General features: G+C 38.8%; 2 protein-coding genes and 1 long non-coding RNA gene across 6 annotated transcripts; 2 read left to right on the forward strand and 1 right to left on the reverse strand.

Moving 5' to 3' along the window:
- Window positions 1-6,716: 6,716 nt before the first annotated feature.
- C6H9orf57 (chromosome 6 C9orf57 homolog) lies at window positions 6,717-14,432 on the reverse strand. 2 transcript variants are annotated; one of them, XR_012332283.1, is made up of 4 exons: window positions 14,320-14,432; window positions 10,454-10,609; window positions 7,562-7,802; window positions 6,717-6,747 (listed from the first exon to the last, which is right to left on the reverse strand). XR_012332283.1 is itself a non-coding variant. In XM_073805682.1 (3 exons), the coding sequence occupies exons 1-3, from the start codon at window positions 14,408-14,410 to the stop codon at window positions 7,678-7,680; spliced, it is 372 nt and encodes a 123-aa protein (XP_073661783.1). In that variant the 5' UTR covers window positions 14,411-14,432; the 3' UTR covers window positions 7,473-7,677. The 2 variants fall into 2 exon arrangements, 1 of the variants encoding a protein (XP_073661783.1); XM_073805682.1 differs by lacking the exon at window positions 6,717-6,747 and having other exon boundaries at window positions 7,473-7,802.
- Window positions 14,433-108,801: 94,369 nt separating this feature from the next.
- Window positions 108,802-243,550, forward strand: GDA (guanine deaminase). Of its 2 annotated transcripts, XM_019934671.3 has the most exons (14): window positions 108,802-109,266; window positions 160,776-160,864; window positions 168,231-168,402; window positions 180,783-180,870; window positions 182,630-182,735; window positions 184,207-184,234; window positions 185,405-185,512; window positions 188,991-189,098; window positions 190,341-190,438; window positions 196,160-196,227; window positions 227,657-227,803; window positions 230,933-231,063; window positions 238,823-238,850; window positions 239,607-243,550. In XM_019934671.3, the coding sequence occupies exons 1-14, from the start codon at window positions 109,144-109,146 to the stop codon at window positions 239,675-239,677; spliced, it is 1,365 nt and encodes a 454-aa protein (XP_019790230.1). In that variant the 5' UTR covers window positions 108,802-109,143; the 3' UTR covers window positions 239,678-243,550. The 2 variants fall into 2 exon arrangements, with proteins under 2 accessions (XP_019790230.1, XP_019790229.1); XM_019934670.3 differs by lacking the exon at window positions 238,823-238,850.
- Window positions 243,551-248,326: 4,776 nt separating this feature from the next.
- On the forward strand, window positions 248,327-253,804 carry LOC117312635 (uncharacterized). 2 transcript variants are annotated; one of them, XR_012332549.1, is made up of 3 exons: window positions 248,327-248,978; window positions 251,668-252,475; window positions 253,093-253,804. It is a non-coding gene; the product is annotated as an uncharacterized lncRNA (long non-coding RNA). The 2 variants fall into 2 exon arrangements; XR_004527011.2 differs by lacking the exon at window positions 248,327-248,978 and having other exon boundaries at window positions 248,999-251,887; window positions 252,349-252,475.
- The last annotated feature ends 19,858 nt before the right edge of the window (window positions 253,805-273,662 follow it).

Genomic DNA, 273,662 nt, shown 5'->3' on the forward strand with positions numbered 1-273,662 from the left:
GCCTTCAGCTATTTAGATGAGGCCCTCCCACGTTATGGAATCTAATCTGTTTTATGCAAAGCCTACTGATTTAAATATTAGTTCCACCTGAAAAATACCTTCACAGAAACACCTAGAATAATATTTGACCAGATCTGGATACTGTGGACTAGACAAGATGACACATAAAATTAAGCATCAGAGAATGTTTTCCCTCCAACCTCCCAGGTCTTCTGGCTTATTCCTATCTTTTAGATTTTAGCTTAGTCATATCTCCTTTGAGAGCCTTTTGTGACCAACATTGGAGTAGGTACCTCTCTTTTGAAACCCATATATCAGCCTGTATTTATTAATATGACAGACTTATTACATTATATTACAAATGCCAATTTTTGTGGTTTCTTCCCTTGCACAAGAAGTAACTGCGTGAACATCAAAATTATTCACTATTGGATCTTTATGACTTTCATTGTAGCTGACATGTAGGAATTGCTCAATAAATATTTATTGAAGTAATGAATTCTACGTGCTTCAGATTTCTACACTTATGGACTACATCTTCTTTCTCTCTCTTCCTTCTCCATAACCAGAGCTGTAGCTTGACCTGCCACTACATTTTTGCCCCAGGGTTCTGAATTTTACCTAGGGTGCCATATTTTAAATAATTGTGAAATTAATTCAACAACCCATGCATGTAGTATCACTAAGTTTAACACCTAGTTAGAAAGAATAATTAGTTAAGACAGGAAACTACCAGATGGTAAGTATTATCAATAACACCCCTATGTGAGCCAAGACATGAATTGCAAAGTTAATTTGAGGGAATGTTTTATGCTTGCCCTGGCACCAAAATTGATAGTTACAGTGATGCTGGAAGTTTCGTTCTACACAATAATTTCCGATGGCAGGTCTATTAACTTTATTCAGTATGTGTGGGGATGAGAAGGCATAAAATATACTCACACCAGGAAGTGATGGGAAGGATAGATTACGGACCTGCCTTTCTGTATTCGTCCTGTTATTTGGAGCATTAGGATTTGAGGTTCGGCCAAAAAAGACTACAGGATTACTTACTGGTGGTAATCTGTGAAGATCAAGGAAATATGCAGATAGGAGATACGTATCCACCAGCAGGTAGAGCCACCTCTAGTGCCTTCACTTGTAGGATTTGCAGCCACATGGGTCGGCCACTGGGAGAGAGAGTGTGAACTACTCTGGACAGTCGGTGCTGTAACGACCCCAGGTCTACCCAAAGATGTGGGTGTTTTACCATGTCTCCGACATTGAACATCAGCCTGGAGTTTTAGCCATAAAGGTGTTAGCACATGAAGTTCTTCACTGCAGAAAATCAAAATTTAAAAGAGGGCTCCCTGTTTATGTAGCTTGTAATATTCAGTGCTTCAGACTTTTCTCCATCATTATATAACTGAGTATTTTTTGTCTGTCCAAAGTCCTAGTCAGACTCAGAGTTGCTTATGAAGCTCAGAGTTCAATCATCAACCATTCCATTGACTTCTATTTCTTTGCTCCTGTGCTTCCTTCAAAGACCCTAAGTTGCATTTCTCAGAGACTTTACGCATATGCTGAGGAGTCAGGGTCGTACCATCCCAGCGGCTCAATTTCTTGCTCACCCATGTGCTTCTCCCAGGGGCTGGCATTTGTGGAGGAGTGAAGGTCATATGGACATCACTGGAAGATCCCTCTCTGCCACCTGTCAGCTCTGGGAGTCTGAGACTCCTCACCAGTATGGCAATGGCCATATTGATGATAAAAGTTGTGCTTTCAATAATAAGTAAAGCTTTCAATAATAAGTAAGTAAATAAACTAGAATAAAATAAAATAATAAAATGTGTGCTCTCTGGAACTTCAGAAAACCTTGTAACTGAGTGCCAGCAGGTAAAATGTTAACATCCCTCCTTTGCTAGTATAATCATTTTCACTCTCTTCTCTGCCACATCTTCCAGATGCCCCCAATTTATCTACTGCAAAGAGTTTTCCTTTAAATGAATTCAGAGGCATTAACCACTGAGGTTTCTATTTCAGTTGCAGAAAGAAAATGTAATCAACAAGGAAGCCAACCTGGTATTCAGAGGATCAAGGGAGGTCCTTAGATTTATTAGCACTTCAGTCTGATGTCTTATAAATAGATTAAAATCAGGCTAATCTGGTATCATTTTGTCTTTATATGTGAGGGCTAGGAAAAAAGTAAATTTGTTAGCTGAAGAGATCTTGAATGGGGCTTGAGTGGAGGTGTAAAATGAAAAGATGCAATTGCATGTCTCTAGACCATCTGTGTGTTTTGAGGGAAATTATGACTGAGAAATCATTAGGATGAAAGGAAGACAATATGACAGATGCCACTCTTGAAATAAGATCCCATGTAAACCAAGTAATGGGTGTGTCAACCTTGGGGGAAGGGAAATGCCACACCACCCCTTGCATGATCAAGTGTGGTTGTTTCCCATAGCTGCTGTAAGAAGAATGCAAATTAATTATCTTACCATTTTGGAGGTCACAGTCTAAAATGTGTCCACAGGGCTGCATTTCTTCTGGAGGCTCTAGAGAAGATAATGTGTCCTTGACTTTTCCAGCTTCTAGAGGTTGCCCACATCCCTTGGCTTGTAACCCCTCTCCTCCATCTTCAAAGCCAGCAGCAGGGCATCTTCAAATCTCTCTCTGAACTCTGCTTCCACTGTCACATCTTCTCTGACTCTGACCTTCCTGCTTCCTTCTTAAATAAAGACCCTTGTGATTACTACATTGGGCCCACCTGGGTAATTCAAGATAATCTCCTAATCTCAAAATCTTTAATTTAAGCACATCTGCAAAATCACTTTTGTCCTGTAAAGTAACATATTCATAGTTTCCAGGGATTAGAACATGGACTTCTTTGGGAGGTCATTACTCAGTGTACCAATTAAAGGATGTGAAAGTTATTTTTGTTTCCATGGTGAGTTTGGGGTGAAATTGACATTCAGCTAAACTGCTTCAGCAGTGGCCACTGCTGTCATGGTTTGCATTTCTCCTACAATTTCAGGGATAATACAGATCTAAGTGAGCATTGATCATATAACCAGAGCCTATCTCATGAGCTGTATTTAGCATGTGTTATTTTATTTTATTTTTTTAAAAATTTATTTATCTTTTTTTTTTTTTGGCTGCATTGGGTCTTCGTTGCGCACAGGCTTTCTCTAGTTGTGGTGAGCAGGGGCTACTCTTCCTTGCGGTGCGTGGGCTTCTCATTGTGGTGGCTTCTCTTGTTGCGGAGCATGGGCTCTAGGCACACAGGCGTCAGTAGTTGTGGTGGGCTCAGTAGTTGTGGTTCGCAGGCTCTAGAGCGCAGGCTCAGTAGTTGTGGCACATGGGCTTAGTTGCTCCGTGGCATGTGGTATCTTCCCGGACCAGGGTTCGAACCCATGTCTCCTGCATTGGCAGGCAGATTCTTAACCACTGTGCCACCAGGGAAGTCCAGCATGTGTTATTTTTAATGTAAGAAAGCAATAGCAAATAGGTGTTAATGTTGAGTCATATATAAGCATACCTTGTTTTATTGTGCTTTGCTTTATTTTGCTTCACAGCATTGTGTTTTGTACAAGTTGAAGGTTTGTGACAACCCTGTGTTGAGCGTCTATCAGTGCCATTTATCCAACAGCATTTGCTCATTTCGTGTCTCTGTGTCATATTTTGGTAATTCTTGCAATATTTCAAACTTTTGCATTATTATTATATTTGTTATGGTGATCTGTGATCAGTAATCTTTGATGTTACTATTATAATTGTTCTGGATGCCACAAACCGCATCCATTTAAGACGGGTGAACTTAACTGACAGATGTTGTGTGTATTCCGACTGCTCCACTGACCAGCTATTCCCCCATCTCTCTCCCACTCCTTGGGCCTCCCTATTCCCTGAGACACAAAAATCTTGAAATTAGGCCAATTAGTAACCCTACACTGGCCTCTAAGTGTTCAAGTGAAAGGAGAAGTTGCATGTCTCTCACTTTAAATCAAAAACTAGAAATGATTAGCTTAGTGAGGAAGGCATGTCAAAAGCCGAGAGGCTGAAAGCTAGGTCTCTTGCATCAAACAGACAAGTTGTGAAGGCAAAGGAAAAGTTCTTGAAGCAAATTAAAAGTGCTCCTCCAGTGAACACACGAATGATAAGAAAGTGAAACAGCCTTACTGCTGATACGGAGAAAGTTTTAGTGTCCTGAATAGAAGAGGAAACCAGCCATAACATTCCCTTAAGCCAAAGTCTAATCCAGAGCAAGCCCCTAACTCTCTTCAGTTCTATGAAGGCTGAGAGAGGTGAGGAAGCTTCAGAACAGTTTGGAGCTGGCAGAGGCTTGTTCATGAGGTTTAAGGAAAGAAGCTACCTCCATAACATAAAAGTGCAAGATGAAGCAGCAAGAGCATGTAGAAGCTGCAGCAAGTTATCCAGAAGATCTAACTAAGATAATTAATGAAGGTGGCTACACAAAACAACAGATTGTCAATGTAGATGATACAGCCTTCTATTGGAAGAAGATGCCATCTAGGACTTTCATAGCTAGAGAGGAGAAGTCAATGCCTGGCTTCAAAGCTTCAAAGGACAGGCTGACTCTCTTGTTAGGGGATAATGCAGCTGGTGATTTGAGGTTGAAGCCAATGCTTATTTACCATTTTGAAAATCCTAGGGCCCTTAAGAATTATGCTCAATCTAGTATGCCTGTGCCCTGTGACTGGAACAACAAAGCCTGACAGCACATCTGTTTACAACATGGGTAACTTAATATTTTAAGCCCACTGTGGACCTACTGCTCAATAAAAGATTCCTTTCAAAATAGTATATTACTGTTCACTGTTCATTGACAATGTACCTTGTCACCCAAGAATTCTGATAGAGAGGTACAGTGAGATTAATGTTGTTTTCATGCCTGTTAACACAACATCAATTCTGTAGCCCATGGGTCAAGGAGTAATTTCAACTTTCAAGTATTATTATTTAAGAAATATATAATGTTTCATAAGGCTATAGCTGCCATAGATAGTGATTCCTTTAATCGATCTGGGAAAAGTCAATTGAAAATCTTCTGGAAAGGATTCACCATTCTAGATGCCATTAAGAACATTTATGATTCATGGAAAGAGGTCAAAATATTGACATCAGTAGAAGTTTGGAAGAAGTTGATCCCAACCTCATGGATGACTTGGAGGGGCTCAAGACTTAAGTAGAGGAAGTAACGGCAGATGTAGTGAAAGTAGCAAGAGAATTAGATTTAGAAGTAGAGCCTAAAGATGACTGAATTGCTGCAATCTCATGATAAAACTTTAATGAATGAGGAGTTGCTTCTTGGATGAGCAAAGAAAGTGGTTTCTTGGGATGGAAACTACTCCTGGTGAGGATTGTTGAAATGACAACAAAGTATTTAGAATATTACATAAACTTAATTGATAAAGCAGTGGCAGAGTTTGAGAGGATTGACTCCAATTTTGAAAGAAGTTCCACTGTGGGTAAAATGCTATCAAACAGCATTGCATGCTGCAGAGAAATCATTTGTGAAAGGAAGAGTCAATTCATGCAGAAACTTCATTGTTGTCTTATTTTAGAAATTGCCTCAGCCCACCCCAACCTTCAGCAGCCACCACCGCGATCAGTCAGCAGCCGTCAGCATGGAGGCAAGTTCCTCTACCAGCAAAAAGATTATGACTTGCTGAAGGCTCAGATGATGGTTAGCATTTTTTGGCAATAAAGTATTTTTTAATTAAGGTGTGTACATTTTTTTTAGACATAATGTTATTGTACACTTAATAGACCACAGTATAGTGTAAACATAACTTTTATACGCACTGGGAAACCAAAAAATTTATGACTCTCTAAATTGCAATATTTGCATTAGTGGCAGTCTGGAACCGAATCCACAATATCTCTGAGGTATGCCTTTAATGTTAGAACTTGAAGGGATCTGAGAGATCATGTGATCCAATCTTCTTCATCTTACCCATGAGGAGAATGAGGTGCAGGGAAACCAAATTGACTTGCCAAGGTTACCAGCTAATTAGTGACACAAAATACCAGCACCCCGCTTCCTAGTTCTTTTTTTAGGCAGAACACTCTTTGACATAAATTGCAGCAATATCTTTTTGGATCTACCTCCTAGAGTAATGAAAATAAAAACAAAAATAAACAAATGGGACCTAATTAAACTTAAAAGCTTTTGCACAGCAAAGGAAACCATAAACAAAATGAAAAGACAAACCACAGAATGGGAGAAAATATTTGTAAACGATGCGACTGACAGAGATTAATCTCCAAAATATACAAACAGCTCATGCAGCTCAATATCAAAAAAGCAAACAACGTAGTTCTCTTCTCACTACATCACTTGGATTGTGAGTTAAGCTTGCAAAGCTCCCTGGAGTTAGTCACTGATGATCTGATCTTGTCATTTGTTTCCTCCAATATATTGGGTAATAACATTAGTTACATTTAAAAAACAAGAAAAATAGAAGTAAAATCTCAATGAAGTTCAGTGATTTAGGATAACCACTGTTTACCAATGTAGCTGATGCATAGAGTGATAGAATAGTAGCAAGTGTATTTAAATCTCAGGATGAAGAAACTTTTTTTTTTGTAGTTTCAGAAATGTGGTCTAAGGAACATGGGTAAAATGAGTGTGGAGGGAAATGTCGAGTCTCCTTGGGCTTTTTTAAAATGCTTGTTTTACTTCAAAGTTTATAGAAAAGCATTTGCTGAAAGTCCACTGTGTGTAGGATGTTGTCCTAGGTTCTGTGAAAAAAATAATAAAAAAGTTTTTATTGAGATTTATTACTTACCATTTGAATTTCTCAAACTCCTAGAAATACAGAGAAAAACAACTTTAAATTTTAAAACACAACAATCTTGAAGTTGCAAAAGTAAGGCATTGAATGAGAATAATTGAATATGTGGCACATTAAAAAATGTGAAATGTAGTTCAGAGTATATTCATAACTCTTTAAAATTCCTTGTGGATGGAAATCCATTTCCCTGCTTCCGTTGAAATGCTTGATCTGCCAAAACTAGATTAGCCAAAGCACGAAGGCGTGGTTAAAGTATGGAAATACAGTATTTTGCCAAATCCTAACACAGATGGGAAAAATAAGTACCAACCCTCACACCTTCTCGAGCCCTTTGCCGTTTGGGTTCGTAGTTCTTACAGGCCTGGTTTGCTAATTCCTGGCTTATTTTTCCTGCAGTGTTTGTTAAATCAGTTTCTCCAGTACAATAAATTGCCCTGAAAGAGCAAGGCAGTTTCCTTTGGAAACCAAATGAACCCTTTCAGGTCACTTGGTATCTTGTGATACAATTAATTTGAAACTGTATTTTGCAATATGGAAATATTTAGGAAAATTAGTGAACTAGAGATGATATGTATAATTTGACTCAGAGAGTCACTCACGTTTTTACTTCTTTGTAGCTTTGAAATCATTGAAAGGGGAAATAAAAAAGAGAAGAGAAAGATTGTGCTGGAAAGGATGTTTCTGAGATGAGTTAGGACTGGTGGCTGAGAAACTGGGCATCTTGAAAGCCCAAACTGGTTTCAGACAATAACTCCTACAACCTGCAGGTCTGAGACTTTTGCAGAAAGCTGACTGATGGTAGCTGCTGTCTTGGGATGACGAGTTCAGGCTCTGAGATTGACTGATCAGTCAAGCAATTTGGATATGGGACCCTGGATCAGAAATTGCACAAAGGACGATGGCAGCAGTGAGTAGAGTGAATTTCATAAGTTGTCACGATTCTCTTGAAGCACTCATCTTGGCTCTCTGTGCAGCCTTGAACTGAATACCATTGAATTCCATCTGGGGGAAACAAGAGGTCATGGTAGATGAATCCCTTGGCAGGTACAACCTACCCGGCCTCAGTTGCTTCAGATAACTAACAGGTTAAAAAAACAAAGACAAAGGAAAACAAAGCAAAAACTCTAGGTCTACCAGGATACAATCATCTTGCCTTTTAAGAACTCCCACCTAAAGTTATTCTAGTTGTGTGCATTGCAATACAAAAGCTTTGAAATTGTAAAGCAAAATAGCTTTCAAACTCAGTTCATAAAGCTATGCAATTGCCAGTTTCTGTGTAGAAATTTTTGAAATGTTAGCTTTTTAGAAACTCCCTAATAATCATCCCCCAGTTTTACCAGGTCATGAGGTATTCAAAGGGCTGAATCCACAGAAGGGTCATTTAGATGTGTAAGTGCTTTTTAGGAATGGAGGTGTGTCGTAGATCTCATTTAATTTTCCCCCAATTACAAGTAGTAATGCATGTTCACTGTGGAAAATGTGGACAATACGCAAAAGTGCAAAATAAGTGACAACAATGTCCTGTAATCTTAGCATTCCCAGTTTCAATTGTATGGGGGAGAACACAAATGAGCAATTCTCTAAAGGCAGCAAAACATAGTTGGAAACTTGAGAAAACAGTAGCCTTTCAACTGTGGGCGATTTTGCTCCCCAACCCCAGGACATTAGATAATGCCCATAAACATTTTTGTTGCTGCAACTTGGAAGATATTACTGGGATGTAGTGGGTATAGGCCAGCAGTGTGCTAAATATCCTACAATACACAAAATATCCCTGTATAACAAAGAATTATCCTGCCAAAATGTCAATAGTGTTGACAAACTATTGGTAAAACCATCAAGCCTAAGTTCCAGTGGTATTTATTTTGCATCAGCATGCAGTGGCAGACTTGTCATGTTAGGAAACTGCTCTTCCCACAACATTGTAGTTATTCCAGGTCCTTGAGCCAACCAAGAGCTATTGTCAAGATTTTGCTGTATAAGCTTCCAAGCTCTTTCTTATGTGCAGAGTTTTTATGGTAAGTTGACTAGATGGCTATCTGTCCACCTTCAGGAAGAGAAATCACTGAGAGCTAACATTTCATGGCTCCAGGGGGGCTTGGCCCCTTGCCTCTTCAATAAGGAAAGGGTTCTTGACTGGTATGGGTGAGAGTCAGAGGGAACTTGGGGCTCAGAGAGCGGACATAGGTTGAACAAAGCTCAAGTAACCCTCTTAAAACCAAAACCCCAGCAGACATGACCCCAAATTTTCTTCCTCTCTCCCAACTGACTTTGATTTCCTCTAATTTTTTTTCTCTGCTTCCATTTCCATAGAGAAATTTAGAGTTTTGCTTTGTGGATTTTTATACATAAGTGGCATACTATACGTACTGTTTTGCAACTGACTTTTTTTCTGCTCAACAACGTTTTAAAGATTTTTTTCATGTTAACAAAAGGATCTGGTTCATTCTAAGTATTACATAGCAATCCATGGTCTGAATATATCATAGTTTAACACCTATAGACAAACATTTAGATCATTTCCATTACTTTACTATTAAACATAATGCTGCAGTGATAACCTTGATACATGCCTTTTTGTGTTACATGTAAGTATTTCTCTGAAGTAGATGCCAGGAAATAAATTGCTTTGTAGACAACTGTGCTCATTTAAAATTTTAACTGAAATTCACAAATTGTCTTTAAAAAAGTCAAACCAATCTAAACTGTCATTAGAAAATGTATGAGAGTTCCCATTTTTCCATATTGTCACAACCCTTGATATTATAAAACTCATAATTTTTAGCAATCTGATGGGTTAAAAATATTATTTCTGTAGTTTGCATTTCTTTGATATTTACTGATGGGTTGAGCTGCTTTTTATGTTTTTAGGTTAAGTCATTTATATCTCCTCTTCTGAAAATTGCCTTTCTATGTCTTTAACAAGTGTGTTTGTTTGTTTTTGGTTGTTGGCCTTTTAAAAAATGAGTTTTTTAGAAATTCTTTATTCTGGGTAGATATTAATATTTTCTTGTTATTTCCCAATTATTTTTGCCCAGTTTTTTCCTTATCTTTTATAGTTTTGGGGTTATCATTCATTTCATAAATTTTAAAATACTGATATATTCAAATTTATCATTTCCTTTATGATTTTTGTCTTTTGGATGTTAAGGAGGCCTCCTCTCTTTCAAGCTTAAAATATGTTCTTCAATATTTTCTTCTAACGTTTTCTTCATTTGGATTTTTATGTTTCTCTCTTTAATCCATGTGGACAAGGCCAGCTTCCTGGGCATTAAACCTGTGTGATTACACAGAGCCCTGCACTTCGAGGGAAATTATGTATTAATTTTTTGTGAGGATGTGAATGGTGTGAATGAGGCAGTATATAGATTTCTTTAGAAATGTGTGCTCTGAAGTACTCACATTTGAATTAGACTACAACACTCCTTAACTGTGTAACATCATGCAAATTTCTTAATCTTTCTATGCCTCAGATTTCTTATCTTTGGGAATAGCGACAAGATCCAGCTCATATCATTGATTTATTGGTGTGATGTAATCTAGGTAAAGCCCTTAGTATAGCATGTAGTAAATGCTCAGTGAATGTTTGCTCTTACATAAGGAGTTTTCCTGTGCTTATTTTAGTTAAATGTTTTTAAAGTGTTATGACTTACCTTTAATATGGACCTCTTTTATACAATACTGTCCAGGTTTTGTTCTGCAGGTTCCAAAGTCCAAAAGACATCCATGGAAGGGGATTGAGAGGTTGCATGATCTACAAATCACACCTCCAACACCTCCAAATACAGGACAGAAAAAATAAGGGAAAACTAGAGATGGACACCAGAGCCAGAAAAAAAGACAGAGAGAAAAGAGAAATCCAAAAATAAAGCAATGATTTTCAACTTTAAAAAGTATGCAATATTTTATAAATTGATTCTAAAAAGTCACATAAATTTAAAATATTTTTATTTGGAGAATTTAATAGGGGAAATTTCATAACATATGCTACATTAAAGAACTGGAAGCACTCTGAACTGATACTAATAAAAAAATGAAGCCAGGTGGGCTAAACAAGTTAGTTGGTTAAAATGTATTCAGTTTCTCAGAGCCTAATTAAATCAAACCAAAGTTATTTAGCCAGAATATTTAATTTCAGCCATATATCCACTGTTAGGTCTTCATTTCCATGTCTAAGGAAGAACATTATATATAGTAGGTTCTCTGTATTTATGGTTTTTTGATTAATATTTACGTATTGGTAATCTTCAATACGCAAACTCAGTGGCTTAAAAGTGTTATTTATTTTGGTTATGTAGAAATAGCCCAGAGATTTTTGACCTTGGTCAACGTAGATAAGATTGGAAGACATTAACTGGAAGATCACTTTCCAAATCTGACTATGCATCAGATTCACTTAAGCAGTTAAAATGAACACAGATTTCCACAGCCTCCACAGAACCTGAGTTAGAATCAATAAGAGGTGGGGCCCAGGAATCCGTACTTTAGATATCCAGAAACAGTGGAGGGCGTGTGATCTGAATGTAGATGTCTGGACCAGTTTTTGAGAACCACTGGTTCTGTTGAATTCAGGAATCTCCTTTATAATAACCCCTGTAGGCGGCCTTGGCTAGTGATGGAGAGCTCATCATGATTAAACCAGTGCAGACTGTTAAAGAATTCTTCTGAAATTGAGCTGAAATTTGTCTTAAAGTTCATAGTTCCAATCTTCTAATATATGAAAACCATTGCTGTTCCACTCCTATTCACTGGTTAACTCTAAAGAAGAGTTTACTAAACATTTTGTGCAATGTATTTTATATCTCCGACATATTGGGGATTAGAGGAGATCACTTTTAATAGAAAATAGTCTGGCTGATGAGGCTAATTAACCTCTGTTGACTATTCTCCCCAGCTTCAAACTCATCTAAAGATATTTTGGAAATATCACATTGGTTTTCTCATTGAGCATGACAGAATTTCAATCCATAATCAATGATCAACCAGCAAATATATTTTAAAGAACTAAGCTTATGCCAAGGATTCTGCTAAACAATCTACATTTCCCACAATAAATCTTTCAGGCAGGTATCATAGTTGTCCACATTTCACGTAAAAGAAAACTGAGGCCTTAAGATTTTAAGTAGCTCACTCCAGTGGTGGAGACAGGAGTTGAAAGAGGTCTGTTGAAATCCAAACCCTTTGCTTTTAGCAAGCACACCATGTCACTGAAGTTGCCTACCTCTGTGTATCCCAAACCCTCTGATGTCACCTTCTTGTTGCTGGAGATTTTGACTCTTCCAAGATTCAGGGTCAGTCTCCTGCCCAGAATACTAGGGCTGCTTGCTTCTTCAAGTCATGCCTAAGGGAGTTTTCCTCCTGGACTCGTGATTTCTCAATTCATAACTTGTCCTTAGTGATCTACTACATAGCTCAGACCTTGGTGCCAGTGCCCCCCCCCCCCCCCCCGGGGAGAGCTTATATGATGCCAGATCTTTCTCTGCCATGCCTAAGGCCCCTGGACTGTGTTCCTGGATGAGATCTGCTCTAGTTTCTTTCTCTCCCTCTCAGATGGTCCTTCTTCCTTCTGATTCCACACCCAATATCCACAGCCTTCTTCCTAAAATCTTGGCCCTGACATTCTTTACTACAGCTGAAGGCGATGCCTTAACTTTTAGGTCTTTCTGCTGACCGTATTTGTCCCATTGCATGAATACTTATAAATACGTTCACAGATCCATTTCCTTTCTTCCAGTCTCTTTTTGTCTGAAAATTTATTGTTGGTTTTATTAATATAACTAACATATGGTACATTCCAATTTGACAACGAAATTTAAAGTTTCAGGTTTTATGTTAAATTAATAGTTTCCTCACATGATTAATTCTGAAGTATCCTATTCTACTTCATGATCTTATTGTGGGGAAAATCTAACAGACTGTATTTAATTACTCAAATGCATATTATAAATATATATGTAATTATTTAAACATTATAAATTATGATGATGGTGATCTTTTTAAAATGACCATCCCTTACTTCATGGACACTCCTTACTTCAAAATTTCTCTTTATGCTGAATTTTCTTCTTTTACCCTCACATCTTCCCTGTGTATTCAACAAAATTAATGCAATCTCCTGCCTGAGTCATTTTTTTCATGATATCCAAGACAGGGAAGATGTTCTCTTGAAATTTTTCATCTATTCCTATGTTCCCTTCCACATTCTTTACAGAAGAGAAGTGTAAAGACTTAAAATGCAGCAGAGACCCAAGCAGTTTGAGTTTGCTCCTGCCCTTTCTGCAAGGGGTAATGAAAACTCTATTGCGCATTGTATATAGTATTGAGGGTAGTGTGGGAAGCAGAGACTACAAACAAGTGGTCCAGGGGCTAGACCTGGTCGGTTTAACTTGCATACTGCTTTCACAATGTTAACATTTAAAAGTTGGGAGAGTTTTCCTGCAAACCTGAATATCTGGCTTCTCCTGAAGAATCAGATTTGGCATTGTTCGGCTCTCCTTTCTCCATGTCAGCTGGGTACTGGCTGCCCTCCTCTGGTTTTGTTACTGGGTGATCCGCGCCCCCCCCCCCCCCCGCCCCATTTATATTATCTGACCAAACACTTGAGGCATTTGAGATGGTGATCCCAGTATTAGGTACCAAAAGTCTCTAAGTCTCAGTATTAGAATTTTATTTACCTCTGGGATACCTTTTGGATTTTTCCTACTGACATGTGGTCTCCAGACCAACAGCATTGGCATCACTTGAAGCTTGTTGGAAATGCAGACTCTCAGGCCCTACACCTGACCTGCTGAATCAGATTGTACATTTTAACAAGATCCCCAGGTGACTCATATGTACCTTAAATCTTCTGACTCTAAGAAACCCTGCCCTGTTAACCCCTGGGTTCAGCATAGAGCAGCCATCTTCATTAACCATATTACCATTTCATTGGGAAGGAGAATTCCCATGTGCTTAAACATGCCTGTTTGGAGATATTACCTTCATGAACATCTACCTAATTTGAAGGGCCTTAGGAATTCTGTAAAAGGGATTGAAAGCTCTCTGTTATGTGGTTCTTTTATAAATGAAGGAATATTATAGTTGGTGGTGATGAGCACATAGAAAAAGTGCTGGGAGAGCCTTGTCTATGCTTATTTGGTCTAATTTATTTTTTGGGTCATATTTATAAGGGCTTCCTGCCTAGATTGATTAGTTCCAGCTTAATGATAATAATAGCAACATGTGGGCCACCATCTACCAGCTCAGTTTACTCATGTATAAAATGGGAAATAATAGCATTTAACTCATAGGATTGTCATGTGGATTCAGTGCATTAATACAAATAAAATATTTAGACCAGTACCTGGCATATAGTAAATGCTGAATAAACATTAGCTCATTGTTATTTAAGGGTTTACTCAGGCTTTGTTTTAAGGACCTTTGGTACTTTATTTAAGGCCACCCTCCACTTATATTGTAATTCTGCAATTTCTTGAGTAATTTTTCCTCTTTTTTGATTTATGTTTTCTTAATGACTTACCACCTAAGAGGCAGAATAAGATAAAAGCACCACCGAAGACAATCCTTCTCATTCTAAGATTTCTAGCCAAAAAAGATGGATGGAAAGACATGTACCACCATTAAATCTTTCCTAGGGAAGTAATGAAGTTGTACATTTGTTAGCTGTTATAAAAAGGGAAATCACTAAATAAGTTTATTTCTTTCATTAAGAAACTATAAAGAAATTCATTTTGTGAAGGAGGAAAAACAATGTACCTGTCTATGTCAAAAATTCACGATAAAACTTTTCTTAGTTCCAGAACATTTTAAGTTTAGCTGTCTTCTTATTATCAAATACCATTCCCTCCCTTAATAATTTCCCTGAATTGAAAAATAGGAAATAATATAGATAATGTTTCTAGAATAATATCGTGTTAAAAATACTTTTAACTATTAGCTAAAAAATTTTTATTTATGCTTCCTCATAAACTACTGCTTTCATTGCAAATGATCATATTTGTAAGGAAAGTATTTATATCATAGTTAACAATAGTTAACACTTATTAAAATGAAGAGAAAGAAATTGTCAGATTGGCTAAACTATGACATTTCAGTTATTCATAACTTACCTGCCTTCTTCATAAATGTATTGTGGGAATTTTCTAGGTCTGAACTTCTTTAAAAGATAACAAGTAAAATTTCTGATGTAATAAAGTTCGTTATAACTGAAACCAAGTCTCTGATCCTCTAGATTCCAAACAGTTTAAACAGTAAAATTTGCCCAAGTAAACAGGAAAAATTTTCACCAGAATGCTCTGATCTATATGGAACTTAATTGCTTTATTTATGAAATTAACATAATAAGACTAAGTCAGGCAGTTGTTAAACTAATTAACTGTAAATATGGCTAAAGATTTCTGTGTTCACTATGCTACAGATTAATTAGTTCACATACACATAGCCATGTGGGCATTCTATTGGTTCATTATATAAAGTACATGATCTTAATATTTTTAAAAATGCTATGTAATCTTTATAATAGAACTTGGTGCATTCAGAAAGCAATTTGATTTTTTTTTTTACATCTTCACTGGAGTATTATTACTTTACAATGGTGTGTTAGTTTCTGCTTTATAACAAAGGGAATCAGCTATGCATATACATATATCCCCATATCTTGTCCCTCTTGTGTCTCCCTCCTCCCCTCCCGATCCCACCTCTCTAGGTGGTTGCAAAGCACAGAGCTGATCTCCCTGTGCTATGTGGCTGCTTCCCACTAGCTATCTGTTTTACATTTGGTAGTGTATATATGTCCATGCCACTCTCTTAGTTCATCCCAGCTTACCCTTCCCCCTCCCCGTGTCCTCAAGTCCATTCTCTACATCTGTGTCTTTATTCCTGTCAACCCCTAGGTTCTTCAGAACGGTTTTCTTTTTTTTTTTTAGATTCCATATATATGTGTTAGCATACGGTATTTGTTTTCTTAATTTTTTTAACATCCTTACTGGAGTATAATTTCTTTACAATCATGTGTTAGTTTCTGCTTTATAACAAAGTGAATCAGCTATACATATATCCCCATATCTCCTCCCTCTTGCGTCTCCCTCCCACCCTCCCTATCCTACCCCTCCAGGTGGTAACAAAGCATGGAGCTGATCTCCCTGTGCTATGTGGCTACTTCGCACTAGCTATCTGTTTTACATTTGGTAGTGTATATATGTCCATGCCACTCTCTCACTTCGTCCCAGCTTACCCTTCCCACTCCCCATGTCCTCAAGTCCATTCTCTACATCTGTGTCTTTATTCCTGTCCTGCCCCTAGGTTCTTCAGAACCATTTTTTTTTAATTCCATATATATGTTTTAGCATATGGTATTTGTTTTTCTCTTTCTGACTTACTTCACTCTGTATGACAGACTCTAGGTCCATTCACCTCACTAAAAATAACTCAATTTCATTTCTTTCTATGGCTGAGTAATATTCCATTGTATATATGTGCCACATCTTCTTTATCCATCCATCTGTTGATGGACACTTAGGTCGCTTCCAAGTCCTGGCTATTGTAAATATAGCTGCAGTGAACATTGTGGTACATGACTCTTTGAATTATGGTTTTCTCAGGGTATATGCCCAGTAGTGGGATTGCTGGGTCATATGGTAGTTCTATTTTTAGTTTTTTAAGGAACCTCCATACTGTTCTTCATAGTGGCTGTATCAATTTACATTCCCAGCAGTAGTGCAAGAGGGTTCCCTTTTCTCCACACCCTCTCCAGCATTTACTGTTTGTAGATTTTTTGATGATGGCCATTCTGACTGGTGTGAGGTGATACCTCATTGTAGTTTTAATTTGCATTTCTCTAATGATTAGTGATGTGGAGCATCCTTTCATGTGTTTGTTGGAAATCTGTATATCTTCTTTGGAGAAATGTCTGTTTAGGTCTTCTGCCCATTTTTGGATTGGGTTGTTTGTTTTTGATATTGAGCTGCATGAGCTGCTTGTATATTTTAGAGATTAATCCCTTGTCCGTTGCTTCGTTTGTAAATATTATCTCCTATTCTGAGGGTTGTCTTTTCGTCTTGTTTATGTTTTCCTTTGCTGTGCAAAAGCTTTTAAGTTTCATTAGGTCCCATTTGTTTATTTTTGTTTTTATTTACATTTCTCTAGGAGTTGGGTCAAAAAGGATCTTGCTGTGATTTATGTCATAGAGTGTTCTGCCTACATTTTCCTCTAAGAGTATTATAGTGTCTGGCCTTACATTTAGGTCTTATATCCATTTTGAGTTTATTTTTGTGTATGGTGTTAGGGAGTGTTCTAATTTCATTCTTTTACATGTAGCTGTCCAGTTTTCCCAGCACCATTTATTGAAGAGGCTGTCTTTTCTCCATTGTATATTCTTGCCTCCTTTATCAAAAATAAGGTGGCCATATGTGTGTGGGTTTATCTCTGAGCTTTTCATCCTGTTCCATTGATCTATATTTCTGTTTTTGTGCCAGTACCATATTGTCTTGATTACTGTAGCTTTGTAGTGTAGTCTGAAGTCTGGAAGCCTGATTCCTCCAGCTCTGTTTTTCTTTCTCAAGATTGCTTGGGCTATTTGGAGTCTTTTATGTTTCCATACAAATAGTGAATTTTTTTGTTCTAGTTCTGTGAAAAATGCCATTCATAGTTCGATAGGGATTGCACTGAATCTGTAGATTGCTTTGGGTAGTGTAGTCATTTTCACAATAATGATTCTTCCAATCCAAGAACATGGTATATCTTTCCATCTATTTGTATCATCTTTAATTTCTTTCATCAGTGTCTTATAATTTTCTGCATACAGGTCTTTTGTCTCCTTAGGTAGGCTTATTCCTAGGTATTTTATTATTTTTGTTGCAGTGGTAAATGAAGTGTTTCCTTAATTTCTCTTTCCGATTTTTCATCATTAGTGTGTAGGAATGCAAGAGATTTCTGTGCATTAATTTTGTATCCTGTTACTTTACCAAATTCATTGATTAGCTCTAGTAGTTTTCTGGTAGCATCTTTAGGATTCTCTGTGTATAGTATGTCATCTGCAAACAGTGACAGCTTTACTTCTTCTTTTCTGATTTGGATTCCTTTTATTTCTTTTTCTTCTCTGGTTGCTGTGGCTAAAACTTCTAAAACTATGTTGAATAATAGTGGTGAGATTGGACAGCCTTGTCTTGTTCCTGATCTTAGAGGAAGTAGTTGCAGTTTTTCACCATTGAGAATGATGTTGGCTGTGGGTTTATCATATATGGTCTTTATTATGTTGAGGTAAGTTCCCTCTATGCCTCCTTTCTGGAGGGTTTTTATCATAAATTGGTGTTGAATTTTTTTGAAAGCTTTCTCTGCATCTATTGAGATGATCATATGGTTTTTCTCCTTCAATTTGTTAATATGGTTTATCACATTGATTGATTTGCATATATTGAAGAATCCTTGCATTCCTGGGGTAAACCCCACTTGATGATGGTGTGTGATCCTTTTAATGTGTTGTTGGTTTCTGTTTGCTAGTTTTTCGTTGAGAATTTTTGCATCTATGTTCATCAGTGATATTTGTCTGTAGTTTTCTTTGTGACATCTTTGTCTGGTTTTGGTATCAGGGTGATGGCAGCCTCGTAGAATGAGTTTGGGAGTGTTCCTCCCTCTGCTGTATTTTGGAAGAGTTTGAGAAGGATAGGTGTTAGCTCTTCTCTAAATGTTTGATAGAATTTGCCTGTGAAGGAAGCCATCTGGTCCTGGGCTTTTGTTTGTTGGAAGATTTAAAATCACAGTCTCAATTTCAGTGCTTGTGATTGGTCTGTTTATATTTTGTATTTCTTCTTGGTTCAGTCTTAGAAGGTTGTGGTATTCTAAGAATTTGTCCATTTCTTCCACGTTGTCCATTTTATTGGCATATAGTTGCTTGTAGTGATCTCTCATGATCATTTGTATTTCTGCAGTGTCAGTTGTTACCTCTCCTTTTTCATCTGTAATTGGATTGATTTGAGTCTTCTCTCTTTTTTACTTGATGAGTCTGGCTAGTGGTTTATCGATTTTGTTTATCTTCTCAAAGAACAAGCTTTTAGTTTTATTGAGCTTTGCTATTGTTTGCTTCTTTTCTTTTTCATTTATATCTGATCTGATCTTTATGATCTCTTTCCTTCTGCTAACATTGGGGTTTTTTTTGTTCTTCTTTCTCTAATTGCTTTAGGTGTAAGGTTAGGTTGTTTATTTGAGATGCTTCTTGTTTCTTGAGGTAGGATTGTATTGCTGTAAACTTCCCACTTAGAACTGCTTTTGCTGCATCCCATAGGTTTTGGGTCGTCGTGTTTTCATTGTCATTTGTTTCTAGGTGTTTTTTGATTTCCTCTTTGATTTCCTCAGTGATCTCTTGGTTATTTAGTAGTGTATTGTTTAGCCCCCATGTGTTTGTATTTTTTACAGATTTTTTCCTGTAATTGGTATCTAATCTCATAATGTTATGAGGTTGGAAAAGATACCTGTTACTATTTCAATTTTCTTAAATTTACCAAGGCTTGATTTGTGACCCAAGATATGATCTCTCCTGGAGAATGTTCCATAAGCACTTGAGAAGAAAGTGTATTCTGTTGTTTTTGGATGGAATGTCCTATAAATATCAATTAAGTCCATCTTGTTTAATGTATCATTTAAAGCTTGTGTTTCCTTATTTATTTTCATTTTGGATGATCTGTCCATTGGTGAAAGTGGGGTGTTAAAGTCCCCTACTATGATAGTGTTACTGTCCATTTCCCCTTTTATGGCTGTTAGCATTTGCCTTATGTATTTAGGTGCCCCTGTATTGGGTGCATAAATATTTACAATTGTTATATCTTCTTCTTGGAATGGCCCCTTGATCATTATATAGTGTCCTTCTTTGTCTCTTGTAATAGTCTTTATTTTAAAGTCTATTTTCTCTGATATGAGAATTGCTACTTCAGCTTTCTTTTGATTTCCATCTACATGGAATATCTTTTTCTATCCCCTCACTTTCAGTGTGTATGTGTTGTAGGTCTGAAGTGGGTCTCTGTAGACAGCATATTTACGGGTCTTGTTTTCGTATCCATTCAGCCAGTCTGTGTCTTCTGGTGGGAGCATTTAATCCATTTACATTTAAAGTAATTATTGATATGTATGTTCCTATTACCATTTTCTTAATTGTTTTGGGTTTGTTATTGTAGGTCTTTTACTTCTCTTGTGTTTTCTGCCTAGAGAAGTTCCTTTAGCATTTGTTGTAAAGCTGGTTTGGTGGTGTTGAATTCTCTTAGCTTTTGCTTTTAATTTCTGTAAAGGTTTTAATTTCTCTGTCGAATCTGAATGAGATCCTTGCTGGGTAGAGTAATCTTGGTTGTAGGTTTTTCCCTTTCATCGCTTTAAGTATGTCTTGCCACTCCCTTCTGGCTTGCAGAGTTTTGTTGAAAGGTCAGCTGTTAACTTTATGGGGATTCCCTTGTGTGTTATTTGTTGTTTTTCCCTTGCTGCTTTTAATATTTGTTCTTTGTATTTAATTTTTGATAGTTTGATTAATATGTGTCTTGGCGTGTTTCTCCTTGGATTTCTCCTGTATGGGACTCTCTGTGCTTCCTGGACTTGATTGACTATTTCCCTTCCCATATTAGGGAAGTTTTCAACTATAATCTCTTCAAATATTTTCTCAGTCCCTTTGTTTTTCTCTTCTTCTTCTGGGACCCGTATAATTCGAATTTTGTTGCATTTAATGTTGTCCCAGAGGTCTCTGATGATGTCCTCAATTTTTTTCATTCTTTTCTCTTTGTTCTGCTCTGTGGTAGTTATTCCCACTATTTTATCTTCCAGGTTACCTATCTGTTCTCCTGCTTGTTATTCTGCCATTGATTCCTTCTAGAGCATTTTTAATTTCATTTATTGTGTTGTTCATCATTGTTTGTTGCTCTTTAGTTCTTCTAGGTCTTTTTAAAATGTTTCTTGTATTTTCTCCATTTTATTTCCAGGATTTTGGATCATCTTTACTATCATTACTCTGAATTCTTTTTTAGGTGGACTGCCTATTTCCTCTTCATTTGTTTGGTCTGGTGGGTTTTTACCTTGCTCCTTCATCTGCTGTGTGTTTCTCTGACTTCTCATTTTGCTTAACTTACTGTGTTTGGGGTCTCCTTTTTGTAGGATGCAGGTTTTTAGTCCCATTGTTTTTGGTGTCTGCTGCAGTGGCTAAGGTTGGTTCAGTGGGTTGTGTAGGCTTCCTGGTGGAGGGGACTGGTGCCTGTGTTCTGGTGGATGAGGCTGGATCTTGTCTTTCTGGTGGGCAGGACCATGTCCGGTGGTGTGTTTTGGGGTGTCTGTGACCTTATATATATATATATATTTTTTTTTTTTTAGACATCCTCTCTGCTAATAGGTGGGGTTCTGTTTCTGTCTTGCTAGTTGTTTGGGATAGGGTGTCCAGCACTGTAGCTTGCTGGTCGTTGAGTGGAGCTGGGTCTTAGCGTTGAGATTGAGATCTCTGGGAGAGCTTTCACCATTTGATATTACATGGAGCCATGAGGTCTCTGGTGGACCAGTGTCCTGAATTCGGCTCTCCCACCTCAGAGGCACAGGCCTCACATCCGGCCGGAGCACCAAGACCCTGCTCTGTATTCTTCCATTGGCCGCTGATGCCACTGCCGTGCTTGCCGCGCTGGAAGTTCTCAGGCTGTTGTGGATCATGTGCTGTGCGTTCAGATGCGGTGATTCTGGGAACAGTGAGAAGCTTCTTTGTTTGCACTCTACCTGCTGTGGACCTCATATCTTCCAGGAGGGCTTTGAGCAGTAGCTCTGACAGAGAGATCCAGAAACCTGCTTACATTTCTCTCCCTCCTGAATCACTTCTTCTGTGGGAAACCAAATGCCATGAAACAAGGCTGTTCAAGCAGGCTGTGGAGGAGTCTGTGTGTCAAGGAATGCAGGTCTCTGACCAATAGCCAGTGAAGAATGGAGGCATATGCACGATGTGCGGCTCCGTAGGCGCGAGAAGCTGGGCCCACTGAAGGTAGCGCCTATTGCTCCCTATGGGGTGGCTGGAGTGGTGCAATTTGATTTTTAAAAATGTTTATTTTTAAATTAATATGTAATTACAAATTAATATATTCTTTCTGAAACAGATTAAAATATGAAGACTGTCGAAATCTCTTTTGACCGTGTTCCCACCAAACTGAGTGTCTGTCCGAAATGTAACCATATTAAATATGTTGGGTGTCCTTTTTATTCTGTGCATTTTCATAGTACATTTGTAATTTGGGAATATGTGTAATATTGCTTTTTGTTTCATTTTTGTAAACATAGTATCATATGCTACATACTATTTTTCACTCAAAAATATGTTTTGTATTTCACTCAAAAATACGTTTAAAAATTTTCTAGGTCAGTCTTTAAAACTACTTCATTGTTTTTCATTGCTATATAATATTTTTGGTATGGATATACCATGTTCATTTAGCCTTTCCCTGGTTGATGAGCACATAGGCTCTTCTTGTTTTGTTTTGTTTTAATGACAAACAATGTTACAATGTGTATATATGTCCTTGGGCACATATGCAAGTAGTTTTTAGAAGACAGATTCTGAAAAGTGGAATTGCTTGTCACAGGGTATATTTCTGTTATATTTTAATAGATCCTATATAATTGCCCTTGAAAGTAGCTATCAATCTTCCTACCACCAGCAGAGTATGAGTACTTTTTTCCCTCATACCCTCATTAATACTGAATCAAAGATTTGCAATATAATGTTTATTATTATCTAAAAATCTAAATTAAAAAAACATTATATTTTAGCCTATCAAGTTGACAAAGATGAAAAAGTTATTCTTGACAAAAGGTATTCTGAAATATGTACTTTTAGTCACAGTGTCAGGAAATGTAAATTAACGTGTGTATGTACAGGTACATATGTGTTTTAGTACATACATACTATTAGTACATTTACTCATATATACATTAGTGTATTAGTACGTGTGTGTATTAGTACATATGCACTATTATTACATTTACTCATACATACATACATACACACACAAGAAATACTTTGTATTACACCATATATATAAATACTTTGTATTACACCATATATATTACAGATTTGTAGCTTGTTTTAAAAAAAAATTTGATGTTTTGAGTATTTATTACATTATTAAATATTCCTTAAGAATATATTTTAAAGATTCTGTAATATCCAGCATAGTAAGTCAATGGACTTACTGTAGCTTATTTAATAATTCCCACATGTTTGTGTATCTCTCATATTGTAGTTGTATCTGAATATATTTTTAGGATAAATTTGTAGAAATGGAATTACAGGAACAAAGATATAAACCTTTTATAAGGGTTTTGATACACATTAGTAAATTGTTTTCTAGAAAAGTAACACCAATGTAGAGCTATAGTGTGGCATATTCATTAAAAATTTTTTTTAATTGAAGTATAGTTGATTTAAAATGTTGCGTTAATTTCTGCTGTACAGCAAAGTGATTCAGTTATACATATATATATACAGTCTTTTAAAAATTCTTTTCCAATATGGTTCCATTCTATATGTAATAATTTGCACCTGCTAACCCCAAACTCCCAATCCATCTCTCCTTTACCCTTTCTCCCCCTTGGCAACCACAAGTCTGTTCTCTATGTCTGAGAGTCTGTTTCTGTTTGTAGATAGGTTCATTTGTGTCGTATTTTAGATTCCACATATAAGTGATATCATATGGTATTTGTCTTTCTCTTTCTGACTTACTTCATTTAGTATGGTAATCTCTAAGTCCATCCATGTTGCCGCAAGTGGCATTATTTCATTCTTTTTTATGGCTGAGTAGTATTCCATTGTATATAAGTACCACATCTTCTTTATCCATTCATATGTCGATAGACATTTAGGTTGTTTCCATGTCTTGGCTACAGTGCTGCTATGAACATAGGGGTGCATGTGTCTTTTTGAATTATAGTTTTGTCTGGATATGTGCCCAGGAGTGGGATTGCAGGGTCATATGGCAACTGGGGACTCGCCATACTGTTTTCCATAATGGCTACAGCAACTTACATTCCCACCTTGGCATATTCATTTTTCAATTCCCAGTGCTTAGCTTGCACTGTGCCTAGGCTATAATAAGCTCTCAGTTAATGCCAATTTTCTTCAGTCCCCTCTGGACGTTTTCCTTTTGCTCACATACCTTCCTTGTAAGTTTGTATTTGGCCCTGATGAGCCACTATTAGAAAAGTATTTCCTTGAATCAAGGTGACATTATCTGATTAGTCAATCTGTAAACATATGTTTACACAAATATAAACTCTTAGGTGAGGACATTTTCCTTGATATATATTATCTATATCTCCTTTCCTTTAATGAGATTTTTTTTTTGAGTCTCTAATTGATATCTGTAGGAAATAGATTTTGATGAAAGCAATCAATATGGAAAGTGGGGCCCTGAAAGTAGCCACTGGGGGTCTTGGAGTTTCGGGTTAAAAGTTTCCATCTAGATGCCCTAAGAAAGGTGACTGGATACAAAATAATGATACTCAAATCAATAGCAGTACATACTGTATAATTTCATTAAACATATGAAATTCAAGAACAGGCAACATGAGTCTATAGTGATTGAAGATGGAATAGTGGTTAACTCTGGAAAGGAGGATGGACTTGAGAAGGGGCTTGAGAAAACTTTCTAGGGTGAAATGAAAATGTTCTGTATTTGATCTGGGTGGTAGACATGTGTTTATGCAAATGTAAAATGGTACTGAGCTGTACATCTTAGATTTGTACATTTTACTGAATAATACCTTCAGGGATTATATGTTTTCATTACCCTCTTCATTAGGGATAAATCAGTGGGAATGTTTTGCAAGCACTTCTGTATGAATTAGGTTTTTACTGAATTGTGTAAAAGGAGTGACATTATTCAGTTTCTACTGTACTCCAGACATATTGATTTCAATTTTTTTTCTAAATCATTCTGGTAGAAAAGCGAAAGTTAAGTTGGCAAAGGTGAAACTGGAAGCAGAGAGAAAGTTAGGAAAGTGTTGTATTAGCTCTGTCAAGAGATGATAAAACCTGGAACCAGGGCAGAAGCAGGAGGGATGAAAAAGGGGAAATGAATGAGAGAAATGCTAAGAATTAAGTGTTCACTATCTTAATGCTAATGGTCTTGAGTCAAGGAATACCTTAGTCCTAACTCTCTCTACTATAGCACTCCACTTAACACCCTTTAAAAGAATTATCTCTTTATATTCTCTCTCACTAGATTGTTATCTCCTTGAGTGAAGAAATGCCAACTTGTTATCTCCAGCTTCTAGTAGGATGCCTGGGACATAATAGGTGTTTGATAAATGTTTGACAAATGAATGAGATATCTTTGGTGGAAGGAAGATCAGAGGAAAGAATCTCAGAGTAGTATGGGGGTAAGAGGTTGTGAGAAGGATAAGGGACATTGAGTGACAAGGATGAGCAATGTGGTTGGATGGACTCTTCTTGGGCTGCTGTAGACTGAGGTCCAAGGTGCTGGTTAAGGCTTGAGGAGATGAGCAAACTGATTTTTTCTAGGGGTTGTTTTTCTGTCTCCTAAGGTAGTTCTCCCCTGGCAGTAAGAAGGAAGAAGTAGCTGGTCTCTAGGATGCAACATTCTGAATGAAATCCTAGAATCCAAGCTAGCTCCAAGTCCAGAGTTTTTAAGGTTGGATAGACTGGAGCACCTTGGGAGAGCTCTATCCAGGCAAATCAGGACAGGATTGTCTGCCTCCCTGGATGGTCACCTCTGTGGTTATACAAAGACACTTAATGACCTTAAATAATTCACTTCATCGTCCTGAGCCTTAATCTCCTCATCTCTATAACTAGGGGATAGATTATAGTGTTCAGTGGTTCTACTGGTTCAAAAACTTAGTAGCTCCATTTTAGTCCTCCATGTAGAGAGCAGAAGGAGGAACTCTAAAACTACAGCTTAGATAAAACCTCCTTAGTAGCAGGAAAGGACACTTTGTATTCTATGAACCTTGATTTCTCACCATAGTAAGAGGAGTGTATATGCATATAAGGGGGCTGGTACCTGTCACCATGGAGACATAGATACGGACACTGCAGAGTACCACTAGTGAGTCACATTTAAGGTGCTCTCCTCTGTTTTCTGGTAGATTTTGTGATGAAGAGAAATGTGAAGGTGCATAATTTTACATTATGCCCAGGAGGGTAAAATCAGGGTTAAAAAGTGCTCTAATACTTGTGAAGATGATTTACCTGTGGAGCCATTGTCATCCTAATCTCTGCTAAGGACTAATGCTGAATTATATTACTTTGAAGCTAGAAAACATTACCAACAACCTGCTTAGGGACAGAAACATTTTTATTCCCATTTGGGGAAATTCAGAGAGATTACAAGATTTCCTTAACATGACACATTGAGTAAATGAAGATCTGGGACAAAAAACAACCAAGCGTCCTCATGCTTCATGAGGTTGCTTCCTAAAATACAAAGAGTCTGAACTTCCTGTATGGGTGACAGAGATGTTACAGTAGTAAATGAATGTTATAATTTATATGCAATAATAACTAGAATTTATAGCAGTTTAAGATTCTAAACCAAACTTCAGATATTGCCATTTATTTCTTTATTCAGTAATTACTTATTGATCTCCTACTATGCATCAGATACTGAATAGTTAAAGCAAAAGAAAAAAAAAGATAAACAGTAGCTTGCCCTCATGCAGCTTGTATTCTGTTGAGAGAGAGAAAATCAGAAAGTAAATGTACATACATATAAACAAATTAAATAATATCAAATAATGATAAATACTATAAGAAAATAAAATAGGGAAATGTGATAGAGAATGATGACAGATAAGAAATATCTATCAGAGTCCCATCAAGTGTTATGGATTGAATTGTTTTCTTCCAAAATTTCTATGAAATCCTACCCCTGTACCTCAGAAGGTGACCTTATTTGGAAATAGGGTCATTGTAGATGTAATTAGTTAAATCACATCATTAGAGTAATTCCTAATTCAATACGACATGAAGGAGAAATTTGGACACAGAGACACACAGGGAGAACATCATGTGAAGATGAAGGCAAGATTGGGATGATGATTTTATAAGCCAAGGAATGCCAACGATTGCCAGCAAACCATCATTAGCTAGGGGAGAGGCATAGGACAGATTCTCCCTCACAGCTCTCAGAAGGAGCCAACCCTGTCCACACCTTGGTCTTGGACATTTAGCTTCCAGAACTGTGATATAACAGTTTATGAATAATAACTTTCTGTTGTGTAAGCCACCCAGTTTGTGGTACTTTGTTATGGCAACCCTATCCGACTATTACATCAGGAAATGGATGGCACACTCAGGGTAAAAGGGATTTTAATGAAGGAAAACCAGCAATGGATAATGAAACACCCCAGACCCCAAAATAGGAAATGACTATAACTCCTGAGCCTGAAGGGATGAAGGGAAGGAGCCATTAGTGGAAACTCATGGGAAGTGATAGCTATAGAACTTCGGTTAAAAAAAATGGCCACCACCACCAACCAACAACTCAACATTGGGAGAATCAGGGAAATACCCAGATCTTTCTTTCCTTCTGCCCTTCTGTTTCCCGCCATTGCTTCCCATTGGCAAAACCCAATAGAAAGAGAGAGCAAAGAGGCCTGGTTGATGTATTCTATGAAGGTCAGCTTTCTGAGGGACAGGTGAGAATGGAGAAGAGTAGACAGGATATCTGGAGAAACAAATGAGGACTATTTAGGAGGGGTTAGAGAAGGTCTTTTTTGATGATATGGCATTTGAGCTGAAAACTCAATGAAGCAGTGATCATAGGGAAGTATGTTCCTGCAGAGTGAACAGTAGGTGTAAAGACCCTGAGGTGGGAATGAACTAAGTAATTTGAGAAACAAAAAGGAGATCCAGAGTGCTCTTAGTGTGGTGAATGCAGGGGAGCATGTACTTGGTGAGCTGAGAGCTGGGCAATTGTTGGAACTTTTAGGACCTCATAAAGTGCCAAGAAGAAGGTTAGACTTGTATTGTAATTGTAATGGGAAATAAACAGAGAATTTTGAATTATTGCGATGTGATGTGATTTGCATTTTGAAAGGATCACTTTAACTGTTTTGTGGAACCTGGTTTTAGGAGGGTGAGTGTAGAAGCAGGGTGCTTGCTTAGGAGGTGATAGCAGTACCCAAATGAGACATCATGGTGGCTTGGACAGAGGTGGTAGAAAAGAAGGTGGAGCAAAGGAGACAGATTGAGGGTCTATGTTGAAAATAGGGAAGGCAGGGCTTGTACTTCAATTTATGTGGGAAGAAAGGAAAAATGAGGAATTAAAGTTGATGTCTCGGTATTTCGGCTTGAGCAATTCAGTGTTTCATATTTACCGAGATAAGGAAATAAGGGGAAGAGCAGATTTGAGAGGAAAACTATGAGTTCTGATTGGGATACATTAAGTTTTAAATATCCTATAAACTTCCAAGTAAAGATTTAAAGTAGCAGCTGGCAATGAATCTCAAGCTCAGGAGAGAAGTTAGGGCTGGAAATATAAATTAGATGTGTTATTTGAAGCATATATATGAAATTGGCTAGAACTGCCTACTGCAAGATTATACATAGAGAAGAGAGGTCTTTTTCTGGCAATGTGGAAAGCTAGAGATTCTGAAACTCATGCCTGCTGCGTGACATCTAAAAATACTCAACAACAATAAAAAAAACTCTTTTGAAATAATCAAATGAGCCCTTTAAGAAACTAATGAAAATTCTCCAAGGTTAGGAATAAAGAAGAACAGGAGAACCTGGAGGTAAATGTTGTGGACTGAATATTTGTGTCCTCCCAAAATTCATATTGAATTTGGAGGCTTAGCTCCCAATGTGGGTATATTTGGACGTGAGGCCTTTGAGGAAGTAATTAAGGTTAAATGAAGTCATAAGCATGCTACCCTGATCTGAGAGGATTAGTGTCTTTGTAAAAAGACATTGGAGACCTCCAGCTTCCACCCCCTTCCTCAGTGTGAAGACACAGGGAGAAGGTGGCCGTCTGCAATCCAGGAAAAGGGTCCTCAGCAGAAATCAAATCTGCTAGAACATTGATCTTGGACTTTTAGCCTCTAGAACTGTGAGAAAATAAATTGTTGTTTAAGCCACTCAATCTGTAATGGCAGCCTGTGCAGACTAAGACAATAAATGAACCTTGAATCCTTTGTATATATTGAAGCCACTGGATATGGGTGGCCTAGAGCCTTGGAACACAAGGGATATTGGAGACAAAGCCTTGGGTCAGTGCAGGACATAGATTTTATTGGAAACCACCTTACATAAATCCAGGACATAGAAAGAGCTATGCCCTTAGGTAAAGGGTGAACTAGAAAAGGAAAGCTCCTGTCTCAGAAGCAGACAGCAATATTGGGCATGGTACTGAATGGAGATTAAAGAAAAGAACTGTCTCCTCCTAACAATTTCTTTCATATTTGGCTGAATTTGTATTATTTTCGTGGTCCTAAGAACTACAGGCTAAAGATTGTAGTTTAAAGTAGATACTGGTGTCCTCAGGCACAGAGCAAAATCAGCACAAATTCTCCTTAGAGGAGTTTTTCTTTGTTTTAGGCCTCAGAGAATTCCCACAAAGTTCAAGCAAATTTAAAACACATGAGAAAACAAGCTACTTTGAACAAAGGTAGCAGAAACAATAAGCAGAATTAGAATTGTAAGATATTCAAATCTGGAATTACTGGATGCAGAATACAGAAAAGTATGTTATTGCTTAACAAAATAAAAGGAGGAAATAAAATCTGACAAAGAAATAAAAGACTACCAAATTGAGCAAATAGATTGGAAAAAAAGCAAATTGAATTTCCAGGAATAAAACATACACTCTTTAATTAAATATTTAGTGCCATGTAAGAGACACTAGTGGTAGGGTTTACTGACGTGAACAAAATAAACAAAAATATTTGACCTCATACAGCTTACCCTCTAGGTGAGGAAATATATAAAATTTAAAACATAGTGGAAGGGTTCAAGAGAAGACAATTCAAGCTTAAGAAACAATTAGTGAAATGGAAAATAAATCTAAAGAAGTAACATAGAATTCTGCCTAGAAATACAAAGGTATGAAAAATGTGACAGAGGGATTAAGTGATAGAGAGGATAAGTAAGAAGGCATAAAAGACAGTAAAGTTACAAAAGGAGATAATAGAATATATGAAAACCAATTTTCAAAAGTTAATGGTTGATAATTTGTTAAAGGTCATGATTTTTCAGGTTCATATTACAAAAGTAAGATGTTAAAAGTGGCCTGAGACAAGAATATACAGTGGAGAAAAGACAGCCTCTTCAATAAGTGGTGCTGGGAAAACTGGACAGCTACATGTAACAGAATGAAATTAGAACACTCCCTACCTCCATACACAAAAATAAACTCAAAATGGATTAAAGACTTAAATGTAAGGCCAGACACTATAAAACTCTTAGAGGAAAACATAGGCAGAACACTCTATGACATAAATCACAGCAAGATCCTTTTTGACCCACCTCCTAGAGAAATGTAAATAAAAACAAAAATAAACAAATGGGACCTAATAAAACTTAAAGCTTTTGCACAGCAAAGGAAAACATAAACAAGACAAATAGACAACCCTCAGAATGGGAGAAAATATTTGCAAATGAAGCAACTGACAAAGGATTAATCTCCAAAATTTACAAGCAGCTCAGTATCAAAAGAACAAACAACCTAATTCAAAATTGGGCAGAAGACCTAAATAGACATTTCTCAAAGAAGATATAGAGATTGCCAACAAACACATGAAAGGATGGTCCACATCACTAATCATTAGAGAAATGCAAATCAAAACTACAATGAGGTATCACCTCACACCAGTCAGAATGGCCATCATCAAAAAATCTACAAACAATAAATGCTGGAGAGGGTGTGGAGAAAAGGGAACCCTCTTGCATTGTTGGTGGGAATGTAAGTTGATACAGCCACTATGGAGAACAGTATGGAGGTTCCTTAAAAAACTAAAAATAGAACTATCATACGACCCAGCAATCCCACTACTGGTCATACACCCTGAGAAAACCATAATTCAAAAAAAGTCATGGGCTTCCCTGGTGGCGCAGTGGTTGAGAGTCCGCCTGCCAATGCAGGGGACACGGGTTCGTGCCCCGGTCTGGGAAGATCCCACGTGCCACGGAGCGGCTAGGCCTGTGAGCCATGGCCGCTGAGCCTGCGCGTCCAGAGCCTGTGCTCCGCAACGGGAGAGACCACAACAGTGAGAGGCCCACGTACCGCAAAAAAACAAACAAACAAAAAAAAAAAAAAAAAAAAAAAGTCATGTACCACAATGTTCATTGCCGCTCTATTTACAATAGCCAGGACATAGAAGCAACCTAAGTGTCCATCAACAGATGAATGGATAAAGATGTGGCACATGTATACAGTGGAATATTACTCAGCCATAAAAAGAAATGAAATTGAGTTATTTGTAGTGAGGTGGATGGACCTAGAGTCTGTCATACAGAGTGGAGTAGTCCAGCCACACCAGTCAGAATGGCCATCATCAAAAAGTCTACAAATAACAAATGCTGGAGAGGGTGTGGAGAAAAGGAAACCCTCCTACACTGTTGGTGGGAATGTAAATTGGTGCAGCCAGTATGAAGAACAGTACAGTATGGAGGTTCCTTAAAAAACTAAAAATGGAGTTTTTTAGTTTAGTTGTATGATCCTGCAATCCCACTCCTGGGCATATATCTGGAGAAAACTCTAATTCAAAAAGATACATGCCTCCTAATGTTCATAGCAGCATTATTTACAATAGCCAAGACATGGAAGCAATCTAAATGTCCATCAACAGATGAATGGGTAAAGAAGATGTGGTATACTGTATATATACAATGGAATATTATTCAGCCATAAAATATAATGAAATAATGCCGTTTCCAGCAACATGGATGGACCTAGAGGTTATCATACTAAGTGAAGTAAGTCAGACAAAGACAAATATCATATGATATCACTTATGTGTGGAATCTAAAATATGATACAAACGAACCTATCTACAAACAGAAACAGACTCACATAGAAAACAAACATGGTTGCCAAAGGAGAAAGGGAGGAGCGATAAATTAGGAAGTTGGGATTAATAGATACACACTACTATATATCAAATAGGTACAATATATCAAATAGGACCTATATGTAAAATAAATAAACAACAAGGATCTCTATGGCACAGGGAACTATATTCAATATTTTGTAATAACCTGTAATGGAAAAGAATCTGAAAGAATACACCTGAAACATAGTAAAATCAACTATACTTCAATTTAAAAAGCTCTTAAAAAGAACAACTAAAAGTACTAATAAAACTGACAAACTCCTAATAAAATTATTCAAGAAAAATTAGAATGCAAAAATTAAACAATTATTCGACTGACTGTGGATTTCTTATCAGAAAAACACAAAAGGCCAGAAGATAGTGGAACGATATAATTAAAGTACTAAGAGAAAAGAATTGTCAACCCTGAATTCTACATCCAGCAAAAGGAAATGTCTTTTAGGAATGTAGGCAAAATGAAGACGTTCTCAGGTGAAGAAAAAGCAAGAGAATTGTCACCAGGATACTTATTCTAGAAGAAATTCTGAAATTCTGAGTTCTTCAGACTGGAGGGGAAATGATACCTGGGAGAAACTTAGAACATCAAGATTAAAGGAAGAACAACAGAAATAGCGAATATCTGGGTAAACAGTATAGACTATTTTTCTTTTCTTAAGTTCTTTAAAAATTTTTTTTTATTTTTTATGCAGCAGGTTCTTACTAGTTATCTATTTTATACATATTGTTGTATATATGTCAATCCCAATCTCCCAGTTCATCCCACTACCACCCCTTTCCCTGCTTTCCCCCCTTAAGTTCTTTTTTTTTTTTTTTGCGGTACGCGGGCCTCTCACTGTTGTGGCCTCTCCCGTCGTGGAGCGCAGGCTCCAGATGTGCAGGCTCAGCGGCCATGGCTCACGGGCGCAGTCGTTCCGTGGCATGTGGGATCTTCCTGGACCGGGGCACGAACCCATGTCCCCTGCATCGGCAGGCGGACTCTCAACCACTGTGCCACCAGGGAAGCCCCCCTGCTTAAGTTCTTTAAATACATGCGACAGTTGAGCAAAAAGTATTTAACGTTGTCCGGTAGAGTTTTCAACATAGTACAAATGGTGACTATAATACAAAGGAGGAAGAGTGAAGGGTTCCATAAGGTTGGAAGGCTTTTACATTTTATTTGAGGTGGCGAAATATTAGCTCTAAGTAGATCAAGAAAGGTTTGTATATTATAATCATGACAGCAACTACTAAAACAATAACACCAAGAGGTATAGCCTCCTGGTAATCCTAGAACAAATAGAAAATCAGCAAGGATATAGACCTGGATTTCTTTCAAGTGCACATGGAACATTGCTTTTTTTTAAGAGGTGAAATCATTTGCTGGTTGTTTATTTTTTGGTACAACCAGAAAATAGTGGGATATTGAATATGGGAAGCTTTGATTGTCTTGGGTGTCAGGTTAACATTCCACAGATGGAGGGTAGCTTTTATATCCTATAATACAAAGCATACTAAATGGCAGTTTGGAGTCAGTTGTGCATTTAATGTCTTAAACACTTTAAATTACTTCTCTTCCCATGTTGTTTTTGGTAGAATAGTTTCCTATAGCAAACCACGCACCCCTTGATCTTAGCTCTCCTGGGCAGAATTTTGTGCACTCTGTAACATCTTTGGTTGTGGTAGTCCAGTTCTTCTAGTAACTGTTAATGTGCTGTGAACGATTGACAATTTGAGTATGTAGTGTATGTGATGTTAAATTGTGAATTAGTGGGACTTACGATGTAACAGCATATCAATATTTGAAGATATTGGTACTTGATATCCTGTGAAGGAAAATTTGCCCCCACATTTTAAGCTGGAAAGTCACTGGAATAACTTCAGAAAAGAATCACAACTACATGATTTTTTAGGTTTTTGATACGTATGTTGAGAATTGTGTACAAATTGAAATGTCTGTGTACTGATCCTCAAAACAACCAATAAAATCTCAATTATGAAAGAAAAAAATCATAATTAGATACCAGTAGATACTATAGAATGGCTAAAATAAAATAAAAAGAAACCCAACAATACCAAGTAATGGCTAGGATACAGATCACCTGGAATTCTCATTCTTTGTGGGAATACAAATTGGCAGTGTCTTGGAAAAACAGTTTGGCAGTTTTTTATAATAATAAACATACACTTAGCATATGACCTAGCAATCTCACTCCTACATATTTACCCAAGAGAATGAAAATGTATGTTCACACAGAAACCTGTACGTGAATGTTTATGACAGTTTTACTCATAGTTCCCTCACAATGGAAGCAATCCAGGTGTCCTTCAATTGGTGAATGGGTAAGCAAACTGCAGTACCTCCATGCAATGGAATACTACTCAACAATAAAAAGTAATGAACTACTGATATACAAACAACATAAATAGATCTCGGTTGCATTATTCTGAATGAAAGAAATCATACCTATAAGGCTGCATATTCTTTGATACCATTTAAGTGGCATCTGGAAAAGGCAAGACTATAGTGGTTGCCAGGGATTGAGTTGGAGGGGAGGGACTGACTACAGAAAGATAGCAAGAAGAAATTTTGGGGGGTGATCAAACTGTTCTGTACTTGTTTGTGGTTGTAGTTACAAGACTATGCATTTTTGAATTTTAGTGGATATAAATTTTAAAATTAATGGGAAAAAAATCCCTGAGTGTTGGCAGGGAGAGATACTGGGAGTTACAAGAAACAATAAAGGGGGGGTATTCTAATTTATTATTTATACTGGGGGATCAGGGAAGACTCTGAGGAAGTGGTTTAAGCTGAGCTGTGAAGGATGTGGAGAGGAGTTGGCTAGGAGAGAGGTAAGGGAAGAGAAGGTTACAGGCAGAGGAAATAGCTTATAGAAATGCTTGGCAAGGCAAGAGAGGACTCTGGTTCTTAAAAGCTGAGAGAAAGCCAGTGTGGTTGTAGCCCAGAGCACTAGGGCAAGAGTGATGAGAGGTGGGATTTAAGAGAGAAGGCCTTATGGGCCATTTAAGGATTTTGGCTTCTATCTGAAAACAATGGGATTTTGCTAGCAATTAGGAATAGCTTGATTAGATTAAGAATTGTGCTTTAAAAATAGGGCTGCATGTTGGAGAACAAATTGGAGAGGAGAGAAAGTAGCAGTTGGAAGATCTGCTTGGTGAAGTGACAGTTCTAGCATAGAAGAAAAAATGGTCTGGGACATAATCCTTTCATAGACTGTATGTAATTCACACCCTCCTTCTGGGAAAAATTAGCACGTCTAATAAATAGTTATGACAGTTTCTAATGAATTTTGATGAAATGAAGAGTTGTTCTGGTTAACTATTGACCCATACAGTTGACTATCAGCTGACTCTCAGTCAGGGATCTACTGACTTACAACCAGACTTATTCTTCCTTTCTGTATCTAATCCATTCTCTTTTCCTAGAAAATTTCCCTGCTAGAAATAGATATTTTAATTGACCTAAAAAGAGCATTTTTTTCTTGCATGCATGCAAGATTATAATAAAATGTTGACACATGTTTATTTTAAAAAAAGATTTTAGCAGAGTTTCTGGGTATAAGATCAATGTTCCAATATTAACTTCTTTACTGAATATCATCAATAAACCACTAACAAACATAAATTCTAAATAAAAGATGCCATTTCCAATAGCAATTGGAGGAATTTGGGAATAAATACAACAAAAGTACATGTATACAATGGAATATTACTCAGTCATAAAAAAGAACAAAATAATGCCATTTGTAGCAACATGGATGGACCTAGAGGTTGTCATATTGAGTGAAGTAAGTCAGACAGAAAGACAAATGTCTGATATCGTTTATATGTGGAATCTAAATAAAAGGGTACAAATAAACTTATTTACAAAACAGAAGTAGAGTCACGGATGTAGGAAACAAACTTAGGGTTACCAGGGGATAATGTGGGGGAAGGGATAAGCTGGGAGATTAGAACTGACATATACTCATTACTATATATAAAATAGATAACTAATAAGGACCTGCTGTAAAGTATAGGGAACTCTACTCAATACTCTGTAATGGCCTATATGGGAAAAGAATCTAAAAAAAACCAGAGTGGATATATGTATAGGTATAACTGATTCACTTTGCTGTACACCTGAAACTAACACAGCATTGTAAATCAACCATACTCCAATAAAAATTAAAAAAGAAAAAAGAGAACAAACTACTATACATAAAATAAATAAGCTACAAGAATATATTATATAGCACAGGGAAATATAGCCATTATTTTATAATAACTTTAAATGAAGTATAATCTATAAAAATATTGAATCACTATGTTATATATCTGAAACTAATATATTATAAACTATAATTCAATTAAAAAAAGATATGCAAGGTCATTCTGAAGAAATTATAAAACTTTATTGAAAGTATGTGGCTGTACTAGGACAGCCGTATCAAATTACCACAAATTGGTAGATTAAAACAACAGAAATTTATTCTCTCACAGTTCTTTATGACAAAAATCCAAAATCAAGATGTTGGCAGGACTGCAGTCCTTTTGAAAACTTTAGGGGAGAATCCTTCCTTGCCTTTTCCAGCTTTTGGTAGCTCCAGGTGTTCCTTGGCTTGTGGCTGCATAAATCTTATTTCTGCCTCTACCTTCACAAGGCCTGTCTTCTGTGTCTTGTCTTCTCTTCTGTATCTTATGACACTTGCTATTAGAGTTAAGGTCCACTTGGATGGTAGCATCTTGAGATCTTTATATCTGTAAAGACCCTTTTTTTTTTTTTCAAATAAGGTCACATTCACAGGTTCAAGGGGTTAATACATGGACATATCTTTGGGGGGCCATCATTCAAAAATAAAGAACCAAATAAATGGAGGGACGTACCATGTTCAAAATAATGAGGACAACTATTATAATGATGTCAGTTTTTGCCAAATTGATCTTGCCAAGTTGATTCAATGTTACTGTATCTCCAAAGGTTTTTTCAATGGAACTTAACTAATTGATTCTAAAAAGGACAAATAGCCAGGATACTTTTTAAAAAAACTGGGCTAAGAGATGTGATCAACTAGAGATAAAGATTTATTTGAAAACTGTACTAAAAAAGATCACATAGCATTGACACAAAGATAAACAAACTGACCAATGAAACAAATTAACCTATATATATATAACCTACAAATATATTGAAACCTGATAGATGTGGCAGTGCGATCTGTGGGGAAGGAATGATTTTTTAGGAGATGTTCCTGGAGCAATAGGTTATCCACACTGAAAAAACTGAAATCAGATCCCTACCTTACACGATATCCAAACATGAATTCCAGATGTATTAAAGCCCTACATGTAAAAGCCAAAACTTTAACAGTATTTGAAGAAAATACAGAAAATTATGACAGTCGAGCAGGAAATGACTTATTAAGCAAGAAACAAAAGTACTAACAATAAAAGATAAAAATGATAAATTTTACTACATTAAAATTAAGATTTTTTTGTAACTGAAAAGATATCATAAAGAGAGTAAAAAGATATGCTGATTGTCCTTTATATGCCCCCATAACTTGCTGTATATTACACTACTATATACCCCCATCCTCACCTCCTTTACCTTCCACTTTCAGGGGGCTTCTTGTCAATATCTCCTGTCCAAGGAGAGTTCCATCTCCTCAAAAAATGTCCTGCTGGTCATTCTTAATCACTTCCTTTTGGAGTTCTTAGATTGTTTCCATACCTTTTGCTATTTGTAAAAATGCTGTGAAGAAAAAAAGTAAAAAAGATATGCTGAAAACTTAGAGAAGACATTGGATACATACAACAAAAGATAGATATCCAGAATATGTAAAGAATTTCTGAAAAAACTAAAAGACCAACAAAATATTCATATATATTCTATCTACATGTATTACTATATCTATTAAATTATATTCTAATATAAAATTGGGCAAAATGCATAAGCAGGCATTCTAAAGAGGAAATGTGAACGAAAAAACTTGCTCAATCTCATTATTAATTATGGAAATACAAATGAAAACATTAATGAAGTACCACATTACACCCACTAGATTAGCAAAAATTTATAAGTTTTAAAACTTTGTATTCTGCTAGGCCTGAGAAGCAACAGAAACTGTTGTTGGTGGTAGTGGATATTGGTACAAGCATTTTGGATCGCAATATGGCATTACCTAGTAAATTCCAACTTGTGCACACCATATGACTCAGAGATTCTCTTCCCAGGAGTAGATTCTGGGGCTTAGAGAACCTCTCAGCCTGTAGACAGCAGGCATGTATAAGAATGTTCACAGAAGCAAGGTTTGTAATGACAAGTAACTGGAATCAACCCACACATCCATCAGTAGGAAAATGGATGAATAAAGATGTAGTCATAGGGTAGAGCACCAGAGAACCACGAGGAAGGGTGAACTACAGCTGCTCATCTAAGCACGAAGGACTGTATGAGACTTAATATTAAATGAAGAAAAAAGAATGACTTAGAGGAATATATTAATGTTTTATTTAAAAAACTGTGGTCAGTATTTTCTTCTGTTTTTCACCTGTCGTAATTGGCCTCAGCACTGTGTGAGGAAAGAAGTTTTTGAGGCCTGCTTTGGACAGTAGAAAGGGCCAAACTAGAAGAAAGGAAAATAGACATAGGATCTTGGATGATTTAAGACAATGGGTGAGAAAATACTGATTACAAGATCTACACAATGAAGACACGGAAGCAGAAGGGGAGAAGGTATTCAGCATCTGGAGGTTGGTTCCTCACGGGCATGACTGTGGACCATGTTACTTCTGGTTGGTCTTCTGCTGGGATGGGCCTGGAATGACCATTGAAGTGTATGTCTCTGGCACCTTGGTTGCCAGGCTGAGTAGCCAATATCTCGTAATAACTATAAATGGAGTATAACCTTTAAAAATTGTGAATCATTGTCATACACCTGAAACTTATATTGCACATCACCTATACCTTAATAAAATACTTTTTTAATATTTTAAAATAAATAAATGAAATATCAAATTTATGGTAAATTTTGTATGTGAATTTTGCAAATCTGGTAATTTTGTGTATTTTGCCTTTTAAAAATATTTTCTTGTTCAGTCTTTCTAGTAGTTTGTCTATATATATGATTGGTCTTTTTACAATCTAGCCTCTAGGTTAATTTATCAAATATTTTCAAATTCTCCAGTATATGAATGTTTCATATTTATCTCTTTTAAATTCATTCTTTTGGTTTGATTATATATATATTGGATCTCTTGGATTTATACTCCACAGCTCTTATCTTTTGTTTATCTCTTTTATTGCTTTTTCATTTTTTCCCCAAGTTCTGGGAGGATTGCTTGGGGCTTAGATTCCAATTCACTGATTTGCTTGAAACTTGACAAACCAGGTTTTCTATTTTCTCAGTCTTTTCTGATTTCATATTTTTTCCTTTTTAATTACTGCTTATTCTGATGTTCAATATGCAAAATCCCCTTCAACCAATCAGAGAATTTCCAAATTTTCATACAGAAATATTTAATCTCATTATTCAGATTTCACCCAGATTAATACATTTTTTGACTTGTGCTACCTTTTCCTCTTTTCAGTTATTTACTGAATTAAAGAGGGAGGTCAGAGTTTGTCCAGTATTGTTGGTCTGAGTGCTTTTAGAGCTTATGTGGGTTTGAAGTTCCAGACCAACTAAGCCTAAGATTAGCTGGGGCAGCAACCCCATTCTTTCTCTGGCAGAATTGCCTTTATTTGGAGAGATCTATAGCAGCCTTTTAATTTTTTTCCGAGCATGGCAGTCCATTTGCAGTGTAAGATATTTGAAAGGACCCCAAGATCTCTGCTCCTTGTGGCTATGGCATGTAGTGCACTCCCCAGAGCTACAGGCTGATTCACATTTGCCCCTTACAAGGTCACTGATGACTATTGCTGACGCCAGCCCTTGCTACTACAATGAAGGACATAGTCAGATTTTGTCAGAATTAATTTTCATTTAATTTCCAGACTTCAAAGAAACCTGGGGTGATAGGTCTTGTCTTTGTGGTATTTAGCAAAGATTCCTTCATTTCTTAATTACCAGCATTGCTGTGTTTCCTATTTATGATAGCTATAGGTTATTTCAGTAGAAAACTTGGATGGAATATAAGGCAGTTAAATGTATCCTCAAGTCACCATTTTTAGCTGAAAGCCATCTCTGCCTTTCTGAAATCTGGGACAGCTACCAAATCAACACCCCCACCTACTAGTAATGGCTGGCAGAGTAGGGAATTGGGGGCAGAAGATTTATGCCCTGTATTTATTACATTTCTCAGTCATCACCTACAAGCAGATGTCTTCTACAAGAACATCAATTCGGTGGCCAAGAGTATCTTGGAAAGAGGAAGCCAAGATATTTTCCATAATGCTTCATCTTCCAGTGTTTTTGATATCTCAAAGTCACCAGATCAATTAAATGTTCAGTAATGGCCATCTGCTTTCTGCATTCTGCAATCCCATCTGTTGCTGCTGTCAGGGTCCTTCAGGATCACAGGTAGATATCTTTCTAACATCTTTGTTTTACCCCCTACAAACCGTTTCTTGTTAATAAGATTTACCTTAAGGTGGATGGAAATTTAAATAATTCCTTCCACATGTAAATTTTCTTCTTTTAAATTTAGATTGTCAGCATCCCATTGCACACGCCCACCAACTAGACAGGAATTTTGACAAGCATGCCCAGGTTTTAATAGTGACATCAAGTTTCCTTTTAAAATTCTAGACACACATACTTGGCTTATCATTTTATATTTAGGTTTTATTTCCCATATAATTTTGTTCCTCAGGTACTGGCCAGATTTCCTCTTATTTTCAACTAATTACTGTGTAGTAGGCAGTGCTCAAATTCAGTGAGTTAGGAGCAAAACTTTTGGAAGCTTAGCATTTGGCCAAAGCCTTGAAACTTCAGCAAGAAGAATGCCAAGACTTCAGTTATTTCTGGGAAGTACATGCGAGATAGGACACTTGAGCAGAGAAGCCTGTTAAGGGCTGAGGTTTGATACAAGCGCTACTTTGGGGACTTAGCAGGAAAGCCTAGATGGAGTGACACTTAATGTGAGTGAACCCAGTCTTATTCATAAGAAGATTGCCAGGGGCTATTTTTTTTTAACATCTTTATTGGAGTATAATTGCTTTACAATGGTGTGTTAGTTTCTGCTTTATAACAAGGTGAATCAGTTATATATATACATATGTTCCCATATCTCTTCCCTCTTGCATCTCCCTCCCTCCCACCCATCTAGGTGGTCACAAAGCACCGAGCTGATCTCCCTGTGCTCTGTGGCTGCTTCCCACTAGCTATCTATTTTATGTTTGGTAGTGTATATATGTCCATGCCACACTCTCGCTTTGTCACAGCTTACCCTTCCCGCCAGGGGCTATTTACTGCTAACACTTATGAACAAAATCGGAAGCCTTCTAAATCTGTAGGTGACTAAACAAATTTGACAAGAGTAATAGAGTGCTACTGATGCTACAGTACAAGTGGTTATTACCATTCAATAAACATTTATTGAGTGACTACTGTATTCCAGTCACTGTGCCAAAAGCAAAGTCTACCAAGATGCTTAAGACCTGCCCACCAAAAACCTGATCATTTGGGGATAAGATTACATTAAAAAGAGGAGCCTATAGAATTCTGTGATTCAACCAGTTGTGTTTCATCTAACTCCTTACTGATGTTTTCAAATGTTTGATTTTAGAAAATTTGAAACATATACAAAAGGAGAGAAAACAGTGTAATGAACCTGGTGTATTCATTGCTCAGCTTCAAAAATTATTAATACACAGTCAAGCTTTTTTTATCTAGATTCCCTCAACTCTTTCCTCATTGAGATTATTTTGGAATATATCCTGAACATCATATAATTTCCTCTGTAAATATTTCAGTCTGTATCTCTAGAAAATAAGGACTCTTTTAACATACCCACAATACCATTATCATCACATGTAAAGAAATTTATAATAATTTATTAATATCACATAAAAAGTTCCCATTGAACTGATTGCTTGCCCTATTTTAAAAAACTTTTTTTTTGTTTTTTTAATAATAACTTTCTTTTTAATTGGGGTATAGTTGCTTTACAATGTTGCATTAGTTTCTGCTGTACAATGAAGTGAATCAGCTGTATGTATACATATATCCCCTCCCTCTTGGACCTCCCTCCCTCCCCCCCTCCATCCCACCCATCTAGGTCACCACATAGCAGCGAGCTGAGCTCCTTGTGCTACACAGCAGTTTCCCACTAGCTATCTCTTTTACACATGGTAGTGTATATATGTCAATCCCAATCTCTCAATTCATTCCACCCCTCCCCCCTCCCCCCATTTCCACCTGTCTGTTCTCTACATCTGCATCTCTATTCCGGCCCTGCAAATAGGTTCATCTCTATCATTTTTCTAGGTTCCACGTATATGCGTTAATATACGACATTTGTTTTTCTCTTTCTGACTTATTTCACTCTATATGACAGACTCTAGGTCCATTCACGTCTCTACAAATGACCCAACTTCGTTCTTTTTTATGGCTGAGTAATATTCCATTATATATATATATATATATATATATATGTACCACATCTTCTTAATCCATTCATCTGTCGATGGACATTTAGGTTGCTTCCATGTCCTGGCTATTGTAAAGAGTGCTGCAATGAACATTGGGGTGCATGTATCTTTTTGAATTATGGTTTTCTCAGGGTATATGACCAGTAGTGGGATTGCTGGGTCATATGGTAGTTCTATTTTTAGTTTTTTAAGGAACCTCTATACTGTTCTCCATAGTTGCTGTATCAGTTTACCTTCCCACCAACAGTGCAAGAGGGTTCCCTTTTCTCCACACCCTCTCCAGCATTTATTGTTTGTAGATTTTCTGATGATGCCCATTCTAACCGGTGTGAGGTGATACCTCATTGTAGTTTTGATTTGCATTTCTCTAATAATTAGTGATGTTGAGCAGCTTTTCATGTGCTTCTTGGCCATCTGTATGTCTTCTTTGGAGAAATGTCTATTTAGGTTTTCCACCCATTTTTTGATTGGGTTGTTTATTTTTTTGATATTGAGCTGCATGTGCTGTTTGTATATTTTTGAGATTAATCCCTTGTCAGTTGTTTTGTTTGCAGATATTTTCTCCCATTCTGAGGGTTGTCTTTTCGTCTTGTTTATCGTTTTCTTTGTTGTGCAAAAGCTTTTGAGTTTCATTAGGTCCCATTTGTTTGTTTTTATTTCCATTACTCTAGGAGGTGGGTCAAAAAAGATCTTGCTGTGATTTATGTCAAAGAGTGTTTCTTCCTATGCTTTCCTCTAAGAGTTTTGGAGTGTCCAGTCTTACATTTAGGTCCCTAATCCATTTTGAGTTTATTTTTGTGTATGGAGGTAGGGAGTGTTCTAATTTCATTCTTTTACATGTAGCTGTCCAGTTTTCCCAGCACCACTTATTGAAGAGACTGTCTTTTCTCCATTGTATGTTCTTGCCTCCTTTGTCATAGATTAGGTGACCATAGGTGCATGGATCTATCTCTGGGCTTTGTATCCTGCTCCATTGATCTGTATTTCTGTTTTTGTGCCAGGACCATACTCTCTTGATTACTGTAGCTTTGTAGTATAGTCTGAAGTCAGGGAGCCTGATTCCTCCAGCTCTGTTTTTCTTTCTCAAGATTGCTTTGGCTGTATGGGGTCTTTTATGTTTCCATATAAACTGTAAATTTTTTTGTTCTAATTCTGTGAAAAATGCCATTGGTAATTTGATAGGGATTGCATTGAATCTGTAGGTTGCTTTAGGTAGTATAGTCATTTTTACAATATTGATTCTTCTAGTCTAAGAAAATGATATATTTCTCCATCTGTATCATTTTTGATTTCTTTCATCAGTGTCTTATAGTTTTCTGCATACAGGTCTTTTGTCTTCTTGGGTAGGTTTATTCCTAGGTATTTTATTCTTTTTGTTGCAGTGATAAATGGGATTGCTTCCTTAATATATCTTTCTGATCTTTCATTGTTAGTGTATAGGAATGCAAGAGATTTCTGTGCATTAATTTTGTATCCTGCTACTTTACCAAATTCATTGATTAGCTGTAATAGTTTTCTGGTGGCATCTTTAGGATTCTCTATGTATAGTATCATGTCATCTGCAAATAGTGACAGTTTTACTTCATTTTTTCCAGTTTGGATTCCTTTTATTTCTTTTTCTTCTCTGATTGCCATGTCTAGGACTTCTAAAACTGTGTTGAGTTACAGTGGTGAGAGTGGACATCCTTGTCTTGTTCCTGATCTTAGAGGAAATGCTCTCAGTTTTTCACCTTTGAGAATGATGTTTGCTGTGGGTTTGTCATATGTGGCCTTTATTATGTTGAGGTACATTCCCTCTATGCCCACTTTCTGGAGAGTTTTTATCATAAGTGAGTGTTGAATTTTGCCAAAAGCTTTTTCTGCATCTATTGAGATGATCATATGGTAAAAAACTTTTTTTTTTTTTGAATCACAATCCAAATAAGGTCCATAGTTCGCCAGTGATTGATTGTATTGAAGTTTCTTTTAATCTATGGTGTCTTCCTACATCTCTCTTTTTTTCTTGAATTTCTTTTTTATCTTATAGTTTCCCACAGTCTGCATTTTATTAATTGCATCCCCATGGTATTTTAAAGTATTTCTTTATATGCTGCATTTTATATAAATTGGCAGTTAGATTAAGAAGAGGCTTGATATATTTCAGGTTAGAGTTCTTCTTTTTTTTTTTTAAACATTTTTTTTTTTTAAGAAGATGTTGGGGGTAGGAGTTTATTAATTAATTAATTTATTTTTGCTGTGTTGGGTCTTCGTTTCTGTGTGAGGGCTTTCTCTAGTTGCGGCGAGCGGGGGACACTCTTCATTGCAGTGCGTGGGCCTCTCACTATCGCGGCCTCTCTTGTTGCGGAGCACAGGCTCCAGACAGGCAGGCTCAGTAGTTGTGGCTCACAGGCCTAGTTGCTCCGCGGCATGTGGGATCCTCCCAGACCAGGGCTCGAACCCATGTCCCCTGCATTGGCAGGCAGATTCTCAACCACTGCACCACCAGGGAAGCCCTAGAGTTCTTTTTTTTTTTTTTTTTTTTTGACACTACTTCATTCATGGTGTGTTTTGCTTCATGAGGAAAACAATGTCCTAGTGTCTTTTTTTTTGTGACTTTCATTAGAGGTTACAGAATGGTGATACAACAATTCTATCATTCCTTTTTCATTTACTTTTTGAAATACTTCTATAAACAGAAACTTCCCCTCATCAACTATTTGGTTATCCTGTAATACAGACTCGATAGGAAGGGCAGGAAAGGCTTGATTCTGTCCCTTTATTTATCAGATTTCAAAACAATGAGACATTCCCCTGGCATCTTCCAAAGGATACCAAGTAGTTTGGGTTTAGTATAATTATAAACTCACAGTTTTAAACATATATAAAGTATTTCAATCCATTGAAGTTATTATGCTTATTGACGCTCAAATAACCTATTTTAGCCCAGCAGAACTTGTTTAGATTGAGTCCTGAGGCCTTTTGACACCACCCTGGTGGTCTTCAATAGCTTCCTTGCTTTTTAGAAGAACAAGATTTCCTAGCATATATTTTACACTTCCTGTCCTAGACCCAAAGAGCCCTGGTTGTTTAAGAGGGAAATGATATTTAGAGATTATAATCTGGACACTAGGGGTGCTCATTGCTACTGAGTTGGTCATTGGTTCTTTGCCTTTACAGTGATTAGAGTTAGGGAATATGTTTGTTTGTTTTTTTTGTTTAGGCAAAAGACATCATGAATTCATACTTATCCTTTCAAGGCCAAGTTATGACTTGGTTTTTACTTAACCTTATCAATTATACATCTGTATCTCCTGGCAGTTCTCTATGATACTAGCCTAATTAGATGTTTTATTTTTTCCATACAGTACACACAGCAATCTCAGAGAGCAATTCTAACACTACCACCTCCAATATGATTACTGAAAATGGTTTAAAAAAATTTTTTGCAGCTGTTTTTGTCCTTAAAATACATCACTAATGTATCCCTTAGGAATATACATTTCTTGTGTTTTAAAATCCTTTGTTATAATTTCTCTCTTTGAGATTATTCTCCCAACTACGAATTGTTAAAGAGGAAACCACAGGCTCAAGATGACATCACTTGTACTAAAAAGCCTGTTATACCAGACCTAGATTTAATACCTCACATATTGCTGTTTGGACCTTCACCAGAAATGTAATCTTAATCAGCCTGTCTGGAATTTTCTGGTCAGCACCAGTGAGGTAATCTGTCATATGGGCCCTCTCCATCCCTTAAAAGAAGAAGTAATTTGCATGGTAGACTTCCTCCTTCCCCCGCAAAATGTAACTTGGCCTGAAACAATATTTTCTTTTCTTTTGCTAACAGCTTCCTTGCCCCATCCTCCTCCTGCCTACAAAATCTTCTATTTTGTACAACCCCTTGGGGTGCCTTTTTATTTATTAGGTGGGATGCTACCCAATTCATGAATCCTTGAATAAAGCCAATTAGATGTTCAAATTTACTCAGTTGTTTTTAAACTATATATAGCCAGATTCATTTTTTCATATTACTTTCAAATTCAGAGCTTGTTTTTATTATTTAATTTCGTTTGCATTTTAAGTAAAATATCTACATGGTTCTAAAGCCAAACCTACAAAACAAGGCATATTTAGAGAAGTCTTCTATTCTTGTCCCCTCTACCATGTTCCCTTCCTCCTCCTATAAAAAGCCATTTAAAAAAATGGTTTATCTTTTCATTATTTTAAAATATATAATTAAATAAATACATCTATAATAATTATTCATTTGGACCTTTGAACCCAGCCCAGCTACAAATGAATACCGTTGACTCAAAAACCCACATGAAGCAAAAGAACTGCCTGTGGGGCCCTACCCAAATCTCTGTCCCAAAGAATTATGAGAAATGAGAAATTATTGTTTTAAGTAAATATGTTTTGGATGGTTTGTTATATGGCAATAAATAGATGATACTACAGTATATCCTATAGTTCATGCTATAATAGTGTATAGAATATTAATATTTATCTTTTAATGTGTATCAGAAAATAGGTTTATTTTCCTTTGAGAGTGTGAAAGGAAAATCAAAATGGAGTTAGTACTGCTAAGAGAGCTCTTTAAAATGGAGGCAGGAGGCCATTGTGATTTATGCACATCTCAGCCCAGTTGGGATCTAAACTTTGACCAATTATTGTCTTAATGCAGACATCCAGAACATCTGCACAATATTCCAAAAACTGAAGATACTTATTGGACCCATATCGTAAAATAACTAGTGACAGCCTATCCCTGCAGGACAAATATTTCTTTCACCCAAGTGGCAATTCTTAAAACCCCAAATAAAACTTTTTGTTTTTTGCAGCCTAAATACTGATTATTGTTTGACAGGAGTAACAGGTAGGCTGAAAAATCATCGTTAATTAGGGCTTCCCTGGTGGCGCAGTGGTTGAGAGTCCACCTGCCGATGCAGGGGACGCGGGTTCCTGTCCCGGTCCGGGAAGATCCCACATGCCGCGGAGTGGCTGGGCCCGTGAGCCATGGCCGCTGAGCCTGCACGTCCGGAGCCTGTGCTCCGCAACGGGAGAGGCCACAACAGTGAGAGGCCCGCGTACCGCAAAAAAAAAAAAAAAAAAAAGTTAATTAATATTAATACCATCATTAGGCTGACATTGGAGGGATTTGCCCGACAATCAACTTGATTACAAAGATACTCTCAATGGAGAAATGGCATGAAAATACACCATTTCGTGGTGTTAGGGAGGAAAATATATTTCCCTCTACCGTTCTGAGTCTTTGGCTGAGACCCCCTGTAATAAAAGACAGATTAAAAAGAGAAAAACAAGCAGAAGTTTAATAACACGTGTACTTCCTGTATACACGGGAGAAACCCAGGAAAACTGATTAACTCCTCGAAATGGCCCAAGCCTCCACCTTAAATACCATCTTCAGCTAGTGACAAAAGAAAGAGTTTTGGAGTGAAGGGGAACCAGTAATCGGAGGATACCAGAAAAAGCAGGGTAAATAAGGGTAAGGTTTGTTATGCAGACTTAAATCTTATGATTTAGGGATCCTTCCATTCTTGGTACAGAGAGGGAGACACACAAATGGAGGTTCCCTTTATAAATTGTAAATTTTCCTTACAGAAGGGTAAATTCTACTCTGTTTTCAGAGCTTCTCTTGGATCTGTTGTTTCTCAAAATAATCAGCTCAAAACAATCATTATGCCAAAGAGATATGTTTTGGGGTGGTACCTTCTACTACCCCTTACTGAATTTGTTTGATGGACTAATAGAGGTGCTGCAAGAGTCTTTGGTTTATGGGTGAATTTGTACATATGGCCTGAGGAGCGAGATTAGACTTCCTTCAAGGTGCCATAACGCATTAGTGTTCTCACCATTCATTCATTCAGACTGTTTTGTATATCCCTTTAGGAAGAGCTAGGAGTCCTGTGACTCTGTTTTATTGCTGAACTATTGTTTAAGCTATCATTACTTTTCTTGCTTGACTGCTTTTCCTTTCTTTCTGCATTCCCTCACTTCTCTAATTAGTAACTGTTTGAGTCTGCTCTTTGGAACTTGGGGAAGACCTGGAAGACTAAAGCCTTTTTCTATAAACAAGGAATGGAGGACACAGAGGCGCTCTTGTACTTGGGAAGCCCTGCAGTGTCCTGCTCAGTTTCAGTCCCCCTTTTTCTTTGATATTCCTCAATCTTGATAGGAACAGGAGCAAGACAAGAAAGGGAGTAAATTTTTGGATAGAGAGGTTAATCATAGACTTGGCAGGGGAACTCTGTTTTAGGGGGACTTGGTTTCAACCCCATGTGACTAGGAAGCCATGACACTATTTGAATGGATGGAGATTCCTCTTTTTCTGTTGTCTGCATTCCACCGCCTCTCTTTAGTTTGAATAAGCATTCTTAGACAATATGGGTAGAGGAAGGCCCAATGGGCATACTGGACTGACAATAATGCAGTGATTAATTGAAAAAAAAAAAAAAGAAGCAAAATAAGGAAATGATGTGAGGACAGTGTTCCTGAGTTTGTGGAAAAGGCAGTACTAGTGATTTCTAGAGTGTACTAGCCTATAGCCACGAGACCAGTAGTGCACCTCCATGTGCCTGACAGGCATTTAGCACTGTTGGATTTGCTTTGATGCTGGTGATTCTGTAGTTCTACCCATCATAAACTTCTCTCTGATTTCCAGTGCTTTGGTTTCTTTGGAACAAGCTCGCTGGTTAAACGCTTCTGGGAAAGTGGAGACATGGTTACACAAAATACATAAATAGGTGTAGGGGAAGAAAAATAATTTTCCCCCTACCCCTCTAGGTTCTTGGCTGAGAAACGCCCTGTAATAAAAGACAGATTAACAGGAGAAAAACAAACAGAAGTTTAATAACTTTTTAACCTCCTGTACACATGGGAGATACCCAGGAAACTGTATAAATCCCAGAAATGGCACAAGCCACCACCTTGAATAACATTTCCAGCTAAAGACAAAATAAGATTTTAGGAGAGTCGGGTGGGCAGTTATGGGAAGTTATCAAGCAAAGCTTGGAAAACAAGGGTCTGGTTGTTATATAGATTTAAATGCCTTTCCCATTGATGAGTTTCTTACAATTTAGTTATCCTTCCCTTCCTGGTACAGAGAGGGAGACACTCTTAAAAATGGAGATTTCCCTTATAAATGTAAATTTCCCTTACAAAAGGGTAACCTACTCATTTTTGGAGCTTTTCCTGTGTCTGCTGTTTCTTAAAAATGACCATCTCAAGATAATCCTATGACAAAGAGACATATTTTGGAGTGGCCTATTCTGCTCCCCTTCACAGGCCAAGTGGCTTACAGAAGTATCTCCCTCTTCAGGATCATTTCTTGGTTTATTTAATTCTAACTGGTTTGGTTCATGGGGACCATGCCTCAGAAAACTCTTAGGAATACTTTTAATAATAATAATAATCTCCCTGGTACAGTGGCATTCTCTCAAGGGTTTTAAATGCTTGTACACAGCCAGGGGCCAGCCAACAAATGGTCTCCTTCAGACTGGAATGACAAAAAAGACCCAAGGAACAAAGACAACGTCAGGATTATGAACGTGACATCATTTCCTGCAAAATATATACCACAGAGGCCATTATAACTTAGAATAACTTGCAACATTGTCTTTGATCACATCTCTTGCTTGGCCAGAGGTTGATCAAAAGGTAGAATTGTCAAACGGATCTCACATTAACCTTCCTTGGTAGATCAAGTGCCACTTATCTTGGGAAACCACATCAGCAAAATGAAACTTAACTTTTAGGTTTCATATTCTTGTTTATGTTCTATCAGCCCAGAACTCAGACCATCTGGCTAACCAGTTCATGATCGCCAAGTAACACAGGTGATCTCCTGTTCCTATGTAACCCCAGCCAATCAGATATTTTTATTCCTTATTTTCCTTGTCCCCTATTTTTCATCCAATAAAAGCTTCCTTCCTTCTGCCCCACCTTGCAGTTCTCCAAACTCTTTGAGAGTGGAGATGTCCCACTCCATGAAGTGTTAAAAATTTGTTTCTATTGCCTAAATTGTCTTTTTAAATCATCTTAACAGCACGTATCGGGCATTTAAAAATATTGAATTGATTTATGCTAGGTCTTTCTAAATGCAGAACGAGGATTGAGCTCTCATAATCACCAGAGCAATTTTCAAAAAATATATAGCTTTATGTTTAAACAGATCTACTGAATCAGAATTGTTGGGATATGGAATCTGAGAATTTGTATTAAATAAAAGTCCCTCAGGATGATTTTAATGTTCAGCTAGGATTTTAATGTTCAGCTAGGATTTAATGTTCAGCTAGGATTAATGTTCAGCTATGATTTTAATGTTCAGCTAGGATTGCTCAAATAGGATAGGATGATTTTAATGTTCAGCTAGGATTTAATGTTCAGCTAGGATTCAGCTATATACCAGAAGTATATAACAAGAAATATGAAAAGAATTTATTTTAACCCACAGAGACGTCAAAGGCATCCTGTTCCTCGCATTTACTTTCTTTCCTTTGACTCTCCTAAAACAATATCCATAAATAAATATTGAAAGCAAAGAGATTATTGACATCGTTGCTATGTGTCATGCCTTCCGTTTGAGAATGTTTCTGAGTTCTCGTTGATGTTTGGCAGTCTTGCCAGCACATCCTAAATTAAATCAGATAGCTGCTTCTCCCAGCAGGGCATTGGAATGACTCCAGCTAAGAATCGATCCAGTAACAAACAACTTAATTTATGATGGTATAAAAAGCCCAGCCTCAGAATATCTGTAATTAGGAAGAGTCCAACTGAGATTGAGCTGTGCTAAAATGAATATTCTCGTCTCCTTCCTTTGCACACTACGTACACACACACACACACACGCACACTTCTTATTTTCATAGATTCTCATAGCCAGAATACTGTGAAAAATCATTTGTTCTATCATGTGGGCTTTTAGGCTTTTTGGATGAATAGAATATCCTGAAACTGTGATAATCCTAAGGGATGAACTTGCCCTAACAGCCTTTGGAAGGTTAGAGGAGCTCAAGATAAAAGAAAATAGAGTCCTTTATAAAGATGTTCATGGTACTGTCAATACTCTGGCATGTTCTTAAACTGAAATGGACTCATTAATAGAGGTCTACCCCCCACCCCTGCTCCCTGAGTCACCTAGCATCCCCTCCTGAATCAGCTAGGGTTAGCTTTAGGTATGAATGATACAAACCCCCATGTATTAATGATCTAAGATAGAAATTTATTTCTTTCCCATGAAAACAGAGTTCTGAGGTAAGCATTCCAAGGCTGGTGTGATGAGAGCACCATTAACAGGGACACTGACTCTTTTCTGTTGCTTTGCTATTGTCAAAAGGGGGCTTTTCTCTCATGCTCCAAGTATAGGAAGCCTGAGTTCCAGGAAGCAGGTCCACGATCTTGCCGGCAGGAAGAAGTGGGAGAGGAGAGAGCACAACTCCTTTTTAAAGGACACAGCGTTGGCCAGCCAGAGCCACACCTGTTTGCAAAGAGAGCTGGGATATGTCATCTTTATTCAAGTCAGCCATGAGGTTAGCTAAAAGCTGGTGTTCTATTACTAAGGAATAACTGGAGAATAGATAGTGGGGGACAAATCAGTGATTTGATCCCATCTCTTTATAGGCAACCTTTGTTATCAATTTTTTGTGTAGCCTCAAAAGATAGTCTATATAAATAGTTAAGCATACATGTGTACATATCCACACCCCTGCTTCCTTTCTTAAAACAACTAGAAGCCTACAAATTACACTTCACTGTTTCTTGTTTGTTTGTTTTCTGTGTAAAGTATATTCAGGAGGTCAATTCCTATCTGTCAATATATAGATTTATCCTTTTTAAATGGGTGTGGAATTCCCCATTAAGGTGATGCACCATAACTAAAATACCACTAATGGCATTTAACTGTGTTTTGATCTTTTTCTACTAGTATAAATAGTCAACAATGGCTATAATTCTAAGTTTGCTCACATGTATAAACAAATCTGCAGGATATATATATATAGGAGAGGAAACACTGGGTCTAAATTTTGATAGCCGTTATCAAATTGCCTCCAAAGAGTTTGCTCCAGTAGTTTTTTGGGAAAGTGTTCCTAAGAGAGAAAATATTCTGAGATCTCACAATATTCTACCTGTACACTTGATGTACATTTATATTTTGCCTGGATATGGATTTCTAGGTGGAAAATAATTTTCTTTCAGAACGTTGAATGCTTCGTTCCATTGCCCTAGTTCAGTGTCATTCTGATTCCTAGACCGTTTTATTTGATACATAATATGTTTCTTTCTGAAAGTGTCAAAGACATGTTCATTCCTGGCATTGTGAAATTTCACAATGTTGTGCTGTAGTTCTCATTTTCACTATTGGACCACCCACTTGCTGGGTCTTCCAACCTGGATACATAAGACTTTTAGTTGCAGGAAATGTTCTAGTACCCTTTCTTTTACGCTTTGCTCTATTTTCTCTGTTCTCTCTTTATGAAACTCCTATTAATCAGATGTTGAAGCTCCTAAAATGATCATCTAATTTTCATATACTTCATATCCTATTGTCACCTCTCTGACTTTTTAAATTCTACATTTTGGTGTGATTCAATAGCTTTGTCTTCCAAAGGGAGACTTATTGAAGTCTGAAAGACTTGAGTATATGCAGGAAATAAGTCAACAAAAGAGGAGAGATTGAAGATACGGGAAAGACAGAAGGAAACTGATAGAATAGATTCCTGAAGGAGTTAAGAAGGAATGGGATCCTCAAATGGGTTCACTAGTTTTGCTTAAGATGAGGCGAAAAACCCCATTGTCAGATATGCTAAGATTCTGCACCCAAGTTTCAACATGTGGTTTCTTTCTTTCCCCCCAAAACACCAAGCAATTCTTGGACACGAGCTGGGTGTCTTGCAGTTCAACTCAAATCTGACACTATATCCAAGAGATAGTGTCAGATCCCACAGATTAACGGCTCAGCCCTACAAGACTACCAACTCCCAATCACACTTCAAATGCCAGTCGCAAGTCCAGGTTATCACCTGTGCCTCTGACCAACTGACTATAAACGAGAGGTTCCAAAGATTCCCTCCCTGGGTTCAGTTGATTTGTTAGAGTGCCTCACAGAACTCAGAGAAACATTTTACTTACTAGATTACTGGTTCATTATAAAAGGATGTAACTCAGGAACAGTCAGATGGAAGAGATGCATAGGGCAGAGTATGGGGAAAGGATGAGGAGCTTCCATGCCATCTCAGAGAACATTACTCTCCCCAAATCCCCATATGTTCACCAACCCAGAAGGTCTCTGAACCCTGTCCTTTTGGGTTTGTATGGAGGTGTTGACCTAAAACAAATAGACTGCCAGCTATTTCTCCAGCAAAAATGGGTTTATTCAGGATCAGCAGAGAATTGCAATTTGGGGTCTGCAACCACGGTGAGCCATGTGCAAGTCCCCCACAGCAAGGGAAGGAGAACTCTTTTTAGAGGGGAAAAGGAAATTGGGAGGGCATTAGTAAACAGAGTCCATGGTTATTTATTAGTTAAGTCCTTGCCAGGAAAGGAGAGGAGTCTTTCTTCTTCCTGTTGGGCTCTGCTATCATCACAGGGAGAGAGCACTCCCCTTTCTGGTCTCCTGATTCTATTTAGTTGAGGTTTCTGTTTATTAATTTTTTGCAGAGGCATGAATGATTCATCATATAAGTATGATTAAAATTATTGGCTGTCACTGTTTGATTCAACCTCCAGCCCTTCTCTCCTCCCCAAAGGTCAGGGGGTAGGACTAAAAATTCCAACCCTTTAATCACATGGTTGGTTCTTCTGGCAACCAGCCATCATCCTTGGGTGAATCCAAAAGTCACCCATTAACATAACAAAAGGCATCTTTATTGCTGTCATCACTTAGGAAATTCCAAGAGCTTTAGGAGCTCTATGCTAGGAAAAATGGAGGAAGACCAAATACATATTTCTTATTATAAATCCCAATATCATAGATGCAGTAAGCAAAGCTATGCATAAGCACTAAAAATGGCATTGTGTAGTTTTAAATGTGGGCTCAGAGTCAGAGGTCTGTGTTTAAGTTCTGACTCTCCTAGTTACTAGCTCTGTAACCATGACCTTGATGGTGGACCTCTCTAAGGTATGTGTGTATAGATGTAGATATAGATATAGATATGTATGTGTGTATATATATATATATATCCATAAGGAGAAAGCAATAATAATATAATACTAGTTCATAGGGTTGTTGATATTATAAGGATTACAGGACAAAACGTATATAGAAAGGATTTAAGGGAGGAAGTAGAGATTGAGTGTATGGGCTCTTACACTTGGACTAATCAGTTTACTTTCTGTCACCATAACTACAAACATCTGTACTTGGGTTCATCATTCTATAGCCAACATTTATTGAGTGCTTAGTAGATTAGAGTTACTATGATACATAATCGTAATAAATGTTCATATGTTAGCAATCATATTATGTAGCACAGTACCTGGCATCTAGTAAGCATGTTGTGAATTTTAACTCTCCAAAGATATGGTCAGATATAGATTATTTTAAATAAGGAAAAAGAAAATGATTTAACACCTAATAATCTCCACCTTCTTTGTGAAATATAGATCAAAGAAATCTATAAAAGTGTGGGTGTGAGTGTTTGGGAGAGTGATTGGGAGTGAGAAATAAGCTTAGATAAATGCAGTATAGCATTGTTAAATAGCGGTGAGGGTCTGTTGAGATTAGACCCCACAATTAGCTGCTGAGATTAGCAGTTCCATTGTCATATCATTAAGAAAACTAAGTCATTTTCTCCGCAGTTCTCATCAGCATGGAGGCAAATATTTGGACTAATCCAGGTTAGAAATTAGAGGATGACTGCCATGTTGAGATAAGGGGATTAAAAAATGATGCCGCAGTAATTGTTGAAGCAAAGTCCCAGGGAGTCTAGACTAAATGGGGAAAGAAGTGAAGCCAGGGGGCTTCTCATATGTTTGGAGATAAAGTGGCATCAAGATGGACAAGAGGAAAGAGTGTAGACTTGGTGGAAGTATGGAAGTGAGGACACGGATACCTCAGATTTAATGTGAGTTTGGGCAGAGTCCTCAGGGATCCAGTCTTGAGGACAAAGTCATCTCAGATCAAGATCTCAGATAAAGATTTAAGAAATTAATCTTTAAAACTCTACTACTTGCTGTAGAGGTACAAAGCTGTAAGAATGATCAATCTGTGGTTTATTTAGTTTTGGAGGAGTCATTTATATATGTTCCACAAGAATAGAATAATTCTGTGACTCTGTGACTTCTTATTTATAACCTTAAACACTCAAAAAGACAAAAGTGATGCAGGCACAAAAGTTTAAAAGGTAAATCTCTCCCCTTCTCCAATCCAGTTTCCAGAGGTAATCACCCTTAGAGATGAGTGTTGTCCTAGTTTGGGATAGAGCCTGAGACAAGGGCTTGCAGAACTATGGTGCAGGTACTCCATGTGGAAGGTCACGGGGAGCAGGAGAAAGAGGCAAGAAAGAAGGGGCGGCCAATATATGGCACATTATCAAGATCCTGAGTGTAAATTCCACCAGAATCTAGAAATATACAGTTTGACAGGTCCTCAAAAATTTAAACTTGTAGTTATCTTATGACTAGCATTTTCACTCATGGGTATATATATCCAAAAGAATTGAAACAAGGACTCAGATACTTGTATACCCATGTTCATAGCAGCATTATTCACAATAGCCAAAAGGTGGAAACAGCAGAAATGTCTCTCAACAGATGAATGGATAAATGAAATGCAGTTTATACATGTAATAGAATATTATACTTCAAAGTTGGTAAGAGACAAGATCTTAAATGTTCTCACTACAAAAAAGAAATGACAATTATGTGAAGTGATGGAGATGTTAGCTAACACTTTGGTGGTAATCATATTGCAACATATAAATGTATGAAATCAACACACCATATGCCTTAAACTTACACAATGTTATGTGTCAATTGTATCTCAATTTTTTTTAAAAATAAAAATTATTCAGATTTAAATTTAAAAAAATGCAATTCTGTTAGATGCTATGATATGGATGAGCCTTGAAAACATTATGCTAAGTGAAATAAGCCAGACACAAAAGGATAAATATTAAATGATTCTACTGATACAAGGTACCTACAATAGACCAATTCACAGACAGAAAAAATAGAGTTTCCCACGGTCTGTGAGGAGGGGAGAATGGGGAGTTATTGGATTTTGAGTACAGAGTTTATGTTGGGGATGATGAAATGGAAATGAATAGTGGTGATGGTTGCACAACAATTTGAATGTACTTCATGCCACTGAATTGTGTACTTGAAAATTGTCAAAATGGCCAATTTATGTTATATATATTTTACCACAATAAAAAAATAGAAGTATGCAGAATGACTCCCAGACCTGTCCATTCAAAGTTGCAGTTGATGGTCTGGGGCATTTATCCATTAGCTTTTATTCCCCATTAGTTGAGTGTTTCTCATGGAGGTGTTCACTCACTTGTCCTTCTGGGTGGCTCTTTTTGCAAGTCTCAGTGGACTCCCTTGAGAATCCCCAAGGCAGAGTTTGGAAAGGCCACAGGCATTCTCTTTTGGTGGGACATCATCAGCTTGAGTCTGAGCTTGTGTGGAATCATCTGCCACAACTGTGGCTGATATCAGAGATGGACAAAGGAAATGTGACATGGGGCCTCAAAAAGTCTCCGGCACAAGTATGTGTTCTTTCAGACAATTCTCTCATGCATTTAAAAATACGCAAATAAGGCTGTCTATCTATATCTATACCTACACACATTTCTACACACTGATTTTTTTTCCATTGCAAATATGAAATCATGCTATTCGTGTTATTTGCCAACTTGCTCTTCTTATAGGCATAGAAACTTAGAGCTATAGATGCACCTCAGTCTTTTAAACCACTGCAGAGCAGTCCATTGTACGGAGGTGCTATACTTTTTTAACCCACTGCATTTGTGCTCCTACATTTATCAATAACAAAATGACTCTTGCCAAGGTCACTAATAACCTTCATATCTTTAAATCCAATGAGTCCATTTTTAGTTCTTCTCTTATGTGGCCCTCCATTGCTGTCATCATCTTTGTTGTGTTTTTCTTTGATGTTTGTATTATGGCGGGTATATTCTTTGCTTCAAGTCACACCTATTTCAGACATGATTTTAAAAGAAGTAGCAAATGTGGTGATACATTCAAAGTCAAATCGTGATAAAAGATAGAATAGGGTTTGTTTTTCTTGCCCTTTTTTTTTTTTAAAGAAAGTATGTTTTTCCAAGCTGTTTGCTCCTGAATTTTCTGTAAGCAAGAAAAAATTCTCAAAAATGTTTGACTTGATGTTTGAAGAAGATATCTGCTAATTATAGTTTTCGGGCATGTGCAACAAAACAACACACATGTGGATTACAGCATTCCATATTCTTTGCTGACACTGAGTGAAATAGGCTATTATTAGTTGAGAATTATGTGGGCAGAATACAGATGGGGGGGATTTTAACAATTAAGTGAAAAGACATTTTCTCCTTTCAGTGTCAGTACATTTTATTGTATTTCAAGAGCCAGTCTTATTTAATTGAAATCATTTCAGGAGACTTAGGAGTATTAATTTTGAGCTTCCATTAACTTTCAGAATTTGGGTTTGGCGCTTGGGACTAAGAGTACAAAGTATAACATTTTTATTAGTTGGAATGCAAAGAGCATAGGGGTGGAAAGCACAGGCTCAGCCATCCTGGGTGTTTTAATCAGCTTGGGCTGCTATAACAAAATACCATAGACTGTGTGGCTTACACAACAGACTTTTATTTCTCACAGTTCTGGAGGCTGGAAAGTCTGAGATCAGCATGTTCTGGGTTTGGCACGGGCCATCTTCCTGGCTTGCAGTCATCAACCTTGTTGTATTCTCACACAGCAGAGAGAGGAAGCTCTGGTGTCTCTTCCCTTTCTTATAAGGGCACTAATCCCATCATGGGGGCTCTACCTTCATGACTGTATCTAAGCTTAACCACCTCTCACAGGTCCTATCTCCTAATACTAACACACTGGGAGTTAGAACTTCAATATATGAATTTGGGGGTGGGGGAACACAAACATTCAGTCCATAATACTGGGATGTGTGTTCTGGCGCCTATTACCTGTATGACTTTGGTTATGTCACCTAACCTTAGTTTTCTCATCTGTGAAGTGATAGTCACATTTCATAATCTCATACAGCTCCTGTGAGGATGAAATGGGATGACGTTTCGGAAGTTCTTGATGAAGTACCTTTTGTTTATGTAGCTATTATTAGGACTCTTCTATGACTACAAAGTGTCAATTACTCTTCAGAACCATTCAGTATGGTGGTGATCAGTTGTGTTGAAAGAGGAGGCTCTCAGGCACAATGGAACCTGAAACCATTAACTGTGCCAACAAGGACACCTACTTGGAGAGGTGACCATCTACACTTGCTGCATTCTGACAAGGTTTTAGGATGCACTGAGGATTCACAGAATGCTAACTGACAGGCAGGTAGGCCAAATTCATCACGCTCTAACCCCCACAGGGAACTACAGAAGTGCAAGAAGCCAGAGACCTGATGCAAATGCTGTTAACTTAGGATGCCACCAGGATTGGAGGGAATGGACAAGCTTCAGATGTACCCATGCAAATGGGTTTTATCTGCAGAGAAGCCCAGAGTGTCCTCAGATTCTCAAACGGGTCTCCAGTTCAACAAACTTTAAGAGTCTCTGACCATAAAGAAACTTACAGTGTTTTCCAGAGCATCCCCCTTAACTAAATTTCCTACACCCCATACTTCTGAATGAAAAATTTGTGTTTTTCTTCCCTAGGAAAAGATTAAATTCTATTTTGATTCTCAAGATCTAAAATTTGATAATACAGTTTTTGGAGGGAGTTTTTAATTAAGTAACAGAAAAGAACTATCTGTAAATTAGAAAATAATGAAGGAAAAAGAAGCTGCAGTCATTTTCTTTAATTTTAATATTGCAATGTAAACTGAATGTCCCCAGCTCACCAACCAGTGGGTATAAATGAGATCACTGGAACATTAATAAGGCCTGCATTTAGCTTCCTCACAGACCATATGTCAGGACCTCTGTTCATCTCCAATTTTTTGGCAATTTCATGGATATCTCACTTGAGCTCAGGAATAAGTCTGCACATGTTCTAATTTTGTGTCACTACTGATGTCCATTGCTGTTAGCCATTGTATTGTAGTTCTGTGGCTAGAATCCTCAGTGGGAATGCTGCTTCCTGGCATTCCTGCTCCACAGCTGCCTTGAGATTCCTGCCAAATGTCACCCTGTGCTGTGCAGAGATTGCAGACATGCTCTTCTCTCTAAGTAGCAATTTGGCACATAGTGCTATTGTGTATGCAGTATGTCTTATAGGTTTCTCATCAAAATGCTTTAGCTTTCAGTTACAACTTCTCCATTCTTGCCTACGGGGAGTCCCTGACAGGTGGGGTGGATAGCAGACACTCTTTAATCTTTCTTTTCCACATCACTCTTTTCTCTGTCCCAGATGACCATGAAAAAGGTCCCTGCCTTCTTTTGTGTGTGTGTGTGTGTGTGTGTGTGTTTGGGGGTGGGGGAGGGGACAAGTCTTACATACTGAGTGACACAGGCAAATAAATCTCTGGAGTTAAGGATTTGAGGATGTTACCAACATCTGCTTATGCTCAGCTTAGATACCTATTTAACTTTTTAATAAAAGTAATAATAAACCTTTTATATCAATTAGAATGCTTTGGGCTGCAAGTAACAAAATATTAAATTTACAGTGTCTTAAACAATAATGACACTAATATCTTCTACAATGTGCTCTGGATAAATGTCTAATGTAAGACTGTCTATTTTATTTACCAGTGTATCCCTAAAGCCTAGGACACCTGGCAAGAGTAAGTGCCCAGTAAATATTTTTTGAACGAACAAGTGAATGTCCACACAGTTCTTCTGGCTTTCTTTCACAAGCTAAATATCATGTTGTAACCAAAACAAAAATAAAACATGCTGGAGGATAAAAGACTCTATCCATATGTACCTATTCTAGCAGGTCTTTCCAAGAAGACCTCAGCTGACTTCCTATTCTTCAATGTCTAGAAATAGATTATAAGCCCACTGCAGACCAGTCACAGTAAGAACAATATGGGATTGTCATAATTGACTTAAGTCAGTCTTGATTCATCTGATGAGGCTGAGCACTTTGTAACCTAAACAAAATTGGTAGCTTGAACAGAGAGAACGTCTGTTGGGTTGCTAATCAACAGTGTCTGCCATACCCTTTCCAGTATTTCTAAACCCAGTTTTTGTATGTGTTCCATTTCCTCACTTGCAAACATATGTTGGTGATTGGAATAAAATAATCGACCATGTCCTCATTTTTAAAAGTCTTCCATTGGATAGAAATGGGCAGAGTATCTGGTCTGTGTATTTTCTAAATGAAGAAAAAAAGCCCAGCAGTCCAGATCTTCATTATCCTTGGAAACTAGACTATAGCAAGGGCCTCCAAGTTGGCCTCCCTGCCTCCAGCTTCTTGCTGCTCTAATCCATCTGCCTCACAGCCAACAGAGTAATTTTTCAAATTCCAGACATGATAGGTTAATTTTTCTGCTTAAAAATTTCTGATAGCTCTCATCACCTCTCATTCATTAGTATCACAAACAATGCCCTTCACAATCTTGACTCATTCTCTCTCTTCAGTGTCATCTTCAACTCCCTTTCTTACCCTCTTCAGCTTCATTTTGCCATGAAAGGCAGTCTCACATATCTGTGCCTACTACAGTGGCATTCCCTCTTTCTGGAACGTCTTTCTCATTTTGTCTGTCTGGTCATCTTCATTTTATGAGCTTTCCTTGATAGCTCTGAGAGTCACAGATGCAAATATCTGTAGTTATCAGGTGGATGAGTGAGGTGAGGTAGGTATAAGGAAAAAACATGCTTCTGATCATTGAACTTAGTGTCTTAGAGACAATAGGGGGTTGTGGAGACTGTGGCCAACTGGAGAACATATGCTAAAGGGGGCATTCATTACTCAGCTTCAGCAGGTTGTTGCCATGATGGAACGTGGGCCTTCACTTCCAAATATTCTGACTACTCCAGAGAAGCCAGAAATGAATATTTTATGTGAAATCTCCTAATTTTATACACGTAGAATTTTAATTTTTCAAAATATTGTAGACCAAAACCAAGCCAGATAGAGTGGGCCATCTGTTTTTCATCACAGCCTTGGTTACACCCTGCTCTGAGCACCCATAGTATAGGAAATTGCTGAGTGGCAGTTATGTAAGTTTCAACTTGATACTTTGATCCTGCTATCAGTGTAGCATATAATACAGTGGAGAATGGTTATTTGAGAATGGCTTGAGCTCTTCCATAAACCTTGGGTACAGGATGTCAGACTTCTTAATTCCTTCCCAGAGTCTGCCCTAACTGGCATTGGTATGACATGCAATTATTTATTGTTTAGGGCCTTCATCCTCATCTCTTCCCTGTGGAGAACACCCCTAACTTGAAAAAACTACAGTGTGGGACAAGGCCATGGTGGGGTTTCCTGTCATGCTTCTAGTTCCATTCAGAGGCCGGCAGTTCCTTTGCTCTAGGCGCATACTCTGTCTGTCCCACTCAGACCTTGGGACTCGGCTGTGGCTTCCAAGGACACGGTACTCAGTAAGGAGGCATCCATCTTTGGGGTGCTGTGTGAGAGCAGAAAGCAGGTCCTCACCACTTGTGGAACCACACCTCTCTCCTTATAGTCTGGGGGAATCCAGTTCTTCCCAGAGTTGGGCTGTTCCTCTCCTTCAAACTTGGAGCATTTTCCTTTTCAGACAGTCTAGATTTTTGCATCCCTGGGCTTGGATTTTGAAAAGCAGAGACCTCTTAAGAAGGAAGAGAAGGCTTAGCCCTTAAAATTAGAAACTCGGGTCCAACTTTTGAGCCTTTAAAGAAAACATTGCACAGGTTAAATGTGCCTATTAACTTATAACACTAGAATATCAATAAATCATGATGCTACATTTGTTCACACAAAAACCTCCCTTACATTGTGTAGCTCACACACTTAGCAAGGCACCTGGTACTTAGTAGGTTCCCAACAGTTGATCAATGAATTGACCTCAGTATACCAGGTTTATACTGAGAAAGAAAGGGTTGGAAAATGAGAGGGAAAGAGAAAGAGAGTGAAGAGGGGGCTGGAGGAAGAGGACGGGCAGGAGGGAGAGGAATGAACAATTATTGAGTACTGATCATATTTTGGTTCTTTATAGTTATTGCATTTAATCCCAAGAGAAATAATCATATAGGCATTTTCATTCATATTTTACGGGAGAGGATACGAAGGCTGAGTGAAAGGTTAAGTAATGTACCAAGATCACTGAGCTTCTTAGCTGAGCTGGGATTTAGACTGATATGCCTTTCACTCCAAAGTCCTGCTAATTATTACACCTGCCTGTCCAAATAATCCCAACTAATCTGGAGATACTTGAGAATCTGGTGGAAGCTGCCTGCATGTGTTGAATTGAAGATAATAGAAAACTCGCCTATTATTTGGCCTGGGGTCACCATGCAGTGAAATGCAAGAAGCTGAATGGATGAATTGGGATATTGGGATTGACATGTATACACTAATATGTATAAAATAGATAACTAATAAGCACCTGCTATATAAAAAAACTAATTTAATTTAATTTAAAAAAAGAGAAAAAGCTGGAACCTGAGAGATGGTTTCCGTAGAGGCCAAATGTGACTGTAGCATAGCATGGCTTCTACCGTGCCTCTGCAAGGAGAAGTCCAAATGCCCTCAGTTAACCAGTTCTGTGCATTCTAATGGCTCTGAACTCAGTTTTCTATTTTTTTGACTTTATTTTTATACTTTTTTAACATCTTTATTGGAGTATAATTGCTTTACAATGGTGTGTTCTGCTTTACAACAAAGTGAATCAGTTATACATATACCTATGTTCCCATATCTCTTCCCTCTTGCATCTCCCTCCCTCCCACCCTCCCTATCCCACCCCTCTAGGTGGTCACAAACCACCGAGCTGATCTCCCTGTGCTATGTGGCTGCTTCCACTAGCTATCTATTTTACGTTTGGTAGTGTATATATGTCCATGCCACTCTCTCACTTTGTCCCAGCTTACCCTTCCCCCTCCCCATATTCTCAAGTCCATTCTCTAGTAGGTCTGTGTCTTTATTCCTGTCTTACCCCTGGGTTCTTCATGACACGTTTTTTTCTTAGATTCCATATATATGTGTTAGCATACGGTATTTGTCTTTCTCTTTCTGACTTACTTCACTCTGTATGACAGACTCTAGGTCCATCCACCTCACTACAAATACCTCAGTTTCGTTTCTTTTTATGGCTGAGTAATATTCCATTGTATATATGTGCCACATCTTCTTTATCCATTCATCTGTTGATGGACACTTAGGTTGCTTCCATCTCCTGGCTATTGTAAATAGAGCTGCAATGAACATTTTGGTACATGACTCTTTTTGAATTATGGTTTTCTCAGGGTATATGCCCAGTAGTGGGATTGCTGGGTCATATGGTAGTTCTATTTGTAGTTTTTTTTTTTTTTGCGGTACGCGGGCCTGTTACTGTTGTGGCCTCTCCCGTTGCAGAGCACAGGCTCCAGACGCGCAGGCTCAGAGGCCATGGCTCACGGGCCCAGCCACTCCGCGGCATGTGGGATCTCCCTGGACCGGGGCACGAACCCGTGTCGCCTGCATTGGCAGGCGGACTCTCAAGAACTGCGCCACCAGGGAAGCCCTATTTGTAGTTTTTTAAGGAACCTCCATACTGTTCTTCATGGTGGCTGTACCAATTCACATTCCCACCAACAGTGCAAAAGGGTTCCCTTTTCTCCACACCCTCTCCAGCATTTATTGTTTGTAGATTTTTTGATGATGGCCTTTCTGACCTGTGTAAATGATATCTCATTGTAGTTTTGATTTGCATTTCTCTAATGATTAATGATGTTGAGCATTCTTTCATGTGTTTGTTGGCAATCTGTATATCTTCTTTGCAGAAATGTCTGTTTAGGTCTTCTGCCCATTTTTGGATTGGGTTGTTTGTTTTTTTGATATTGAGCTTCATGAGCTGCTTGTAAATTTTGGAGATTAATCCTTTGTCAGTGGCTTCATTTGCAAATATTATCTCCCATTCTGAGGGTTGTCTTTTGGTCTTGTTTATGGTTTCCTTTGCTGTGCAAAAGCTTTTTAAGTTTCATTAGGTCCCATTTGTTTATTTTTTTTAATTTCCATTTCTCTAGGAGGTGGGTCAAAAAGGATCTTGCTGTGATTTATGTCATAGAGTGTTCTGCCTATGTTTTCCTCTAAGAGTTTGATAGTTTCTGGCCTTACATTTAGGTCTTTAATCCATTTTGAGCTTATTTTTGTGTATGGTGTTAGGGAGTGTTATAATCTTATACTTTTAAATGTACCTGTCCAGTTTTCCCAGCACCACTTACTGAAGAGGCTGTCCTTTCTCCACTGTACATTCCTGCCTCCTTTATCAAAGATAAGGTGACCATATGTGCGTGGGTTTATCTCTGGGCTTTCTATCCTGTTCCATTGATCTATATTTCTGTTTTTGTGCCAGTACCATACTGTCTTGATTACTGTAGCTTTGTAGTATAGTCTGAAGTCAGGGAACCTGATTCCTCCAGCTCTGTTTTTCGTTCTCAAGATTGCTTTGACTATTCAGGGCCTTTTGTGTTTCCATACAATTTGTGAAATTTTTTGTTCTAGTTCTGTGAAAAATGCCATTGGTAGTTTGATAGGGATTGCATTGAATCTGTAGATTGCTTTGGGTAGTAGATTCATTTTCACAATGTTGATTCTTCCAATCCAAGAACATAGTATATCTCTCTGTCTATTTGTATCATCTTTAATTTCTTTCATCAGTGTCTTATAATTTTCTGCATATAGGTCTTTTGTCTCCTTAGGTAGGTTTATTCCTAGATATTTTATTCTTTTTGTTGCAGTGGTAAATGGGAGTGTTTTCTTAATTTCACTTTCAGATTTTTCATTATTAGTGTATAGGAATGCAAGAGATTTCTGTGCATTAATTTTGTATCTTGCTACTTTACTAAATTCTTTGATTAGCTCTAGTAGTTTTCTGGTAGCATCTTTAGGATTCTCTATGTATAGTATCATGTCATCTGCAAACAGTGACAGCTTTACTTCTTCTTTTCCATTTTGGATTCCTTTTATTTCCTTTTCTTCTCTGATTGCTATGGCTAAAACTTCCAAAACTATGTTGAGTAAGAGTGGGCAGCCTTGTCTTGTTTTTGATCTTAGTGGAAATGGTTTCAGTTTTTCACCATTGAGGACGATGTTGGCTGTGGGTTTGTCATATATGGCCTTTATTATGTTGAGGAAAGTTCCCTCTATGCCTACTTTCTGGAGGGTTTTTATCATTAAAAAAAAAACGACCAGCTTGCTGGTCATTGAGTGGAGCTGGGTGTTGGTGTTGAGATGGAGATCTCTGGGAGATTTTTGCCGTTTGATATTTCATGGAGCTGGGAGGTCTCTTGTGGACCAGTGTCCTGAAGTTGGCTCTCCCACGTCAGAGGCACAGCATTGACTCCTGGCTGTAGCACTAAGAGCCTTTCATCCACGCGGCCGCCCCGCCGTCTCCACAACTATTGCTGCTTCGGCCGCTGGGGCCCCTCCAGACCCGGCAGCCTCAGTGAGGCCACCCTCCCCTTGGGCTCCGGGGCAGTTCCGTGACGGCGGAGGGAAAAGACTCCGAGCCGAGAGTTCCAGCTTTGCGCAAACGTGGGCTCCGTTCTGGGCGCAGGGGGTGGGACCGCTCTCTGAACTCAGTTTTCTAAAGGAAAGTGCTCCCCTGCTGCACTCTGTGCTCTACACTGTGAGCTCTTAAGAGGACTAAGCATTGGGGCTCTCACGTTGTCCCTACAAAATTGTACAGGATTATTCCTCTAGTTGAGAAAGAGTACCTTCTGTCCCCAGAATGTTCCAGACAGACAAGATCTTCTGGGGTCCTCACCACTGTAGGGGACAGCTTATTATTTTCTTTTACACCTTCTTTCTTTTCTATGCCTCCTTGATGTCTCTGTGTCTACAGAAACTCCTTTAAATTATTGCCTGTTGTAGCCAAGACAGCTCTGTGTCTAAAAGTCTGGTTAGTTTCACTCCAGTGTCACTTGGATTTCTTTTCTGTGGTGTACAGTTTACAATGTGAACCCAGATTAAGAGGGAATGAGTTGATCCATTACTGGTATATTAGTAGAATGTCAATTTAACAGAACCTACTCAAGCATCCCACAAAACAAAGGATTTTTTGAACGAAGCCTTCTGAATTTGCATGATTTATAAACTTGGGCTAGTTATGAGGGAGGTCAGCCAGAATTAAGAAAAACTCTGAATTATAGTTTAATACACTAGAAAGAACATTTGTTATTCTTATTATTTTCCTCTAAGAAATAGAATTAATTCAGTCTAAAGTATTTCCAAATCAAGGTTACCTAAGCCTGCTTTTACATGTAGAAGCTTTGCATTTTTGGTTGTTAGGATCACTAATTTATAATTAAATTAATACTACAAAGTTGTAAAATACAGGCAATTCTCTTAAGTAAGTCATTGACCTTCAACATGTTATGAATTATTAAAAAATCAGAAACATATACAAATGTAAATCACAACTGAACTGCTTGAAAATGAGGGAGAAGGTACACAAGCAGATCTTCAGATGACAGTAATAGCTACTATTTATTGTGTTCCAGTACTGTACCAAAAGGATAATCCTAAGAGGTGATAATTAGTATCCTAACTTTTCAGTTAAGTTACATCTTTTGAGGAGGCTAAACAGCCGGCCCAAAGCCACACAGCTAGTAAATAACAGAACCCCGGCTCAAGCTGAGTGAGCTTGTCACAGACCTTTGTTGCTAATGCCCACTTTACACTGTTTTCATTTTAGTGCTAAAGGAGATTTTAGAGTTGATCTAGTCCAGTGTTTCTCAAACTGAATGATGAACGTATCCCTTATATATATATATATATATATATATATATATATATATATATATATATATATATATAAAAGGGGCTTCCCTGGTGGCGCAGTGGTTGAGAGTCTGCCTACCAGTGCAGGGGACATGGGTTCGTGCCCTGGTCTGGGAAGATCCCACATGCCGCGGAGCGGCTGGGTCCGTGAGCCATGGCCGCTCAGCCTGCACATCCGGAGCCTGTGCTCCGCAGCGGGAGAGGCCACAATGGTGAGAGGCCCGCGTACCGCAAAAAACAAACAAACAAACAAACAAAAAACACTCATGTGGATTCACAGTGTTGACATAAATTATTTTTATTATAAGAAGCTTAAATGTGTATAAACTATGTTCCTTTTATGCCCATATTTCTTATATAAGCCTAAAGTCAAACCACATTACAAATTAAATATCAAGAAAATTATAAAACCAGTAAAATTGAATAGCATTAACATGACAGAAAATGCTTTTCTGCTGAAACTAAATTGCCTAGATTAGCTTTAAAAATATCAAAAGATATCTACTAATCACTAGGGTAGAAAATCGGAGTCTGTAGCAATGGGGTGTTCATATAAATGTAATGTTCAGAATGTTATTAATAATTTCAAGGCAGTGAGAGATGTTCAGATGCCAATTTTAATGGAGTCTTTTATAACTCTGTAAATTATCTTATTTACTTGAAGGTAAGGTTAGCATTCTGCCTTTTGGGAAATCTACATTAAAGAATATCTGATTGAATTATCACTGGACTGTGAAACTAAAATGTACTCACTATGTGTTAACTGCCTTACAAAACTGTTCTTGAACTATTGCAAACTGGTACGGAGGGTACCAGAAAGTGGATTCTCTTAGGTTCAGCAACTCTAAACTACTGCTATGCTGCATGATGGTTCAATGCTCTGTCTACTTGTCTCTTTTCAAAGTTTTGTGTACTAATTTAGGATAGTGTTAGCAGTTACAATAGGTAACTGAATTTTCAGTAATTGAACCCAGTAAAATTTTGCTTCTCACTCCACAGTCTGGTCAGGCAGCCTTCCATGTTACCCTCTCAGGGACTGGTTTCCTTCCATTTTGTGGCTCCACTTGCCTTTGGTCCTCAGTGGCCTTTCTGTTCACCTGACAGATGGGGAAAGAGAGCAAAGGCTCTATGTGCTGTGGGGAGGAGAGTGGGTGCTTATTTGGGCCCAACGTGGAAATGGCACACATAACTTCTGCCAGTCACACAGCCACGCCCAAATACAAGAGAGGCTAGTAAATGTAGTCCAGCTGTGTGCTGAAAAAGGAAACAGTAAATATACAGCAGAATATTTTCTCATTATAAAAAAAAACAGTTTTTTTTAGTGAACCAGAATTTCTTAGATGAGCCAGATTATAAACACAAGTATGAAAATGGGTCCCGTAATGATGTAGTAGTGACTAGATTAAGTGGCTATCCTGACCTACATATGCTTACACTAATATTTTAGATTATCCCTGAAGTGAAAACATTAAGTGTAAAAATTGTCTCTGAAAACTCAAAGGCCTCTAAGAACATACATAGAATCCTCAAGGTCCATACATCCTAATTTTAGGGACGATCACCCTAAATGAAATCTCCATTCTACTCTGGCTAGAGGGTTCCTTGACACCTGTTCATTCACCATAATTATTCCTAGCCTTAGGCTTTTGTTTATGCAGTTTACCTGCCTAGAATGCTCTACCCATTTCTTTTCAGAAATTTATCGAATTCCTACTGACCACTTGGCTAATGGTCCCACACCTCTAGGAAGGTTACCCAGCCTTCCTGTCATCCAGGATCTCTGATTTTGCAGAACTCTTACCTTACACAGAACTAAAAAGTTATTCGTATCATTATTTAGTTTATGCATATATGTCTTGTTTCATGACTTGTTTCATCAAGTGATTTCCCAACCAGAGCCTGGAGGAGTTTTTCACTCCACAAAGAAATGAAGAAAGTAAGGATAGAATGCTGGGTTTTTGAAAAGGTTGAATTAATTCAACCTCCAAAATTTTTTTCTTGAGAGTACATATTTTCTATTTTTTAAATGTTAAAATGACTTTGCTTTTATAAAATGATGATTTGAAATACAGAGAGCAATCTCTGTCTTTCTCTCTGTTTCTCTGTCTCTCTCTCTCCCAGTGAAGAGACTGAACTCAGAGAGGTGAAGTGACATTCCTAAGGTTACATTGCAAGGTCAAACCGAAGTGTTTCAGTCAGGATATTGTGGACAATGAATGACAGGAAAATCAAACGAAACCCAAGTGTCTTAAGCAGTAAAGAAACATATGAAGAAGTCCTGAGGAAAGGCTTCTATGCAGGGTTGATTTATTCAGTGGCTCGATGATGTCATCAAAGGTCCAGATTCTTTCTGTATTTTTTTTTAATTTAATTAATTTATTTGTATACAGCAGGTTCTTATTAGTTATCTATTTTATACATATTAGTGTATAGATGTCAATCCCAATCTCCTAGTTCATCCCACCCCCACCCCCGACTTTCCCCCCTTGGTGTCCATCCTTTTGTTCTCTACATCTGTGTCTCTGTTTCTGCCCTGCAAGCCAGTTCATCTGTAACATTTTTCTAGATTCCACATATATGCGTTAATATACAATATTTGTTTTTCTCTTTCTGACTTACTTCACTCTGTATGAGTCTCTAGGTCCATCCACGTCTCTAGAGACAACCCAGTTTCCTTCCTTTTTATGGCTGAATAATATTCCATTGTACATAGGTACCACTTCTTCTTTATCCATTTGTCTGTTAATGGGCATTTAGGGTGCTTCCATGACCTGGATGTTGTAAATAGTGCTGCAATGTACATTGGGGTGCATGTGTTTTTTTGAATTATGGTTTTCTCAGGGTATATGCCCAGTAGTGGGATTGCTGGGTCATATGGTAATTCTATTTTTAGTTTTTTAAGGAACCTCCGTACTGTTCTCCATAGTGGCTGTATCAATTTACATTGTCACCAACAGTGCAAGACGGTTCCCTTTTCTCCACACCCTCTCCAGCATTTATTGTTTGTAGATTTTCTGATGCTGCCCATTCTAACTGGTGTGAGGTGATACCTTATTGTAGTTTTGATTTGTATGTCTCTAATAATTAGTGATGTTGAGCAGCTTTTGATGTGCCTCTTGGCCATCTGTATGTCTTCTTTGGAGAAATGTCTATTTAGGTCTTCTACCCATTTTTTGACTGGGTTGTTTGTTTTTTTAGTATTGAGTGACATGAGCTGTTTATATATTTTGAAGATTAATCCTTTGTCCGTTGATTTGTTTGCAAATATTTTCTCCCATTCTGAGGGTTGTCTTTTCATCTTGTTTATGTTTTCCTTTGCTGTGCAAAAGATTTTAAGTTTCACTAAGTCCCATTTTTGTTTTTATTTCCATTACTCTAGGAGGTGGGTCAAAAAAGATCTTGCTGTGATTTATGTCATAGAGTGTTCTGCCTATGTTTTTCTCTAACAGTTTTATAGTGTCTGGTCTTACATTTAGGTCTTTAATCCATTTTGAGTTTATTTTTCTGTATGGTGTTAGGGAGTGTTCTAATTTAATTCTTTTACATGTAGCTGTCCAATTTTTCCAACACCACTTATTGAAGAGGCTGTCTTTTCTCCATTGTATACCCTTGCCTCCTTTATCAAAGATAAGGTGACCATAGGTGCATGGGTTTATCTCTGGGCTTTGTATCCTGCTCCATTGATCTGTATTTCGGTTTCTGTGCCAGTACCATATTGTCTTGATTACTGTAGCTTTGTAGTATAGTCTGAAGTCAGGGAGTCTGATTCCTCCAGCTCTGTTTTTTCCCCTCAAGATTGCTTTGGCTATTCAGGGTCTTTTATGTCTCCATACAAATTTTAAGATTTTTGTTCTAGTTCTGTAAAAAATGCCATTGGTAATTTGATAGGGATTGCATTGAATCTGTAGATTGCTTTGGGTAGTATAGTCATTTTCACAATATTGATTCTTCCAATCCAAGAACATGGTATATCTCTCTGTGTCATTTTTGATTTCTATCATCAGTGTCTTATAGCTTTCTGCACACAGGTCTTTGGTCTCTTTGGGTAGGTTTATTCCTAGTTATTTTATTCTTTTTGTTGCAGTGGTAAATGGGAGTGTTTCTTTATTTTCTCTTTCTGGTCTTTCATTGTTAGTGTATAGGAATGCAAGAGATTTCTGTGCATTAATTTTGTATCCTGCTACTTTACCAAATTCATTGATTAGCTCTAGTAGTTTTCTGGTGGCATCTTTAGAATTCTCTATGTATAGTATCATGTCATCTGCAAATAGTGACAGTTTTACTTCATTTTTTTCCCATTTGGATTCCTTTTATTTCTTTTTCTTGTCTCATTGCCATGTCTAGGACTTCCAAAACTATGTTGAATGACAGTGGCGAGAGTGGATATCCTTGTCTTGTTCCTGATCTTAGAGGAAATGCTTTCAGTTTTTCACCTTTGAGAATGATGTTTGCTGTGGGTTTGTCGTATGTGGCCTTTATTATGTTGAGGTACATTCCCTCTATGCCCACTTTCTGGAGAGTTTTTGTCATAAGTGGGTGTTGAATTTTGTTGAAAGCTTTTTCTGCATCTATTGAGATGGTCATATGGTTTTTCTCCTTCAATTTGTTAATATGGTTTTTCACATTGATTGATTTGCATATATTGAAGAATCCCTGCAATCCTGGGATAAACCCCACTTGATCATGGTGTATGATCCTTTTAATGTGCTGCTGGATTCTGTTTGCTAGTATTTTGTTGAGGATTTTTGCATCTCTGTTCATCAGTGATACTGGCCTGTAGTTTTCTTTCTTTGTGACATCTTTGACTGGTTTTGGTATCAGGGTGATGGTGGCCTTGTAGAATGTGTTTGGGAGTGTTGTTTCCTCTGCAATTTTTTGGAAGAGTTTGAGAAGGATGGGTGCTAGCTCTTCTCTAAATGTTTGATAGAATTCACCTGTGAAGCCGTCTGATCCTGGACTTTCGTTTGTTGGAAGACTTTAAATCACAGTTTCAATTTCATTACTTTTGATTGGTCTGTTTATATTTTCTATTTCTTCCTGTTTCAGTCTTGGAAGGTTATACCTTTCTACGAATTTGCCCATTTCTTCCAGGTTGTCCATTTTATTGGCATAGAATTGCTTGTAGTAGTCTCTTATGATGTTTTCTATGTCTGCGGTGTCCATTGTAACTTCTCCTTCTTCATTTCTAATTTTATTGAGTTGAGTCTTCTCCCTCTTGATGAATCTGGCTAAAGGTTTATCAGTTTTGTTTATCTTCTCAAAGAACCAGCTTTTAGTTTTTTTGATCTTTGCTATTGTTTTCTTTGTTTCTATTTCATTTTTTTCTCCTCTGATCTTTGATTTCTCTCCCTCTCCTAACTTTGGGTTTTTTTTGTTCTTCTTTCTCTAGTTCCTTTAGGTGTAAGGTTAGGTTGTTTATTTGAGATTTTTCTTGTTTTCTTGATGTTGGCTTGTATAGCTATGATCTTCCCTCTTAGAACTTTTTGCTGCATCCCATATGTTTTGGATTGTCGGGTTTTCATTGTCATTTATCTCTAGGTATTTTTTGATGCCTTCTTTGATTTCTTCAGTGATCTCTTTGTTATTTAGTAATGTATTGTTTAGCCTCCATGTGTTTCTGTTTTTTATGTTTTTTTCCCTGTAATTGATTTCTAATCTCATAGCGTTGTGGTCAGAAAAGGTGCTTGATATGATTTCAATTTTCTTAAATTTACGGAGGCTTGATTTGTGACCCAAGTTGTGATCTATCCTGGAGAATGTTCCATGCGCACTTGAGAAGAAAGTGTAATCTGCTGGTTTTGGATGGAATGTCCTATAAATATCAATTAAATCTATCTGGTCTATTGTGTCATTTAAAGCTTCTGTTTCCTTATTTATTTTCATTTTGGATGATCCGTCCATTGGTGTAAGTGAGGTGTTAAAGTCCCCCACTATTATTGTGTTACTGTTGATTTCCTCTTTTAGAGCTGTTAGCAGTTGCCTTATGTATTGAGGTGCTCCTATGTTGGGTGCATATATATTTATAATTGTTATATATTCTTCTTGGATTGATCCCTTGATCATTATGTAGTGTCCTTCCTTGTCTCTTGTAGCATTCTTTATTTTAAAGTCTATTTTATCTGATATGAGTATTGCTACTCCAGCTTTCTTTTGATTTCCATTTGCATGGAATATCTTTTTCCATCCCCTCACTTTCAGTCTGTATGTGTCCCTAGGTCTGAAGTGGATCTCTTGAGATAGCATATATATGGGTCTTGTTTTTGTATCCATCAGCGAGCCTATCTCTTTTGGCTGGAGCATTTAATCCATTCACATTTAAGGTAATTATCGATATGTATGTTCCTATTACCATTTTCCTAATTGTTTTAGGGTTTTTTTTTTTAGGTCATTTTCTTCTCTTGTGTTTCCCACTTAGAAAATTTCCTTTAGCATGTGTGTAGAGCTGGTTTGGTAGTGCTGAATTCTCTTAGCTTTTGCTTGTCTGTAAAGCTATTGATTTCTCCATTGAATCTGAATGAGATCCTTGCCAGGTAGAGTAGTTGGTTGTAGTTCCTTCCGTTTCATCACTTTAAATATATCGTGCCACTCCCTTCTCACTTGTAGAGTTTCTGGTGAGAAATCAGCTCTTAACCTTATGGAAGTTCCCTTGTTGCTTTTAATAATTTTTCTTTGTCTTTAATTCTTGTCAGTTTGATTACTATGTGTCTTGGTGTGTTTTTCCTTGGGTTTATCCTGCCTGGGAATCTCTGGCTTCCTGGACTTGGGTGGATATTTCCTTTCCCACGTTAGGGAAGTTTTTGACTATAATCTCTTCTAACATTTTCTCGGGTCCTTTCTCTCTCTCTTCTCCTTCTGGTACCCCTGTAATGCAAATGTTGTTGCATTTAATGTTGTCTCAGAGGTCTCTTAGGCTGTCTTCATTTCTTTTCATTCTTTTTCCTTTATTCTGTTCCGCGGCAGTGAATTCCACCATTCTGTCTTCCAGGTCACTTATCTGTTTTCTGCCTCAGTTATTCTGCTATTGATTCCTTCAGTGTATTTGTCACTTCAGTTATTGTATTGTTCATCTCTGTTCATTTGTTCTTTAATTCTTCTAGATGTTTGTTCTTTGATTCTTCTAGTTCTTTGTTCAACATTTTTTGCCTCTTCTCTGTCTTTGCCTCCATTCTTTTACTGAGGTCCTGGATCATCTTCACTATCATTCTGAATTCTTTTTCTGGAAGGTTGCATATCTTCACTTCATTTAGTTGTTTTTCTGGGAATTTATCTTTTTCCTTCATCTGGTACATAGTCCTCTGCCTTTTCATTTTGTCTATTTTTCTGTGAATGTGGTTTTCCTTCCACAGGCTCTAGAATTGTAGTTCTTCTTGCTTCTGCTGCCTGTCCTCTGGTGGATGAGGCTATTTAAGAGGCTTGTGCAAGCTTCCTGATGTGAGGGACTGGTGGTGGGTAGAGGTGGGTGTTGCTGTGGTGGGCAGAGCTCAGTAAAACTTTAATCTGCTTGTCTGCTGATGAGTGGGGCTGGGTTCCCTCCCTTTTGGTTGTTTGGCCTTAGGCGACCCAGCACTGGAGCCCTCCTGGCTCTTTGGTGGGGCTAATGGCAGACTCTGGGAGGGCTCATGCCAAGAAGTACTTCCCAGAACTTCTGCTGTCAGTGTCCTTGTCCTCACGGTGAGCCACAGCCACCCTCTGCCTCTGCAGTACACCCTCCAACACCAGCAGGTAAGTCTGGTTCTCCTATGGGGTCACTCCTTCTTCCCCTTGGGTTCTGATGTGTGCACTACTTTGTGTGTGCCCTCCAAGAGTGGAGTCTCTGTTTCTCCCAGACCTGTTGAAGTCCTGCAATCAAATCCCTCTAGACTTCAAAGTCTTATTCTCTGGGAATTTCTCCTCCTGTTGCCGGACCCCCAGGTTGGGAAGCCTGATGTGGGGCTTAGAACCTTCACTCCAGTGGGTGGACTTTTATGGTATAATTGTTTTCCAGTTTGTGAGTCACCCAACCAGTGGTTATGTGATTTGATTTTATTGTGATTGTGCCTCTCCTACTGTCTCATTGCGGCTTCTCCTTTGTCTTTGGAGGTGGGGTATCTTTTTTGGTGAGTTCCAGTGTTTTCCTGTCAATGATTGTTCAGTAGTTAGTTGTGATTCTGGTGCTCTCACAAGAGAGGGTGAGCACACGTCCTTCTACTCTGCCATCTTGAACCAATCTCTCCCTTTCTGTATTTCCTTCTCAGCCATCTGGAACTGGGTGGCTTTGGTTTCAAGGTGGTACTCACGGTTCTAGATGTCATAAGCAGACATGCTGCCAGTGTTTGGCAACGTGAAAAGAGGTGGTTTTTCTTTCTGTGTTTTTCTTTTGTAAAAGTGAGGAAACCTTTGACAAAGGTTACCAGACTTCTCCCTCAACTCACTGGCTGAAATGTGTCACATGCTGAGACCCAAACCAATGACTGTGGAAAAAGGAATGGGGTGAACATGATTGGTCAGGATGTACCACTGAGTTGGTTTAGGGTCACCTTCCCTGAGGAGTAGAAAAAAAACAAAATTGGGTTTTGTGAACACAAAAGAAGGGGGAGAAACGGCTGTCAATAAACAATCATTAAGGCTCACTATGCCAGACTGATTCTAGGGGTCTTCCTACCTCACAAAATACTGGTTGAATGAATAGAGTGAAGTCAAAATATACATGTAGGAGAAAGATATTTAGAATATCAATTAAGACATTGAGAGAAGGAAAACTGATTTCTCATTCTTTTCTTTAGAACCATCAAATACTTTTATAATTTATGATAATGCACATTTGTATGAACCATATAGAAGTTCCTCCTTCAGGCTTTCTTATGTTGCTATAAAGATAAATGAGCTCTATGAAGTCATACACCATAAATATAAGTTTTTATCACAATACTGATTATTACAACTCTATTTCTAAAGAGCTGTAGAAATTTCATGAAAAGAAAAATGAAACTCTAGGAGATGCATATAAAAGCCAAACAATTGCACAGATTTTTAAAGCAGCATTTTCCAAAAATATGTCAGTGCAATATAAATAAATATATAAATATTTAAATATAAATAAATAAATATATAAATGTTCAGCTTCACTAGTAATCAAAGGAATGCAAATTAGCATGAGAAACATTTTCACTCATCAAACTGGCAATTTTTTTCCTAAGCTTGGTGTTAAAGGTTGGTGAGTGTGTAAGAAAATAGGCATTCTTATATACTGATGGTGGGATTGTAACTTGCTGCATCATTTCTGGTTGTCATTTTAACAATGTGTGACAAAGGATTGTTTATTTTCCATCTTCACTAGACCTTAGGGTCACTGATTGCAGGGACTATATTTGTTCTGTTGAATATTCCTGGTGTCTAGACCATTGCCTAATAATTAAATAAATACATATCTAATAGTTATTGAGTGGTCACTAAATATTTGCTGAATTAATAAACAGATATTTTAAAAAGTAAGCATAGCCTTTAACCTGGCATTAAAGTTTCTAGGAATATATATGAGAAAAATAAGGATTATAAACCAAGAATCATTTATAAAGATATTTATCCCATTGTAATTTACAGTTTCAACAAGATAAAACTGTCAGTAGGAGAATAATGTTTAGCATAAGGGATTAGTATTCTAAATGTTAGCACATCCAGATGATAAGAACTAATAAAAAAAATTGCGGAAGGTTATTTAATAACATTGAAAATGTTCATAAATGTGTATTATCAAATCAAGAAAGTTTTAACAATAGCATGACCTCTTTTGTTAAATACATGGATATGTGAAAATGCTTAGAAAAAGTGCTGTAAATATATACAACAAAATGTGCACAATGATTATTTAACTATGATGGGAATATAGCTGATTCTTTTTCATTTTTTTAAATACTTAACATGTATTGTTTTGTAATAAGGAAAAGAAGAATAAATGTTCTTTTGTTCAAGTGAGTGATTTGGGAAAAAACCCCTCTCCATTTGATTACTCCTAATCAAATGTCATTTTATTTTGGTAATGATGGCTTGATAAAGATATATACTATATCAACCAAACTAAGCATAAAGAATCAATCTGTGGTACTTTTGTGGCAGATTGTGGGATGTTTTCCCACTGTGACTCCTGCAGCAGGTTTTAAAATGATATTTTAAAGATTACCAAAAAGAGTCACAAATTTCTGTGTAAACTGTGGAAAAAAATCTATTGTATTTGAAGTTAACCTTCAACCTTGTATATCTTATATTCGAGAGCAGCAACTTAATGTTTTAAAAAGCTGCTTGCCTACTTCTCTCTCTTTGACAGTGCTATTTAAAGTGCGGTTAAGCACACTTATCAATAGGATGTATGAGTCATATCAATAATTATGAGCAACAGCAATAGTTTTCTCAAAGATGTGCAGCGTTTTTTTAAAACATTAAGCAAAATGGCATCTTTATGCAGTTGAATGGTGTTAGGGGCTGTTTAGAAGCAATGGAGTCTTTTGTTGTTTCCAGTCAATCTGTATCATTGTAGATGAGAAACAAATCAAGTCATCCATTAACATAAAACATTTTTTACCATGACGTAGTTGATGCACATATTATTGGGCGTAAATAAACTCATTGTCCCTAAGACATGATTCACGTTCCCTAACATGTTTTATATGGTCTAACTTTGTTTATCAGCAGCCTCCAGGTAGCTCCCTGGTTTCTCCATGGTAGATATTTGAATTTTTTCCTGCTCTTATCAAGCCTATGCTTTCACCAACCTGTCCCTTAATACATGACTTCAACACTTGCATCATTCAGAAAATAGAAGGCACCAGAAGGAAAATGACTGTACTTTGCTTCACTGAAACTACAGATTTACCTACCTTAGCACCCACCAATCCACTTTCCTTCCTACAGTGAATTCCTCTATCTGTGCTTTGGATCTCATCTTCCCCTGCCTTCTCAGGACTATACTCCACAAATTAGCCCCCTTTTCTTATCTCCAACTCTGACTTCAACCATAGGCATCCCAATATCCTCACAAGTAGCACATGGATAGCATTAATAAAATGGCAATTCCACATTTACTAAGCATTTTGTCTGTACTGGGCACAGAGCTTTGAATCTATTAGCTTATTTCTTTCAACCTCTTTGTATGGTGGGTGTTGTTTTCCATATTATGCAGATGAGGGAATTGAAGCTCAGAAAGGTTAAGTACCAGCTAAGATTATGCAACACACATGTGGCAGAGTTGGGATGCAAACCAAACTCTGTCTGATTAAAAGATTATATCTTAACTGTTGTGTTATTTTGCTCTTGTTTGTCTCTGAAAAACCCTCTCTTGGACTCAATCTCTATCTCATCATAGACAAAGTTCTTGGAAGACCTGTATTCACCTGCTCTCTCTACTTCACTCCTTACACCTCAACCCACTGCAACTTGGCCTGTGCAACATCGTCAGTTACCTTCTCATTTCTAAAGCCAGAAGGTCTTCTGAATCCTCTTCACAACTTGATTTGTCGGAGACCTTGACTCTGTTGACAGCTCTCTCCTTGAAACATTTTCTTCTGTGGACTTTCATAAAATACCCACTTTGCTAGTTTTTTTCCCTACTTAATCTTTGGGGTTGCAAATTACTTCTTTTTTTTCTCTATCTTTGTGTTAAAATTCCTCAGATCTGTCTTTTGTTTGTTACAAATACAAATGTTTTCATTACAAATACTGTCCTAGGGATCTCATGCACTCCCATGGCTTTATGTCTATTTGCTGATAAATCCCTCGTTTCTATCTGGAGCCCAGGTCTTTGTTCTGACCTTCAGACCTGAATATCTGCTGCCTGTTTCACATCTGACTTTACCTGTCCCTCAGGCACAGAGGTGGAGTAGTGAAGTATTGGGAGCATCCTATCTAGACTCATGCTGGGGCTTGAATCCTGGTACCACCACCTAGGACCATGTGCCTCTGGGCATTCAACCCTCTGGGCCTACATTTCCTCACCTTATCTGCACTTACTGAGTACACACACATAACATTTTTCTCTTTTTTAAGAAAAACAGGTCTTATGCAAATAAAGATACTACTATACCATTGAAGGTTATTTTTCAAATTATAGTGCAGGCCACCTGCCACTCCATCAAGTGAGAAAATAATGGTATGTTCTTTATTTTAATAGTCCAGTATCCTATTTTTTATGGGTCAAAAACTGCAAAGGAGAGAGAAAGAGAGATAAAGGAGGGAGGAGGAGAGGGAGGAAGAATGGTTGAAAGTTTTTTTTTAAAAAAAAGAAAACCTGAATTTTCATAAAAATTTACACAAATTACTATTAATTAATGGTATCATTCAAGGTAATTGGTGTCAGTTATTCACTAAGAGGGACTTGTGGCATTCAAGCAGATTGGTACTCAGTAAACAATAATCAAGAATAGTGTTTCTCAAATATGGTGATCATCAGAATCACTGCAGAAAATTTAAAATATACCTATGTGAATTCCTCCCCAGATTTACTGAATCAGAATCTCTGGGGATGGGAGCCAGGAATATGTACATTTTAAAGCTCTCAGCAGATTCTAATGATCTGTCTTATTTGGAAATCACTGTTGAGCAGGGTTTTAACCTCCAATATAATAAAATAGTCATACCTTCTTTAGAACAAATGAAAACTATTTTTAGTGCTCTATGATATTTTATGTTTGAATCCTGGATACTTTGAGAGACGACTCAAAGGACTCATCACTAATGGCATTGACCTAGGTAAAGACTACATTTAGGAGCTTCAAGTTGGCAGAAGAGTAAGATGCCGAGATCACCTTCCTCCCCACAAATACATCAGAAATACATTTACATGTGGAACAGCTCCTACAGAACACCTACTGAACGCTGACAGAAGACCTCAGACCTCCCAAAAGGCAGGAAACTCCCCACGTACCTGGGTAGGGCAAAAGAAAAAAGAAAAAACAGAGACAAAAGAATAGGGACGGGACCTGCACCAGTGGGAGGTAGCTATGATGGAGGAAAGGTTTCCACACACTAGGAAGCCCCTTCGCGGGCGGAGACTGTGGGTGGCGGAGCGGGGAGCTTTGGAGCTGCGGAGGAGAGCGCAGCAACAGGGGTGCGGAGGGCAAAGCGGGGAGATTCCCGCACAGAGGATCGGTGCCGACCGGCACTCACCAGCCTGAGAGGCTTGTCTGCTGACTCGCTGGGGTGGGTGGGGCTGGGAGCTGAGGCTCGGGCTTCGTTGGTCGGAGCGCAAGGAGAGGGCTGGCGGTGTGAACACAGACCGAAGGGGGCTAGTGCGCCACGGCTAGCCAGGAGGGAGTCCGGGAAAAAGCCTGGAGATGCCGAAGAGGCAAGAGACTTTTTCTTGCCTCTGTTTCCTGGTGCGCAAGGAGAGGGGTTTCAGAGCGCTGCTTAAAGGAGTTCCAAAGACGGGCGCGATCCACGGCTATCAGCGCGGACCCCAGAGACGGGCATGAGACGCTAAGGCTGCTGCTGCCTCCACCAAGAAGCCTGTGTGCGAGCACAGATCACTCTCCATACCTCCCTTCCGGGGAGCTCTGCAGCCCGCCACTGCCAGCGTCCCGAGATCCAGGGACAACTTCCCCGGGAGAACGCACGGTGCGCCTCAGGCTGGTGCAAAGTCACGCCGGCCTCTGCCGCCGCAGGCCCGCCCCGCACTCCGAGCCCCTCCCTCCCCCCGGCCTGAGTGAGCCAGAGCCCCTGAATCAGCGGCTCCTTTAACCCCGTCCTGTCTGAGCGAAGAACAGACGCCCTCAGGCGATGACACGCAGAGGCGGGGCCAAATCCAAAGCTGAACCACGGGAGCTGTGCAAACAAAAAAGAGAAAGGGAAATCTCTCCCAGCAGCCTTAGGAGCAGCGGATTAAATCTCTGCAATCAACTTGATGTACCCTGCATCTGTGGAATACCTGAACAGACAACGAATCATCCCAAATTGAGGAGGTGGACTTCGGGAGCAACGATATATATATATATATATTTTTTTTCCCTTTTTCTCTTTTTGTGAGTGTGTATATGTATGCTTCTTTGTGTGATTTTGTCTGTATAGCTTTGTTTTTACCATTTGTCCTAGTGTTCTGTCAGTTTTTAAAAATTTTTTTCTTAATAATTATTTTTTATTTTAATAACTTTATTTTATTTTATTGTATTTTATCTTCCTCTTTCTTTCTGTTTTTCATCCCTTTTATTCTGAGCTGTGTGAAGGACAGGCTCTTGGTGCTGCAACCAGGAGTCAGTGCTATGCCACAGAGGTGGGAGAGCCAAGTTCAGGACACTGGTCCACAAGAGACCTCCCAGCTCCACGTAATATCAAATGGCGAAGATCTCCCAGAGATCTCCATCTCAATGCCAAGACCCAGCTCCACTCGACGACCAGCAAGCTACAGTGCTGGACACCCCATGCCAAACAACTAGCAAGACAGCAACACAACCCCATCCATTAGCACAGAGGCTGCCTAAAATCATAATAAGGCCACAGACACCCCGAAACACACCACCAGACGTGGACCTGCCCACCAGAAAGACAAGATCCAGCCTCATCCACCAGAACACAGGCACCAGTCCCCTCCACCAGGAAGCCTACACAACCCACTGAACCAACCTAAGCCACTGGGGACAGACACCAAAAACAACAGGAACTATGAACCTACAGCCTGCAAAAAGGAGACCCCAAACACAGTAAGATAAGCAAAATGAAAAGACAGAAAAACACACAGCAGATGAAGGAGCAAGATAAAAATGCACCAGACCTAACAAATGAAGAGGAAATAGGCAGTCTACCTGAAAAAGAATTCAGAATAATGATAGTAAAGATGATCCAAAATCTTGGAAATAGAATGGAGAAAATACAAGAAACGTTTAACAAGGACCTAGAAGAACTAAAAAGCAAACAAACAGTGATGAACAACACAATAAATGAAATTAAAAATTGTCTAGAAGGGATCAATAGCAGAATAACTGAGGCAGAAGAACAGATAAGTGACCTGGAAGATAAAAGAGTGGAAACAACTACTGCAGAGCTGAATAAGAAAAAAGAATGAAAAGAATTGAGGACAGTCTCAGAGACCTCTGGGACAACATGAAACACACCAATATTTGAATTATAGGGACCCAGAAGAAGAAGAGAAAAAGAAGGACTGAGAAAATATTTGAAGAGATTATAGTTGAAAACTTCCCTAATATGGGAAAGGAAATAGTCAAGTCCAGGAAGCCCAAGAGTGCCATACAGGATAAATCCGAGGAGAAACATGCCAACACACATATTAATCAAGCTATGAAAAATTAAATACAAAGAACAGATATTAAAAGCAGCAAGGGAAAAACAATAAATAACACATAAGGGAATCCCCATAAGGTTCATAGCTGATCTTTCAGCAGAAACTCTGCAAGCCAGAAGGGAGTGGCAGGGCATATTTAAAGTGATGAAGGACAAAAACCTACAACCAAGATTACTCTACCCAACAAAGATCTCATTCAGATTTGACGGAGAAATTAAAACCTTTACAGACAAGCAAAAGCTAAGAGAATTCAGCACCACCAAACCAGCTTTACAACAAATGCTAAAGGAACTTCTCTAGACAGGAAACACAAGAGAAGGAAAAGACCTACAATAATAAACCCAAAACAATTAAGAAAATGGTAATAGGAACATATATATCGATAATCACCTTAAATGTAAATGGATTAAATGCTCCAACCAAAAGACATAGACTGGCTGAATGGATATAAAAACAAGACCCATATATATGCTGTCTACAAGAGACCCACTTCAGACCTAGAGACACATACAGACTGAAAGTAAGGGGATGGAAAAAGGTATTTCATGCAAATGGAAACCAAAAGAAAGCTGGAGTAGCAATTCTCATATCAGACAAAATAGACTTTAAAATAAAGACTATTAGAAGAGACAAAGAAGGACACTACATAATGATCAAGGGATCGATCCAAGAAGAAGATATAACAATTGTAAATATTTATGCACCCAACATAGGAGCACCTCAATGCATAAGGCAAATACTAACAGCCATAAAAGGGGAAATTGACAGTAACACAATAATAGTAGGGGACTTTAACACCCCACTTTCACCAATGGACAGATCATCCAAAATGAAAATACATAAATAAACACAAGCTTTAAATGATACATTAAACAAGATGGACTTAACTGATATTTATAGGACATTCCATCCAAAAACAACAGAATACACTTCTCAATTGCTCATAGAACATTCTCAAGGATAGATCATATTTTGGGTCACAAATCAAGCTTTGGTAAATTTAAGAAAATTGAAATTGTATCAAGCATCTTTTCTGACCACAACACTATGAGATTAGAAACCAATTACAGGAAAAAATCTGTAAAAAACACAAACACATGGAGGCTAAAAAATACACTAATAAATAACCAAGAGATCACTGAAGAAATCAGAGAGGAAATCAAAAAATACCTAGAGACAAATGACAACATAAACACAACAACCCAAAACCTATGGGATGCAGGAAGAGCAGTTCTAAGAGGGAAGTTTATAGCAATAAAGTGAGCAATAAAATATAGCAATAATATGAAAAAATCATGTTGCCAACAAACACATGAAAGGATGATCAACATCACTAATCATTAGAGAAATGCAAATCAAAACTACAATGAGGTATCACCTCACACCAGTCAGAATGGCCATCATCAAAAAATCTGCAAACAATAAATGCTGGAGAGGGTGTGGCGAAAAGGGAACCCTCTTGCACTGTTGGTGGGAATGTAAATTGATACAACCACTATGGAGAACAGTATGGAGGTTCCTTAAAAAGCTAGAAATAGAACTATCATACGACCCAGCAATCCCACTACTGGGCATATACCCTGAGAAAACCATAATTCAAAAAGAGTCATGTACCACAATGTTTATTGCAGCTCTATTTGCAATAGCCAGGACGTGGAAGCAACCAAAGTGTCCATCAACAGATGAATGGATAAAGAAGATGTGACACATATATACAGTGGGATATTACTCAGCCATAAAAAGGAATGAAACTGAGTTATTTGTTGTGAGGTGGATGGACCTAGAGACTGTCCTACAGAGTGAAGTAAGTCAGAAAGAGAAAAACAAATACTGTATACTAACACATAGATATGGAAACCAAAAAAAAAAAAAAGGTCATGAAGGACCTAGGCACAAGATGGGAATAAGGATGCAGACCTACTAGAGAATGAACTTGAGTATATGGGGAGGGGGAAGGGTAAGCTGGGATGAAGTGAGAGAGTGGCATGGACATATATACACTACGAAACGTAAAATAGATAGCTAGTGGAAACACCTGCATAGCACAGGGTGATCAGCTCGGTGCTTTGTGACCACCTAGAGGGGTGGGAGGGAGGGAGATGAAAGAGAGAAGAGATATGGGGACATATGTATATGTAAAACTGATTCACTTTGTTATAATGCAGAAACACACCTTTGTAAAGCAATTATATTCCAATAAAGATGTTAAAAAAAAAAAGACTGCATTTATTAGTCTCCATTGCAGCAAGGGGTTACCATGTGACTAAGTTCTGCCAATTGCATGAGAGTGGAAATGTGGCATGCAATTTGGGGTTTGGCCTTTCCAGCAGTGGATTTTATTGGGTTTTATTCCATAGGCCCTTTTGACAGCCTGGAATAGACTAAAGGCTCCTTTTAAAAATAATATTTGTATATGCATCAAGTAAATACTTAGGATTATGAGGAGACAAATTATATGACATACTGATATCAAAATATTAAAAGGATGAATTTGTGATACAGTGATATAGATGTTTATCAACACATTGAACAAGATTTAGCAGCAGGTTTATGGCAGAATTATGAACATTAGGGTTGCTTGGGGTGAAGGTGGGAGAGACAGATATTTCAGGGTAGGGTAATGCTTGGATTCAAAGCACTTAGGTTTCTCTGGGTTCTAAGAGTAAATGGACTCTATTCTCATGTTTTCTAGACTCTAGAAACTTCTAACTTTGTCCCAATCCTACCCAAAGTCCTAATTCTCAAGCATCACTTAAAGGAAAATTATAGATGCATAATGGACATGGCTTTTCTGTGAATTAGGAAGGTAAAGAGCAGGTTCAGGAATGTTTTTAAGTAAGACGGGGACCTTTTAAAGTATTCTCATTCTGGTTTACTTGATTTTGTAAACCCAGCTAAAAGAAGTGGTATTTCCTTTATTGGGCTCCTCAGTACTTAATTCATTTATCCATCCATCCATCCATCCATCTATCCATCTATCCATCTATCCATCCGTCCATTCATCCAACAAATATTTTTTGAGCAAAATGAATCTGCCATAGTCCAGACACTATACTGGGTTATCTAAAAAATGTTGGCGACTCATAAACTTGCCAGATGTTGTGTAGTGGGTGTGACCTGTAGTGACAGGCCAGTGGCACCTCAACCTTAAGTCTGATCACATCTGCCGGTCCAGTTAGAACAAGATAGGAATTAGGTTTACAAAGCACTCTGAAGGGATAGTGAGGAACTAGTTAGTTTTTGGCTCCCTGTTTTAAGTTTGTTGTATAATTGCCTGATCTTTTCTGAGAGTATCTGGGTCTCTCTTTGAGCAAACTTCTGGCTTGTAATAGGTCAGTTCAAGGAGAGCATACGGTCATTCCTAGGAAATTTCCATAATAAAAAATTCTCTGTGACCCTAATGATTCAAACTGGCCATCTGCCTTGCTCAAAATCACTGGGAAATATGTTGCATCCTAAATTTCCATTTATTTGTGTCTGACTTAGCCTGATCTTTTAAAAACTACATGTCACTTGCTCTATTGAGCATTGCTATATTTAATGCTCATCTTGGAGTAAAGTAGAAATTACATCCTTTTTTTAAAAAAAAATATAAACATTTGAACCACGTTGAATCAAAATCAGTTTTTTAATTTAAATTGGTTGATGGGAAAATAAATCTGAAATGAGCACAAAAAAATATATGAAAGTAAATCTTTCCTGGGAGAATCTACAATATGTCTGTAGGTTTAGTTGTTCTTTCCTTTCAGGCTCATCCTTGGACATTTTCTCAGGTTACCTGCCTATATTAGATCAAATGAAATGATGTGTGAGACTGGCCTTGTAAGCGCCACTGTTCCATGCAAAAAGAAGGCATTGCCACTGTCAACTAATGGCCTAAGAAGGCATTTCCTCCAAAAGAAGTTAGGTGGTTTTCCCCGTTATGTATCTGTTTATCTTTTACTTTTGTCTTGTTTATTATTTTTTGTATCTATGTGTAACTGTAAACCATTTATTAGAGAGCACTTTGAATCCTGTCTCTCAATTCTATCAAGTATTTTTCTTGGTGGATTCACTTGAGCCAAAGACTTCTAGATTTTCTGTTTAGTGGTTTACTGGATTTTTGTTACTTGTTACCCACATTCCCACAGAGAAGGGACTTCTGATAAATGGAAAATAATTTCATATCGGAAGGATATAAATGTAACTGGCATAGAAATGAATAGGTAAGATAAATGAGAGTCGTATGGCTGCTTCTGGACCTGCCTATTACCACCATATTATCCTTGATGTATTTAAAAGCTATCTCTATAACTAAGTAAATGGAAAATGGCAAATGGTTTATTTACCATTCTATGTTCTCTTAAATAAGGGGTTCAAATATTGGAGTGGTAAAATGTGGTAGGGTGGGAGTGTGTTGGATGGCTTTCTTGACATTCTTTTGAAAAATTTGCGTTACATTGGCAGTCTCTTTGCTAATCGTAATAGTAATAATGATAATTAAAAACTACTATCATTTTGGAGCACTTACTATGTGCTAGGCATTTTATATACATTATCTTCACAACAAAAAGGGAAAATAGATGCTATTATTTGCTTGCCAATGCCTATATATGTGTGTATATATATTTTTATATATAGATATAAAAGTAGTAAGCATATAATGTTGATATAATTAGAGTGGATTAGTTATTTGCATTAGGATTTTGACAACTTGTAGGAGTTCTTTACCAGATTTCAAGCCAGCTCTAAACCCTCATAAAAGTCTTGTGAGACAGGCTGGCAGCCAACATCTTTATATAGGCAGGGCTTGAGCCTGATTCAGTTTTTTGCCTAGCACCTAGCTTATTTTTAGAATGCAATACATAGTAATAAAAATAAAATAGTGAACAACAATATAATCAAAGTAATACAGATTTACTTCTCAGATTAGATGTGCTCTCACTGGAATTTCTTTTAGGGTGTCTGAGGTATTCCTTGTCTGGCAATAGAGATGGAATAAAATTACACCAATTTTAGATAAAAATTATTCAAGCTTTCAACAGAATAGGCCAGCAGCCTCTCCCTGTGAGTAAGCAAGGCAGAGCTGGAGTCTCCACTGACTGCTTCACTCCTCCTGGCACATTTGCCTTGCCACAGTGAGCTTGTGTGTGCCCTCCACACCTGTGGGCATCCTCCGGCTGTGTCCACAATCCTCGGGTAACATTAATCACCACCCCTCTGCTTCCAGACCAAGTTAGGACTTGTTGGCACATGGGATGTAGTCAGGGTGTCACTGAAGAAAAATTACTTTTTGGGACCCCACACAGGGCTCATGGCATCTGCTGCAGTATATTCTTCACATTCCCATATTCTGGCCTTCAGTCTTACAGCTCCACTGATGTGATATTGCTAGGAGCCTGGAATTCCTCGGGTACAGGGAGACAGATCACTGCTTTATCTAGCTCACAACAGACTCCATGTAAAAACACAATGTTAGGGTATTTAACTGACAATGAGAAATGTAACTGCCAAAAAGAATTTCTCTTAGTGAACTCTATATGAGAAGCTAAATCTTAATCAGAGGGTTGCTTGGTTAGCATTAAAGCAGGGCGGGGGAGTTAGCATAATGAGTTGAATATTTAAAGACCCCAGGGTCATGTTAGTCTGGGACCAGGAATCTCGTGGCCACCAAGATGGGAAATGGTAAATTCTTAAGCCAGAGCATTTCTGCCCCTGGAAGTTCCCTGCCCTGGAGATAACTAGTGCCTGCTGGAGGCTGTTGGATGATGCTGGAAATATTTCCCCTGGCCACTGGCACCTCCCCAGTGCACTGCACTGAGTAGGCACTAAGAGAAAGAGAGTTAAACAACAAGCCCCTATAGCACATAGACGTAAATGCCTTTATTCTAATCCTACATTCACATTGGGAAGTGATCATATTTCTGAATTACGATGCCAAGTAGTTTAAAAAAATTTCATCTAGCTAGAGAATAAATGTGGTAGATTAAAATAAGCCAAGAAAAAAGGGGGTGGGGTGCAAATCCCATATAGATGTTTCAATTTCATTTAGTGGCTTATTTATGTAGATAAGAGCATTTTAAAAAACAGACACTTCCAGGAGGTTTAAATCTACCTAATATTCATAACTTAGTACACTTAAATGAATAATTTTTGGTGACATATAATACTTGATTTACAGAAAATGACAAGATACAGAGAATAAACTAGTGATTACCAGTGGGGAGAGAGAAGTGAGGAGGGGCAAGATAGGACAGAGGGTTAAGAGGTACAAACTACTCTGTATAAAATACATAAGCTACAAGAATATATTGTACAGCACAGGGAATATAGCCGATATTTTATAATAACTTTAAATGGAGTATAATCTATAAAAATATTGAATCATTATGTTGTACACCTGAAATTAATATAATATTGTAAATCAACTATACTGCAGTTTTAAAAAATGACAATCAAGAACTTTACACAAGAAGAAGCTGAGACCCACAGAGTTGAAGACATACAAATGGTTAGAGGTAGAAGCAAAATATACACTTGCTTAATTTTCAGTCCATAGTTGTTTGCATAATTAAGTACAGCTTATTTTTCTTCTATCACCCAGTTGATATGCACCAAATAAGGAATGGAATTTGGGTTTGAGAGAGAGGGAGAGGGGTAAGGGGTAATTTTTTTGAGAATGACACAATGTTAGGGGCCAGGGAACCCAAGTAGAGCCCCAGTGGAAGGTCATAGGGTGCAGAGAGGACCATAATGGACATCTTCAATTCTGCAGTTTTTTTAGAACTGGTCAGCAGCTCTCATGCCAGATTTTGGATAGCTTTATGTTCTATTACTTCAACTACATTAGTTTTGTAATATACAAAACACTCATCATCAAGTACATGAGGGGAAAACAGAGCTGTGGGAAGATGATGACACTAAGACCTGGAGATCCTGGTTAATGGATAACTTATGAGAATGTAGCAAACTCATTTTTTTTTTCATTCTATATTTATTGAGTACCTCTGCCCAGATATGCCCTGGGCATAACCCAGAGGACACAAAGATTAATAGCACATGGTCCCAGCCCTCAAGAAGCCACAGTCCAGTGAAGTCTTTCACTTAATCAATTACAGTTACTGCATAATATACCCAATGATCCAAAGCTATATAAGACATGGTGATAATATAGAGGTAGGAGAACATAATTCTATTGGGAGTGGTCAAAGAACGCTTTCCAGAAAAGGTGACCTATGAACTGGGTTTTGAGTAATGAATAGCCTTAACCATGGCCTTAAGCTGTTACCTCATCCCACCACACCCCTGCTTCATGAACCCTGTGCTACCTACTTTGCCACTCTTAACTGCACCATGGAGTTTTCCTTCATTGCAATGCCTTTTCTCTATTACTTAAAAAATAAAAAAGCTTACTTGTCTTTCAAGGCCTATCTCTAGCACCCTCTAAACCAGAGATCAGAAAACTATGGCTTGTGAGTCAAATTTGGTCCACTATTTGTTTTGTAAATAAAGTTTTATTGGAACACGGCCATATTCATTGAAGTATCACCTTATGTGTTTGATGTTACAATAGCAGAATTAAGCAGTTGTTTCAGAGATGGCATGGCCTCCAAAACTATGTATCCTTGAGATAATAGTTATTTAACTTTCATGTTTCAATTTCCTTATGAGTCACATGGCAGTAATTATTAAAGCTGCAGCATGTTTTTATAATGATTAAATGAGCTGTTGTGTATTTGATGGATGCTGTGATGTGGCACCCTCATCCCTCTTTGGAATGAGGATCTATTTCCTCAGTTGTCAAAACATAGCACTTAGCTGTCAACCTTCTGCTGTGTTGGAAGAAAACTTCACTTCAGGTCATGACTCTTTTCTGGGGCAGTGCCCATCTAATGACTAATTACTCTGGCAAGTATGGACTTAACCCCCTGCCCCCACAACTCAGATCTGTACCAGCACCAGAGGTCCCCATGGATCATAGAAATTCAGGCTTTTCCTGTGCTGGATCCTGCTACCTTCCTCACTGTTCCATAGGTGTTGATCTCAAGAGCATTCCCTAAACTCCTTCTCAGGGTCTACACCCAATGATCCCCGCCTGTGATAGTAGGTACCAGGATTGGTCTCCAAGCATAGACACTAAGATGGCATTTTGGAGCTGATCACCATCTCCTGGCTGCAATGTGAGTGCTGTTACTGGTAGGTAGAACACGCATAGCCCAGGCAGCTGTGCAGTTGTTTCACCAGTCATGACCTACGAGTGGAAGGGGATGTGCTGGCTGATGCTGTGTGTCAGGCATTTGAGAAGTAAGAAGGAAATAGTAATCTTTTTTTTTCACTGTTGTGGCCTCTCCCGTTGCGGAGCACAGGCTCCGGACGTGCAGGCTCAGCGGCCATGGCTCACGGGCCCAGCTGCTCTGTGGCATGTGGGATCCTCCCGGACCGGGGCACGAACCCGTGTCCCCTGCATTGGCAGGCGGACTCTCAACCACTGCGCCACCAGGGAAGCCTGGAAATAGTAATCTTAAGGGCAGTGAATTGGCTGGCTGTGGTCAAGTTCCACTGATGCCCTGGAAAAGGATAGCAAAAGAGCTGAGATGGATTAATCAGCAATTAAATCCTAATTGTGAAGACCAGATGGCCTCCCTCGAAACAGAAAAAAAAAAGGCTCTTATATCAGAAATTGAGGATAAGGGGTTCAAATACGAGGACCAAGGCCAGGATTTAATGGTAAGAGTAGCTGAGGCAGGTTTGTTATGCCAAGGTTGGGAAAAATGGGCCCCGGACACAAGGGATGGGTGTATCTGTGTGGATCCCCACCCCCCTCCAAGAATCTTTAATTTCCAGATTACCCTGAACCCTCTGAGCCTGCACAAATGGCCCACTCTTCCTCTCTGTTAAGGGCTAGATACACACACACACACACACACACACACACACACACACACACTCTCTCTCTCTCTCTCTCTCTCTCTCTCTCTCTCTCTCTCTCTCTCTCTCTCTCTCGCTCTCTCTCTCTCTCTCTCTCTCTCTCCATGCTTGAAGTTAATCCTCTGTACTCATTCAGGATCTCCGCCATCCCCCCTCCCAATCACCAGGTCAGTAACTAGGATTAAATCACAATATACCTCTGCCAAGGACCGACTGGAACTGCTAAGGGAGGAAAAGGACCATCCCCCTATAGTCTAACTTCAAGACTAGCCAACTGGGGAAGTATGCATGGGACTGGGTTCTGAGTGTGCCCGGCCAAGGTGGGTGGACGATAAATTTAGATATGAGAGTTTGCCAATATGAGAGCATTTGCCCACAGTACAGGATGTAATAATATCCTGGCAAGGATCCAAGAGAAAGGATGTGAATGTGTTGCAGGCTGGCTCCCAGAGCATGGAAAAAGCAATGCCCCATACTCAGTGAGGTAGAAATGATGGAGTTGATGTGCCAGACAGATGGAGAAAAGAAAGAACATGTTTACATGTTCTTTACACAATGGAGAAAGGAAAGAACGTGTTCAACGGCTCTTCTCCCTTGCCCAATTTGACAGTAAATGACATGTGCAGCAGTCTCAGCCTAGTTTTATTATTGCTGTATCATTCTGAAGATGTCCAAATCAGTCAAGAGGATGCAGATTTGTGCCAAGAAGAGTACTCCAAGAATGTCCCATAGGGACACAGTAGTCCAGACACACTGGGAGATACACGGACCGTTGAGGGTTCTGCTGGATCCAAACAGTTATAGTTTCTGCAATCCTCTTACCTCCCAACACCACATCCTCAACCAGATATCCCTGTATCTGTGCTAGGTGTGCAGTTTTGTGGCTCTGGCTTATGGGACCCCATTATGCAGGGACACCTTGTATAGTTGTGTCTGGCTATGAGATGGGGCCCATCATTTCCAAGGACAAAGTGTAACAGAGGAAGAAAAGGAGGCAGCTGGGTGCCCTTTGTGTGATTATCAATTTCGGGAGAGCTGTTCTTCTCTAATAACAAGAAGTAATTTTTGCTTAGGAAGCAATCTCTGAGCTTTCTCTTTTCTGGTCTCCATCTATATTATTTATTGATTTGCAGGTTCCAGCATGTCAGCTATTTTACACGAATTCTTTTCTATTTTAAAAATCAGTAATGTATATAGATACTATTCGGACATCCCTTGTGTATTGTTCCTTGGGAACGTTGAGCTGAGAATGCTTGCTTTTAGATTAGCCAAGTGACCTTAGCACACAAAGAAATTATTACCCATCATTTTTTTTAAACATCTTTATTGGAGTATAATTGCTTTACAATGTTGTGTTAGTTTCTGCTGTATAATAAAGTGAATCAGCTATACCTATACCTATATCCTCATATCCCCTCCCTCTTGCGACTCCCTCCCACCCTCCCTATCCCACCCCTCTCGGTGGTCACAAAGCACCAAGCTGATCTCCCCATGCTATGCGGCTGCTTCCCACTCATCCATAAAAAGAAACAAAATTAGGTTATTTGTAGTGAGGTGGATGGACCTAGAGTCTGTCAAAAAGAGTGAAGCAAGTCAGAAGGAGAAAAGCAAATACCGTATGCTAACACATATATATGGAATCTAAAAAAAAAAAAAAATGGTTCTGAAGAACCATCATTTGTTTTTAAACTCCATGGCCTTACATCGGCCTGATTTTCCATGGGTAGAATACATATTCACGCTGGTTGCAGTTTAAGGAGAGTTACGAAAGCTCCCTTATCTTCTCTTAGACTGACTTCCTAGAAATATTCTCCCCCAAAGTGTTTTAAATTCCACTATAATCAACACTGTTGTACAATAATGCTATGAATGGGTCCAAAGTAGTCACTCTGCATAATGCAATGCTGCTTTAATGCAAGGTTCAAGACATAAGCCCAGGGAGCCTGCTGGAAGGACTGAAGCCAATGCCAAATCCCATTACATTGGAATCTGAGCTATCACAGGACTGTGTTATCATCGATTCACTCCATGTTTAGCAAACTGGTCTCTGGTTACTCGTTGAACTCTCCCTGTGTTTCTCATTTACTGCAGAAGAACCAATCGGATTCTCTCTTTACTCTTTGTCTAAAGAGTGGAAATCATTGATATAATGGGGAGCAGGAAGACCATGAAAAAGAGAACAATAGGAGAACAAAGGGAAGGGATTCAGCAAATAGGTATAAACACCAGTTTGGGGCTGAAACAGTTTGCTCAAATAAAAGACCAAATAGGGTGATGGAAAGAATTTGGAGTTAATTGCCAGAGTTCTGAGGCTCTTAGAGAACCAGTGTTGCAGTCTTGGACATAGCAGTTAATGTTTGTTTATCTCAGTTACTTCGTCTGTAAAATGCAAAGTACTGTGCTTGCCTTGCCCATCTCCCTGGCTGATTGTGAAACCCAAGTTTATATTTCTGATGACTCTCTGTGAAACATACTGTGCTCTAGGAAGGCACTTGGTTTTTGTTATGGGTTTCTGAGTGTGTATAAATCATGCCTCAAAATCTACTGGGAAAGTAGTTGGGTATAAAAGAGTACATAGAACTGAATTAATATTTATGTGACATATCAAGAATAGAGGAGCATCTACTTGACAATTTTGCCTGGTTGCAATCCTGGTGCTGCTATTATAGAGCTGAGGATGTCCCAGTTGACCAGCCTCCACTGGGGGAACTGTGGTTTTGGCGAAGAAGGTGGCTGGTCCAGATCACATCCAACTATGATATCCAGTAACTTGGGTTTATTGTTGGTTACCTCTCAGTCGAATGATATTTCTCTGGAAGCACAAGCTTCTACAGTTTAGGGAAGACAGTGTCAGCTAAAAAAGAATTCCTGCACCATTTGCTTTGTTTTGTTTTTCTGTATCAGTATCCACAGTTAGCTATTCACTGGCAAGACTGACCCATTTTTACATCCACTTTTGAATAAATAAATTTTTACTCAAGAAAGAATTAAGGTATGGTCCTGGACATCATGGCCTTTTTTTTCCTTTGAGTTTTCAAATTTCAGTCAACAAAAGAGATCACATCATCAAATAATAAAAATAAATAATATTGAGTACCTTCTATATTCTAACTGCTGTGCTAAGAATTATATGTATACTATTTCACCAGTTCTAATAGTGAAATAGAGTAGGTATTTGTGTTTCTGTTTGGAGAAAGCAAGATTTAAGATGAAGCCACACACACGAGATTGCATAGTCATACGGGGTAGAGCCAGGATTCAGATCCATCTTTCACTTATTTTGAATCCCAGATCCTTAATCACTTTGTTCTCCTATCTTCACCAAAGGGCATCTGCTCTGAGGAAGGTGTGCTGTGTACTGGGGATGGAAGGATGAATAAAGTAGTAATTCTGTCCTCATCAAGTTCCATTTGATGTTTGAATGAGCATTATAAAAGCTATTATTGAGAGGCCCACAAGACTGAAATGATTACCATAATAGTGTTTCATAGAAATAATAAATTTTTACAATTTGAGGGGAAAATATTCCATTTTTAAGCAGTAAAAGTGATAGCAGAATGTATGTTATATCTTGACTTCAGCAAGGCGCCAGACAGTATTTCATAACATTTTTGAGGGAGAATTGTAGAACTATCATGTAAATGACAGTGTAATATGGAGAATTCAGAGCTGATTAAACCCATACATCAAAATGTATTGACTAATACAGTCAAGATCAAGCTGGAGTGCGGTTCTGGAGGTGAGCCATTGGGCTCTGTCTTTACTCATGACCTACTCGTCTCTTTTAACAGTGCCTTAGGTCATTGATTTGTTTAGCACATAACAAATCTGTGGATGGCGTAAGACTTTGAGAAATAATTGACACATTGAATTAAACAAGGTCATTATCATTAAGGATAATGTAAAGCCTTTGATTTAGGTTCAGAAAGTCAACTACATTTGTATAGAATGATACTAATAATGGGCTAGAAAGATTTAAACGTGTAGTATGTCTAAATAACAAAATATGTATGCTAATGGAGCAGGTGTTACCTTAGACTGAAATAATAAAGTCTTATGTCCAGATCAACGAAGATAAGTTTCAGTGTATTTATTTCTGTACTTTAAAAAAATATTCTGATAGTTCCAGGTGTCTTCCTTGAAATGAGATATTGACCAGATAAAGGCAACAGAGACATTTATTTAGGACCTACTATGTGAGGACCAGATTATGTGCTAGGTGTCATCCAAATCTCACAACATCTCTGTGAAACACTTTTAAAGAAGACGTAACAACTGAACCTCAGAGAGGTTAATAAGTTGTTTGCAGTGAAGCTGAGATTTGATGTCAGATTGATGTAACTCCAAAACTCATAGCCACACCACCACATCAGGCTCCCAGAGGGCTCTAAGCTCTGAAGGGAGCAACCTGGGGGTGGGAATGAACGGAGGTAGCTAAGAGTAGAGGAGAAGTGAATTAACATTTATTAGGCATCTACTATTTGCTAAACATTTTACATGCATAGTCTCAATTAATATAGTAACTCAACAAAATAGGTATTATCACATACCCATTTTAATATGAGAAAACTGAGGTTCAAATGGCTAAATATGACCTAGGCATTTTGAATGTATAGAAATATTGAACCACTATGTTGTATAACAGGAACCAACATAGTGTTGTAGGTCAGTTATATCAATATTTCAGAAACAAGCAAACATGCAAACACATAGAAAAAGAGATTAGATTTGTTATTAACAGGCAGGGGGTAAGGGTGGGAATTGGATGAAGGCAGTCAAAATGTACAAATTTCCAGTTTAAAATAAGTACTAGGGATATAATGTACATGATAAATTAACACTGCTGAATGTCATCCATGAAAATTGTTGAGCATAAATCCTAAGAATTCTCACAGCAATGACAAAATACTTTTTTCTGTTTCTTTAATTTTGTATCTATATGAAATAATGGATGTTCACTAAACTTATTGTGGTAATCATTTCATGATGTATGTAAGTCAAATTATGTTGTACACCTTAAACTTATACAGTGTTATATGTCAGTTATATCAAAATAAAACTGGAAGAAAAAAATAACTTACCTAAGGTCACCTAATAAATAAGTGGTAGAGTCAAGATCAGGCTACTCATCTGTTCTATGACCATGGTTTGCCATCCCCACTTTCAGATATAACACATGGCACCCATATTGATTTTGCCCAGTCTGTAAATCTGTGTTGTAATTAACTTTTTAGAAAAAAAACTCAATTTTTAAAACTTAACTTTTTTTTTTTTTTTTTTTTTTTTTTGCGGTACGTGGGCCTCTCACTGCTGCGGCCTCTCCCGTCGCGGAGCACAGGCTCCGGACGCGCAGGCTCAGCACAGGCTCCGGATGCGCAGGCTCAGCGGCCATGGCCCACGGGCCCAGCCACTCCGCGGCATGTGGGATCTTCCCGAACCAGGGCACGAACCCGTGTCCCCCGCATCGGCAGGCAGACTCCCAACCACTGCGCCACCAGGGAAGCGCAAAACTTAACTATTTTTAAAAATATTTATTTATTTTTGGCTGCGTTGGGTCTTCGTTGTTGCATGCGGGCTTTCTCTAGTTGCGGCGAGTGGGGGCTACTCTTCATTGCGGTGCGCGGGCTTCTCATTGCGAGTGGCTTCTCGTTGCGGAGCACGGGCTCTAGGTGCGTGGGCTTCAGTAGTTGTGGCACACGGGCTTAGTTGCTCCACAGCATGTGGGATCTTCCCAGACCAGGGCTCGAACCCGTATCCCTTGCATTGGCAGGCAGATTCTTAACCACTGTGCCACCAGGGAAGTCCCTAAACTCAACTATTTAACTGGAAAATTGTATACAGAACCATAAATGAGAAGCCAAATCTATGTATGCCAAATCTATAAAAGAGAAACTGTATGCCAAATCTATAAAAGAGAAACTAACACCCCTTTGCTATAAACAAGAAGAGACCATAAACGTAAGAATGTTATAAACAAAAGGATGTTGGATACTAGCTAGATACTGTTGCCTGCAGAAGGTTCTAACTCTGAGGTCCCCTTTCTCTTTGTTGGAAAACGAAATTAGCCTGGTTACTAAGCCGTTTAGATCCCTGACCTGTAAAGAACTGAAGAATTCAAACAGAAGTAATTTTCTCACAATAATTATATGTAATTCAATGCTGTTTAATGCAGTGTCTGTGAGATAGCTGAAATCATCTCCTGAACCATCTGAAGACATCTCAGCTTTCACCAGTTGCTCACATCCAATATTTTTGAATATACTCTTTACCATTCTTCTTAATTGCGTTGAAGAATAGTAGGATGATGCATCTGGTAGGGGGAAAAAAAGGCTTAGGACAGTCACCACCATTTCAAATTCTGGAGGGCTGACATGTGGGAGATAGTACTGAGATAGTACTTATTTCTTATTTTATCCTCAAGAAAGTCAAACAAGGACAAATTGTATGACACTTTGAAATACAACTTTCGGTTCAATGTAATATACAATATGAACAGTAAAACTAACAAAATAAATGGCTATTGCTCAAAGAACTGAGTTCTTTGCTCATGAAAATTGATAGTGGACCATCTTCCAAGATTGATATAAAAGAAATGATTCTATTGTTTGGGGGATTGAAGTCAAATTAAAGATCATTTAGAACTTTAAGATCATTTTCCACTCCATCATTCTCTATGATTCCATGATGCTGCTAGTAGCTCAAAGATCACTGGACATTTAAGATCCTATAGCTGATCTTACCTAGACAAAGATTTTTCAACCTCAGCACTACTGACATTTTTTGACTAGAAAATTCTTTGTCCTCTGACTTGTAGGATGTTTATCAGCATTTCTGGCCTCTACCCACTAGATACTAGTAACACGCCCCCAGTTGTGACAACCAAAAATGTCTCCAGGCATTACCAAATTTACCCTAGGGGGCAGACCACTCTTGGTTGAGGATCACTGTTCGAGACCCACTTCTCTCTGTGCATATTTGCTCTTCTGAGATAGTAATCAGTAAGAAGTTTCTTAAATATTTATATCTTATATATACCTTTACCATTGCACTTAATGCATTTAACAAACATCTACAACATGCCAGATGCTGTGTAGCCACAGTAGTAAAGGAGACAGAGCCAGTCCACACAGAGCTCTGTGGTGGGTGGATGGGATTGCAGGGGTCGAGGGGCAAAGAGACAGACCTGTATATGGTTTATCATAGTTAGCCTGTGTTCCTGTCTGTTTCCACCATTATCTTGGGAGCTTCCTAAGGGTGAGAACCACGTCTTTGAAATCTTTGGGTTCCCAGGGCCTAGCTGAATGCCTGGAATATAGTAGGTGCTCGACAAAACATTTGCTGACTAAATGAATAAGAGGGTAGAAGGTTGGGTAAGGGCAGGAAATGGTAACCTACCCAGCACACCACCACCACAACAAAATCAACCATGGTTAGTTGATTGGGGAAGGAGGAAAATTTATATAGTTTTTGTTAGGTCTTGTGGAAGATTAATATCATTGCATCTTTCCATAGTTTCATTTTTTTTAAATCATAGAGTTTTACCAAAAGCCAGGAATAGAGAAATCTCAGAATGAGGGAAGTGTACTTATAGGGGTATGGGTAGTGGGGAGGGAGGGGAACTTTGGCTCAGAGGATTTCCATACTTTCATTGTATGTTGTTTTTATGAGCATTGTCCCTTATCCTAACACATCTAGGAATATAAAAAAAAGATGAACCAGGCATGACCAGCCACCCCCTCTTTCTAGCACTTTACCTTAAGGTTGATAAGTAAAAATTTGACCCAGAGAAATGATCAAAGCAGTGCTTTTTGTTGTGGTTCTTTTGAATTAGGCATTTTGGTGTATTTGGTGCAAATTTACTGAATTTCATTACCAATTTCAAGATGGCATGAGGGATAAGTAAGGATTGGGAAGATTAATGATCAAATTGACATTGCAATGCTATATGTTTTAAGTCATTAAACTATCTCTCCATTGAAATAACCATATCAATATGTCCCATATCTGGAAATGACATAATTTACATAAAGTAAGTACATGGCAAATAGAGAAATTCCTTATGGCACCAAAAATGTTAAATATCTTTCTTCTAAGTCATAATGGCTGAATCTCTGACCCAGATCTATGTATTTATGTCCTTCTAAGGGAAGAGCAGTCTGTAAATAAAAATTAAAAGAGTAGTTCACTCTGCACTTTATTTTTTAAAAGGTCCCTTACATGGGGCTTCCCTGGTGGCGCAGTGGTTGAGAGTCCGCCTGCCGATGCAGGGGACACGGGTTCGTGCCCTGGTCCGGGAGGATCCCACGTGCCACGGAGCGGCTGGGCCCGTGAGCCATGGCCGCTGAGCCTGCGCGTCTGGAGCCTGTGCTCTGCAAAAAAAAAAAAAAAAAAAAAAACACAAAAACAAAAGGTCCCTTACACTTGTGATTCTTAGTGTGAGGACAGGAACTATTTCACACTTATTTTTATACCCCACACAACACACAGCACATTGTCTTACTCATAGGAGGCACAAAACAAAGTTTATTGAAGGAAAAAAGAAAGCATGTCGCAATATAATTATTTCATGTACATCATGGATTCTGTCATACTTCACCAATATTTATACCTGTTATATAGTTGACCCTTGAACAATATGGGTTTGAACTGCTCAGGTCCACTTACTGTATATATATTTTTTTTCAATAAATATATTGGAAAATTTTAATGGAGATTTGAGACAATTTGATAAACTCTCAGATGAATCATGTAGCCTAGAAATATCAAAGAAATTAAGAAAAAGTTAAGTATGTGAAGAATGCATAAAATATATGTAGATATTAGTTGATCCTTACATAGGCATAAGGTGAGTGATATTTAATATAAAACTAATAATATATTAGTTTTCTTACTGTTTCATAACTTTGCTTTCAGAGAATTACATTACTGTTCACTATGCCTCCCTCTTTCATAATTGGTGAAACTGCACATCAGTCTGTCATCACAGGTAAGTGATTTTTTTAAAAATGAAGTTTCCAATACTGTATTATGAATATGATTGTAATACTGTATGCCGTAAAAATTTTATAATGATTCATTAGTGTATAGGGTAGGCTATACAATCGATATGTGAAGCAATTGTATTGATTACACTAGGCTACCATATTGCTGCTGCTTTATTATCAATGCATGAATCGTTACACCTGTAAATAAATATGAATTTCCTTTTCACGTTATATTTTCATTTTTGATGTCTAGTGTTAATAATAACCTCTACAGTATTTTATATCATATAAGACAATTTTGATATAGGTACTGACAGATGATTCATCTTGTAAACAGATGATTCAAACTTACTGTAACGATAAATACAATACCGTACTGTAAATGTATTTTTGCTTACTTATGGTTTGCTTAATAACATTTTCTTTTCTCTAGCTTACTTTATTGTAAGAATACAGTATATAATACATATAACATACCAACTATGTGTTAACTGTTTATGTTATCAGTAAGGCTTCTGGTCAACAGTAGGCTATTAGTAGTTAACTTTTGGGGGAGTCAAGTCAAACACAGATTTTTAACTGCTTGGGGGTCTGCACCCCTAACCCCCAAGTTGTTCAGGGCATCACATCTCACATTGCCCTCTATGGTGATTGTTGTGGGACCGGACATTGGTCCAATTGGGGTAGATAAGGCAAAGAGCTGTCTGTTGTTGTTTTCCTGGAAATTTGGAGGAAGGTTGTTTGGTGCTTCCCTCAGTTGAATTTGAGAGAGTGTGAAGTCTAGAGCTGTTGCTGCCATGTTGTAGCCATAAGGAGAGATATGCTAGAGAATTAAGTCTGTCTGAAGGAGGATGGAGGATGGGGGAGGGAGGGAGAGAGAGAGAGAGGGAGAGAGGAGAGGAACAACCGGGTGCTGTAGACATTGATGGAACCTGCAACCAAGCTGTGCCAGAAGCCAGTGAGATTATGTTTTTGGTTTTGTGAGACAGTATATTCTCTCCTTTGGCTTAAAAAGTTTGAACTGATTTTCTGCCACTTTCAACTCATAGTCTTTACTTACACATGCCCTAAACTCAAATTACATTTTCTTCATTTCACAGCATATTATAGTATTATACACACTATGGCAATTTTAATGCTGCAGTGGGGGGAGATGAGGGAGTCTGAGTCGGGGGTTTAGGGTATATAATGTAACATTAATTCATCTAATATTTACTGTGTCTCTATTATATTCCATTGCACAAAGAATTCTGAAAAGGAAACCAAACTTATAAAAGCAATTAGAAAAACTGCTTTTCTCAGATGTTTTTATTCTCCGATTAGGGCTAGATTTTTGTTATAAATACAATCAATGGTTTTGCATTTCATAAGGAAGAGTCTTCTGTAAATGGTAGGTTCCTTCATTTATACGTCATATTAAAAATGATCCCTTTAGAAATATGCAGAGAGGAATTTTTGACATTTATAGCTTCCCAAATAATTTTATACATTCAAATAATACTATAAGAATTCCTCAGAACTCTTCTTTTTTCCTTTAAAAACATCATTATTTTATCATTTAATTTGAGTTTCAGTTAGCCTTTAATTTCCATATCCGAAGGGGCTCTAATTGTGTAGCTTTTCTAAGGATGGTAATATTTGGCTTTCTGCTGGGGTAGAGTCCAACCTTGACGTGGCTTCTAGAAGCATGGACTCTATAGGCATGCAGTAGCTGTTATAGTATATTGACTATCATGTCATTAGCTGGCGCCAGCATTTTCCCAACTTTGGAACCATGATTGCTCAAGCCACTTGAGTTGTGCATTGATATCCTTGAGGAAAACCAACCTTTCTCTGTGATCTCAAGAATTAACACCTAAGTAGTATTCACTTAATCCTCTAGGTCTCAGGCATTGATGTGGCATGATGGATATGTGTAAAATACACTCTTTTAGTTCAAGGCAGAAAATTAACAGCTAATTCCCCAAAATGTGTGCAATCAGGTCAATGATTCCCTACCCTAGTTTGGTTTTTATCAACCTAGAGTCCCAGGATACTAAGGAGGATTATTCAACAAATTAAAAAACATATTCCTTAAGCTATTTCTGACATTTCACAAAGGCTAACAGAATTTGTCCAACTTGAGATAGATTGCATGGGCTGCATGAAATGTTAGATCTGCTTTTGTTTAGAATTATGTTCACTCAACATACTGATACTAGACAGTTCATGTTGATCAGCAAAATTTCATTGGTAGTTAATCTGGTCTTTAATGAAAAATAGGGAAATAATTTATTCAACAAAAATTTATGTCAAGCATCGATCTTATCTTCTTGATGGATAAAATGTTTTAAAACTTAAGATCTTAGCAGTCCTTGAGAGTAAAGAAGTATGAAGCCAGTGATAGTACGTGACCTTCCATCTTATAGATGGAGAAACCAAGCCAAAGAGGTGGAATGCCTTTCCCAAGGCACCACTGGCTAGTGGCTAAGCTGGAACAGGAGTCTATAGATATTGATTCTATCTGGTGCTTATCCTTTGATATTAAACATAGGAAAATATCTATGTTAGGGCAGAAATGTAGACAGAGTAACATCAGGTCGATAGTATTTGCTTTGAGCTTGCTGTCATGACATGGAAAGTGGCATAAGGTTATCTCTGCTCAGGCGCTATGTGATTCTAAAGGTCAGCAGTATGAGCGGGTGGAGACAGCTACTTACATGGTACTGAAAGCTTTCCAGCCAGGAAAAATATCTTCCTGCACCAGCCTGGCATAAAACCTAATTCAAGTTGAAGCACAATCCTCTCGTTTTGAAGTTTTCCTTTCTTCATTAAAATTCAAGTGAAATATATGCCTTTTCCCAAATTTATCCAAATTTAATTGCTTTTCTACAAAGTAGAGGTAGCTTCTCCCTAGCTTAGTTTTCCTTTCTACAAACTTCTAGGCTGTCTATTTTTTGTCTTTTCTATACTTGAACTTTTCTAAGAAAATATCAAGGGTGCTAATGGCGATGATATATCTGGGTAGTGAGATATGAGTATTTTTTTTAAATAGTCAAATCTTGAAAAATGAACATATATCAGTTTTACAAAAGTAATAAAGTAGCTACTTAAAAATACAGACTTCTTTAAAACAAATAATGTTAAAGAAATCACATAACCTCTGCATTGTTATCAACATGTGTCACTTCAGCCTTAGTCTTAAGTGCATTTTATTATATATATTATATATAATTTACAATTTGATATGTAGTATATATGATAATATGCTATTTGCCAGCCATGCTAGGGAAATGTTATAATAACACTATGAAAACTAATCCTACTCCTAGAGGTGATGGAGAGAAAGAAGATTAGTATAAATTGCATATGGACAAGATAATATCTGTTTCATACACTGTTACATCCACAGAGCCTGGCAGAGTGCCTGTCATAATATAGATTTCCAATAAATATTGGCTGAATGAACAAACAGAAGAAAATGTATAGGGACTAGTACCATATTCTCATAAAAATCGGCTCAGTGAGGTTTGAGCCATTTCTCTTTGCCAGTAAATGCAGAAGTGATATTCACAGACATAACTACTGCTACACAGATAATTTTCGGGAGGCAAGGGTGCTCCTTTGGTGGGTATGCAATCCTGTGTTCCCACTTAAGAAGTGGAAAAATCAAGATCGTTATGATTTGCCATCTATCAAGGCTTCCTACTCAGGAGCAAACAGTTTTAAAAGAAATCCATTTATCCCATCTCAGATTTTTGGTGTGTGTGTTTTTTTCCCTAAAGCATAACGAGCTTGTCAGAGTTTCCATGGTGAATGTGGGGCACCATGGAAACTGATAGATTTAGCTACACGAAAAGAATAAATAAAATAGGCAGGCATTTATTTCACTATGCAATGACAACTTCTCTGCCAGATAGGAGAGGAAAGTGGCTTCTCATTTAACCCGCCTGACCTTCACTCTCCATGTCTCTTGAAAGTGTGAGTTATTCTCACTGGATCGTTTTACTGACTTATGTTGATTGGATTATTCTTCTCCTTGAGGTCCATTAGTCTTACTTTGGTTTTTCTTCAGGGTAGATCTGTATGTCACTGGCAACTGTTGAAAAACCATGTACAATGTGAAAGTTGTAGATGACAACCCACAATGTGGTGACCAAATGAGTCATGGCAAAATTGAATGGAAATTCTTCACAGTCTACTGTGATGAGACAATGAGTGAGAATAACTGGAATTAAAACCCAGGTCTATCCTATACTAATTGGATAGGCAAGCCAACTGCCCTGAACCTCAGTTTCCCCATCTCTGGAATGGTTAAAATACATCCTCTTCCTACTTTATAGGGTTGTTGTGAGGTTCAAAATGAGATAGTAAAAGAGAAAGTTTTTTAAACAGTCAGGTTCTGTCTAGCAGGAGAGATTGACCAGCTGCAGGTATAGTTACACTGATAAGGTGATCAAAATGTCAAAACTGGTCATGCTATGGTCCTGTTCCTTGCTTCACACAATTAGAGGTTCAGTTTCTACTGGTCCTATCCAGTTGTTATTGAGTTTGAGATCACGTGGCTCCATCTGAAGAAGGGAAAAGTGTGATCTTAAGAAATGAAGCTTTTCAACTTTTCTGCATGTTTGAAAATTTTCACAATAAAATGTTAGAAAACTAAATAAATGAAATAAAACTCTTCCTTAAATTCTAGTCCCAGTGAATTGCTCACCATTAGCACACACCCGCTATTCTCTTCTTTTTCATCACTAAAATATAGACAATAGAGTCATCTCTTGAAATCCAGCATTTATGTGTTTATTGAGCAGCTCCTACTGGTCACATGCTGTGTTAAGGGGGTACAGAGAAAGAAGGGAAGGAAGAAAACATGGTCCTTAAGGAAACAGCAATCTTCTCAGGGAGACAGACTGATAAGGAATACTTATAGAAACCCCACAAACTCAGGAGGAGCACTTAACACCTGAGAGAGAGAGGAGGTGTAAAGATTTCCTGGAGGTGGGCGGGAGTGCACAATTAAGATGAGGGATTTAGCCAGGGGAGAGTGGGCAGTAAAATGAGGCAGGCGCAGTATAAAGTGGTATAAGGGCGCTGCAGGCAGAGAGATCGTGAGCAAAAGCAGATGCATGGTATGTGGGATACTGGAAGAAGAGCCTGAAGAAGCAGCCAGGGCTTCAGGAAGCGTCCATGACAAGGAGAGTCTCTTTTCTTCGGTAGGAAGTGATACGTAGGGGTAGGGCACTGAAAACTGCATACCACCGTTGGATTTCCTTTAGAGAAACTGAGTTGGTGAGGGTTGAAAGGAGCCATTATTGGCAGGGAACAGTGATTCTAGAAAATAGCAGTGAAATGCACATTGAATAATAATCTCTACGGCTCTTTCAGTTCTAATATTGCATGAATTTAAGATGGGCTACAGAAAGAGCTGATGAATACGAACAGGTATTTCCTTGAGACTTTGGAGGCACAATAAGCACCACTTGTCACATACTTTGCCCTGGTCAGAATCATTACACTAAACCAGAGGCTGGCTTGCGGTGTGCTTGAGCTGTGTTTCAAAGGTAAATATAAAAGCTCTGCACTCCTTTCTTCCTCCAGACCTTAGTAGCCTCCAGAACGTTTCCCTAGAGATAACAGGGTGGGAGTCCAAATTGCAGGAGGACTGGGAATTTAAAGGAGTCTCCACCCCTGAGGGTGGAGGACAGGTGAGAATAGTTGGGAAGCCAAATTTCTTGACGTGTGGCTGAGCTGAGGGTACTGGATCCTGAGCAAGGCGACTACACCTTGGCTGGGAGTGGAAGTGAAATTGTGCCCTGCTTGGAAGAGCTAACACTTACCTGAGAAGTGCTAATGCCATGTCACCTGGAGGCCCATGGCCATATCTCCTGTTTAAGAAGATCAGCTTTATTCAAAGCTACACAATGACTAGTCATTCCATAAGGCCACATGAAACAATGTCAATAAACATCAAAACACAATTCCCCAGCAATTCCACTACCTCAACAGAATGACTGCCATTGTTTGGTACACCTTTTTTTTTTTTTTTTTTGCGTTACACGGGCCTCTCACTGTTGTGGTCTCTCCCGCTGCGGAACACAGGCTCCGGACGCGCAGGCTCAGCGGCCATGGCTCACGGGCCCAGCCACTCCGCGGTGTGTGGGATCCTCCCGGACCGGGCCACGAACCCGTGTCCCCTGCATCGGCAGGCAGACTCTCAACCACCGCGCCACCAGGGAAGCCCTGGTACACTTTTTTAATTCTAGCCATTATGCCCTAGGCTTTTCCTGATTTTAACCATAGCATAAATGCCATTAAAGAAAAACAAAAAAAACTTGACATTTTATTATACGTAACTCCTACAAGGTTACATATATCCCGTATTGTTTTCAATAACTGCATAATATTCTAAGTAAATAGATGCTAATTCACTAAACTAGACTCAATTGTTGGACATTTAGGTGGCTTTCATTAAAAAATATATTAGCTGTATTTATGTTAGGAAACCAATATACGTTTTAGAAATACTTAATTGATTCCTCTTTTACAGTGACAGCCAGACGTTTTCTTCACTTTTCTTTCTGAGGTTTGTGTATATACAAGCCTAGATCAAGAGGATGTTTTCAGTGTTCTGTCTCTTGCGACTGCAAGCAGGGAGTGTGGTCTGCATAATCAGAAGTAAGCAACAGGGAGAAAGGGCTGATGTCTCCCAGAGGCAAGTGCAAAGCTCTCAGCTTCCTAATCTCAGGGCTTCCTAATCTCAGGGCTTCCTAATCTGAGTTCTTGGCAGGTGATCAACGAGCTTGGTGTGCTTGGGACTGAGGAGTTTCCTGCATTGTGAGACTTTCAGTGTTACAGCAAGGAAAGTCCCCATGAGTTGGTCACCCTACACCTTGGTAAGGGGGAGGTGAAGGTACTGAGAAGGGAATGAATCATTTATATAAGCTACCCCTGTGTCATAAAAGCAGCAATTCAGAGAAAGCTTGCTCATGTACGGCAGTGTGAAACCCTTATCCTTTATGTAGGAGCCAAAATCGATATTTATCTCAGGTTACTGCTCTGCTCCCAGAAGAACCATTCATTCATTCATTCATTCAATATGTATGAAACACCAGGCACTGTTCTAGGTATAAGACTCCTGTCCTTGTGGTGCTTCTGTTACTCTGTGTGTGTGTATACTGGGGGAAGGGAAGCAGAAATAAATGAAAAAGCATAAAATAAATGAGAATGGATATGATAAATGCAATAGCAGAAACAAAATAGTCTAATGCGATAGAAACTGTCAGGGATGGGGACGTGCTATTAGCTTGGTGTTGGAGGGAGGTTACTCGGAAGAGCTGACACTTGAGGTAAACCAGTGATCGGAAGAGCCAGTCATGTGAGTATCCACAGGAGGCATTAGGGGCAGAAGGAGCAGCACGCACAAAGGCCCTGAGTGGAAACCAGTTATTCTTCCTGGAGGAACTTAGTAAAGTACTTTGTGCACATACTGTAGGGAAGGAATGCTGACCTAGAATCAATCTTAGCAACCACCCAGTCCCAGTTCCATTTTCACAAACAAGGATAAGGATGCTGAGTCCCACCTGCATTGACCATAGTCTCTTGATTCCTAATCCAGGACTCTTTCCACCAAGCCATGCCACACTGCCATTTTTAGCTACTTGGCTTGAGTACTTAATTTTCTCCCCCTGTACAACTGGAAGTAAATCAAAGAGATTCATTTATTTTAGGTATGAGAAAAACTGGAATTGGAGTTGTTTGTGGGTGGACACAAGGCCCAAAACATTGGCCTCAGGTGAAGAGAGGAACTTTGGGGTCGAGATTAGCCTTCACTGGTGGGGCCCCCATAATTCTGTAAGACATGCTTTCAGAACATGAGGTTAGGACAAATTCTTCAGCCCGCAGAAAATGAAAATGAAACTGGTTGGTAAAGTAGGCAGCCCTAACAGACCTGTCACCCTGGCACTGAACTCGTGCCCGTTCAGACCTTGTGGTTACTACAGGTTGAAAAGTTCCAGGGTTTGGCCACAAATAGCCCTAAGAGTTTAAAGGGCAGGGAAAGCAGATAGATGCAACTCTGGGCGTGACAACTAAAGGAAGGTGGAGGAAGTTGGGGCCCGCGGCAAAAGCGAATTTAATGACCACTTAAAGGTACAGGGATGGAATCCTGAATCCTCCAACTCCTTCCTTCATCTCCTGCCCCCTGGGTGGGTGACAACAACCAACGGTTAAAAGAACCGCAGCGTGAACGGTGATTTTGGAAACTCAAAGAGTTAACGTATCAAAAACTAAAGCAGGGGAGGAGAGACTGGAGCCAACTCACGGGAGAAAAAATCCTATTGGCATCGAGGAGGCAGGGAGCCAGCCCCTGGGCGCGGTCTGCAGGGGGAAGGCGATCGCGCGGGGAAGCGGGGGCAGGACGAGGCCGGCGCTGGTGCCGGCTCGGCAGCTGCCCGCAGCCGCAGGGAGTCCTCGCCGCGCCTCCGCCCGGTGCGCCCTCCTTGGGCCGCGGACTCCGCACTGCGCTCCACCGCTGACATGTGTGCCGCCCGGATGCCGCCCCTGGCGCACATCTTCCGAGGGACTTTCGTCCACTCCACCTGGACCTGCCCCATGGAGGTGCTGCGGGATCACCTCCTTGGTGTGAGCGACAGCGGCAAAGTAAGCGGGTGCGGGGTCTGGCGCACCCTGACGGGCGGGCGGACAGGTGGAAGGAAGCTCGCCGCGTGAGCCGCGGAGCCCGGAGTTAGCTCCGTGTGGAGCGGGCGCCGCGGCGCTGGAGTTGAACTTGAGCGTTTTGGCTTTGGGAGAACGCCGGGAGAGCCCTGGCACTGGGTTCGTGGGCTGGACTGGGAGTAAAGTGTTCCTAGGTGCTGGGAGCCATGGAGTACGCACACCCACGATTGGTTCGACAGCCGTGCAGGCTGTGGTGGCAGGGAGCGAGGCTGTGCCCTGCCAAATCTTAAGAGATCATTAATAAACTAGCACCGCGCTTCATTCATTTTTGTATCTCAGGAGCCTGACACAGTGCCTGGCACCACCTAGGCGCTCCGTAAATTTGATTGAATTTATTGTGAAAGAAATAACAGAAGGGTCATTTGATCAGTGTGGTTGAGCCCTTTCAGTGCATTGGAATAAGTAAAGAACTGATTTCATTCACCTGATCATTCAGCAAACAATACATGAATGATTCAGACTAGACAACCTGTAATACTAGAAAGAGCAGTCTGAGATAAATTATCCACCCAACCCCATCCCCCAGCCATTTGCATCAAAGCAAGCAGTTCCATTTTAAGGTTCAAAATGTCTTCTATGAGAGTATCTTTCACACTTACATTTCCAAAATCAGGATTTCTGCAAACGACATAGGTAACTTGACTGTTCCATACACACCAGTGGTAGCTGTATTGGCAGTGGCCTGGCCAGTTTCAGTGAAAGCCATTCCATTTTTAGGAGAAAAATTAAAGATAGAGATGGGTTATTTTTGAGCTTTTCCCCAACTACTTGTTTGGTTAACATAAGTACACATATTTGGAACTTGTCAGCTTGAAGATACTATTCCTGACTAAAGATGCTTCCGAGTCAGTGACAGTTTTGAATCGTGACTCTTACATTTGGGGATAACTAAACCCTGTTTTCTTTTGGTGCTTAAAAATCTATACTCCCTGTGTATATTCGGGGAGCCTGCTGTTGTGTTTCCAAGGTGATGAAACTCTCAGAGCTCTCCCAAATGGGGAGACTCCAGTAAACCCTGAGACTGATGAATTGTTGCCTTGGGTACTTGACCCTCAAGTTTCAGGGATGCCTTAGGCTTGGGACAAGTCCCAAGAAGCAAAGGAAGAGAGACTGCTAGACCAGGGCAAGATTAGAGGTATTTGCTTAATCACAAGGAATTGTTCAACAATTAGGTTTCTTTTTACAATTTAAATTTTCATTTCTAAAATTTGAATTGGTAGGATGGCAGGTGAGAGAATTGACCAGTGGAGAGGAGGAAGAAAAGAAAGTAATTTATCTAAAAATTTACCTTTTCTGGGGGTTGTACAGAAGAAGAATAAAAGAGTGTCCTGAACATGAAATCAGTAGTTGAGTCAGGGAGTCTGTTCATAACTAAGGAGCATATTGGAGTTATAAATTTAGAAAAATGCCATTCCCCCACAAGACAAAATGAACTAGGAATCGGATACAAAGGTGAGTTAATCAACTGGATTAGATTTACAGTATACAGTGTCCTAATCAGTGAAATGGTAACTGTTTTATTGGTCTCCTCCTAAGTGCAGGGCAGTTGATCCCTGACTGTGTGTAAAGGGTGGACATGTCATATATATTTTAAGACTTGATTTCTTTCATTTTGAAAATGGGACTGCCTCACCTTTAGAGTTACTGGGATAAATATATTATTCATTTAAAAATTTTCAAGGTTCTTACAGAAAATTATATTCCCATGAAGTAAATAAATATGCAGTTGATCTTTATCTTTTTACTGAGCTCCCAAAGCTGTTCTCAAACCTTGGGATGAATCAGAAACATCTGGGGTGTTTGTTAAAATGCCAGTTCCTGGGTGTCATCTTCAGAGAATCTGAATCTGTAGGCCTGGAGTAGGTCCTAGGAAGTGGCATTCCAACAAAGGTCCCAGGAGATTCGGACACAGGTAGTGGATGGATTACATTTTGGGTAACCTCAGTATATAGGCTGTGTGATGCAACCAGTTATGTGGGGTCTTGGGTGCTCAGTTCTCCATTTCAAGCCCTGGGCTGGGGTAGCATCTCAGAGAGACAGGACATGATTTCCTCTGCCCTCCCTCTCCCTTCTAGACCTAATCTTTCATTTCAGGTAGGCCCAGAGAATGGTAATGATTAACTGCTTTTAGTTCATTAATTAAAACGCATTCAAAATTAGGTTAATTTAAAAAAAAATTCTCTAGTCAATATTGGGCATTTTGAATTCAGAGTTAGTTTTTCTACTCAAGTGGCATGTAGCTTTTTGAAAGAAAAACTCCAGCATGTGTAATTCATTTGCAGATAGGTAATTAATTGTGAGACACTGTGTGCTCAAATATTACTAAATTATCTGATTCTTCCAGCAGGGTCAAGTTGAATTTAAAGATAGGTAAAGATGTCTTGGGTCTTTTAAGCACACTTAGCTGAAAGCAACAGCAAGGAAGAGAATCATTTTGGAAGTAGTGCCCTGGGGTAGCAGGAGCAAGTCCTATGGAGACCTAAGTTCAAGTCAGGTCTCCACCACCTACATGTTCAAAGTCCATGGGTGAGACCTTAACCTCTCTGAGCCTCAGTTTCCTCACTTGTAGAATCAGATACTTTTGCTAAGTATTAAATGAGACAATGTATGAAAATGCCTGTCACTTAGTGGATACGCAACACATACCATGTTCATTTTGTCCCCTTCCTTCCCTCTGTGCCTAGCAAATCCTTAACCTCTTGCTCACTGTAGCATTTTTGCATATTTCCGCATGGTGGCACCCATGCAGGCCAACAGGTAGAGAAGGAAGCCGTGGCCTGGGATGAAATATGTGGGAGGTGGGGGAGGTCACTGGGCCTCTGGTGTGCAGCCTCACTGCTCATGCCATCGACCCTCTGGGACACAAAGATGCATCTAGGAAGAAAGATCTAAACAGCATTTGCTGCCGGTTCACTAGCACATCATTTTCAGTGTCTCTTTTAGTCTTCAGTGTGATTATTTCGTCTTAAAGTTAGGAAAGTTGAGACTTGAAAAATCATGCATCCAGAGATGGATTTTGAATTAACATGGCCAAAGCCCATATTCTCCCTCTCTCTCTCTCTCTCTCTCTTTAATTGGGTATAGTTGCTTTGCAATGCTATGTCATATTCTGCTGTGGTCACCGCAGAGGATAGAGCTGAGCTCCCTGTGCTATACAGCAAGTTCCCACTAGCTATCTACTTTACACATGGTAGTGTATATATGTCAATCCTAATCTCCCAATTCATCCCACCCCCTTCCCCACCGGTGTCCACACGTCCGTTTTCTACGTCTGCATCTCTGTTCCTGCCCCGCAAATTGGTTCATCTGTACCATTTTTCTGGAGTCCACATATATGCGTTAATATAAGATATTTGTTTTCCTCTTTCTGACTTACTTTACTCTGTGTGACAGACTGTAGGTCCATCCACATCTCTACAGATGACCCAATTTTGTTCCTTTTTCATAATGGCCGTCATCAAAAAATCTACAAACAATAAATGCTGGAGAGGGTGTGGAGAAAAGGGAACCCTCTCACACTGTTGGTGGGAATGTAAATTGATACAGCCACTATGGAGAAGAGTGTGGCGGTTCCTTAAAAAACTAAAAATAGAGTTACCATATGACCCAGCAATCCCACTACTGAGCATATACCCTGAGAAAACCATAATTCAAAAAGACACATGCACCCCAATGTTCACTGCAGCTCTATTTACAATAGGTGGGACATGGAAGCCCATATTCTCTTTACTAGAGTAGCCCACCTCCCTGAGGCACAGTCCCTGACCTCAGTGAACTTGCACTTTTAGCAAGGGAGCTTAGAGTTGTACCTGTAATAAAAGTGGATTGATTCCTGAACCAAAGACTGGGCTCATTGCTGGAGATACGCTGATGAGTGAAATATGCAAACTCTGCCCTGCTCTAGTGAGGTTGATCATCTCGTGATTAACAGAATCTGCTATGACCTATAAGAACTTGAACTAATCTGGGAGGTAGGGAAGAGGCTTCTAGGTAGAGGGAATAGCCTGTGCAAAGGCCCTGGGGTAGGAAGGAATGAAAACATCAAGGTGGTTAGAATCCAAAGTTCTAGAAGAGGATAACACAATGTAAGTCTAGAGAGGTAGGCAGGGCATAGGGAGTTGGGGGAGGGATTGTGCCATGACCAAATTTTGCATTTTTTTTTTAAAGATCATTTTAGCTTCAGGATGTAAAGAATGCATTGGAGAGGAGTTAAGTGCAGGCAAGGAGATCAGATAGGATCCTGTTGCAGTAGTTTAGGTGAAATGGGATGTGGCTTAGAAGAGAGAGGCGGTGTAATGTATCAATTAAGAAATGAACTCTCAAGAGTACTTCTATCACTTATTACCTATGTGAATTTGAATAAGTTACTTAACAATTCTATTTCCAAGTTTCCTCAAGTATAAAATGATTACTATAATCTACCTCACTGGGCTATTGAAAAGACTAAATGAATTAATAATTGTAAAGTGCATAGAATAATGCCTTGCAGCGTAGCACATGCCCAGTAAACATCAGCAGTTATTATCAGCAATGGAGATAGAAAGAGGTGGACAGAATTGGTAACTATTTAGGTCAAATTAATTGGATTTGATGATAGGATTAGAAAGATGTTTGTGAATGTATTAAATAGTATGGTGGGATACAAATTGGTTGGTGGTAGGAAAAACTTGATGAAGGAAGCCAAAATTGAACTGGACATTAAAGAACACATAGGACTTGAACATGCAGAAGAGGGTTAAATAGCCCTGGTTAAGGGAAATGAATCAATGTTCTGTAATTTCTAAAACTTCTAGGAGGAGCAAGAGTTGTGTTTCACCTGTGACTGCATCATCATCTTGCTTTACCAGGAGTTCTCATAGTCTGAATCACAAAACTTAGTGGTTGTGTGTCATCTTTTCCTTCTGCTTGGCCAGGTGAAGACCCATCTTCCTATAAGCTCAAGACCTCAGAATATCTTATCATTTTGAAGAGGGAATTTGGGATAAGCTACCCCTTCTGAGGCTGCTGCATCAGGGCTTCACTTTCATCAGAAACGTTTTCATGCCCAAGGATCACATTATCATCCTGTAAATTCCCATTTTCTGGAAGGCAGATTGCTTTGTTCAAAATGCTCATGGCAGACCCTGTTGGTTACCCACTCACTAGCCATAACCACTTCTTTCTTATTAACACTTTCTGAGCTTGATAGCCTGCAGTATACTTGGCTCATGGATAGATCATGGTGTAAGCCAGTCATAGTAATCATAATCCTGTTTGCTGGATACTTATTTTTCCAGTTTCCTGGTAGCTAAGGGTGGCCAGTGATGACATTCCAGCATTCAGGAAGTCATCTCAGAGGCTTCTGGGAAATATTTTTTCCCTAATAAATAGACACAGATGTGGGAAGAGAAGTCCTTCCTTTTTTGGATACTTTCATGCGAGGAGTGGAGCTGCTGCCACCACTGTTTGAGACTCTGAGGAAAAAAGTTAAGAGGTTTTCAGAGGCACCAGCCTAGTCCCTCTTTGAACATCATTGAATGCATACGTGAATTACATCGAGTAGTTAATGGTCCCTGGAGCTGCCTACTACCGTTGAATTCTTTTGCGAGATAATGAAATATCTTTATTATCTACCCTTCTGTCAATTGCAGCTCAAAGCACCTCTAACAATTATACCACTTTTTCAAAGAATCGTATTATTTTTCAAAGGACTGCTAGCTGCCTTCTCCTTTTTCCGTTTCTATCTTCTCCTTATTTGCCAAAAATGTCAGTGTCTTTCCAGGCACCCATATCAGTATTCAGGTCCCCCCAGTTATCCCCTGGGGTATCTTTGTGCACACCCCTTTCCATTGTCATTGGCCCTGTCCAGCCTTCCATTGTCTCTTGCCTGAAGTATTACAGGAACCTCCTAACCGTTTTCTCTTCCCCCATTCTAATATCTCTTCCACATTACTGACAGTTACTTTCCTGGAGCATGGGTAGTGTCATATATCTTCTCTTTTGTAACTACCTATGGCTCTCTATTGCCTCTAAGATCCAAATGCCCCAGGAAGATATTTTAGACATGACATTTGGCCCTAACCTGCTTTCCTAATACTTTCTCCTGTTCCATCCTTCTCTCTTGCAAGTAGGAGTAGGATTACCATGAGGTATCCACAAGCTGAGGGATAGCTATCTATGTCAACTTCTCACTGTTTCCCAGCACATCATATCTTTTTGCACCTCCACTTTGTTGGTGACAATCCCTCAGCCTGGAATAGTCCTCCTTTATATAATCCCTTTTCCATTCCACCTCTGTCAAAATGAAATCTTGCTTTTCCTCCAAGGCCCAGTTCTGATGTCCCCTTCTTCCCAAAAGCTTCTCTGGCGACCATCCCCCAGTTGAAATAAATTACCTTTTGTTTTTCCATAAAATTTGCATATATATTCAAACCGGTGTTTTCCTGGTGGTTAAGAGCATGGCTTCTGGAGTCAGATTATGTGGATTCAAATCCCAGCTCTGCCACTTACTTGGAAACATTTCCTAATATATTTGAGCCTTGGTACCCTCACTTATAAAATGTGGACAACAGCACCCTGAAGAAGAGGTAAGGCAGATGAGGTAGTGTGTGTAAAGCACTTGGCACATAGTAATTGCTCAATAAATACTGGCCATTGTTATTATTTTTCTCTCACTAAAGTGATTATTTCACTTTTGCCTTTGATTATACTTAGGTTTATAGAATGTTCTCACTCACTGAACTGATTTAAAGTTCTTTGACAAGTGGGAGGTGAACTGGAGAGAAGGTAACATTTATTAAGTCATAATTTGTGTCAGACACTCTGCCAGATTCTTTATACGTCAACAGTTCTGAGATGAGACCACATCATCATAATCATCTTCTTCTTCGTTATCCCTACTCTACAAATGAGGAAATGGAGGGTCAGCTAGTTAGTTGACTTGACTGCAGTCATGGTGAGTAAGTGGCAAAACCAAGAATCACACCCAAGTCTGTCTAATTTCCAAGGTTTGTGCTCTTTCCAGGAGTTCCGGCTGCCTCCTGTCATGAGGAGTGCTGACACTCTGTTGTCTTTAAGGCTCCTCAACATTGTCTTACTGTTCTAACACAAAGTAGGTGATCAGAAAAGTGTTTTGAAAGTGATGTGTAGTACAAAGACATTTGTGTGTGATGATTAAAAAAAAAGACATTTCTAATTCCAGAGAGTTTTTTTTTTTTTTTAAAGCACTATTTGACTTATTCTTCGAGGCCTTGAAGCAACACTGCTGGGCATGACTGGAGTTTGCCACCCTTCTGGTTGTGTAAAGTTGTTTGTGAATTTCTGGAATTTCTTGGCAGTCTGGTTGATTCAGTGCTGTGGCTGTGAGGCAGCATAGGTGTTGGTGTATCTGACACGTGGCTGACTGTCTGGGAGCTTCTGACAGGTGCAGAGGTGGTGGGCAGGATCTCCTGCAGGCCTATGGCATGCCCATTCCCTTAATGGGCATTGATCTAACTATTTAGGGATAAAGGCCAGGTGGACTTCCCTTACCTGCAAGAAGAGAATCCAATCGGTCATGTGTTCACAACCCCCTTTTTGTAGAAAAGATTTAAGGCAGCTCTAGAGGGCACAGGCAAGTGGTGATGCTTTTATACATTTAAGGGAGAAGAGTCAGTTGTTGACATAAAACAAAGCTAGGAATTAGATTTAAAATGCATCGTGAAATGACCTACACTGTTATTGGCCTCTAACTTTCCTAGGTGCCAGCCATTAAAAGGACACATGTTACCTAGTTGGCAATATCTGTACTAAAAGCAATTGCTCAAGAGAAATGCCCCTGTTCTTGATGCTGAGTTCGGATGGGAATTTCTCCTAGATGGACACTGTCTCTTATAATTATGCTTAACAACTTTCCAGTGCAAGGTAGCATTTCATAGGATTGCCTCTCTTGAGCTGAAGATGTGACAGGAAGAAGGGGGTCCATAAAACTATTCTGTAGGGCTGAAGCTCTGGGGAGGGGACAGTGGGAGGTGGTGCAGGTACCCAGGTCTTGGCTGATCTGAAATGTCCTAGAGATAGACTTCAGGATGTCAGAGGGGTGGCAGGACCCCATGTCTTCCAGGTACTCCTAAGAGTGGTCCTTCTGTTGGGGTTATGATGAACAGCAAGAGGGAGGAGCCTCGTAGTTATTTGGCATAAGCCTGGAGTGCAGTTTGTTTCGTGTTGCCAGTAAAATGCAGAACCACCTACCTTTACTGCTAATCCAGCTTTGTGGACGTTGAGGAACCTCACAAGAGGCTATTCAACAATTTCAAACCCATTTACACCGGTTAGAAATCCATTTCCATGGTGGCCGTGGCTGCCCTTTGTGACCACACGATGCTACACTTGGGTGCTAATCCCAGCCATCTGTCTGCCATTACTATGTTGTTCTGTCCAGGCTGGAAAGGGCTTTCCTGTCGGTCAGCTCAGTGGCAACTCCACACCCCTGTGCTCTGTTTGTTCTAGAACAACTCATACAGACTGCTGTGGTCACACTGGTCTTAATATTTAGCTTCCCCCTCTAGGGAGGAGAACAAGGTGTTATTCTTTCCTGGTGCATCCAAGGCACTAAGAAAACAAAATACAAGAGAAATTCTCAGTGGGTCACTCAGCTACTCAATGGTAAGTTTTAAAAATGAGTTCCATGGTATATTTAAGTTATGATTTTAAAAGTTTGATCAATAAAAATATAAGCACATTTGTTATATTAAGCAGATGTGCATTAAAATACTATAACATGAATAAAAAGGAAATAAATTTTGTGTGTAAATCATCTTCTTACATTGCATTGGGTTTCTAGCCCATGACACTGGGTTATAAGCTCGTAGACAGGAGGTACATGGATGGCGCTATTGCTCACGTTAACAACTACGATAATATTGAACATTTATTAGGCACTTGTTATGTGCTAGGTTCTGTACTCTGTGCTTTGCAAAGCATAATTCTCCTGACTACTTTATGAGGTGAAACTCTTACCGATTCCTGATTAGGTTCTTTCCCTACCTGGTTATTGTTCACATCAACAAGGTGAAATTACTTTTTTAGCAGCAAACAGAAACTTTATTCATTGGCCAAAGAATGGAAAAGGAGGAGCTCATGCTCTAAAATCACCTTTTCCTCGTTACAGGCAAGGCGAAATTCCTATAGAAAAAGGTGAAGGAGGCTAGGGGGCACGGGTATCTTTTATTATCCTGACTTGTGGAAAGGGGTGGTGACTTTCCAGAATGCAGCTCATGCCTATTTTCAGCCCTTGTGTGGTCCTTCAGTGTCTGGGTCAGAAGTGGGTTTAACCAGTATGGCGCAGGTGGGAAGAGATCTTATTACAATGAGATGGTAATGAGCTGTAGAGAGACCTTTGTCCCAATTTTTAATTCGGCTAGCTTATGCCAGTTTCTTGTGGTTAAGCCCTCTTGTTCTAATTATGTAAAAACAGCTAGAAGATACAGTCAGTTTTTGGTTTTCTGCAAGTTTGCCTGGAGTAGAGAGTTTACCAGAAGTGGGGCACTTCTTTGCCTCCTTGCCTAAGACAGGTGCACTTGTGCTTTACAGAGACAGTTTAGGTACAGATGAAGGACCCTTGACTTGATCCCCTGGGTGACAAAACTTTTCCTTATTTTATTGACAAGGAAACTGAGACTCAGAGTGTTAATCCTAACTCTGAAATAAACATCTGATTACTATACATTGGATGACTTCTCTCTCCTAAAGACACTGTTTAGCTCTTTGTTTTCAGATAGTCAAATGGCAAAGTTATAATAGCGTTCTGTACTTAAATTGTAAATACCAATTTAATCCCTAAGATTAAAGGTGAGGACAGATTCATCTCTTCAGATACATTTTTCTCACTGTTGTGGCCTCTCCCGTTGCAGAGCACAGGCTCCGGACGCGCAGGCACAGTGGCCATGGCTCACAGTTCTAGCCGCTCCGCGGCATGTGGGATCTTCCCGGACCGGGGCACAAACCCGTGTCCCCTGCATTGGCAGGCGGACTCTCAACCAGTGCGCCACCAGGGAAGCCCATGATACATTTTTTAAGACTCAGCAATAGGGAATTTACTGGCAGTCCGGTGGTTAGCACTCTGCACTCTCACTGCCGAGGGCCCAGGTTCAATCCCTGGTTGGGGATCTAAGATCTCACAGCCACAAGGCGTGGACAAAAAAAGAAAAAAAGATTGAGCAATAAATGTTGATCATCTCCCCCCAAATCTTACTTTGACGTTATTTCCCACCTTCGAAAAAGCCTCACCCTTTTCCTTTATGAAAGCATTTCTTCATTGACGTTATTACACTGACTTATTGACTCTAAAGGATAAATTACATTAACTTTATTTTTTCTTTTTTAAAGTATCTCATATTTTAAGCATCAAACAATATACTACATGCTGTGTTAGATATTTTATCTATTATCACATTAATACTCTACAATCATATGAGGTAGATTTTTTCCTCTTATATTGGAGTAGAGTTGATTAACATTAACTTCTAATTGAGATCTGTTTTTCAAAATCTTTTGACTGTTGAAGTTGGTGCCTTTGCTTGTGAAATGGTGATTTGTTTTTCATGAATTAGTTATTCATGCACTGTTACCTGAAACCGTTTCGTAATAAATACCCTTCATGCCTTCTCTTCTCATCATGGTTCTGCTCAGGTTGGCATCACCATGAGACCTGCTTCTATAGTCACAATGCTTTTTCTCTTCTCAGCCTGTTACTGGGTTTTAAAAAATTATTTTGACAGAATGAACTTTCCTCAGTAACCTCCACCTGAAAACCCAGCTGTGTTGACCTCAATTTATCAACCAGCTATTGATTCGTGAGTTAAAAAAGCTTTGAAGGCTAAACAATTATAAGATAATTCTAATTTAAAGTGAGTTCTTCTAGACTTACATATACTGATATAGGAATTTTAAGAACCCAAAGATTTCCCAGTAGTTTAAATGGACAAAAAAGTGTATGACCATACAACACTCTCCATTCACCCACACACTTATATACACACATTATAAAACATATTTCTGGAAGGCAGTATTAAAATTAAAAACCTAAATAAGGGCTCCCCTGGTGGCGCAGTGGTTGAGAGTCCGCCTGCCGATGCAGGGGACACGGGTTCATGCCCCGGTCCGGGAAGATCCCACATGCCGCGGAGCAGCTGGGCCCGTGAGCCATGGCTGCTGAGCCTGCGCGTCCGGATCCTGTGCTCCGCAACGGGAGAGGCCGCAACAGTGAGAGGCCCGCGTACCGCAAAAACAAAAACAAAAAACACCCAAATAACAGTTTTGTAGAGTAGGAGTGGAGAAGTGGGGATGTGGAGAAGAATTTTCACGTTCCACTTTATACCTTTCTGCATTATTAGTTTTTGTTTTATAATTTTCCATAAAATTCACCATTTTAAAGTGTACAATTCAGTGTCATTTATCACAGTCACAATGTTGTACAACCATCACCACTAACTAGTTCCAGAATATGTTCATCACCCCCAAAGGGAAACCCATTAACCATGAAGCAGTCACTCCCTATCCCTCCCCTCCTTCCCCTGAGCAACCACTAATTTGCTTTCTGTTTCTATAAATTTGCCCTATTCTGGATATTTTATATAGATGGATAAATATAATGTGTAACCTTTGTGTCTGGCTTTTTTCACTTAATGTTTTCAAGGTTCACTCATGTTGTGGCATGTGTCAGAACTCCTTTCCTTTTTATGGCTGATTAATAATCCATTGTATAGATATACAACATTGTGTTTATGTGTCCATCAGTTGATGGACATTTGAATTGTTTCCACCTTTTGCCTATTGTCAGCAGTGCTACTCTGAACATCATGTGCAAGTTTTTAAAACCAGTTTATTGTTTAAAGTTGTTTTATGGTTCCACATTGCTTAACTGTGGGATAATTCCTGGCCTAGCCTTGCTAACTGATTGCCCCACCTTTCATATTGTTTATGCCCTTGTGTCTTTGTTTATGCTCCTCCTTCACCTTCCTTCTGCTGGTTCCATGTACCTTAGAAACTAGTTTAGAAACTAGTTTAGAAACTAGTTTAAACGTTACTTCCTCAATGAGGTCATTGCTGACATTGCTCCCTGCCTTCTGTTTGCAGGCAGAGCTGAACCTGGCTCCTTTGTGCCTCAGTTTCTGCTTGGCACCTCTTTGTGGCTCTTTATTTTGTGAGTCTCTCCTATAACCCAACCTTGAAGGCAGGGGCCATGACTTGATCACTTTTGTATTCACGACTCCTAGCACGTGGTAGGTAGGCACTCAGATGAATATTTGTTAGATAAACGGTGCTTAGATTTTTTTTTACTGCAGGATAACCAGGTTGGAAAAGTTCACTTTAGGATCACCAAAATGTACAGCCAACTAAAAATATCTTCCAAATAATTGTTTGAATAAGAACTCTGGGTTTTTCTAATCTGGGTGTTTGATACAATGTACTTGGCCACTGGGAGCTATAATTAGTTTCATGTCCTAGTGAGTAATTAAGAACCCTGGAAGAGTAGATTCTAATTGGAACTCTGAGGCCACATAAAGTTTTCAAATGCCTTTAACTTGGACTGTGTTAAGGATCTGGAATAATGTAGATTATATAGGCCTGCTTACTCCCTTTGGTTTTATATTATGGTTTAAGTGTTCACTTCTTCATAAAATTGTAATTTACTTGAAATGTTGCTTGTAAACTGCCACTTACAATTTATAGTCCTGGAACATGGTAGATCCTCCAAAAACAATAGCTCTTATTTTCCATCTCCTGCCCCTCACAGTACTTGGTGCTTTAGCACAAAATCAGCATTCAATAAATGCTTCTGAGTAAAAGAATGAACAGAATGGGCTGCTATACTCTGAGAGTACACTATTCCTTTTGACCCTCAGATAGTCCTGGCTGTGTAGGCAGGCAGTAGTTAATCAACATGCTCATCTGGTTGTAGCCAATATCTGTGAAGGTGCAACAGAAGAAGTAATATTGTTAATGCCTTCCAAGAGTGGGACAGATTTTTTTCTTTGTGCCCTTTAACGTGGAAGTTGTTTCCCTCCTGCCATGTGGAGGGTGGTCTTATGTAAGCCCTAACTATTTTCTGAAGTGCAAAACACAGGGAGAAGCCGTTCTGGCTCCCTGGGACATGAACCTTCAGCTCCAAGCATGTGGACTCACTAGCCTGTGGAGTTAGTGCCCTTGGAGCTCATAACAACTGATAATGGCTGATGAAGAGCAAAGACTTAAAGGGGTTCAGGATAAAATTGTGAGCAAAAGGAATGCAGATACTGCCTTATTTGTACTCAGAGTCAATAATCAAATGAGCATGAATAAGTATATGATCTCTACAAAGGAAAAATGCAGAGTGCTATGGAGGTATGAAGCCAGAGGACCTGGCTTATTTTGAGGAGGTGTTTCAAGATGCATCCCTAAAGAAGTGACATTTGGTTGAGTCTGAAGTCTAAATGGAAGTTAACTAGGCAAAGGAAGGGAGGGGAAAGGCCATGCAAAGACCCAGTGGGGTGGAGGAATTAGGAACCTGTGATGGAGGATGGGGGTGGAAATAGATGAAGCCAGAGAGATAAGCAGTAGCCATGGCAGTGTCTTTGTAGGCCTTTCCCTTTATTCCAAGGCCAATGGGAAGGCAATGAAGACTGTTAGAATGAAGAAGATAGATCAGATTTGCATTTTAAAAATATATAAACAGTCACACCTGTCAGAATGGCTATCATAAAAAACCCACAAATAACAAATGTTGGCAAGGATGTGGAGAAAAGGGAAACCTAGTACACTATTGGTGGGAATGTAAACTGGTGCAGCCACTATGGAAAACAGTATGGAGGTTCCTCAAAAAACTAGAAATAGAACTACCAGCAATTCCACCCTTAGGTATATATCTGAAGAAAACGAAAACAGTAGTTCGAAGAAAGGCATGCACCCCAATGTTCATGGCATCATTGTTTATAATAGGCAAGATATGGAAGCAACCTAAGTGTCCATCAACAGATAAATGGATAAAGAAGATATATATATAAATGAAAACAAACAAACCTACATATATATATATATGAATTGCAGGGTGGAGGACAGACTAGAGCAGAGCAAGAGTGGTTGCTGTAGGAGATGTGTTAGAAGGAATTGCAGTGAACCACGAAAGAGAGGTAGGTGGTGGTAGCCTTGGAGAGAAGTAGGTCCATCTGTGAGACAGTAAGGATGCAAAAAACTCAATGAGATTGGGTGACAGGTTGGATATGGGGTGGGGACAAGCTTCCCCTAGATTTCAGGCTTATACAACTGGATGGATGTGGTGGACATCATTGAGTTAGGGAACAGAGAAAGAGGTCAGACCCTGAGGTCTGTTTTGGTCATGCTTAGTGGAGGTGCCCTTGAGATATCTGAGTAGGAGATAGTGGAGTAAGGATTGAGCACCAGAAGGTAATGTCATAGAAGGCAAAAGATGGGGATACTTCAAGATGGAGGGAGTAGAGCAAATGTCACATGTTACTGAGAAGTAGAGGAGGAATAATACTGGAAAAATGTCCAATGGATTTAGCAACATGAGATTATTGTTGAACTTACGAAGACTTATTTTGGTGGAGAGAGAGGGTGCCAGTCATCTTGGTTTGGGTTTGAAATGGGTGAAAGATAAGGAAATACAGATAGTGATCATAGACAACTCTTCTGAGATAACTGTGTAATGTTTTTATTTATCATAAAGTGCCTCCAATAGTGATAAAATACAAATAAGTTACGTATGTTTTATTCCCCCAGTTAAGTTATTTGAGGGCTTTTCTACAAGTGTTTGTGCTTATAAAAGTTACATAAGCACTAATATTGCCCATTTACAAATATTTGAGTGGACGCTAAAGCCTTGGCAAATGTATATGTGCCAGAGTTTAGAATTAGTTACAACCTTCTTAATAATCATTTTACTATCTTATCTCAGAAATGTAATTTAGCACCTCAGAGTCACTGGAAATCTTGATATTCAGTCAGTATTTTTGTTTCAAAGCGTGGGATGCTACTAGTGAAGCTATTTTCATTTTATTAAGACCAAACAGGGAAGGCATAATTTTTCTATACATTTAAGGTTGTTTTGAAATTAAAACAAACAAAAGCAGGTAAGACAATCGAAACAGATGTTTCCTGTATTTTAAATGCGCTTTGATCCTGGGGAAGCATTTTTGGACTCCTGCCTTCTCTAAGGGAATTAAGAAAACCTCCCCTCCTCCCTCTCTCCCAGGTGGATGACTGTGCAAGAAAGATTTAATCCAGTTGGAAAAAAAACCACATATAAATGACTCACATTAGGAAGGAAAACTGCAACCCTTATCTGTATGAATGGAGGCCTGATCATTCTTTTTTCTTTCTCTGTCCAGACAATCAAGTAGGAAGGAGAAAAACAAGACTTATGCTAGATTTGTGACAATTGAAATTAGAATAAGGAAAACTATCCGTGTAATCTAGACAGGATTGGAGTCTTCAAAAATGCCAAATCATTGGGTATGTAGAGTGAGAAGACAGTTAAGAGGAAACTATGTGGAAAAGGAATGATGTGACAATTATGACAATATAAATACACATCAGTTTACATTTTTTTCATGTCTTTGGGCTTCCCCATCTTTGTGTCTTATCCTGAATGCCCTAACCCCTCACTCTTCCCTACTTATAACTTATCCATCACCTCCAAAACACAGAAAAAAAGAAAAGAAGATTTCTTCTTTCTATGAGTTTTCACAGCTCAGTTCATAATGCCAATTTGGCTCTTAGAAACATGCCACTGTGCACTGTTCTCAGTTTCCTATCTGCACATAAATTTTATTTCCTCTGGCAGAAAATAAACTTTCAAAAGGCAAGAATTATTTCTTATACATTTATCTGAATCCTTAACAGTTTGATGGGCATATGATGTACATTTAAACAATATGTGTTGCCTTGAATCATTACCAGGTAAAATGCGTTACTGAACATGACAAAAGGTAGGCCAAGGAGTATATTTTATACAACTTCCAGCCAAATCTTGGCATTTTTCCTCCTAGCCTCTGTACCTAATGATTTGTTTGCCATGCACCCTGTAACAGGCCCTTGGTGAGCACAGGTGTGACTTTCTCAGATGAATTTGCAAGGTGTTTGTAATTTAGTGGAGGTGTATGTCTGAATCCCTAAAGCTGCATGGTGGTGTACTGGTCAGTATCACTTAACCAGCCATTGAGCCCATCTTGTCCTCCAGCGTCAGCACCTCAGTATCATTTCTTGTCCTTTTTGTATACGCAGTAACTCTCACGAAGAAGGTGAAAAGCAACCCACACTTAGCATATTTATAAAATGTTTCTATGTTCTTGAAAAATTGAGGACCCCAGTGTTTGTAACAGTATTATATACCATAGCCAAGATATGGAAGCAACCTAAGTGCCCATCAGAAGATGAATGGATAAAGAAGATGTGGTAAAAATATATACAGTGGACTATTACTTAGCTATAAAAAGAGTAAAATCTTGCCATTTGTGACAACTTGGATGGACCTGGAAGGTATTACGCCTAGTGAAATAAGTCAAACAGAGAAAGACAAATACTGTATGTTTTCATTTATATGTGAAGTCTAAAAAAGCAAAACAAAGAAATATAACAAAACAGAAACAGACTCACAGACATGAGAACAAGCTAGTAGTTGCCAGAAAAAGGGGAGTGGAGAGAGGGGGGTGAAATAGGTGAAGGGGATTAAGAGGTATAAACTACCAGTTATCATATAAATAAGTCACAGGGATATGATCAATATGTTATAGTCAATATGTTACAGTAACTTTGTATGGTGCATAATCTATAAAAATATCGAATCACTACTTGTATACTGCAAACGAATATAATATTGCAAGTCATCTATACTTCAATTATTAAAAAAATGAGCAAGTGAAGATATACTGCTATCAAAGCAGTTTCCTTTTACTAGCATTGCTGCTGCTGTAGATTATTAATTCCTTGAGGGCAAGGGTTTATGTCTTACTCCTATCACATTCTCCAGGCTGGGCACATCATCTGGTAGATAGAATGTGCTCAGCAAATATTTGATGAATGAATAAGTAAGCAAATGATTAATTTCTAAAAAAGGTAAAAGATTGTATAACATTTATTGTGTGCCAGGCACTAGTCTGAGTCTTTTACATATATTAACTCATTTAATCATTACAACAACTCTGTGAATTAAGTACCATTATATCTCCATTTTGCAGATGAGGAAACTGAGTCACCAACAGTTTGAGTGCCTTGTTCAAGCTCACATAGCTGGAAACTGATGGAGTTAGGGTTTAAATATACATGGTCTGGTTCTAAAATCTGTACTTTTAGCAGCTCTGATTTGGGAGAAATTAAATGCTGTACTGGTAATCAGATATTTGGGGATATATGAAAACCTTAGGATATAGTTACCAGTCTCTGTTATAAAATTTTTGTTTGCTTTTGGCTTTTTGTCTTACCAGAGAAAACTCATAAGGCATTTTGGCAGTTTGTCAGTAAACTTTCTAAAGCAATTATGTGTCCTTTCCAAGATCACTAATTTGCTAATTCTTACTCAGGTTTTCAGGGACGCTGTTATGTCGTTACAGGTCAGAGCTTTGGAACCGGGGCCATAGACGCTGGCCTTGGGAGTGGGGAAAAGTAAACTAGTGTCAGTGCTTGGCTCTGGCATCCTCATACAGGAGAGGGATTTGCAAGGCCAGTAGCGGGGCTTGTTCTGAATTTCTTTTATTAGCTTCAAGAGTTGAGTTTGTTGAGCTAATAAGCAGGCAGTTCAGTGAAACTCACAATATGTTGGCTATGTGAAACCTAATGTCACGTCTATCTAGAGCCACCACAAAGAAAAGAGAGACAAACAAGAGGGAGTATCAATCACGTGGAATATTTCTGATTGGACTCAGATTTTATTTATTTTTTATTTTTATTTTTTTTCACACACACACACACTGTATTTTATTTTTACAACAGATAAATAAACTGACACCAAGCATTGTAAATGGATGACCACAACAAAAGCAACAATGATTGAAATCACCAAACACGAAACACACTCATACTATGTCATAATATTGACATTCAGTCCAGGAATCCTCCGCTGTAACGGCTCCTTTACTTTGCAGTGAAAATTGATTTGTATATTTTTTGCCTCTGAGTCCTTGTGGGATTTTTTTTTTAAATTCAAACAGAAAGTCACAAAAATTATAATCATCCTCATCAGTTCACTCAGTTCCATGTAATTAATTTTTTTTATCTTGATCTTTTGTTAGCACTTTTATGAATTCATCAGTTTTCCATTAGAGTTCTGAAAATGCTTATTCATTCAGTTCAGCAGTATAGTCAGTTACCAGAAACATGTACTTGTCAGAGTCTTTTCCATGAATTCCTTGAAGATGAAACCCTTTTATAGGAACATATTTGCAAAAGCATCAGAGTACACCCAGAACTGTCTGTAAATGACAAAAGACTTAAAAATGACCATGGTTAAAGATTTGATGAAAGTTCAGAATAATGCAATCGACAAGGAAAGATTTTATTTTATTTATTTTTAATACATTTACTTAATTTATTTATTTTTGGCTGCATTGGGTCTTCGTTGCTGCACACGGCATTTCTCTAGTTGTGGCGAGAGGGGGCTACTCTTTGTTGTGGTGCGTGGGCTCTTCATTACGGTGGCTTCTCTGTTGCGGAGCACGGGCTCTAGGCACGTGGCCTCAGTAGTTGTGGCACACAGGCTCAGTAGTTGTGGAGCAAGGGCCCAGTTGCTCCGCGGCATGTGAGATCTTCCTGGACCAAGGCTCGAACCCGTGTCCCCTGCATTGGCAGGCGGATTCTTAACCACTGTGCCACCAGGGAAGTCCCAAGATTTCATTTTTTAAATCTACTCTTTTGGACATAGAGCCACAATTTGACAAACCTTGGCTGCTCTGCATGCATATTCTCTAGATGGCCACCATGATTTCCATACATGTTCATACCGACTTTTAAGTAGGCTTTGTAAATCAAACCTTGGACTAATTGTCCTGATGTAACTTATTTAAAGAGCTACTCCCAGTCGTAGGTACAAAGTCTTGGGAGTTCTGTTCGGCAGAAACAAACGGAACCAAAATTTTGCTTTTCTACTTTCATCCTACTCCCTATATAGTCAATCTGATTAAGACAAACTAAACACCCCAAAAGCAAAGCTGGCTACTGAGCTCACACTGGAATTGGAAATTGTGAAACATTTGGTTTTCCAGGGGCACTGGGAAGGTCTTTGTAATTAATGTGATAGAAACAAAGAGGTTTTCAATTTCACCACATATGATAGAAAAAAACAGTAATTTAAAAAATGTATCTTCCAGCTCTGAGAGCAAGTAAAGGTCCCCTGAACCTCCAGTAGGAGGTGCTCTTGCTAATTCATACAGCTGTGTCCCAATGACCAAATGGGATGAAGAGAGATGAACTGTAAATTAAACAAACAGAATGAAGCATATATTAGGGAATATGACATCAAATAGCATTCTCTGGTTGCCATAAAAATACAACAGGAAAATTGGATTAGAACCACAGTTTTGACTAATGAATCCTGTACTCATGAAAACACATAATTATCCCTGAGCTCTTGATGTGAACCAATTGCAGTAGCTTGGGTGAGGGGGCATTTGCACATATTAATTTTAAAGATAGAATACTGGTTGGCAAAAATGACTCTCCTAGCACTATATTAAAGGATACAGCAAGAAGCAGGGAATATACATAAAGACTGAAAGAAAAATAAAGCTCATTGCTGTTTTCATTGAGTACAGATTTCTTAGAACTTAATAACTGGCTTTTTGTGGAACTGTATTTAAAAGAAATTTTATAGATTAAATATCGTGAAAAAATGTATTAGGCCATAAGTTGGGATACCTGAACTAGAGAAGGGATTCTACTACTCATAGGATTGTGTGATCATGGGCTAGTCTGGATCCTTTGTGTGTCTTCCTTCCTCATCTGTGAAGTGGGTTTGGGGATACGGTCCTCCAGAAAGGATTTTTATTTTCTTCTGTTGGGAGCTTGGGACCGTTGGGGTCACCGGGCATTTTGTCTGAGCTTACTGTTCATTGTTCCTCTTTCACCCTACAGCCTCTTTTTAGTCTCTCTCTCTCTCTCTCTTTTTTTTTTTTAAAACCTTGATACTTCCCCTGTGTCCTGCAAACATTACCTAAAAAGTCTTATGCAGCATAGAGTTATTTGTACCTTTAGAGTATCTCACCCGCTTATTTATGGAAGCAGAAATTGCTGGTGTTATTGAATACTTACTCTATGCCAGGCATTCTTTTGAGCATTTTACTTGTGCCATCTCATTTAATGCCAACAACAACTTTATGAGGAAGGTAGTATTTTTATTCTCATTTTATGAGTGAGGAGACAGAGGTCTAGTGAGATTAAGTAATGATTTGCCAATGTTACACAGCTGATAAATGCTGGAACTGGGATTTTAAAAAATACACCAAAAAAAAAAAATAAAAAGAAAATCCATGCACATGATAGGAAATTCCAAGTTTACAAAAGGATATATGTAGTGGCTGGCAGGTCCTGTTTCTGTTCCTGTCTCCTAGACATGACCGTGCCCCTCCCAAAAGACAACCACTATTACCAGTTTCTTATATATTTTTCTAGAGATAATGTACAACATATAGAAGCTAATATATATATTTTACGTATTCAAATACTTATATATTTTTATATATTCATTTTTTTCCCACAAATCGTGGTCCACTAAATGTTTAATGCTTTGCTATATACTGTCAGCCCTCCATAGGTTCAGGTTCTGCATCTGAGGGTACAAAGGGTCAACTCTGGGACTTAAGCATCCCTGGAGTTTGGTACCCTCACAAGTCCTGGAACCAATACCCCGTGGATACTGAGGGATGACTCTTTGACATCCTTGCATAACAGTAGATAAAGATTTGCCTCATTTTCTCACTTTTCCACCATTTTCCATTGCAGTGATGGGCCAGAATTTATTTCACCATTCCCTATTGATGAGTATGTAAATTATTTCATCTGTTTTGTTATTACAAACAGCGTGGTGCTGGGATGTGAACTCAGATAATCTGACTCCTGATCCCTACTTCTTTGCCAACCTTTTCATTTGCTTTCTGCTAAGGAGTTTCCTCTGTACTCTGAAAATGATGATGAGAAACATTGTAAAATAGGGGAGTGACATGTCACCAGTGCTCTGTTGTTGAAAGAGAACTCTGGTGGCTGCAGGGAGGAGAGTCTAGATAGAGAGGAGTTTGGAAGCAAGGGTATTCTTTTTTCAGTAATTAACATCACTTTCCCCTTCACCATGTGGACAGTGTGATCTCATATTCTTCCATCTCCAGGGACCTCCATCCTCCTTCCACTCCAGCCACCGGCATGGCCTCATGTGGAATCTTCGCAGCTCTGACCACGACCTGTCCCTTGCCTCGTTCCCAGCCCTCAGTTTTCATGGGAGTGGGCCTTACCCTGTTCTCCTCTGTCTGGATTTGATAGGAAAATAGAAATAACAAAACTAGAAAGTAACATTTCTTGAATTGTTACTCCACCCCTGGCATTTCTCATTCATGATCTCTTTTAATCTGAAGAATATTAGTTTTATTTTAAAGGTGAGAAATTGAGCCTTAGGAAATTTAAGTAACTTGTCCAAGGATTTTCAGATAGTAAGAAGCAGAGCTTAGATGCAAACCCAGGTATTCATGGTTCCTGAACTTGCACTCTCAGCCCTCAGATGATGCTACCTATGGTTTTTTCAGAGGGATGGATGCCCTTAGCCCCCCTGTACTGGGTTAGGCTGAGGGTTAGAGTTAAGGCTGGAGCTAGGGTTCACCTTAGGATTGCCCCTCTATCTCTGATGCCCAGCCTGGATGTGGCCTGCCCAGGCTGTTTTGGGATTGCTGGCTCCTGGGGGACATGGGGGCTGGCACGAAGCTCAGCCCTGCCCAGTTTCTCTACATTCATATTGTCAGTTTCATGTTTAAGGATAAGCCTTTATCGGCCACTCTCTCTATTTTGCAACTCCCTCCCTCTTTTTTTCTTCTTGTTCTGATTCTTTTCTTTCAACCTTTCTATATTTGAGTTCCTTTGTGTGTCTAGCACTTTGGTGCGAGAAATACCAAGGACCACGAGCATCACTGTCTTTTGAGGAGGTTATACTCTAGTGGGGAGACAAATAGATGAACTCTAGATTATACTTCAGTGAGTTTAGTGCTTGTATCAACATTAGCTTCCTATGGTGTTACCACAGACTTGGTGACTTATAACAACACACATTGATTCTCTTACATTTCTGGAGGTCCAAAGTCTGAAATCCATTCCCTTGGGCCAAAATCAAGGGGTCAATAGGGCCCTGCTCCCTCTGCAAGTTCTAAGGGAGAATCTGTTTCCTTGCATTTTCCAGTTTCTAGAGCTACATTTCCTGCATCCTTGATTCCTGGGCCTTCCCTCCATCTTCAAAAACAGCACCTCGCTCCAGCGGGCACATTGCCTCCTGCTTCTGTGTCAAATCTCCCTCTCCCTCTCTCCACTAAGGACACTTATGATTGCATTTAGGGTCCACCCCGCTAGTCCAGAATAATCTCTCCATATCAAGATACTTAATTTAGCCACATCTGCAAAATGCCACATAAGGTAACATTCGCAGGTTCCAGGGATTAGGAACGGGATATTTTTGGTGGCCATAATTCAGCCTACCACATTGCTGATGTCAGGTGCACGCAGACATTGCCAAAGAGCAATTTCTTTAGCTTGAGGGGTCAGGTCAAAAAGGGCACCTGAGGACGGACTTGAGGTTATGGGGAGGGGGAAGGGTGAGCTGTGACAGGGCGAGAGAGAGTCATGGACATATACACACTAACAAACGTAGTAAGGTAGATAGCTAGTTGGAAGCAGCCGCATGGCACAGGGATATTGGCTTGGTGCTTTGTGACAGCCTGGAGGGGTGGGATAGGGAGGGTGGGAGGGAGGGAGACGCAAGAGGGAAGAGATATGGGAACATATGTATATGTATAACTGATTCACTTTGTTATAAAGCAGAAACTAACACACTATTGTAAAGCAATTATACCCCAATAAAGATGTTAAAAAAAAAAAAATGGAAAAGAGGAAAAAAAAAAAAAAGGGCACCTGAGGAAGTGGTTGACCCTTCAGCGGAATTCTTAACTAGATAGGAGTGGGCTTCCATTCATTCCACTCATTACTCCCCAGGCCTGTCTCCCTGACTTTACCTTTTCCAATTCCTTTCCTGGCTCCTCTCACCCTTCTAGACTTTAAAAATCAGCCACAAAACCCCAGGCTTCCCCTGTCAGCGCTTCTCACTCCATCTTCTCTTCCCCAGAAATGTCAGCCTCTTGCATGGGGTTCACATTCACCTCTGCACAGATGACTCCAATATCCATCTCCAGACCTGTGAGTTTCAGTCCTCTGCCCACACCTGCTGTTGGACAGCTCTGTCTGCAAGTCCTGCTCCCCTGCGTCATCTCCCCTCTACACCTCCAACTCACATCTCCTTTGGTTGTCATAGTTCTGTCGTTTCATCCTCACTCTCTCATTCAGAGACTTAGTATTTATATATATCCTCACTGTTTCTTCTGGATCCAGTGCACTACCAAGTTGTATGGGTCCTTCCTTAACATTCTGCTCCCATGTTACTTCTCTCTCTGCTCCTCTCTACACTGGCCATTGCCTCTACCCAGATGAACCATTCAAATGGTTGGCTAAGGGTTCTTCCTGTCTCTAAACTCTCCTCCTAACTTACCTTACGATCATTGCTCCGTTAATTTTCATCTGCGACCCTTGTTTAAAAACTTCTAGAGAAAACACTCTAAAGTCCTTTGTGTGACACTTCAAGGTTCTTCAGAAGCCAGCCCTACATCACATTCATTTATTCATTCATCAAATGTTTAGTAGGCATTCATCAAATGTTTAGTAGGCATCTCTCATGTGTTCCCCTCATGCCAGGAAGTGGAGGTATGATAATAAGTAAAAATAGACATCTCCACCTTTGTGGAATTTGTCATCTAATGGTAAAGACAGATATGAATAAAACAATAATTATGAATATGTGTGAAATTGCAGCTGTCGTAAAACAGTAGTTCAGACTTATGTAATGTCTGTGATGTGTCTGTCACCAATCTAAGCATTTTACCTATGTTTCATTTAATCTTCACAACATGTTCATAACTATTATTCCCACATTACAGATGAGAACACAGGCACAGAGAGTTTAAGTAACTTGCCCAAATTTATACAACCGGAAAGGACTGAAGTCAGGTATCCTGCTTCTAGATTTGTGTATTGAATAACGACGATGTTGTATTTTCATCAAGAACAGGTGCCTGGTGCTTAGAGAATTGTTAACTGGAGGTGGGATATGAATGAGGGGTGTTATGAGGAATTTGAGCTCATCAGGAAAGGCTTCCTAAGGAAGGACAGCTAAACTGAAATAGGAAAAATCAGTTGGGATTCATTGGGCAAGAGGAAAGAAAGGTGTTCCATGCAGAGGGAGGGGAAAAAAGGCCCGATGGTAGGGAGAGCAGGCTGCTTACAGAGTCTGAAATGGGACCAGTGTGGTGGAGCAGAGAGAGAGGGGGAGGGAGGAACAAAGAGTGGGATTTGGCTGAGGTGGGATTAGGCTGGGAGGCAGGTAGATGCCAAACCACCCAGCACCCTACAGACCATGCTATGAATGTTTTTCTTGACCCTAAACACAGTGGGAAGCCATTGAGGGTTTAAGCAGGGGGTAAGAGAGATGTGACAAAGGTTTCTGGATTGTGCCCTGAAATGATGTGGTCTCATTTTGTAGAACAGGAACTCTGGAAAGGGACTCAGTTCAGGAATAAGATCATGGACTTTGTTTGGACACGTTGACTTTGAAGTGCTTTGTGAGAAATACTAATGAGACATCAAGGACAATGTCAGATACAGGAATCTGGAGTCCATATAGAAGTCTGGGCTGGACCTTTAAGTTTGGGTGAGCAGATGGTGCCACACTGAAGGAAATGGTTCCTTCATTATACGAAGCATGGAAGGGCTAAGCCTTGTTTCATTGACCATTTGTGACAGAGAGATGAACTTACTGAAGGAATTCTCTCCTGCTGAAGAGCACATTAAGACCTATTTGTGAGGTCTGTGTTAATCTTTTGCAGCAGATTTGAATGTGGGTTGATAATCAGCCAGAGTGGGAGGAATTAATTTTAGATTCCTTCTCTACTTTCTGCTTTTTACAACAGAATACTATTAGTAATCATTTATCTTCAATGATCGGAACTAGTTTTTGGAAATTGTGGTTTCAGTGTATTAAAAGGAGACTGGCAGGAAAAAAGAAAGAAAGAATTAAAAAGCTCTGTGAGCAGGCTTCTTAAGATTACAAGGTACCCTCAGTGTTCACATCAAAATGGATTGTATTTGTTAGCTATTGCTGCATAACAAATTACCCCAAAACTTAGGGGCTTAAAACAACAATTTATTATCCTTACAGATTCTTTGGGTCAGGGATTCAGGATCAGTTTAGCTCAGGATGTCTCATGAGGCCTCAGTCAAGATGTTGGCCAGGGCTGAAGTCATCTGAAGGCTTGACTGGGGCTGAGGGATCCACTTCCAAGGTTCAAGTTCATTCACATGACAGTAAGCTGGTGCTTACAGTTGTGGACATCAATCCTTGATTTCCCCCCATGAGAGCTTCTCCTAGGGCTTTTTAAGTATCCTCATGGCAAAACTGGAGGCTTCTCCCCATAATAATAATCCAAGAGTGAAAGAGCCAGGTGGAAGCTGTCCTTTTTATCAGCTAGCCCGAGAAGTCACATAGCATCATGAGTGCTTTATTCCAAGCACATTATGAAGTTTGGTACACCTCAAGGCACCTTTTGAAGAGAGGAGTGTCGAAGAATTTGTGGACATATTTTAAAGCTACCACATGGATGTTTAGAATCTGAGCTGGGGATGGAGCCTCCACTCCCATCCTGTGTAGGAACTAAATTCTGCTACAACATCCCCGACAGATGGTCACTCAGCCTCTGCTTAACACTTCCAACCACGAGGAGTTCACTACGTTGTGAGTCAGTGAGTTCCATTTATATCCAGTTTTAATTGTTAGAAGCTTCTTCTGTTCATGAACTTGAAAACACTATTGCTGACTATTTCATTATTGAAGCTAGTTTTGCTGCTCTAGAATGGCACTTTTATGTCATGACTTTTCCATTATTTGCAATGATGGTAATCTTCTTGACTTCTCTCTTCTTCAGACAAAATACTGTCAGTTTCATTCAGAGTTTACTCTCATGTTTTGATTTCAGGGTCTTTCCACATTCTGGTCACTTTCCTATATTAAACATTTCAATTCAGTTCATCCCTCCACAACTGAAGATCAATTAGTCCTGTACCCCAAGCTAAGTGTAAAAGAACACCACAAGGTAGTCTTCACTTTGCATAATAATGAAGGACGAGAAAAAGGACACTGAAAGCTGAAATCATGCAAGTAATTTTAAGAATCAATGGGAAAAATTACGATTACTCTGAGACCTTTTAAAACTGTTAAAACATTAAAAAGTTCAGATCTAAATGCATGGGGAAATGAAATAAACAGTGAAACTAGTGTTCATTTAGTATACTGTAATTTAAAACATTAGAAACATAGATAAAGTGTTTCATTTCTTTGTTTTAAAAAAACTTAGCAAGAGTAGTTTGAACAGTGCTTGCCTTTTTCTTCTTATCATAAAACTGATAATACAGAGTAAGCATCTTTTGTTTGCCTTGCAAATTGTCATCCTGCTTTATAAATTTGGATCAGCTTCCAATATTTTATCTTTTGAGCTCTGAATGTCATGTGAATATCTCTGAGACACATCTCAATGAATGAAGCTTTTTGCTGCTGTTGTTTCTTTTGAGACATCTTCAATCACTATCCTCCTTTGTGTCAATAAGTTGACCTCCACTAAGTTCCTGGGGCCATAGATCTAGAGTATCTTGAATGGGGGCAGTGCCAACATTCCTAACGATAAGCTGTTTTTTCCATAACTCCATTTATGTTAGATTCAAGTTTCGCTGTTTGTGCTATCATTTTTCATTTCTTTGCTGCACTTTCATCTTTGTTGAGCAGTTTGCTCTTTCAATTATTCATTTTGTAGAATGCTGTGTGAGTTTATTGCTGGAAGACAAGGAGGCAACACAACTACATGCTTTGTTGTCTGTGTATTGAACTGATGCACAGTGATGCACAGTGACCAGTCACCACAGACCTTGGAAGAAGTGATGTGATTGGCTACTGATCACGATACACATCTGTTATGTATATAATGATTTGTGGAATGGAGAGTGAGGAGCCACGTTTGCACTTCATTCAGTCACTCACAGTTAACATACCATGGTAACTGATATTTGAACCATGTTGTTGGGGGCTGGTTTTATTTAACTGTCTCAGTACCTGAGATTTATGTATATGAGAATCATGCAAAGCGAGGACTGCCTATATTTATACAAATTTGACCTTAGAATCCGTTTCTATAGGCAACTGTTCCATACTGCTAATTTTGAACTCATCATTCTTGCTCTTATCAGGTCTCATAATCTTTACCTCGTGCATTTGATTTTCCTTAAATATAAATGTTGGATTTTTACTTGTATTCCTGTTCAGCTTCGTCTTATTCGTCTTAGCCCGTGGCTATCTTTTAAAAACTTGATTGTGATACCTAGGGAACAAACTGTCCCTTCCAAATTGTTATCCTTTTCACATTTAAGCCATTGATAAGAACAGGGCTGGGGCAGAGCTCGGTGATATGTCTCTAGAGCTCTCCAGCCACGCTTCCCTCATCCTATTAACCCTTTGAGTAGGAGTAGACAACCAGATATGAATTTCTCCAAATCTGCCTATTTTGAGCTTGTTCAACAAAGTTAACTTTCTGATGCCATCAGGTGCCTTTCTGAAATCAGAGCACACTGTGTCAGCAGTTGCCTCCCGAAATAACCCCTCCGGTTACCATGTCAAAAATCAACATTACTCATAATACCTTACGTTTATGGAGAACTTTTACAGTTCATGGAGTGTTTTACATATCTCCATTAAAAAATATTTTGTCTTGATAGCATTGAAAGGAGATGTGGCAGATATTCTTACCATATTTTCAAACATGATAAGTCAGAAAGGTTAAGGGATTTGCTTTGTTCACAGAGCTAGTAAATCTTGATTCTACCTAGATTTACTAGGTAGAATCTTGATTCTTTAGTTAAGTCTAGTGTATTTTTTGCCACCTCAGACTTCTCAGATGAAGTGCCTACAGTAAACACAAAAAGGGAGTTTCTGTAATGTTTTTCCTTTGTTGATTTATTAGACTAGTCTTATAATCCCCTCTCCCATAGAGTCTTGTATTGGTTTGCTAGGGTCGCCATAACAAAGCACCACAAGCTGGGTGGCTTAAACAACAGAAATTTATTGTCTTCCAGTTGTGGAGGATAGAAGTCTAAGATCATAGTGTTGGCAGGGCTGGTTCTTTTTGGAAGCCGTGAGGGAAGGATCTTTTCCAGGTCTCTTTTCCTTGGCTTGTTGATGGCCATTTTTCTCCAGGTGTCCCTTCACATCATCTTCTCTCTATTCACGTCTCTGTGTTGACATTTCCCCTTTTTGTATGGACACCGGTTATACTAAATTAGGGCGCACCCTAATGACTTCACTTTAACTTGATTACTTCTGTAAAAACCTCATCTCTAAATATTCTGAGGTACTGAGCATTTAGGACTTCAACGTATGACTTTTGGGGGGACAATTCAACTTATAGCAGGTCTCTAAGGCAGATTTTGTATTTGAAAATAATGATCAAAGGAGCAGGCTTGTGTAGCCAGTGTAGGTAGTACATGCCTGTATTTTCTTATCCATTTCTATGCAGTCTGATGAGATAAGCTTTACCATCAGTTGATATCCCCTTTCAGTTTTCAAAAGAGAGAGTGGGTGTTTTTCCTAAAGTCATTCTCAGTTGTCCACTTGCTGAATTTAGTCTCTGAAGATCTTTTGTAAGACAGCTGCTGAAATTATTAGCTTGTTTAATGACTTCAGGATTCAGATGTGTCATTTAACCTTGGCTCTGAGATTTGTGGTGAATTCGGCTCAGTGCTTAGTTATGATTATACTCCCATCTAAGTAGATTCCTTATTCCACAAATTGGTTAAGGCGTCAAGGGATTCTTAATTTAGGGGACAAATAAATTAGAGAGTAACAATTTGTACCCCCAAAACATTCACAACTATCAGGTGCCTGTAAAGATTGTTTAGCACGTCACTGACCTTTTAAAAGAAGAAGGGACAAATATCATATCCTTTTAGATTACTAGCATCAGCATCAGAATACTATAAATGTTTCACCCATGTCACTCTGTTTTCTCATTGCCTCTACCCTCCTGTAGTTTTACTTCTCGATCATTTGGGCGTTCCACAGAGCATTAATGCTCATACCAATGTGAGCATTTCATATGACACAGATTTTGCTGTTTAAAAAAAATTACATTTAGTGTGAGCGGAGAATTTTTTTGCTCATATATTTGCTCATATAAAAAAAACAGTTATAATGTTTCTATAAGGTGTAATGAATGAAGACATGGTGAACCCTTCTGTTATCTTTGAAGCCTCCTATATCCCATTTTCTTCCCTTCTACTCTGGCAAACTCATTATCCTAAATTTTATGTTTATCATGTCCTTAACTGTTCCTTATAATTTAAGTATTTGCATTTCTAAACAAATATACTGTTTAAGTTTTGTAGTTAAAAATTTTAACTCCCCGTCCCATTTTCTTCCCTTCTACTCTGGAAAACTCATTATCCTAAATTTTATGTTTATCATGTTCCTAACTTTTCCTTATACTTTAAGTATTTGTGTTTCTAAACAAATACACTGTTTAAGTTTTGTAGTTAAAAATTTTTAACTTTTTAAGTCATTGAGAAATTATTTAAATAGTTACAAGAGTAATATAAATAACTCTCATATAGCCTTCACCCATGTTCCCCAGTGTTAACATTTTACCATGTTTGATTCACAGTTCTTTCCTACTCTCTCCAGATATATGTAGGTATACATATGCCAGTACATACACACGTATTTTTTCTGAGTAAGTTACAGATATCCTGTTCCAGTTTAAATACTTCAGTGTGTATTTCCTAAACATAAGGATGCTGTCTTACGTAGTCATATGCAAAAATCTAGATCAGGAAATTAACATAGATATAATTCTACCATGTAATCCACAGATCCATTCAAACCTCGCACATTGGTCCTATAACATCCTTGGTACCTTTTTTCCCCCTTCTGGTTCAGGATCCTCTCCAGAGTCACAACTGCATTTAATTGTCATGTTTCTTTAGTTGCCTTCCATCTGGAACAGGGCTTCAGCCTTCTTTCTCTTTCATGTCCTGGATAACTTTCAAGAATAGTTTTTTTTTAGGAGTATCTCTCAATTTGGGTTCAACTGATGTTTCCTCATATTATGCATTTTTTGGCAGAAATGATGCTATATTCTTCTCAGTGCATTATATCAAGAGGCACATGACCTTGATTTATCCTATTATTCTTTTTTTAAACATCTTTATTGGAGTATAATTGGAGTATATACTCCAATTTATTGGAGTATAAAAGGCTTGTTGCTATGGAACAGAGTAAACTATTCTTTGGGCCATTGTGAAATACCTTGGCCATCTAACAAAATAAGGTAATATATATTGCAACACAAAATCCACTCAGGCACAGTAATGGGAGATAAAATCAGATAAAAATGTGAGGTCTCAATGATTTCTGAAGCTTTTGGACAGAGATGGAAATTGCCATATTAGCTCAATTCATATCAAACAGATTAATGGAAAAGATGAAGTGAGACTGCTTTTTAAAGTAAACTGTCAGCCTATAAAAGTAGAATCGAGTGAATTCATGTTACGAAGGCACCAAAGGGTAGCATGAAGCACTTAGATCTTCAGGTCCAATATTCTCATTTCACAGATGAGGAAACAGACCAGGATATGTGACTTGTCCAGGGTCACCAGGCGAGGCAGGAGTATCTGCTGGACTTGACCCATCTTTCTTGAGATTCTTCCAGACCTCTGTGACTGCTTCTCTAACAGTATAAACCAAGAGTCAGCACACTTTCTTTTTTTTTTTTTTTAACATCTTTAGTGGAGTATAATTGCTTTACAATGGTGTGTTAGTTTCTGCCCTCTTGCGTCTCTCTCCCACACTCCCTATCCCACCCCTACAGGTGGTCACAAGGAACTGAGCTGATCTCCCTGTGCTGTGTGGCTGCTTCCCCCAGCTAGCTATTTTACATTTGGTAGTGTATATATGTCCATGCCACTCTCTCACTTTGTCCCAGCTTACCCTTCCCCCTCCGCATATCCTCAAGTCCATTCTCTAGTAGGTATGCGTCTTTATTCCCGTCTTGCCCCTACGTTTTTCATGAGCTTTTTTTTTTTTCTTAGATACCATATATATGTGTGAGCATACGGTATTTGTTTTTCTCTTTCCAACTTACTTCACTCTGTATGGCAGAGTCTAGGTCCATCCACCTCATTACAAATAACCCAATTTCGTTTCTTTTTATGGCTGAGTAATATTCCATTGTATATATGTGCCACACCTTCTTTATCCATCCATCTGTTGATGGACACTTAGGTTGCTTCCGTGTCCTGGCTACTGTAAATACAGCTGCAATGAACATTGTGGTAAATGACTCTTTTTTTTTTTTTTTTTTTTTGCGATACGCGGGCCTCTCACTGTTGTGGCCTCTCCCGCTGTGGAGCACAAGCTCCGTACGCACAGGCCCAGTGGCCACGGCTGATGGGCCTAGCCGCTCAGTGGCACGTGGGATCCGCCCGGACTGGGGCACGAAACTGCGTCCCCTGCATCGGCAGGCGGACTCCCAACCTCTGCGCCACCAGGGAAGCCCCATGACTGTTTTTTTGAATTATGGTTTTCTCAGGGTATATGCCCAGTACTGGGATTACTGGGTCATATGGTAGTTCTATTTTTAGTTTTTTAAGGAACCTCCATACTGTTCTCCATAGTGGCTGTATCAATTTACATTCCACCAACAGTGCAAGAAGGTTCCCTTTTCTCCACACACTCTCCAGCATTTATTGTTTGTAGATTTTTTGATGATGGCCATTCTGACTGGTGTGAGGTGATACCTCATTGTAGTTTTTAATTGCATTTCTCTAATGATTAGTGATGTTGAGCATCCTTTCATGTGTTGTTGGCAATCTGTATATCTTCTTTGGAGAAATGTCTATTTAGGTTCTGCCCATTTTTGGATTGGGTTGTTTGTTCTTTTGTTATTGAGCTGCATGAGCTGCTTGTATATTTTGGAGATTAATCCCTTGTCAGTTGCTTCGTTTGCAAATATTTTCTCCCATTCTGAGGGTTGTCTTTTGGTCTTGTTTGGGGTTTCCTTTGCTGTGCAAAAGCTTTTAAGTTTCATTAGGTCCCATTTGTTTATTGTTGCTTTTATTTTCATTTCTCTTGGAGGTGGGTCAACACAGATCTTGCTGTGATTTCTGTCATAGAATGTTCTGCCTATGTTTTTCTCTAAGAGATTTATAGTGTCTGGCCTTACATTTAGGTCTTTCATCCATTTTGAGTTTACTTTTGTGTATGGTGTTATCCAGTGTTCTAATTTCATTCTTTTACATGTAGCTGTCCAGTTTTCCGAGCATCATTTATTGAAGAGGCTGTCTTTTCTCCATTGTACATTCTTGCCTACTTTATCAAAGATAAGGTGACCATATGTGTGTGGGTTTATCGCTGGGCTTTCTATCCTGTTCCATTGATCTATATTTCTGTTTTTGTGCCAGTACCATATTGTCTTGATTACTGTAGCTTTGTAGTATAGTCTGAAGTCAGGGAGCCTGATTCCTCCAGCTCCATTTTCCTTTCTCAAGATTGCTTTGGCTATTCAAGGTCTTTTGTGTTCCCATACAAATTGTGAAATTTTTTGTTCTAGTTCTGTGAAAAATGCCATTGGTAGTTTGATAGGGATTGCGCTGAATCTGTAGATTGCTTTGGGTAGTAGAGTCATTTTCACAATGTTGATTCTTCCAATCCAAGAACATGGCATATCTCTCCATCTGTTTGTATCATCTTTATTTTCTTTCATCAGTGTCTTATAGTTTTCTGCATACAGGTCTTTTGTCTCCTTAGGTAGGTTTATTCCTAGGTATTTTATTCTTTTTGTTGCAATGGTAAATGGGAGTGTTTTCTTGATTTCACTTTCAGATTTTTCATCATTAGTGTATAGGAGTGCAAGAGATTTCTGTGCATTAATTTTGTATCCTGCTACTTTACCAGATTCATTGATTAGCTCTAGTAGTTTTCTGGTAGCATCTTTAAGAGTCTCTACGTATAGAGAATATACATATTCTCTATGTATATATCATCTGCAAACAGTGACAGTTTCACTTCTTCTTTTCCAATTTGGTTTCCTTTTATTTCTTCTTCTCTGATAGCTCTGGCTAAAACTTCCAAAACCATGTTGAATAATAATGGTGAGAGTGGCCAACCTTTTCTTGTTCCTGATCTTAGTGGTTTCAGTTTTTCACCATTGAGAACGATGTTGGCTGTGGATTTGTCATATATGGCCTTTTTTATGTTGAGGTAAGTTCCTTCTATGCCTACTTTCTGGAGAGTTTTTATCATAAATAGGTCTTAAATTTTGTTGGAAGCTTTTTCTGCATGTTGACATTATCATATTGTTTTTATCCTTCAATTTGTTAATATGGTTTATCACATCGATAGATTTGCATATATTGAAGAATCCTTGCATTCCTGGGATAAACCCCACTTGATCATGGTGTATGACCCTTTAAATGTGCTGTTGGATTCTGTTTGCTAGTATTTTGTTGAGGATTTTTGCATCTATGTTCATCAGTGATATTGGCCTGTAGTTTTCTTTCTTTGTGACATCTTTGTCTGGTTTTGGTATCAGGGTGATGTGGCCTCATAGAAGGGGTTTGGGGGTGTTCCTCCCTCTGCTGTATTTTGGCAGAGTTTGAGAAGGATGGGTGTTAGATATTCTCTAAACATTTGATAGAATTCACCTGTGAAGCCATCTTGTCCTGGGCTTTTGTTTGTTGGAAGATTTTTAATCACAGTTTCAATTTCATTGCTTGTGATTGGTCTGTTCATATTTTCTATTTCTTCCTGGTTCAGTCTTGGAAGGTTGTGCTTTTCTAAGAATTTGTCCATTTCTTCCAGTTTGTCCATTTTATTGGCATATAGTTGCTTGTAGTAATCTCACATGATCCTTTGTATTTCTGCAGTTTCAATGGTTATTTCTGCTTTTTCATTTGTAATTCGATTGATTTGAGTCTTCTCCCTTTTTTCCTTGATGAGTCTGGCTAATGGTTTATCAATTTTGTTTATCTTCTCAAATAACCAGCTTTTAGTTTTATTGATCTTTGCTATCATTTCCTTCATTTCTTTTTCATTTTTTTCTGATCTGATCTTATGATTTCCCTCCTTCTGCTGACTTTGAGGTTTTTTTGTTCTTCTTTCTCTAATTGCTTTAGGTGTAAGTTTGGGTTTTTTATTTGAGATTTTTCTTGTTTCTTGAGGTAGGATTGTATTTCTACAAACTTCCCTCTTAGAACTGCTTTTGCTGCATCCCATAGGTTTTGGGTTGTCATATTTCTAGGTATTTTTTGATTTCCTCTTTGATTTCTTCAGTGATCTCTTGGTTATTTAGGAGTGTATTGTTTAGCCTCCATGCGTTTGTATTTCTTACAGATTTTCCTGTAATTGATATCTAGTCTCATAGCGTTGTGGTCGGAAAAGATACCTGATACAATTTCAATTTTCTTAAATTTACCAAGGCTTGATTTGTGACCTAAGACATGATCTATCCTGGAGAATGTTACGTGGGCAGTTGAGAAGAAAGTGTATTCTGTTGTTTTTGGATGGAATGTCCTATAAATATCAATTAAGTCCATCTTGTTTAATGTATCATTAAAAGCTTGTGTTTCCTTATTTATTTTCACTTTGGATTATCTGTCCATTGGTGAAAGTGAGGTGTTAAAGTCCCCTACTGTGATTGTGTTACTGTTGATTTCCCCTTTTATGGCTGTTAGCATTTGCCTTATTGAGGTGCTCCTATGTTGGGTGCATAAATATTTACAATTTTTATATCTTCTTGGATCAATCCCTTATTCAGTAGTGTCCTTCTTTGTCTCTTGTAGTAGGCTTTATTTTTAACTCTCTTTTGTCTGATATGAGAATTGCTACTCCAACTTTCCTTTGATTTCTATTTGCATGGAATGTTTTTCCATCCCCTCACTTTCAGTCTGTATGTGTCCTAGGTCTGAAGTGGGTCTCTTGTAGACAGCATATATACGGGTCTTGTTTTTGAATCCATTTAGCCAGTCTGTGTCTTTTGGTTGGCACATTTAATCCATTTACTTTTAAGGTAATTATTGACATGTATGTTCCTATTACCATTTTCTTAATTGTTTTGGGTTTGTTATTGTACGTCTTTTCCTTCTCTTGTGTTTTCTGCCTACAGAAATTCCTTTAGCATTTCTTGTAAAGCTGGTTTGGTGGTGCTGAATTCTCTTAGCTTTTACTTGTCTGTAAAGGTTTCAATTTCTCCATTGAATCTGAATGAGATCCTTGCTGGGTAGAGTAATCTTGGTTGTAGGTTTTTCCCTTTCATCACTTTAAATATGTCCTGCAACACTGTACTGGCTTGCAGAGTTTCTGCTGAGAAATCAGGTGTTAACCTTATGGGGATTCCCTTGTATGTTATTTATTGCTTTCCCCTTGGTGCTTTTAATATTTTTTCTTTGTATTTAGTTTTTGATAGTTTGATTAATATGTGTCTTGTCATGTTTTTCCTTGGATTTATCCTTTATGGGACTCTCTGCACTTCCTGGACTTGATTGACTCTTTCCTTTCCCATATTACGTAAGTTTCCAACTATAATCTCTTCAAATATTTTCTCAGTCCCTTTCTTTTTCTCTTCTTCTTCTGGGACCCCTGTAATTCGAATGTTGGTGCGTTTAATGTTGTTCCAGACTTCTCTGAGACTGTCCTCAATTCTTTTCATTCTTTTTTCTTTATTCTTCTCTGCAGTAGTTATTTCCACTATTTTATCTTCCAGGTCACTTATCCGTTCTTCTTCCTCAGTTATTCTGCTGTTGATTCCTTCTAAAGAATTTTAAAATTTCATTTACTGTGTTGTTCATCATTGTTTGTTTGCTCTTTAGTTCTTCTAGGTCTTTGTTAAACGTTTCTTGTATTTTCTCCATTCTATTTCCAAGATTTTGGATCATCTTTACTATCATTACTCTGAATTCTTTTTCAGGTAGACTGCCTGTTTCCTCTTCATTTGTTTGGTCTGGTGGGTTTTTACCTTGCTCCTTCATCTGCTGTGTATTTCTCTGTCTTCTCATTTTGCTTAACTAACTGCGTTTGGGGTCTCCATTTCACAGGCTGCAGGTTCTTACTTCCTGTTGTTTTTGGTGTCTGCCCTCAGTGAGCAAGGTTGTTTCAGTGGGTTGTGGCTGGTCCCCTTCCCGGTGGAGGGGACTGGTACCTGTGTTCTGGTGGATGAGGCTGGATCTTGTCTTTCTGTTGGGCAGGACCACGTCTGGTGGTATATTTTGGGGTGTCTGTGAACTTATTATGATTTTAGGCAGCCTCTCTGCTAATGGGTGGGGTTGTGTTCCTGTCTTGCTAGTTGTTTGTTATGGGGTGTCAAGCACTGTAGCTTGCTGGTCGTTGGGTGGAGCTGGGTCTTAGCATTGAGATGGAGATCTCTGTGAGAGCTTTTGCCATTTGATATTACATGGGGCTGGGAAATCTCTGGTGGTCCAATGTCCTGAACTTGGCTCTCCCACCTCAGAGGCTCAGGCCTGACACCGAGTCAGAGCACCAAGACCCTGTCAGCCACATGGCTCAGAAGAAAAGGGAGAAAAAAAAAGAAAGAAAAATCAATAAATAAAATTATTGAAATAAAAAATATTATTAAAGGGCTTCCCTGGTGGCTCAGTGGTTGAGAGTCCTCCTGTCGATTCAGGGGACATGGGTTCGTGGCCCGGACTGGGAAGATCCCACATGCCATGGAGCGGCTAGGCCCATGAGCCATGGCCACTGAGTCTGCGCGTCTAGAGCCTGTGCTCTGCAACGGGAGAGGCCACAACAGTGAGAGGCCCGCGTACTGGAAAAGAAAATAATAATAAAAAAAAAATAATTTAAAAAAAGAAAGAAGAGAGCAACCAAACCAATAAACAAATCTACCAATGATAACAAGTGCAAAACCTATACCAAAAAACCCCAAAATGCACAGACAGAGCCCTAGGACAAATGGTAAAAGCAAAGCTATATAGACAAAATCACACAAAGAAGCATACACATACACACTTACAAAAAGAGAAAAAGGAAAAATATATATATACACACAAAACGAAGAGAGCAAACAACTCAATAAACAAATCTGCCAATGATAATAAGTTGTAAATACTAAACTAAGATAAACATAAAACCAGAAACAAATTAGATGCAGAAAGCAAACCCCAAGTCTACAGTTGCTCCCAAAATCCCCTGCCTCAGTTTTGGTATGATTCGTTGGCTATTCAGGTATTCCACAGATGCAGGTACATCAAGTTGATTGTGGAGATTTAATCCACTGCTCCTGAGGCTGCTGGGAGGAATTTCCCTTTCTGTTGTTTGTTCGCACAGCTCCTGGGGTTCAGCTTTATATTTGGCCCTGCCTCTGCATGTGGGTTGTCTGAGGGCATCTGTTCTTCACTCAGACAGGACGGGGTTAAAGTAGCAGCTGATTAGGGGGCTCATGCTCACTCAGGCCGGGTGGAGGGTGGGGTATGGAATGTGGGGCGAGCCTGTGGCAGCAGATGCCGGTGTGACGTTGCACCAGCCTGAGGCGCACCGTGTGTTCTTCCGGGGAAGTTGTCCCTTGATCACGAGACCCTGGCAGTGGTGGGCTGCACAGGCTCCCAGGAGGGGAGGTGTGGAGAGTGACCTGTGCTTGCACACAGGCTTCTTGGTGGCTGCAGCAACAGCCTTAGCATTTCATGCCCATCTCTGGTGTCTGCGCTGATAGCCACAGCTCGCGCCCGTCTCTGGAGCTTCTTTAGGCGGTGCTATGAATCCCCTCTCCTTGTGCACCAGGGAACAATGGTCTCTTGCCTCTTAGGTCCATACTTTTTCCAGACTCCCTCCCATCTAGCTGTGGCGCACTAGCCCCCTTCAGGCTGTGTTCACGCAGCCAACCCCAGTCCCCTCCCTGGGATCTGACCTCCAAAGCCTGAGCCTCAGCTCCCAGCCCCTGCCCTTCCCGGCGGGTGAGCAGATAAGCCTCTCAGGCTGGTGAGTGCTGGTCAGCACCGATCCTCTGTGCGGGAATCTCTCCGCTTTGCCCTCTGCACCCCTCTTGCTGCGCTCTCCTCCGTGGCTCCGAAGCTCCCACCCTGCCACCCCCGGTCTCCGCCAGTTAAGGGGCTTCCTAGTGTGTGGAAACCTTTCCTCCTTCACAGCTCCCTCCCAGAGGTGCAGGTCCTGTCCCTATTCTTTTGTCTCTGTTTGTTCTCTTTTCTTTTGCCCTACCCAAGGACGTGGGGAGTTTCTTGCCTTTCGGGAAGATTGAGGTCTTCTGCCAGCGTTCAGTAGGTGTTCTGTAGGAGCTGTTCCACATGTAGATGTATTTTTGATGTACTTGTGGGGAGGAAGGTGATCTCCTCATCTTACTCCTCTGCCATCTTGAAGGTCCCCTGTCCCATTATTCTTGATGTTAACTTTGTTCACTTGGTTAAGGTGGTATTTACTAGGTTTCTCCAACATAAAGTTACTCTTTTTCTCTGTAAGCTAAATTTTGTGGGAGATATTTTGAAATTATGTAAATATCCTGTTCCTTAACAAATTTTCACCCACTAGGTTTAACATTCATTGATGATTTTTTGCATGAATCATTTATTACAATGATGGTTGCCAAATGCTCATTTTCTAATTTTGTCATTCCTTCCACATGTATTAAGTGGTATTCTACTGTAGGGAAGAACACTCTGTTATTCGTTCATTCATTTATTTAGACTCAAGAATTCCTATTTTATTTACTGGGGTTTAATTCATTATTATTATTATTTATTTTGATGCTCAAATTGGCCTATATTTGGCTAGCAGGAGCTTCTTCAAGAGGGTTCCTAGGTTTATTTTTTTTTTACCACTTTCCAATCGCATCTTTAGCATTTCCTCACTTTTGACACTTCTATTCCAGACTTACGTTGTACTTTCTGTGCTCCACCTGTAGTGTCATTCTGGTTCTTTCTAGTGGAGAATGATATGTAGAAACCAAGACCTGAGCATTAGGGGTGCTGATTAATACAGGGTGTCATTGTTTCTAGGCCCTTTTAACAAATAGAGCTAGGAAGGATAGACATAGACACACACACACACACACACACACACACACACACACACACACACAGTTTTCTTCTTGGTCATTTGAGTGTTCCACAGATTACCAGTGTGAGCATTTCATATAATATGGATTTTGATGTTTTTAAAAAATAACATTTACCGTAAGCAGAGCCCATGTGTGTGTGCACATGCATACACCTGTGCATATATATGTATGTGTATATCCTTCTTAGCTCTATCTGCATATGTGTGTGCATGCATGCACTTACTGATCTACCTAAGTTAAAAACCATGAGTTGACGCAAATACCTCCAATTCAAATCCAGTATGACAGAGTTTGTTTTAGCCTTTCCGCTTTCCATTTTTGAAACTCCTTTCTGAGAAGCCTGGCTCTCATTATTCACAATATATTTACATACTTGCCTGTTACCCTCATGTGTAATCACCATGGTGGCTGTCTCCTTAGCCACATCTCTGCACATTTAACTTGCCTCTTTGACTCTGTACTTCTCCAGTCCCAGTTCCCTTGGCACTATTAGCCTTCTCAGTCTTGACCATCCCCTTCCCCCAACTGTCTCCATATTCCTGGCCCTAGCAGGCCCACCAACCTGAGCTGTAATAAGGGAAGGGAAGGGAAGGAAGAGGAAAGACACTAAGAAATATATTATAAAGAAAAATAAACAAAAGGGGAGAGCTGTTTTATTTATTTCTGTGTGAAATGCTGTTTTAAAAATATATAATAGTGTTTAGTAGCCCTTACTTCGAGGCTGACTGTGGTTCAAATTCTAAATTTACCACCTACCAGGTGTGTAATCTTGGGCAAGGTACTTAACATCTCTGTGCCTCAGTTTTCTCACATGTAAAATGGGGCTAGTAATAATACCTGTCTCATAGGATTCTGGTGAGGTTTAAGTGAGTTAATATGTATAAAGTGTACAGGACAGTGTCTTGCACACAGTATTTTTATTATTATCAGACAACCTATCATTGTGAAATATGTTGTTTTTTTCTCATAAAAAATTACTAAATACCAATGAATCATTAGTGATGTCTTCAGTAGAGATAAGAAAAATTACTATGGTTACTTTTTCATCTATCAAAAAGTATATGTTCTCTACAGGAAAATAAGGCAGCCAGAATTGGTACTTTTCCAAGAGTTTTTTTTATTTTTTTATTTTAACCAGGCTGTGAAGTTAAAGGAAAAATCATTAAAAGTTATTGCCAATTAGAGATATTAGTTTAAGCCACTGGGATGGTTTTCAAAGTATACAGTTTTAATTTGCATGCATCTTTTTAGGAGTCTGCATCAGAAGTTGGCAGTCTGTGGCCCATAGGTCAAATCTAGCCCACTGCCTGGTTTTTATATGCCCAGTGAGCTAAGTGTGGTTTTTACATTTTTAAAAAACTTATTTATTTTTATTGAGTACTGCTGATTTACAGTGATGTATCAGTTTCTGGTGTACAGCAAAGTGATTCAGTTTCATATATATATATATTCTTTTCCACTATGGTTTATTATATGATATTGAATATTTCCTATGCTATATAGTAGGACCTTGTTTTTTTAATCTGTTTTATATGTAGTAGTTTGTATCTGATAATCCCAAACACCTAACTTTTCCCTCCACCACCCCCTTTCCCCTTTAGTAACCATAAGTTTGTGTTCTGTGTCTGTGAATCTGTTTCACAATAAGTTCATTTGTGTCATATTTTAGATTCTACATATAAGTGATATCATATGATATTTGTCTTTCTCTTTCTGACTGACTTCACTTAGTATGATAACCTCTAGGTCCATTCATGTTGCTGCAAATGGCATTATTTCATTCTTTTTTATGGCTGAGTAATATTCCATTGTATATATGTACTACATCTTCTTTATCCATTCATCTGTCAGTGGACATTTAAGTTGCTTACATGTCTTGGCTATTGTAAATAGTGCTGCAGTGAACATTGGGATGCATGTATCTTTTCTAATTATAGTTTTGTCTGGCTATATGCCTAGGAGTGAAATTGCTGGATCATATGGTAACTCTGTTTTTAGTTTTGTAAGGAGGCTCCACACTGTTTTCTACAGCGGCTGCACCAATTTACATTCCGAACAATGTAGGAGGGTTCCCTTTTCTCCACACCCTCTCCAGCATTTGTTATTTGTAGCCTTTTTAATGATGGCCATTCTGACTGGTGTGAGGTGGTACTTCACTGTAGTTTTTTTTTTTTTTTTTTTTTTTTTTGCGGTACACGGGCCTCTCACTGTTGTGGCCTCTCCTGTTGTGGAGCACAGTCATCGGACGTGCAGGCTCAGCAGCCATGGCTCATGGGCCCAGCTGCTCCGCGGCATGTGGGATCCTCCCAGACCAGGGCACGAACCTGCGTCCCCTGCATTGGCAGGCGGACTCTCAACCACTGCGCCACCAGGGAAACCCCTTCACTGTAGTTTTGATTTGTATTTCTCTAATAATTATGTTGAGCATCTTTTCATGTGCCTATTAGTCATCTGTGTGTCTTCTTTGGAGAAATATCTATTTAGGTCTTCTGCCCATTTTTACATTTTTAAATGGTTTTAAAAAGTAAGAATATTTTATGACAAGTGAAAATTATGTAAAATGCAAATTTCATTTTCTATAAGTAAAGTTTCATTGGAGCATAGCCACACCTATTTGTGTATATCTTATCTGTGGCTGATCTTGCTCTACAGTGACAGGGTTGAATAGTTACAACAGAGACAATACAGTCCACAAAGTCTAAAATACTTAATGTATGGCCCACTCTCACCACTATTATTCAACATAGTTTTGGAAGTTTTAGCCACAGCATTCAGAGAATAACAAGAAATAAAAGGAATCCAAATCAGAAAAGAAGTAAAGCTGTCACTCTTTGCAGATGGCATGATACTATACATAGAGAATCCTAAAGATGCTACCAGAAAACTACTAGAGCTAATCAATGAATTTGGTAAAGTAGCAGGATACAAAATTAATGCACAGAAATCTCTTGCATTCCTATACACTAATGATGAAAAATCTCAAAGTGAAATTAAGAAAACACTCCCATTTACCATTGCAACAAAAAGAATAAAATATCTAGGAAAAAAACTACCTAAGGAGACAAAAGACCTGTATGCAGAAAATTATAAGACACTGATGAAAGAAATTAAAGATGATACAAATAGATGGAGAGATATACTATGTTCTTGGATTGGAAGAATTAACATTGTGAAAATGACTATACTACCCAAAGCAATCTACAGATTCAGTGCAATCCCTATCAAATCACCAATGGCATTTTTTATGGAATTAGAGCAGAAAATCTTAAAATTTGTATGGAGACACAAAAGACCCCGAATAGCCAAAGCAGTCTTGAGGGAAAAAAACAGAGCTGGAGGAATCAGACTCCTTGACTTCAGACTATACTACAAAGCTACAGTAATCAAGACAATATGGTACTGGCACAAAAACAGAAACATAGATCAATGGAACAGGATAGAAAGCCCAGAGATAAACCCACGCACCTTTGGTCAACTAATCTATGACAAAGGAGGCAAGGATATACAATGGAGAAAAGACAGTCTCTTCAATGAATGGTGCTGGGAAAACTGGACAGCTACATGTAAAAGAAGGAAATTAGAACACTCCCTAACATCTTACACAAAAATAAGCTCAAAATGGATTAAAGACCTAAATGTAAGGCTAGATACTATTAAACTCTTAGAGGAAAACATAGGCAGAACACTCCATGACATAAATCACAGCAAGATCCTTTTGACCCACCACCTAGAGAAATGGAAATAAAAACAAAAAGAAACAAATGGGACCTAATGAAACTTAAAAGCTTTTGCACAGCAAAGGAAACCATAAACAAGACCAAAAGACAACCCTCAGAATGGGAGAAAATATTTGCAAATGAAGCAACTGACAAAGGATTAATCTCCAAAATTTACAAGCAGCTCATGCAGCTCAATATCAAAAAAACAAATCATCCAATCCAAAAATGGGCAGAAGACCTAAATAGACATTCCTCAAAAGAAGATATACAGATTGCCAACAAACACATGAAAGAATGCTCAACATCATTAATCATTAGAGAAATGCAAATCAAAACTACAATGAGATATCATCTCACACCAGTCAGAATGGCCATCATCAAAAAATCTAGAAACAATAAATGCTGGAAAGGGTGTGGAGAAAAGTGAACCCTCTTGCACTGTTGGTGGGAATGTAAATTGATACAACCACTATGGAGAACAGTATGGAGGTTCCTTAAAAAACTAAAAATAGAACTACCATATGACCCAGTAATCCCAGTACTGGGCATATACCCTGAGTAAACCATAATTCAATAAGAGTCATGTACCACAATGTTCATTGCAGCTGTATTTACAGTAGCCAGGAAATGGAAGCAACCTAAGTGTCCATCAACAGATGGATGGATAAAGAAGGTGTGGCACATATATACAATGGAATATTACTCAGCCATGAAAAGAAACGAAATTGAGTTATTTGTAATGAGGTGGATGGACCTAGACTCTGCCATACAGAGTGAAGTAAGTCGGAAAGAGAAAAACAAATACCGTATGCTCACACATATATATGGAATCTAAGAAAAAAAAAAAGCTCATGAAAAACGTAGGGGCAAGACGGGAATAAAGACGCATACCTACTAGAGAATGGACTTGAGGATATGCGGAGGGGGAAGGGTAAGCTGGGACAAAGTGAGAGAGTGGCATGGACATATATACACTACCAAACGTAAAATAGCTAGCTGGGGGAAGCAGCCACACAGCACAGGGAGATGAGCTCAGTGCTTTGTGACCACCTGTAGGGGTGGGATAGGGAGTGTGGGAGGGAGACACAAGAGGGCAGAAACTAACACACCATTGTAAAGCAGTTATACTCCACTAAAGATGTTAAAAAAAAAAAAGTGTGCTGACTCTTGGTTTATACTGTTAGAGAAGCAGTCACAGAGGTCTGGAAGAATCTCAGGGAAGATGGGTCAAGTCCAGCAGATACTCCTGCCTTGCCTGGTGACCCTGGGCAAGTCACATATCCTGGTCTGTTTCCTCATCTGTGAAATGAGAATATTGGACCTGAAGATCTAAGTGCTTCATGCTACCCTTTGGTGCCTTCGTAACATGAATTCACTCGATTCTACTTTTATGGGCTGACAGTTTATTTAAAAAGCAGTCTCACTTCATCTTTTCCATTAATCTGTTTGATATGAATTGAGCTAATATGGCAATTTTCATCTCTGTCTAAAAGCTTCAGAAATCATTAAGACCTCACATTTTTATCTGATTTTATCTCCCATTACTGTGCCTGAGTGGATTTTGTGTTGCAATATATATTACCTTATTTTGTTAGATGGCCAAGGTATTTCACAATGGCCCAAAGAGCAGTTTATTCTGTTCCATAGCAACAAGCCTTTTGCCCACATTTGCCATCTGGTGTTTGAAGCCTGTATCTTGTGGAGATTTTTTTCATTAGCTGACAGTCATTACTCATCTTCTTTTGGCTTTAGTATATCTGACATTCTCATTATTGCTCATCCTAAATAGTCTCTGTTTTAAGTAAGAGAGCACTTGGAGTTGTTTGCTTAATAGAAGGGATTCAATTTTCTCATCTGGAAAACAAGGGTGTTGGATGAGAAGGTTCCTGCCAGTTGACACCATCTATGATTTTATGAAACTTGGGTTTTAATGACTTATGTATGTGATTGACAGCCCACCTAGACTGTGGTCTGTGAAGAGGAAGGCCATGCCATAATAGGCTCTCTTGGTGATGAATAACTGAGTAAGTGAATGAATGGCCACATAAGCCCAGGTAATATCAGGATGAGAGAGCCATTGTCCCATAAAGGCAATACCAACGGTATTTTGTAATTTTCCACATTCATTTTCCATAGTATTTTTAGAGGTTTCCTAAAAATAAATCTCAAGGCCGTGACCTACAAAGCCCCTTGCTACCTCCTCCATCTGATTTTTACTACTCTTTCTTCTGGTCTTTATACTATATCCCCACTGGTCATCCTGGTATTTCAAAACATGCCAAGCATCTAATTGAAGTTTAATTTAAATATACATATCAGGGTCCTTGTACTGGCTGTTCCCTCTGCCTGGAATGCTCTTCCAAGAATATGCAAGTGGTTTATTCCCTTCATGCAAATCTGTGCTCAAACATCATCTCTCAGAGAGACTATCACATCCCACATCTTATTTTATCCATTTACTTTGTTTTATTTTTCATCATAGCACTCACTAATATATGCAATGTGTCTTATATGCATCTATCAGTTTATTGTTCCTAGCCCCTGGAATAGTGCTTTGCACACAGGAGTCACTCAAGCAGTAATTGTTGAGTGAATACATGAATGAGAACAAGAAAAAAAAATCTATTAAGTACCTGATTTGTGACTTACGGTTCTCTCCAACTCCACTGTTAAAGTACACACCTGTCTATAACACAACTTGTAGTTTTTTTGCCTCTATGCCTCTGCACCTATCATTATTTACCCCTTCTATCCCTTTCCCTCTAATTCTGGATACTTATAAGTCCCAAATCCTACCCATCATTGTCTGAGTTCTGTCTTTTCTTTGAAACCTTCACTGACCAGGCCCACTATCTCTCCATCTGAACTGGTGGGGCCAATGGCACTCTGTCATCATGCCCTCTCCCATCTGATTCATTATCTATCTCTCCGTGTCTTAACTCCCCAACCATAGGCTCTATAAGTAGAGATTATTTTTATGTATTTCTATTTTGTTTTACTTTACATTTTCATGTATATTTTAAATGGAATTGATTTTTTTGTTTTAGATAGAATAGAACATTTACTATTAACAATTTTGAATCTGCAAAGATATAAAGATGAAAGCAAAAATTACCCCCGAATTCTACTGTAAAGAGAAAATAACCACTGTGAACATTTAGACACACCAACCCAACACACACACACACACACACACACACACACACACACACACACACACACCATATTCTCATAAAAAATTGGATACCATATGTTATCTAGTACCTTAAATATTTTTTTGCATTGTTTTAAAAAAATTTAAGATTATATCGAGGATAATTCAGTAAATATGTCTTCACTGATACTTTTAATTGCTGCAGTTTCATCATATTTAACCAATCCCTTATTTGACTGACTTTGAAATTATTTGCAATTTTTAGCTATTGCAAATGTTTGATGTATATTTTTGGGGTAAGTGGGATGAGAGATTTGAAGAGAGGGTAGACTTGAAATCATCATGGTGGAGGGATGGAACATGAATTGACTAGAGAAATACTCTTCACATTTTTTTTTACTAATGTGCCCCCTAAAAGAATTTTGAAAAATTCTATTCGCTTTTGCATTTTTAAAAGTTGATATGTATAGTTTTTATTAAATTTTAAAATATTTAAAGCTTATAATTTCTGGCAAATTGTAAATATATACATGTTAAAATTAAGCTATGCTATTACTTTTTAAAAGATGTTTGATGGAATCAAAATATAGTGGTTTGATATCTACCTTAATCTATTTTTCAAAAAATCATGAACTAGCTCCTTATTAATGATCTGAAATGGTATACAGTCCCTTTTTCTTCTAGAATTACCAGTTCTATTCTCCTTTTCTTACAGAGTTTGTGCTAATACAGTATAGTTTTACACTTCAAAGCCTTTTACTGGTCAACCATTGCAATGAAATTTGTGTGCATAAATTTAAATATTTAAAATTTCCTGGGACCACAAGGAAATTTTTAAATGTGTATTACACATTTTGAAAAGTAATTTGTTAAATGTATTAATAAAATAAAAAAGCTGTTTTTTTTTTCCAACTAGGTAATGTATCTATGGATGAGTGTTACTTGTTGGTAGAATTAAATAGGAGCAGTATCAATTTTTTTCTTATTTTTCATTTTTATAGATGTAAGTGCTGGGAAACATTTTCACATTAATCAAGAAGATGGGAATGGGTAGAGTTTTGTTATAGCAATTTTCCTCAATCTTTTGAACTCCTTTTGAGTTATTTGATTAAAAAAATTGTGTATAGGGCTTCCCTGGTGGCGCAGTGGTTTAGAGTCCGCCTGCCGATGCAGGGGACGCGGGTTCGTGTCCCGGTCCGGGAAGATCCCACATTCCTTGGAGTGGCTGGGCCTGTGAGCCATGGCCGCTGAGCCTGCACGTCTGGAGGCTGTGCTCCGCAACAGGAGAGGCCACAACAGTGAGAGGCCTGTGTACTGCAAAAAAAAAAAAAAAAAAAAAAAAAAATGGTGTATAAATTTATTACCAAAAAATACTTCTAATGATCTGTCAGTGGATAAGCAATTAGGCCTCCTGTCAGTTTTATTGACAGTAAAGACAGGGCTGGAGAAATGTCTTAGGGGGCCAGGCACAGACATTGGCTGGAGCACCTTTGAACTTGATGACTATGGATATTCTGTCTACTGTGTGGTGTGCTTGCCCCAGTGCTGCCTGGCTCCTCAGGTGCAGCCCAGAGAAGCAGGGCTGGGTTTCATCAGGGTTGAAAATTCAGCACATGTGTGTTAACTAAAAGATATAAGAAATATGAAAAAATAGCTAGTGGAATCCAGGCTGGACAAGGAAAGTGGTGAAAGATGGACTGGGGAAAGTAGAGAGGAGAAAGTAAAGGGAGGGCTCTTTAAGGTGGATGATTGTTTGGAATAGCTGAAGTGGCAAACAGGAAAAAGAGGAAATGGTGGTCAGTTGTGTGATTCCGTAGTCTTAGAGCAGTTATGGGTCGTGAACATGCCCAAGGTGTGGCCATGACGTAAAGTTCGTAAACTTCATTTGTTCATAAACAGATCACATGAAGATGAGTTCATGGAAATAGGTGCTATGATCTCAAAAGGGTTGTCCATGTTGATAGGATAAGGAGTGAAGGCAGGGCTTGCAGTGGAGAGATAGAGTGTAGGGCAGGCGTCAACAGATTTGAACAATGAGAGAAGGTTGGTAAAGCAGAACAACAAAGAAAGAGGAAGCATGCCTTGAAAGCTGAAAGGAGTGGGTCTTAAGGGAGCTTTGCATGTTTACAAGAAGCTGCAGGAAAAATGGTTTAGAAATGGCCATGGTGGGTATGGAAACTCATTGCCTGACCCTGATGTAGGAATACCTGTCATTTGAGAAGTGTTGGGGAGGCCGTGTCCTCAGGGAAGAGCCCCAGTTATGAGGAGGGAGAAACTCAGAGCAGATATTGAAGACACAGGGAAATTTGCTGTCGATGGATGGGCGGTAACAAGAAGTCACAGTGAAGTGGAGAGTGGTAGGAGCAGGTCAGGAACAAGAAAGTAGCACAGAGCTTTTTGAAGAGAATGTTACAGATCAAGATCCCTGCTGTGTATTTGAGGAGCAGGTGAATTCTAGTTTTCATGTTGACTGAAGAAAACTGAAAAGAGGGCAGGTGGATTTAGTCCAGTGGCCTCTGAGGAGTAGGGCCTTTGCCCAACTACTCAATATCAGCTTTAATTTCATTGAAGATGTGTCTTGCTTGGTTGAAATAATTGAGGCTTAACATGCTGCAGACATGCTGAATTATTATTTTAATGTATTTTTGCTTTTTATTGCCATTGGGATTATTTTTGCGCCTGTATTTATTAATTACTTATTTAATAACTACATTACAAAAGGCATTGGCTTATATTATAATTTTTATTCTCTGCATATCTGTGTTTATGTATATTGTGTATTTTGTCAGGTTTTGGTATGAGGATTTGGTAGCTTTTAGAAACAGAGAGGTGTCCATTGTTTTCTGTGCTCTGGAACTCTTAGCACAGACATTATCTGTTCTTTGTAAGCTAGAAAGAAGTTTTCTATAAAATTCTCTGAATGTGTGCTATCTAATATGGCATAATAAGCACCTGAAATGTGGCTAATATGACTGAATATAGGAACTGAATTTTCAAATTTATTATTTTTATTTTAAATTTAATTTCTCATTTAAAAATTGATACTCATCTCAGTGTTTCAGTGTTTTGGGGTAAAACTGGTTATGTGAGTCTATGTTTTGTAGATTATGTGAAGTCTAAATACATAGATGACGTATTTCTAATGAAAATTTACCAGCCAGATTGAAATGTACTTTAAATGCAAAATATACCCTGGATTTTAAAGACTAAGAAAAAGTAAAACTAATAGCTTTTACATTGATTTTATGTTGACATGATAATTTTTTGTCATGGCCACCTATGTTGTTAAAATATGTTATTAAAATTAATTTTACTATTCCTTTTTATCCTTTTAGTGTGGCTATTAAGAAAATTTAAAATTATAAATGTGGCTTGCATTTGTGACAGGCATTATATTTCTATTAGACAGCATGGTTCTGAACCATAAGCTTTTCTAAAAGGTAGTAAAACTTCCTCAGTTTCTTTTTTTTTTAATTTTCATATCTGCTTTTATTTATTTTTAATTAATTTTTATTGGAGTACAGTTGATTTACAATGTTGTGTTAGTTTCTACTGTACAGCAAATTGAATCAGTTATACATATACATATATCCACTCTTTTCTAGATTCTTTTTCCATGTAGGCCATTACAGAGTATTGAGTAGAGTTCCCTGTGCTATGCAGCAGTTCCTTATTAGTTATCTGTTTTATATATCGTAGTGTGTATTTGTCAATCCCAATCTCCCAATTTATCCCTCTCCTCATTTTCTTATAGAGTTACTGGTTCATTCAGTTTTCCTATCTCTCCAGAATAAATTTTGATCATTTATATCTTCCTCAAAAGTATTTATTTCAAATGTATGAATATAGTACTTTAAAATATTTCCTTTCTTCCTCCCTCCCTTCCTTTCAGTAATGGTAAATGGTAAATCAGCTCTAAGATACATTGATAAAATTCTCTTTTTGTGATTTTCAATTAATTTTATATCTGCTTTGACATTTATTGATTCAAATATATTTTTAGAATCATCCAATTACTTTTCCTTATTTGTAGGAATTACATTTTTGTTTTCTGATAAAAATCACTTTTTTTAAAAAAGGATATCATCAATGAATAGAGAAGTCAATATTTATTTTATTTTATTTTCTGTTCCACAATTTTTCCTGCAGTATACTGCCTTCTAATTGTTTAGATAAATTTTATATAAAAGTTTTCTTTCAATATTTCATGTTCCATGAAACATTTATTTTTACAATATTGCATTTAAAAATGAAACAGGATATGTCCTGCACATATATTTCATTTTTCTTTGTCCTTTCTTGCTTTGCAATCCACTTTTACAGAGAAAGCAATCACGCTGTACTTAAAAAGAATCAACAATAGATGCAATGTATCTACCATTTAAATGTTCCAGGGATGTGCTAATTTCTTAATTGAAATTACCATATTTAGCCTTCACAGTAGTTCTGTGAAGTATGTACTGATGGTATCCTCAGTTTGCAGATGGGGAAACCAGACCAAGAGGGATTGGAACCCATCCAGGGTTTCTCACCTATTGCCCATGGACTCACACGCTCCATGGGAGAGATCATTCTGTTAGTTTCTCATGCACAATACTAGAAAAATATAGCAGACCTCTTTATAGCAGATGTCTAGCATCAGAACATCAACATAGTTCATGCTAAGATTCCATTGTCAGGCAGTTATTACATCCAGTTATGTTCAGTGTTCATAAATTGTCCCATGGTATACTACTACTGTGTTCTGGACTTGGGTTTCCTATAACAGCCTAACAAAAATCTTTCATTCATCTGCAGTGAGGTACACTTTCTATAAACAATTGTTTCCTTTAATCATTTGGGGTGTGGGGAGAAATAGATACCAATTAGCCATTTTTAATACTGTGTATCTTCAAATTAGAATTTTTGAAGTCTTACTTATACCTATAGAATGGCAGAAAAGGAGAAACTTCATACAGTTTACTTCTTTGGGCAAGCAAAGGCAAATCCCTGTCTTTTTACCTCTGAACTCTATCCCATTTGCTGTCAAATACCTTTTAAAATTAATTTAGCTATGGTATAGTCTCTTTTAAGATTTAGATATTTAATAACAACAAATGACTATGGTTCATTAATTTGTGATTCTTTTCTTTCTTTTTTTTAAAGATAGTGTTTTTGGAAGAAGCGTCCCAACAAGAAAAGCTGGCCAAAGAATGGTGCTTCAAGCCATGTGAAATAAGAGAACTGAGCCACCAGTAAGTCAGAGCCAACATTTTTCCCTTTTACTTGATGCTGTTAACTAGTCTCAGATGATAAGAACCTGTCTTGAGAGACAGAGAGGCTTTTTTTTTTTTTTAAAGGATGACGTGGGAAAGAGAAGGTAAATAGAGAACATGGAGCTGAAAGACAGAAACTTTGAAAACTAGAGGCTGCCATCATTCATTTACTTCTTCAGCAAATTATTGAGCTTATCATGTGTAAGAATAGGATCTGGAGGTGACAATGATCTACAGAGCCTTGGTCCTCACTGGGTTTACGGCCCATGGGGGACAGGGAGAATAAACAAGTGCACAGATACGTAAGTTACTTCCTTCTATAAAGGAAGTAACGAGGAAGCATGATAGAGATAAACTAGGGCTCTGGAGGCGAGTTTGGGGAGGAATAACTCTGACAGTGTGCTTAGGGAAGACCTATCTCCAAAAGTACATTTGAGCTACGATTTTATGTTCCAGCTACTTTAGTGGTTAATATTTGTGCCAAATGTGTTTCCTGTTGATTGGTCTACTCTCTTCATAGCCTGGGTGATTTGTCTTATAGAAATGGGAATACTTTTTTTAAACTCAAAAATTTTGTCTGGTTTCAGGCCAAGTATGTTTCCAAAGTCAATGAAAGTTCCAGAGTCAACCAAAATCGTTTACATTCTACAAACACTTTTATAACTTGGGAAGTGGCTTTAGAGTAATGTAGTGAGAACACTGAATTAGGAATTAGAACACCTGCCACGAATCCTCACCCTACAGCTCTGCAGCTGTTAGATGGAAAGCAAGCCACTTCCCCTCTTTGAGCTCATCTCCTGGGCTGTTGGCAAAGGATTGTCCTAGATTGTGGTAGACACCTTGTCCACTGCAGGAGGACTGTGAATTGGGTTCCCCCTTAGGCTTTGAGGCAGAGGACCTGGCCACAGTCCAGAGAGATGGGGTGACTGACCCTAAAGTTTTGTTGCACTTATACTCACGTCTCCTCCTCCTTCCCTCTCTGTGCTGCCTCCCTGTTGGCTTAGAAGCATGTGGCCAGTGGGCATGCAGATGAGTCCAATGGACATGGAGGTCATTTTAGGCACCTCTGCTGTTGCCATGTTTCTCTGCTAGATTTTCTTGAGAATATATATTGAGGAATAACTGACATTTATAAGTCACCTTCTTGCATTGCTTTGTCGTGAAAGATTAGAAGGTGGCTTGGGAGTGGATGAGATGGAGGTTGGGAGAGGGTGGGAGGATGGTGGAGTGGCTGGAGGATGGGCAGTGAGGTGAACACATCTGTGGGTCTTCATATCCTTTTGTCCCTCTTTATGAGGTTGCTTTTGGAGTTTAATCCATCTGACAAATGTATATGTCAGGAGACCTGTAAGCACTACACACAGAAAAGTGAGAAGGTAAGAAAAATTGTGAACTTTGGTGGAAGACTAAAATCTTTGAAGACAAATTATATTTAAAATGCAAAGTGATTTTTATATCAAACCTATAAGACAGGTACCGTTGAATTTCTTCAAGTCAGGATTAAAATACATGATGTCTCTGACAGTCTGTTTAATAGAGTCAGTGTACCTACAGGTATCTCAGCACTGTGTGGATTTTTTTTTAAATGAAAATTACTGCTGGAGCACTCTGAGCCGTGCTTTGATAGGAGTGGATCAGACTATGACCATGGACCTGAGAGAGGTTGACAGGGCCAGGATTAGAGTGAGGCAAGTGAGGCATTCACCTTGAGCACAGAATTTAAGGATTTTGGGGAGGGCAAAAAACTTACTAATCAAGATAAATAATACTTTAATGCAGTTTAATGCAGTATTTTTAAAAATCAAAATTAATGCAAAATACCAAACAAAATACCAAAATTATTAATAAGGACAAGATGTTGTTGTTTGCTTCACACCCCTGCATTTTTGTGCAATGAAAGAGTGGTTTTCAAACAGCCCAGGATTCCCAGGCCCTTGGGACCATCGCACCCCCAGCAGTGCATGTTGATGAGTGTTGCCAATAGTGTGCAAGCAGACTGAGTAACTTAAGCTATTATATAGAAGTTCATGTGTTTTGATTGTAGGGCTTTTTCTAGCATTTTCCACTTGGTTAAAAGACAGGTGGATGTTCTGACAAGGGGCACATATTGTTCTTTCTCCTCAGGTTCTGGTACAGCCTAGGCAGCACTGCAAGTTTGGGATGTGAAGTTGATGGTTTTTATCTGGGGAAAGTTGAGATTTTCTGAGGAAGTTAGGATAGTGATTAAGTAAAGTGAAAAGAGCAAAGTGGAAAAGCAGGAGAAAGGAGAGCTTTCTCACCTTCTCCTGCTTCAGCCTTCAAGACCCCCTGCTTTGCCTGCAGTTTGACTTTTGATGGCAACCATTTAGCTGCAAGTGATATCTTGAGTGGCGTTCTAAGCCTGGCTGGGCCACTAATCATCCTTAAGCTTCCTTTGTTCTTTCCGTAGAATGAGTAGCTGGGCTCAGTGAGCGCTAATCTCACGTGCAGCTCTGACAGTCCACACGCTCCTGCATGTACTGCTATCTGTAATAATCCTGGAATATAACTTTGATCATGTGAATGTTTCTATTAATAAGCATTTCATAATACTTCCTGTTTCCTAAAAAGGATTACTAGGCTTTCTGGATGAAAGTTAAACTTCTGATACAGTAAATCCTTGCTCCCTGTCGCCTCTGAAGACTTTGTATCCTGTGTTATCTCCTTTAGTTCTTTCATCTCTGGTACCTTCAGAATATGCTCAGCTTTCTCCTACATGGAAAACAAAAGGTGACTTTCACTCTTCCCCTACATTACCATTCTAACTTTCACTACCGAATAGTTTTTGCCCAGTACTTTCTCTACACCTGTCTTTCCTGTTCATGGCTCTCTCCTCAGCACCTAGGACAGTAACTAAAACATACTAGGACTGGGTAAGTACTTAGATAATAAAGGACTGCATCCATGTGAAATCAGGTGTCATTGTATGGAAATGAGAGCTCACAGGGTCTGGACTCTTGCAGTTTTTAACACTGGTCACTGTCCTGCACTCCTTCCCTAAATTGCTGTCCTCAACACCTCTCTATCATAGGTGTCTGTCTCCCTGACAATGATTCTGTCTAGATCAAGCACGATCTTCTCTTCCTCAATCCTACTCGTTAAGTGGAGGCTACTGCTCAAGGTTTAGTTTCATTCTTTCTTCCACAGAAATCTCCGGCACCACCAACTTCTAGGGTTACCTAATCAGGGGAGACTGTCGAATCTGAATGCCATCTTTAACTCTGTGACCTCTTATCGCATGTGTTCAATTGCTTTTTGGAGACTTGCAGGTCATACTTTGACTGTAGGCTTAGTATGACATTGTCCCTCCCTCAAAATGGACTTTCCTTTTAAATTCTCTGTACTTGATGTCATGTATTCAGCATCACACGCTCAGAAACTTACTCTGACTCTTTCCTCTGCTAACTAGAGCTAATAAAAATCAAGTTCTTTCTCTCATATTTATCCTTTTCCTTTATTCAGAAATGCTCTCATGCTTGAGAGATTGAAAGAGTGTCCCCACACGTGCCTGCCACCACCAGATTCAACTTCCTAAACCTGGGGTTCAATATGTCACAGTTCTGCCAAAGAAGATAAAAAACAAAGGATCAAATATTCTCATGATCCCCTCCCTCCTGGCTACAGAATAACAAATACATGTTAATTCACTAAATTGAGTATTCAAGACCCTTTCTTAAAAAAACTTTTTTGTAGTTGTTTTTTAGGAAACATTTTTTATATAGTAAAGTGCATAGATCTTACATAATTTGATAAATTTTGGCAAATATATATTTTTCAAACATACCAATCAAGATATAAAACATTCCTTCATCCTAGAAAGTTCCCTGTGCTGCTTCCAGTCACTGTCCAGCCCCTTATCAGCAGCTGTTTGATTTCTATCACTTAGATTAATTTTGCCTGTTTTTGAACATCACATAAATGTAATAACTCAATATGTACTCTCTGGGCTTCCCTGGTGACGCAGTGGTTGAGAGTCCGCCTGCCGATGCAGGGGACACGGGTTCGTGCCCCGGTCCGGGAAGATCCCACATGCCGCGGAGCAGTTGGGCCCGTGAGCCATGGCCGCTAAGCCTGCGCATCCGGAGCCTGTTCTCCGCAACGGGAGAGGCCACAACAGTGAGAGGCCCGTGTACTGCAAAAACCAAAACCAAAACCAAAACCAAAATATGTACTCTTCTGTGTCTGGATTCTTCCATTCAAAATAATGTTTTTGAGATTCACTCTTATTGTTATGTACACTAGTAGTTCAGTCTTTTTCATTGCAAACAGTGTTTCATTGTATCAACAGACCACAGTTTGTTTATCTATGTTCCTGTGGTATTTGGATTGTTCCTCCCCACCCTTTTGTTATTGGAGTATAATTGCTTTACAATGTTGTGTTAGCTTCTGCTGTACAATGAAGTGAATCGGCTGTATGTGTACATCTGTCCTCTCCCTCTTGGGCCTCCCTCTCACCCCACCCACCATCCCACCCGTCTAGGTCACCACAGAGCACCGAGCTGAGCTTCCTGTGCTTTACAGCAGGTTCCCACCAGCTATCTATTTTACACACGGTAGTGTACCTAATCTCCCTAATCTCCCAATCTCAATCCTAATTTCCCAATTCGTCCCACCCTCCCCTTCCCCCCATGTCCACATGTCCATTCTCTACATTTACGTCTCTATTCCTGCCCTGGAAGTGGGTTCATCTGTACCATTTTTCTGGATTCCACATATATGCATTAGTATACAATATTTGTTTTTCTCTTTCTGACTTACTTCACTTTGTATGACAGACTCTAGGTCCATCCACATCTCTACAAATGACCCAATTTCATTCCTTTGCATGGCTGAGTAATATTCCATTGTATATAGGTAGCACATCTTCCTTATCCATTCGTCTGTCATTGGACATTTAGGTTGTTTCCATGTCCTGGCTATTGTAAATTTGAGGCTAGTATGAATAAATCCCCCATAAAGTCTTATATGATCCTTTTTGTAAACATATGTTTTATTTCACTTGGGTAAATTACTAGGAGTGAAATTGCTCCTTCTGTCTCTCTGTGTTTGTCTCTTTCTCTTACACACATACACACACACACACAGACACACACACACACACACACACAGACGTCCTCTCTCACCCCTGATGTCCTCAACTAGATTATAATCTCTTTGAGGACAAGAAGGTGTCTTATTTTTCTTTGGACTCAAGGTGTAGCAGAGTTTCTTAAACATAGTAGATACTTGGGAAATATTATTTGATTGAACAATTCAACTACATGAAGAAGTCACATTGCCATTCCATGTTATGATGGTGGGGACAGTAAAAGCCCCAAGGACTGAAGTGTTCTGGAGAGGTCAGTGACTGACACCGAAGAGGAATCTGTATTTCCTTCTCCCTCTCTGCATGCCCTCACGTTGTAAGCACACTTACTGCAGTCGTCTTGAAGTACTTGTAGGTTGTCACTGCTTTTCATTTCCAGAGTGAATGAAAAATTCAGAGGGTAGTGACCAAGAATACTGAGGCTACTGCCTGGGTTTGAGTCTAGGCTCTAGAGCTGAAGCTGAATAATTACTTTTTTCAAGCTATTTAAATTTCCTGAGCTTGAGTTTACTCTTGTGAAGATGGGGATTACAATACTACTTCTTAAGTTTGTTGTGAGCATTACATCATCATCACAACTAATTTTTTTGGTGCTTTCCATTATCTAGGCACTGTTTTTGCAAATATTAACTCAATCCTCACAACAGCCCTACGGTGAAACTACTATCTCCATTTTATGTAAGGGGAAACTGAGTCACAGAGCAGTTAAAGAATATCCAACTGCTGGTTTATGGTGGGGCATAAATTCAAAATCAGGCAGTATCGGTCAAGAATGTGTATACTCAAACCTTATAATAAACTGCCTTCCACAAATAAGATGATGTACGTAGAATGCTGTGCCCAGTGCCCAGTACATGTCTGACTTCAGTAAACATTGCCTGCTGTCACCATCATCATTAGCATCATCACTACCATTCGTAATTCTCATTTTTATTTTATTTTTATTTATTTATTTTTTGCTATACGCGGGCCTCTCACTGTTGTGGCCTCTCCCATTGCGGAGCATAGGCTCCGGACGCGCAGGCTCAGCGGCCATGGCTCACGGGCCCAGCCGCTCCGCGGCATGTGGGATCTTCCCAGACCGGGGCATGAACCCGTGTCTCCTGCATCGGCAGGCGGACTCTCAACCGCTGCGCCACCAGGGAATCCCCCTAGTTCTCATTTTTTTTAAAAAAAGCATTTATAGATACCCGTGGCTTTGTCTTCCATTTAAGTGGTATACATTTGAATTGGTACTATACGGGATTCTTTATTATGTCCAATTCTGAGTTCCAGTTCCTTATGTATATAAAAATGTAACTAATATTTCCTTGTGGTGATGGTGGTGGTGGTGGTGCATACTGTATTTTAACAAATATCTGCTTGGATGCAATTAGACACTTAATAGACACCAGTGAGCCAGATGATTTCTTTAGAAAAGCTTGAAGTATCTATTAGCATTGGGCTGCCTCAGTTCTGTGGGCAGTGCTGCTGAAAACTCTAGAAAACATCGTTCTAGGACTTGCTGTTATAAGAGTTAATAGAAATAGGAAAATTGATGGGTGGAACAGTGGAGTGATCAGAAACATCTGGAGAATGGTTGTCATAGCATTGCATCGCTCTCTTCACTTAACTGTTTATACCACTCACCCACTGACACTCTCATCTTCTCAGATTGCCCTTCCCTAACCAGCCTCAGTTTGCTCTTGTTGCTTCTGTTTCAGAACTCAGACGCTCCATCCCATGGGACAGGACTAGATTTCTTGCAGTCAGCCAAGGTCAAGATGTCCATTGGGACTAAAATTGTGGCCATTCTGTTTCTCATCATCAGTCATCCGTAGTGACTTGTGTGTAATTCCTCATCGTGGTTCTAGAAGTTTGACCTCCTCTCTCATCTTTGCCCTCTGTCCTACAACCCCCAATTGTGAGAACAAAGTCATACGATTAAACTGTAGCTTCACACATTTCTTGTGCAACGACTGCTTTGCTTCTGCTCAGTGCTGTGCTTTTCCCTCCTTTCATGATCTCTGGTAAACTTTACACCAAGACATTCCAATTTAGGACTGTTATCTCTCCTAGTAGAGTTTCATTTTTATTTTCTGATCTCTAAATAATAGAATAATTTACATTCATCTGATTGCATTGGTTCTAAACCTGGGTGGAGTAAACAATTAAATCACTGTATAGAGAAAATGTGATTTAAAGATATGGAAAATGACTAAAGATGTTATTAAATTCTTTTCTCCCTATCTTAATTTCCAGTGAGTTCTTCATGCCTGGGCTGGTTGATACACACATCCATGCCCCTCAGTACTCTTTTGCCGGGAGTAACGTAGACTTCCCACTTTTGGAGTGGCTGACCAAGTACACATTTCCTACAGAACACAAATTCCAGAGCATCGACTTTGCTGAAGAAGTATATACCAGAGTTGTTGTAAGTATCCTGCTTATGAGTATTGGTGCATTGTGTTCAGTCATCTATAGAAACATCCATTTCTTGGGGGCAGATTTAAGTTATTAAAAATAGGCCGTTAAGGCTATACTAGGCTGTACAGACCTATTCGGTTCTTTCATAGCTCAGTGAGTTTGTGACCACTTCACCTACATAGCTAGCCACTAGCAAAGAGACAGCTTGAATCTAAATCCTCAAATCCCCTGGGTTCTCATTACTCTCACTTACTTCTCGTTTTACTTTACTAAATTTGGGTTTAATGCATATGTGTGTTCCTTTACTCTTGCCAATCCACAGTGCCGTTCTAGGTACCATATGGAATAGCTGTGTAACCTTTGGAAAGTTCTGTGACTCATTTTCCCCATTTGTAAAAAAAAACAGATAATGATAGTACCTACTTCTTAGGATTGTTATGATAATTAAGCAAGTTAATATTTGTTAAGCTCTTAAAATGGTGCGTGACATATGTATTTGCTTTACAGAATACCCAAGGAAATCTAAAATTAAACTTTCAAGTTACAGTGAGAAGGGTATCACATTATTTTGGTAGCTTCGAAAGGAAGGAAAATAGGATGGTCCCCTGTTGCAGGGCGTGTGGGAATGTGATGAGCATTAACCCAGTAGAGAGAACTAGAGCTAGTTCAGTCAGAGAACAGTGGCTGTGGTGTGTGCCAACTAAAGGCCCTGAAATGTCCTTCCTTCCACTCTATCAGGAAAATCAGTTCCCTTTATTCTACTCCAACCCTATGCCCAGTCCACTCAGCAGCCAGAAATAACTTCTGCAGCTGAGAATTAAAGCTGCCAATATCCTATCTGACCACTAACTCTTGTCATCTAGCATACTGAGTCTGAACATTCCTGCATTTTTATTGGACCCATTGATGGTTTTTCTCTTAAAGTAATGGTGTGAGGGTGATAATATTATAAGCCTTATACAGTGACCTAGCCACCCTGCCAGTTTCCCAGATCTTGCATCATCCAAGCCTTAAAGAGTAAAAGCAAGTGCTATCATTTATATACTTGCCTTGCTTAGTTATAAATTCAGTGTAATTGTGGACTTTACATATTTAGCACGGATCCACGTGACACCAGAAAAACTGAGAAGGACTAAGGCTGTGTTGGAAGTTGCTGGTGCATTGTGTTAATGAATTGTGTTAGCCACATCAAATCTTTTTATTCTCAAAATTTATTTATACCTTGCATTGTTCTGAAAAGCGTTAGAGATATCTTAAAATTGCATTGTATACAAGAGAAGAAAATAAGTCATGAAATCACAGCAAAGGAAAAAAAAGGAGGAGGAAAAATAAAATAAAGCCAAGAGGTAAATGTGTACCATGGGGGTCCATGCACTTGTTAGGATTTGTCACACATTTGGCTGTAACTGACCCAGAGAGGGAATTCAAAGTATTTCATGTCAGTGAGTACAGAATAGGTGAAATAGGTGTTATTCTCTACAAGTATTTTCGGTGTACACATCCTCTGTTTCTGATTATGAGCAGGCCCATAGACTTTAAGAGTTGGATGAGCTGAGAGTATAATTGACATTTGTTTAAGAAAGTTGAGATTTGTTAACTAGAACCTGTCCCTAAAGCTGAAGACTGCCTGTGGCAATGCAAAGGGGTGCTAAGGCAGTACCCATGAACCAAGACATTTTTTGTTTTGTTTTTTATTTTCTGCCTCAGAAAACAGTCCTGGATCTATTCTTCAAGAAATGGGCAATCCAGACCCCAGAGTTTTGCACCACAGATTTTGACAGTGATAATTTAATCTGAAAGTAATTTAAAGTATATATTAGCAAACATCTCCTAAGATTGTTAAGAAAAAAATCCCAGTCAGTCAGTTAGTCCTGGAATATCTCCCTTTAAACATTGCAAGTGAGAGATTGAAGTTTCAAATTGGACTTTGGACTGGAATGAACCAAAAAGACTCGAAAGTTCAGGAATCTGTATATTATATAGATTATAGTCAAGGGACTGGAGAGTGAGATTCTTGGTAAATATGCCAAGACAAACTGGTTGCAAATATTCTCCTGGATAATAGAATGAATATGCTTACTCTATGGGGTTGTCAAATTCAGCAGATAAATTCAACTAATTCCAAAGAGGTGTCAAGTCATTAAAGTACAGGTGAAAAGACAAGGAGTCAGGCCACTCTTTTCCCCTGTTTTAGCTCATGGAAATTGTATAACCTGTTAAGGGGCCTGTTGATACTGGCGTTGAAGCTCAGTAGTAGTTGGCAATCTATTTTGAGCTCAAAAGTCTTGGTCTCAAGAATTGACAATTCTTATCAAGAATTGAAAGCAGGGGAAAGGTTGGGAAGCACAGCCAGTATTTTGATGTTATTCCTGACAGATTTCTGTATAAATTGGAAAGTCATCATTAATGGAAAAGCCCTCTCAAAAGCTTATGAGAAACTAGGGTGGAACAGATGCCCAGAAACCCAAACAATGTAACATGCGAAGAAGAAAAGTAGCTGCATTTTAGACGGCTTACCTAGTAAGATTTTTCAACCAAATTCCTTCCTTACTTTTTTAACTACATAAGTCACACACATGTGGCTGAATGCAGTGGGAACCAACAGGAGTAGCTTTGGGGGTTCTTTCTTCTCTCCCTCCTTCCCTCTCTTCCTTCCTTTTTTCCCCCTCCTCTATGGGCTCTCCCTGTCCTGTCCCTTAAATGTAATTTGGGCCGATTCTTGAACTTTCTAGTCTTTCTAGTTTGTTCCAGTCCAATTTGAAACTGCAGTTTCTCATCTAGAAGCTTTTCTGTATGAGAAGCGTTTTCCCCCCTGACTCAGAGGAAGAACTTGCTGTTGGTGAATGGGTAGTACTTCCATTGTCATTGTTGCTAATTAGCTGAAATTTTCCATTTTCATCTGTTCTTCAAGCCCATTTTAGAAAGGTGTTTAAAGTGTTGAGAATTTAGAAAATGTCAGATTATACTTCTGTTTTAATTTTGAGTTTCATTTTATTTTGCTTAGTAAATGTAACGTGTGTGGTTATTTTTCTTGGGAATTAGTTCACTGTTATTTTATGACCCAATAAAAGGTCAATTTTTATGATTCTACACATTTTAAAAAAGACTGTGTTTTCTCTGTCAATATGACTTTTTAAAATATCTGTTAGATTAGGTTGTTAAAAGTGTTACACAAGTCTTGTATCGTTTTCCTCTATAGTCTCCCACATAATAAGACAAAAAACTTAAATAGTCTTCCCTTAAAGATGCAGCCCCCTCACCATGTCCTGTGTTACATCACGTGAGATTTTAGTTCCTGGTTTTTTTTCTTTGCCATCTACATACATTTAATTTAAAATGTTTTTTTTTAAGTTAATTTTTTTATACAGCAGGTTCTTTTTTTTTTTCACAGCTTTATTGGAGTATAATTGCTTTAAAATGGTGTGTTAGTTTCTGCTTTATAACAAAGTGAATCAGTTATACATATACATATGTTCCCATATCTCTTCCCTCTTGCATCTCCCTCCCTCCAACCCTCCCTATCCCACCCCTCTAGGTGGTCACAAAGCACCGAGCTGATCTCCCTGTGCTATGCGGCTGCTTCCCACTAGCTATCTGCTTTACGTTTGGTAGTGTATATATGTCCATGCCACTCTCTCACTTTGTCACAGCTTACCCTTCCCCCTCCCCATATCCTCAAGTCCATTCTCTAGTAGGTCTGTGTCTTTATTCCTTTCTTACTCCTAGGTTCTTCATGACATTTTTTTTTGTCTTAGATTCCATATATATGTGTTAGCATACAGTATTTGTTTTTCTCTTTCTGACTTACTTCACTCTGTATGACAGACTCTAGGTCCATCCACCTCACTACAAATAACTCAATTTCGTTTCTTTTTATGGCTGAGTAATATTCCATTGTATATATGTGCCACATCTTCTTTATCCATTCATCCGATGATGGACACTTAGGTTGTTTCCATATCCTGGCTATTGTAAATAGGGCTGCAGTAAACATTTTGGTACATGACTCTATGTGAATTATGGTTTTCTCAGGGTATATGCCCAGTAGTGGGATTGCTGGGTCATATGGTAGTTCTATTTGTAGTTTTTTAAGGAACCTCCATACTGTTCTCCATAGTGGCTGTACCAATTAACATTCCCACCAGCAGTAAAAGAAGTTTCCCTTTTCTCCACACCCTCTCCAGCATTTATTGTTTGCAGATTTTTTGATGATGGCCATTCTGACTAGTGTAAGATGATATCTCATTGTAGTTTTGATTTGCATTTCTCTAATGATTAATGATGTTGAGCATTCTTTCATGTGTTTGTTGGAAGTCTGTATATCTTCTTTGGAGAAATGTCTATTTATGTCTTCTGCCCATTTTTGGATTGGGTTCTTTGTTTTTGTTATTGAGCTGCATGAGCTGCTAATAAATTTTAGAGATTAATCTTTTGTCAGTTGCTTTGTTTGCAAATATTTTCTTCCATTCTGAGGGTTGTCTTTTGGTCTTGTTTATGGTTTCCTTTGCTGTGCAAAGCTTTTAAGTTTCATTAGGTCCCATTTGTTTATTTTTGCTTTTATTTCCATTTCTCTAGGAGGTGGGTCAAAAAGGATCTTTTTTTTTTTTTTTTTTTTTTTTTTTTTTTTTTGCGGTACGCGGGCCTCTCACTGTCGTGGCCTCTCCCATTGTGCAGCACAGGCTCCGGACGCGCAGGCTTAGCGGCCATGGCTCACGGGCCCAGCCGCTCCGCGGCATGTGGGATCTTCCCAGACTGGGGCACGAACCCATTTCCCCTGCATCGGCAGGCGGACTCTCAACCACTGCGCCACCAGAGAAGCCCCAAAAAGGATCTTGCTGTGGTTTATGTCATAGAGTGTTCTGCCTATGTTTTCCTCTAAGAGTTTGATAGTTTCTGGCCTTACATTTAGGTCTTTAATCCATTTTGAGCTTATTTCTGTGTATGATGTTAGGGAGTGTGCTAATCTCATACTTTTACATGTACCTGTCCAGTTTTCCCAGCACTACTTATTGAAGAGGCTGTCCTTTCTCCACTGTACATTCCTGCCTCCTTTATCAAAGATAAGGTGACCCTATGTGCATGGGTTTATCTCTGGGCTTTCTATCCTGTTCCATTGATCTATATTTCTGTTTTTGTGCCAGTACCATACTGTCTTGATTACTGTAGCTTTGTAGTATAGTCTGAAGTCAGGGAGCCTGATTCCTCCAGCTCCGTTTTTCATTCTCAAAATTGCTTTGGCTATTCGGGGTTTTGTGTCTCCATACAAATTGTGAAATTTTTTGTTCTAGTTCTGTGAAAAATGCCAGTGGTAGTTTGATAGGGATTGCATTCAACCTGTAGATTGCTTCAGGTAGTAGAGTCATTTTCACAATGTTGATTCTTCCAATCCAAGAACATAGTATATCTCTCCATCTATTTGTATCATCTTTTATTTCTTTCATCAGTGTCTTATAATTTTCTGCATGCAGGTCTTTTGTCTCCTTAGGTACGTTTATTCCTAGATATTTTATTCTTTTTGTTGCAATGGTAAATGGGAGTGTTTTCTTAATTTCACTTTGAGATTTTTCATCATTAGTGTATAGGAATGCCAGAGATTTCTGTGCATTGTTTCCTGCTACTTTACCGGATTCATTGATTAGCTCTAGTAGTTTTCTGGTAGCATCTTTAGGATTCTCTATGTATAGTATCATGTCATCTGCAAACAGTACAGCTTTACTTCTTCTTTTCCGATTTGGATTCCTTTTATTTCCTTTTCTTCTCTGATTGCTGTGCCTAAAACTTCCAAAACTTTGTTGAATAAAAGTGGTGAGAGTGGGAAACCTTGTCTTGTTCCTGACCTTAGTGGAAATGCTTTCAGTTTTTCACCATTGAGGATGATGTTGGCTGTGGGTTTGTCATATATGGTCTTTATTATGTTGAGGAAAGTTCCCTCTATGCCTACTTTCTTGAGGATTTTTGTCATAAATGGGTACTGAATTTTTTCGAAAGCTTTCTCTGCATCTATTGAGATGACCATATGGTTTTTCTCCTTCAATTTGTTAATATTGTGTATCACATTGATTGATTTGTATATATTGAAGAATCCTTGCATTCCTGGAATAAACCTCACTTGATCATGGTGTATGATCCTTTTAATGTGCTCTTGGATTCTGTTTGCTAGTATTTTGTTGAGGATTTTTGCACCTATGTTCATCAGTGATATTGGCCTGTAGTTTTCTTTCTTTGTGGCATCCTTGTATGGTTTCGGTATCAGGGTGATGGTGGCCTCGTAGAATGAGTTTGGGAGTGTTCCTCCCTCTGCTATATTTTGGAAGAGTTTGAGAAGGATAGGTCTTAGCTCTTCTCTAAATGTTTGATAGAATTCGCCTGTGAAGTCATCTGGTCCTCAGCTTTTGTTTGTTGGAAGATTTTTAATCACAGTTTCAATTTCAGTGCTTGTGATCAGTCTGTTCATATTTTATATTTCTTCCTGGTTCAGTCTTGGAAGGTTATACCTTTCTAAGAATTTGTCCATTTCTTCCAGGTTGTCCATTTTATTGGCATAGAGTTGCTTGTAGTAGTCTCTTAGGATGCTTTGCATTTCTGCAGTGTCTTTTGTAACTTCTCCTTTTTCATTTCTAATTTTATTGATTTGAATCCTCTCCCTCTTTTGCTTGATGAGTCTGGCTAACGGTTTATCAATTTTGTTTATCTTCTCAAAGAACCAGCTTTTAGTTTTATTGATCTTTGCTATTGTTTTCTTTGTTTCTATTTCATTTATTTCTGCTCTGATCTTTATGATTTCTTTCCTTCTGCTAACTTTGGGTTTTGCTGGTTCTCCTTTCTCTAGTTCCTTCAGGTGTAAGTTTACATTGTTTATTTGAAATTTTTCTTGTTTCTTGAGGTAGGCTTGTATAGCTATAATCTTCCCTCTTAGAACTGCTTTTGCTGCATCGCATAGGTTTTGGATCGTCGTGTTTTCATTGTCATTTGTCTCTAGGTATTTTTTGATTTCCTCTTTGATATCTTCAGTGATCTCTTCATTGTTTAGTAATGTATTGTTTAGCCTCCATGTGTTTCTGTTTTTTATGGTTTTTTCCTCGTAATTCATTTCTAATCTCATAGCGTTGTGGTCAGAAAAGATGCTTGATGTGATTTCAATTTTCTTAAATTTACTGAGGCTTGATTTGTGACCCAAGATGTGATCTATCCTGGAGAATGTTCCATGCTCATTTGAGAAGAAAGTGTAATCTGCTGTTTTTGGATGGAATGTCCTATAAATATCAATTTAATCTATTTGGTCTATTGTGTCGTTTAAAGCTTCTGTTTCCTTATTTATTTTCATTTTGGATGATCTGTGCATTGGGGTAAGTGAGGTGTTAAAGTCCCCCACTATTATTGTTTTACTGTCAATTTCCCCTTTTATGGCTGTTAGCAGTTGCCTTATATATTGAGGTGCTCCTATGTTGGGTACATAAATATTTATAATTGTTATATCTTCTTGGATTGATCCCTTGATCATTATGTAGTGTCCTTCCTTGTCTCTTGTAACACTTTTATTTTAAAGTCTATTTTATCTGATATGAGTATTGCTACTCCAGCTTTGATTTCCATTTGCATGGAATATCTTTTTCCATCCTCTCACTTTCAGTCTGTATGTGTGTCTAGGTCTAAAGTGGGTCTCTTGTAGAAAGCATATATATGGATCTTGTTTTTGTATCCATTCAGCAAGCCTGTGTCTTTTAGTTGGAGCATTTAATCCATTCACGTTTAAGGTAATTATTGATATGTATGTTCCTATGACCATTTTCTTAATTGTTTTGGGTTTGTTTTTGTAGGTCATTTTTTTCTCTTGTGTTTCCCACTTAGAGAAGTTCCTTTAGCATTTGTTGTAGAGCTGGTTTGGTGGTGCTGAATTCTCTTAGCTTTTGCTTGTCTGTAAAGCTTTTGATTTCTCCTTCGAATCTGAATGAGATCCTTGCTGCGTAGAGTAATCTTGGTTGTAGGTTCTTCCCTTTCATCACTTTATCATGCCACTCCCTTCTGGCTTGTAGAGTTTGTGGTGAGAAGTCAGCTGTTAATGTTATGGGAGTTCCCTTATATGTTATTTGTCGTTTTTCCCTTGCTGCTTTCAATAATTTTTCTTTGTCTTTAATTTTTGCCAATTTGATTATATGTCTCTCGGCGTGTTTCTCCTTGGGTGTATCCTGTGTGGGACTCTCTGCACGTCCTGGACTTGGGTGGCTATTTTCTTTCCCATGTTAGGGAAGTTTTCGACTATAATCTCTTCAGATATTTTCTCGGGTCCTTTCTCTCTGTCTTCTCCTTCTGAGACCGCTATAATACGAATGGTGTTGTGTTTAATGTTTTCCCAGTGGTGTCTTAGGCTGTCTTCATTTCTTTTCATTCTTTTTTCTTTATTCTGTTCTGCAGCAGTGAATTCCACCATTCTGTCTTCCAGGTCACTTATCCATTCTTCTGCCTCAGTTATTCTGCTATTGATTCCTTCTACTGTAGTTTTCATTTCAGTTACTGTATTGTTCATCTCTGTTTGTTTGTTCTTTAATTCTTCTAGGTCTTTGTTAAACATTTCTTGCATCTTCTCGATCTTTGCCTCCATTCTTTTTCCGAGGTCCTGGATCATCTTCACTATCATTATTCTGAATTCTTTTCTGGAAGGTTGCCTATCTCCACTTCATTTAGTTGTTTGTCTGGGGTTGTATCTTGTTTCTTCACCTGGTACATAGCCCTCTGCCTTTTCATCCTGTCTGTCTTTCTGTGGATGTGGGTTTTTTTCCCCAGGCTGCAGGATTGTAGTTCTTCTTGCTTCTGCTGTCTGCCCTCTGGTGGATGTCTAAAATGTTTTAAATTTGGATCCTCTGTCTTTGTTTTGGATGTATTTTCTTAGACGATGATAATCTTTTCCAATAAGGTGGGTGGAAAAGCAATCCAAATCCTTGAACTACCAAAAATGGTGTTACTTTCTTCTGACTCTTGAATGATGCACTTCAGCTACAGAGAGAATTTTCTTTAAAATGATTTTCCCACCAGCATCCAGTGTGCTGATGTCAATCTGATTGTCATTCCCTTCTAGCTAATTTGCTGGCCTTCAGGATTTTCTTCATTCTTGAGGTTCTGAAATTTCACTTATAGATATGTTTTTGTTTTTGTTTTTTTCAGTCCATTTTCTTTAATATAGTATTACTTCTGTTCTGGGAAATGAATTTCCTTCTCTCTCTTTCTTGTGCATGCATGCTCATTTATTTTCTCTGCCACCCCCCCAGCCCATTTCCCTTGCTCTTAGTATATTCTTCCCTCCAATCTGTTCTTTCTTTCGCAACTCTTCTTAGAAAAATAGTGAAACTTCTGTGTATACTTTTGCGCTACATTCTCAGAGAATGCTAGTGGCCCAAACTGGCAAGTTATTATATTCACTCTCACTGTTACAGTAGCCTGTTCCTCTGTCAAGGATACAATGTCCTAGTCTATGCACGTAACAATGCTTATTTTAGATCATTTTTTTGCCTCTTGTTGCTTTAGTAAGTCTGATTCCTCATGTGTTCATTCAACAATATTTACTAGGCACACACGAAGATCCAGGCACTTTTCTGGTTGCTGGAGATTGAATTCGATGCCTCTGTCATGGTGTTAACTTTTCTCTTGGGTGTGTGATTATGGTAGCAAGCTAGCGCATCCTTTTCTATAGGTGACAGGCTATATAAACATCCTTTACTTGCAGCCAGAAATATTTTTTTCATGTGCCTTAAACTTTGAAAAGATTGACATTAAAATCCAGTTTTCCTAATTCTCTTGCCCTTCATTACTAACTGACATCACCGGTCTCTCTTTTTTGTTGTTGTTCTTTTAACAGTTGGCTGAAGCTGAGTAGAGGCTGCTAGGATACGGCATGTTCTTCCCTATTACTTTAAGTCCAAATTATTTTCCTCCTGCAGACGTTTACGTTTCTAATCCAACCCCATTCTAGTCAAGAGTCCTCTTATTTCACAAATGAGGAAACTGATGTTGAGAATGTAAAGCAACTTTCTCAAGGTCACGCAGGTCATAATATGCAAGAAGCAAGAACTCCAGTGCCATTTTTCCTCTGCACTTTAAAAAGCTTCTGCTATGTGTGGGGGCTGGGGGCATATGGGAAATCTCTGTACCTTCCTCTCAATTTTGCTGTGAACCTAAAACTGCTCTTAAAAAATGTCTTAAAATTTTAAAAAAGAAGAAGAAGGAAAAGCTTCTGCTTAAGACAGACCCTGCTCAGGTCAATCAGTACTTTTCCAAGTGCTGAGACAAGTCAGGCAATATCAGTTCTGATTTCTTTCTCAAACTCTTCCCACTGCCTTCTGTTCCTTTGTTTCACTCTGGTCGGGATTGTCTCTGGCACTGCTATAATCTGGGCATTCCCTTTGGTTCTCCTCTGTGTTTAATTCCCATTTTCTGGACCTAAGAAGTTCTTTTACTTTGCATTACTCTCACATTTTTTAAAAACACATCTTCTACGAGCTTTCTAAGCTCTTAAAGGAGAAAAACATTCAAGATTTTGTGTATCTAATCATATATCTCTATTCTATTTTCACACTTGACTGATAATTTACAAGGGTATAAAATTCTACTTTAAAATAACTTCCCTCCTTAAATCAACTATACTTCAATAAAATAAATTTTTTAAAAATTAAAAAAAACCTTCCTCCAGAATTTTAAAGCCATTGTTCTGTTTTCAGCATCACTGGTGTTTCCTGCCATTTGTCTATGACTGGTTTTCTTTCTCTGGAACCTTTCAGAATCTTCACTTTACTTGTAGACTTAATATCTCACAATTATATGCCTTACTTGGCTTCTGTTTTTCATGCACTGAACTGAGCATTCTATGAGGATTTTCAGTTTGGAGAGACTACTATTATTTCTCAGACAATTTCACCCCCTTCATTTCCTTTAAAAAAAAAGTTTTTTTTTTTAGAACTTTTATACTAAATGTTAGATCTCTTAGATTGAGCATAATTTTTTTATCTTTTCATCCTTGACTTTCATATTTCTTCTCTGAGAAATTCTCTTCTAATTTAACCTTCTGTTGACTCCCATATTTCATTGTTAACATTTTTACTTTTGGAGAGCTCTTTTATTTTTTTTTTTGCGATACGTGGGCCTCTCACTGTTGTGGCCCCTCCCGTTGCAGAGCACAGGCTCCGGACGCGCAGGCTCAGTGGCCATGGCTCACAGGCCTAGCCACTCTGCGGCATGTGGGATTTTTCTGGACCGGGGCACGAACCTGTGTCCCCTGCATCGGCAGGCAGACTCTCAACCACTGCGCCACCAGGGAAGCCCTCCTGCAGTGTCCGCTGAACCTTAAATGCACATTCATATTTAAGTGTGATGCTCCAAGATGGTGACTGGAAGATCTGGGTGGGGTAGCATTTGTTGACTGGTAAACTTCATTATATGATGAACAGTGAAGGTAGTAAACAGCCCTTTAAATTGTGGGTCCCAAAAGTCGTGAGGACATTTTACTTCTAGAGCCATTCATCTTCTCTAGGAAGAAGTCCTTCAGTCCTGCCAGGACTGGTGGAAACAGTACATGTGGCATTTTGGGGAAGATGACCAAGGGTCCCAGAGGTCAGCCAGTTGTCCACTTAAACCTCTTCTTTTCAGCCTATGCCTCACCTTGTCCTTTTGGGCTTGTACCCTCTAAATACTATCCAATTTCTACAAAGGGTAAATCTCTTCTGCAAGGAGCAGGTTAGGGGTGGTTGGCTGATTTCAGCAGGGAAAAGAGTCCTGCCAAGGTTTAATTATCTGTATACAGACTTTCAGCCAATTCCCTGTTAACAGCCACATGCTCCTTTCTCTTTCCAAGTTGCCTCCAGGTTCTTATACTTGTTTTTTCTTCCGAGAAGATGCTGAAATATTTCCGCTGCTCATGTCTCCTCTCTGCTTATGGTTTAATAAATGTTATACTCCTTTACTGGTATTTTAGTAGAGATTTGCTGAGGAAGAGAGATGGATACATTTATCAATCTGCTAGGATGAACTAAAAATCTGGCTGAATAACTGTATCCTGTAATCACTAGAAAAATCTCATTTATTCACTCCCAGATGCAATAAAGTTTGCATATTCTTAAACAGTCCTAAAAAAATAAGGAATTAATTAGTATCACATTTTATAAATTCTGCAACACAGAACTGTGTGAATCTAGGAAATCGAAAGCATCAACTTCTCCTCTAGCTAACACTTTTAAAATATAAATACTTTTACCATTTGCCTTAACTACATTTCATATTGAGATGGCATGCCTTTAAATAAAAGCATCTTAAAATTGAAAACTAAAATTCCATTTTCATCTGTATATACCATGTGACTCTTCTGGGCACAGGCGATTCATGGTTTTTGTGATTTATTTTTAGAGGAGAACACTAAAGAATGGAACCACCACAGCTTGTTACTTTGCAACAATTCACACTGACTCATCGCTGCTCCTTGCGGAAATTACAGGTGAGGAGATGAAAGGATGATTTACGGGCACATGAAGCATGTCCAGACCATGCCAGCAGTGACTTATACTTGTGAGCAGTCCTGCCTTTTAATTGCTAGAATTTAAGCACTGCATTTCTTGCAAGTAATTAGGTATTTGTGTATCACTGTGGCCCTTGAACTTTTTCTGTTGTTTAAGTAATTTATTTACCTTTAGTTTTTGGCTGCAGAATGATGTAAATGGGTCTGAATTTTGTGTATTAATTTAGGGCTTTTTGGAGCAGGTTTACTAATTCTAGCAATAGCAACAGTTTATCTATCAGCAGATAGATCTTAGCTGTTGTCTAGACTCAGGGCACTATGCTAGATGCAGGGAACACAGTAAAATGGAAAATAGTCTCTGCCCTTGAGGAACCAGACAGGATTAACTGATTAATAGGTACATACATTGATTAATGACTTTAGTAATGGCTGTAGTGCTTTTACTAGATGCCTGGTATTGTGCAAAGAACTCTACGTGGACTAGTTCAGCTCAGTTGCAAACAGCCTTCTGGAGCAGTTATTCAGGTCCTTGTGTTACAGATGGATAAACTGATGCTCAGAGAGGTTATGTAACATGCCCAAGTCACACAGCTAGTAAGCAGAGATGAGACTGGATTTACACTGATGATTCCAAAACTTGTACCCAGTACAGTGCCTAGCACATAGCAGGTGCTCAGTAAATACTGTTGACTGATGTGCTGACACTACTGCTTGCTGGCCAAGGTAGTTTATACCAAAGACCTCAAGGGTGACACTGAAAGTAAATATTGCAAATTTTGGAGGAGACAGAATGAACCCAGGGTTGGATCACCTGGGAAGATTTCATTGAAGGGATCTTTAAATTGGCCTTTGAAGGGAAGATAAAATGAGGAGAGAGGAAAATGCCTTTCAGACAGGAAAGATGACATGGGGGTATGGGTATGGGGACAGGAACGTTCATAGTGGATATACAGGAGGCAGGGAACAGAGTAGCTGAACTAAAGGGAAGGATTCATGGCATGGTGGGATGGGAGAGGTTGGGCAGAGGGGATGGTTCAGTCTCTGGAGAGATTCAAATATGCATCAGACTCAAAAAAAGTTTTCAGCGAGATGAGGTATGTGATGAAGGTGGTGTTTTAAGGAAGAGTAATCTAATGGCCAGGCATTACAGTGAATTACAGGGGAAAGAGAGAGATAGAAAGACTTCTGAAAGACTCAAGACAGCGGTGGAGACATTGTTGAAAAAATGAACATTGCCTCATGTAGCATCAACTTTCTAGCTGAAATAGAATTCCTCTAGCACCTTTGATAAGCATGACGTTCTTCAGTGCTGAGAACTGCTGGTAGGAGTAAGTAAAATCCCCCACAGATAATGATATTGGCACTGCTACACTTAAGAATAGCGACAGTATCTTTTCTAAGCCCATGTGCCAGCCACTTTACATACATTATTGGGTATAGTCCTCATAACCCTGCACATAGAGGAGGACACTGGGCACATCTGGGTTTAGACCTTAAGCAAATAATATCCTTCATTCTGGGAGTAATCAGAGGAGTAAGGTGCTAATGGGAGAACCTTTACTACTTACAGAATTGATCGAGGTCTTGTTGTTACTGTTCTTAAATGGTGTGATGATCTTTTACGTTCTCACTTATGTTTTTATAACGATTTTAATTTAAGATGTTTTAAAGAGGCTTAGGAAAGGTACAGTTTGGGAAAGAAACATGACTTTAGATTCTTTTTGTGTGTGTCTCACAGATAAATTCGGGCAGCGGGCATTTGTGGGCAAAGTCTGCATGGATTTGAATGACACTGTTCCAGAATACAAGGAAACCACTGAGGAATCAATCAAGGAAACAGAGAGGTATGTTTGTCTTGATTTGTCTTACGGATGGAGTTGGAGATGGGAAAAAGAAACCTCTTTAACCCAGGCAGAATGTGCACATATATCACTGCCTGGGTTTGCCTAACTTCATGAAATTGATCTGATCCTAAGGAAAATGTTGCATGTCAGTACTATTTTTGTATATCAAATCATATTTTAAAGCCTCTGGGAACTTGTTATAGGAGTCCTAGGGCAAATCCCTTTATAAAATGAAGGATTTTTTAAAAAGTAAATGATTTACCCACTCCCTGTCATTCATTGTAGATTGGGGCTTCTCCTGCAGATTAAACTTGCACTTAAGTGTCTGTGGCCTGCTCATTAAATTACTTTTGGTTGTGGGTCATCCTGTTGCTTGAGATCATGTGCTTTTGTTATGTTCTTTTTATTTTACATGGGGATATGCTAGTGATACCATAGGTACTTTTTCTGTATTTCTTTAACGGCTTTTCCATTGTGCCTTGAGGATTTGACAAGGAATTGTGTTGTATGACACTCAACATCCAAGAGATATAGAAGAAAATTCTTTAGCTTTAAATCTTGCCTAAGACCAAACATATCCTGATGCAAGTTTGAGAAGTCCAGCTTTTCTCCATTCCCAGGCCTCCTTCACCTTAAGTGTGTCCTCTGTAAAGGGTGGCTTAGGTGCTGCTATGTTCCCAGAAAGAGAAGGAAGCACACACTTTCCCTTTAGCATTTGGCCATATGCTCAACTTTTCTATGAATCTGTGTTTGTGGGAATAGTGAACCCTGATTCACATTTTATTCTTAAACAAAGGATTACCAGAAAGCAGGAAGCTATAGCTCATAAATATTTTCAGCCAGGGCAGAAACAGTCATTTCATAGGCCCTATGGATACCACCATCCCTGCAGATATAATTGGTAAGATCACCATCCCCGTCACTACCCATTTCACAACCATGTCTGGCCTATTCCTTCTGCTTTACTCCAACATCCATGCCCAGTAGGACTCAGCCTTTGAAAATAAATGATGCTATTGTGATTCTGTGAGCAAGCAACTTCCACTTTAGGGAAACTGGGAGTAGAGAGCCCCATGGCTTCTAAACACCTCCAGATACACAGGACTCCATGACTCTGATATCCATGGAACATAACATACTGCAGTATTCCCCCAAACAGAGCTAAAGCTAGAATGGCTTGAGCGCTGTGGGATGGCTTGAGCGCTGTGGGAATACTTGTGAACAGCCCGGCTGATGTTAGATGATAAAATTGCATTTCCCTGTGATTTTGCACTCCATCGCTCTGGCTGCAAATGAGAAAGCAGGGTAATTACTGCTTGCTAATCCTTAATTAGTGGTGGTGAAACATGTGCAGCATTAGAAATGTTTACATGGAAATTAGGACATGTAAGGCTCATGTTTTCGTGCTTTTAAAAAATTAATTTCAAAAATGCCTGAATGTTCTAACTTCCCGTTTGTTGCTTTATTTCAGATTTGTGTCAGAAATGCTCCAAAGGAATGTAAGTAAACTTGTTCCCAGCTCGCTTTTTAATTGCCTTCCTGTTAGTTGTAGGATTTGTTCTTAAGCTGTTTGGTAGAGGTTAGCCTGTATACATTTGGCCTATTCCATGCATGCAGAAGTATTTTCCTAAAGCCTTAAATTGTTTTCATGGTGGATGCATCAACTCAGCTTAGGAAGGTCAGGCATTTTTTACTTTCTCAGTGGTTTTCCCTCCCTCTCCTCTGGGACCTTCTAATTTCATAGGACAGGCTGGTGGGGAGGCGGGGGAGGGCTTCATGCATGTAGACAGATTGGTGGCAACTGGATGCTGTGGCATGGTTTGTTGGCTACATCACCATTGGCTCTGGCCTCTTGTACCCCCTGATCTGGTCTGAAACACAGGTGGTGTCCAGCCCTGATGCCCCAGCCAGACTGCCTTGGTCCACAGATGCGCGCATGTCGTGTGGCCTGCAGGCACTCAGCCAGGCACCCCCGTTCCACAGTGCCCTGGTGTTGGTGATCCTGTGAAGACAGTGCTGTTTTCTGTCCCACCCCCAGCAGGCTTGTCTATGGCTCTGCTGTGCCGTCTCTTAGATTTGCAAACCAGACTCTTCCCTCACCATTTTTTAAGGTCTGACTGGAAGCCATAGGAAACCTCAGTATTGCTTTCAGTCTAATCTTGGGAGACCTAGGTGCAGCTTTGTGGATCCTTATCCTTGCCGCTCTTCTATGAGTCCTTCTCTACTGCTCAGCCACAAAGGTGACATCAGAGCCATGCCTGCAACTAAGTAAAAGTCCTCAGGGAGGCCATGGCCAGCATACCACCCCAAGATGTAGAAAGGGGAACAGGCTACCACTTCATTCTTAGTCTTCCCAGCACTCTCCCTTAAAACGTCTCCTCTGCCTCCTAATTCTCTTCATAAAAGCCACCCAGTCTAGGCCTGGTCTGAGCCTTCACGTGCCTTGCGTTTGAGATGGGATCTTCTTCCATTGCGTTTGAGATGGGATCTTCTTCCATTGAACTTGGTGCTACAGAATATACCCTTCCTTGTTCTCCGTGAGCCATTTCCATGAAATCCAGCACTTCCACCCACTCCTGGAATGAAGGACTGTCCCTAGAGATGAAGACATAAAATCATTTTGTGGTATGATATGCATTTCCTTACCAAGTGTTTTTGATTATTTCCAGTATTCTAGAGTGCAGCCCATAGTGACACCACGTTTTTCCCTTTCCTGCTCTGAGACTTTGTTGGGTGAACTTGGGAACATCGCGAAGACCCATGATTTGCACATTCAGGTGGGCGTTTTTCTCCTATTTGCCTCTGTCTAGACCTGCAAGACTTCTCTGTACCCTAAATTCTGGCAGTAATCTCCAATTCTTTTACTGAGATGATGGAGGAGGTGGGTTTCCCCTTTTCTCTTTTAGTTCTTTTGGTTGGCAATTAATGTGACATAAAGCAGATTAACAGGAGAAAATCAAATTTATTATGTGCATACAGGAAATCCACATAAGTATGAAAGAATTCCAAAGACAGCGAGGCCAGGTGAGGTATATATATATTCTGGACTAAGTAGAAGGAAACAGGGGTCTGAGGTTTCAAGGGGAAATAAGGTAATTCACTGGAAGATAAAAAGAGTTAATATTTGGTAAACAAAAGTTTGCTGAACCATTCAAAGACAATGGGATACAGACAAGTTTGATTAAATGGGCTTGCTAGGTTCCTCTTGTCTGCCATGCCTAATACCTTACTACAGTTATCTATGGTAATAGCTCCTTCCTGGGACAGCCCTCCTATCTTAAATTCTTTTAGGTGGTAAGGAGGGAGTTCAAAGGTTCTTCCTGAGTCTTTCGGGCATTGATTGGTTTTTAACTCAAAATAATCTACATGGGCTTCCCTGGTGGCGCAGTGGTTGGGAGTCCGCCTGCTGATGCAGGGGGCGCGGGTTCGTGCCCCGGTCCAGGAGGATCCCACGTGCTGCGGAGCGGCTGGGCCCGTGAGCCATGGCCACTGGGCCTGCACATCCGGAGCCTGTGCTCCGCGGCGGGAGAGACCGCAGTGGTGGGAGGCCCACGTACTGCAAAAATAATAATAATAATAATAATAATCCACATGCCAGAGTGGCACATCATGGGGGCGGCCTGCCTTTAGCCCCATAAGATCTCAAGATACAGCATCATAGGACATAAGGTCCCTTACAGATATCACCTAAATGTAGTTCTCTAATTTTTTAGTTAAGAAAAGAAACCTGAAGTTCCTTTTGCCTTCAATCTTCTCTGATCTGGCTCCTAGAGATGAGAACATCTTAAGTAACCAAGCAAGATCAATGGCGAACTGGTTACCTGTTCTCTGTAGGATACATTTAATGCATTTCTTTCCTGCTCTCTTCTATTTGATACTTTCTCAGTGTTCTAGTCCTTCCTTTTTGGAGGAACCGTCTATTATTTGAAAAGCAAAAAGAACCTAATTTCCACCTTACCAAAATGGATTTAAAAGCCCTTTTGTTCCAAGTTTCTTAATTTAAAATCAGGAACAAAACAGTGTATCTTACTTTGTCATTAAGCGGTTGCAATTTAGGAATAAAACAGTTTCTAAATCTTCCAGCTGGGTTAAAATTGGGAGCTCCCCTTCCCCCATCCAAACTTCATTACATACTGCACTAAAATTCTCCCTCTTAAGAGCTATCTTAAAGGGCATGTTGGGCTTCCCTGGTGGCGCAGTGGTTGAGAGTCCGCCTGCCGATGCAGGGGACATGGGTTCGTACCCTGGTCTGGGAAGATCCCACATGGTGCGGAGCAGCTGGGCCTGTGAGCCATGGCCGCTGAGCCTGTGCATCCGGAGCCTGTGCTCCGCAACGGGAGAGGCCACAACAGTGAGAGGCCCGTGTACCATTAAAAAAAAAAAAAAAAAAGGGCATGTCAGGGAAAGGCAACACATAGATCCTTTATCATTTTTTAGGGTGGAAGTTTTTTGTTTTTTTTTTAAGATTTGTTAGGACTCATTAACTATTTTCATTTTTTCCCTTTTTTTGATGGGCTGTGATATTCAGTCCCACACAATTGCAGGGGAAGAAAAAGTTATCCTTGACCTATTTAGGGTCCCTGGCTGGGCCTGAAAACTAAACTGACAAAGCTAAACAAGAGAAAAGCATACAAATTTATTTCATATAAGGTTTACATGGCACAGGAGCCTTTATAAGGAAACAAAGACACAAAGAAACAGACCTGAGTATTTTTATGTTAGGTGTGGTGACAAGTGTACAGTCCTGGAGGAACATAAGTTAAGGAGTACGAGGTAAGTGTATTAGCAAGGCCTGTTTCTTCTTGGTTCCCTTTGTCTTCAGAGATAAGGATGCTCCTTTCCTCTATGTATAGGGCGGGCGCCTCTCATTTACGAGAGCCTGTGCTCCGGTCACAGGGGAAAAGGGTGGGGGCAAAATCAGAGTGACCTTCCTGCTTCTGCCATTTTCTCAAACCCCTTCAGCATAAAGTATTCAGTATCCCAAGGTGGCGTATTTTGTGTTTGTGTGTCCTGAATCCCAGAAACACACAACAAAATCAAGTATATACTTACTGGCGTTGTATATATGTGTATAACTGCATATACTCAAATCTATCAAAATGACACAAATCTCTTCTGATGCCCATGCCCATTTCTTCAGTGGTCTGGAGTTCCTCAAGGCCAAGGATAGAACTCATTCTGCAAGTAGAACATTCTGTTTTTAGTCCAATGCTGTTGTTTTCTTTCATTTATTTGGTTATGCATACTCTACCTCAAGGAGAAAGGGAAATGGCATTGCTGTTCTTGGAAGTGGTAACTTGCTCATGAGTTATTTCCCATAATACATGGTCATCACCAGTTGGTCAGAAATGATTTTTGTTTTAGGTGAGGGGTTGGGATGGTGACACTTACGTTGTGTCTGCAGTCTCATGTTTGTGGTGCCCTGGAGAAAGGACTGTGCGGGGGCCAGGACTCACTTGTTTTGCTTGCGTGTGGATTCTTATAGGCTCTTTCTTGATGACCGCAGGACTGCCTAGCTCTGTTATTTTCCAACTGTTTCCTGCAGAACTCATCCTGGAAGCTGACAAAGGGGATAGAATGGGGACAGGGTCCCAGAGTCCTAACCCTGCTTCATCCTGCGTAGCAACTTGTTTATGCTGTTTACATATTGAATTTCTATGATTTTTTAAATAAGAATAACACATCTAAAGCTAAAAGAATTTGGAAAATCACTCATCTATCCCAACGCTTTTATTTGAGAGATGAGAACATGGAGGCCCAAAGAGAAAACAATGGACTCAACCCTAAGACACATAACTAGGGTCAGAACTTGGGCTAAAATTCAGCTTTTTATTTCAAATTTCAGCTTTCTATGAGTGAACCATGCTCTGTCCTTTTGATGGCCAATGAACTCTTCTTAAACAGCCAACACCAGAAGTAGTAGGTGATCGACCATGAATAGCTAGGCTCTTACTCTCTACAAGGAGTACTTTTTATTTTTACTTATTCTTGCTATAGTTTGGAATTTGAAAAGACTTTGTCAGAAAAACATCACATGGGTTAGGGTTAGGATATTACATGTTCATATAATTACATTTTCATAGTTTCTTTGTCATATATATCTTATATAATAAGAATTGTTTCAAATAAAATACACAAGAATCTTCATTTTTTTTACCTAGGCAAGTAGGAACCATTCATATCATTTGGGGGTAGGAAGTATAATTTCTAATGGTATTTTACATTAAAAAATTGAAAATATTTCTTTTCTTTTAGAGCCATGTAAGTGAAAATCGTGATGAAGTTAAAGCTGTGAAAAACCTATACCCTGGTTATAAAAACTACACAGATGTGTATGATAAAAACAACCTTCTGACAAATAAGGTAAGTTGTACATCATGATATAATCTATATGAAGTACGGCATATTTATCTAAATTTTAAAATCTCAGTAGTAATCTTCAGACTTCTATGACACACGTGCATTTCCCAAACTCAAGTACAGAGTGTGCATATTCATGTGTGCGCAGAATTAAAAATGGGCCTGGTTTCATCCCTAATGAATAAATCATTACATTTATTGGTAAATAAATCTAAAAGCTTCTTTGAGGTGGGAATGTCATGTGGTCCAAGGACATTTTGTCAGTATCCATTAGAATGTAAATGTGCATTCCTTTGAGTTAGAAAATGTATTTCTGAAGATCCATTCTGTAAGGACTATGACTAGAGATGTTAATTACATATGAAAGTTAAAAAATGGCTATCAGTGGGAAATTGTTTAAATTATAGAACATACATAATTAGAATTTTATCCAACATTCACAAAGAATGAAGTATACAGACTTACAAGGAAGAGTGTTTGTACAGTATTGTCTGATATGTGTATATACGTGCGGGTGCGTGCTCACTTACCAAACACTGTCTGGAAGACACACATTGAACGTTAAAAGTGATCCTTCCTGAGGGAGAAAGCAGAGGACTTTTTACTTTTTATTTTTAAACACTCTAAGATTGCTTTGTAAAAGAAATGAGTATTACTACATTTATAATTAAACAATTTTAAGTTAATTAAAATTAATATGAGTGAGGAGAGACCTCATTACAACAATATACCCCCTGGCCTTGGCATTTAATGAAATGTATGAACTGCATGGAGAGTTTAACTATTACAGCAAATAAATTCTTAGGGACTTTGTGCTCAGAGATCTGAATGTGACTGATTTGAAAGGTTAATACTCTGCACAGATCTTGTTTATGCTACATCATAATTTTCATCCTCCTCTACATATATTTCTATATAATTAATAAATTAGCCTTCAATTTGCATGTTAATTTTACTTGCATAGAGGTCAGCTGGACCAACCCTCATTTATTTTATAGATTAAAAAAGAGAGAAAAAGATCCACAAATGTGTGGGACTTTCGTAATCCAATGTTTTCACAGGCCTTTTCTGAGGTGTAACTTGGGCACAGTGATTTTATACATATAGGTAATCATCAATGTTCTTGTGAAGATGATAACAGATAAGTCACAGCTTTTATGTGCACCTATAATATCTTGCTGTGAGTGAGGACTGACTTAAGCATTTTTGAGTGGTAGACTCCACATAGGATGCTCTTCTCTCCAGACAGTGATGGCACATGGCTGCTACCTTTCTGAAGAAGAACTGGATGTATTCAGGGAACGAGGAGCATCCATCTCACATTGTCCCAATTCTAACTTATCGTAAGTAGGCAATTATTGATTAGTAGATTATGAACGTTTGGGTTGCAAAGTAGCGGCCAAATACCTTTGTTTTCTCAGTCATTCCTCCAGTATCTCCCTTCCGTAGTTATGTTCAATTGGGATGTGAACTAGATAGAAGGACACCTACCTATACTGTACTGGGGAGACAGCACTTAAAAGAGGCTATTTTTTGCAGAGTATGCATTTGAAGAGCACTACATCTCTTAAAATTTCTGAGTTTGCACAAAACAGAACAATAGGAAATAGAGTTCAAAACCAATAGCACTGAGAACTTAGAGCTAAGGACCGAAAGAGTGGGTGTGCCAACCAGGTGTTCCAGAGAGAGTGTACTGACCTCTTACTACTTTGTGTTGTACAAACTACTAGAAATGTGCACATTACCAGAAATGGTGCAATGCTACTAGAAGCCAGCACCCATCAGTAAATGTCATGCTGCTATATCTGACGAGATGCACTTAGGAGGGGAGTTGCCCTGCTGTAATTCGCGCAAACAAAATTTTTATTTAAACCTGGTTCTTAACCTTTGAAAGGTTATAGATGCATAAGGGAATCAGATGAAACTTGTGGTCTGGATCATCAGGAAAAAAAACCCCATACAGGGCTTCCCTGGTGGCGCAGTGGTTGAGAGTCCGCCTGCCGGTGCAGGGGACATGGGTTCGTGCCCCGGTCTGGGAAGATCCCACATGCCGCGGAGCGGCTGGGCCCGTGAGCCATGGCCGCTGAGTTTGTGCTCCGCAGGGGGAGAGGCCACAGCAGTGAGAGGCCCGCGTAAGGCAAAAAAAAAAAAAAAAAAAAAAGCCCATAGACATAAAAATGCTGCATCTAATTTCAGGGAATTCATAGATTCCATAATGCCAATCCTTGGACGCTAGGCTAAGAATTCATGCTCCACAATTAGATACAGAAAGGATTTCTCATTTCTTGTGTTAGCTGGCTCAGAACAGAGCTAGAGGCAGGTTGGGGTGGATCATTCATATATTCATTCAATAAATTTATTAGCTTCTGCTAGACTTTTTTTAACGTCTTTATTGGAGTATAATTGCTTTACAATGGTGTGTTTCTGCTTTATAACAAGGTGAATCAGTTATACGTATACATATGTTCCCATATCTCCTCCCTCTTGCGTCTCCCTCCCTCCCTATCCCACCCATCCAGGTGGTCACAAAGCACCGAGCTGATCTCCCTGTGCTATGCAGCTGCTTCCCACTAGCTATCTACCTTACGTTTGGTAGTGTATATATGTCCATGCCACTCTCTCACTTTGTCACAGCTTACCCTTCCCCCTCCCTATATCCTCAAGTCCATTCTCTAGTAGGTCTGTGTCTTTATTCCCGTCTTACCCCTAGGTTCTTCATGACCTTTTTTTTTTTCCCTTAGATTCCATATATATGTGTTAGCATACAGTATTTGTCTTTCTCTTTCTGACTTACTTCACTCTGTATGACAGACTCTAGGTCCATCCACCTCACTACAAATAAGTCAATTTCGTTTCTTTTTATGGCTGAGTATTCCATTGTATATATGTGCCACATCTTCTTTATCAATTCATCTGTTGATGGACACTTCCATGTCCTGGCTATTGTAAACAGTGCTGCAATGAACATTGTGGTACGTGACTCTTTTTGAATTATGGTTTTCTCAGGGTATATGCCCAGTAGTGGGATTGCTGGGTCATATAGTAGTTCTATTTTTAGTTTCTTAAGGAACTTCCATACTGTTCTCCATAGTGGCTGTATCAATTTACATTCCCACCAACAGTGCAAGAGGGTTCCCTTTTCTCCACACCCTCTCCAGCATTTATTGTTTCTAGATTTTTTGATGATGGCCATTCTGACTGGTGTGAGGTGATACCTCACTGTAGTTTTGATTTGCATTTCTCTAATGATTAATGATGTTGAGCATTCTTTCAAATGTTCCTTGGCAATCTGTATATCTTCTTTGGACAAATGTCTATTTAGGTCTTCTGCCCATTTTTGGATTGGGTTGTTTGTTTTTTTGATATTGAGCTGCATGAGCTGCTTGTAAATTTTGGAGATTAATCTTTTGTCAGTTGCTTCATTTGCAAATATTTTCTCCCATTCTGAGCGTTGTCTTTTCATCTTGTTTATGGTTTCCTCTGCTGTGCAAAAGCTTTTAAGTTTCATTAGGTCCCATTTGTTTATTTTTGTTTTTATTTCAATTTCGCTAGGGTCAAAAAGGATCTTCCTGTGATTTATGTCATGGAGTGTTCTGCCTATGTTTTCCTCTAAGAGTTTAATAGTGTCTGGCTTTACATTTAGGTCTTCAATCCATTTTGAGTTTATTTTTGTGTATGGTGTTAGAGAGTGTTCTAATTTCATTGTTTTACATGGAGCTATCCAGTTTTCCCAGCACCACTTATCGAAGAGGCTGTCTTTTCTCCACTGTATATTCTTGTCTCCTTTATCAAAGATAAGGTGACCATATGTGCGTGGGTTTATCTCTGGGCTTTCTATCCTGTTCCATTGATCTATATTTCTGTAGTCTTGATTACTGTAGCTTTGTAGTATAGTCTGAAGTCAGGGAGCCTGATACCTCCAGCTCCATTTTTCTTTCTCAAGATGGCTTTGGCTATTCAGGGTCTTTTGTGTTTCCATACAAACTGTGAGATTTTTTTGTTCTAGTTCTGTGAAAAATGCCAGTGGTAGTTTGATAGGGATTGGATTGAATCTGTAGATTGCTTTGGGTAGTAGATTCATTTTCACAATGTTGATTCTTCCAATCCAAGAACATGGCATATCTCTCCATCTATTTGTATCATCTTTAATTTCTTTCATCAGTGTCTTATAATTTTCTGCATACAGGTCTTTTGTCTCCTTAGGTAGGTTTATTCCTAGATGTTTTATTCTTTTTGTTGCAGTGGTAAATGGGAGTGTTTTCTTGATTTCACTTTCAGATTTTTCATCATTAGTATATAGGAATGCCAGAGATTTCTGTGCATTAATTTTGTATCCTGCTACTTTACCAAATTCATTGATTAGCTCTAGTAGTTTTCTGGTAGCATCTTTAGGATTCTCTATGTATAGTATCATGTCACCTGCAAACAGTGACAGCTTTACTTCTTTTCCAGTTTGGATTCCTTTTATTTCTTTTTCTTCTCTGATTGTTGTGGCTAAAAGTTCCAAAACTATGTTGAATAACAGTGGTGAGAGTGGACAACCTTGTCTCGTTCCTGATTTTAGAGGAAATGGTTTCAGTTTTTCACCGTTGAGAATGATGTTGGCTGTGGGTTTGTCATATATGGCCTTTATTATGTTGAGCAAAGTTCCCTCTATGCCTACTTTCTGGAGAGTTTTTATCATAAATGGGTATTTAATTTTGTCAAAAGCTTTCTCTGCATCCATTGAGATGATCATATGGTTTTTATCCTTCAATTTGTTAATATGGTGTATCACATTGTGTATATTGAAGAATCCTTGCATTCCTGGGATAAACCCCACTTGATCATGGTGTATGATCCTTTTAATGTGCTGTTGGATTCTGTTTGCCAGTATTTTGTTAAGGAGTTTTGCATCTATGTTCATCAGTGATATTGGCCTGTAGTTTTACTTCATATCCTTACTTGTTTTAGAGTTCTTGCAGAAGCAGAACATGACGTGAGGATTTATGTACAAGTAATTTATTTGGGAGGTGATCTCAGGAAGCACCTTTATGGGGTGAGACAGAGAAGGGAAGGAAGACAGTAAAGAGCACATCACCAAGCTAGTTACCACCATGGTTTCCTGGAATTTAATCCTTCTGGAAAACTCAGCAAGCCAGTGTACAAAGCAGACCTCAAAGACAACCTGCCCAAGGGGTGGGGGAGCTGGAGTAATTATACCTAAACTTACCAGTTATTGGTGGAGGGCTGCTGGGTGGGTTCGAAGGGGCATGAAGTCCCTGCAACTTCGGGCCTTCCCCAATCAAGGGCAGAGCGGGCTCTAGCGGAGTGAAAGAGCCTCCAGGCAAAGAGTAGAAGGTGCCAGCAGTCAAAAGTCTAGGAACTTCGCAAATGAAAAAATTCTACATCAGTGGCAGTATGGGAAAGGCACGAGAGCCACAGCAATGTGTTTCTGGAGTGTTTTGAGAGGTTCCAGAGGCTTTTAGTTTTCAGACATAAAGTGGCCGTACATAACAGGGAATCTTGACTAGGTACAGCTTAGTGACCATAATTATGGTCTAGTGACCAGTTAGGGGAAGCGTTTAACATCCTGTGGGTTTAGTTATACAACATCTAAATTAAAACATGACCCAGTTTTGCAAACTGAGGTTTGAAGTTAAATTTCTTTATGGCTAATATTTTGGTTTGAATGGTCACTGTTACTCTTTCTCCAACCACTTTGAGAGATTTATTTCATGTGCACTGGCAGTTTGAAAATGATAATTATGTGGATTTTCAAGCAGACTACTTTGACCTTTGCATCTTCTCAGACTTTTAAGGATGCTTTAGTTTTTCTTTGTCTCTTTAGAAAGGTGGCACATCTACTGAGTCAGGGTCACGAGCTCCGGAATTCAGTCCAGGAACCATCTCTCCTAGTGGCTGCTGTCCTCAGAAGTAGCATTTGAACCACCAGGCCCTGACTTACAACCTGCATCCCCTCTTCCAGCTATACCCCTCTTTCTTTGATCTTGCAAGTCGCTACTCATTCAAGGCAACAAATGATCCCAGGAAGAGAGGAAAGGCAACGCTTTATAATTTCTACTTCCTAGCATAGAAGGATGGGTTGGTTAAAAAAAAAATTAAAGACCTATAGTTGATAACACCATATTGTATAACTGAAATTTGCTAAGAGAGTAGAACTTGTATGTTCTCACAAATAAAAAAGGTAAATAGGGCTTCCCTGGTGGCGCAGTGGTTGAGAGTCCGCCTGCTGATGCAGGGGACACGGGTTCATGCCCCAATATGGGAAGATCCCACATGCCGCAGAGCAACTGGGCCTGTGAGCCATGGCCGCTAAGCCTGTGCTCCGCAGCGGGAGAGGCCACAGCAGTGAGAGGCCCGCGTACCGCAAAAAAAAAAAAAAAGGTAAATATGTGAGGTGATAGATGTGTTGGTCGACTCAGTGGGGGGAAATCCTCTCGCAATGTATACATATATCAGATCATCATGTTGTACACTTTAAATATCTTAGAATTTTGTCATTTGTATCTTAAGCTGAAAAAAATAGCAAAAATTTTTGAACTAGTTGCAAGATTTAATTTCTTCATTTATTTTTCCTTACAAATGATCCCCTGCTCTCCCTTCTAATTCTTGCTGCTTTGTGCCCTTCTGATATTAACCTCTGCTCAATGGTTCAAACTCCTTCATGATCCTTTTTTACTCCAGGACTCGGATGGTCTGATTTTTTTGTGTGTGTGCAGTGCGCGGGCCTCTCAGTTTTGTGGCCTCTCCCGTTGCGGAGCATAGGCTCTGGATGCGCAGGCTCAGCAGCCATGGCTCACGGGCCCAGCCGCTCCACGGCACGTGGGATCTTCCCGGACCGGGGGACGAACCCGTGTCCCCTGCATCGGCAGGCGGACTCTCAACCACTGCGCCACCAGGGAAGCCCCTGGATGGTCTGATTTGACTAATGTGTTTATGTCAGCATTAGAGCTGAGATGGGAATCATAATTTTCAGTGATAGCACCATCATTTTTGTTAGTGCCTTTCTCTTGTTGGACCCACGTGGGTCTCCTTGTTCTGACTGTCTCCTCTCTCTACAGGCTCAGCAGCGGCCTTCTCAATGTGCCAGAGGTCCTGAAACATGGAGTGAAGATAGGGCTGGGTACAGGTTAGTAGTTTCCCATGAAGAACCATGGCAAAGTGGTTAAGTGCATAACTTTCAAATGTGACTAATTTTCAAGTAAGAGTTCTGTGTTTTAAAAGACTTAGTTTTATTTTCTGGTAGTCATATCTAGAGCTAATAAAATAATGAGGTTGGAAGCAGTAAGAAAGTGTATGCGAAGGGAAAAGTTTTGATGACATTAACCTCTTGAAAGCCATTAACCATGTTTACTATCCAGACATGGGGCTATAAAGGATAAGTCCTTCTCAAGTGTTTTAGAGATTCTTTTTGAAAAGTCCTTGTTTTTTGTTTGTTTGTTTTGTCCTTCCTGCTAAATTTCAATGGTTTGGATTTGTATGTTTTTGGTTTTCAATAGCTGTGTCATCACAAATACTATCTCAAAAGAAAATTATTCAACTTTGCCAGTAGTGAGCACAAATTCAGTCTATGCCATAACGGAGAACTCTAAGATATGTTAAAAAGCATGCTTTGCTTTTAAGCAGTTTTTAACAAAATGAGATTCTAATTCCCACAGGCAGTCTGATGTTTGCTAGGCTGAAGGACAGTCTAGGTGGCTGATGAATTAGTGATGTCTCCTTTTTTTTCACAGTACATTTGAATTGTTTTTCTTGAGTGTGTACTGTGCTGCTCACTTTAGAAGTGTCAGTCATGCCCAAATGTTTAGGCATCCACTGTGAGCCTTTTTTTTTAATCACTGTGTGTGAATGAACTAAAAAAAATTTTTTTTAAATGGCTGTGGGGCACAAGGTCTTATTTTTCATTCTTGATGGGTTTGTCTTCCTGATATGTAAGAGCACCAGAATGTTTGCATATTGACAATAATGGTTTTTATCATTTTCTGCAATGACTCAAGTCTCAGTTAATTTTTGTACCAAGCAATATTGGTAGGACATACAATAATACAAAATGATTTATCTATAATTTTAAAGAGGTGTGCTAGTTAGAAGTTTTTCTAAATTTTACATGAATCAGAGCAATTAAAATTCTTAAAATTTTGAATTTAAGCGTTGAATCATTGAGATTGTGTAGTACCTGGATATAGTCTCAGGTATTAAGGCAGGAAACCAGTTATTTTTAACTTCACAGAAAAGCTTTAAATGAATAAAAAATAAGTGGCCAAGAGTTTTTGTCAATCAATCAATTGAAAATTTGGTAGAAATGCAAAAATCATATGTACTGCTTTCAAATTTTCTAGGATTTTGGTCTCCATGATTTAAGTTCATCACATGATTTCCAGTTCTTGATTTTGGGTTGTATAGTGATTGTCTAAAATGATTAGGTAAAGCTATGTCACTTATTAGCTGTAAGACCCTGAGCAAATTACCTTAATTTTCTAAGGCTTTGTTTCCTAACTTCTATAACAATAATTATAATAATGTCTATGTTACAACCTTGTTTTGAGGCTTAAATGAAAAACAATGTGTGTGAGGTGGTTAGCACATATCTGGCATGTTGCAGTGGTTAATGAAGATTGGCTTAAAAGGGAAAAAGTAACATTGGTTTCCGATTAAAGGTTTGATTAAGTATGATATATTATCATATTAACTTGGAGAATGTTGTTGCATTTTACATAGTCTCTGTTGTAACAGCCATCCTATGCACCGGTATTACCTAAACATGACCTTTATGTATAAACCTGTCCTTCTGCTTTGGACTTCAGTAGATTATTTAACTGTAACTTATACTGTGGACAGAGAGCAGGTCCAAGAATGGATCATTCACCATGTCTATAAGAAACAGAGGCAGATCTGGACTTTCTCAAATATTAAATAGGAGAAACCCTGATGAAGCTTCACAAAAATATTGCAAAACAAGAGAAAGCAGTATCAAAAAGAAGAAGAAGATGAACATAGCTCTGAAAAGCATCTACTTCAAGATCCAGAATAAGAGTTCAGAAAATTGCTAGCATCCTTAGAGTACAAGAAGACATGGCTGTATGGAAAGACCATGAGTTTTGATGGAAAAGGAAAATTTGAAAATGAAAGAAGAAAACTGAAAAAGAAAAGAAAAAAAGAATAAGAAGCATGTAGATAGACCCTCATACACTACTGCAGGGAGATTAAATGGTACAACCAACGTAGAGAACTGTTCGGCAGTTTCTTATAAAGTTAAATATACATCAGTAATTCCATTTTGGGTATTTACCCTAGAGAAATGGACATACATATTTGCACAAATAGTTGTACAAGAATATTTATAGTATCTTTATTAATAGCCCCAAACTGGAAATAGTCCAAACAGCTTCCAAGAGGAGGACAGATAGGCAAATGTGGCATATTTATACAATTAAATATTATTCAGCATTCTAAAAACAGAACAAAACGTTGATATATGCAGAATATGGATAAATCTCAAAAATATTTTGTTAAAAATGCTGGAGAGGGTGTGAAGAAAAGAGAATGCTCCTACACTATTGGTGGGAATGTAAATTAGTGCAGCCACTATGGAAAACTGGAGCTTCGTCAACTGAAAACAGAGTTGCCATATAATCCAGCAATCCTACTCCTAGGCATGTATTTGGACAAAACTATAATTCAAAAAGATACATGCACCCCTATGTTCACAGCAGCATTATTTACAATAGCCAAGACATGGAAGCAACCTAAGTGTCCATCAACAGAGGAATTGAAAAAAAAAAGATGTGGTATAGAAGATCTAGATGCCTAGAGGAGACAAGATGGCAGAATGGAAAGACTAGAGCTCACCTCCTCTCACGAAAACACCACAATCACAACTGATTGCTGAACAACCATGGACAAAAAAGACTTGAACCTACCAAAAAAGGTATTCTAAAGACAAAGAAGGAGCCACAACGAGATGGCAGGACGGGTGCTTTCACCATATAATAAAATCTCATACTTGCCAGGTAGGTGACCCACAAACTGGAAAATAATTATTTCACAGAGGTTCTCCCACAGGAGTGAGAGTTCTGAGCCCCATGTCATGCTCCCCAGCCTGGGGGTCTGGCATCAGGAGGAGGAGCCCCCAGAACATTTGGCTTTGAAGGCCAGTGGGGCTTGAATGCAGGAGCTCCACAGGACAGTGGGAAACAAACACTCCACTCTTGAGGAAGCACACAAGGTTTCACAGGAACTGGAACCCAGAGCAAAGCAGTGACTCCATAAGAGGGTGGGCCAGACCTATCTTCAAGTCTTGGAGGGTCTTCTGGGGAGGTAGGGATTGGCTGTGGCTCACTCTAGGGGCAAGGACATTGGTGGCGGATGCCCCAGGGAATACTCATAGGCATTAACTCTCCTGGAGATAGCTATTTTGGCACTGAGAACTGGCCTCATCCAACAGGCTGCAGGCTTCAGTGCTGGGATGCCTCAGGCCAAACAACAAACAGGGTGGGAACACAGCCCCACCCATCAGCAGACAGGCTGCCTAAAGTCATCCTGAGCCAAAAGCTGCCTATAAACACACCCCTTGACATAGCCCTGCCCACCAGAGGGACAAGACCCAGCTCCACCCACCAGTGAGCAGGCACCAGTTCCTCCCACCAGGAAGCCAGCACAAGCCCCCAGATCAATCTCATCCACCACGGGGCACATACCAGAACCAAGAAGAATTACAATCCTGCAGCCTGAGGAATGGAGATGGCAAACACAGAAAGTTAGACAAAATGAGACAGCAGAAAAATATGAAGGAACAAGATAAAAACCCAAAAGAACAACTAAGTGAAGTTGAGATGGGCAATCTACATGAAAAAGAATTCATAGTAATGATAGTAAATACTATTCAAGATCTTGGAAAAAGAATAGAGGCACAGACTGAGAGGATACAAGAAATGTTTAATAAAGAGCTAGAATCTTTAGAACAAACAGATGAACAATAAAATCACTGAAATGAAAAACATACTAGAAGGAATCAATAGCAGAATAAATTAGAAAAATGAATAAGTGAGCTGGAAGACAGATTGGTGGAAACCACTGCTGCAGAACAAAGAAAGAATGAAAAGAAATGAGGACAGTCTAAGAGACCTCTGGGACAACATTAAACACAACAACATTTGCATTATAGGGGTCCCAGAAGGAGAAGAGAGAGAGAAAGGGCCTGAGGAAACACGTGAAGAGATAGTAGTTGAAAATGTCCCTAACATGGGAAGGAAACACTCAAGTACAGGAAGCACAGAGTCCCATAGAGGATAAACCCGAGGAGGAACACACCAAGACACATATTAATCAAACTGACAAAAATTAAAGACAAGGAGAAAACATTAAAAGCAACAAGGGAAAAGCAATAAGTAACCTTATGGGAGTTCCCTTGTATGTTGTCAGCTGATTTTTCAGCAGAAACTATGCAGGCCAGAAGGGAGTGACATGATATATTTAAAGTCATGAAAGGGAAAAACCTATAACCAAGAATACTCTACCTAGCATGGCTCTCATTCAAATTTGACAGAGAAATCAAAAGCTTTACAGACAAGCAAAAGCTAACAGAATTCAGGACCACCAAACCAGCTTTACAGCAAATGCTAAAGGAACTTTTCTAGGCAGAAAAGGCCACAACTAGAAACAAGAAAATTATGAAATGGGAAAGCTCACTGGTAAAGGCAAACATACAGTAAACATAGGAAATCATCCACACACAAATATATCAAAACCAGCAAACATGAGGAGAGTACAAATGCAGGATATTGGAAATGGATTTGAAATTAAGAGACCAACAGCTTAAAACAAACTTGCATATGTATATAGACTAATCTATCAAAACCTCATGGTAACTGCAAACCAAAAATCTACAATAGATACACACACACAAAAGAAAAGAGAATTCAAACACAACATTAAAGTTAGACATCAAATCACAAAACAAAAGAGGAAGGGAAGAAAAAAGACCTGCAAAAACAAACCCAAAACAATTAACAAAATGGCAATAAGAACATACATATCGATAATTACCTTAAATGTAAACGGATTAAATGCTCCAACCAAAAGACGTAGACTGGCAGAATAGATACAAAAATAAGACCCATATATATGCTATCTACAAGCAACCCACTTCAGATCTAGGGACACATACAGACTGAAAACGAGGGGATGGAAAAAGATATCCCATGCAAATGGAAATCAAAAGAAAGCTGGAATAGCAATACTCATATCAGACAAAATAGACTTTAAAATAAACACTGTTACAAGAGACAAAGGATACTAAATAATGATAAAGGGATCAATCCAGGAAGATGTAACAATTGTGAATATATATGCACCCAACATAGGAGCACCTCAATAATATTAAGGTAAATGCTAACAGCCATAAAAGGAGAAATTGACAGTAACAGGGTAATAATGGGGGCCTTTAACAACCAACTTTCATCAATGGATAGATCATCCAGAAATAAAATCAATAAGGAAATAAAGGCCTTAAATGACACATGAGAGCAGATGGACTTAACTGATATTTATAAAGCATTCCATCCAAGGGCAGCAGAAAAAACACATTCTTCTGAAGTGCACATGCAACATTCTCCAGGATAGAACACATGCTGGGCCACATTGCAAACCTCAGTAAACTTAAGAAAACTGAAATCATATCAAGCATTTTCTCCAACCACAACACTATGAGATTAGAAACCAACTACAAGAAAAAAAATGGAAAAAACACAAACACGTGGAGGCTAAACTATATGTTACTAAACAACCAATAGATCACTGAAGAAATCAAAGAGGAAATTAAAAAATACCTAGAGACAAATGAAAATGAAAACACAACAATCCAAAACCTATGGGACACAGCAAAAGCAGTTCTAAGAGCAAAGTTTATAGCTATAAAATGTTATCTCAGGAAACAAGAAAAATCTCAATCTAAACTTATACCTAAAGAACCAAGAGAAAGAAGAACAAACAAAATCCAAAGTTAGTAGAAGGAAAGAAGTCATAAAGATCAGAGCAGAAATAAATGAAAGAGAAATGAAAAAAAGACAAGATCAATGAACCTAAAAGCTGGTTCTTTGGGGAAAATAAACAAAAGTGATAAACCTTTAGCCAGACTCATCAAATAAAAAAGGGAGAGGGCTCAAATCAATAAAATTAGAAATGAAAAAGGTGAAGTTACAATTGACACTACAGAAATACAAAGGATCATAAGAGACTACTACAAGCAACTATATGCCAGTGAAATGGAAAACCAGAAGAAATGAACTAATTCTTAGAAAGGTACAATCTTCCAAGACTGAACCAGAAAGAAATAGAAAACATGAAGAGACCAATCACAAGTACTGAAATTGAAACTGTGATGAAAAAGCTTCCAACAAACAAAAGTCCAGGACTAGATGGCTTCCAGGCGAATTCTATCAAACATTTAGAGAAGAGTTAATAACTATCCTTTTGCAGAGGAAGGAACACTCCCAAATTCATTCTAGGAAGCCACCATCACCCTGATATGAAAACCAGCCAACGATACCATGAGAAAAGTGAATTACAGGCCAATATCACTGATGAACATAGACTCAAAAATTCTCAACCAAATAATAGCAAACCAAATCCAACAATACATTAAAAGGATGACACACCATGATCAACTAGGATTTATCCCAGGGGTGCAAGGATTTTTCAGTATCCGCAAATCAGTCACTGTGATACACTACATTAACAATGAAGAATAAAAACCATATGATCATCTCAATAGATGCAGAAAAAGCTTTTGACCAAATTCAACACCCATCTATGATAAAAACTCTCCAGAAAGTGGGCACAGAGGGAACCTACCTCAACATAATAAAGGCCATATATGACAAACCCACAGCTAACATCATACTCAATGGGGAAAGGCTGAAACCATTTCCTCTATGATCAGGAACAAGACAAGGATGTCTGCAGTCATCCCCCTTTTTTTTTTTTTTTGCGGTACGCAGGCCTTGCACTGTGTGGCCTCTCCCGTTGCAGAGCACAGGCTCCGGACGCGCAGGCCCAGCGGCCATGGCTCACTGGTGTAGCCGCTCCGCGGCATGTGGGATCTTCCCGGCCCAGGGCACGAACCCGTGTCCCCTGCATCGGCAGGCGGACTGTCAACCACTGCGCCACCAGGGAAGCCCTGAGCAATCACCACTTTTATTCAACATAGTTTTAGAAGTCCTAGCCACGGCAATCAGAGAAGAAGAAGAAGGAAAGGAATCCAAATTGGAAAAGAAATAAAACAGTCATTGTTTGCATATGACATGATACTATACATAGAAAGCCCTAAAGATGCTACAGAAAAGTACTAGAGCTCATCAATGAATTCAGTAAGGCTGCAGGATACAAAACTAATACACAGAAATCTGTTGCATTTCTATACACTAACAATGAAAGATCAGAAAGAGAAATTATGGAAACAATCCCATTTACCATCACATAAAAAAGAATAAAATACCTAGGAATAAACGTACCTACAGAGGTTAGATACCTGTATTCTGAAAGTTATAAGATGCTGATGAAAGAAATAAAAGATAACACAAACAGATAGAAAGATATTCCATGTTCTTGTATTGGAAGAATCAATTATGTCAAAATGACTGTACTACCCAAGGCAATCTACAGATTCAATGCAATCCCTATTAAATTACCAATGACATTTTTCAGAGAAATAGAACAAAAATTTTCAAAATTTGTGTGGAAACACAAAAGACAACAGAGCCAAAGCAAACCTGAGAAAGAAAAACCGAGCTGGAGGAATCAGGCTCCCTGACTTCAGACTATACTACAAAGCTACAGTAATCAAAACAGTATGGTACTGAAACAAAAACAGAAATATAGATCAATGGAACAGGATAGAAAGCCCAGAAATAAACCCATGCACCTATGGTCAATTAGTCTACTACAAAGGAGGCAAGAATATAGAATGGAGAAAAGACAGTCTCCTCAATACGTGTTGCTGGGAAAACTGGACAGCTACACATAAAAGAATCAAATTAGAACATTCTCTAACTCCATTCACAAAAATAAACTCAAAATGGATTAAAGACCTCAATGTAAGACCAGATACTATAAAATTCTTAGAGGAAAAACACAGGCAGAACACTCTTTGACATAAATTGCAGTAAGATCTTTTTGGATCCACCTCCTAGAGTAATGAAAATAAAACAAAAATAAACAAATGGGACCTAATGAAACTTAAAAGTTTTTGCACAGCAAACCATAAACAAAATGAAAAGACAACCCATAGAATGGGAGAAAAATATTTGCAAAGCAATCTCCAAAATAAACAGCTCATGCAGCTCAATATCAAAAAAAACCACAACCCAATCAAAAAATGAGCAGAAGATCTAAATAGACATTTCTCCAAAGAAGACATAAAGAGGGAATTCCCTGGCAGTCCAGTGGTTAGGACTGAGCGCTTTCACTGTCATGGCCCAGGTTCAATCCCTGGTCAGGGAACCTACAAGCTGTGTGGTACAGCTACAAAAAAAAAAACAAAAAACAGAAGACCAAGAAGCACATGAAAAGATGCTCAACATCACTAGTTATTAGGGAAATTCAAATCGAAACTACAATGAGGTATCACTTTACATCAGTCAGAATGGCCATCATCAAAAAGTCTACAAACAATAAATGCTGGAGAGGGTGTGGAGAAAAGGGAACCCTCTTATACTGTTGGTGGGAATATAAACTAGTAAAACCATTGTGGAGAAGAGTATGGAGGATCCTTAAAAAACTAAAAATAGAACTACCATATGATCCAGGGATCCTACTCCTGGGCATGTATCCACAGAATAACATACTTTGAAAAGATACGTGCACCCCAATGTTCACTGTAGCACTATATACAATAGCAAAGACTTGGAAGCAACCTAAATGTCCACTGACAGAGGAATGGATAAAGAAGATATGGCATATATATATATATATATATATATATATACACACACACACACACACACACACACACACATACAAGGGAATATTATTCAGCCATTGAAACGAGTGAAATACTGCCATTGGCAGCAACATGGATGGACCTAGAGATTATCACACTAAGTGAAGTAAGTCAGACAGAGAAAAACAAATATCATATGGTATCACTTAAATGTGGAATCTGAAAAATGATACAAAAGAACTTATTTACAAAACAGAAATAGACCCACAGACATAGAAACCAAACTATGGTTACCAAAGGGGATAGGGGGAGGAAGAAATTAGGAATTTGGGATTAACAGATACACATTACTATATATAAAATAAACAAACAAGGATCTACTGTATAGCACAGGGAACTATATTCAACATCTTGTAATAATATATTCAGTATCTTCTAATACCCTCCAATGGAAAAGAATCTGAAAAAGAATTTTATATATATATATAACTTTTTAATAGAGTTTTATATATATAACTGAATCACTTTGCTTTATACCTGAAACATGTAAATCAAATATACTTCAATAAAAAAAAAATCCTTAAGCATTCCCTCCCATTACCAACAGTGTCAAGTCTAAATTCCTTAGGGAAGTACAGATATCAGGCACCACCTGGTCCCTCTTGTCCTTCCCACTCATCTCTTCCTGTATCTACGGAACAGAAACAGACTCACAGACATAGAGAACAGACTTATGGTTGCCAAGGGGGAGGAAGTTTGGGGGAGGGATGGATTGGGAGTTTGGGGTTAGCAGATGCAAACTATTATATATAGGATGAATAAACAACAAGATCCTGCTGTATAGCACAGGAGACTATGTTCAATATCCTGTGATAAACCATAATGTAAAAGAATATGAAAAAGAATATATATATAATATAGTTTATATATATATATATATATATATATATATAAACTAAATTACTTTGCTCTACAGCAGAAACTAACACAACAATGTAAATCAACTATACTTCAATAAAATAAATTTTAAAAAGGGGTCCAATCAAGATGGCAGAGCAGAAGGACGTGGAGCTCACCTCCTCCCACAAATACAGCAAACAGTGCTCACAGAATACCTACTGAACGCTGGCAGAAGACTCAGATAACAGAAAACTATCTGAGAAATTTCTCCACCTTAACTGGGTAGGATGAAAAAAGAAGGAAAAAAAGGAAGCAGGCTGGGACCTGTGCCCTTGGGAGGGAGCTGAAAAAAAGGAAAGGTTCCTGCACCCCAGGAAGCCCTCTCTCTGGTGGGGAACAAAAAGCAAGCTTCAGAGGCTTGGAGGAAAGCACAGCATTCGGTTTGTGGCTGGCAGAACAGAAAGAGAGCTTCCCAGAAGGTCTGTGCCACTGCCCTGCACTCCCCAGCCTGAGACATGTGTCTTCTGTTGCAGGTGGGGGCTGGGTGCTGAAACTTGAGCTTTAGAGGACAGACCTAGGGAGAGACCTGGGGTTGGCTGTGGGGACACAGCCTGAAGGGGCTGGAGTGTGGTACGGCTGCAACCTGGGATGTACATAGAAGCCTAGGCCCACCACAGAAGTGGAGCACCATTAAGGGGCACGTGAAGGGAGTGGCAGGGCCCACCATAGCAGCCATTTTCTCTGTGCTCATTCAGGCGGCACAGCATGGCCTCTGTGAGCTCTGGGAGCACGCAAGCCAGTGGGTTGCCCACACACAGTGGTGGGGCTGAAATCAGAGCTGAGCCCCAGGGCTTGCACAACTTAGGAAGCAGGACTGAAATCTCTCCCTGTGGCTGCACAATACATGGATTTACACCACTGCCACTGGCTTTGTAAACTCAGTGCCCGTGGGTCATCAGAGTGGATGGCGGGTTCTCCCATGGCTGGGACAGGTCTGGCCTTAGCAGCTGTGGGCTTTGGGGGTGTGTTCATGTGGAGGCTGGGCCAGGCCAGGGTCTGGGCTGTCTCCATAGCTTCCATGGTGAGCCCAGGTGTGAGACTGCTGCAGTCCTGGTATCTGACTTCAGTGGATCTGCGTCTACAGATCTCTGCTGGTGGCTTTGTGATAACAACACCTGAGGGACACCAGGGCCAATTGCTGGCATTCCCATGGTGGAGGCAGAGCCAAGGGCAGTGCTAACCTCAGTGTACTTTGTGAGCCTGTACAACGGGTGACAGGTGACACATCAAAGTGCACTCCCAGGTGGACAGCTTTGGTGAAGGAATACTCCGTGGCTCCTCTCCCAGTGGGTGTGCTCCAACCCTGCTTACCTCACACCACATCTCAGAAATGGATAAGAGGCTTCTACTCCAACAACTAGGGAGCAGACCCTGCCCCCACAGGCTGTGACAACCACAGAGCAAAGAGGAGGCCCCACTCAACATCCAGTACTGGCTCTGATCACCACAACACCAGTCACAACCCCCCATCAAGAGGATAAAGGCCAGCACACACTGAGGAAGAGGCAGCAGGCATCCATATTAAAAATAGCACTTGTACCAAATATATTAAACCTACACAGGCTAATTAGGGATGCTCCCACATAAAAATAGCCCTTCAAGACCACAGTAGATAATTGTTTCTCCTAAACGTATAGAGTAAGATAAACGTAAGAAAAATGAAGAAGCAGAGGAACCACTCCCAGTTAAAAGATCAAGAGAATTCCCCTGAAAGAACAATTAACCAGACCTCTCTAGCCTAACAGACACTGAATTCAAAAAGGAGAAAATCAAAATCCTGAAGGAATTTAAAAAGGCTATCAATAGAAAGGCAGATTACTGTAAAAGGGAAGTAGAAACTATAAAGAGGAGCCAAGAAAAATAAGAAAACTCATTTGTTGAGATGAAAGTTGAGCCAAAGGCAGTGAATACCAGATTGAATAATGCAGAAGAAGGAATAAGTGATCTGGAAGACAGAATAATGGAAATCACTCAAACAGAACAGCAGACAGAAAGCCAAATGAAACAAAAATGAAAGCAATATAAGAGACCTATGGAATAATATGAAGCGTGTAAATCTATGCATAATAGGGATTCCAGAAGAAGAAGAAAGAGAAAAGGGGATCGAAAGTGTATTTGAATAAATTATGGCTGGAAACTTCCAAACCTAAAGAAGGAAACAGATATGCAGGTACAAGAAGCACAGGGCGTCCCCAACAAGATGAACTCAAACAGACTACACCAAGACATATTATAATTAAAATGGCAAAAGTTAAAGAGGGGGATTCTAAAGGCAGCAAGAGAAAAACAGAGTTAATTATAAAGAAACCCCCATAAGGCTATCAGCTGATTTCTCAACAGAAATGTTGCAGGCCAGAAGGTAGTGGCAAGATATATTCAAAGTCCTAAAAGGGAAAAATCTGCAAACTGGGTTACTCTACCCAGCAAGATTATCATTTAGAATAGAAGGAGAGACAAAGAATTTCTTAAGCAAAAGCTAAAAAAAAAACCCCACAGCAATACTAAACCTATCCTAAAAGAAATATTGAAAGGTCTTCTCTAAATAGAAAAGAAGCAAGAATCTATAGGAAAGAGAAAATCACAACTGGAAATAAGTCACTTAAATAAGCCAGTATACAGATTTAAAAAAAATCAAAAAATGTTTGTGAAAGTGATGATAACCACAATGAACAGTAAAAAGATAAACATGGGGCTTCCCTGGTGGTGCAGTGGTTGAGAATCTGCCTGCCAATGCAGGGGACACGGGTTCGAGCCCTGGTCTGGGAAGATCCCACATACCACAGAGCAATTGGGCCCATGAGCCACAACTACTGAGCCTGTGCGTCTGGAGCCTGTGCTCCACAACAAGAGAGGCCACGATAGTGAGAGGCCCATGCACCGCGAGGAAGAGGGGCCCCCACTCGCTGCAACTAGAGAAAGCCCTTGCACAGAAATGAAGACCCAACACAGCCAAAAATAAACATGAAGATGTAAAAGAGGACATCAAAATCATAAAATGTTGAGTAGGAGAGTAAGAACATGTAGATTCTTTATTTTAGAATGTGTTTGATCCTATATGACTATCAGTCTAAAGCAAGTATATATAGGAAGGGGTTAACATACTTGAACAACGTTGCAACAACAAATAAAAAACATACAATAGATTCACAAAAACCAAAAAAACCAGAACACAAGTGTAATATAAAAGGAAATCATCAAACCATAAAAGGAAAAACAAAAAAGGGACAAAGAAGATATACAAAATCAACTGGAAAACAAGGCTTAAAATAGCAATGAATATCTATCAATAATTATGTTAAATGTCAATGGATTAAATGCTCCAATCAAAAGACACAGAGTGGCAGATTAGTTAAAAAAAAACAAGTGCCTACAATATGTTGCTTACAAGAGACCCACTTTAGGGCAAAGAACACACATAGATAGAAAGTGAGGGGATGGAAAAAGATATTTCATCTTTTGGGGACTGCAATACTAATATCATACAAAATAGACTTTAAAACAAAGGCCATAAAGAAAAAGAAGGACACTATATAATGAAGGATCAATACAAGAAGAGGATATTACACTTATCAACATATACGCACCCCACATAGGAGCACCCAAGTACATAAAACAAATAGTAACAGACATAAAGGGAAAAACTGATGGGAATCCAATAATAGTATGAGACTTTAACACTCTACTCACATCAATGGACAGATCTTCTAGACAGAAAATCAATAAGGCACATTGAGATCCTAAATGATACAACAGAATAGACTTAACTGATATCTTCAGGACATTACATCCAAAAAAACCCACAACAATACATATTCTTTTCAAGTGCACATGGAACATTCTCTAGGATTTACCACATACTAGGACACAAAACAAGCCTCAATAAATTTAAGTGTGTAGAAATTATTTCAAGCATCTTTTCTGACCACAATGACATGAAACTAGGAATCAACCAGAGGAAAGAAATGAGAATAAAATGATTACATGGAGACTAAACAACATGCTACTAAAAAACCAGTGGGTCAACAATGAATACAAAGAGGAAATTAAAAAATACCTTGAGGCAAATGACAATGAAAACATAACCATATAAAATCTATGGGATGCTGCAAAAACAGTTTATTAGAGGGTAGTTCATATCAATACAGACCTTCCTCAGAAAACAAGAAAAATCTCAAACAACCTAACCTACCACCTAAAAGAACTAGAAAAAGAACAAAAGCTAAAGTCAACAGAAGGAAGGAAATAATAAAGATCAGAGAGGAAATAAATAAAATAGAGATTAAAAATTAGAAAAAAAAGATCAGTAAAACCAAGAGCTGGTTCTTCAAAAAGGTAAATAAAATTGACAAACCTCTGGCCAGGCTCACCAGGAAGAAAAGGGAACCCATATAAACAAAATAAGAAATGAAAAAGGAGAAGTAATATCCAATACCACAGAAATACAAAAAACCATAAGAGAATACTATGAATAATTATATGCCAACAAATTCAGCAACCTGGAAGAATGGACTTGTTTCTAGAAACATAGAGCCCACCAAACTGAATAAAGAAGAAATAGATAATTTGAACAGACCGATCACTAGAAGTGAAATAGAATCTGTAATTTTAAAAAACTCCCTATAATACAAAAGTCCAGGACCAGATGGCTTCACAGGCGAAATCTACCAAACATACAAAGAACTTATACCAGTCCTTCTCAAACTCTTCCAAAGGATTGAAGAGGAGGGAACACTCTCAAAGACATTCTGTGAAGCCACCTGAGAGCAAAACCAGACAAAGACACCACCAAAATAGAAAATTACAGGCCAATATCTTTGATGAATATAGACGCAAAAATTTTCAGCAAAATATTAGCAAACCAAATCTAACAACACATAAAAGAGATCATACACCATGACCAAGTTGTATTTATCCCAGGATCACAAGGATGGTTCAACATACGCAAATCAATCAAAGTTATACAACACATCTACAAAAGTAAAGACAAAAATCACATGATGATCTCAAAAGATGCAGAAAAAGCATTTGATAAAATTCAACATCCATTCATGATAAAAACTCTTACCAAAGTGGGTACAGAGGGAACATATCTCAACATAATAAAAGCTATTTATGACAAACCCACAGCCAATATAATACTCAATGGTGAAATGCTGAAAGCTTTCCCACTAAAATCTGGAACAAGATAGGATGCCCACTCTCACCACTTCTATTCAACACAGTATTCGAAGTCCTAGCCACAGCAATCAGACAAGAAAAAGAAGTAAAAGGTATAAAAATTGTAAGGGAAGAGGTAAACTTGTCATTACATGCAGATGACAAGATATTATATATAGAAAACCCTAAAGATTCCACACAAAAACTAACAGAACTGATAAATTCAGCAAGGTAGCAGGATACAAGATCAACTTAAAGAAATCAGTTGCATTTGTTCATACTCAAAATAAGAGAAAGGGAATGTAAAAAAACAATCCCTTTTAAAATTCCATCAAAAAAATAAAATACTTAGGAATAAACCTGGCCAAGAAGGTGAAAGACTTACATGCTGAGAATGATAAGACATTAATAAAGGAAATTGAAGATGATTCAAAGAAATGGAAAGATATCCCATGCTCTTGGATTGGAAGAATTAATATTGTTAAAATGGCCATACTACCCAAAGCAATCTACAGATTTAATGTGATCCCTATCAAATTACCCATGACATTTTTCACATAACTAAAACAAATAATCCTAAAATTTATATGGAACCATAAAAGACCCAGAACTGCCAAACAGTCCTGAGGAAGAAGAACAAAAGAGGAGGCGTAACCCTCCCAGACTCCAGACAATACTACAAAGTTACAGTAATCAAAACAGCATGGTATTGGCACAAAAACAGACATATGTATCAATGGAACAGAAAAGAAAGCACAGAAATAAACCCACACACCTGCAGTCAATTAATCTTTGACAGAGGGGGCAAGAATATACAATGGAAAAAATACAGTCTCTTCACCAAGTAGTATTGGGAAAGTTGGACAGCCACATGTAACCCAATGAAGTTAGAACACACCCTTACACCATACACAAAAATAAACTCAAAATGGCTTAAAGACTTAAATATAAAACATGACACCATAAAACTTCTAGAAGAGAACATAGGCAAAACATTCTCTGACATAAGTTGCACCAATGTTTTCTTAGGTCAGTCAATAGAAATAGAAAGCAAATATTAATAGAAATAAAAACAAGGCCAATAAAAATAAAAGCAAGGCAATAGGAATAAAATAAAAATAAAAGTAAAAATAAACAAATGGGACCTAATCAAACTTACAAGCTTTTGTACAGCAATTGAAACCATCAACACAATGAAAAGACAACATATGGACTGGGAGAAAACATTTGCAAATGATGCTACCAACAAGGGCTTAATTTCCAAAATATATAAACAGCTCATACAACTCAACAACACACACACAAAAACAAACAACCCAATCGAAATATGGGCAGAAGACCTTAATAGACATTTCTCCAAAGAAGACATAAAGATGACCAACAGGCACGTGAAAAGATACTCAACATCACTAATTATTAGAGAAATGCAAATCAAAACTACAATGAGGTAGCACCTCACACCAGTCAGAATGGGCGTCATCAGAAAATATACAAACAACAAATGCTGGAGAGGGTGTGGAGAAAAGGCAACCTTCCTTCACTATTGGTAGGGATGTAAAGTGCAGCCACTATGGAGAACAGTACGGAGGTTTCTCAAAAAACTAAAAATAGAGTTGCCATATGATCCAGCAGTCCCACTCCTGGGCATATATCCAGGTAAAACTATAATTCAAAAAGATACATGCACCCCTATGTTCATAGCAGCGCTGTTTACAATAGCCAAGACATGGAAGCAACCTAAAAGTCTATCGACAGATGAATGGATAAAGAAGATGTGGTACATATATACAATGGAATACAATTCAGCCATAAAAAAGACTGAAATAATGCCATTTGGTATTATCTAGAGATTATCATACCAAGTGAAGTACGTCAGAAGGAGAAAGACAAATACCATATGATATCACTTATGTGTGGAATGTAAAATATGATACAAATGAACCTATCTACAAAACAGAAACAGACTCACAGACATAGAGAACAGATCTGTGGTTGCTGAGGAGGGTGGGAGGGAGAGGGATGGACTGGGAGTTTGGGGTTAGTAGATGCAAACTATTACATTTAGAATGGATAAACAACAAGGTTGTAGTGTATAGCACAGGGAACTCTATTCAATATTCTGTGATAAACCATAATAGAAAAGAATATGAAAAACTATATATATATATATATATGTAAACTGAATTACTTTGCTGTATAGCAGAAATTAACACATTGTAAATCAACTATACTTCAATAAAATACTTTTTTAAATTAATTAATTTAAAATTAATTTTGTTAAGTGAAAAAAGCCAGGCACAAAAGAGCACACAACTGTATGGTTTGTTCCCTTCGTATGAAATCCAGGGATCAACAGAGCTAACCTACAATGACAGAAATCAGAAAGTGGTTGCCAAGGCTTGGGGGTGGGTGTGGGGAGGGGAATTGACTGGAAAGGGCCATAAGGGACCTTGCTGGAGTGATGGAAATGTTTAATACCTTGTTTTCTTGAAAGGTAGTTAAATGCCTCTATACAATTGTTAACATGCATCAAACTGAACACAAGTTCTGTGCATTTTATGATATCTTAATTATCCTTCAGTTAAAAAACAAGAAACAAGCCATATAGAAAGCTATGAGATGTAGAATTATTGTTGCAGAAAATTAAATCAGTGGTGTGGAAAACAAAGTTGTCCAAAGATCAAAGGGGGTGTTTGAGCATGATCCACATGGAGGGCAGAGAGCACAGCACCAGCACATGGGATTTTCCTGACCAAGGTTCCAGAACTAATGGAACAGAAGCAATAATAAGAGCTCTGAAGGATAAATCTTTTCTGAGGTTAAGAAAGAACCAAGAGTCATATTGCAGGAACTTACCCTGTTCTAGGCTAAACCATAATTGAACTCATTATGGCAAAATATTTGAATTATAAAGAAAAAGAAAAAAGTTCTAAAACATTGAGGCGGGGGAAAAGTCAGTTATCAATAAAACAAAAACCAATTTGGTTGCAGTTGTTTTTGTTGGCCCACAAAATATCAAGAACAGGAGTTTGGAGACAAAGTAGTTGTTATTCAAGAATATTATACTGGACCACATTCTCCCTCATGTTTGAAGGCAACAAAATTCTCAGATGTACAAAGGTTTGGAAAATATTCTCCCCGTGAACCCTTTGAAGAAATTAGTTGAAAATCTTTATCATTCAATGAGTGATGAGGCAAAATGAAGGGTCATGGTATAGAGGAGTAATGGTACAAGAGGATGTCAGGGAAGGCTAAAATCATTTAAAACAGGAACAAGAAAAAACTGTAAAGGACCTTAAAAAATGATAGTAAAACTCAATGTATTTCAAGAGAGAATACACACAATGTTAAAAGTAATATCCTTTTTAAAAACCTATCAGACTATTATGAGTCTTAAACTGCTCTAAAAACAAAGTCTTAATAACAACAACAAAACATTTAAATAAATCAAAATGGCAACACAAATCAAGAAGGTGTTTCCCTCTGTTTGGGCAGAGGTTCCTGGGACCTGAATATGTGATGCTTTTTTAAAAAAAATTTTTATTGGAGTATAGTTGATTTACAATGTTGTGCTTGTTTCAGGTGTACAGCAAAGTGAATCAGTTATACATATACATATATCCACTTTTTCAGATTCTTTTCCCATATAGGCTATTAGAGCATTGAGTAGAGTTCCCTTTGCTATACAGTTGGTCCTTATTAGTTATCTATTTTATATATAGTAGTGTGTATGTATGATGCTATTTTTGAAACTGCATGTCAGGTCCTTCTGTTTTGATATTTTCCCTACCTCATTTGAACGTCTTCAATATTTTATCATAAAATTTTAAAATAATATACAGGCTGCAAGAAGAACTTTCCAAGTACTAAAAATTATTCTACTTTCTGATTTTCTTAACAGAAACTGAGAAGTTGTGGTTTATGTGTAAGGTTGAGAGGATGAAGATATATTTGGCAAGTGGGAGCAAAATTATAAGTGTATAAAATTCTTTGTCTCAGGAAAAAAAGGACATAACAAATTACCAAAAAAACAGTAACCTGAAAAAAAAATGGAACAACTTTATATCAACAAGACCTACAAATTCATCAAAACAACATATATGGAGCCAGGGTTCCACTTTCTAGGGACAAATTCATATCCTTCTAACTTACTTCAGTTAATCCCAAAGCAGCATTCTTTGATGAACTTGTAGATTCCAATCCAACGTTTGCATGCTTTTTCACAATCCATTATTCCCTTCCTGATTTAAGTATCTTAGATGCCAGAGTACTCGCTATAATCATTCCCTTGGAACTTCCTCATTTCTCATGTCCCTCTTGTTTTCTTTGTATTCACTTTCGAAAAGCCCAACCCCCTTAGTTGTCTCAACTATTCCCCTTCTCAGTGTTTACAGCTGAGTAGCTGGATGTTGCTGGAAAAAAATTTTCTAGTGGTTTCATTTTAAATGTTGCTCTCAAATCCTAAGTGGCCCTTGGCCCTACCCAAATAGACAATTATGTTCCTCTAATATGTCCCCATATTCCAAGACAGACTTATCTCATTTCTTCCTGAACTCTTAATCCCAAATCATACCCTCCTCACTTCCAGCTAATGGCCTTATCTCATAAGTCTTTGAGAAAACAGAAACAATCAGAAGCCCTACCTACATGTTCCCCACCACCAAATTTACATACCTTCCTCCATCTGCTTCCATTTTCTCTTCTTTTCCTTTCTATAGCTGAAAAAAAATTCTCTTCAAATCTAAGGCAAAAACTAAAATACTCTGAGGTGTGTTCTGTACTTTCTCCTCTCCCATGATCTCAATAAATTAATTCCACTGGTCACTAACTCTCCTGCATCATTGTTATCTCCTCCCTACTGGATCATTCCTTCAGGATACAAACATTCTCTAGTATCTCCTGATCTTTTAAGCAAAGACATGAAGAAAACCTCTCTCTTAATTAGACATCCTTTTCTGGCTCCTGCCCCACCTCTCTGTTCCCCTTCACAGCAAAACCTCTTCGATGAGTGGGTACCCACACTGCTACCACTTCCTAGGCACTCTTTCATTCCTCCACCCACTTCAGCCTGGCTTCTTACCACCCTCCATAGTAACGAACCTTGTCCTTTCTCCCCTGAGCTGTTACCACTGTGATCTCTTTTGCTGCCAACTCCAAAGGACACCAGTCTGTCCTTAACACACTGGACTTCTCCTTGTCCTAACAATCTTACCTTCGATTCAGTGAAACCACACTGTTTTAGGTTCTCTTCTTCCTCTCTTGCCTGCCCTTCTTCATCTTTGCTAAAGGTCCCTTCTCTTCCTGGCTATTCAAAAGCTTTCCTCAAGGCTCAGTCCTAGGCTCTCTCCTCTTTTCACTTTCTTCTTAGGAGTTATCATCTGCAATCATGGCTTTACATGATTACATATATGCAGATGACTCAGATTTTTATATCCAGCCCAGACTCCTCTTTGAATTCCAAACCTGTATTTTCAATTGCTTACTTTCTCCTTTATCTTTGACCCCTCCTCATAGAATCCTCAAACTTCATTACACCCTCAAACACATTTAAGCCTGGTTCTCTTAAATGCCTCTCCTTCTCAGAGAATTCAATTTCTCAAAGTAAAACCTTGGGCATTGTTTTGGGGACCTTCTCCCTCACCTCTTCCCCATGTTTAAGCCAGTACAATATCCAGCCTCATGACTTCTTAATATCTCCTGAATCCATCCTCTTTTCCCTCATCAGCTACCACCACCTGATGCAAGCTGCCATTACCTCCTGAACTCCTGCATTAGCTTCCTAATCAGTCTCATATTCATCCTGGGGCCTTCTAATCCAGTCTCCTCTCTTCAAAAGTATCGCAATGAGGGCTTCCCTGGTGGCGCAGTGGTTGAGAGTCTGCCTGCCCATGCAGGGGACATGGGTTCGTGCCCCGGTCTGGGAGGATCCCACATGCCGCGGAGCGGCTGGGCCCGTGAGCCATGGCCGCTGAGCCTGTACGTCCGGAGCCTGTGCTCCACAACAGGAGAGGCCGCAACAGTGAGAGGCCCGCGTACAGCAAAAAAAAAAAAAAAAAGTATCGCAATGAAAATATGACCATTTTACTCCTTCCTGATTATCACCTTCAGTGGGATTTTGAATATGCAAACCTCTTTACAAGGCCACAAAGTTCTGCATGCTGTGACACCTCTCCATCTCCCAGCCTCACCTCGCACTACTCTCTCCTCCCTACAGTGCTATCTTTTAATCCCCTCTATGAATCACACTCCCTTCTGTCAAAAGACCTTTGTGCCTTCTGTTCCTCAGCCTGGAATACCCTTTACGTCTCTCTAAACATGGCTGAGTTCTCGTTTTTGTCCAGGTTTAAATGTCATTGACTTAACAAGGTTTTCTCTGACCATCCTGTCTAAATGGGCTTTCTGGAGGACCTTCAAGATGGTGGAGGAGTAAGACGTGGAGATCACTTTCCTCCCCACAAATACATCAAAAATACACCTACATGTGGAACAACTCCTACAGAGCACCTACTAAATGCTGGCAGAAGACCCCAGACTTCCCAAAAGGCAAGAAACTCCCCACGTACCTGGGTAGGGCAAAAGAAAAAAAAGAAAAACCAGAGACAAAAGAATAGGGACAGGACCTGCACCTCTGGGAGGGAGCTGTGAAGGAGGAAGAGCTTCCACACACTAGGAAGCCCCTTCACTGGAGGAGATGGGGGGTGGGTGGGCAGGGGGAAGCTTTGGAGCCACGGAGGAGAGCGCAGCAACAGGGGTGCAGAGGGCAAAGCGGAGAGATTCCTGCACAGAGGATCCATGCCGACCGGCACTCACCAGTGTCTGCTCACCCGCCGGGGCTGGTGGGGCTTGGGCTTTGGAGGTCAGACCCCAGGGAGAGGACTGGGGTTGGCTGTGTGAACACAGCCTGAGAGTGCTAGTGTGACACAGCAAACCGGGAGGGCGTCAGGGAAAATGTCTGAACCTGCCTAAGAGGCAAGAGACCATTGTTTTGGGGTGTGTGAGGAGAGGGGATTCCTTCCCTGTCTGCCCACAGAAGGCAGAGCACCCCCTAAATGAGCTCCAGAGATAGGTGCAAGCTGCGGCTATCAGCGTGGACACCAGTGATGGACATGAAATGCTAAGGCTGCTGCTGCAGACACCAGGAAGCCTGTGTGCAAGCACAGGTCACTGTCCACACCTCCCCTCCTGGGAGGCGGTGCAGCCTGCCACTGCCAGGTTCCTGTGATCCAGGGACAACTTCCCCGGGAGAACGCATAGCACGCCTCACGCTGTTGCAACGTCATGCTGGCTTCTGCCACCACAGGCTCGCCCCACATTCCATACCCCTCCCTCCCCCCGGCCTGAGTGAGCCAGAGCCCCCCAATGAGCCGCTCCTTTAACCCCCTCCTGTCTGGGTGAAGAACAGATGCCAGAGGGTGACGTACATGCAGACGTGGGGCCAAATCCAAACCTGAACCTCAGGAGCTGTGCAAACAAACAAGAGAAAGGGCGATCTCTCCCAGAAGCCTCAGGAGCAGCAGATTAAATCTCCACCATCAACTTGATGTACCCTGCACCTGAGCAATGCCAGAATAGACAACAAATCATCCCAAAACTGAGGCGGTGGACTTTGGGAGCAACTGGAGACTTGGGGTTTGCTGTATGAGTCAGACTAATTTCTGATTTTTATGTTTATCTTAGTATAATTTTTAGTGCTTGTTATCACTGGTGGATTTGTTTATTGGTTTGGTTGCTCTTTTTTATTACGTTAAAACTTTTTAAATTTTAATATATTTTTATTTTAATAACTTTCTTTTCTTCTCCTCTTCTTCTCTCTCTCTCTCTCCCCCCCCCTCCCTCCCTCCCCTCACTTTTCTTCTGAGCCGTGTGCCTAACAGGGTCATGGTGCTCCAGCCAGGTATCAGGCCTGGGCCTCTGAGGTGGGAGAGCTGAGTTCAGCACACTGGACCACCAGAGGCCTCACAGCTCCATGTAATATCAATTGATGAGAGCTCTCCCAGAGCTCTGTCTCAATGTTAAGACCCAGCTCCACTCAACAACTAGCAAGCTCCAGTGCTGGACACTCTATGCAAAACAACTAGTAAGAACACAATGCCACCCATTAGCATAGAGGTTGCCTAAAATCATAATAAGGTCACAGACACCCCAAAACACACGACCGGACGCAGTCCTGCCCACTAGAAAGACAAGAGCGAGCCTCATCGACTGGAACACAGGCACCAGTCCCCTCCACCAGGAAGCATACACAACCAACAGAACCAACCTTACCAACTGCAGGCAGACACCAAAAAACCAGGAACTGCTAACCTGCAGCCAGCAAAAAGGAGACCCCAAACACAGTTAAGCAAAATGAGAAGACAGAGGAATACGCAGAAGATGAAGAAGCAAAGCAGAAACCCACCAGACCAAACAAATGAAGAGGAAACAGGCAGTCTACCTGAAAAAGAATTCAGAGTAATGGTAGTAAAGATGATCCAAAATCTTGCAAACAGAATGGAGAAAATACAAGAAACATTTAAGAACCTAGACGAACTAAAGAACAAACAAACATTGTGTTGTGATGAACAACACAATAAATGAAATTAAAAATTCTCTAGAAGGAATCAATAGCAGAATAACTGAGGAAGAGAAACGGATAAGTGACCTGGAAGGTAAAAGAGTGGAAATAACTACCACAGGGCAGAATAAAGAAAAAAGAATGAAAAGAATTGTGGACAGTCTCAGAGATGTCTGGGACAACACTAAATGCACCAACATTTGAATTCTACGGGTCCCAGAAAAAGAGGAGAAAAAGAAAGGGACTGAGAAAATATATGAAAAGATTATAGTTGAAAACTTCCCTAATATGGGAAAAGAAATAGTCAACTCCAGGAAGTGCAGAGAGTCCCATACAATATAAATCCAAGGAGAAACATGCCAAGACACATATTAATCAAACTATCAAAAATTAAATACAAAGAAAAAATATTAAAAGCAGCAAGGGAAAAGCAAAAAATAATATACAAGGGAATCCCATAAGCCTAACAGCTGATTTTTCAGCAGAAACTCTGCAAGCCAGAAGGGAGTGGTAGGACATATTTAAAGTGATGAAAGGGGAAAACCTACAACCAATATTCCCCAGAAAGGATCTCATTCAGATTTGATGGAGAAATTAAAAGCTTTACAGACGAGCAAAAGCTAAGAGAATTCAGCACCACCAAACCAGTTTTACAACAAATGCTAAAGGAACTTTTCTAGGCAGGAAACACAAGAGAAGGAAAAGACCTACAAAAACAAACCCAAGGGCTTCCGTGGTGGCGCAGTGGCTGAGAGTCTGCCTGCCAATGCAGGGGACACGGGTTTGTGCCCCGGTCCGGGAAGATACCACATGCTGTGGAGCGGCTGGGCCCATGAGCCATGGCCACTGAGCCTGTGCATCGGAGCCTGTGATCCGCAACGGGAGATGCCACAACAGTGAGAGGCCCGCATACTGCAAAAAAAACCCAAAACAAACAAAAAACAAAAACAATTAAGAAAGTGGTAATAGGAACATACATATTGATAATTACCATAGATGTAAATGGATTAAATGCTCCAACCAAAAGACACAGACTAGCTGAATGGATACCAAAACAAGACCCATATATATGCTGTCTAAAAGAGACCCACTTCAGACCTAGGGACACATATACACTGCAAATGAGGGGATGGAAAAAGATATTCCATGCAAATGGAAATCAAAAGAAAACTGAAGTAGCAATTCTCTTATCAGACAAAAAAGATTTCAAAATAAAGACTATTAAAAGAAAAAAAGAAAAACACTATATAATGATCAAAAGATCAATCCAAGAAGATATAACAATTGTAAATATTTATGCACCCAACATAGGAGCACCTCAATACTTAAGGCAAATGCTAACAGCCATAAAAGGGGAAATCGACAGTAACACAAACATAGTTGGGGACTTTAACACCCCACGTTCACCAATGAACAGATCATCCAAGATGAAAATAAATAAGGAAACACAAGCTTTTATTGATACATTAAATAAGATGGACTTAATTGATATTTATAGGACATTCCATCCAACAGAATACACTTTCTTCTCAAGTGCTCATGGAACATTCTCCAGGATAGATCATATCCTGGGTCGCAAATCTAGCCTTGGTAAATTTAAGAAAATTGAAATCGTATCAAGTATCTTTTCTGACCACAATGCTATGAGACTAGATATCAATTACAGGGAAAAAATCTGTAAAAAATACAAACACTGGAGGCTAAACATTACAAACTAGGAAATAACCAAGTGATCACTGAATAAACCAAAGAGGAAATAAAAAAAAAAAACTAGAAACAAATGACAGTGAAAACACGACGACCCAAAACCTGTGGGATGCAGCAAAAGCAAGTCTAAGAGGGAAGTTTTTAGCAATATATCCCTACCTTAAGAGACAAGAAATATCTCAGACAACCTAACCTTATACCTAAAGCAATTAGGGAAAGAAGAACAAAAGAAAACCCAAAGTTAGCAGAAGGAAAAAAAATCATAAAAATCATATCAGAAACAAATGAAAAAGAAGGAAACAATAGCGAAGATCAATAAAACTAAAAGCTGGTTCTTTGAGAAGATAAACAAAATTGATAAGCCATTAGTCATACTCACCAAGAAAAAAAGGGAGAAGACTCAAATCAACAAACTAGAAATAAAAAAGCAGAAGTAACACCTGACACTGCAGAAATACAAAGGATCATGAGAGATTACTACAAGCAACTCTAGGCCAATAAAATGGACAACCTGGAGGAAATGGATAATTTCTTAGAAAAGCACAACTTTCAGAGACTGAACCAGGAAGAAATAGAAAATATAAACAGACCAATCACAAGCACTAAAATTGAAACTGTGATTAAAAATCTTCCAACAAACAAAAGCCCAGGACCAGATGGCTTCACAGGCAGATTCTATAAAACATTTATAGAAGAGCCAACACCTGTCCTTCTCAAACTCTTCCAAAATATACCAGAAGGAGGAACACTCCCAAACTCATTCTACAAGGCCACCATCACCCTGATACCAATACCAGACAAAGATGTCACAAAGAAAGAAAACTACAGGCCAATATCACTGATGAATATAGATGCAAAAATCCTCAACAAAATATTAGCAAACAGAATCCAGCAGCACATTAAAAGGATCATACACCATGATCAAGTGGGGTTTATCCCAGAATTGCAAGGTTCCTTCAATATACGCAAATCAATCAACGTGATACACCATATTAACAAATTTAAGGAGAAGAACCATATGATCATCTCAATAGATGCAGAGAAAGCTTTCAACAAAATTCAACACCCATTTATGATAAAAACCCTCCAGAAAGTAGATAGATAGGGAACTTTCCTCAACATAATAAAGGCCATATATGACAAACCCACAGCAAACATCGTCCTCAATGGTGAAAAACTGAAACCATTTCCACTAAGATCAGAAACAAGACAAGGTTGCTCACTCTCACCACTATTATTCAACATAGTTGTGGAAGTTTTAGACACAGCAATCAGAGAAGAAAAAGAAATAAAAGGAATCCAAATCAGAAAAGAAGGAGTAAAGCTGTCACTGTTTGCAGATGACATGATACTATACATAGAGAATCCTAAAGAGGCTACCAGAAAACTACTAGAGCTAATCAATGAATTTGGTAAAGTAGCAGGATACAAAATTAATGCACAGAAATCTCTTGCATTCCTATACACTAATGATGAAAACTCTGAAAAGGAAATTAAGAATACACTCCCATTTACTATTGCAACAAAAAGAATAAAATACCTTGGAATAAACCTACCTAGGCAGACAAAAGACCTGTATACAGAAAACTGTAAGACACTGATGAAAGAAATTAAAGATGATTCAAACAGATGGAGAGATATACCAAGTTCTTGGATTGCAAGAATCAATATTGTGAAAATGACTCTACTACCCAAAGCAATCTACAGATTCAGTGCAATCCCTATCAAATTACCAATGGCATTTTTCACAGAACTAGAATAAAAAAATTTCACAATTTGTATGGAAACACAAAATACCCAAATAGCCAAAGCAATCTTGAGAAACAAATCAGAGCTGGAGGAATCAGGCTCCCCGTCTTCAGACTATAGTAGAAAGCTACAGTAATCAAGACAGTATGGTACTGGCACAAAAACAGAAATATAGATCAATGGAACACGATAGAAAGATAAATCCACACACATGTGGTCACCTTATCTTTGATATGGAAGGCAAGAATATACAATGGAGAAAAGACGGTCTCTTCAATAAGTGGTGCTGGGAATAGTGGACAGCTACATGTAAAAGAAGGAAATTAGAATACTTCCTAACACTATACAGAAAAATAAACTCAAAATGGATGAAAGACCTAAATGTAAGGCCAGAAAGTATAAAACTCTTAGAGGAAAACACAGGCAGAACACGCTATGACATAAATCAAAGCAAGATCCTTTTTGACCCACTTCCTAGGGTAATGGAAATAAAAACAAAAACAAACAAATGGGACCTAATGAAACTTAAAAGCTTTTGTACAGCAAATGAAACTGTAAACAAGATGAAAAGGCAACCCTGAGAATGGGAGAAAATTTTTGCAAACGAAGCAACTGACAAGGGATTAATCTCCAAAATATACAAGCAGCTCATGCAGCTCAATATAAAAAAAAAAAAAACCCATACAACTCAATCCAAAAACGGGCACAAGACCTAAATAGACGTTTCTCCAAAGAAGATATACAGATTGCCAACAAACACATGAAAGGATGCTCAACATCACTAATCATTAAAGAAATGCAAATCAAAACCACAATGATGTATCACCTCACACCAGTCAGAATGGTCATCATCAAAAAATCTACAAACAGTAAATGCTGGAGAGGGTGTGGAGAAAAGGGGACCCTCTTGCACTGTTGGTGGGAATGTAAATTGATACAGCCACTATGGAGAACAGTATGAGGGGGTCCTTAAAAAATTAAAAATAGATCTACCGTATGACCCAGCAATCCCACTACTGGGCATATACCCTGAGAAAACCATAATTCAAAAAGAGTCATGTACCACAATGTTCATTGCAGCACTATTTACAATAGCCAGGACATGGAAGCAACCTAAGTGTCTGTTGACAGATGAATGGATAAAGAAGATGTGGCACATGTATACAATGGAATATTACTCAGCCATAAAAAGAAATGAAATTGAGTTATTTGTAGTGAGGTGGATGGACCTAGACTCTGTCAAACAGTGTGAAGTCAGAAGGTGAAAAACAAATACCGTATGCTAACACATATATATGGAATCTAAAAACAAAAAATGGTTCTGAAGAACCTAGCTAGGGGTAGAACAGGAATAAAGATGCAGATGTAGAGAATGGACTTGAGGACATGTGGGTGGGAAGGGTAAGCTGGGACAAAGTGAGACAGTAGCATTGATATATATACACTACCAAGTGTAAAACAGATAGCTAGTGGGAAGCATCTGCATAGCACAGGGAGATCAGCTCGGTGCTTTGTGACCACCTAGAGGGGTGGGATAAGGAGGGTTGGAGGGAGGCTTAAGAGGGAGGGGATATGGGGATATGTGTGTGCATATAGCTGATTTACTTTGTTGTACAGCAGAAACTAATATAACATTGTATAGCAATTATACTCCAATAAAGATGTTGAAGAAAAAACATTACTCTAGCTAATAAAATTTGTTTTTTTACCTATTTGACAATAAGTAAATAAATGGGCTTTCTACCTCCATTTTATCACTAACTGAACACAGTTTATAGTTAATATTTGTTTGTTTATGTCTCTTTTCCTTCTCCTCCACTAGATAGTAAGCTCATGTGGAACCTGTAACTTTCATTTATGAGTGCTTAAATACATCAGGCACAAAGAAGGTGCTTAGTAAATCTGTCAGTAAATGGATGAACGCATAAGATGAACACACACGTGTAAAATTACTTCCTTTTATTTTTCTATTGCCCTCTTGCTCAAGTTTTTACTCTTATACAGTTTTCTTAGCTTCTTCTTGTAATAAATAATATCCTTATCTTGACTCTGGCAAGGAAGTGATAGTGCCACTCTTTTTCATGATAGTAGAGGTGGCATGGGGTTAGGGAACAGATTTTCTGAGAAAAAGCACCCATTTTCTTCCCTCCACCATTCTCCCATGCAGTCTCTACCCTTTGGTCCTCATTCCCCAGCACTTATATTATTTAACTGGATTTTCTCAGCAACTGTTAAGATAAATGATGTTATTTCTATTTTCTGAGAAAATTGAGGGTCATAAGTACTGAGTAACAATCAAAGGTCAACAAAGCAAAAACCAGTCCAAATCCACAGTTTAAAACCAGGTCGGTAAAATGTGGAAGTTCACCGTTTCTTTTTCCAGCCTATCACTCTGCCTCTTGTTACAGATAAAGTGCGGATTCTACCTACATTACATGTGCTGTGGAGGGAAGAAGAAGCCTCCTGGGCTTAGCTCACTGGGCAGGGCAGGGATCGGGAAGTTAGTATCATGCTGGAAATTCTTCGAAAAAAAGCTTGAGTCTTACACATATGGTTCTGACTAAATATCATCGTTTGTGTGGTCCAGGGTTAATTCTTTCATCTGCCCAGTATTGTTCCATGTTGGAAGCTACTTCATGAACAACATCCAGAAGAATAAAAGATGATTAAGTCATCTTATAAGTCAGCAACATAAGATGGCTCTCAAAATTTTCTCAGGAAATTACATAGCATTATTTCCTAATCTATCCTTATTCTTTGTAAATGGATAGTTCTGGTTAGATACTGAGGAAAAGACTACTTTCTGTCATATTTTATAAAACCTGTTTTTATAACTGCAAGTATTTAAATCTTCCATCTTCACACCATCCTAAGAGCATTGCTTTTGTTTTTCTGTTTCCTTCCACTCTTCACCCACATATTTTGAAATATATATTCAATCTTTACATATTTCCATACCATGTAGTGATAGTATTTTATTCTTTTAGACTGAACACTTTCTTTGTTCTGGTAATAAAGAATCAGTAGACAAAGTATTTCAAAGCTTAATGTGCATTATTCCCAAATTGTATTTGTTTTCTTAGTTTGATGCTATGATAAAATGAAAGGCTAATTGATGGTTACTGTATATTAAAGTGGACTAACTAAGTCGATGAGTAAAAGTTGTCAAGGAACTGGATGATCTTCTGGCAATACTATTCTGGCTAAAGAAAAGTATTTTTAAAAAAATCATACAAGTTTATCTAAAGACATGTAAGGCAGTTGAACATAAAATTAAACTGCAATCTAGGATTATTATTTAATAGGCTATTATTTTTTATCTTTGCAATATATATAGGCACTAACAATTATATATGTCTTCCTAGACATGACAGAAGGAACTCTTGAAATATAAAGTGTATTTTATAAGCTATAGATGTACTTTTCCTCTAATAAAACATGTAAACTTACTTGACATTTATACAAACTCATTAAATAACTTCTATATTCATTCTTGTCAAAGGTAGTATTTCAATTTAATTATGATTAGGGACTTATTTAAATCACTATAAAGATCTCATTTCTCATCTAATGATGCCAGGGACAAATATAAAGCTGTCTATATCAGCATTGCTCATTTATTACACCAATTTTCCAGAATATATAGGTCATTCTAAAAGCTCTCCCTGAAAAAAATATAAAGTAGCTTTTTAATTCTCAAAGTTCTCATCAGAATTAAAATAGGTCAAGTTTTTAGAGCATAGAGCTGTGAGATTATTTTACATTATTTTTATTTATTTGAGTTTAGGGAATATTCCGAGATGTTTTTTCTCTTAGCTTTATTAAACATTTGGGCATTGTACTGGGTTGACCTGTGCTCGCCCTACCACCTCCCCAAAAAAGAGATGTCTACCAGGAACATGTAAATGTAGCCTTATTTGGAATAAAGGTCTTTGCAGATGTAATTAAGGTAAGGATCTCAAGATGAAGTCATTCTGAATTAAGGTGAATCCAGTAACGAATGTCCTTATAAGAGACAGACAATGAGAGGTACATAAAGACACAGAGGGAAGAAGGCCATTTGAAGATGGAGGCAGACATTGGAGTTATACTGCCACAAGCCGAGGAACGCCAGGAGTTGCCAGAAACTGGACGAAACTAGAAAAGATTCTTCCCTAGAGCCTTTGTAGGGTTGGTGGCCCTGCCAACACTTTAAGACTTCTGCCCTCCAAAACTGTGTGAGAATGAATTTCTGCTGTTTTAAACTACCACATCTGTGGTAATTTGTTGCAGCAGCCCTAGAAAACTAATACAAGTATACATTTGATACTAACTGCAGGTTTTGAACTCCTTTAAATGTTAGTCTGTGTCTATTCTGTGTTTATAGATAAGATCTTTTCTTTGAAGTATATTAAAGAGTGAATATCTGTCATTAAAAACAGGAAAAATCCTATATACCTAACATTCCATTTATCTCATAAAGTTACTGTTTTGGCTTTATTTTATCTACCACAGATGTGGCTGGTGGTTATTCATCTTCCATGCTTGATGCAATCAGAAGAGCAGTGATGGTTTCCAACGTGCTTTCAGTTAATAAGATAAATGCGAAAAGCCTCACCCTCAAAGAGGTCTTCAGACTAGCTACTCTTGGAGGCAGCCAAGGTAATGAGCATTTTATTTCTCACACGATGTACATACAACCATGCCAATGTGTCCTTTGCTGCAGTGTGAAGGCTCGTGATAGTGGCATCAGCAGGCACCCCCATATTCATGACTGTTGCATCTCATATAATATAACCGAAACTTAGCAAGTACATGTTCAAGCATGTGGTGGAGGCATCATTCTTTAAGCAAGTTCCCTGTTTTTGGCAGAAGAGATGTTCAGTATGCAATTATCATATTAATTGTTTTAATGGATACTTGCATTGGTCACATGCATACGAGTTCTTTAAAATAATCAGTTTTTTTCCACTGAGTCAAGTAACATGCTCTCTATTGGCTTAAGTAGTAATAATAACAATAATGGCCAAGACTTATTGGGCCCTTACCATGTGATAGGCACTATGCAACATGCTTTATGGATGCTGTTATTGAATCCTCAGAACCACTATTAATTCCATTTTACCAACAAGGTACCTGAGTGAGGCTTACACACCTGTCAAGCTACAGTGTGCCATGACTTGAATCCAGAAAATCTGATGCGAGAGTGCAGGGTGATACCCACCGCCTTCCACTGCAATATCTTCCTGTATAAATCTTGGCTTAGATGACGTATTTTGTTTATATACTTAAGTACACTAATTACCCAAGCCTCTTTCAAAGGAGAAAGATGGAGAAGTATAGTTGACTGATATGCAAATATTGTTCATCACCTTTTCCCAGTTCTCACATGTAACTGTATTTTTACTGAAAAAATAGAAAGTGGCAACTGTATTGCTCTCTGTCACTTTAAGTATTATAGTATAATCTGGATGGATGATAGTGAACATATCATGAAACCTTAGGTAGTTAGTGAGAAAAACATAGATCGTAAGACAGGTGTATATTTTTAATATATTTTAATATTTTTATATTTACGATATATACCCTAGATCTTATAAATGAAGTATGATGGAGGCCAGGGTATCTTGGGAAGAGAAACTTCCTGGCTCTTCTCTGAATGTTCTGGGCTATGATGAATGCCATAAAGAACATTTCAAGAAAGAAAGCAAAGGTCATGTGCTTTGCATTTCCCCCAGTCTTATGATTTCATTTTCTAAAGTTCCAAGTTTTAAAAGTTCTGTTCTTTAAACAAGTGTGACACTCCCTACCCCACCCCCGTTTTCACATCTGAGTTGTCCTACCATCTGATTTTCATGGTGTAAATGACTTGTATTTAAATAGTGCTTTTTTTATTCTAGGCTCTCTGTGAGTTGTTTCATCAGGATCCTGTATGTGACCAGGCCGGCATGGGGTGCTTACCAAATCATTTCTACCTTACCGTATAGCTTTCAAATCTATTTTCTGGGCCACTGTTATGAAATTTCTTCTCAGCTTTTGTCTCTACAAGAGTCTGAGTGAATGAGATGAATGCATCCCTGTTTAAAGTTGGCATCTTCCCCGCTTTACATTCACTCTCAAGATCAAGATGTGCATAAATCACCTTCACAGAGCCAACATTTGCTCCAAAGACAGTAAAACTGCATTTCCTAAAATGCATTTGAGTTGCTTACCAGCCCAGCTAGGCCTCTCTGAAATAATGTGAATTTTTCACTGTAAATTAATGTAGATCAATTTACAATTCACTGACAGTAGCTGTGGTTTTTTTTGGTTAGTTCATACCTGAACTCCCCAGCTTCTAACAAACAGTCCAGTTAATTTATATATATATATATAATACCATCAATTCCTGGCAAATGAACCTGGTTATCTGGTCTATTAAACACACAGTTTTATGTTGAATACAGTCATCAAAAACTCACGTTTGTCATGCTGTTTGTCAAGGGAAAAACGAAGTAGAGTGTAATCGATGAAGGAGGAGAAAATTTCCAGTGATTTTCTATTACATTCAGTTCTTCCCCCCACCATCAGTGGAAGTCACCTGACCACTTTTAACATTTCTAATTATGTTTGCACCTCTTTAAGAACTCTTTAGCTAAAAAAATCTTTTTCTTTTCTGAGAATAAAAGAGTTGCCCTTTAAATAACCATTTAAGAACAAGCAAGATTTCTAAATCTGTGCTTAGAGCATTGCCAAAAGACTTCTGGATATCCATACCTAGAAATATAACGTAGTGGGTATTGTCTAACAGGAATATGGTGTCTAATATTTTCACATAGGACTGTATTCTGACAGTGCCAGAATACAGCAAATACATGTAAAAATTCAAGGAAGTAATGCTGCACTCCAGTTGACCTTTCTTTCATGCATGCTTCTATCTGGAACACTCTATCCAGATTCTGGCTTTAAGGAGCTTTAAATTCAATACCTTCATTGACCAGGAAAACCAACTACCCTCATCTTCTGAAAGTAAACCATAAAAATGAGAGATGTTCTTCCTCGACATCCACTATTCACGGAATAGGAATTCTAGCTGGGAGATGGATCAAGTCAATAGACATTGTTGACCTATGCCCTATTTTAGAGAACCATTCTTCTCTGGCAACGAGAAAATCTTTAAGGTTACAGAGAAATTAGTCTGCTTTCAAAAGCTCTGGGACTCTTGAGTTATGAAAATCTATTTACTTTCAGAAGTGAATTTTTTCTATTCAAAGGATTTAAACTAAGGAACTTAGGATGGATATGCCTGCATTGAAAAATATGCAAAAAGATAATTATTTTTTACTTACTTGAAGTTCATTTCACTGCCACAAAAATAGACCTTGTCAGCTATTTCACAGAACAAAAAAAAAAAAAAAAAAAAAGGGCAAGGAAAGGAGTTGGAATGTTGGAAGGAGAATAGGAGAGAAAGAGAAAGATATTATGTCCATCATCATGTTTCTTAGAGAGGTGAATGGAAATCACAGACCAGTTGGACTGTGAAGGGAACTGATAGAGCTGAAACAGAGAGACAACATCAGAATTACGATCATGGTGTTGAAGAGAACTCTTTTTATTCTCAGATTTTGCTTTCCCTGTGCTTACTCTGCCTTCTGTAAGTCGAAGTCTTGTGACCTATTGGAATGCTTCACTATTAAGATACTAATTTTTTTCTAGTGACACACTGGCAGATTCTGTCCTTGCAAACTGGGATATTTGCATGGTCCAATGGCTAAAAATACTAACTGTTTATTAATTTATTCCATCCTGTAGCCCTGGGGCTGGATAGACAGATTGGAAACTTTGAAGTGGGCAAGGAATTTGATGCCCTCCTGATCAACCCCAAAGCATCTGACTCTCCCATTGACCTGTTTTATGGGGATTTTGTTGGTGATATTTCTGAGGTACGTAAAAGGAAGTTGATCAAAAAGCATTAATTTCATGAACTAGTCAGTCACAACAGCTTCCCTATAGAAAAAAAATAGACACTGAAACATTTATTGGAATGCAGGAGAATCTTATAAGGGAAGCTAGATCCTTTTTTTTTTTAAACATATTAATTCGAGTATCATTGCTTTACACTGATGTGTTAGCTGCTGCTGTATAACAAAGTGGATCAGCTATACGTATACATATATCCCCATATCCCCTCCCTCTTGCGTCTCCCTCCCACCCTCCCTATCCCACCCCTCTAGGTGGTCACAAAGCACAAACTGATCTCCCTGTGCTATGTGGCTGCTTCCCACTAGCCATCTATCCCACGCCTGGTAGTGTACACAAGTCACTGCCACTCTCTCACTTCATCTCATCTTACCCCTCCCCCTCCCCGTGTCCTCAAGTCCATTCTCTACATCTGCGTCTCTGTTTCTGTCCTGCCCCTAGGTTCTTCAGAACCTTTTTTTTTTTTTTAGATTCCATATATATGTGTTAGCATATGGTATTTGTTTTTCTCTTTCTGACTTACTTCACTCTGTATGGCAGAGTCTAGGTCCATCCACCTCACTACTAATAACTCAATTTCGTTTCTTTTTATGGCTGATAATATTCCATTGTATATATGTGCCACATCTTCTTTATCCATTCATCTGTCGATGGACAAGTAGGTTGCTACCCTGTCCTGGCTGTTTTAAATAGTACTGCAGTGAACATTGTGGTACATGACTCTTTTTGAATTATGGTTTTCTCAGGGTATATGCCCAGTAGTGGGATTGCTGGGTCATATGGTAGTTCTATTTTTAGTTTTTTAAGGAACCTCCACATTGTTCTCCATAGTGGCTGTATCAATTTACATTCCTATCAACAGTGCAAGAGGGTTCCCATTCTCTACACCCTCTCCACCATTTATTGTTTCTAGATTTTTTGATGATGCCCATTCTAGCGGGTGTGAGGTGATACCACATTGTAGTTTTGATTTGCATTTCTCTAATGATTAATGATGTGGAGTATCCTTTCAAATGTTTCTTGGCAATCTGTATATCTTCTTTGGAAAAATGTCTATTTAGGTCTTCTGCCCATTTTTGGATTGGGTTGTTTTTTTGATACTGAACTGCATGAGCTGCTTGTATATTGTGGAGATTAATCCTTTGTCAGTTGCTTTGTTTGCAAATATCTCCCACTGTGAGGGCTGTCTTTACATCTTGGTTATGGTTTCCTTTGCTGTGCAAAAGCTTTTAAGTTTCATTAGGTGCCATTTGTTTATTTTTATTTCCATTTCTCTAGGAGGTGGGTCAAAATGGATCTTGCTGTGATTTATGTCATAGAGTATTCTGCCTATGTTTTCCTCTAAGAGATTTATAGTGCCTGGCCTTATATTTAGGTCTTTAATCCATTTTGAGTTTATTTTTGTGTATGGTGTTAGGGAGTGATCTAATTTCATTCTTTTACATGTAGTTGTCCAGTTTTCCCAGCACCACTTATTGAAGAGGCTGTCTTTACTCCATTGTATATTCTCCTTTATCAGAGATAAGGTGACCATATGCATGTTGATTTATCTTTGGGATTTCTGTCCTGTTCCATTAATCTGTATTTCTGTTTTTGTGCCACTACCATACTGTCTTGATTACTGTAGCTTTGTAATATAGTCTGAAGTCAGCGAGCCTGATTCCTCCAGGTCCGTTTTTCTTTCTCAAGATTGCGTTGGCTATTCGGGGTCTCTTGTGTTTCCATACAAATTGTGAAATTTTTTGTTCTAGTTCTGTGAAAAATGCCACTGGTAGTTTGATAGGGATTGCATTGAATCTGTAGATTCCTTTGGGTAGTATAATCATTTTCACAATGTTGATTCTTCCAATCCAAGAACATGGGATATCTCTCCATCTGTTTGCATCATCTTTAATTTCTTTCATCAGTGTGTTATAGTTTTCTGCATACAGGTCTTTTGTCTCCTTAGGTAGATTTATTCGTAGATATTTTATTCTTTTTGTTGCAATGGTAAATGGGAGTGTGTCCTTAATTTCACTTTCAGATTTTTCATCATTAGTGTATAGGAATGCAAGAGATTTCTGTGCATTAATATTGTTTCCTGCTACTTTACCGGATTCATTGATTAGCTCTAGTAGTTATCTAGTGGCATCTTTAGGATTCTCTATGATAGTATCACGTCACCTGCAAACAGTGACAGTTTTACTTCTTCTGTTCTGATTTGGATTCCTTTTATTTCTTTTTCTTTTCTGATTGCTGTGGCTAAAACTTCCAAAACTATGTTGAATAAGAGTGGTGAGAGTGGGCAGCCTTGTCTTGTTCCCCATCTTAGTGGACATGGTTTCAGTTTTTCACCATTGAGAATGATGTTTGCTGTGGGTTTGTCATATATGGCCTTTATTATGTTGAGGTAAGTTCCCTCTATGTCTACTTTCTGGAGGGTTTTTATCATAAATGGGTGTTGAATTTTGTTGAAAACCTATTCTGCATCTATTATCATATGGTTTTTCTCCTTCAATTTGTTAATATGGTGTATCACACTGATTGATTTGCATATATTGAGGAATCCTTGCATTCCTGGGATAAACCCCACTTGATCATGGTGTGTGATCCTTTTAATACGCTGCTGGATTCTGTTTGCTAGTATTTTGTTGAGGATTTTTGCATCTGCATTCATCAGTGACGTTGGCCTGTAGTTTTCTTTTTTTGTGGGATATTTGTCGGGTTTTGTATCAGGGTGTTGGTGGCCTCGTAGAATGAGTTTGGGAGTGTTCCTCCCTCTGCTATATTTTGGAAGAGTTTGAGAAGTAAGAGTGTTAGCTCTTCTCTAAATGTTTGATAGAATTTGCCTGTGAAGCCATCTGGTCCTGGGCTTTTGTTTGTTGGCAGATTTTTAATCACAGCTGCAATTTCAGTGCTCGTGGTTGGTCTGTTTATATTTTTCTATTTATTCCTGGTTCAGCCTCGGAAAGTTGTGCTTTTCTAAGAAATTGTCCATTTATTCCAGGTTGTCCACTTTATTGGCATATAGTTGCTTGTAGTAATCTCTCATGATCCTTTGTATTTCTGCAGTGTCAGTTGTTACTCCTGCTTTTTCATTTCTAATCCTGTTGATTTGAGTCTTCTCCCTTTTTTTCTTGAGTCTGGCTAATGGTTTATCAGTTTCGTTTATCTTCTCAAAGAACCAGCTTTTAGTTTTATCTTTGCTATTGTTTGCTTCATTTCTTTTCCATTTATTTCTGATCTGATCTTTATGATTTCTTTCCTTCTGCTAACTTTGGGGGGTTTTTGTTCTTCTTTCTCTAATTGCTTTAGGTGTAAGGTTAGGTTGTTAAATATTTGAGATTTTTTTTTTTTCCTGAGGTAGGACTGTATTGCTATAAACTTCCCTCTTTGAACCGCTTTTGCTGCATCCCATAGGTTTTTGGTCGTCATGTTTTCATTGTCATTTGTTTCTAGGTATTTTTTGATTTCCTCTTTGATTTATTCAGTGATCTCTTGGTTATTTACTAGTGTATTGTTTAGCCTCCATGTGTTTGTATTTTTTACATTATTTTTCCTTAATTGATATCTAGTCTTATAGCATTGTGGTCGGAGAAAATACTTGATACTATTTCAATTTTCTTAAATTTACCAAGGCTTAATTTGCAAGCCAGGATATGATCTATCCTGGAGAATGTTCCATGAGCACTTGAGAAGAAAATGTATTCTGTTTTTTTGGATGGAATGTCATATAAATATCAATTAAGTCCATCTTGTTTATGTGTCATTTATAGCTTGTGTTTCCTTGTTTATTTTCATTTTGGATGAATTGTCCATTGGTGAAAGCAGGGTGTTACAGTCCCCTATTATTATTCTGTTACTGTCGATTTCCCCTTTTATGGCTGTTAGTATTTGCCTTATGTATTGAGGTGCTCCTCTGTTGGGTATATAAATATTTACAATTGTTATATCTTCTTCTTGCATTGATCCCTTGATTATTATGTAGTGTTCTTCCTTGTCTCTTGTAATAGTCTCTATTTTAAAGTCTATTTTATCTGATATGAGAATTGCTACTCCAGCTTTCTTTTGATTTCCATTTGCATGGATTATCTTTTTCCATCCCCTCACTTTCAGTGTGTATGTGTTTGTAGGTCTGAATTGGGTCTCTTGTAGACAGCATATACATGGATTTTGTTTTTGTATGCATTCAGCCAGTCTGTGTCTTTTGGTTGGAGCATTTAATCCATTTACATTTAAGGTAATTATCAATATGTATGTTCCTATTACCATTTTCTTAATTGTTTTGGGTTTGTTTTTGTAGGTCTTTTCCTTCTCTTGTGTTTCCTGCCTAGAGAAGTTCCTTTAGCATTTGTTGTAAAGATGGTTTGGTGGTGCTGAATTCTCTTAGCTTCTGCTTGTCTGTAAAGGTTTTAATTTCTGTGTCAAATCTGAATGAGATCCTTGCTGGGTAGAGTAATCTTGGTTGCTGGTTTTTCCCTTTCATCAATTTAAATATGTCCTGCCACTCACTTCTGGCTTGCAGAATTTCTGCTGAAAAATCAGCTGTTAAGGTTTTGGGATTCCCTTGTATATTATTTGTTGCTTTTCCCTTGCTGTTTTTAATATTTTTTCTTTATATTTAATTTTTGATAGTTTGATTAATTTGTGCCTTGGTATGTTTCTCTTTGGATTTATCCTGTATGGGACTGTCTGTGCTTCCTGGACTTGATTATTTCCTTTCCCATATCAGGGAAGTTTTCACCTATAATCTCTTCAAATATTTTCTCAGTTCCTTGCTCTTTCTCTGGGACCCCTATAATTCGAATGTTGGTGCATTTAGTGTTGTCCCAGAGGTCTCTGAGACTGTCCTCGACTCTTTTCATTCTTTTTTCTTTACTCTGCTCTGCAGTAGTTATTTCCACTGTTTTATCTTCCAGGTCACTTATCCGTTCTTCTGCCTCAGTTATTCTGCTATTGATTCCTTCTAGAGAATTCTTAATTTCATTTATTGTGTTGTTCATCATTGTGTGTTTGCTCTTTCGTTCTTCTAGTTCCTTGTTAAATGTTTCTTGTACTTTCTCCATTCTATTTCCAAGATTTTGTATCATCTTCACTATCATTACTCTGAATTCTTCTTCAGGTAGACTGCCTATTTCCTCTTCATTTGTTTGGTCTCATGGATTTTTACTTTGCTCCTTCATCTGTGTATTTCTCTGTCTTCTCATTTTGCTTAACTTACTGTGTTTGGGGTCTCCTTTTCTCAGGCTACAGGTTCATAGTTCTTGTTGTTTTTGATGTCTGCCCCCAGTGGGTAAGGTTTGTTCTGTGGTTTGTGTAGGCTTCCTGGTGGAGGGCACTGGTGCCTGTATTCTGGTGGATGAGGCTGCATCTTGTCTTTCTGGTGGGCAAGACCGCATCCGGTGCGTGTGTTTTGGGTTGTTTGTGACCTTATTATGATTTTACGCAGCCTCTCTGCTGATGGGTGGGGTTGTGTTCCTTTCTTGCTAGATGTTTGCATGGCGTGTCCAGCACTGGAGCTTGCTGGTTGTTGAATGGAGCTGGGTCTTAGCATTGAGACGGTGATCTCTGGGAGAGCTCTCGCTGATTGATTATTATATGGGGCCAGGAGGTCTCTGGTGGTCCAATGTCCTGAACTCGGCTCTCCCACCTCCGAGACTCAGGCCTGACACCCGGCTGGAGTACCAGACCCTGTCAGCCACACGGCTGGAGTGCCTTCAGAGTTGGAGAAGCTGGCCTGCAGTGGCTCTCCTTCTGCGCTGCACATTAGAATCACCTGCTTCTTCCTTGTTTTGCCCCAAAGGCAGTGTTCCACAGAGAAAAACAGTCCCCTTGAAAATAGTCACAGCTTGAGATGGCTTTTTTTTTTACTTTGTGCTTAGGTTTCATTTGCTCACAGTGGGTCACAGAGGGTCACAGTGGGTCAGAGAGGCCTCGCACCCGGCTCTTCCTATTGGGGTTCCTACTTTGGAATCTAGATCCTTTTAAGTTATTATAATTTCATGACAATAATGGTATTAAAGAAACACTTGTATTTTGAATATATTTGTATATTTGAAGGTATTTGGCTATAAGAAGCCATAATATAGCTACCACTTATTGAACACACTTGCTGTGTGCTAGATGGCATGGGATTAATACATTATTTTTGTTTAATTATCAGAACAACTATTATGAGAGCCAGGTGCTATTAATATTACCATGTCGTTTATGGGGCAGTGAGGCTTAAGGGAGGCTAAATGGTTTACCTAAGAACTCATGGCTAGTAATTAGTAGACAGAGTTTGGATTCCATCCCAGGACTTTTGACTTCTGGAGTCTGGGCTCTTGATCACAATGCTACATGGATTCTCTTAATTATAAGAAAATGAGTTTTTTTACTTTGTTCCTCTTATCATGTTTTTCTATGTATAAAATAAACTAGTTCTTACTTTAATAACAATTCTTTTTGAGACAGTTTTTCTTTAAAACTTAACTACTGCCATTTATAAATTGATCCATTTATGAGAGTAAATGTAATACTAAATGTAACATACTGAGGTTTTTTGAAGAAAGGGGCTGGATTATTTGAAGTTGATACCATTAGTTATTTACATATTACTTATTCTTTTACTTTTTTATTAGAGTGAGTTTCTGGGAATAGGGCTTAGACCCATTCATCCAGTCATTTTTCTTGTATTATACACCTCTTGAAATGTTTAAATTATTATATTAAATTAAATTTTTTTTTTTTTTGCGGTACGCGGGCCTCTCACTGTTGTGGCCTCTCCCGCTGTGGAGCACAGGCTCCGGACGCACAGGCTCAACGGCCATGGCTCACGGGCCCAGCCGCTCCACAGCATGTGGGATCTTCCTGGACCGGAGCACGAACCCGTGTCCCCTGCATCAGCAGGCGGACTCCCAACCACTGCGCCACCAGGGAAGCCCTAAATTAAATTCTTTAATTTTTGTTAACACTTTCCTCTGAAGATTTCAAGGTTCTATGTTAAGAATTTTCAGGCAATGGGAAACATTTGTTAATAGTCAGTACTTTTTTTTTTAGGCAAAAGACCATTTCTTTTTCATTAATAAAAGTCGATTTTGGGATGTTCAGTCGATGCCAGCTTAGGTGAGACAGTGATTGTTAGCCATAGAAGCCAACTCCTATGAGTAGAGTTAGGTCTTTTGGGGCATACTTTAGCATTTTGACTTGGGATACTGGATTGTTGATGACAAATAAGGCTTCCCCTTTACCCTTTCTGCCCAACTCTGTTATTGGAATAGCCATCAGTGTATCCATTTCTGGGACCAAGTTCCAGCCAGGCTAATGTATACAACAGAGAGAAATACCTTTTAAATGGATGGATTACATGTCTTATCTCAAGACCTTTTTCAGGTTTAAATTCAAAATATTTTCACTGTAACTCTTTGATATGGAATGCAAGACTAAAGAAATTCACATGTGGAAATGCAAACAGACATTAATTTATCAAGATAGCATCTTTTATGTAAATATATAAATAAGTTTAGGCACTGAAATGTACAACTAACACATTTTTCTCCTCTGTGGGTTTAGCCATAATTTTGGTAATATATATATTTACGAAAGAAAAAAGTCTGTGTTTAGAAAAAAATAAAAACAGATTTTTGCCATTGAGAAATAAATTTATATTTCTGGATTTTGCCAACCACTGTTGGCTGTGAATTTGCTTTTCTAAATGCACAAAATATTCTTTCTCCTTCTTATTATTATTTTTCATTTTAGGCTATTATCCAGAAGTTCCTCTATCTAGGTAGGTATATATGTCTCTATGCTAAATAAAATCTTTCTTTGTCTCTTGGGTATGCTCTCTGCATTTATTGTACCATATGTTAAGCCTTATGTGTGATCATTTGCTTTGATTCATTATATTTTTTAACATTCCTTGGCATTGAGCCCATGTATGGCACAATATTTAAAGGCACTATTTGTAATGAATACGCTCCTCTAGAACATAGTCATAAATCCTAAACTGAGGAATGGCAGGCCAAGGAGAAGAGATCATCCTGTACCTTCTTCCTACACTCGTTCTGTAACCCCAAGTCTGCCCTAGCACATTGTATTTGTGATTGTGGTGGAGTCTTGCCACACATGCTTTTTAACGTACTCACATTCAATTCTCTTCACTGAGAGAGAGAAATAAATAGTGCAGAAGATTCTACTCTTCCTCCCACTCCGTTGAGTGAGCTCTGAGTTCTGAGTGAATTGGGGGTGGGAGAGACACATGTGGTATTTCTTAAAAAAGCTCAGTTCTTGCAGGCCCTTCATCTCACCATGCTGCTTATGATTCTGGGGTGTAAAGATAAGTATTTCTTTTACACTTGGGGCTGGAAAAGGAAACCACTCACTTCAGCTGAAAGAACAGTGATTGGGGGTTGATTCAATTTTATGTGAATTCTGCTTTAGGTGTGTATTTCAGACTCTAATCCTCAAATTAGGTGCAGCGTCTTCTTTTGGTCATATCTACCTGTTCAGATTATAAACAATGATTCCTTGATTTTTCTTTCAGGAGATGACCGAAATATTGAAGAGGTGTATGTGGGTGGAAAGCAGGTGGTTCCCTTTTCGAGCTCAGTGTAAGACCCTCTGCATCTACGAGTTCTCCTGGGGTAACACAGTTCTGTGTTTTCTTGTGCCCAGGCGGAGTTAGGAAGTCAAAAACCAGTACCTTGTTCTTGGGATGACTATCTCCTTCTGTGTCTAGTTACAGTATTCACTTGACAAATCGTTCAAAGGAAGTTGCTCTAATTCTCAACTCTCTGGTTGGGAGGATTAAAAATTTCGCCTTTTTGAGCTGTTTAGATTTACTTTAAAGCTCAAACATAAGGGAATGTTATTACTGGTGGTGTTCTTATTATGAGATTTAAATAAAATCTATTTCACATTTGGACATGTGGAGAGAAAAGATATTCTTATAAGGTTAGATATTTTGAGCTAGTAAATGTGAAAATTAGAAAACAGAAAATGAAACAGTGAATATATTTTTGAGGGAGAAAAAATTAGACTATGAACACACGTTGGAAAATGACTTCAGATTGTGTTTGAAAATTATATACTGAGCATACTAATTTAAAAAGAGAACTTGTTGAATTTTAAAATGTATTTCTCGATTGACCTTGTGTTCTGGAAATATGCACTTAATGGAACTTGCATTTCAGAGATATGTTATTGTTGTGCTTTGCCTTCTTTGGGGATGAAATGTCAGAAATTGAATGCCACATGCTTTCTTAATATAGTTCTGTGCTTCAAAGTGTTTGACAGAAGTTGGGTATTAAAGATTTAAAGTTTCTTAGGAATATTATTCATATAACTACATGGCATAAATAGCTATACTTTTGTGTACTTTAAAATCACAATGTATAATTGTGTGATGCTATTATTGCTTCATTTTTATTAGAAGAGAAACAAATTTCATACTCCACTGTTGTGTAGATTGGAGTCTTTCATATATTGGGACAAGTGCTGGGATTCCAGGAGCTGTCAATACTAAAAGGAAGGGTTTCATTGCAATGACCCATTCTCCCAAAGAACTATTCCATAGTTGCTGGAAATTTCATACTCAGATATCAATCTGTTAGAACTTTAAATGAAGGACAAATCCTACTAGATAAATATTATTTAAAATCTTTAAACCTTGCATATTGAAAGTACTCTATTTTTCAATTTTATCTTGTCTTTTTCATTCCTAATAATTTTCAGGACATTAGAATTTTAGGATAATGAAAAATATTTAGATGTCCCACTACTGTTTATATTAACAGGACTTAATCTGTACTAGACATCTAGAAACATTAAACAAAGCAAAGAGTGTTTTTATGCTTCCTAATAGTGTGCTTTCCCATAACGTGGAATTAAAAACAAATTATGACTTCATGATAAATCCTTAAGAAATATTGATATGAATATTATTTAAATATTATAGTTTTCTCAGTTAACTCCAAATCCTATAAACCAACAAGGAAAAGGAGTAGTTTTCTTAATATATCCTAACACTCATACCTAGGGCTTAGGGCTTAGGGCTGACTCCTTATTATCACCTTATAGTAAAGAACTTTATGTAATGTATCTGCAGAATGAAGAAGAAAATTTGTTCTCTGGTACTATATATTTTATTCTTATATAGTCATGCTAATTCAGCAGTAATTTGCTCAGTCTCTGGCCCCTCACCCCTGGAGAAAACACTTCTAGACTTGGGTATACCCTACACCTAAAGATAGAACAAATATTTGGTCTTATTTAAAAAGCAGAAACAAAAAACCAGAGTTTGTGTTGTGAGGTATTAAGTAACTCAGTAAACCCAGTTTCCAGTCTCAGTCTAGAATTCCTAGTTCCTGAGCCATGTCAAAGATGCCCCACCAAGTTTCTTTCCATTTCTCTATAGTGCCGGTAGGTATTTTCTGCTTTATCTCCCCAGTCCCTGCCAAAGGAACTTGGTTACCTAGTTTCTAACTCACATGAGTGGGCTTAGGAATTTGGAATGACATGTGCAAGATCCAGTAATAGGCAGAAGCTGTTCTTAGCCTTTGCAACATCCTACACTTTTACCTTCCAAAAGGGTGTACATTTTGATGTTGAACATCAACTTTCATTTAGATTTAGGACTTACATGCAGCAAATATAAATAAGTGTGGCATCAGAAGCAGGAATAATGGCCATATACAACCAATCTGTCAAATATTAAGTTTAGCCCTGATAATATGTTAAGACCTGAATATCTTTTCTAGTACGAATAGAATGTATTGAAATGTTTACATGTACTTTGATCTCCCTGCATTACTTATAACTTATGTGTTTTATTTCCCAGAGTGCAGTGTTGCTGAATGTTGCATATGCTTTTTGCGGTACTGCAGGCATTAGCCATACACGTGCCCAGATGTTCTGCACTTTGAAATGTTGCCTTTACTTAATGTGGGTTGACTTTCTGAATTGCGGAAAGGCAGTATTCCAAGCCAATCCTATTTGTCACTTTATGTGTGAATATTTTGCTCTCTGACAGGAAAGGAAGAATTAAAACATCTTCTCAGCCCCCTCACCCTACTCTGCACTATTTGCCTCAGGTTTCATGACATTTTTAATGGAATACACTTTAACAGGTAAAAACGTATTCAATAGTAGTGACTATCATACATTTAAAAATATTTTTGCAACCAGAACAGAAAAGCAGGCTAATCAGCCAACATGAATTTAATTTTCAAAAAAGAGTAAAATGTAGGATTAGAACAGGAAAGGTTGTCCTGGTAATTGTAAACTGAGACCAAGGAAACTCTGTCCCCTTATTTATTCTCCCAGCTTCTTCTGATCTAATTGTCAAAGGTTTTAGAATCCAAGAGAATATCTTGGAATAAGCTTCCTTCATGCTAGGAGGAGGTCTTTCTAAATTAATATTATGAGCATTGAACCTCACTGCATCTCTTTTAATTTTTGTGAGAATTCTGCACGGTCAAGAAAGGAAGGCAGTGGGGAAACACCCCTGTTACGCTTAGCTGATTTGAAGTGTGCCCTTGAATATCCCTGTTGGCAGCTACAGTTGAGATCTCAGAAGGGAAACAATGGCTGTGAGATCCAGCAATGTAGTTTGAATCTTCATTCCCTTCCAGACTCTTCCTGTTTTTAATTTTTTCACCTCAGAACCAGACATATGGAAAGCTTTAAAGACAAGCTGGAAGGCACATTGTATCAGTTCTACACGTGTGCTATACATGGAAGATATCCCGAGCTGGATGCTCCTGTAGCCTGCTGGACAGAGGTGATGATGCTGGAAGCAATCACATGTTTTTTTTCTTTTAAAGAGTGTTCTGAGTTATTGAAAGGTAGACTACAAAATATGTCATGGGCAATGTCTTGAAGAAATGTTTAAACTGGTGGATTTTTGTGAATTTTTAAGGTTTTTTTTCTTTGCAATTTCAGATCTACTTAGCCACTTTAGGTATGACTTTGGACCCTGACACTTTTTTAATGTCTCTAAAGCATGGAAAGAAGTGCAGAAATGAACAGACATGTATTAGAAACCCTGGCATTGGTCCCATGCATGTTTTCATGCCCAGCCCCTCCTTCATTTCCCTCCTACAGTCTTGAGTGTGAGAGATCAAGAGGTGAGGAGTTAATTTGTAAATCTGATACAAATTGAGTGAAATGCAAAAGTTGAACAGGCCAATGGTGAAACTAAATATAAATTCCAAGATGGTTTCCACAGTCCACCGGATTCAAGTGACTTGAGTAACAGCCATTATGTGATTGATGTGTTCACTTCCTACTCAAAAGCCTGTCAGAAAGCATTCTTTATTGAAAACCACCTTACATTGTGTTAAACTTCTGATCGCTGCTATTAAGAATATATATACATATGTATTCATGGGAACATTTTTTCTCAATATTTGTATGATTTGCTTATTGTTCCTATGCTGAGTGAGCTCCTTTTTGCTTCAGACAAAAATAAACGAGATTTTGTGTTTATGTGTTTTTGTTGTTGTGAGTTCTATCGATCTGATAGAAGGGGGATTAATCTTAAAGTGGTTTCTCCTTTTAACGTGAATTTTAAGATTGAAGGGGGTCAACTGTCTGGTGATGGATGGAAACTAAAATTTTTGGTGGTGAGCATGCTGTAGTGTATACAGAAGTAGAAATATAATGTTGTACATATGAAACTTATATAATGTTATAAACCAATGCTATCTCAATAAGAAAAAAAGAAATATCGTAAGACTGGAAAAAAATAGAATATTTAGCTGTGGGCCAACATGTATCTTCTATCCTATAATAGTCACTATACACAGCTTTTAAAAATTAAGCTATAGCTATAATGTTCAGCTCTTTAGAATCAGATTACTGTTGCCTTTGATTTAAGCATAGTTGATATTTCTTATTTTTTAAGCCACAACCCCGAATGAGACATGCACTTTAACATCAAGAATTAGTTCACACATACACACGTGCATGAGCATTTAAAACCAACGTCTCACAAAATGCTACTTTCCCTATCTGTGATACCCTGGGCTATTTCTCATTCTATTTTATTCTCTGTAATTTTTTAAATGCTGATAGCGAATTTCCCCCTTGGTTTCTTGAACCTCCAATGGGTTATCACCAGCACTGAGGAAGCAGTTTCCAGTGTCATTTGAGCTGTATACTTTAAGTCTCCATGACTTCATTCTGTGATTTGGCCATGACATGAGGGCCTGCCTTAGGATCATGAGGATTAAATAAAATAATACATAGCCAGCACTTAAGATAGCAGCTGGAACAAAGCGAGTGCTCACTGTATGGTAGTTATTATCTTTAAAATGAATACAAACTGAACAGAAATAAAAATCATTTAAAATGTGTTTTTCTCAGTTTTTTAGAATTGAAATCAAGTGGTGTTAAGGATCTCTCTGTACATAAAAATATTCTGTAAGGATTAAATCTGATTTTTTCTGGCACTATTCGGCACTATGTTCATTATTTTTTATTTATAACAAGAAGCCTATAAGAGTAGTAGATCTGGTCTATAAATTCTCCCTCAATGTTCTGAGCAACTTACTAAGCATCTTTTTTTTTCTCCTAAGGAACAACTTAGTCAAAATACCCAGAAGAGAATGTTCATGTGCATTATGTATAGCAGTAAAGTCTGCCTAATTTAATTTGCACATTGTAGGCCAGACTTCTGTAATGGGTACTTAATAGACAAAAACAAATTACTGCATGGTACTCAATTCAGGATTTAAATAAAATAAGACATGAAATATATATAACTGCCATTTAGACATGAAATACATATAACTGCCAGTAGCAAAAAGGGCCTGCAGTAGGGTATTTTAAGACTCCATGAAAAGGCACTCAAAGGAACTGGGCCCACAAGCAGTTAGTTGTCACTAACAAGGAGTAGGGTTATTTTTTCAAACCCTGTTTGTAAATGGGATAAGTGACGTATTCTGTTCTTTGAAATGACAGAACATTATTTTAAAGTATAACTAACTTTTTTTCACTAATTCAGACTCATCTCCTTTTACCATCAAGGCTGCCTACACTATCACTGTAAAGTTACATTAAATTTGTCATACTCCTTGAATTTTTTCATGCTTCTATATTAGTAAGATCTATATTTCAGCCTGGAAAGAGAGAGAGAGAGGTGGCTAAAAAAGCATTCTCTAGGGCTTCCCTGGTGGCGCAGTGGTTGGGAGTCCGCCTGCCGATGCAGGGGGCGCGGGTTCGTGCCCCAGTCCGGGAGGATCCCAGGTGCCGCGGAGTGGCTAGGCCTGTGGGCCATGGCTGCTGGGCCTGTGCGTCCGGAGCCTGTGCTCCGCGGCGGGAGGGGCCACGGCAGTGAGAGGCCCGCGTACCGCAAAAACAAACAAACAAACAAAAAAGCATTCTCGGGCTTCCCTGGTGGCGCAGTGATTGAGAGTCTGCCTGCCGATGCAGGGGACACGGGTTCGTGCCCCGGTCCGGGAAGATCCCACATGCCGCGGAGCAGCTAGGCCCGTGAGCCATGGCTGCTGAGCCTGTGCTCCGCAATGGGAGAGGCCACAACAGAGAGAGGCCCGCGTACCGCAAAAAAAAAAAAAAGCATTCTCTATGGCAAAAACTTTGTAGAGAAATTTTTCAGTGGTAACTAAGAAAAAACAAAACATTTTTGCCCCAAGGTAAAAAGTGCTAAAATATGAACAGATATCATGGAATTTCTCAAATCACTGGGGCCTTCCTCAATTGCCTAGATTCTGCTCACCCTATAGGGAATAAAACAAACATTTGTTTCCCTATTTGTAGAAAGACAGCTCAAAGTCATAGCAGTAAAATCTAACATAAGAGAAATAAAGGCCCTAGAAAGATTACCATTTATTCAGATGATAAGAGGTTCTCATACACTTGCTTAAAAACCTAAACTTGAAGCTTCACTGTGAAGTTAATTTCTATCCTTTTAATCCTGGATAGTCTCCACATCACACTTTCGTTTTACTGCTGTCAAATAAAGCCACGATCCATAAATGAGTAAACCAAGGAAGAATTTTACTCTTGATTTTTCTCATGACTAAATTTGCTTCCTGGAGTACTTGAGAGACCTGAAAGAGCTTTGATGTTTTCTTTCTCTTTCTGCAAGAGTTGATTCCATCCACACCTGAGCTGGGGAATAAATGCAGAGATGTCTTTGTGCTTGGAAAGCACTTTGAAAACATTGACTGAAGCACATGAACAGATAAAGACATGAGAGGCTTCTGTTATTTCAAAGGATAACCTAAGAGGCTCAGAAAAAGCAGCACACATACTTCTTTCAATTCATGAACACTTTCCTCCTAGCTGAACTATGAAAGATGAATCGGGCTTTGAAAATTATGTATTCTGAATTAATTCATATAACCACAACAAAACCTTCAGTATCACAAACATGTCCCAGCCTGGTGCAGTGGCACAGTATGCACTCAGTAAAATCTCATGGCAAAGTTTTGGTAGTGTGCATGTAAAAGAGAAGCTATGGAGTTTGGGTTGTTTGTGGTTGCTTTATTAAGCTCAGTGATAGATCTGTTGATATCCAGGACAATTGCACAATCTCTTTTGAGTGGCTTATTTACTGTAACTTATAGAGGGAAAAAGACACCATTATGAAAAGAAACCTGTACAAAATCTTCATGTTCCCTATAAAATTAATGCCCAGGTAAGAAAGAAGTCAACATAAATGCATATACAACCTTCATTTAATGTCATTTGTGGTACTGTAGACCATTTAGCATGGCATAATTGATTCTAAAAGAAATCAGAATTGGCTCACCTCCTCTCACGAGCACACCAAAATCACAACTGCTGAACCACCATCAATAAAAAAAGACTGGAACCTACTAAAAAAAAAAGATATTCTACATCCAAAGACATAAAGAAGAAACCACAAGAGATGCAATATGATCAAATCCCATACCACCTGGGTGGGTGACCCACAAACTGGGGAATAATTATATTGCAGAATATCTCCCACAGGACTGAGAGCTCTGAGTCCCACATTAGGCTCCCCAGCCGAGGGGTCCGGCATCGGGAGGAGGAGTCCCCAGAGCATTTGGCTTTGAAGGCCAGTGGGGCTTGATTGTAGGAGCTCCACAGGACTGGGGGAAACAGAGACTCCACTCAAGGAGGGTGCACACAAGGTCTTGTGCACATCAGGACCCAGAGCAAAAGCAGTGACTTCATAGAAGCCTGGGCCAGACTTATCTGCTGGTCTTGCAGGGCCTGCTGGGGAGGTGGGGTTGGGGGACGGCCGTGGATCTCTCTGGGGTCATAAAATATGGTGGTGGAAATAGCAAGGAGTGCACATCTACTTGAACTCTTCCTACAGGCAGACATACTGCTTGGATCAGTAGCAACAAGACCTGGCCTCACCCAATGGCCTGTAGGCTCCAGTGCTGGGACGGCTCAGGCCAAACAATCAACAGGACAGGAACACAGACCCACCCATCAGCAGACAGGCTGCCTAACACTAAAGACAGTCATCAAATCACAAGTGAACAAAAGAGGAAAGGGAAAAAATGACCTACAGAAACAAACAGCAATAAGAACATACATATCAATAATTACCTTAAACATAAATGGATTAAATGCTCCAATGAAAAGACACAGACTGGCTGAATAGATACAAGAACAAGACCCATATATATGCTGTCTACAAGAGACCCACTTCAGATCTAGGGACACATACAGACTGAAAGTGAGGGGATGGAAAAGGTATTCCATGCAAACGGAAATCAAAAGAAAGCTGGAATAGCAATACACATATCAGACAAAATAGACTTTAAACACTGTTAACAAAAGACAAAGAAGGACACTACATAATGATCAAGGAATCAATCTAAGAAGAAGATATAACAATTGTAATTATACATGCATCCAACATAGGAGCACCTCAATACATAAGGCAAATGCTAACAGCCATAAAAGGAGAAATTGAGAGTAACACAATAATAGTGAGGGACTTTAACACCCCACTTTCAAAATGGACAGATCATCCAGACAGAATATCAATAAGGAAACACAGGTTTCAAATGACACCTTAGATCAGATGGACTTAATTGATATTTACAGAGCATTCCATCCAAAAACAGAAGAATACACATTCTTTTCAATTGCACATGGAACACTCTCCCGGATAGATCACAGGCTGGGCCACAAAACAAGTCTTGTTAATTTAAGAAAATTGAAATCGTATCGAGCATATTTTCCAAACACAACACTATGAGATTAGAAATCAACTACAAGAAAAAAAAACTGTAAACACTGTAGTGGAATAACTGAGGACATGGAAAGGAGACGTGACCCATGAGCCCTCCCCCCCCACCCCCCAGCAAACTGGGGGCTGGCGAATAAGCCAGAACTGCAAACAGTCCTGATTGCTTTGAGGCCCCCCGGCAAACCAGGGGCATGCGAATAAGCCAGAGTTGTGAACAGTTCTGAATGCTTTGAGCACCCCCCCGGCAAACCAGGGGCCTGCAAAGAAGCATTGAGTGCTTTGGGCACTGATCCATGAGATGTCCTCAGTATAATCAGAGTGGTGGGAATGCAAGGAAATGTCCTTGTGCTACTTCAGTATAATCAAAATAATGGTGGGAACTTTGTGCTGCTTTCGCACTCAAGGACGAAGCACGGCAGGTGTTCACGAAAGCCAATTATTGCTTGTATAATTAATAAAAACACAGGTTGCTGCTTTGGCACTTCTGAAATGTTAAGAAAACAAGTCTTAAAGTATAAACCTAGATAATGCTTTAATAAAAGTTACCACAGCAAGACAGACGGCGCTGCTTTGCCTGAGCGAGCGGCAGCCCTCTACTGCTGTGCTTTGGCACAATTCATCTCGTGTGATGAGCTTACTTTCGGCCCTGTCCTAAGAATAAACTACAACACTTGGCGCCCGAACAGGGACCTGAACGTAAGTAATCGCGTGATCGCGGGACCGAAGGGGATATTGGTCCGCTCAGAGTAAGCGAAACCTTCGGCAACAGTAGAGTAACTGTAATGGGGAATTCCCATTCAGTAGAATTTCAATACGTTAAACTCCTGAAACAGTTATTACAGAGTTCAGGAGTGAAAGTGAAACAAGAATCTTTTGATGAATTGTTTGCGCTGGTTCGTAAACACTGTTACTGGTTTCGACCTACTGGTCATAACCAGTTGAATTTAGAAGTTTGGAAACAGGTTATGCGAGCCTTAAGAAGAGCTCATCAGCATGGAGACCCTATATCTGTCCGTGTTTGGTCTCTTTGTAAATTAATTTCCCTTTCCCTGGAACCATTACAATCTGAAACTGAAAGTGACTATGGGGCGCGTCCTCAGCGTCCGAATTCTGCTCCCGATCCTTCTGCTGCTTTTCGTACTCTGTTTCGTGAGTCTCCTATAGAGGACTTTCCTCCGCCTCCTCCTCCCCTTGTGTCTGAGACAGGAGAGGATTTTTCGGATTCCAGTGATGAAGGGGCTTTTTCTGATGGTAATAAAGATCGGGAGCAGGCTAGCAAACAAAATGAAATGCCACTTCCTCAACAGAATGAGATTTCTGATATACTTTCAAAGTTAAAAAATTTGATGACTAAACTGGAAGAAAATAAAAGCAATACTACTACTCCTTCATATCAGGAGCCATGTCCTACTATTCCTTCGGCTCCTCCTTTAGAATTAGCAGCTTATCCTGTTGGAGCCTCTCGTCAGTTTCGCTTTCCTCTAAAACCTGAATCTAATAGACTGTTGTTGAAAGAAGAGATGAATAAACAAGAAAAGCAATATTCTAAATCATTTTTTGCTTTCCCTATTGTTGGACAAGCTATGCCTGCTAATGATCAATTTCCAAATGGATATGTAAATGTTGAGTATAACCATCATGATATAAAAATTTTTTAAATGCTAAAAGAAGCCATTAATGCGTATGGGATACATTCTAATTATGTTCGGGGACTCTTGTCTGGTTATGCTACTGAAAACATGTTAAAAAATTGATATGTTTTCAGAAGCATACCTAGATAGAAGACCTTGAAATAGTCACCGTGAACTTTCTCCCCAGGCTGAACAAGAACTTAAATGGATAGAAAAACATATACATGATGCACAATTGGATCGGATTGAATCTCTCGATCATTTACGACTTATTGTATTTCATACTCCTCATTCTCCTACTGGTTTACTACAACAACAAGATAATCTCATAGAATGGATATTTTTAGCTCAAAAAGCTCAAAAGAAATTACAATCTTATATACAAAAAATAGCTGATATTATTATTAAAGGTAGGTAACGATTAAGGCAACTATGTGGTCAGGACCCACATGAACTTATAGTCCCTTTTTCAAACAAAGAAATACAAACTCTTTTTCAACTAGAGGATAACTGGCAAATTGCCTGTGCTCATTATATAGGTAAAATACATAATCATCATCCTTCTGAAAAACGTTTACAATTTTTGAAAAAGACTAATTGGATTTCGACAAAAATAGTTCATTTAGATCCTGTTATAGGACCAACTTTTTTTACTGATGCCAATAAAACGGGAAGAGCAGGATATGCTAACAGTCATGATCAAAAGGTGTTACAATCTCCATATGTTTCAGTTCAAAAAGCAGAACTATTTGCTGTAATACTATTGTTACAAGATTATCCAATTGCTCTTAATATAATTACAGACTCTCAGTATGTGGAATTTACAGTTAAAAATATTGAGACCGCTTTTATCCCAAATAATGGATCAGAACTGCATTCTTTATTTTTGCAAATACAACATATAATTAGACTACGTACTGCACTACTTTATATTACTCATATTCGTGCTCATACTCATTTACCCGGTCCATTGGTAGATGGAAATGATTTTATTGATACTTTAGTGGGTACCGTACAATTAGCTACAGCAGAACATCATAGATATCATACTAATGCCAGAAGATTGAAAAAATAAATTTAATCTTACATGGAAACAAGCAAAAACTATTCTCCGTACATGCCCGCAATGTGCTGCTATTAATCAACCTTGTTTGAATATTGGAGTTAACCCTAAAGGCTTATCTACTAATGCTATCTGGCAAATGGATGTAACTCAATATCCTGGTTTTGGAAAGTTAAAATATATTCATCATTCTGTAGATACCTACTCTCATTTCTCATGGGCAACTCCACTATCTTCTGAAAAAGCTGATGCTGTAATAACTCATTTATTAGAAGCTTTTGCTGTACGAAAATTCCCAACAGCATAAAAACTGATAATGCTTCTGCATATCACTCTCAAAAATGTCAGACTTTTTTTGCCACACATAATATACGGCATGTTACAGGTATCCCAAGAAACAGTACAGGACAAGCGGTTATTGAACGACAAAACCGCACTTTGAAAGAAAGGCTTATAAAACAAAAAGAGGGAGATGAGGTACAAAGTCCTAGGAAAAGAATACATATTGCTTTATTTACTCTTAATTTTTTGAATCATGGAGAAGATGATCTTAGTGCAGTTGACAGACATTGGACAAAAATAAGTACACAAGAACTTAGACAATCTGTTTTTATATTAAATGAAAATACTAACACTTGGGAACCTGGCGAGGTTCTTCGTTGGGGTCGAGGATATGCTTTTGTTTCTGCAGGAGCTGAATCCTATTGGGTGCCGGCTAAGAAGATAAAGCTTCGGGATGGCAACTAAGCGTAGCCTTGATGTGACGGGAATGATGAAGGGATTTGCCGAGATGGATTTGAGCAAGAGAGCATTCCGTGTGCCATTGGATCAAACAAAGAGGGCGTCTCCATTGACTTGGGGGCAAGTGAAAAAGTTTGCAGGCACTGCTGAAAATCTTGTCATTTCACAGGGTAAACCTCTCACTAGCACCAATCTTTTTGTAGCTATGTTGGCAATGTTGTCTGCACAGGTAATACGCATATCAGCCAATGAGATAAGTTGTACTAACCATACTTATTTGACTTATATTCCTAACCCTCCTCTTAATATGGGAGTTACCTGGTGGGATGCCCCAATTCTCGTATATGTAAATGAGTCTGGTTGGTTGCCTGGTCCTTTTGATGATAGAGGCCCTTTGAAGCCGGAGGAAGAAGGAAGGATAATAGAGAATTACACGGTGGGTGTTAATGGACCTCCTATTTGTATGGGAAAGGGAGATCATTGCCTTAAAATGAATTATCAGGCATGGTTAAGTGTTGTCAAAAATGAAAGCAGATATCATGGGTTATATCTTTTGAGTGCTTATAATTTTAAAAGTTCTAATTCCACTCTTAATGAAAATGTTTCTGCACCTTATTTGCCTCCATGCCAGGTGCCTCTTATGGATCGATTATCAGATTGGGTCCATTGGACTCGATGCCGAGGAGAAATGGCTCGGGTTCTTGTTAATACTTCTTGGGGAAGCGTCATTGATTGAAGCCCTTTTGGCTCCGCCCGAGGTAAAAAGGGTTTGAAGAATTTATACTGGCATAAAGAGGGTAACACTATTTATAGCGATTCTATTAATGATACCATAGTATGGCATGCTGGAGGGTTTTCTCCTCCTGGTCCTCATTTAAATGGATATCCTATCCAAAAGGACTTATGGAAGCTTACGGCAGCTCTGAGAAAGATTAATGCCTGGGTAGGACATATGGTTAACAAATCTGAAAATCATAGTTTGATTTTTCATAAAGATGTTACTCGGTATACTCGTAGTTGTGTGAAATTACCTTATATATTGTTAAAGGGACCAGCTGTATGGAATGAGACTCAAGGTATTATAATGTGTAAAAATTGCTCTCTATATACCTGCATTAACTCTAGTATTTTAACATATCTACTGAAAGTTTGTATATCTTACGAGCTCGGACAGGTCTTTGGCTTCCTGTCAATCTTGGAAGGGAATGGCAAGAATCTCTTCCTATGGCTGTTTTGCAATATTTAGCTGATGCATTAAAAAGAAGTAAAAGATTTGTAGGAACGTTGATTGCAGCTGTCATGGGTATTATAGCCATAACAGCTTCTACTGCAGGATTGCTAATGCTCATTATAATAATAATATGTTTAATTGTAGTCCGACGACGAGTGAAAGCTACCCGCCATGCAACATCGCAACAAGCTGCTGTGTTCTCCTTGATGCTGCACAAGCTGCAAAATAATTCCATGTAGTTTAGTACCGAGAGTAATGCTGCCGTGTTCTCCTTGATGCTGCAAAAACTGTAGAACAAAAAAGGGGGAAATGTAGTGGGATAACTGAGGACATGGAAAGGAGATGTGATCCATGAGCCCTCCCCCCCAGCAAACTGGGGGCTGGCGAATAAGCCAGAACTGCAAACAGTCCTGATTGCTTTGAGCCCCCCCGGCAAACCAGGGGCATGCGAATAAGCCAGAGTTGTGAACAGTTCTGAATGCTTTGAGCGCCCCCCCGGCAAACCGGGGGCCTGCAAAGAAGCATTGAGTGCTTTGGGCACTGATCCATGAGATGTCCTCAGTATAATCAGAGTGGTGGGAATGCAAGGAAATGTCCTTGTGCTACTTCAGTATAATCAAAATAATGGTGGGAACTTTGTGCTGCTTTCGCGCTCAAGGACGAAGCATGGCAGGTGCTCACGAAAGCCAATTATTGCTTGTATAATTAATAAAAACACAGGTTGCTGCTTTGGCACTTCTGAAATGTTAAGAAAACAAGTCTTAAAGTGTAAACCTAGATAATGCTTTAATAAAAGTTACCACAGCAAGACAGACAGCGCTGTTTTGCCTGAGTGAGCGGCAGCCCTCTACTGCTGTGCTTTGGCACAATTCATCTCGTGTGATGAGCTTACTTTCGGCCCTGTCCTAAGAATAAACTACAACAAAACACACACACACACACACACACACACACACACACACACAAACGTGGAGGCTAAAGAATATGCTACTAAACAACCAGTGAATCACTGAAGAAATTAAGAGGAAATCAAAAAATACCTAGAGACAAATGAAAATGAAAACAGGACAATCCAAAACCTATGGGATGCAGCAAAATCAGTTCTAAGCAGAAAGTTTATAGTAATACAAGCTTGCCTCAGGAAACAAGAAAAATCTCAAATAAATGACCTAAACTTACATCTAAAGAACAAACAAAACCCAAAGTTAGTAGAAAGAAATAATAAAAAATCAGAGAAGAAATAAATGAAATAGAGATGAAGAAAACAATGGAAAAGATCAATGAAACTAAAATCTGGGTCTTTGAAAAGATAAACAAAATTGATAAACCTCTAGCCAGACTCATCAAGAAAAAAAAGGGAGAGGGCCCAAATCAATAAAATTAGAAATGAAAAAAAGTTACAACCAACACCACAGAAATACAAAGGACCATAAGAGACTACTACAAGTAACTATATGCCAATAAAATGGACAACCTAGAAGAAATGGACAAATTCTTAGAAAGGTACAATATCCCAAGACTGAACCAGGAAGAAACAGAAAATATGAACAGACCAATTACAAGTACTGAAATCGAGTCTGTGATTTAAAAACTCCCAACAAACAAAAGTCCAGAACCAGAAGGCTTCACAGGTGAATTCTACCAAACATTTAGGAAGAGTTAACACCTATCCTGAAACTATTCCAAAAAATTGCAGAGGAAGGAACACTTCGGAACTCATTCTATGAGGCCACCATCACTTTGATGCCAAAACCTGACAAAGATACAAAAAAAAAGAAAATTACAGGCCAATATCAGTGATGAATATAGATGCAAAAAACCTCAACAAAATACTCGCAAATCGAATCCAAGAATACATTAAAAGGATCATACACCATGATCAAGTGGGATTTATCCCAGGGTTGTGAGAATTTTTCAATATCCACAGATCAGTGTGATACACTACATTAACAAATTAAAGAATAAAAACCATATGATCATCTCAATAGATGCAGAAAAAGCCACTGATAAAATTTCACATCCATTTATGATAAAAACTCTCCAGAGTGGGAATAGAGGGAACATACCTCAACATAATAAAGGTCATATATGACAAACCTAGAGCTAACAACATAATCAATGGTGAAAAGCTGAAAGCATTTCCTCTAAGATCAGGAACAAGACAAGGATGTCCACTCTCACCACTTTTATTCAACATAGTTTTGGAAGTCCTATCTACAGCAATCAGAGAAGAAAAAGAAATAAAAGGAATCCAAATTGGAAAAGAAGACATAAAACTGTCACTATCTGCAGATGACATGACACTATACAGAGAAAATCCTAAAGATGCTACCAGAAAACTACTAGAGCTCATCAATGAATTTGGTAAGGTTGCAGGATACAAAATTAATATGCAGAAATCTGTTGCATTTCTATACACTAACAATGAAAGATCAGAAAGAGAAATTAAGGAAATAATCCCATTTACCACTGCATCAAAAAGAATAAAATACCTCTGAATAAATCTCCCTAAGGAGCTACTTTGAAAACTACACAATGCTGAGGAAGAAATCGAAGATGACACAAACAGATGGAAAGATATACCGTGTTCTTGGATTGGAAGAGTCAATACTGTCAAAATGACTATACTACCCAAAATAATCTACAGATTTAATGCAATCCCTGTCAAACTGCCAAAGGCATTTTTCACAGAACTAGAACAAAAAATTTTTTAATTTGTATGGAGACACAAAAGACCCTAAATAGCCAAAGCAATCCTGAGAAAGAAAAACAGAGCTGGAGGAATCAGGCTCCCTGACTTTGGACTATACTACAAAGCTACAGCCATCAAAACAGTATGGTGCTGGCACAAAAACAAATACCGATCAATGGAACAGGATAGAAAGCCCAGAAATAAACCCACACCCCCACTGTAAATTAATCTATGACAAAGGTGGCAAGAATACAGAATGGAGAAAAGACAGCCTCTTCAATAAATGTTGCTGGGAAAACTGGACAGCTACATGTAAAAGAAATTAGAACACTCTCTAACGCCACGCACAAAAATAAACTCAAAATGGATTAAAGACCTCAATGTAAGACCAGATACTATAAAACTCTCAGAGGAAAACATAGGCAGAACGCTCTTTGACATAAATTGCAGCAATATCTTTTTGGATCCACCTCCTAGAGTAATGAAAATAAAAACACAAATAAATAAATAGGACCTAATAAAACGTAAAAGCTTTTGCACAGCAAAGGAAGCCGTAAACAAAATGAAAAGACAACCCACAGAATGGGAGAAAATATTTGCAAATGATGCAGCTGACAAAGGATTAATTTCCAAAATATACAAACAGCGCATGCAGCTCAATATCAAAAAAAATAACCCAATCAAAAGATAGGCAGAACACCTAAATAGACATTTCTCCAAATAAGATATAAAGATTGCCAAAAAGCTCATGAAAAGATGCTCAACATCACTAATTATTAGAGAAATGCAAATCAAAACTGCAATGAGGTATCACCTCACACTGGTCAGAATCGCCATCATCAAAAAGTCTACAAACAATAAATGCTGGAGAGGGTGTGGAGAAAAGGGAACCCTCCTACACTCTTGGTGGGAATGTAAATTGGTACAGCCACTATGTAGAACAGAATGAAGGTTCCTTAAAAAACTAAAAATACAAAAAAAAAGAAACCCCAAAACTAAAAATACAGCTGGGCGTATATCCAGAGAAAACCATAATTTGAAAGGATGCATGCACCCTGATGTTCACTGCAGCACTATTTACAATAGCCAGGACATGGAAGCAACCTAAATGCTCATTGACAGATGAATGGATAAAGAAGATGTGGTACATATATACAATGGAATATTACTCAGCCATTAAAAAGAATGAAATAATGCCATTTGCAGCAACATGGATGGACCTAGAGATTATCATACTAAGTGAAGTAAAACAAAGAAAGACAAATATCATGTGATATTGCTTATATGTGGAATCTAAAGAGATGATATTAATGGACTTACTTACACAACAGACTCCCAGACTTCGATAACAAATTTATTGTTACCGAAGGGCAAAGGTGTGTGGGGGGGGAGGCGGGGATAAATTAGCAGTTTGGGATTAACAGATACACAACCCTATATATAAAACAGATAATCCACAAGGACCTACTGTATAGCACAGGGAACTCTACTCAATATTCTGTAATAACCTATATGGGAAAAGAATCATTGTATGTATATGTATAACTGAGCCACTTTGCTGTACACCTGAAACTAACAACATTGTAAATCAACTATACCCCAATATAAAATAAAAATTAAATTAAAAAAAATAAGTGAATGGTGGCACATTCCTCCCAAAGAAGGACCTGCTCCCTCTGCAGAGACAGCCACACTTTGATTCCATGGATTGGAGACCAACTGCAGGACAACCCTGGGAGCCATGAGCTGAATATGGCAGGGTCATGTGACAGAAGGAGCCTGGGTCACAAGTCAGCAGTGGAAGAGAGTGTCCCCAGTCTGGGAGTACATGGATTGAAAGAGGACAAACTGGTCCCACAGAAAATCCATGAAGTGTTAAGACACTGCCATTCACGTAGTGAAATCCAGATCTGTTAGTTTACACCTTGGCTGAGTCCTTTCAGTGTTCTCCCCCCTGTGCTACTGGACAGACCAAACACCAAGCAGGGGCAGCGGGGGGGGGGGCCCTCCTGGCGAGAAAGAGCCCTGTGACCTTTGCAGGCAGGATCAGGCTTCCCTGCTGCTGAAGGAAACTTGAACTCAGGAGAATGAGTCGAGTCCTCCACCACAGCGTGCCCCATCATTACTCCCTGACCTGCTCATGGGCAGAGAATAGGTAGCGGCATGGCACTGCTTTGATCTCCTAGTCTTCCTGGCACCAGGTCAGAGTGCTCAGAGCTCAGGCTGGTTTCCTCTGCCTGCAATCAGTGTTTCCACTTGCCCAATGCACTGGATACATAATTAAACTTTCTGTTTGTGCAGAATCATGAGCAGAGCCAAGTTAGAGACACTGTTTTATAGAACCCAACCCACAGCCTACTGATGGTCTGTCCTGTTGGCCAGGCACTTGTTTGGATTAGCAGGGAGACACTCCACAGGGTTCCTTGTGGTCAGCTGTGGCCCACAGGTATTGGCAACTGGAAACCGAGTGGTGGTCCCCTTGGAGTCATGGAAGACCTGATAATGGCCACAAAAATGTCTGCCCAGCCTGTTCTGGAGGTGCTGTTGAGTGCTCTGGTGATGGTGTATGACTGCTTGAGCCAAGGCCTGGGTCTCTGTGGGTCTCTGGAAGATTCTGGTATATGCTATCCTGATTGTTGTTATAAAAAAAGAGTCAACATATTGTTGTTATAAAAAAAGAGTCAACATACTTTAAGAGCTAGTAAAAAGAGCTAACAAAATATTTTTTGCTCGGGTTGAAGAATGTTGTAACGTCCATGAGAGGATCAGACTGATTCCACAAACTGATGGAGCCCTCAAGTCACCTGGAGAGGAGGCCAGTCCTTTGAATCACAGACTGAATTTGGCAGCATTTAGTAAATATCCAAACAGGTTCACGTCTTTATTTGAGAACACCGTAGACCTTCTCCAAAAAGAACAGAAAAGCGAACCCCCTAAACTTTCATTTCATGGAGTAATGATGGCTGGACTCCAAGGACAGACAAAACCCCTTGAAGATGCATTAAAATCCTGTCGCTCCCTGGTGACTGATGCGAAAAACATCTTAAAAGCATCTCAGAAGAATGCAGAGCAATTTCAGAGGGAAATCATGGATGGTCTGGATAAAAATACTAATTTTCAGGAAGGTCTGTAACTGCTTTTCCAAAGAGCTGCCAGGTGGAAGGAAAGAGTGCAAGAATTGAAGGAACAGGAAAAAAATATCTGAGGACTCCAATACGTGAATGAAACAAGTTGTAAACGATAAGGAGAGCCAGTCAAAATATCTAAAACTACCCACAGATAGCATTTTATGTTGGCAACTTGATATTAGACCAAAAGAGTAAATCAGAAAATGGAGATCACCTAGACTATGAATCAGTTGATTTGAAGAAACTCATTGATGCTGTTTACTTAAAAAGGCTTGAAGGACAACGTCAAGACACATTTTTGAATTTTGTGAAGATAATCAACTGAATAAAGAGCACATGGTCAAATAAAAAGTCATCAGCTTGAGGAAGCATATTTACAGCTTAAAAACTCACACCTTCGAAATGAAATCTAAAAGCTTCAGCTGAAACTTCAAATACTCCTTGAACTACCCCAAGAACGTAATGTAACTTCACAGAAAGTCAACTGAGGCGGGAGTTAAACACTTAATAGAGAAGAAACTTCCCAAAGTGAATGAAAACATCAGCTATCTACATCAGAAGTGTGACTCCTACAGGCAGATAGCAGCAGACTTGGAGAACGAATCAGAAAGAGCCATTTCCTTCCATCGAAGATGGATTATTAATCATGAGGAAAAAAAGCGCAAGGAGGTTGGTTGGTAACTGTCGACTGAGAGAAAGTTCAACGAGCTAAGCAAAGAATATGGTCACAAGGGACAAAAAGTGGCTGATGCCGAGTTTAGATCCCAGCTTTTGCCCAGTGGCTCCCCGACTGTTCCACATGCAGCCCTGGGCAGAGGCCTGAGAGGGTCAGAGAATCCCCTGGACCATTAGGTCCCTGAAAAGGAGAATTAAGCTGTGAGGACTCAGGGATCTGGGTCACCTGCAGATTTGATTCAGCTTTGCAGCAGGTGATCCCCAAATATCTACACCACAATCTGACTGTTTCCTCTCTTTGAGAAGAATAATTTTGATTTACCTTTATAGTCTAACTGCTGTTATTTAATTAATGCTACATTTGTTCTTACTGCTGAAAAGTGTTTTCCAAATATAGACAGTTTAAATATAATTCTTATGGATATTGTATTCCCACTTCAATTTTATTTCCTCTAGAATCAGATGGTGTATTTTATTTTGATTGAAATTAAAAGTCCACTATAGGGCTTCCCTGGTGGCGCAGTGGTTGAGAGTCCGCCTGCCGATGCAGGGGACGCGGGTTCGTGCCCCGGTCTGGGAAGATCCCACATGCCGCGGAGCGGCTAGGCCCGTGAGCCATGGCCGCTGAGCCTGCGCGTCCGGAGCCTGTGCTCCGCAACGGGAGAGGCCACAGCAGTGAGAGGCCCGCATACCGCAAAAAAAAAAAAAAAAAAAAAGTCCACTATACTAAACCATAATTGAGGGAGGTTTGACATCACTGGATGAAGACATTTGAAACAATAAAGATCACTTCTATATGCTATGAGTTTTTATTAAATATCTATAAAAGTTACTTAATATTTATTTCAATAAGTTTTAATTGGTTTTAAAAACAATGAAAAAAAACCCCACAAAAGACCTAAATAACAACACCCCCAGCTAAACTTAGCAATATTTTTATTACTTTAATCCTAAATTTACTGGTTATTTTAGGGGAGTTAACATTTTGCAACCATTTGTTTCTTTTGTAACTTTTCTAACTTTTCCTAGCCTTTATTTTGCTTAAGATATTCTTTGCTGTTTAAATACTTGTAAATTTTATGCAGTCAAAAAAGTCTTCATTTATGAAAAAAAATTGCATGTGCTCTCCTGCCAGCAGGCAGTCATTGCTGAACTGTCCCTTACAAAAGGTGACAGTCATTTCCTCCACACAGGATGCTCTACTGTGATACCCCATCCCCACCATCACAGATGATTGGCCAAGTATTTGTATTTGATCCAAGCTACTATACCAATCCAATGATCTCTCCCTAGAATTAGAATTCAAGACCTAAATAAGCTAAGTGGGTTTGTCGCTGGAGCCATAATGGCATTATATTCAGAGGCTGAGTATATATTCCCATTTGGGAATAGATGTTTAAAGCCATCAATGAGCCAGATGAGTAAGCAGATTCAGCCTGTAGAGAGAAGTAGAGCAGGGCAGACCTGTGCAGAGAAGCAAAGACAAGAGACCACATGGCCCCAGAAGACAGCAGCTGTGTTGGCCCCTTGATATCTTATTTTCACCCTCAATTAAGGCTCCCCAAACGCCTGTGTATACTCCCTTGTTATTGTATTAAATCCTCTTTGGCTTTTTTTTTTTTTTTGGCATAAACAAGAAGCATTTATTTCTTACAGTTCTGGACACTGGAAGTCCAAGATCAGAGTACCATCATAGTCGGGTTCTGGTGAGAACCCTTCTGAGTTACAGACAGCTAATTTCTTATTGTATCTTTTTTTTTTTTTTAACATCTTTACTGGAGTATAATTGCTTTATGATGGTGTGTTAGTTTCTGCTTTATAACAAAGTGACTCACCTATACATATACATATATCGCCATATCTCTTCCCTCTTGCGTCTCCCTCCCTCCCACCCTCCCTATCCCACCCCTCTAGGTGGTCACAAAGCACCAAGCTGATCTCCCTGTGCTATGCGGCTGCTTCCCACTAGCTATTTTACATTTGGCAGTATATATATGTCCATGTCATTCTCTCACTTTGTCCCAGCTTACCCTTCCCCCTCCCAGTGTCCTCAAGTCCATTCTCTACGTCTGCATTTTTATTCCTGTCCAGCCCCTAGGTTCTTCAGAACCTTTTTTCTTTTTTTTTTTTAGATTCCATATATATGTGTTAGCATACGGTATTTGTTTTTCTCTTTCTGACTTACTTCATTCTGTATGACAGACTCTAGGTCCATCCACCTCGCTACAAATAACTCAATTTCGTTTCTTTTCATGGCTGAGTATTGTATATATGGCCCACATCTTCTTTATCCATTCATCTGTCGACGGACACTTAGGTTGCTTCCATGTCCTGGCTATTGTAAACAGAGCTGCAATGAACACTGTGGTACATGACTCTTTGAATTATGGTTTTCTCAGGGTATATGCCCAGTAGTGGGATTGCTGGGTCGTATGGTAGTTCTACTTTTAGTTTTTTAAGGAACTGCCATACTGTTCTCCATAGTGGCTGTATCAATTTACATTCCCACCAACAGAGCAAGAGGGTTCCCTTTTCTCCACACCCTCTCCAGCATTTATTGTTTGTAGATTTTTTGATGATGGCCATTCTGACTGGTGTGAGGGGATACTTCATTGTAGTTTTGATTTGCATTTCTCTAATGATTAGTGATGTTGAGCATCCTTTCATGTGTTTGTTGGCAAACTGTACATCTTTGGAGAAATGTCTATTTAGATCTTCTGCCCATTTTTGGATTGGGTCGTTGTATCTTTACACAGTACAAAAAGCAAGAGAGTTCTTTGGGGTCCTTTTTTTTTTTCTTAAAGAGTATTAATTCCATTCATGAGGTTGGCACCCTCATGACCCCTAATCATCTCCCAAAGGCCCCACCTCCTAATACCATCGCACTGGAGAGTAGGATTTCACCATACGAATTTTGAGGAACACAAAAATTCAGTCAATAACAATATGGTTGATCAGTTTGACTCAAAATATCAACTTTTTGTGGTAAATGATTACAAGGTAGCTCAAAAGTCCAGCTTTAGTATAAAAGAAGATCTAACACTGTAGCCCAGAGGTGATCTCTTTTCAATCTTTTTTTTTTTGAATTTTATTTATTTATTTATTATACAGCAGGTTCTTATTCGTCATCTGTTTTATACATATTAGTGTATATATACAACTCTTGAATAAAGACCTGCCTCCCCTTACAACGGGATTTTAAAATTCCTTCTGAGGCAACTGTTATGCTGGCACACATTTCTTAAGGTCAGTGAGGGGGTTGAGGGGTGGGGGTGGGGTGTAATCAGGGGTTTCTTCTGCCATTTTGACAAGTTAGAGTTAACAGTCTTCACTGGTAAGGTGAAAGAAGCTTCTGTTACCACAGTCGGTTAGTCTGATTACCCTACTAGTATTCTTTACGTTTCCACCTATGAAATAAGCCTCTGCACTTAGATAGCTGCCACCTCCTGCCTACTTCTCAGTTACACACCAATAGTAGCTGAACATCTCTTAACAGTTTATAAGGGGAGGGAACAAGTGACTTATGCAGTGGACTCTGCAGTCCTTGATACGGTGGCACCAGTTTCCCAGAGGTAGGACACCCCAACCAGATGTACTCCCCACTCTGAGGAGGAACAGATTTTTCTGACTACCTCTCCTACTTTTCCTTTAAAAGTGAAAAGTAAAACTAAGATTGAGTTAATAACAATAGCAAACAGTGTGTGCTTTGCCAGGAAGGAAGAAATTTTCCTCTACCGTTCTGGCTGGTCTAGGAATTAAATTGACATGAGAGAGATTAACAGGAGAAAATGAAACAAAAAGTTCAACAACATGTATACATGGGAGAGAGCCAGAAAAACTGAGTAACTCACCAAAATGCAAGAATACATATGATTCTTTCAAAGTAAATGAAACTGGCTCTTTGGTACAAGATGTAAATTGGTATTTTTCGAGTACAAGTTGAGATTGCAAGCGATCCAGGAAGATGGAGATACTGTTTAAGCAGTGTACCATCTAGTGGCCACAGCTTGAACAGATTGCTCTGTGAAGCAATCAATGTCTCCCTCCAAAAGGGCCAAGGTGCAGAGGAAAAAAGAGGCTAAATTAATTTTATCGTGATACCCAGAAGAATAGAAATTCATAATTTTAATAAAGGCTTAAAACAATAAAAGAAAATTTAGAGTATTATTTTTCTAGTAGGAAGTTAGACTTTCTTTTTCCTGTACAAGGAAATTAATAAATAATTTCTTAGGTTGAACCCAGACTCTATAATAGACCATGCATAAAGAAAATTATATTCTTGATGCAAACAAATATCATTTACTTACTGTCCTTAATGAAGACAATTTCACAAGGAAAAAAAAAGGAAACAAAATCATGATATCCCAAATCACTTGCCTGTATCACTTCAGTACTTAGAAGATAAAAGGCAAAGATTTGTCCATCAAAAGGAAGCTTCCTTGTGGAAATACTGCAAAGTGATGAACTTCCATGGTCATCTTGAAGTTGGCTTAAGAAGTAAGGATGTAGTAAAAACCGTTTTACACGTTCACCATAATAAAATTCAACAACACTGCCTGGAATTTGCTCAATTATTTTAGATACATGATTCAAACCATAACGTTTCTCCTAGCTTATGCAAACCAACTACCAGTTAAAGACATCAGTCTTTTGGTCAGGATTACACAGTGAAATGAAATCATCATCAGGGAAATGGGGAAATGGTGCTATAAGGGTCCCAAGAAGGATGTTAAGAATCAAGTCTTAGAAACTTAGAACCTCAGATTTGGAAGGAAACTTGATCATCTTGTCTGAGCTCAGGACACTGGTCCACAAGAGACCTCCCAGCCCCACGTAATATCAAATGGCAAAAACTCTCCCAGAGATCTCCATCTCAATGCTAAGACCCAGCTCCACTCAACGACCAGCAAGCTACAGTGCTGGACACCCTATGCCAAACAACTAGCAAGACAGGAACACAACAGAACACATTAGCAGAGAGGCTGCCTAAAATCATAATAAGATCACAGACACCCCAAAACACACCACCGGATGCAGTCCTGACAACCAGAAAGACAAGATCCAGCCTCATCCACCTGAACACAGGCACCAGTCCCCTTCACCAGGAAGCCTACACAACCCACTGAACCTACCTTAGCCACTGGGGGCAGACACCAAAAACAATGGGAACTACAAACCTGCAGCCTGTGAAAAGGAGATCCCCAAACACAGTAAGTGAGGCAAAATGGGAAGACAGAGAAAAACACAGAGATGAAGAAGCAAGGTAAAAACCCACCAGGCCAAACAAATGAAGAGGAAATAGACAGGCTACCCGAAAAAGAATTCAGAGTAATGACAGTGAAGATGATCCAAAATCTTGGAAATCAAATGGAGAAAACACAAGAAACATATAACAAGTACCTAGAAGAACGAAAAGAGCAAACAAACAATGCTGAACAACACAATAAATGAAATTTAAAATTCTCTAGAAGGAATCAATAGCAGAATAATTAAGGCAGAAGAACGGATGAGTGACCTGGAAGATAAAATAGTAGAAATAACTACCAAAGAGCAGAATAAAGAAAAAAGAATGAAAAGAATTGAGGACAGTCTTAGAGACCACTGAGACAACATTAAACGCAGCAACATTCGAATTATAGGGGTAACAGAAGAAGAAGAGACAAAGAATGGGACTGAGAAAACACTTGAAGAGATTATAGTTGAAAACTTCCCTAATATGGGAAAGGAAATATTCAATCAAGTCCAGGAAGCGCAGAGAGTCCCATACAGGATAAATGCAAGGAGAAATACGCCAAGATGCACATTAATCAAACTATCAAAAATTAAATGCAAAGAAAACATATTAAAAGCAGCAAGGAAAAACAACAAATAACACACAAGGGAATCCCCATAAGGTTAACAGCTGATCTTTCAGCAGAAACTCTGCAAGCCAGAAGGGACTGGCAGGACATATTTAAAGTGATGAAGGAGAAAAACCTACAACCAAGATTACTCTACCCAGCAAGGATCTCATTCAGATTTGACGGAGAAATTAAAACCTTTACAGACAAGCAAAAGCTGAGAGAGTTCAGCACCACCAAACCAGTTTTACAACAAATGCTAAAGGATCTCCTCTAGGCAAGAAACACAAGAGAAGGAAAAGATCTATAATAACAAACCCAAAACAATTAAGAAAGTGGTAATAGGAACATACATATCGATAATTAGCTTAAATGTAAATGGATTAAATGCTCCAACCAAAAGACATAGACTGGCTGAATGGATACAAAAACAAGACTCGTACATATGCTGTCTACAAGAGACCCACTTCAGACCTAGGGACATTTATAGACTGCAAGTGAGGGGATGGAAAAAGATATTCCATGCAAGTGGAAATCGAAAGAAAACTAAGTAGCAATTCTCGTATCACCCAAAAGAGACTTTAAACACTATTACAAGAGACAAAGAAGGACACTATATAATTATCAAGAGATCAATCCAAGAAGAAGATATAACAATTGTAAATATTTATGCATCCAACATAGGAGCAGCTCAATTACATAAGGCAAATGCTAACAGCCCTGAGAGGGGAAATCAACAGTAACACAATCATAGTAGGGGACTTTAACACCCCACTTTCACCAATGGACAGATCATCCAAAATGAAAATAAATAAGGAAACACAAGCTTTAAATGATACATTAAACAAGGTAGATTAAATTGATATTTATATGACATTTCATCCCAAAACAACAGAATACACTTTCTGCTCAAGTGTTCATGGAACATTCTCCAGGAGAGATCGTATCTTGGGTCATAAATCAACCCTTGGTAAATTTAAGAAAACTGAAATCATATCAAGTATCTTTTCCCACCACAACGCTATGAGACTAGATATCAATTACAGGAAAAAATCTGTAAAAAAAACCAACACATGGAGGCTAAACAGTACACTACTTAATAACCAAATCATCACTGAAGAAATCAAAAGGAAATCAAAAATTACTTTGAAAAAATGACAATGAAAACAAAATGACCCAAAACCTTTGGGATGCAGCAAAAGCAGTTCTAAGAGGGAAGTTTATAGAAATACAATCCTACGTCAGGAAACAAGAAAAATCTCAAACAACCTAACCTTACACCTAAAGCAATTAGAGAAAGAAGGACCAAAAAAACCCCAAATTTAGCAGAAGGAAAGAAATCATAGAGATCAGGTCCAAAATAAAGGAAACAATAGCAAAGATCAATAAAACAAAAAGCTGATTCTTTGAGAAGATAAACAAAATTGATAAACCATTAGCCAGACTCATCAAGAAAAAAAGGGAGAAGACTCAAACCAACAGAATTAGAAATGAAAAAGCAGAAGTAACAACTGACACTGCAGAAATACAAGGATCATGAGAGATTACCAGAAGCAACTATATGCCAATAAAATGGACAAACTGGAAGACATGAACACATTCTTAGAAAAACACACCCTTCCAAGACTGAACCAAGAAGAAACAGAAAATATGAACAATCACAAGCACTGAAATTGAGACTGTGATTAAAAACCTTACAACAAACCAAAGCCCAGGTCCAGATGGCTTCACAGGCGAATTCCATCAAACATTTAGAGAAGAGCTAACACCTATCCTTCTCAAACTCTTCGAAAAAATAGCAGAGGGGGGAACACTCCCAAACTCATTCTATGAGGCCACCGTCACCCTGATATCTAAACCACAGATGTCACAAAAAAATAAAACTACAGGCCAATATCACTGATGAACACAGATGCAAAAATCCTCAACAAAATACTAGCAAACAGAATCCAACAGCACATTAAAAGGATCATACACTATGATCAAGTGCAGTTTATCCCAGGAAAGCAAGGATTCTTCAATATATGCAAATCAATCAATGTGATAAACCATATTGACAAATTGAAGCAGAAAAACCATATGATCATCTCAACACATGCAGAAAAAGCTTTCAACAAAATTCAACACCAATTTATGATATAAACCCTCCAGAAATTAGGCATAGAGGGAACTTACCTCAACATAATAAAGGCCATATATAACAAACCCACAGCCAACATCGTTCTCAGTGGTGAAAAACTGAAACCATGTCCACTAAGATCAGGAATAAGACGAGCGTGCCCACTCTCACCACTCTTATTCAACATAGTTTGGAAGCTTTAGCCGCAGCAATCAGAAAAGAAAAAGAAATAAAAGGAATTCAAATTGGAAAAGAAGAAGTAAAGCTCTCACTGTTTGCAGATGACATGATACTATACATAGAGAATCCTAAAGATGCTACCAGAAAACTACTAGAGCTAATCAAGAATTTGGTAAAGTAGCAGCATACAAAATTAATGCACAGAAATCTCTGGCATTCCTATACACTAATGATGAAAAATCTGAAAGTGAAATTAAGGAAACACTCTCATTTACCACTGCAACAAAGAGAATAAAATACCTAGGAATAAACCTACCTAAGGAGACAAAAGACCTCTTTGCAGAAAACTGTAAGACACTGATGAAAGAAATTAAAGATGATACAAACAGATGGAGAGATATGCCATATTCTTGGATTGGAAGAATCAACATTGTGAAAATGACTATACTACCCAAAGCAATCTACAGATTCAATGCAATCCCTATCAAACTACCAGTGGCATTTTTCACAGCACTAGAACAAAAAATTTCACAATTTGTATGGAAACACAAAAGACCCCAAATAGCCAAAGCAATCTTGAGAAAGAAAAATGGAGCTGGAGGTATCAGGCTCCTGGACTTCAGACTCTACTACAAAGCTACAGTAACCAAGAGAGTATGGTACTGGCACAAAAACAGAAATATAGACCAATGGAAGAGGATAGAAAGCCCAGAGATAAACCGTGAACATATGGTCACCTTATTTTTGATAAAGGAGGCAAGAATATACAGCAGAGAAAAGACAGCCTCTTCAATAAGTGGTGCTGGGAAAACTGGACAGCTACATGTAAAAGAAAGAAATTAGAACACTCCCTAACACCATACATAAAAATAAACTCAAAATGGATGAAAGACCTAAATGTAAGGCCAGACACTATAAAACTCTTAGAGGAAAACGTAGGCAGAATACTCTGACAAAAATCACAGCAAGATCCTTTTTGACCCACCTCCTAGCGAAATGGAAATAAAAACAAAAATAAACAAATGGGACCTAATGAAATTTAACAGCTTTTGCACAGCAAAGGAAACCATAAACAAGACGAAAAGACAACCCTCACAATGGGTGAAAATATTTGCAAATGAAGCAACTGACAAAGGATTAATCTCCAAAATTTACAAGCAGCTCATGCAGCTCAGTATCAAAAAAACAAACAACCCAATCAAAAATGGGCAGAAAACCTAAATAGACATTTCTCCAAAGAAGATATACAGATTGCCAACAAACACATGAAAGGATGCTCAACATCACTAATCATTAGAGAAATGCAAATTAAAAGTACAATGAGGTATCACCTTATACCATTCAGAATGGTCATCATGAAAAAATCTACAAACAATAAATGCTGGAGAGGGTGTGGAAAAAAGGGAATCCTTTTGCACTGTTGGTGGGAATGTAAATTGATACAGCCACTATTGAGAACTGTATGGCGGTTCCTTTAAAAACTAAAAATAGAACTACCATAAAACCCAGCAATCCCACTACTGGGCATATACCCTGAGAAAACCATAATTCAAAAAGAGTCATGTACCAAAATGTTCACTGCAGCTCTATTTACAATAGCCAGGACATGGAAGCAACCTAAGTGTCCATCGACAGATGAATGGATAAAAAAGCTGTGGCATGGTATATACAATGGAATATTACTCAGCCATAAAAAGAAACGAAATTGACTTATTTGTAGTGAGGTGGATGGACCTACAGTTTGTCATACAGAGTGAAGTAAATCAGAAAAAGAAAAACAAATACCGTATGCTAACACATACATATGGAATCTTAAGAAAAAAAAGGTTCTGAAGAACCTAGGGGCTGTACAGGAATAAAGACGCAGATGTAGAGAATGGACTTGAGGACACGCGGAGGGGCAAGGGTAAGCTGTGACAAAGTGAGAGAGTGGCATGGACTTATATATACTACCAAATGTAAAATAGCTAGCTAGTGGGAAGCAGCTGCATAGCACAGGGAGATCAGCTCGCTGCTTTGTGACCACCTAGAGGGGTGGGATAGGAAGGGTGGGAGAGAGACAAAGAGGGAGGAGATATGGGGATATATGTATATGTATAGGTGATTCACTTTGTTATAAAGCAGAAACTAACACACCATTGTAAAGCAATTATACTGCAAAAAGATGTTTAAAAAAATTAAAAAATAAAGATCTTGTCTGCCCAGATGGCTGATGCCTGAATCCCTTCTTTAACATTTCCAACAATGAATACCCAACTTTGTTTAAGCCCTGAGAGTGATGGGGAGCTCAAGGCTATGTCTCAAAGCTCTTTCCATTCTTGAATCACCAAATTGGAAAATCCTTTCTTGAAGAGACAAAATCTTACAATCTCTTACCCTACCCCATCCCATTGTTAACCCTTACAAGAACAAGTCTACTCCATCTGCATGTGACAGTCTTCACATATTTGAAGATACCTACTATGTCCCACTGAAGCACTTTCTTCTCCAGATGAAGCATCCCCAGTACTTTATATCTCACTGTTCCTCATCTTTTCATCCTTAAGACCTCTTCTCCCCGAACAATATCCAGATAGTCCATTACTCCCTTTAAATATGTTGCCATGGATTAAAGGTAAGTTTTTAAACTTGGGTGGCCAGCAAAGAAAGATACAAATCCTTAATTCTGGACCAATGTTTCTCAAAGTATGTTCCCTAGAATATAGGTTCTGGGATATGTCTCATGAAAAAAAAGAGTTTCTATGGCCAAATAAATTTGGGAAATATTGCATCCTTTTTCCATATTCCCCTTTCCCTGAAGATTCACTATTTATAGTAGCACACTATTGATTTTGAGGAGTTCTTCAACATGGTTGGAAGGTGATTCTGCGGCCTAATAATTTTGTCTAGCTTTGTTTTACACATTATTTCCAAAATTATTAGGCTACAGAACCACCTTCCAGTCATTTTTCACCAAAAGATACCTATTAATATCCCACTAATATTTGGGGACTTTTGCAAAAAAGTTTTTTAGATACAGGACTTTAATCCATGGGGGCTGACCACTTTTTGGTATTTGACCACATGACACTATAGATGCATATTGAGCTTTATTATCTACGTAAACTTTTCATTCTCTTTCAAACTGCTCTGTTACATCATATGTCTTCTCATCATCAATTTTTTTTTCCACTGGAGTTTTAGATCAAGCTGCTGGACTTTTCCTCAACCCCTACTGAACTGCATGGTGCTCGAGTCAGTACACCTTTTCGACCTTTTAGTCTTTGGATCCAGAATTTACTATGCATACCAGTTTTATACCACCTTCAAATTGATGAGCCTGCGTCCTTTCATCCAGAGCAGGCAGTCACCAGAGATTTTCCCATTATTTCATCTTTACAACCTTGTTACTAGGTGATGATGCTTCGAAAGTGATGATAATTGAGAGTTAGGAAATATTAATCTCATTTATTAAAAAAAAAAAAAATCAGGTGGCCAAGCTAGTCTCCGAAGGTGGACCTTAATGAACCATGCCTCCCTGTATTCATGCCTTTGTATAGTACTCTTATATACAGTGAGGGCACATGGAGATAAAGAAGTCCTAAGATTACATGGAGAGAGTAAGAGAGAGAGACTTAGCTTTTCCAGCATCCCAGTTGAGCCTTCCAGTCATCTCTGCCAGATGCCAAACATGTAAGCAAACCACCTTGGCTGTTCTAGCCCAGGTGAGCCTCCAGATGACCACAGCCCAGATGCCATCACAGAATAGAACTCCCCAGCTGAGCCTCATTAACCCTCAGAATCATGAGAGAAAATAAAAAGATGGTTCCTGTAAGCCATTCCATCTGGCAATATTTTTTTACAGTCCAACAGATAACTCAAATAGGCAGGGTAATACGTACAGTGTCATGGCAGTTATCAATTTGTTGCCTGTCAACCTTAAATTCATCTTTTGTTGCCTGATCTATACGAATGCAACTGGCCCTTTAAACATTCTTCCTTTGGCAGCTGACATATTAAGCTTCATCGGTAGAGGGCACTGGAGAGACATTCTAAGAGGAAGGGTTCCCTAGTTCCTCAGTAGAGGGATTTCTTTCCAGAGCTAGACGCCTGTGGGGCACAACTCTCCCCACAGTTGGGACCAATTATTTTCTCCAGCTCTTGACTCAGGCTGTGGTGATGTGGCTAGCAGTCCCAGACAGTGCAGATCTACATCCCAGCCTGGGCTGCTTCCCACATGCTTTCCTCAGACCCACAGCTTATATATATATATATATAAAGAGAGAGACACACACACACACGCTGTGAATATTTGCTTACTTCAGGGAAGGAAGATCGGAGGGCAGACAGGTTGGTTACTGAATTTTACTTTATATGCTTCTATATTGTTTGAATTGCTGGTAGGCAGCAGTGAACACCCTGATTTGGGCTTCAAACTGATCCAAAATTTCAAGGCCTCTCTTTGGCTTGTCACTGACACATGTTTCTGTAGATTTTTGTTTTTATGATCACATATAAGCTGTTCATTAGAGATCATACACAAATCCATATTCTATTACTAAATCAAATATACATAATCCTCCATACATACTAATTTAACAGAGAGAATGCAGAGTGACACTTCCCAATGTGTCTTATACGGTGTTCCCTGAAAGGAAGGAACAATTAGAATAACTAGGACCAAGGGTCTTTTGCCCAAGTTAAGTAGGCCACAGTTAAAAATTCTGATATTTTAATTGTCTAAGTTGAGCATGATTCATTATTACCCTTTGGGTCAAATTATTCAGCTGATAACGAATGTAACTAATGTCCTCCTGTCTAAGAAACAATTGACACAAAACTAAATAGTGATGTGAACGAGGTAGAATTGGCAAGTATGTTGTGGGCAAAAATGCAAATGAGAGCACATCAGATGTTTTATTCAATTGTGATATAACTCAATGCTCAACCCAGAAAGTGAATAAAGCATATTAAGTTGATTTGTCTCTGTGAATTTTAAAGCGTATGACTAGCTTTGTACACATCTCAAGTGTCATTAACAGTGCTACTCAGTCTAATTATAAGAATTTCAGGGCTTCCCTGGTGGCGCAGTGGTTGAGAATGTGCCTGCTAATGCAGGGGACATGGGTTCAAGCCCTGGTATGGGAGGATCCCACATGCCGCGGAGCAACTGGGCCCGTGAGCCACAATTACTGAGCCTGCGCGTCTGGAGCCTGTGCTCTGCAACACGAGAGGCCGCGATAGTGAGAGGCCCGCGCACCGCGATGAAGAGTGGCCCCGCTTGCCACAACTAGAGAAAGCCCTTGCACAGAAACAAAGACCCAACACAGAAAAAAATTAATTAATTAATTAACTTCTAAAAAAATAAAAATAAAAAAGGTATAATTAAAAAAAAAGAATTTCACAGGCATCTTGTTGTGACAATAACTGAAAACAATGTCAACTATTTCACTTTCCTGAAATCACTGTACCTTCAGTTCAATAAAAATGTTTTCACATTTGCTAATTCATATTTTTTTTCCATCCATGAAGAGAAGACTTTGATACATATAGTCAGCCCTTTGTATCCCAGGATGTGGAACCCCAGGGATACAGGGGGCCAAATGTACTAGCCATTTTATATAAGCGACTTGAGCATCCATGGGTTTTGGTATCTGTGGAGGTCATGGAACCAATACCTTTAGATATGAGGGACAACTGTATACTATTTACTTATTGTAATGGAAACTGCTCATTACATTTCGAGGCTTCATAATCTCGGAAAGGATTTGTCTTTAAGGGAAAAAAGAAAATGTACCTGATCTGTGTTTTAAGACTTTGGGGACAGATGTGGGTTTGCCTAGAGATGTAGACATTTACAACTTCTGGATCAAAAAGAGACTATGATATTTTTATCGATCAGGATTCTCTGTTGTAAGCAACAGAAACTGACCTGGGCTAATTTAAGAATAGCTGCTTAAAAACTCATCAGGGAGGCTGAAGAATCAGGCTTAGAAATCAGGCACAGTCCTATGTGAGTCTGACTTGCTGGAATCACAATCAAATAGGAGCGGTCTGTCCAGGGCCCTGCTGACACCACTTTCAGTGGACAATGCCAATGC

Source organism: Tursiops truncatus, chromosome 6 (assembly GCF_011762595.2).
Source record: "Tursiops truncatus isolate mTurTru1 chromosome 6, mTurTru1.mat.Y, whole genome shotgun sequence".
Classification (NCBI taxonomy): Eukaryota; Metazoa; Chordata; class Mammalia; order Artiodactyla; family Delphinidae; genus Tursiops; species Tursiops truncatus.

What these genes read in the sequence shown, in the direction of transcription:
- C6H9orf57 (XM_073805682.1), bottom strand. Translation starts at nt 14,410, where the DNA reads ATGTCTTTCCATCCATCTTTTTTGGCTAGAAATCTTAGAATGAGAAGG. An exon ending in CTTATTCTGCCTCTTAGGTG is followed by an intron (nt 10,610 to 14,319) that starts GTAAGTCATTAA and finishes GTCCATCTCTAG; the next exon opens with TTTTCCCTTATTTTTTCTGT. An exon ending in AAAAGAGGTCCATATTAAAG is followed by an intron (nt 7,803 to 10,453) that starts GTAAGTCATAAC and finishes TGTTTCCCCCAG; the next exon opens with ATGGAATTCAATGGTATTCA.
- GDA (XM_019934670.3), top strand. Translation starts at nt 109,144, where the DNA reads ATGTGTGCCGCCCGGATGCCGCCCCTGGCGCACATCTTCCGAGGGACT. An exon ending in AAGTATATACCAGAGTTGTT is followed by an intron (nt 168,403 to 180,782) that starts GTAAGTATCCTG and finishes ATTTATTTTTAG; the next exon opens with AGGAGAACACTAAAGAATGG. An exon ending in GCTCCTTGCGGAAATTACAG is followed by an intron (nt 180,871 to 182,629) that starts GTGAGGAGATGA and finishes TGTGTCTCACAG; the next exon opens with ATAAATTCGGGCAGCGGGCA.